This window comes from Ctenopharyngodon idella, chromosome 19, assembly GCF_019924925.1.
Source record: "Ctenopharyngodon idella isolate HZGC_01 chromosome 19, HZGC01, whole genome shotgun sequence".
Classification (NCBI taxonomy): Eukaryota; Metazoa; Chordata; class Actinopteri; order Cypriniformes; family Xenocyprididae; genus Ctenopharyngodon; species Ctenopharyngodon idella.
In genome coordinates, this window is record NC_067238.1 from 20867159 (window position 1) to 21155516 (window position 288358).

A 288358-nucleotide genomic window follows, 5' to 3' on the forward strand; every position below is an offset into this window, starting at 1 on the left:
TCAGAGGCTGCTTTTACATTCATATTGGAGGATTTCGTAAAGCCTTGGTTATCTGGAACTGAGACCCACAATGACATCTTCACTGTGGCAAGCAAAGGGTTTCATATCCCACTGAGCAGGGATAAAGACCATGGAAGAAGTTCTGCAGCTGAATTTTTAAATTATGAAGGTGATGATAGCAGGCCTAAAGCAGAAAGCAGCTGAATCCCATTATTGACAGAATTTCAGACAGTGTTAAGGGAGTCATCCCCAGTCTGGCTTTTTGTCTTTGTGGCCTCTGGTTTGTAGACACTGCAGTATGGTGACCGCTATAACTTAAGGCCAGACCATTAAAACCAAGTAACTGAAAATGTCAGCCAAGTAGGCTGACTTGCAGAGCTAACTGAAATCATAGCGGTGGTCTACAAGTATGAACTATGAATCCATGAAAAATGTTCTCACCTCATCATGCAAATGAGGCAGATGAGTGAGGACTTTTCCATGAGAGAGTCACTGCACTTCTATGTGTAATGGAAGCTGGCAATGCTCACTTTATGTCCTCATATAATGAGGAAAACAGGTATGTTTGTAATGGTGACACTTGATAGAGTTCATCATTCCACAACTTTATCTAACATAGACATTTCGCTTTGTGATGTGTGCATCAAGCAGAGATCTTTGATCTGCCTCAATGCATTGTCCAAGTATAGTGCAAGTCCTCTGATCTCTATATACGGTGTATATTTATTAGATCAGTGTGCAAGTCCCACAAACTTTGTGCATGTAATGTATTTGGAAACCATCAACTGTTGTATAAGTAGCTAAAGGTTTGCAAAAAAGTCCTTGATTTTGCCCTCACAGTCAGACCAAAAGAATGAACCCATTTTCTGCCATGTCTTCTATTCTGGCTAAACCGTATTATTTGACCAAGGAATCAAACTGAGTTGCTTAACTGGCTCCTTTGCCAGCATAACACTGACCATAGCTTTGTCAGCAGGTAAAATTACATCCTCCCTGATTGCGTGTGGCTTGGTAGCTTTTGCTGTTATAGCCTTTACTTTCTCTGAGGCTGTCACTGTTTTACTATTTTGCCCTCCAATCACATATACAATTATTATACAGTTCTCCTTCAGCTCATTGTTTGAGTTTTACATGTTGCTACATTGTGCCACATGTTACACAGAGAAACTTTATGTTTGCTCTCAAGATTTTTGCATTTACTCAAGAAAGATATACATTTCAGTAGTTCATTTCCCTGTAATTAATAAAGACATGAACTGTAAAGGCCCAGGTATACTTGATTTTGGTTTTCCATATCAGTTGAGCATGCAAACCTTTCAAAGTATACTCTGTTGACCGTGAATGCAGCTGGACCTTTGTTTTTAAGTGCTCCGATCACTTGGACAAGCACTGTTGACAGAAATTATGTCATGCCAGAGCGGAACGCGGACGAGAAGTATAATTTCGACTTTAGTGTGCTTTGTGATTAAGTCATATATAAGTTCCCTTTGTCTATATTGTCTATATTAAGATTTACCTATAGTATGCCCTGTAAATAGATTAATTGAACATATTTAGGTAAAACCTGACATGAATTGCGGTAGATTTAGTGGTTAGAAGATCAATGTTACTTGTGCAGAACATAGATTTCTAGTGGATAATTTTTGACATCAGCTAACAGTTGCATGATGTCTGCCGATATTCAGCAACTCTTCGGGGCTGATAAAATGATGATAAAATAGTAGTCAGACCTCCTCCCTGATAAGGAAGAGGTATCTTACTTGCCTTCTGGTATTTTCACTAATAGAAAAGATTTGTGGGTCGTTGAGGTCATGTACAGCAAAATGGAGCTGATTCTCTGAATCACTATCAGTTGGTTGATACTTTTTAGAAATGGAGCCTAGCAATTGGTGACCGTGTCCTTAACAAATTTCATATTCAATGGTAGTTTTGTTTCACAGAAATGTAAGCTTATTTCACTTGAATTAGCTTTGTGCATGTTCTTTTTCCAAATTAGGTTTGACCAAGGTTATTTGTCACATGATCCTGTAGTTAATTCATATCATATTAAGTGAAAGTTCTGTCTACACGGCCACAATTCATTAGTTTTCTTTTCAACATAAATCAATTTCTATCATGATTTCCTGAAGCTAAATGACAAGAAATTCTGACAAGAAAATCTCAAATTGATCAAACAAATTGCAATTGATCTTTTCATTCCAGGAACAATTTGATATAATCAAGGTACTCTTTACAAGAAAATGCATAAAATTATTGATAAAAACCCATAAAGGTTTGTGCTACAGACATGGATAATACTTCAAATTATGTGGCTTATTAAGAAGAGTTTCTAAGCAATTGGACCCCTCAGAGTTATAAAAAGGGGGTCATGGTTGAAGCTTTGACATATGTTTCTGATACAGCTGAAACTTATAATAAACTTAGAATAAAATTATCAACAACAAAAAAAAGGGGAGGGGGGAGCATATTATATTTTATATAATATATATATAAAATATTAATTTGACATTTTATTACCTCAAGATGACTCAAAACCTGCTTGAGTGGTCTGTTGTTGTCTTGTAATAACAGACCTCAGATGGCATGATTGAAGAATCATAATTGTGTATTGCAGGGAGCCATGTGAAAATATAAATTAATGATGCATGGTTCTGCACTAAGCAAGTTTCTGAAAGGACTACCAGAGCCAGGTAAGCATACAGCAGACGATGAATCTACTTCAAACGTCACGACTACTAAAACAGCGCGTTTACAGCAGATGTGAGCGGCGCGACGCAATGCAAGTGAATAGAACCCATTATAATCAGTGATGCTGTCACACTGGATGCAGCACGATGCGACACAACAAATTTCTGAGAGTAAACTGATGTCCCATTCTATTTCTGACATACTCCAAGAACACGTGCTACTTCCGACGCAAAGAACAAATTGATTTGCACATTGTTCGCTTTGTCGCGTCCAGTTTAGACAGCCTCAAGACAAAACAATATGACAAGGCATATCTCACCTTCGGATTCACCAGTACAACAGTGGGTAATGAAGAGAGGCCAAGTGTGTTGCGTGCCTCAAAATATTAGCTTCTGACAATATGAAGCCGAACAAGTCAAGACACCACTTAGAGATTTTACATCACAAACACAAAAAAAGCCAGACGAAGTTGAGAAGTTGTAGTACTGTATTAATTACAATGTTTTAAATGCATCCTATTGGATTTTGCAAACAAGGTCATGTCTGAGAGTGTGGGTGCATGTAGGTGGGGGGCTTGAAAATATTTTCCTCTACAAAAAGGGGCCGGCAGAAAAAGTTTGGGAGCCACTGTCTTAGTGGAATTTCGCTGACAAAAAAAGGCCCATGTGTAGTGCTGCACAATGCACCGCTCACACAGAATTCAAACCAAGCAGCATTCTGTTGGTCAACATGGTGTCACAGGCTCACTAGGCTCTCCAATCACTACCACTCAATCCCCAGAGTACTAATTACTGACACCTGTCACACGTCAGCTCACCTCATTAACCACCACATACCGTACCTTTGATACTCACCTGAACCTCGGTTCCTGTGATATTTCCCAAGCGAACTTCCTAGTGTTACTTACCTGTGTTTCCTCCTCGTCTCTCTTCTGTAAATAAGACATCGGCTGAGGTGTGTGCTACTCTGGACCTCTCTCCACCGTCTCCATCTCACCCATCCTGTGACAACCTGTAATCATCCTTTGCCATCTTTTCACAAACAGTCAACACTGCTACTCACATATAAACATTGATCAGCGAACATTACAGAAGCTCAATCGAACCTGAACTACACACGAGAACAAACCTTTTACGGAGTCAACGGCTCAAACGTCCTGCGTAACTAATGAGTTTCATTTTTGCTCATTCTCATTCTCTTGTGTTACGCAGCACGTTTGAGCTTGCGGAAGAGGTTTGTTCTTGCACGTAGTTCAGGTTCGGTTGAGCTTCTGTAATGTTCGCTGATTAATGTTTATATGTGAGTAAAAGCCTAAATTAAATCTGTTCATCATAAAAAGCGATCGAGTCTCTTCAGAACATTTGGACTAAACCACTCAATTCATATGGATTAGTTTTCCAATCTCTTTATGAGTTTTTTGAAGCGTCAAATTTCAATTGTGTAGGCTGTCTATGGAAAGACAGAGAGTTTTCAGATTTCATCAAAAAGATCTTCATTTGCTTTTCGAAGATGAACAAAAGACTTAGGGGTTTGGAACAACATGAGGGTGAGTAATTAATGACAGAATTTTCATTTTTGGGTGAACTAACCATTTAAAAATATGCAGCATTTTTGCCTTTACATGAAATTCCTGATCTTACAGATTCCTACTGAAATGCGATAATAAATGTGACCTCGCTTTTAGACTTACACTGAAGGAGGGATCTGAGTCATATAGATAACAGAATATCATAGAGATTTGGGGGTGGGCCACCCTAGCAACTGCATAGCAACGCCCTGGCAACCACTCACAATACATTAGCATTGTGTCAGCAATACGCATGCGCCTTCAGAAAATGTAATAATAATCAATTTTTTGTGGTAGAAGTTGTTTTTATTATTATTACACAGTTAGAGGTTATCTACAAATCTGATCACTTCTGGTTTGTTACAAGGCAACTGGCTGATAATGGTTGCCATGGGAAACTTGAGTATGAGTAGGACTTGTGCTGTTAGAGAGGCCACAGGTTATTTTTGTGTATGCGTACTGTGATTCACACTATACCAAAAGCTGCTGACATCTCTTCCCAAAGTACACTTGCACCACGTCTTCCTAATGATCTCCTACCAAAGCGGCTAAATAACGATGTGTGAACGTGACCATTAGCCCACCAAATACCAAATCTGTAGTGTAAAACAGCCAGAGTATCAGAGAGGATATTATTCCACAGAAAAATCATTGTATTATTTCAATAAAAGGAGCCTAGTAAAGGTGCTTTGAAGGGAAACAAGAGCAAGAAAGAGCGTTAGGAAGAGGGAGAGGGAGTCGAGAGTTTCCTCCCACGTACACATACAGGAAGTCACTGCTGAGCAGATGCAAAGCGTCATTAGTGGAGCTGACTTATATGTACTGAGGTAATGCATCAGACCACTTTTTGAGCGAGACAGAGATGAGATACAAACGCAATGTTTACACAGCTATTAAGATCAAGACACTTCACACACTCTCACACAAAGGCAAGGTCCTCCTTGTTCATTTCCGTACCATGATTCCGGACCTCTTTGCGCCGCATCGTGAGGTTTAGAGGGCAGTGACCAAAGACCACAAAAAAGGATGAGAGATCACTTCAAACATCAAACATCCTGGAAACACAGAGGGAGGAAGCAGTTTCATTAGGCCATGGAAGAATTCAGACCAAAACAAAACAAGCAAGAAGAGTTTGTGCGTATTTTTGCGCGCACAGGAATGTGTGTAGGCTGTTCCGTTTCTACCATATAGTGATTACGTACATCATTGGTAAAGCTTACTTGTTTGTGTTTGTGCGCAAGAACTTTGAATGTGGAGGATTTATTGGAGGTTGAACTCCTCTAAGTTTGAGTGAGTAATACGGAAGAACGTAGGAGAGAGGGAGGAGAAGGAAGAGATGAGAGGAGGTTACCCGTAATAACAACCCAGGAGATGCTAAAAAGAGAGAGGCTATGTTCTAAATGGCTTACTGCTACTGCACAGTATATACTGCATACTTCCTACTATTTTTAAATGTAGTGTGTGAAAGTTAATGCATTATGCGTAAACATTTTTAAAAAAATTCTATCCTTTTGGGGAAAATCACTGTTTTGAAAGCAAAACCGGTCACCTTCGTGATTTGTAGATTGATCTGTCTGTCTATCCATCTAACTGGATTAAATATTTTGAATGGTTCCTTGCCACTGTCGCCTTCTGGCTTGCTTAGTTGGGGACACCTACAACAATATTCAACAATATTATATAGATGAATATATAGAGCGGTGCAGGTATGACGTCACGTTGTAGGCCAGTCGGCAGTTAGCATCACACTGGTTCCCTGGACAAAAACCCAATAGGATTTTTCCATAGGCTTTTGGATTATCACAAAAAACAAGTTCTGTGATCAACAAAAGTTTATGATATTTACACATTTTGTCCATCACGATTATTTTCACAGATGAACACAACTTTTATGAATTTTGAAGCCTAAATGCAGTTGCCAGAAGTAAAAAGCTACAGGTAGGCTATAAACGAACCACACCACGGTCCCACGACTTCAACATCACCATCACTAAGCTTCCGACAACTCTTTCAATTTTTTTAATCTAAAATCATTTTCCCAGAACGTTTGAGTTAGAATAGTTTATAAGAGCACAATTATAAGCATAACGAGGCTGTACAAGCAGACTGAGTTTACCTGTTCAGCATGATAACGTTTAATGTCTGCGACTGACTCTGCAGTCCCATTTAGCCACTTGTTAGTAACCTCCTTTTTCAAGACATGTAACAGCTTTAAAAAATCACGAGTGGGGTAATACTGTTGTATTTTGTCGTAGAATAATACGTGAAAGTGTCTTGAGCTTGTGTTCACCACAGACCTAATTTCAGCCATTTAACCAAATCCCATTTGAGTAGAGTGTCAACCAAGCTCTGGAGCTAGAATCAGGGAGGCTCCTGTGGAGCCTGCAACGTGAGTTTAATCTGTGTACTGTGGGGAGTACAGACAACTGCAACCAGTTGTTGAGGAGGCCTCTATATAGGGCCTACTACTCCAGAATATCATGGGCATGAGCTTGGGGCTAATGCTTGAGCTCTAAGGGAGCATACTCAACACTGTCCTGAATAGGAGGGAGTACTTCATCATAGGTGTTGAACTCAAGGGGCGCAGAGCTCCAGGAGCGAAGCACTCTTAGAGGACCCTGAACTATATCAGTTTGACCCAGGACAAAGCTAAAGGGTGGAGGCCTGAACAAATAATGGCTCTCGCTCTAAGACAGGTTGCTGTCTGAGCTAAGCTCTGGAGGAGTGGAGGCCTCAACGGGATGAAGTTCCACCGAAGAGGCCTATGACACTCAAGCCCACAATTTGGTGGATACAATCAAGGAGCTTTCACAGGACAGCCTGCTCTAAAAGGCCACAAGCTAGATAATTACTAACCAAAACTCTGGAGAACGGAGGCTCCAGTATAGTGCTTTTCAGTCTCTAAATGAGAGGAAGCCTAACAATGCTCATTCATGACCTTCCTGGAGCTCAGAGCGGAGATTTCAGCCTAAAAACTCTCTAAGCAAGAGGAGGTTGACTCACTCACTACAGGGGAACTGTCCACCTGGAGCTCTGTGAAGCTGTGGCTTCAGAATAATGACTCTCTAAATGAGAGGAAGCCCACACACTCACCACAGGGTGATTGTCAGGGTGGCCTTACGATAGGCCAAAACTTAGGACATCATCTACCTAGAGCTCAATGGAGCGATGGCTTCGACGGACATTTGGAATATCAAATATCTAGAGCTCAGACGAGCGGCGGCCTTGGTTTTAAAACGACTCTCCAAATGAGAGGTGATCAAAACAGGTGATCTTCGGTCGACTTTTTTTTTTTTTCAACCGCGAGATAGTTCACAAACATCTCAAGAGCTGAGAAGGGTTATGGCCAAAAAGAAACTGTTCGTGTTTCCAATCTTACACGAACGGTCTCTACACTAACACGCTCTCATGACAGCTGAAGGCTGCGTGAAGCGTGCTCCACAACACCCAACAACTCATCATACGCGGGGCAGAGTGGCTGCGAGGGCTCAGATGTCTTGCCTTCTTCGCCCTCAACAGCCATCTCTTGCAGTGCCAGCAGAGCACTGTCTGCTGATCCTGAGGATGCAAGAGACAACGCATCCTCACTCAGCAAAAACACTCTCATCAGCCGCTAAAGCATGCAAAAGATTAACGTGGCCCTATGATTTCAGTCTCTTCTCCACCCCTTATAAACTTCCTGGTTGCACTAGTATGACGTCATAGGCTGTCGCCGGCCAATAGGATTGCCGTGATTTTACAGTTGCTTCAGATACTTCACACGGAGGCGTTCCCCAAAGTGTCTCAGGATGCAGTGCGAGTTCCCTTTCGAAAGGGAACTCCTTGTGTGAGTGCTTTGCAGGTCAGTAAAATCAGAATATTTGTTATAATAAAAATATTAGTTATGTAATTTTATGATAAATATTATTATTTGATGTTATACATGTCAGTATGTGATTCACTTGACCCCCCCCCCCAAATAGTATTGTCATAGTTGTAATTACATCATTACATATTTAATTAAAGACCTGTATTTGTTTAGCTTTTTCTTTTTATCAATTTTATTATAATATTAATGATCATAAAATTGTATAAAAATTAGCTTATTCTTTCACCAGAAATCCTCAATTACATTAACTTTTCATCTTTTTTGAATACATTTAAATATATTGCAAAATGTTTTGACTCTTTGTGGTCTAATCAAATAATGAGTCAAGAAAGACATTAAATTTGTTGCTGATGTAACTTCCGTTCCTTCGTCACGAGAGACCAGATTGAGCGCATTGCATTGTGGGATACTGTATTCTGCACAGTGTGCTCTGATGTAATCTGGACACTTTGATAAGAGTAGTAAGTCCAGATATTTCATGCATAAGGAAAATTATTGCACACAGTATAACTACTATATACAACAGAAGAGTAACTAGTAAGAGTAACATTTTAGTATGCTGTATTCAGCATTGTCAGAGAGAGTGACAGAGTGAGTAAGAATGCAACATATCCTGTTTTGGAAACCGTAGCCACTGGTGTGTGTGTGTGGTTGACCGGATGAGGTCAAAGGTGCAAGGAGGGTTCAGATAAGCAGCATGGGCAATTAGGGAATGAATGGAAGGGCAGTTGGTCAGCTGTGTCACAAGGACGTTGGCAGAAGTTTGAAAGTAACACATTTGGAGGCGGGTAAAGAGAAAGTGGAACAGTTTATCAGCCCCCCTACGCTTCTTATTTACGACCAACCATAACCGGGAGGTGCTGGCCTGGCGCGCAGCATGTCTTTCCCGGCGCACTCTGCGTACGGGAAGCCAGCAGCCGAGGTCCTCCCTGTGCTTTATTGATTTGGAAGTTGTTTGTCAGGGTGAGTGCTGCTGAGGACGGCGCAAGATGAGACGCTCCCGCAGAAGGCCAAACAGAGAACAGAACAGAGCGGAGGAGAGGGCGGAGCAAAAGCCAATAAAATTGTAATGGACTGCACAAAAATAGAATGTTTTAATTGGGAGGAAGTGGGCGAAAGAAGTGGAACAATGAGGAGGAAGAAAGGCATGTGATTAAAATGCCGGAGGTCGAGATGGACTCCACCCCACCTCACCTCACACCAAACACTCACACAGTGGCAGGGACAACACAGCAAGTCCTGCCTTCTCATCTCTCCTGCGAGCTGTTTTTCCTGTGTATTCCCATGTAAAAGGTCAGGTCATTGTTGTACAATGATAAAGTGGATGTTCATCCTGTGTGGGGCACAGTGATCTTGTAGCTACAACAAACGTGTCAAGCGGCAATGTAATGCCTAAACAAATGATTAATTCACATTTGCTGAGCCACAAATGTCCTCAATCAATATTCATAAAAAAAAACAAAAACAAGGCTGTAACCATATTAATAGTGAAAGGAATTACCAAATGTAAATATGCAAATATTTAAAAAATAAATATAAATTAATTTAAAAAATAATAATACATTATGAACATTCTATATCTGTCTATCTATCTATCTATCTAACATAGGCTCTCATGACAGAATAGGGTAATAATGCCACATGGCTGTGCAACAGTGCTGTAAACATTCTTTCTACATCTCTCTCTCTCTCTCTCTCTCTCTCTCTCTCTCTCTCTCTTTCTCCTCCTCCTCCTCCTCTCTCGCCTGCAATTTCGACTGGCACACTGTGTCATTCCCTCTCTCAGTTCTCTCCTCCTCCCACCTTGAGCTTCACATCGCATTGACTGACCCAACACTCACTGGATGAGGATGTGGGAGAATAGCCTTCAAATACAGAGTGTACCTCACAGTAAACCTGCACCTTTCGTTTTATTTTATTAAATCTTTATCACGACGATTCGCGTTTTATGGATGCATGCAGATGTGAACGCGCTGTTTACTTTGACTTCACTTTTTGTTGTGACATCGCGCGCATACTGAATCAAATCCTAACCCGCTGAGATTTGCCAGTCTTCTCCAGTCGGGAAAACATCAAGGAGAAGTGGACACGTTGAATAATTTTTAACTACAGAAGCATCAATACTCATTAACAAAGTTTCCAAGAAATTCACAGACGCACCGAGAAAGATTTCCTCTTTGCGAATCCTGTTTCCTCAGCGCATTCAGAGAAAGAGGGGGGATCGAAAAATCATGGTGGTTTCTATGGAGAGGGTCAAGAGACCAAAGTTTTACTCCTGTAAGTTGGGTGAGTCGGTTTGAGCTGTAATAATCGACGCGTTTTCTCCGAGGGAACAGGAGTTTAGCCACTGCATTCACGAGACACGGATTTTTACTGTTTGAAATAACGACAAGGCTTACAGAGGGATCATGACTCCAAATGAGGACCTGATCTGTGGTAATATACTATTTTAATCAATTGTACTATTTTTTATGTTCAGTGGTGTTTTGTTTAAAAGTGTTCTAAAAAATATTAGGTTGAAGGCTTGAAGCGAGGACGCGCTGTTGCGTCCCGTCGACTGCGCTGGTAAATTGGTCTGTGTACACTTGCGTTACGTTTTATAAGTTCAACGCATCGAGGTTTTTTTTTCCAACTTTGCTTTTTTAAGGCGTGTAAAGTGAAACGTATCTTAACTTTGTAAGAACGCGCCTCCGGACCCCATGGTTCATTTTCATTCGGTTGCGCTCCGTCGTTGAACACCAAAACGCGTCATGTGCGAATGTTTTTGAGAACGGCCCCGTGAAATAATGAGTATTTAAACTATTACATAGCGTAGTCTTCTCAATTATGAAGCATGTATTTAAATAATACATTTAATTAATGGTACATTCTTAAAAATAAAGATTCCAAAATAAAGATTTTTTTCTTTGCAGCAATGCAACCATTTTGGGTCCCCCAAAGAACCTTTTAGTGAACATTTTCTTAGTGTAAAGAATTTTTTACCTTTTGAACCTTTTGTCCAATGAAACAATTCCATGGATATTTAAGGTTCTTCATGGACTTGTATATGCCATTAAAGAACCATTATTTTTTTATAGTGAATATCACATTCTGCTGATTATTGAAGTAGACATTTTTAGTAGTATACAATTTCTTTTCTCATTTTATTTCTATGTACAAGTAACTTGTGAATGACGGACATTCTCAGTTCTGCAGAAAGTGCATCTCAAGTGTGTCTCTGTCTTGCTGTTTTCAGAGTCTTAGTCCTTCCTATTCATTTTGAGAATGAAAGCGTTCCGGATGGGGCCGCTGAGGCTAACTCTCCTAGTTCTTCTGAGTGGTGTGTCATTTGGAGTGGTTGAACTGGAGCCCCTCCCTCAAAACCAGCCTCAGTCTCTCAGTTCCCATCCATCTCAACAGAACATCACCCTGGCAGTCATCCTGCCTCTACACAACACAGAGTACCCCTGGGCATGGTCCCGGGTGGGCCCTGCCTTATTTTGGGCCCTGGACAAGGTGAATTCTGACCCTAACCTACTGCCAGGCTACCATCTACAATTGGTCTTCAATAGCAGCGAAAACAAAGAAGGAGTGTGTTCGGATTCAGTGGCTCCTCTTGTGGCCGTGGACCTGAAGTTCTCATATAACCCTTGGGCTTTCATCGGGCCGGGCTGTGACTATTCGTCCTCACCCGTGGCCCGCTTCACCACGCATTGGGAGGTTCCGATGATCACGGGTGGGGCAAGGGCACTGGGTTTTAATTTGTACTCGTCTATCACCAACATCGGCCCTACCCACAAGAAGCTGGGTGAGTTTGTGCTCAGGATGCACCAGCATTTTGGCTGGCACAAACACGCCATGCTCATGTTTAGCGATAATAAGAAGGATGACCGGCCGTGCTACTTTGCCGTGGAGGGGCCGTACACACAGATGCGCGAGGACAACATCACAGCAGATGACATGGTGTTTAATGAAGATGATGAACCCGTCCGTTATGAAGAGCTTCTCCGGGACATCAGCCATAAAGCTCGAGGTAAGTGTGACACAAGGTGAAGTGGGATGTCAAGTAGGAATGGTAGGCTAATGTTAAATTGGCGCATTCGCATTTGTCAAAAGAAAAAGCTCTTGCTCAAATGATCTGAATGTCATTGGTTTGAGAAAGCTCAGCACATTTTTTTCAGCTTGTACATCATTTATTGTAGCAGCTACATTCGCACAGCAGCGTAATACAGTTGTCAGTCCCATTTGAAGTACTAAATACTCTTGTGAAAAAGAAAAGTGCTCACTTGTATTGAATGTGCACTTGTAGTGTACTTCAAATCTTAAAAGTTTGTACTAATAATATAATATTAAAGTAAGTTTTAGTTCAGTTCACCCTTAAGTATGATCTTTAAAGTATATTATTTTCTTAATAAGTACTCTTTTTAAAAGTATGCTAAAGTGTGCTTTTTTAACAAGGGTATGGTTGTGTTCATAATCAGTTTAATTATGAAAGAGGCTGTGTAATCGAACTCACAATTCGAAATATACAAGTCAACTAGTTTTGAGCACAAGTGAAGCTGATATGTGCTGTACTATGAATGGAACTGCAGCGTCACTTCCTTGCATTCAGTACGTAAGTGTACATATTTTATTCTGTCTATCATTAATGTTATTAACCTCTCTCAGGTTATGAAAAATATTGTGTGGTTGAGGAGTTTGAAAAGGGTTGGAATCAACATTTTGAAATGCAGAACAATTTAGAATAAGAATAAAATCCATGAGACACAATTCAATTTTGATATTTACTATATTGTCTTTCTTTGTCTGTGGTTGCATCCATTATTCATGAATTGGAGAAGAGTATTGACTTAGGTTGCCTGACGTTATTTGATCTATTTTTGTCACCCTTTAAATGCACCGGACAATTTGAGAGTCACACCTTATTTAAAAACTGAATATGGTTGTCAATTCTGAACATTAGCTACGTTTACGTGCAACCAAATAATCCATTAGTAATCAGACTTGCGGCTCAATTGGACTGAAATTCTGAAAAGTCTATATGTAAACGCCTCAATCAATCTTGGGTACGTATCCTGTTCAACGACTACTTAAAGTGATAGTTCACCCAAAAAGTAAAACTGTGTCATCATTTACACACCCTTATGTTGTTCCAAACCTGTATGAGTTTCTTTCTTCTGTTGAACACAAAAGAAGATATTTTGAAGAATGTTGGTAACCAGACAGTTGATGATAGCCATTGACTTTCATAGATTTTTTTTTCTACTATGGAAGTCAATGCTACCGTCATCTGTCTGGTTACCAGCATTCTTCAAAATATCTTCTTTTTAGTTTAACAGAAGAAAGAATAGGGCTGGGTATTGACACGACTTTCACGATTCGATTCGATTTCTATTCACATGCTTTCGATTCGATTAGTATTTCGATTCGATTTGATATCGATTATTTTGGATGTAGTATATCAGTTACAGTACATGGCAAATTTTCTAGAGGAAAAAAAATTCTCAATGCTGTAAACTACACATGGGAGTCAGTTGGTGCTACTTTACTATAATAATGAAGGTTAAAATTAACTTATTTATATACAAACACTTAAATTACACTCAATTATGTTTTTTTTATAATAAATAAAGTTTAGAATTACATAATCATATTTCTACTCCAATTCGTTTTTTGTTGTTGTTTGTTTGTTTGTTTTGTTTTTTTAATTTAAATCATGGCTGTCATAACTGATTTATTCAAACGTGCATTAAATATTAAAGAACATTATAATGAATATGTAACGGTGCATAGCTATATTTATCAGAATGCTGCTTTCTAGAGTTCACTTTTCTAGCTGACTAATGAGTTTATGGTCACTAAATATGTTTTTCTGAGATAAATGTGACGTTACGTGACATTGTTTACAAGCTGTTTTATTGACGTCTTTCCGAGGTTGAAACACTGATTGAGCTATTACACGAGACATGATACGGATTTTGGTAAGTTGTACTGTATATTTTAACATACCTTCAGATGTTTAGTCATGTTTATTTTGCGCTGTAACTGGTAATAAAGCGGAGGAGAGGATGTTCACATGCGCTCTGCTGCCGCTTCTCTTTAACTAAAGCGATCTGTCACGCCACATTAAACAGCACCAAAACGGTATTTATTTTTTGAATCTCATAATAAGATGGACGTCATTTAAAATCTGAGACTTTGCTTCATATCAAAAGTAACAAAGCACAAAGATTATTGTGATTTATTGGATGGGAGGCGCGCTACATGTTCTGTTCATTCATCAACTGAAAACAGACTAGACTAATTAATTCTTAAGATTTAAGAATCGATATCGGTTCGTAAAAATGAGAATCGATTAAAATCATAAAATTGTTTACCCAGCCCTAAGAAAGAAACTCATATGTTTATGTACGTCCAGTGGTGTAAAGTATTTGAGTAAATGTAATTAGTTACTTAAAGGATTAGTTTACTTTGAAATGAAAATTAGCCCAAGCTTTACTCACCCTCAAGCAGGTTAGGATAGGTGTATATGACTTTCTTCTTTCTGATGAACATAATCGCAGAAATATTAATAAATATCCTGACACATCCAAGCTTTATAATGGCAGTGATAGGGATCAATGAGTATGAGCTGAAGAAAGTGCATCCATCCTCATCCATCCATCATAAATATGTGCTCCACACGGCTCCGGGGGTTTAATAAAGGCCTTCTGAAGCGAAGCGATGCATTTGTGTAAAAAAAAACAAAAAAACATATTTAACAAGTTATAAAGTAAAATACAGTAGGAGTATCTACCTTCCGCATGAGCCGCCTTCCGTATTCAACGTACGCAAAAAAAAAAAAGTGTAAAACTCTTGCAGTTCACAAAGCTTACACTACGTCCTACACCTTCACTATTCAACTTACAGAAAAAGTGTAACTGACGTGACGCCAGTTTACACTTTCTTCATAACTTCAGTACGGAAGGTGTCTGGCGGAAGCTGCATATTTTACTTCATAACTTGTTTAAACATGGATTGTTTTTACACAAACGCATCGCTTCGCTTCAGAAGGCCTTTATTAAACCCATTTTCATGGCACCTAACTTTTTCTGCCGCAGTTTGCTTCTGCTATAAGGAAGTGATATTGCTATCTAAGGGCATTGAAGGTACTATATCTTGTGCGTTTTACATTAACCCAAACTTGTCAAAAGAGGCTACTTTACGGGAATGTGAGTGCATTAGCAGGTAGTTGCTGAATCGCAGGTGTTTGATTTAGGAGATCAGGAGGTCATGACTGCTGCCGGTGATGAGGCTGAAACCAGCACATTCGGTGCAAGTAGACTTGGAGTATTTAAATTTACTCAACATTATTTTATTTATCCACTATATTGACATGACCTTGTTGAAGGATATTGGTTTATGGCTTTTTTGTGCACTTGAGCTTAACTGAGACTTGAGAGTTTGTAGACGTTTAAGAGGCTGTTGTGTCGACCTTGATTTAATGCAATATTGAGGTGAGTTTTATTTTGGTTTTAGAAAATAAACATGTGACAAATCAACTCTCTTTGAGGACTAGTGCATCTTTGAGCCTACATTTAGTATGAGTAAAATACTTAAGTATTGTTAAAATCAGATACTCTAAGACTTTTACTCGAGTCGTGTTGGAATTGGTGACTTGTTTTTACTCAAGTATGGTTTTCAGGTACTCTTTACACCTCTGTGTATGTCTTGAGTGTTACAAACTGCTCAGTGGAGGAGACTGAATATTTACAAAATATTTGCTAAAAAGCTCTCCTGACATATATGTCAGCTTTATTTTTAGATATGTCATCCAGGCAAAAATGACAGTTATACTCAGAGTGGCTCAGGTGATATTATCGCAGTGACTGACGCAGTGCGGATGCGCTGAAGTTTTGTTCAGAATGCATGTAATGTATGTAAATGAATATGTGAATCAGGGTTCATATATAAACTGAACTTTCGATTGGAAATTGGATTGGATTCATTGGCTTGACGAAAATGAGTGCATGTAAACATACCTGACTGAACGAAAGCAGCCAACGTGTTTATCTGCTAATAAAACTATGTCAACTTCTATATTTTCGTAGAGTTGCGTGCCCTCAAAATATATTTAAATAAATAAATAGATAAATAATTAATTTTAAATCACAAACTAAAAAAATTAAATGCATTGATTGGATATTTCACATGCTGAATATGACAAATTACAATTACAAAAGTACACACTCCTGTAACAATGTTCTAAGATAAAAAAAGAAGAACAACATTAAATTTGACTGCTAATGCAAATATTGACAGAAATGTGACTGACAGGTTTATAACTAGATCCTATAGACTTTTATTAAGTGCAGATTTATTACTCAAGTCTGTCTCGCGAGCTGACACAGGTGAGCAAAAACAGGAAGCAGAAGCCCCCTGAGCTCATCTGTGCCTGAGGCCAAGAAATGAGTTCACTGAAGCACAGCTCTGGAAACAATTAACTCAGAAGAGATGCAAGAGCACTCTACCTTGTCCCCGTGCCCCTGGAGGGTTTGACAAATACAACTGAACATTTCATAAAAGTTTGTACAGGTAATAAATCCTGGGAATATGAAAATTGGAGAGAGACACAAATGGAGGGAAAGAGATATATCGAAATTATGAGAAGGGAAAGAGTACAAACGGAATAATTTTGAGAAAATTGCTGCCTCGCTGTTGGCTCCACGCACCAGGTGAAAGAGACACAAGAGTCAAGGTCGCCTCCTCTTCAGGGACAGAATGAAAAGAACTGACAGACAGGTGGAGATAGAGGTACAATGTTAAAGAGCTAAGAGAATAGATACGTGCTTCTCTTCTCTCTGTTTGTCCCCCTCACACTTATTCTGCCGTTTTAGGTAGTGATGGGGGGGAATTGATTCACTGATGCATTGCGATTATGTCTCAAATGATTCTGTATTGAACCACAAGAAATTGTTTATTTATTGTTAATAAATATTTTTAAAAAGCACAAAACATTGCGGATAAGTTAACACTCAAAGACGACATGTACGATGAATCTGTAGCATCTGTTGCACATATGTATTTATATCATGCAAAAGGTGCATTTACATAGCACAAACAAAAATACACTTGAGATAAGTGTCACAGCCAAGGACAAAAAGGCTGAATGGAGATGCATTTCACAACATCTTAAAGAAATCCACCAGCCAGAGTTGTTTGTCATGAACTCTATATTTAAAGGAAATAGGTATTTTCAAAGCAATCACAGGTGAAACTAAATGGAAGCCTATTTCTGCCATGGAATAAAAAGGTAATTGCGACTTTATATCTCACAATTATATCTTTATTTCTTGCAATTCCAAGCATATAAATCTATAACATTCTCAATTCAGATTTTTTTCCTTGCGGCTGTGAGTTTGTCGCAATTCCAACTTTTTTTCTCTGAATTGTTATAGTTTGTATCTCGCAATTTCAACTTTTTTTTCTCTGAATTGGGAGTTTGAATCTCGCAGTTTCAACTTCTTTCTCTGAATTATGAGTTTATAACACAATTCCGATCGTGCAGTGTGACTTTCAGTGTTGAGGGTAATGCATTACAAGTAACCTGAGTTACGTAATCAGATTACTTTTATCAAGTAACTAGTAAAGTAACGCATTACTTTTAAATTTACAACAAAATATCTGAGTTACTTTTTCAAATAAGTAACGCAAATTACTTGATTTCTCATTTATTGACTAACATCTCTCCAGTCCCCATGTTGAGAGAAATAAACATTACGGTTATTGTAGTTCTAGACTAAATGTGAGCAGGCATTTACTCATCTTACTTGCACAAAAACAGATTCAGTATTCACCAAGAGGAATAAAAACAGTGAAATTTAAACTCAGAATATTAAAATCTGGATTAATTAAATGTTAAATTACACAAATATGCTTTATGTATTTATCTTACTTCATTAGCCAATGTCTTTGCTGCTAACCTTCGATGATCTAGTTCAAACGTAATAATAAGCAAAAATGACTTTAGATTAACATTACATTTGTGTTCCCTTTTTTTTTTTTTTTTGAAGTAAAAGTGTTGAACTTTCTTGTCCTGCGTCATATTCTTCTGCGATCCAGAATGGCAGCATAGCTGAAAGGTTTGTTTGAGCTGCGCCCTCTACTGTACAGGCATGAATTTGCATTTCCTTCAGCCTGAGGCTTATTCATTTCAAGTTTGGTGTGAAAGGGCTTTTACATTTGCCAAAAATAGAACTTTTGTTCTTGTTGTTATTAAAAAAAAGCCCAGTCCAGGTGAGAAAAAGTAATGCAAAAGTAATAACTCATTACTTTTCATAAAAAGCAACTAAATAACGCAATTAGTTACTTTTTTTTATGGAGTAACGCAATATTGTAATGCATTACTTTTAAAAATAACTTTCCCCAACACTGTTGACTTTATATAACTGTAAGAATCTCCCCATCCTGACATTATTTCTCAGAATTGGGAGATGTAACGTCGCATTGCGAAACTCGAAAGTTTATGACACGTTCTAAAGTTGATCAGCCACAGAAAACAAGATGGCTACTATTTTTAATGTACTATGATTTGGGATGCAATAATTCTGATTCTGTGCATACTATTTGGGATGGATAGTATGTAAATTTGGATGCGATCAAAGTCCCTAGATGTGTGTGTCGTTACTCCAGACAGCATGTCTTGCCCCGAGTGCCAGTAGATGCAACGAATGCCTTTCCTATCTTGCAGCATGTACCCGAGAAATAACTGCAGCACGTCTGAATATTGACTACGTATCTGTGTGAGTAATTGCTGTCTCTCTAGAGTGATAGCAGAGCAGGAAAAGACGTGTGAGTGCGAACGGTCTTTAGCTGGGGCGCTCTGTGCTCAGACAGGGTCTAAATCTTCAGCTGCTGTTGCCTGAGTGTGGGCGATTAAATGGGTTCAGACATTGAAGGAGACGCTTGTTAGATGTCGACCAGAACATGGGATCCTTTTAATAAGGAATCGGTGTTCCTTGATCTCAGAGTCACAAACACAAATGCATGTAAACATGCATTCAGACACAATCACACACACATGCCTCCGACTTGCCTCACATTTTCTGCATTCAACCAGAGAGTTATAAGAAAACGATGTATTGTTCATCTGTTGTATATAGTAACTTGAAATTAATAGCATATCTCATGATAACAGGTTTTTTTTTTTTTAAATAGAGAAAATACTGCACATAAAACCTAACATATGAAATCTTAAATGTAAATCTGTCTAAATTATCTTTGGCTGTTGGACGAAAGTCCTAATAACATTATATTTGTAGTAATGGTGATGAATGGGGACATGCAGTATAATATGAAATTAAATACTAAATGAATTTAATTTGTATATAAATGAATATTTTATTTTAAAATTATGTTTGCATTACACTTTAAACTATAAAATCTATCAATTAATTTGACTAAGTTTGAAGACTATTAACTTTGAACGTAACTCATACAATTACAGATGTTAGCACAATGAGCATATATTGTTAAAAATGTGCTAAATAATGGTTCAGCAAAGATCGACAATCAGTTTCCTGTATAAATAAGGGAAAACAGCCCATTCGTATTTCCACATGAACAAAATCCCTTGTGACTTTTGTTCTTCTTGGCTGTGGTTTATCATTTTATTTTGGCCTGTATGACTCCTGTTACTTTTATTGACCTTGTCACCCTGCCATTTCTCTTTGTGAGCATGCATCAATCAATTTGCAGACTTAGCTGGCACGGGGGGCATGGGTACATTTTGAGAAGGATACTTGCATCTTTGCCCTGGTCATGAAGTCATGCTGTGTGCTCTTTCTTTCTGTCTGTGTGTGTGTGCATATATATACTATGCACACCCGTGTATTTACATATAATAAAAGTACAGTTGTTCATATGAGTTCACGATGCATTAACTAATGTTAACGATTACAACTTTTGAATTTAACAATGTATTAGTAAAAGGTGAAACAAACATGAACTAAGATGAATAAATGCTGTAGAATTGTTGTTCTTAGTTAACCAATGAAACCTAACTGAAAAATGTTACTGAATATATTGTAAAATATTCAAAATATCACCCAACCCTAGTTTCTCAGCATGCATTATGCCATGCATTACAACACCTGATATGCATACCAATGTCACAGCACAATTTTCATGACATTAGAGTGAATTTTTCACAGGGATGAAGCCCTGTTGTATTTCACAATTGTCTTTTTGCCGCTTTCTGAGGTCTACACGGAGTAATATGTTATGAGTATAGGGGTTTGGAGGTTTGGACCGGTCCTGGCGGTTTCTCAGAGCCAGCAGCGCTGTTAAGCCTCATTGTGAACGTCAGTGCTCTGGCTGAAAAGTAGGCGTAGAGCTAATTCAAACAGCATGGTTTTGTCCAAGAGCTGGATTACATCCTGAATTTGTGCCTTTCGTGTCAGTGTTTACCCCCAGAGCGCTGTTTACTAAATCAAAGCTGCGATTTGTGCAAAAAAAGGGAGAATGAAAAAGAGAAATATACCAGTATAAAGTATCCTGAGGGAAGTTGTGGTCTTATCACCTATAATGGTGGAAATAGATCAATTCCGTCAGTGTAATTATGAACTAATGCTGGTGGCAAATGTATTTTTTCTCACATTGTCACACATCTTGGTATCGGGAGCGTGAAATAAATGCTTATTCCCACATGGCAACATGGCTGGTTTAGTGAAAAAAAGAAGGTGAACTGTTGATGAATTGAGATGTAAGTAGTTGCTAAAGTGCGCAAAGTGGTTGTTAGTGTATTGCTAAGTGATTGCTAGGAATTTGCGAGCGGTTGCTAGGTGGTTTCTTACTGGCCCAAGTCATGAGAACCATTATTATTGGTATCTTATAATAATAATAATTATTATTATTTTTATTTATTAATTTCTTAGAATATTTGTAGTTAATAGTATTATAACTAAAACTATAATAATGCTGTTATTATTATTATTATTTAATAGCACCATTCATACATAAAATGCACCTCAAAGTGCTGTACAGGTATGGTTAAATAAAAATAAATATATATATATATTTCAGTTCAATTCACATTTATTTGTATAGTGCTTTTCACAATAAATATCATTTCAAAGCAGCTTTACAGAAAATGGAATCTACATTACAATTTAGTAACGTATTTCAGAAATGTACATATACAAGTCACGCAGTTAGCTAACAATGTACTAAGTTTTGACAGAAACAATGAGTTTATTGAAGTAATTATTACATTTTGTGAACCTAATGATTACAATATGTAGAAAATTTAGCATTGGTGCATGTTGATTCAGAGTTTGCGTCATCAGTCCTTGCAGGAGTTGGAGTCATCTCTTCACAGGTTTTGTGGCATCTGAAGTAAGAGGCTAGATCTGAATAAATAAATAACATACTAAAACAAATAAAAACAATAATAAGCAAAAAAAAAAAAAAAAGCAAAATTTTGTTTGAGTTGTATTCTTAGTTGGTTTTGCACTGTTTCCCGTTCTGTTTCTTGTGTTCGCATTTGTTGCTATGGTTGTTCATTGTTTAAGTTGCCACACTTGATTCTTGTTTCCTCCCTTTGAATTTCCTTTGTATATATAGCCCTGTGTTTGTAGTGCCCTTTGTCCGATCTCGTCCGTGTTTAGTGGTTGTTCTGTTTGCCGTGTTTTTTGTATTTTGAGATTCTGAGAAATTTAAGTTTGTTTTCATTAAAAATCTACTGCTTGCTATTAGATCCAGCCTATTTCATTTGTGCTGCAACCCATTATGTGACAGAAGATTGGACCAAAGATTAACAGAAAACAGGCTCAATATATACTAACACAAACCAATGAGCGAAACGAGAAACAGGTGCAATGCATTAATCAAAAAATGAATAATCATGGAAAGAAATATTAACACCGGAAACAGAACACAAAACAATGCAAAACCAACCAAGAATACAACTCAAACAAAACTCAAGCTTAGACCAAACGTGACATTATTATTATTATTATTATTTTTATTAATATTAATATAATATTATTAATAAAAAATAAAGATTTTGCTAAGGTTGTTATCATTTCCTACAATAATTAGTTTTTATTACTATTATTAATATTATATAGCACATTTCATACAAAAAAATGCAGCTTAACGTGCTTCATAGGTAAGAATATAAAAACATTTCAGACTGTAAATACATAAATAACACACTAAAATAGATTAAAAAAACAATAAGCAAAAAAAAAATCTAAAAATGTAAAATTAAAAAAGTAACTAGAAATAGTGAGCTTTACTAGTAAAAGCAGAAGTGATGTTTCCTTTGTCTGTAGTTTAGTGCACGTCTGTGTCTGGAGTTTCTATTTAGGAATTACCTCAGAGATGGGCTGCGCTCCACATGGCACTTCAGCTGGACTAACACATTCACAATCTCTTTGGCCGCCATGATTGAACACCACTGAACAGGAACCAGGTTGTTTCCATAGCGACAGAGAGCATCTGTCCAAATGCACAAAGACAAGTGGGCGTGACGAGACCTGTCACCTGTCGACTGAATCGTATGTTTTCGTTTAACATAGAACAGAGCTGTCGGAAAAAGGAGCACATAGACCAGACGCCCACACGCGGACCAAACTAACGTAACCACAGATAGGTACCACCCATCCAGTCACAACTGAAATACTTTTACATGCCTCAATGCCCACACATAAAAACACACATTCTTCAATATCACGGTGATAACAAAACAGCTGCAGCGTTATATCAGCACCTAATAAAGCCATTGTTGTGTTTATCACTGAGATATTGTGAATAAAACGCTAGGGTTTTTCCGAAGAGCAGTGTTGGGTAAGTTACTTCAAAAAAGTAATTAATTACTAATTACTAATTACATCATCAATGTTGTATTTAAAATACTTTTCTAATTACTCTGTCTGAAAAGTAATTTAATTACTCAATAAGTAATTCAACTCATTACTAATTCTTAAAATCATATAAACCTTGACTGGATAGACATAAGAAAGGAAACTCTTTTAATAATTTAAATATGAGTCAAACATGGAATAGTTTAACGTTTTATAGCTTTTTAAAACATTTTAGCTTTATTAAAACATATACTATAATACTTAAATTTTTTAGTAACAAATAGGAATGTCACGATACCAAAAATCTAGTATTCGGTACCGATACCACTAAAAGTGCACAATACTCGACACCAAAGTCGATACCACGGTAAAAAATATTTAAAGATACAAAAAAAAAACATGCTATATATTTTTCAGGTAGCCTAGTCTAATAGTATAAGTAAAAATACCACAGAAATTGAATAATCAAATATAAAATAACTCTGCATAGTCATAACTGTATAAATTAAATATAGATTAATCCTTATTAAAGCTTTTCTTTTGTTGTTTGATTATCATTTATAATACAGACAGCCAATAGTAGACAGTAGCATGTTTTAAAGGCTGCTGTACTAAGACCTAATGGACAGAGACAATATGCTGTTACACATGCTGTTCACATTCACATAACCACATAATTTCTCAAAATTTCTCATAATTTCACATAATTCACATAATTTTTGACATAACTGTGGGTGTATTTGAACGTTTATGTGTAATAAACTGTGAAAATTTGACACTCACGAGAGGCGGCTATGTGTGTGCGCTTTGGTTGAGAGCGCACTGACTGAAGACCGTCTATGAGAGAGCGCGTGAGTAGTTTTTTTCTCCCTTGGATATAGCTTACATTTTACAGTAATGTTCTTGCCTACCTGTGTCAAAAAAGTGAAGTAATTGGATTATTTCCATTCTGCAAAACAGCCACTCGCTTCTGCCGACATCTTCAGACAGCGACTACGCAGCCAACTGGTGCAAAGTTGCAAACTCACGCGCAACTGCACTACAGCTAACGATTTTAAAGAGGCAGCGTTAACTTTTACCTTAGACGACAAATTTAGATTTTAAATTCAATATTGATTTATACAGAACTGTTGAACTAATTTACGGTATGTAACACAAGTACATTATATGAAACTGTAATTAAATTACCTAAAAATGAACAGTAATCCCTTATTTCACTTAGTAACACGTTACACCCAACACTGCCGAAGAGTCATGCCAAACTGCAGTTTCTAGGTGTTGTATTTAGGGGCCGTTTACACGACACCGTTTTCAACCAAAAACTGAATTTTTTTATGTGATTTGGTCATTCGTTTTGGGGGTCTGAAAATGCAAACTGGTTTCAAAGTGCATATTTTTGGAAACGATACCATTATTGTCTGTGTAAACTACAAAAACGTGAATTCATGAAAACCGTTATGTCATGCGCATGCATATTACGTGTTCAGTGTATAGTCGTGTTGTTTTTCTTTTCAAAGTGACATCGCCAACTACTGTCCTGGAAGCATATTACAGCATTTTTAATAATTTTCGCAGATCCGTCTGAACAGAGATTGTTTTGACAATGTTGTCGCCTGTATGCGAAAAACGCAAAGGAAAACCTTTATCTGTTTTTAGTACATTGTTGTCCTGTAATCGTACCCTTAATGTGACGCTGAGCTGCCGTAACTCTTGTTTCCAACGTAAGGAAAAAAACAGCCAGACCAAACCAGCTGCAGCATGATAAGTGTGAACTGACATTTCCAGATCTCAGCCACTGGACTGTAATTCATAAAGAAAGTTTGGCTGTCATTGGGGCCTGTGCCAGCTGGAACGCTGAGCTCTTGTCAGTCATTTAGGCACAGCTGCTAATGATGGGTTAGGTTGGTTGGTGACATTCAGCAGGATGATCCAAGCATCACACGTCAAGGTGTAGATGCTGTTCTTCAGACACATGGTCTTGCGTCACATGCTGCTCCTGTGTCTGATAATACAAGTCTTGTATAGATTAAAGGGAGCTGTCATCATCTGCTCAGCCTACCGTTGCTCAAAACATTTTTTGTCTTTTTAAGAAAAAGTAAACACAATATCCAGTCTGCTTTTTTTCTATACAATGAATATGAATGGTGACCGCAGCTTTAAATCCTTTAAACATTATTCATTGAAACTCTTGCCTTTGGGCCTAGCTCTTCATTTTGTTTCATGCATCTGCATATTGCACCTTGGCACATTTGCAATACACAAAAGAACCAGTAGTGTTTGTGTGCAGTTTTTTTTTTAGGTGTATGGAAATGCTTTCAGGAAAACTATGCCAAGGTTTCTTTTTGAGCTTCTGTTTTAAGAGGAAGCATGGTATTCAGTAATCTGGATGTACCGTATATCTGCGTTGACCACTGAATAACTGGCTGAGTTTCACCACTGCAAACTCATGCTTCCAATGCAAAGTTTAGACACACCAAAGACCTTTTGATCTAAAGGCTACTAGGTATCTCACTTGGTACAGCATTGCACTTGGGTCTTGAGTCCTGTGAAACATGATAAAAGAGCTCAAAGCCTCATAAAAGGAAGCTGCAGTGGCATGGTTGCTTCAGTAAATGCGTTTTTATTTGGCGTTTGCTTTTATCATTATCGGTTAGTTTTAGTGTAGTTGATACATTGTTTTCAAATTCGATACAGCATTAATGTTTTAGCGCCACTCACCAGACATTTCATTTCTGAACTGCCGCGATACATACAGCAACCATCGTAATAAAATGTTCATACACTTTTAGTGCCACTCACTGTACATTTCACTTTGAAAGTGTCGAGAAATGTGCAAGAAGCAACGTAACATCATTTTGCCAAAGTGTCACCACTGGCACGCTGTTCCAGTGATCCCAGATTGAAAATTTCAATTCTCAATACTTTTAGCTTTTATTTACCTGGTTGGAAAAACAAATATATATTAAAAATGAAAAGAGTTCATTATTAATGTTAATCATAAATATAAGTAAAAATAAATATCAAAACATTAACATTTGGCCTATTAGTCTGTATTTACACTCCAACATTTAATGTATAGATTTTTGATTATTACAGTCATCGCAGTTTCGGATTCAACCTTTAAATATGGCTGTCACTCCCAAAACTTTGCAGTTTGTACTTAGCAGCATGAAGAATAAAACTTGAAATTGAAATTGTGAATCAGTTATATGCCTATTAAAAAAAACAAACAAAGAGCCTTCCCTTTATAATAATTGAAGCTGATCACTTCACAGTTCAGCGTAAACTCAGTGTCATCTGCACTTGCGCAAAAACTCCCAATATAATCAATGAAGCTGTCTACACTGCACAATGCGCAATCTCTTTTTTTTACATTGTATTTACACTGTTGGTTATTACTATTACAAAGGAATTTACAAGCATGCAGAACTCAATGGGCTTGAGCTAAATAAATCTCAAGCATTTTGAGCTGTATTGAGTGAATTCTGAGTAACTTTAACACCTCTGATTGGCCATTGCATTCATGCGCTCAACAGAAATTCCCTAACGCTTCAAAAAGAGATTGTAAATAGAAATCTTTGATGCTTTTCATAGAGCACGCAGGGGTGCTTGAAAGCAGATGTCTATCAGTGGATACTACTAAATAGACTCAGTGCTACTGGTATACTGCAGAAAGACTGGTATTGTTACATATGTAAAATTTAAGTATCAACTTGGTACTGAAGTACAGGTACTTTTAACAGCACTATTAAAGAATGAGTAGGTCTGTCCAAGCAAACATTTAGCCTATAATCTTTGTCATTCATGAAGTCTGATAAGGATGTTCTTGACTCAAGTTTGGGGAGTAATCAGGCAAAGCCTGCAGTTTCCATCATTTCCCATAAAAGAGGCCATCTGTTGCCTCCATGGACTCAGAAAGAGCTAATGGTAATTGTGCCCAGTTGTTGAGGCAAGTGCAGTTTGTCACCCTGTTTCACCAGACAGGTTTGTAAACACAAGGTGACTGGCACATAAAAGCAGCCATTGGCATTTCCGTTCTATGCCAAAACCCCCAAAACCCATGGGAGGCTCACAGAAAGTAGAGGTGCCTGCTGTGCAAACAGACATTCTAGAGTTCCAGTCAGATCTGATTGGAGGTGTAATTCATCAGAGCGACTCGCCCCTCATGCCACCTGATCTCAGCCCTGGGTCAATGGCAAATTGCCTATTGCATGTCTGGAATGTTCTGATTACCGAAAAGCTTCTGTAACAACAGATTTTCTTCATTATAAATGCCATTATAATCAGGGCTCGATTTGAGGGGGATGTGGGGGGATGGCGTCCCCCTTGTTGAAAAAAATGACAAAAAGCATCCCCTCTGTAAAGCCACCATCCCCTCTTACCATCCCCTTTAGATTAACAGTGTTATGTTTTATGTAGAACTTATAATGTAAACAAAATGTTAAAATTCTCTGTATGATAATTAACAAGCTATAAATAACAGCGATTGAACAGTCAGTACAGTGATTTGGAGCACCAAAGTCACGTGATTTCAGCAGTTTGGCAGTTTGACACGCAATCCGAATCACTGATTCAAAACAAAAGATTCGAAGCAGTGTCACTAGATATTGTTGAAAAGTCGTTATTTTGGTTTTTTTTGGTGCACAAAAAGTATTCTCGTCACTTTATAATGTTAAGGTAGAACCACCGTACTCACATGAACTGAATATTTCTTTGGTACCTTTCTGGGCACTGAAAATACGGATAAATATTGAATATCGGCCAATACTGATAAACATACAAAATCTCTAATCCAAGAACTAATGTATTACCAATATAGCATCCCTTAGGAAGTTTTTAAAAAAAATTTAGACTACAGCTAAAATTATGATAACATTTTCTGTGAGAGCATGTCTTTTAGCATGGCATCTTTTTTGGAAAGTTTGAATTGAAATCCATTTATGTTCATTGAAATCTGTTATGAATTTGAGATAGGTTTCCCTTTTGCAAAAGATTGTTACAAGGCCATACTTATGATGTATGTAGCATGGGAGTCAAACATTGCTCAGCCGCCCACCTAGCAGGTTTAATTAACTCAAAGTTTCTGTTTTCCTTGAAAGCTTGAGGCTTTTCTTGTAAATGTCTTTGTGGATCATTAATTCTGACGGTCAGATACTGGACAGCTATTCATCACAGGGTGCAATGAGTGACATTCCCAAGGCATTAGAGCATCAACCACCGTGGAAAAGCGAGACAGCAGAGGACAAAGGCAGAATGAATATGCTCTCTTACAGTAACACTGACACTCTTCAGCTACACTCTCACATTCATAACAGCCGGTTAAATATATCTCCTACATGCCTGGGCACGCTTGTCTCAAAGCATTCTCTTTAATCAGGATCTGTGACAGGACTTTATTAAGAATATGAAAATTGACATCTCAGCTGGTGAGGGATGAGAAGCATCAGTTTGGGCCAAGTTTGCATTTTTATTTACTTTGAATTATGGTGGGTAAGGCATTAATATGCAAAATTAGCATTTTGGCATTAAGACTAAAGGAGACCTGTAATGCCCCTTTTACTAGATGTAATATAAGTCTTTGGTGTCCCCAGAATGTGTCTGTGAAGTTTCAGCTCAAAATACACCACAGATCATTTATTATAGTTTGTCAAATTTGCCCCTATTTGGGTGTGAGCAAAAACACGCCATCTTTAAATGCAAATAAGCTGCTGCTCTTGGCCCCTTTCCAAAAGAGGGCGGAGCTTTAACAGCTTGTACTGCGGTTGCTCAACAACAACAAAGCTGGAGAATCTCACGCAGCCAAAATGACGATTGTCAGTAACGGTGTTCAGCCTTACATTGTTCAAACTGGAGTCGGACACTGATGGAGAGACTCAAGAAGAAGTTACAACTTTTAGAATGCATCTGGACGTTTCTGAATGGTTAGTGGATAAATTTATGTAGTTGCTGTGGAGTTGATTTAACTCATCGACTAGCATGTGCCGTCTTGTTAATCTTTTGTGCAAATCCAGTGTTGAATTGACCCTCGTTTGTGAAGCAGTCTGGCGTAAAATGACGGCATGGCAACAACACTCTACTACAACAACTCTTCCTCTTCTCTAAAGCAGCACAACATGGCCTCACCCCCTTTGTTGCATGTTCTCGGGGGCAGGGTTTATGTAAATTTTAGGGTTAGTGATGTCATAACCCGGGAAGAAGCTTGTTGTAGTCCCTACCAGCCGTTTGTTGTAGTCCTTAAAAAGTGAAAAAAAAAAATCTGCCTTTGCATTGAATTGAGCGTCGTAACTTGCAGATGTTGTTTATGCTCTAACAGCAACATTACACACTAACTAAAGTTAAAAAAGTGAAATCATAATCAGCCACCCCTTTAAGACTGAATGACTTGCTCCAACAAAAATACTGTGTAACAGAGCATAAAAAATTCACCCAAAAATTAAAATGTAGTCATTATTTACTCACCTCAGTGTTTTTCTAAAGCCATGTGACATTATTTCTTTTTCTAAACACAAAAGGTGAATGTTAAAAAAATGTCCTGTTTGCATTTGTTCCTATAATGGAAATGAATGGTGACCACCTTCAAGCTTTAAAAAAAGATGCAAAAGTATCATAATGCAATGTTATCATGCAACTGATACGACTTTCTGAATTCATATGATAGGGTTTGGTGGAAAACAAACTGAAATGTTATTTATTGCATGTATTATTGCATGTATGTAAGTCACCATGAAATCAAAATTGATAATTCTTATTTTTGATGGAATATTGCAGTATTTATTATACATGATTTATCTGTTCACATCATTAGTTTTTTTTTTTTTTAAATCATGTTCCCTTGTAATAACTCAAAATAACTTCCCCTCCCACTTGCAACAACATCTCTTCTCTGATGATGTGTTTACTGGCACAAAGGGAGGACAACCTGTTACTCACATGAGATCACAATAGCAAACCAAAATGATCCAATCAATTCTTGATGGAAAAAATCAAGTCCCATCTTATATTTTATCTTGAATATACATTAAAATAGGGAAGAAAAGACTATTGCAGCTTCTGTTTCATGCCGTTTTTAAAATATTGTGACGTTAGCTTGGCAACATGCTAACAGAAAACTGTGCAGTTCATGAAATATTTTTATTTTATTTTATTTTTATTTATTTATATATTTTTGGGCTACCAATGAAGTGATCAGTCAAAGTCTACTATGACCATTAAGATGATGACTTAGAAGGCAGATGCTTATGTAGGCAGTAGACAGCATGGCAGCTCATTGAGTACTGGCTCATTGAGTGTTATTTTATGTAATTGAGATAATATTGTAGGTTCTTTTTATATACATATATATATATATATATATATATATATATATACTATTTTTTTATTTTCATATTTTTCATTTTAATTTTAGTAAATATTTCAGTCATTTTTGGCAAAGCATGTGTATTTTCTCATGGGTGGGTAGTGTTGGTACATTGGAGCACAGACTGGCAAAGCCCATCTACAATAAGGAGCTATCAAAAACGACCCTGACAATACTCCCCCAAACATTAATCTGTCAACACTGACTTATATAAATACAATATTTGGTTAGCAGAGTTGGCATATAAAGGCTTGTTTATGGCCTGGGAACATAATTATTGTGGGGGAGGACAGTGCTTTATGTAAAAATATTGTATTTGGTATTTATATCTTTGTCTTTGAGTTTTTTGTTCTTGGTTAGGTTTTTTGATGCAAGATCTCACAGGGGCCATATACTGTACATGGCAGGTCTGTTTAATTTACAGACCTTGATTCAATTGTTTTACCTTTGGCTGGTAATTTAAGGTCTACTCAGTCTGATTTTATCTGACTACAGGAGAATAAATATGCAAAAAAAGTGACTCAATTTGACAAGAAAGCAGCGACAGCGTGAAATGAAAAAAAAAAAAGAAGAAGAAACGTGGAACAAAACAGTAAGAGGTAATTTTTTTGTCAGTCACGTCGTAAACTATTCCCAGCCCTGTCTTCTTGCATTAAATATGACTAAGAAGGAAAAACAGAACTAAATCAAATAGTTCCCAGCAGATATGGGAGGTCTGCTGTGCCAACATCATTTAAGGGTACAAAGAGATCGTATTAGATCATTTTATAAAATAAAAAAAAAAGAGTTTACATGATTGCCAGCACTGGCTAAACTGTCAAATGCTTTTTGTCACAATAGCGTACTACCATATGTATTTCTGCAGTATGTATACTACTGTACAGTTGTTTGGGGTCAGTAAGATTTTTTTAAATGTTTGTAATGTTTCTTATGCTCACCAAGGCAGCATTTATTTTAGCAAAAATACAGTAAAATCAGTATTATGTGAAATATTATTATAATTTAACAACTGTTTTCTATTTGAATATATTTTAAAATGTAATTTATTCCTGTTATGGCAAATTTTTTCACGTGCCATTACTCTGCCAAAATCCAACATAAACCAGCATAGAATAGAAAGTTCAAAAGAACAGAATTTGATCAATTTAAGGCATCCTTGCTTAATAAAAGTATTAAAGTGCCCCTATTATGCTATTTTAAAGATTCCTAATTTTGTTTTGGAGGTCTCCTACAATAGGTTTACATGCATCCAAGGTCAAAATACAATTTAATTTTCTCATAATATACATTGCAGCATCACTTCTTTTCTAAAACAGCTCAATCAAGGATCCTGTCTCTCTAAACGCCTCCTTTCTGGGAACATACTCTGCTCTGATTGGTCAGATGGCCCATTCTGTTGTGATTGGTCAAATGAGCAATATCACATATAGCTGCGATATAGCTGTATATCAGCACGGCTGTGATTCGGCCGTAGTATACATACTAGTATACATAGTATACGCTATGTTTTCATATAAATCGCATATCTGAGGTCTAAACAACTATATTCTCGCCTAAAAAACTCTTAAAACAACATTCCGTTACAAAATAACAGTAGTATCTATAAAAATATGGTGGGTTTGCTTGTCCGTCATGACACTCACTGTGAGAATGCTGACAGCGGAGTGATTCAAAAGGTGAAACGGTTACCGTGCGATACTGGAGGAATATCGCATGGCTGGAAAGACCTCTTAGCCAATCAAATTCAAGAACCAGAAGGAACTGTTGTATAAACAGCTATATTACACACTTCATGAAAGATAATATCCAAAAAAGCATAATAGGGGCAATTTATTTTCCCAAACTTTAAATGGTAATGTATGCATAGAATACCTAGAAGACTCTTATACAGAACACTAAATACTGTATCCCACAATACAACATGTAACAAATAAACCATAAGTATTATCAACCACGATTTTTAGCTCTTTCTTAACTCATTGGATTAAAAAGTGATGATAATGTAGTATGTGTCTTTTTGAAACATTTATCATTAGGTAATGAAAACTGTTCCACTGCTTTTTGTTTAGAAAATACAGTGTAGAGTGCTGTAGGCAATGATCTGTTTCAATTTCAATACTGATTGAGCCTGAGTCAACAATTAAACTGGATTTTCACCAGGACATCACCATTAGGGAAATTAAATCAGAATAGCTTCCAGCCCTGAATGCATCTGACTGGGCTTTGATTCTGATTGCCTGTTGATTAGTAGAATGAGGTGTGGAGATTTCTCTTAATTTGTCACCCAGTGATTATGATCAATGATCACAGGATGACACAACGTGTTAAAGACTGAATATATTATTTACCACTATCAAGCCAAATGCCCTGAAAATCCACACGAAAAATGTCTCTGTTCCAAACCCTAGTATGATGTCTTGTCTACTGCTGGATACAGTACATAAACAGCTGCAAAGGAGTCGGACTGTCGGACTAAGGTGTATGATAGTATCATGGTATCACTGTAAAACAAGATAAGTTCAGAATACTCGATTTTTGTAGACACCGATTACCTCAAAACATTTAAGTAAAGCAACTCAATTTTTTCAAGTAAACAATAATTATAAATAATAATTAAGTGAAACTGAAAAGCTTAAATTTGTTTTTATTTAATGTTTAAGTGCACTGTACTCAAAACTATTGTTTACCATACATGTTTCTCATTTTTTAATTATTTTGATGCAGTGGTTGATAAGTTCAGAATACTCAAAACATTTAAGTAAACAACTCAAAGATTATTTTAGTAGAACTTAAATTTATTTTGTACTACACAAACTCATTAATTACGATTTAACTGAAATATTGAATAAACTAACCTAATCTTTATGGTTAAGTGTTAGTTAGCCACAGCACACTAGCATGCGCTAATGTAACCATCAAAGAGACTATCATACGGAGCCCCGTACATGACATGCAAGAAAAGAAATTAAATCGTGCGCACAATTCACTAATTCGTTCTCTTGATTTACTAAATCGTGCGCACGACTTACTACTTCGTTCCCTCGATTTACTAAATCGTGCGCACAACTTACTAATTCGTTCCCTCGATTTACTAAATCGTGCACACGATTTACTATTTCGTTCCCTCGATTTATAAATCATGCACATCATTTATAAATCGAGGGAACGAAATAGTAAATCGTGTGCACATTTTAGTAAATCAAGGGAACGAATTAGTAAGTTGTGCGCACAATTTAGCCTACTTTTTTTTTTCTGCATGTCATGTCTGGGGCTCCGTACTATCACTATTTGCTTGAACTGTTAATCAACATGCAGTATATATAGCCTTGAAGTTTCGCAGCCCATTCTCGACCTAACCACAGGCATTACTCTTCACCACGATGGTAACCAAATCTTCAACATCACAGAAACACCATTAAATACCAAAATAACAGAACATTAAACAATAACACATCTTCCCCTATATTAATCTTGTGCAAAAACACAAAATAACACTCAATTTCAACATTTATTCACCTTACACAGTGTGACACAAAGCATGCTGGGACTTTGAAATCTGATGCAACTCAAGTTTAATGTTGAATAGATTTTTCAAGCAATGACGTGACATGGATGACGTCACTTTATGTCGCTCAGTAAACTTAAAAATAATAATTTAAGTATAAGGGTTTACTCAAAAATGTTGAGCTATACAAAAATAAAACTAAACTCCTTGTTCAAAAAATGCAATTGTTTTAAGTTGCATTAATGATTTAACAGACTTTAATTGCAGTGTACTCAATCTTTATAAGTTAGTTGCACTGAACAGTGTAGATGTATTAAATAAATGCTATAAAGTATCCAGTATGATTAATTAAATGTGTTTTTATGTCTGAAAAACTGCCCACAATTTGTGCTCAGTGTGATGCAAGTAGGTAGGTTAATATTTTAATTCATTGCTCTCCATGAAAAATAGCCTGATAAATCACTCTACTACATGTTTTGCAACTAAACAGACATGAAAAATTAATGTAGTGACCAAGTCATGTCGTTAGAAAGAAACAAGTCTGTTCACTATAAAAGAAAAGAAAAAAAGGAAGGTAAAAGTAAAGAAAGAAAGGTAAAAGAAAAGGTGAAGTGAATGTAGGAGCTATGTAGGGGCACAATGCATAACTGAATTCTTTTCTAAGAGATGAGTGTATTAAACCTTGGAAAAGAGCTACTGTTTCCGAGAATTAGAATGAAATGGCCACTGTTCATCATCAACTCAACCTAGCTCATAGATTGCTACAAAAGAGTCCACACTTCAACTATACTCACAGTGCATAAGTGGAGCTATAGAGCTCTTGTGTATGTTCTTCTGTTTTATTCTTCCTTCAATTCCATTTGCGTGGAGAACACCTGACTGTTATTGGGCTAGTTATAGAGGATAATGACTTATGGGTGCTTCCCAGTGAATCATAAATGAAGAGCTGTGTGTGGTCCTGTTTGCTAATCTTTTCATCCGAAATAACGAGCCCTCACATCTGTCACTGTTACTTAAGCCCCACCTGCTGTGAATCCATCACTGCAGCGCTGGTGCTGCACACCTGAGAGACACAAGTGCATTCTGTTATTGTTGTGGTATGTGATTAGGTTTTATGACATCTTTGAGTTTGGACATAAATCATTCTGGTTCACTCGAGTTATTTTCCAAGCGGCCATAGCAACAGATATGGCACTTTATCTTCTGTCACCAGGAGTTCCTCCATGATCAATTATTTATGAAATTGCTGCACAATAACAGAGGCTTTCAAAGGCTTCAACAGGTGATAGAAAGTCACAATGAAAGCAGGAGAGAGAAAGAGACGTTTACTATCTCTGCAGTATATAGTATGTATACTGTGCTGATTATGTATTACATTTGCCAAAAAGTGTTGTATATACTGTAATGAAGTATACTGCATGGAATACACATCCCACAGTGCAATGCAGTCAACTTCTTTTTCCAAATTCAAGTATTTTTCACTCTTTATTTGGTCAAACTGCCAAAAGTTAAAATATTTTTACATAAAATTGAAACATTTCTCATGGATCTGTCTATCTATCTGGATTGATTGATTGATTGATTGATTGATTGTCTACAGTAGACTGACTGACTGACTGACTGATTGATTGATTGATTGATTGATTGATTGACTGATTGATTGATTGATTGATTGATTGATTGATTGATCGATTGATCGATTGATCGATCGATTGATTGTCTACAGTAGATAGATAGAAAGACACAAGATGCACATTTTCCAGTGCAGTAATATTCCATTCGGAACATGTCAGTCTTTGTCTCACATATCAGGGTTTTTCTTTTTTTTTAAAGGTACTGTTGTAATTAACACCTCACCTCACTTCCTCATTAAGCCCACCAGGAATGAGTCTGTGGGTAATTGCTGTGGCGATCTGACCCCTCTTTGGCATTTAGGAGTGTGAAGAACATAACTCCCAGTCCCCCTTGCTTCATATGCCTGATGTATGCTGCACTTCATCAGCAGAGACAGACTCAAATGTTACCTGCCATCCCGTACCTCTTGCACTGCAGTCTACACCTTAAAATATTCTGTGAAAAGGTGAATAAAAGCAGTTAAAATTCAGTGTTAACTTCGATGTTAAAATACTTTCTCATGTCTCAAAATAAGACGCAGAGACAACTGTATGGCTTTTTGGAACTCTCAAAGCACTTCTTTGTCTGAGAATCCCGAACAAAACTGGTTCAATTAATGGTGTGAGTTTGGGGTGGGACTGTCTGTTTGGGTGGCCAATAGTAGATGGGGGGGGTGTGTGGGTAAACAATCCTCTCATGTACTTACAGAGACTCTTTAAAATGCAACTGCAGATTATTAACTTAAAAAAAAAAAAAAAAAAAAAATCAAACCTTGATGCATTAAACCTTGGAACATGTAGTTCTTGGTAAAATTATTGTGACAGATGTTCATTGCACAACATGATTTACCCTAGAACATGTTCTTGAATCAACATCTTTTGTCGGTCCTGAAACTATTTTCATACATTCATAGTCATAACCTTATCGCTGAAGCAGAGGGAAATGATAGGCTGATATGAATGTTCTTAAATCCCCCAAGCTTAATGCAGCCAGCAAATCCTCCTGGGAAGCTCCTACTTAGCAGTTGAGAAGTTGTCATTTTGAAGTGATGTAGTGATTTTGTTTGAGGAAAAAAAAATGTGTTGGGCAATTTCAACAAAGAACAAGCTTTTTTAGTGCTTGTGCAACATAATGACGAGCAAATTTGTAAATCCAGAAATTCATGAAAATGTATTTTTAAAATGTTACTTGTTACAAAAAATGACACTCCCAACCACGCATAAATGATGCATACATGATACGTAAGTTATGTGTTTTGTGTCCTTTTAAGGCCGGAACACACCAAGCCGACGGTCGGCCGTCGGGCAGTTTTTGTTCGTCGGCCGACTACGTTTTCTCAGTGTGTTCCGCACCGTCGGCTGAAGTTGGTCCTCGTCGGCTTTTTTTCGGCCGATTTGAAATGTTGAATCAGCGTCGGAGCTCGTCGGTCCGTCGGGCCATCTGATCATTCTGACTGGCCGTTCAGCTACTGCCACCTGCTGGTACAGAAATGCATTTTATCTTGCGCAGGCGCAGAATGACGTGCTACTTGGCCGTCGGGTGTCAAGCGTCGGTTTGGTGTGTCAGGGCAACTTTGGACACAGACACTGCCGACGTTAGCCATCCCCGCAGTCTGCTTTCGTCGCCACTAGTTCATCGGCGTCGGCTTGGTGTGTTCTGGCCTTTAGGCAAACCGATGACACTGCATCTTGATACTTGATACTGCGTCTTGATAGTTAATAAACTATTTACCATAGTAATATATAATAACAAAATTAATTAGTGATCATTTAGTTAAATGTGAAAATAAATTTCATTGATATATAAAAATGATTGAAAACATTATTATTATTATTATTATTATTATTATTATAGATTACTAATATTCTGAGCACCAGTAGCATTTGTCTGCAAGTTTAACACTTAATAATTAAATAATTTTTGTAAGACATAACATGGCCAATTATTCTTTTTGCATTTATGCAATATAGTGGAGCCAAACGTAATACATGCACCATTTTTACGCATGATTGGAATTAATCAACATACACGTTTAATCAATTCTTAACCTACAACTGAGGTTTATAAAGTGTTTGTGAATCTTGAGGGGACTTTTTGGAAAGTTCCACTTTATGTGTACATTTCTCTGAATTTACTCCTGAATTTACTGTATTGAATCATTGTCATGCAGCCATTGCATAAATTTATCCTGAAAACTTTGTTTGTTCTTCATCAACAAAATTCATACAACCTCAATTATACATTCAGCATTCTTAAAACTAACTAATAATCAATTACCTTCTGCAGTGATTCAACGTGCCCTTAACAAGTGAGTTTCAGCTCGTCAGCTGTTCGTAACCTCAACCTTAATTGCAAATTAAAATGTCAGACTTTCGGGTGCTTTTGCATTTGCAGTACAAACCAAAGCTCATTTGCCACACAAGCACATTCCATTCTAGTAATAATCGAAACTGAATTCTCATTAAGTCTGAACTTTTTTTTTTCCTCCACGAGATAACTGAGTTTTTCTATCTTGTGTTTGCAGTGGTTTATGTCTGCTGCAAGTGGGAGACATTTCGCAAGCTGATGGTGGAGTTCTGGAGGCGGGGTTTTCCTCAGGAGGAGTACACCTTCTTCTTCATCGATCTGTTTGGACGCAGTCTGCAGAGCCAGCCTGCTAAACCATGGGCACATGGGGATGCTGATGACAATGCAGCAAAGGAGGCATTTAAAGTGAGTTTGATGTAAATGTGCTGATGTAAATAGTAATAATACTCATACAGAGCCTTAAAGGTCCACTGAAGTGCCTTGAAATGCACAGCGTTATTCAATGTGTTGACGTTATTTCCACTGAAACAGGAAGACAGGGTGGGACATATCGAGAAGCTCCTCCCATTTTTAAAAATAGCCAATAGTGTTTTGTTTATGTCACAGCTCATCGAGAGCCATTGAGCTCGACAAAGCCGTATTTGATAGCTTATGACAGCCACATATAATAGATCTAATAGATTCCCCTTTTAGATTTAATATGAAACTGTTGCTAAAGCAAAACATGCTGAGAATGTCTAGTTTGAAAAGTGTTTGATTTATGTTGTGATGTTATCTCTTCTACTCGTCAGTTCAGTTTCTAATGACACATCTGTCTAACCGTTTCTCCTCCTAATATCCCCCATATCGCTTTAAAATACAGCATTCTGTGTAGAATTCAAATGGGTTTGATATGCTTTGTGGTCTGCGCTGACTTGCGCATATGATCCACTCTGTGCTATCATGTCTCTGGACCGGAGCAGACTATGCGCGCTACGGTGGTTCGCGTGACACTAACGTGAAACCAGACTGCATTCGCCCCAACAGAAAGCATATTTACACTGTCTGAATCATTCCCTATCCCCTATATACTGCATTATGTGCCATTCAATATGTAAAACTGTGAATGTGATTTATGGTGTAGGGGGCGGGACCCTTCCAGTTCTAGAGAGCATTTGATTGGACAGAAAATCTGATGAGAAGCTGAAGTGCAGGGTCATGTCTTCAAAATCGTTGATTCATATTGGCGGAAATGAGAGACTATAAGTTTTGAATGCTTATATCATCTAAATCTGAATTTAGTAATTAACGATTTTAATGATTAATTGATGATCGATTCATTGTCGATAATACATTTAATCGATAAAACTTATCGATCGTCGATTAAGCAGGTTCATGTTGCTCAAACACGAAACACGTAAAGCAGACACGAGGGAAAATGAAGCATGCGTGCCGGAGTTATGTTTGAGACCATTTTACAGCTAGAGTTACACCTTCATCATGACTATAAGTTTGCGTGTGCATTCGCAGCCTTTTGTTTTATACAAATGTAAGTTGTAATATTGTGTTTATTTTGTGTAGTCCTATCTATATCTGGTTTATCTCATATAGGATGCATTTGTTTAAGAATTAACGCTGTAGTAAAGCGTGCCGGTGATCATCTTCAGCTTCAGCACTTTAAGCTCAAACAGCAATGCACAAATAATAATGACTATGATTGGGACTGACATATTGCATAACATTATAAAGAGAACAATATTGTAATAAAACATTGTGAATTATTTGGGTTTAGTTGCCGTTTATTTGTTTCATCGTGTTGCTCCAGGAAGAGCGTGTCCACAATGACTCACACATTCTGAATAGGACGTAACTTAGTTCAAGTTCACTTGTACATTCGCGTGCAGATATAATTTGTAATACAGTATTATGTTTATTTTGTATATATCTGATTAATCTCATATAGGATGCATTTCTTTGAGTTAAATAACATGCTAGTAAAAGTGCTCCAGTTTACCGGTGTTCATTCAGCGCTTCAGCGCGCACAGCTCAAACAGCAATGCACGACTAATAATAACTATGACTGGGACTGTCATATTACTTAACATTAATGAGAACACTATTTTAATAAATCGTTGTGAATTTATTGGGTTTTGTTGCCGTTTTCAGCGCATTGTTCCAGGAAGAGCGCGTCCACAATAGGAGTACACGTTCTGACAAGCACGCATCTGAGGCGGTGTTGGTGACACGTCGTATTAGTCGTTATATTTGATTATTAAATAAGTAATTTAATAAATGATCAATCACATCAACTCATTTTACAATCCTACTAGCCCTTTATTTAGATTAAAACACTTCTCATTCATTTGGTGAGGAACATGGTGTTTTGAGCAGCATTTGCACACCCTGTCATGCTGTTGACTATTTGCCACTGCAGTAGACGCTGATTGTAGTATTAAGGCTAACAATTAATCTATTAATTGATCGTTAATTTAAACGACGATCAATCATGGGAATTTGTGTAAATTGACATAGTGGGGACTTTAAGGGCCCAGAGAGAGGGGCCCGGAAAAATGTCAGATGTGGCCCCATTACAAATAAAAAATATAATATTTTTTTATATTATATTGTATTTTATTTTCTATTATTATTTTTTTAAGATATGTATATGTACATACATTTTCATCTAATTGAAAAATTAGATACACACACACACATACATACATACATACATATATATATATAAATTATAATTTTATTTAGTTACATTTTCAGTATAGCATGACACAGGAAATGTCAAACCATGAACTTGCGATACTCTCCACAGATTTCAAAAGGGAAATGCATAGGCATATTCACTGTGAACCCATATTTGTGCAGGTCTTTGTTGATGTGTGATTAGCAGCCAGCTGCAGCTGTGTTTCCTCTATTCAGATAGGATCAGACAGAAAGACATAGGAATGTGCTGCGTTTGGCTCAAAGTCGTAGAGAAATATGACTGGATATTTGAAATATGCGGAAATATGACAGCTCTGGAGGTGCTAGTGAAGGCTGTCGCATGGCTTCATGTCTTCTTGTGGCTCACTGCCAACCGTCACCCCCTACTGTGCCTGAAAATGAACTTTCTAAATGTTTATTTAGCCTGAAACGAGACCGTGTCGCATATTTTTCTGAATATTTTTTTAACATATTTTTGGAGCAGTCTGAGTTAATGTCACTGATGGGATCTGGTGGAAATGTGTGCATGGTTCTATAAAAAGCTCATTTTAAAATGCAGAGATGATTACATAAAATCTGATATTTATGAAAATGAAGGTTTTCATAAATATAGGATCTCACAGCTCTTCACTTGATTTAGAGCCAATTTAGTTAGTTTCAGGAATGCACATATAAATAATTTTTGATTTTCAACTTGCTTATCCTGAATCACTTTATAAGTGTCAGTGAAAGTATATGAAATGCAACCAAACTAAAGAGTTTCATCTGGTGGGCGATAATATGTGAGAAAAATCCTGAAAAATTGATCTGCTCCAAAACTGGCTTTAAACTGAATCGAAATGTGTTGTGTTTGACAGAACTCAATGTTTTGTTTTGTTTTTGTTTTTATTCACTCTAAGGAACTGCATTATAATGAGTTCTCACATAGACTCTATTTACATTCGCTGGCATTAACTAACAGCTGTGGTGAGCTGACATTTACTTATCCGCAGACAGGAATCATTCCATTAGGCTCATGATACAGCTAACAGTTGGTACGAAAATGATTTCATCAACTGTTAATATCAGAGGTGACTGTCCTGTTTGGACATTTATGTAATAAAAGTTAAATACTGCAGTGCAAAGAAAAACATGCTCATCAAGCAGTTGGTCAAAGCTATGACAAAGTGTTAAAGCTTAATTTGTCATTTCTACAGACCGACACTATAGTCTGTTGAGACTCACACTAACTTTAAAGTCACAATGAAATCAAATGTGAAAATTCTTATTTTTTATGGAATATTGCAGTTTATTATAAATTATTTTTCCTTTATCTTATTTGAGAAGCCATTTCACTTGGATATACAACGCAATGCAGAAGAAAATATGGTCGCAACTTCCATTTCATGCTGACTTTAATGAACAACAAACTAGACCATCTAAACTAGTGTTTGCAACCCTCTATGTCTTATATACCCCCACAGCTTCATTAATAAGTCTTAAAGGGGTCATAACATGAGCAATTTGCCTTGATCTTTTGACATATAAAAGGTCTTTGTACCATTAAAACATCCTGCAAGTTTTATAGCTTAAAACGTCCTCCTCATTATAAACAAAGCATTTATGGTTGCTCCAAAAACGGCTCGTTTGGATATTGTGCGATCTGTGAAGTCACATTGGCAAATATGTTTGCATATCACTGCCTCCAGAAGAAGACATCGACAAATAGTTTTACATCATCGCACCATAGCCCCCGCCCACTGGCATTCAGTCACTTAAAGGCAGACACTTGCCTACACCCTATGCGAGTGTAGCGTCAAAAGCAAATAGAACCCATTATAATCACTGACGCGGTTTACCCTGGGTACAGTATACAGATGTGCGTTTTAGTGTCTGACATGCTGCACGTACTTGAGTCTGTCGACAAGAGGAAAAATGGTAGAGTAAATGAAAGCATATTAATGCGTTAAAGGGATAGTTCACCCAAAAAATTATCCTATGATTTACTCACCCTCAAGCCATCCTAGGTTCAAATAACTAGCTTCCAGCGGACGACCGTACACATACTGTGCACGTTGGGCAGAAGAGCAACCTCTGACCCCACGCAATGACGCAATGACGAACGTGGAGGTGCAGAGGAGACAGCAAAACAAAACACCGGTCATGAATTAGAAGTCTAAAATGAGAAATTTTAGAGAGAAATGTCGGAGGATTTTGATATAAGAGAAGAGGAGCTTGAGTTTGTTGCACAGCTCTATTTGTTTGAACCGTGAGAGGCGTCTAAGCTTACAATACTCCTACATCCTGCGTCATACATTGCGTCACCGGTTTGCGCATTCTGCATACGGTCGTCCACCAGAAGCTTGTTATTTTACTTTTTTTTTCATCAGCGAAAATAAAGTTTTAAATAAGGATATTTGTTTTACCCAAATGCATCGATTCACTTCAGAAGGCCTTTATTAACCCTCTGGAGTCGTATGGATTAATTTTTTTTATAGATGGATGCATTTAGGTCTTCAAAGTTTGACCAACCATTCACAACCATTATAACCTTGGAGGACTAAGGATATTTTTAAATATATCTCCGATTGTGTTCGTCTGAAAGAAGATAGTCATATACACCTAGGATGGCTTGAAGGTGAGTAAATCATGGGATAATTTTCATTTTTGGGTGAACTATCCCTTTAAATAACAGCTCATTTGCTCACGTTTACCAATGTTCTTCAAAACATAATTGTTTGTGTTGCACTGAAGTAAGAAAGTCATAAAGGTTTGGAACAACAATGATGCAGGAATTGTAATTTTGGGTGGAAATTTTAATATAATGATTTCCGAGATATTTCTTTATCATCACTTTCTGACATTGGGGCTCCATCATACTCGAAAATGCATGGATCATCACCAAATTGCTCCTGGATCATTGGGAGAAGTTGCTCTTGCTGGATGTTTTGGTACCATTCTTTATTCCTGGCAGTGTTTTTGGACAGAATTGTGAGATAGCCCACTCCCTTGGATGAAAAGCAACCCCACACATGGATGGTCTCAGCATGCTTCGTTGTTGGCATGACAAAGGACTCATGGTAGCATTCACCTTTTCTTCTCTGGACAATTGATTTTCCAGATGTCCCAAACAGTCGGAAGAGGGCTTCATCAGCGAAAATAACTTTGCACCAGTCTTCTGCTGTCCAATCCTTGCTACTTCAGTACTTGCTGCTGAATTTCAGTCTGTCCTTGATGTTTTTCTTGGAGAGAAGTGGCTTCTTTGCTTTCCTTCTTGACACCAGGTCGTTGTCCAAAAGTCTTGGTCACACTGTGTGTGCAGATGCACTCACACCCACCTGCTGCCAGTACTGAGCAAGCTCTGCACTGGTGGTGACACGATTCCATAGCTGACACCTCAGGAGGCGACGGTCCTGGTGCTTGCTGGACACTCTTGGATGTCCTGAAGCCTTCTTCACTGCAGTTGAACCTCTCTCTTTGAAGTTCTTGATGATCCGGTAAATGGTTCTTTCAGGTACAATATTCTTTGCAGCAATTCCCTTGCATGTGGGGCCATTTTGATGCAAAGCGATCTTTATTTGGAGGTAACCATTGCTAACACAAGAACACAATGATTGGAAGCACTTCTTCTCTCTTTTTGTAACAATCAGTCTGCTCTAATCCAATCAAAATTATAGAGTGGTGTTAACTGACTAGTATTAGTTCACACTTTCCCATGTGCTGATGATATAATTAGTAAAATGATGGACAAAAAATGTGAAATTTGGGTTTTTGTGATATAACTATTATACCTTGTAGATATTATGAGTGTTTTCCATGTCTCTATAATATTCTACTCCCAAGAGATATTAACATACCTCTCCACAAATGATTTAACATATCGTTTATGTGCGTTACATGGTGAAGCACAAATTACATGCCAAAGATTAAGACTTGTGTTTGTTCAAATCCAAAAACCATTAATAATGAGCAATAGGAAGCGCCACTAATAAGCCAGGAATTTCTTTTAAAGCTTTTAAAGTGACATGACTGTAATGTTTTCTAGTGTTGATTTGTATGTCTGTTTTGTCCTTCTGTGCTATTGAAAAGCCAGTAGAAAAGCCAGTCTTTCAGACGCATTCTGTTATCATCAACTTCAGTTCCTATTATCCCTGTCCACTTCACATATATCATAATCTGTTATACACAAAATCTGAGAATCCTTAGAAGACAGACACAAAGTGAAATGTTGGGGTGGCTTTTTCTGAGTTTGAAGATTTGAGAATGCATCTATCTCAATTTTTAGACAATAGCCTTTTCACTCTGATTGTCATAATTTGGCAGTTTGTGGCACAGATGCAAAAGAAAATTGTTTTTGTGATTCATTTTGGCACAACACAGTTTGGAATTATTCTGAAAATGGACATCAACAAAGCACATAAAAACATTTTCTCAGAGGAGGAGGTGACCATGAGAGAGCAAAAACAAAACACTACAGGCTTTGTGGAGGGAGCTGTTGTTCATTTGCAGCACATTTTACAAATAGACTTCCAAACAGGCCAAAAGATAAAGCACTATTCAGGATAAATGAATTTTATATACATTACTATAACACTTTTAAATAATTGAATATTCATTAGTGGAGTTTGCTGTCCATTTTGTTGTCCTCTACCCTGTACAGACAGAATTGGATTTGTTATGACCAGCTGGTCTCAGAAGTCTCAAAGTTAACGAAGACCAGCTTTTTTCAATTCTTTTTTGATTCATATAGAGACACTGAAACACATAAATCCACTCACACATATCAATAAAGTCTAAGAAAATGAAGAGGTACTCTAGTCGCTATCATGGTGGTTATCTTTAAGCATATAAAGCCTACAGTATCATATTTGATATGCAAATCTGATATTTACACGATCGAAACACATATGCAAGCTTTTTTCAGTTTTTAAAAAAAATATTTTGTCTAAGGTTCAAAGGTTCTATTAAAAAAAGATATTTATGTCTATTATTTTATGCTTTACAGGGCTAAACAACACAAAAGAACAGAAAATGATATAAATAAAATCAATTAGGACTTTGTAAACTCCACTGATTCATGTGGCTGTCCTTGAGTTGATTTGTTGATTGGATTAGTTGGAAAAAGATCCAAATGTTCTGTTTGGCTATGACTCATATGTGTGTATCCTAACTAGTGTGTGTGTGTGTGTGAGTGAGCACACTAGTGTATCTTTAAACAGCTTAAAATTTGTCTTTGTGTTGAATACCCACAGAGCGTGAAGATCCTGACCTACAGAGAGCCTCAGAACCCCGAGTACAAAGACTTTGTTTCCAGACTAAAGACAGATGCCATGGACATGTTTAACTTCAGCGTAGAAGATTCTCTGGTAAGAGTTTTCAATGGCAACTGGTACTTTTCAAGAGTAATGAAGCACAGATCATGCAACCAAGTCAGTGTACCGATCTATATTTTTATGCTGTGTCCACCATTCTGTAGCTAAAAGCTTCTTCTCAAACTACTGCTAAACAGTGTTATTTATGAACAAAAAGAATTGTTTAAAATATTTTAAATTTTAATAGGCAAAATAAATGGGTACCCTTGTGAAAAACAAATACACTTTTAAACAGAGACTTTTAGAAAGAAACATACTCATAAAAAGAGTACTTATTACAAAAATAATTTACTTTAAAATTAATAGGCTTAAGTGTAAACTTAATGTTATATTTTTGGAAAAAAAATTATATTAAATGAAATTAACTTTAGAATGTTTTTGACCTACTTGGGTAGGACTTAAGTACATCTTTTTATTGTAATTTCATATTTCTATTTTCTTTATTAAAATCAAGTACTATATCTATGCTTTATTATGTTAGTCAATACTTCTTTTAAGCACAACAAAATTATTAAAACATAATGATTTATAACATACTTTAAAGTTATAAAAACAGTATTATAAAGAGGTAATTGCACTTTCATGAAAGTGTACTCTCTTTAAGTACATTGGTGACCTTTATTATTAATATTGTATTATCTGCAAGTACAGCTGTCAGAAAGGTGTAAAGGCAGAAATAAATGTGTTAGGATAGATTTCAAATAACTGTGTTTGTATATTAATGCTGAGCACTTTGCGTTCAACATGCATTTGCATTTTAAATGCTGGCAGTTAATAAACATCTGACTGAATATTAGTATATGGATATCTGCTATATGCATGAATACATATATCACAACATGCTCATGTTACAAGCAAATATTATCATTATTGTGATTAACATTTTGAGTTAATCAAAGCTTAATCAAAACTCAAAATTGTTATATAGAGAAAAGTAAAAGAAATTTTTCTTTTTAGAAGGGGTATATCTTAAGTATTCGGCCCACTCATATTGGTTGTAAGCAAAAGCATTTAAGAAACCAGATAACCAGATAAATGCAGTAAAGTCTTGTATTGATTGTAAACAGATTTTTTGGGAATCGGCCCTTGAGAACAAGCCACTGGAATGCCATTTTTGTTCTGAAATTCATTCCTGATGAGTTTTTGAAACCACATGGTTCCCATGTTAAAGGAATGTAAATCTATTACACACATAAGACCCCAGTGACTTTGAAGCTTATACAAGAATGAGAACGGTTTCTCCAAGATGTAGTACATTGTCACCTTAATGGATTACAGCTGCACACTAACTCTCAATTCACCTTTGGGATGTTTCTCATGAAGAATGACCCCAAGGTTTAGACAATAAGAATGAATTGCATTTTTTACTTGCATACATTTTTCAAGTTGTTTTAGCATCCAATTCACTAAAGTAATTATGTAAATCAGATAAACGCTCAGACTTACAAAATTAGTGTTGATGGTAATTTGCACAGGGCAGTTCCTCAACATTCAAGCCAGTTTTGAGTGCTAGGTTTGTGAATGATGCAGCAAACTACCACAATACAATACCAGGATTTTACAGAAGCACTCTATCACTGCAATCTAGACACCAGATTTTTTTCTGTAAATGACAAAAGTAGTGAGCGTGGTAGCATGCATCAGCATGTGTGCGATTCACCAGTCCAAACTTAATGAGAATGACTGGAAAAAGCTTTGATGTGAAGTGGCAGTAGTTACTGAACACACTTTATACATCCAGGCCAATAGGTGTCAGTATAGAGTCCAAAACCACTGGTACTATTGGAATGAATGAGAGGTGGTTAAATGTAAGCAAAAACTAAAAATCTGGGCTGGGTCTCCTGATAATTTTGTCTCTTAGTGCTTTACGAAGACTCTAAAGGTATACCTTAACTAAAGGTATACCTTTTCTAGGTGTGTTCCCTGAACTATACTTTTGGAGGTATACCTTCTTACGTGTGATGTTACCAGGTGCTGTCCATGGCAGTGGTGCTGAATTGGTTGATATCGATGGCTCAAGAATCAATTATTCACTCAATGCAGGGACTGCTTCACTGCGTTATGTGAGAAAGCGGTGTTCTTTATAAAAGAAGCACTTTTAGAAAATAGTTGAAATTGCATTTATCAGGACTCATGGGAACTTATAAAAAAAATCTTGCAAACTAAATTCAACACTGGATATTTTATATAAATGATTGCACGAACCCGCAACCTCATACCCAAACGTATCATGCCTCAACCCGCTACGCTAACTGGCAGTATGCCTTCACTGGCCTTTGAAAGGGTCATTTATATTGTCATAATATATTTGCCATAGTGTCTTCATTTACTCCACAACCAGGGTTGATTGCCCAGCAGGAGCACCACATTATTGGTGTAAATCACTAATTTCTGTTATTGGATGACCTACTCAACAAAAGCGCAACACGTGAAACATATAATCAACAGCTACTATGGCGGAGAAAAAAGACAGAAAGAGGAGAACCTCCAGCAGCTGAATTTCGGGGCTGAGGGGGTAGCTCCGTCAAGTTTGTCTCGACAAAGTCGGACCAACAAAATCTAAAAACTGCTGAATTTGCTGCCATGGTAGACAATTTTTTTTAGAATTGGAGCTTCTGACATGGAAGCCAGGGAACTAAAGTTTTCACGGATGAAATAGTGCACATACACTAAATAGCTCAGCGGACGGTGCTGTCTTTGATTTAGCACAATTATTCGCTGTATCGCTGCCATAGTTTGACCAAAATCCCCACCACAATATTTCCTAAAACTTTACTGCCTAATGGTTTGCCAGCTGATGTACCTTTGGATAATATAATTAAAAAGGTAACAATCTAAATGGCTGTTGCAACCCTTATAAGTCCATATTGTCAAGTCAAGTCAAATTTATTTGTATAGCGCTTTTCACAATACACATTCACTGCGTCTGAAATCCATTACTTCCCTACTATATAGTATGTGCAAAACAGTATGTCTGAATACATAGTATTCGAAAAACAGTAGGCGAAATGTCTCCGGATGACCTACTTCTGGCAAAATTCTGAATTGCACATTTGATGGACACTTTACTATCTCATGAAGCCACGGCAGAGGATTTATGAATGGAGGTGAATCAACGTAACTGACGCTGGTAGGTCACATGATAATGACAACATGGCGGATGTAGTACATCCGATTACATTCATACTACACATTCATACACTATATAAAACATACTTTTTTTAACGGTCACGAAGCAAGTTCAAATTCAAATGTAGTACCTACTCAGTATGTGATTATGCACCGGGAGTTTCAAAGCTGCTTTAAAGAAAATCATGATGTTAATGTTTATAGTATCTTAATATATTCTTTCCTTATAGTCGCATTTAGCAGATTAGACCTGGGCGATAATATTGTTTACATTTTACAACATTACAAGCAATAAAACAATTGACATTTGCTATATAGTATATATCGCTGTATGAGAGTGTACTGTATGTATGCAGATAAAGCTGGACATACTTATATATCCAGCTTTATATAAAGAGCTGGGCAATAATATAGTTACATTTTGTGAAGAAATAAAAAATTGCATATATTGCAAATGCCTAATATGGACAGATGGCAATGTGGGAATAAAGGGTTATTTGTTGACATCTGGTTTTGCATGCTAATGTTACACAACAGTGTAATGAATTTGCCGCCCTTTTGTGTTTTAGTTTGTAGCAAAATATACTCTAACAGAACATCTTATACATCTAACCATAACACAAGCCTCATTGGAAGAGAGATTTCCAGGGGTTTGGGGGTAGAAAGGAAATTGGCCCCCCGAAATAGACTGAGATGGTTGTTCTTAGTCAGAGACGATTGAAGTTGTCGTGTCTGCTTGTTTGTGCTCTGACATTAAATGTCACCCAGTACTCACCAAGAAAAAACGCAGATGCATGTGTGCGGGATGAGTAACCTTTCACTGACAGTGGGGAAGTGTGGTAATTACCCTTAGCTGCAGGTCTCCTTGTGTGAGTCTGTCACCACAGAGGAGTCTGTTAGCTCGAGATCAGCTCAGGGCTATTAAAGATGTGTGCCCTGCCTGAGCCTCCTGCCCACCCGTCCTCTGAAGCTCAACTACAAGCTTTTGAGTGTTTTATACAACACACCTACTAATGACCTTCTAGAGGAATGGACAATGATTTGATCTTCACAGTTTAAGCTTTGGTAATAATGGTCTAAATAGTGATTTTCTGCTTTCCTTGAACTCTTCGAAATAAGGGTTCTTGAAAGGTTCTTTTTAGCACCTTAGATTTGAAAAATGACTATTTTCTTTTAGGTGTTTAGGGCTCGTATATGTTATAGTTAAAGTTATAGTTTCTTATATAGTTCTTTGGAGATTTAAAACTTATGCGGCTTCCTACCATCTAACAAAAAGTTTAGCAGAAAGACCACACAGTTGTTTTCCAGACCAGTGAAGTGAAGATATTATCTGTATATGTATATGAATCTGCTGTAGTGACAAAGTTATTTATGGATATTGTTTTTTATTACTGTTCTGCTGAAATTATTATTGTTTACTTGTGTTATATATATAAGTTTCACCTGTATAGCCTGATACTTTTTAGGAAATAATAGCTAGAATACATTACACTACTGAACAGATTTTAAAACATTAGGCATCATACACTTGCCTACTTTGTAAATGGTTACAGAAAAACTAGGCATCATATAATACCACACAATACTAGATTCCTAACACAGCAACTAAGTTAAATTAGGGCATTTAAGTAGCTTTTATAAACGTGTCTTAGAAAAAACATGCATCTTGAGACAAAACAAAGGCAGTGACATATTTTAAGATATATCAGTGCAAGTTGCTTTCAGTTAAAACAGCTCAAACATGCATTTTAGTCTTGGACTAGGCTTAAGTCTTGTCTGTGAAACCGGGGTACAGTGTCACAGCGTGGTTGCAAATAAAGATTAGTAAAGATCTTAATGCAGCAGTTTTACGTTTATTTTACAAAGAACTCAGGAACTAGGAAACAAGAACAGAACAACCAAATATAACGTGATGAGAACGGACAATGGACAGAACAAAACACAGGGCTTAAAGGGATAGTTCACCCCAAAAATGAAAATTCTGTCATCATTTACTCCCCCTCAAACAAACCTGTATAAATTTCTTTGTTCTGCTGTACACAAAGAAAGATATTTGGAAGAATGTTTGTAACAAAGCAGATCTCGCCCACCATTGACTGCCATAGTTTTTTTTTTTTTTTTTTTTTTTTTTTTTTTTTCCTACAATGGTAGTCAATAGTGGGCGAAATCTGCTTGGTTACAAACATTCTTCCGAATATCTTTCTTTGTGTACAGCAGAACAAATTTATACAGGTTTGTTTGAGGGGGAGTAAATGATGACTGAATTTTCCTTTTTGGGTGAACTATCCCTTTAAATACTGAGAACCAATTAATGAAATGAATCACAGGTGCAAACACTAATCAAACAATGAGTAACCAGAAGCCGGAACAACGAACAAAGGAAACAGATCAAAACCAACTCACGGTAAAACACAAACAGATAAAACAAGACATAACCCTGACACACAGAAACACATGCCTCGTTTTTAGGAGACGCATGACGTGTTCTAAAAAAATCGGCTCAAAATATCAATGTTTAATATCCTCAGACTGGATAAAATCCAGCCCAGGCTCATTAGAAAAACGTACCTGTGTCAACATTTTTGCAAAACGCAAAATACGTTGCGTCGTGCATGTTTCACGACAGTTTCAAAGTGAAATGTCCAGTGAGTGGCGCTAAAAGTGTGTTTAGTTTTTTTTGGAACAGATGAACGTGAATGTGGCAATGTTTTATTACGTTGGAGTTTGTACGCAGTTCTGAATTAAAAGTGGTGCTAAAAGCTTAATGTTCCATCTCGTTTAATAACGTACACCTACACTAAACCCTAAACCTACCTGATAGTGTTAACAAAAGCAAATGTGACATAAAAACGTAACCATGGCATTTCAGCTTGTTTTTGAACTTGTCTTTGAGCTCTTTTACCATGACTCATCTTTCACGGGATTTGTACCCGAGCTCTTCACTTCACCAGTACAATTCTGTACCAGCTGAGCTACCGAGCAAGCTTGTTACATAAGTAAAACTGAACACCTGGAGCTGGGTAAGTGATGCAAACTCCAAAATATATTTGTTTACAAATCATGCACTATGGTAAAAAGTGTTTTGAGGTCATAACATTAATTGTGCAAAGAGCCGCGTGAAAACAAGTCTTTATTAATCCATAATATGCCCCTGTAATCATAATTGTGTGTGAAAACAATTAAAAGTGCTTGCTGTTTTACTGCCTCTAGTGTTCATTTCTGTTAGAAACTGCAGTGATATGTATGTATTGGTACATATTTTGCATTTTGCAAACATACATTAAATACAATTAAACATACATACAATGTAAAAACTTTTATGTACATAATAAGTACATTGTATCAAATTATTAATTTAAATGTTTGTACATAGTAGTTAAGGACACCTAATATAAAGTAAGGATTCATTTCTTGTTTGTAATTTCACCACTGTAACACCATAAAATATGACTGAAGTCAGAACCAACGCTGCTCTTCCTCGAATGGGCCGAAATTGTTTTATAGCCTGTGAATACTTACCTGGCTTGACTGCATAATATTCTGGATTTTACCTGTGATTTTTAGCAGAAGTTTTGTCCGTGCTCATCCATTTAATCCTGTTTTCTTGAATAAACTCCTGCAACTGGAATCTTCACCCTCTCATCTCCGAGTATCCATTACAATATGTGTAATTTTCTCTTTTTTCTTTTTCTTTTCTTTTTTTTTTTTTTTTTTTTTACATTTTATGTCTAAAGGACTAAAAAGCCATTTTAAAGCAGTCCTAAAGAGAAGATCCCCAGACTGCTACAATTAGTATGCCTCCTCTATTTTAAAATCCTCGAGCCGCCACTGCTGCCTGTGTATGTACAAAAGCATAGCCAAGACTTAACAAAAAGCCTGGAAAGTGTTGCAGCTCTTGTTTTCATAGATAACTATTTGATGAGATATGCTATATGCTCTGTGCACAGTCAAATTATTTTCTTAAGTCTAATAAGGTGTCTGCAACTCTTCTTGCTGTTGTGTCGTCTGTTGTTCTAGTCTGTTAGCCTGATGCCTCCATTCATTTCCCCAGGGCAGTGAGCTCATTTGGAAGGTTCCCTCTGCCCGCAGCTCACATGTCTGTCTCTCCAATTAGTTGTTCCTTTCACTGCCTCCATATTATTATAGCCAAACACATTCTCTCTCTCTTACTTTTTGTCTCTCTCATTCTGTCTGTCCTTGTACTTCAATTGGTGAACTATCTAGTTTTTTCCTCATGTTTCGCTCCCCATTTCTTCTTTAATCCAAAGCATTGTTGAACCATCTCTAATTGGATGGCCCATTTTACTGTGTGATGTGTGTGACTGCATAGAAAAAAACGTGAATGGAAATAGGTGTGGCTGAAGCTCAAAGCTGGTTCCTTTTTTAGGGGATTTAATCTACAATGAGGGCTCCCATGTAGAAACTTCTAATGGTGGGAACAAAGAAAGCAGACATTCATCATAGGTGACAGAAACTGTTAAAGGGTTAGTTCACCCAAAAATGAAAATTTTGTCATTAATTACTCACCCTCATGTCGTTCCACACCCGTAAGACCTTCGTTCATCTTCGGAACACAAATTAAGATATTTTTCATAAAATCCGATGGCTCAGTGAGGCCTGCATTGCCAGCAAGACAATTATCGCTTTCAATGTCCAGAAAGCTACTAAAGATGTATTTAAAACAGTTCATGCGACTACAGTGGTTCAACCTTAATATTATGAAGCAATGAGTATACTTTTTGTGCACCAAAAAACAAAATAACGACTTAGTGATGGGCGAGTTCAAAACACTGCTTCATGAAGTTTCGAAGTTTTACGAATCTTTTGTTTCGAATCAGTGGTTTGGAGCGTGAAAGTCAAATGATTTCAGATTTCTACTGCCCAGATCTCAGGTCTGAGATGTGGAAGAACATTTTCTGTCTATTATAATACCGTTTAAGTGGCATGTTGGGGGGGATTTTGATAATAAAACTGTAGGGGATATCATAATACTCCTTTTACATGAAAAAAGACAACAAGTTTCAAGAATAAATTGTATCATTACGAGATTAAAATGCGCCAAAAGACCAAGAATTTCTTTGTTGGTAAAACCCATTCTGAAGTAATTTCTGAATTTTTAAACTGTATTATTGTAACATTACAACATTGTTCTCATAACATCTTTTAACTTTTACAACTTTATTCTCAAATTCTTCTCGTTTTTTTTTTTTTTCTTTTACATTTTAACATGCTACTTGGACATGCTGCTGATAATTAGTCTAAAATAAAAGGTTAAATCTCTCTCACACACAAAAATCTGGCCTATACATATATATATATATGTGTGTGTGTGTGTGTGTGTGTGTGTGTGTGTGTGTGTGTATACATTATGTTTTGTAGGCTATTTTTTGAACCATTAACTTTTTTGGCATTGTGACATTTTTTTAATGACAAAATCATTTTCATGATCATAATTGTATGAAATTGTATTAATTCATCCTTTTCATTAAAATAAGCGTAATTTCACGCAAATGCATGAAATAAACAATGTATAAATACTTGATTAAAAAAAAAAAAAAACACATTTATGAAAATAACTTTTTTTCCACATTACGGTAATGAAAATTTGAGGATAAATGAGCTTACTTCTCAAAAATGTCAATGCAAAATATCTTAATGGGCCTAAAACCAATCTTCATTTTATTTAAGCAATTTTTTCCTTTTGATTTCTTGAAGAAAAATATAAAATTGTCTGGTTTCATGAGATTCACCTAAAAGCTCAGCTTTATACAAGCAGGATACATTTCAGTCATGGAATACCAAGCCTCAAATATTTTAAATCAGTCTCTACCCAAATGTTTTGTCCAAAAAAAAAAAAAAAAAAAAGGTTTTTCAAGAGCATCTCTCCGTTCACTTTACCGTACATTTATACATATGTTGGCTGTTCTGACAACATAAGCATTGTCAGAAAACGAGGCTTCGTTACGTCATAAGTGTTTCGAAATTTCACTAGTTCGCATGACTTTGGCAGTTTGATTCACGCTCCGAACCACTGATTCAAAGCAAATGCAGGCCTCACTGAGCCATCGGATTTTATGAAAAATATCTTAATTTGTGTTCCGAAGATGAACGAAGGTCTTACGGGTTTGGAACGACATGAGAGTGAGTACTTAATGACAGAATTTTCATTTTTGGGTGAACTAACCCTTTAACTGGGAATTACAAATGATAAATTGTGTCATTAGTAGTTCTTGTTATGGCTATTACTATTCCTCATATATTTTTCAGATCTCCTATCCTTAAGTATTCTGCTTTTCAAATCATTTAGACTGATTTTTGCATGTTAGTAAAACAGAAAAAAAAACATAGTCACATAAGCCATATGGAGACCAGAATATAAAAAATAACACCCAGGCAACCACCCAGAACACCCTAGAAACTGTGTAGCAAGACCTAGGCAACCACACAGAACACCCTGACAATTACATAGCATCACCTAGGTAATCATCCTGAACACCCTAGCAACTATATAGAAACACATAGGCAACCACCCAGAATACCCTAGCAACACCCAAGCAACCACTCAGAACACACTAACAAATGCATAGCAACATCCAGGCAACCAACAAGAAAACTTTAGCAACTAGCACCACTACAGAAAATGTAAAAATGTCATTTTATGATCATGTCAACCTGTGCATCTTTGTTATTCACAGATTAGCATTTTGATTTGTTTTTCTGTTAGTGTTGCAGTTTTATCTGGATTTTCTTTTTTTGTGGCTCACAATCTTTTAGCTCATTTAAATATGCTGTATATTGCTCTCTCTCTCTTTTTGTATCTATCACAGTCTGAATCTGTAATTGCTTTCAATCCTTTATTTTGACTCCACTATGTTTTTTCTCAGTATCTCTCAACCTGTTGATTTTTGGTTATGGATCACATTTTTTTTTTTTTTTTCATCTAGTCCTCCCCCATCTCCCACGCTCTCAGTCCATTCAACCTTTTACCCAGAATTTGCATTTCATTGCACTGTTCCCTTTCTCTTAGGACACTAACAATCTCCTTTCCTCCTTCCGTAATCTCCCGATCCGCTATCACCCACAGATGTTCTGTATTGATGAGTCCATGGTCCGTCTATAGTTGCTATGACAACCACACTTTTGTACATCTCTCTGCCTCTTTTCGCTTTTTGGAACATTTCCCCCTCCATTTCATTATGGTATGGCAGAGCTCAAGAGTTTGCCTGCAACCATCTGGCTCTGCGCCACTGACTTTTACCTGGTTCTCTCTTAATTGCTGACAGTCATATTAGTAAGGTTAGTTATTTAACTTTGACTAGATTTATAAGTAAAACTGATCTCAGTTCAGCTGGAATTCTCTCCACTTCCACTTCAAACAATACATAACGTTTGTTGGTAATGGCATTTGGGTGGATGAATGGTTTGCAAAGTGGACAGATGGCTTATGTTTGGCAGAAAATGCATCTCTCCCTTGCCTAAATTTAGCCAGTTAGTTATTTATGATCGGTTTTTAAGATTCCCTGGATATTTAAATTATCACAGAGGAAAATTATATTGCTCAATGGTAGCCCAGGAGACTCAATGGAATTCACACTGAAGCTTCAAGTATCAACTTTGTTTCAAATATTTCTCTTAAAATTTCATAGGTGAAATAAAAATAGACACAAATTTGTTGACATACAGTAAGTTCGGTCTTGGAAGATGTTTTTGAGGAATATTCAAATAGAAGTCATATATTGGTAACTGTGGAGAGAGCGCGCAGGAAGACGATTAAACTGACTTTTAATAAACACAAAGGGGAAACAAAGCACTACACATTATAACACAATGTTAACACTAGACAAGGAATTGGTAAAAACCAAGGGCTTAAATGCACAAGGGAAACTAATCAACAGAACAGGAAACAAGTGTGAACTAACTAGAAGCTTAACTAGTGGAATGAAAATGAGAACAAAGGAAACAGGAACTAGAACTAAACCAAATCAAAACACAATGAAACCAACATACAGTACATGTGACAAATATTAATAAGTACTATGATTGCAAATAATAAAAAAACTCTGCTGTTTGGATCTATTTTCAACCTCTCAAGAAGACATGAGAATACTTGAGTAAAAGGAGAAGCAGGAGGGAAAGTCTCAAATTGCTTTCCATTTATTCTCATTGCCGATTGTGGGACTCATATGTAATTGCCATAATGTATCTGCTGTCCCATGTGTCACTGCGCCACATGGGCAAATAGTTCAGATTGTAGCAGGCAGTTATTGTATCAAGATTCTTATTCAAACAAATACTAAATGCATAAATGTAAATACAGTGGTGACAAATGGCAGAGCAAACCTACAGTTTGAATAATCACATGTCAGTGTGAGCTTTCTGAACAGTCTCTCATGCACGTTCACATACCAACATTACAGCAGCTGATATATGTACATGTTTACCCAGTGAAATCCACGTCCCCAAAGACTTCTGGGAAATGGCAGTACTAAAACCATTCAATTCTCTCACAAGATTCTCACACATGTGGGGTGGTTGTAATCATGACTGAATGTTATGTAGGGGTAATAAAGCATACCATTGTGTAATTTAGTGTCCTTGGTTGTGTCACTCTCGGGTCTGTGTGTGTTTGTGTTCTCAGAGTTATTGGAATTTGGTAGTGCACATGTTGATGAAATGGAAGAGAGGTTGGACTCTCAGGGACACAGGGTTTAAAGTCTTGTATAGTATACCAATACTAAAAAAAACAACAAAAAAAAACATTTCAGCTGTACCAAAATGTGGTACAAAAATTATAACCTAACCCTTGCTTACTGACCGTAAAAAGTTAGTCCGACATTTTATTCAACGCATTAAAATTCATCACGTCTGTTTCACACTGCCTATTTTAGCACCGTTTGTTAATTTAAATGTACATATTAACAGGTTACAGCCTTCACAAGGCAAGCATGAGCCATGCACTGCTACATACAGATGTTCTGGAGACACTCTGAATTTACCAGAAAACATGCTGAAAGTACACTATTTATACATTTGCAATATATAAATTTATGAAGTAACAAATTTATGGAAAGAACTACTCACCTATTGTGGCAAAAAGACATATTTTAGGCTTCATGCAAGCTAAGCACAGTGACAAGCACAAAAAACATCTTTTTGGTCTTACTGAATTCATTTTATATTCATTCTAAAGCATTTTATATTCTGCACTTTGGGGCATGGGTTCCAATCTGTGTAATAATTCATTGTCATTTAGATGTAAATGTGGTGCTCGTAAATGTCACAGTTCTTTTAGTTTGGACTTTTTCCCTGCCTCTCAATCAGCTCCCTGCCTTCCTAGGTCATGAATCAGTATATGATGTAAATGAATGTGGCCGATTCCCTGATCAATGCCCTGGCTACTGAACTTGGGAACTCATTGAGACACACGCTTTGTGTCTCACCACCTCCTGCCTGAGTTAGTCGTTTGTTGTCTTGGTTACTCATTATGTTCAGCTGTGCACTCATTATCACATGTACTTAAGTTCAGTTCTGTTTGTGTTTCATTGTTCGGTCTCATCTATGTTACATGTGGTGTACCAGTTCCTGCTTTCTTTGTTGGGAATCCTGTGAATTATCTAGTAAAGAGTCTATTTAAACTTAATTCGTCTCAGTCGTGTTATCTACACTGCCTGTTCTGTGACAGAAGACCGAAACAAAAGAAAGTGATTATACAGCGGCGAATTATTGTTTTGTTTCGTATTGTTTTTTTATTTATTTTTTTCATCAACATGGATTTCCCGTAGTCTGTTTGCTTTGCCGTGAGCAGAAAGTTCCCTCGAGCAACATGTTCCTGGATCTAGTACCTCAGGCCACTTTCCCGTACAACTGCCTTGCAACTTCGCTGCATACGTGGAGTGGGTGCTGGTGTCCTGTGGATCCGATTTCACTGTAGGTTACATCACCAGCCCCATTCCCAACCCAGTGCCCAGCCAGAATCCCATGGATGGTAGATGAGACAGCATGAACCCCCCGCACATGGAGAGAATGACTCAGCCGCAATGTTGGAGCCCCCGCTAGGAGGAGCGATCGAGCTTGACATCACACCGGAGCCTGAGCGGAACACATCTGAAGAGGGATGCGAGCTGGCTGTCCCATCCTGTGCCGAGGGAGTATGTGTGGAAGTCAAAGGTTTGGTTAGGAGCCCTGCCGACCCACCCGTCACTGTGAGTTTGTGGACTATAATTTAGATTTAACCCTTCATCTGCCTGATTGTTCTATATTGGACTCACTGGTCCCACACAGCCTCCCTCTCCCACCTCCTCTTCTAAATGTTCTTGCCAGCTCGTCGTCTCAGCCTTCTTCTCAGACCTCAGCCACACCTACTGCCCTGCCTGAGTTGTCTCCCACCAGTCCCGCTGTGCCTCCGTTGCCTCCTCTCAGTGATGTGGTTACATCGCGGGCCTACTGTGAGCCACCTCCCCCAGGGGATGGGGATCCCGTGGCTCTGCCTCCAGCTTCTGATCCTGTCGTTCTACCTCGACCCGTCACCCTGACTCCTCCACCTGCGGTCCTCCCTCCTTTGATGTCTGCAGTGATCACTGTGTGTTCAGTCTCGCTGAGCTCCCTCGGACCGTTGACTTCACCCGAGTCGGACATCGCATTACCTTCGCCATGGACCTGCGGGCCATCAAATGCTCTTCGGTCCTCCATCCCTACAGCTCCAGCTAGTTCCACCCTCCCTCAGGCTCCACCTCTGCCCTCAGTTGCTCCAGCTTCACCTCAGCCCTCCAGATCACTGCATCCATCTCGAGGGGTCGTCGCTGTGGCACCGTTGCGGCCATCTGGGTCTTCTGCATCACTCCTCTCCATCAGCCCTCCACCTGTGCCGTGGACTCCACCTCCTTCATCTCCGTCGCCCTTGCTCATCCCCAAGGGCGCGCTGAAGCCTTCACCACCATGGCTTCTCCCTCCAGCGCCACCGCTGTGGTCTAACGTCCTGGCTGTGGCCTGGGTTATGATCTGGCTCCTCCCTGGCTCCAACCACCATCATCACCACCATGGATTCTTCAGTTCCACCTCTTCCCGGTCAGCCGTCCACCTCCAGAGCCACCTCCTGTATCTTCTGCCCCTTTTGCCATCTCCTCATCCTCCGGCACGAGGACACGCCTTCCAGGAGGGGGCATTCTGTCACGGTTCTGTTAGTTTGGTTACTTTTTGTGTCTCACCACCTCCTGCCTGAGTTAGTCGTTTGTTGTCTTGGTTACTCATTATGTTCAGCTGTGCACTCATTATCTCCCTCATTATCACATGTACTTAAGTTCAGTTCTGTTTGTGTTTCATTGTTCGGTCTTGTCTATGTTACATGTGGTGTACCAGTTCCTGCCTTCTTCATTGTATCCTGTGAATTATCTAGTAAAGCTTAACCTGGCAAAGACTGAGCTTCTTGTCTTCCCTGCCAATCCGACTCTACAGCACGATTTCAACATCCAGTTAGGTACATCATCGATTACATCGATAATCTCGTAGTAATCTTTGATGACTGACTAACCTTCAAAGACCACATTGCAAAGACAGCTCGGTCATGCAGGTTGCACTACACAACATGAGGAAAATCAGGCCTTTTCTAACAGAGCATGCAACACAACTTCTCGTCCAGGCCCTGGTCATGTCTAGGCTTGATTACTGCAATGCTCTTCTGGCTGGACTGCCATCATGCGCAATCAAACCCCTACAAATGATTCAGAACGCTGCAGCACGTCTTGTCTTTAACGAGCCCAAAAGGGCCCATGTCTCACCTCTCTTCATCTCTCTCTGCACTGGCTACCACTTGCTGCTTGCATCAAGTACAAGGCATTGACGCTTGCTTACAGATCTACCACAGGCTCAGCACCCTCCTACTGTACTTCCACTCACTCTTATGAGTCTACATCCCTACCAGAAGCCTGCGATCACTAAATGAGCGAAGGCTCGTGGTATCATCACAGAGAGGCACAAAATCACTCTCCAGAGCATTTTCATTCACTGTTCTTTGCTGGTAGAATGATCTCCCCGCCTTCATCCAGAATGCAGAATCCCTGGCAATATTCAAAAAACAGCTGAAAACTCGTCTTTTTTATGAGCACTTAACTTCATGTAAAAAAAAAACTGCTTTCACTTCCTTTATTCCCTCCCTATTCTAGCTTATGCTACTCTAAGCAATGTCTGAAACTTGTTTTGTGAGCACTTCTTGTGTCTGTTGCCTCTTCACAATGACTCGCTTGTTGTATTCCTCACTTGTAAGTCACTTTGGATAAAAGCGTCTGCAAAATGAATAAATGTAAATGTAAAATGTAAAGAGTCTGTTTAAACTTAATTCGTCTTCATTGTGTTATATACACCGCCTGTTCTGTGACAGTAAATACATAACAAGTTTGAAATAATTCTCACTGAATAACTCCTTATTGCCATTTTATAATTTATTTCCTTTATCAAAAAAATTCTGAACAGATTGTATTTCAATATATTAAAAAGAGCACAGGAGAAATGTGTGATATTAACAGTGAAGCAGAATAACTGGAGAATGAAGGAAAGTATTAGGATTGCTGCCATTTTCTTCAGTCTCATGTGGGTCATCGAATTACAATTTTGCAATGATGATTTTTGAAGTTTTCTTCAAAAATATTATTAGTATGGTATCTAGAGAGCTGGTAATCTAATAACAGTAATCAAATTTAAACCCCAGTTATTTAGAGTTTTAATGCTAGTATGTAATTTGTGCTAGTATGTAATTTGTACACTTCCTTTCTTCCAGATGAATCTGATTTCGGGATCATTTCATGATGGAGTCATGCTGTATTCTCATGCCCTAAACGAGACTCTGGATCAGTCAGGTGTGAGGCCCCCAGGGGACGTGGTCAATAAGAAGATGTGGAATCGCACATACCATGGTCAGTTCTGCTCAAATTTACCTATAGTATCACATAGACAGATTTTTGGCTAAACGACAAAAGGGTCTGGTCTACACTGCATTTTATTCTGAACTGGAAGAGACCATTTGACCAATACTGTATGTAAAGTGACCCACCACTTTTTCACTTTCGTTCACACTTTCAAACATCCTCATTTCATGGGATGATTATTTCATCCTCAAAAATGTGGTCATTTTATCAACCCAGTACTTCATAAATGTCAACCAACAGATTAGACCTTGCCACATTCAGTATTGTCTAGTTCTGTGAGCAGTATGAATCAGATGGTCAGTGAAAGAACTGTGGGCGTGATGTCTAGAGCTGAGACTTGAAGTCACCTAGACAGCTTGTCAACACACACTCACTCCTTTTAAACACAATTTTCTTTCATTTCAAAGCTGTGATTAGTAATATTACAGCTTGTGTGTATCATTCTGCTGTTAGACTGCAGGTGTAACAGCCCATGATTCACAGCACAAACTGCTGAATGGAAACGTCATTACTCATGTTTCAACAAGGCACTCTGCAGAATAGATCAGCACATGTAGCTGAGCATGTTGCGTTTGGACATTTGGTTTGAATTCTATTCAGCTGACCTGCTCAAACTTGTAGACCAGTAAGATCACATTAAATGTTTTAATATTGATTGAATAAACCTTCTAAAATGTTTTGTTTTTTTTCCTGGTGCTTGCCATTGAGTCAATACTCAGTGCAGTCACTTTGATCAACGTGGAGATTATTAACACCTCAGATTGAGTCGCGTGGAGATGTTCTGCTCCTGCAGGTGTCTTTATCTGTAGATCGCAGGTGTCTCATTCTCTCCAGAGCTGCAGCTCCAAAATGAGATTTCTTGGCAAGAGTGAGTTTGTTTAAAAAAAGCAAACAAGACTCTAATGGGGAAAAAAGAAATACCTATCATTTTCACCAACTAACAGCTGTGTCTTTTACCGTCTTCCCTCTCTTTCTTACTTCTGTCTGCATGTGCTCATTAATAAGATGTGTTTAGTTTGCTCTGCAGCTTGTATTCAATATCCCCTCAAGGGTCTATCCAGCACCAGTCTAAGTACAGCACACAGTTCTAATTGGCAATCCTACCCATCTTTACAACAAGGTCCAACACCCACAATCAAGTCACACTCCAATCACAGAGCCGTATGTCTCAATGATGAAGGAAGGCATTTAGAAAGGGAAATAGGCTTTAGAGGTAAACTGTGGCTCAGTTTAGACCCTCATATTTGGTATTGTGAGTTTTTTGGGTTTATCTTATATAACTTGTTAAATTGCACAACATGTTGTTTTGCATGTGCTTGATAACAGGATACATAACAAATCGATCCTGAGCCCACACATATACAAGAACTGCTGTGCGTAATGATCATGTTTGTCTCTGGATGTGTTTATTTGACATATGCTTGTTGAAATAGAATTGAAAAATGAAAATATTAAAACAGATGAAAGAAAGGGGAAAAATTAACTTGGGTTCTTAAACTCAATTGTCCACACCAATGTCCGGCAAAGTTCAGATCTAACTCTTGGCAAACACATCTGAATATGGTCAAATCAAAGTCATCAATATCACTAGAAAATTACAGGCAGGTGTGTTGGATTACTCTGCAGGACAGCGACCCTCCAGGACTTGAATAGCCTTGGTATAAACAAACAGACAAACAAAAGAAAGGAAGAGCTAATGAATAAACAAACAAAAGAAAGATTAAACAAACAAGTTCTTGAGGTATATAAAACTTGTATTTAAAGGGGACCTATTAAGCAAAATTCACTTTTACATGGTGTTTGAACACTGATGTGTGTCAATAGTATGTGTAAACAACCAGCCTATAATGGTAATAATCCACCCACTCCTTTTTTATAAACCCCATAAATAAGAAGCAGTGTCTGAAAATATGCTGTTGACTGGTGACGATCTGCCCTATTAGCATAGATCCCATCCTGCCCTAAGTGAGCTGCACAGTCCGCCATGTTTATATCCTCGCCAAAGCACCTATTGATATAATATCTGCGCCACATAAACATTACAGATATTCTGTTTTTGGATGTACCAATAATCATAAGATTGTCCATAGACTCCCGGCATCTGAGCCACTGAGGACACAGTGGATGAATTTCATTTATGAAGGAAATGTGCTGAAGAAATTAGGTAAAGTCTTATATGTTTGTGCAGATTTCTTTACACCGGACTGCTTTGCTAGATTTGCACATAAGTTGATTCTGAAAGATGGGTCGATAGCAACAATCTTACGGCAGTTCCCACATGAGCACCTGTGCAACAATTTATAGATAATCATGACTGAACATGCTAATCAATAAGCTGAATAAAGTCAACTCCACAACAACTACATAAATTCGTCAACTAACCATTCAGAAATATTCTGTTGCAAAGATGTAACTTCTTCCTGAGTCTCTACATCTGTGTCTGACTCTGGTTCAAAAGTATAAGGCTGAAAACCGCTTTCTGACATTTTGGCTGCGTGAGATTCTCCAGTTTTGTTGTTGCCTGAGTATCCGAAGAAGGAGCTGTAAAGGCTACACTCTTTTTGAAAGGGGGCCGGGAGCAGCAGTTCATTTGCATTTAAAGGTACACACACGAAAACGGCATGTTTCACACCCAAATAGGGTCAAATTGGGCATGCTATAATAAATGATCTGTGGGGTATTTGAGATGAAAATTCACAGAAACATTCTGGGGATACCAGAGACTTATATTACATCTTGTAAAAAGGGGCATAATAGGTCCCCTTTAAAAACACTTACAAATACATTCATTAATAATCTAAACACTTGAGAAGGCAAAAATTTTTTGACTATCCATGTTTAGTGTTTACCCAGTGTCTTGGCTACAGCATTCACATTATTGAAGCTGCCCCTGCCAGTTTACTTTCACTGTGATGACGTGTTGTAGTGAAAGATTCAGCCATCCTTTACTCTACCACAACTTAAATACATAAAAATAATAAAAAATAAAAAAAAAAATATATATATATATATTTTTTTTTTTTAAATAAGTTGTTGTAACATAATGAAATTGTCTTAATAACTTTGGAAATTGGGCAGTGGATTTCTAGTTCCCAGCATGCTTTGCATTGAACTGGATAAGGAGAATAAATGTTGAAATTAAGTGTTATTTTATTTGTTTTTGTTTTGTTTTTTTAGTGAAGGCAAAGACCTGTTAGTGTTTAATGCTGTTATGTTTGACATATAAAAGAGTTTCTGTAATGTTGAAGTTTTGTGGTTAACATTCTGCTAAAGAGTAGACGACATGAAGGTAAAAACTACATTGATACTTTAAGCAATGACTGTGCTATTGCCAATGACAAGTAATATCTTACTTGTTTTATTAAATATACATGCTAAATAAGTTACATTAAGCATGTCCTATGATAGCTGTGGGTTTTGACTGAAACAGATAATATTAAATGGTTCCAGGGCTTCAACTCAAGTAGTTGGAGTGACTTAATTTTTTTGAGTAATCAACTTAAATATTTGTGTCTATGTATCAAATTATTAAGTTCCTCTGATGCATATTCATTATGTTATTTTTGACACATCTATTCCCGTACAACATTAACTTAACTGTTCATTAACTTTACATGCTAGTGCACAAGCAAACCAAAGAAAAAACTAACATAAAAATATTGGAAAGAACAAACAAATGAAAGAAAAATAAAAACTAGTGCACAAGCAAACCAACGAAAGAACAAATGTATAAACAAATATAAGAAACAACAAACAAATGAAAAGAAAATAACAACTAGTGCACAATCAAACAAAAGAAAGAACGAACATATAAACAAATAATAAAAAAGCAAACATGAAGGGAAAGTAGTGCACAAGCAAACAGAAGAACAAATGTATAAAGAAATATTAGAAAGAACAAAATAATGCACAAATAAACAAAAGAAAAAACAAAAAGAGAGAAATAGAATCAACTAAAACAAAAGAAAGAACTGACAAAACAAACAAAAGAAATAACTGAAAAGGTGGAGTAAAAAAATGAACAAAAGATATTTGTATTGAAGTAAAATGCTGTACTTTGTATCAGTGATAAGCTATACCACATGGTGAATCTTATTCTTGTGTTTCTTTTTTCCATTAAGACAGCCATTCTTAATTAATCTTTAGTCTTTATTAATCAAAATGACTTATAGTCCTTGCAGGAGAATGAATCTGTGGACGTAATGACTATACCCACTCTCACAATGAAACACAGTGAAATGAAACACAATGAAACACTCCTCTGCTGTCATGAGAAAACAAAAGCATTATTGCATATTCAGTCACTGATATGCGATTGAGAGAAATCCAGAAGTTCATAGCAGAATAACCTTATACCTCTTGCTTTAATTCAGAATCCTATTTAAATTGTTTGTGACTGGATGATCCTCTCAGTGCTGTTTGTTTGGACTCAATATGTCCCCAATTTAAACGCAAATGCCACCAAGCTCCTCAAATTGCCTGTTCTTCCTGTTCCCCTGTTCCAACACTCCTCACGCCTTTCACCTTTCTGCTCCATCTCTTTCTCCACCCTTCCATTTATCCTCCTGAAATACCCATTATCTTCTCTCTCTCTGTCTCTCTTCCCCTCTGATGACCCACTATGCATAAATCCAATCTCACGATATTTACCACAGACAAATTTAATCACCCAGGCCTTTCTCCCTACTACATATCAATTCATGGAGCAGACCACACCAACACCCAAAACATCAATAACTCCTTCAGGGCACAGGTAAACACAAAATGATCATGCTATCTCTCTCTTTGTTGCTTGTATTTAATGTTGGAACTCTTGAGAGAACTTTGTGACACTTTGTGGATGTGAAAATTAAATTTGTAGATCAATTTTTTTTACTCAAGGCCAGTAAGATATCAAGCAGAACTTCCTATAGCAACCCATTACACCCGAACATCCTTCGGAAAATGTACTGTAAAAATGTAGCCTACTTCATAAAGTAGTTACAGGGGACATTTTATCCACAATATTCTAAAAAAGAATCACTTACAGCACCTTTAATTATCATCAAAGTTTAATAAGTATGAAGTATCACCCACAGGCGAACACTGTAATTTGTACAAGCATTAATGAAAAGGGCATCAGAGAATGTCAGAGACAAGTTTGCAGCAACAGCATTTTGCTTCATATGTACGATTGAGTCCATAAAATGTGAAACACTTGCCATAAAGACAAAGAGTTTACATAATGTATTTTCTAGGACTGTCAAAGTTCACTTTTTACCTTAAAAGATATATATATTATTTTATATATCCTTTGTCTTATTTTATTATATTCTTTTATGCTGTTTTTAAAGAAATCATGAGAATAATTTCAAATATCTTATACTATTGACAGCCATAATATTTAATGGGTTGTCCTTCCTTGCAATGCAGATTAATTTGAAATGGATTTAACTGAAACGTTTTTGCTTTAAAGTGTCATGAAAGTCTATATTAAATCTGTTCATCAAGTGATCAAGTCTCTTCACAAGACGATGGATTAAAGCACTTGATCCATATAGATTAATTTTACTGTAACAAGTATAGTGAGTTTTGGTTTCATTTTCACTATGTTCTGTTCGTGTTTAAGGAACAATAAGGGAACATTGAACCTTGAAACTCCCCTGTTTTAGCACTGGTCACTCACACGTCGTTCTGATTTTTTTTTAAATACGCGTGCTCCAGTCCGGATATGAACTATGATCCGTGTTGCGAGTGTTGTTAAACTCATCGCTGCGTTCCATGCAGAAACCGCTTGCATGCACGCTCCATGTGTTATGTATTAAATATTGTTACAGTCATATTTTCAACGTGTTGGTAGTCAAACTCCAGCTCTGACCACATCATGGCGAAAATGCAAATAACACTACTACTTGTGCTACTGTACTGATACACTTACGACACGTGTCCGATCGCAAAGCAGAACAGGCAGAGGTGAATGAACAGTGCTGAAACGATCTTTTGTGACATTTGAATTCTCCACTGTAACGCGATCTCATGCATAATACAGCACAGTGATTGGATTAAAAGAGTTTATTCAGAAACTGATGATGTAGACACCTACTCACCAGCCATGGAGGCCAATCATCACTCCAAATTAACGCATATACCTCATTTTTTGTGATGTTGTTTCAACTTTGCTTTTTAAACCGGAAGAATGGAATACCTAAAAAAGAAAAAAATAACCACTATTCCCTAAATACCACAGCACACCTTGAGGGGTCTAGTGGAGTCCATGCCTCGACAGGACTGTTTTGGCAGCAAATGTGGGACCAACACAATATTAGGAATGTGGTCATAATGTTATGCCTTATCAGTGTATTTTCAAGGTAATATTTTAATAATTTGCTTTGGTTTTAGTACAGTGGCAAAATTTTTTATTTCAGGAACATGTCTTAGCTTAATATTTTTCACACACATAATAGCCTAAATGGGACTTTATGTATGAAAATGTATAATTGCCTTAATATCTTAGGAAGGGGGTCCATTGAGACCATCATTATATGTGGACATCCTTGGCATCAAACAAATTGAAAACCCCTGCAATCATGATTAAGCATGATTAAACATTCCAATCAATTGATAGCACTTAGTCCATTTGTATCTACTAAAGAATCTTATGAGAAAAATTTGACACAAAGCTGTTATGAATGCATGCACAAGTACTTTTTTTATTTTCATCACCCACTCACTCTCATCTAATCCATGCTATATATCCTCTTATCTGCAATTCCTTGTTTCTGTCCTTCATCATGTGAGGCATATTAATGCAGATGTGTGTGGGCAGAGCAGGGTCTCTGTCCATAAAAACCAACAAGGTCATCTGTTTTTTGGGGTTTTTTTTTTTTTTGTCCTGTAACATCTGCGTCTTCCTCTCAGAGGTTGTCATCTGCAGACCCATCTCCTCTACCCAGCCTGCCCTGCTATTGTCTGTTTTTCTTTCCCTCTCCATTTCCTCCCCCTCTTGTTCACGCTTTCCTCTCATACTGCTTTCTTTGACCTTTGTGCCTGTTCTTCCTCTTTCACAGACCTGTCAACCTCTTCTGCCACTTTTATGTTCTCACTCCATGTTCCATAATTTTATCCTGTGTCCTTCTGTCATGGGCGTGCTGCGTTCAGTCCCCTGCATTTTTCTCCAGCTTTCATCATTTGGTTCCAGACATTTCATCCACATGGGTGTCTCACGCTCTCAGCGTATCCCTTCATTCTCTTTTTGGTCTCCACACAACATCAGTTTTGTGCTACACATGACTGCCTGCCTGGCAGAAATCTTTGAGTTTAGGATCTATGGTCTGGCATGGACTCTAAATTGAGATACTTACATTTGTGAATTTGGGAGACACTTTTATCCATTTCCACACTGAAAGCAAAAAATTTGCAGTCCTGAAAGCCCTTAAAGTGTTTTTTTGTTTTGTTTTGTTTTGTTTTGTTTTTTTGGTCAAAATTCACCCCAAATGACAAAAAATGCTGAACCAGTAAATGTAAACATTTTTTTTTAAAAAAACTCATTCTCATTTCCTCATGTTCAAACCAGGTACATTCATGATACACTTTTATTTTTTTGAACCTACAGTATTGTAATGCTTTACCCAGATATCAGAAGTTTAATCCATGGAAAGAAAGTCAGAAAGTCTGTATTCCACACGTTTAATGGCAGGTACACAGGCAATGCACTTCTCTCATATGTGAGAGAGTAGCTCATTTTTGAGCATTACAATTAAAAGAAAGAACATATTTATAATAAACCAATAGAGCAGACTTATCGACCGCTTTTCTAAGCACACAGTCACACAGACTCTATGTCATTGCCAAGCAGAACATAATATAAGTTAAATATTTAGTCTCTTTAAGGCACCCTGCATACTAATGCGATGTAAGTAATTACATACATTGTTTTGGCCATTACACTATGCAAAGCCTAAATAGTTTGTGTACTTTTTTCTCCTCTGTCTTCAGTTTGAGGTCTCTTATGCAATGCTGCATTTATGATTTAAAATGAGATTTCACTATGCAGCTCAATGCCACATTTTTTTTTTTTTTTTTGTTAAATTCATCCCAAAACAATCTGCTTAAAAATCATGTTTTGTTTTGTTCTTAAACAATAGCTCTAAAAACCTCATTAACGTTTCCGTACACTTTTCTTTTTTGTACCTGTGCTAATCCAAGATAGTTTGTGTTCAGTTTTTTTCTCCTCCTCTTTCTTCATGGTGTCGAGTGCTTTGTACACTACTGGGTTTTTTTTTTTTTTTTTAATGTTTTTAAAAGTATTCTCTTATATTCACCAAGGCTGCATTTATATGATCACAACTACAGTAAAAACAGTAATATTGTAATATTGTTATCAGGGCTTGACATTAACACCCGCCAACCCGCCAAATGTGGGTAGATTTCAGCTGTGGCGGGTAAAACAGCCACTCCCACTAGCCACTTTGGCGGGTTGAATATGATTTCAGACTACAGCCTAATCAAAGGTAGCCAAGCTCATCATATAATAAAATTACAAAGTGTCACAATTCTTTATCAATTAACTTGCTGTTAGTGAAGGCGGGATAGGCGGAATCGTGCTGAATGACACACAACAGAAGCGCTCTCTCACGTGCGCACTCTCTTTTGCGCACGATCAGTTCTCCTTGCGCCTGAATAGTCAAATGCACGCACACACAGATGTCAAAATGTCCATCGTGTGGAGTATCTCGCGTGAATACAGTCGGTTATGGCTTAAGTGGACATAAACAGGTGGGTAAAAACTGAATATGTGTCAGTATATTATGTCCATGCATTCAGCAGCCCAATTAAATACCGGTCTGTCATTAATGTTATTCAAACAACAAAAGATGTTAAATGTATACATGTTAAATAAACTTATGTATTTGAAAAAAATATATTATTTAAATTTAGTATTTGTAATTTGTTTCTTTGTTCTTTTTATATAGCCTAACAAAAATAACTTATAAAATTTCTCATATTATGCTTATATTGCCCACCCCTTGCCCACCTGTACACACCAGCTGATTTACAATGTAGTCTTGATTTGGGTGGTCAATCTGCATTTGAAAGTTTGAAAGGGTTTTAAATCTTGTAAATCAAGTAAAATGACTCAAAATCAAGTAATTTAAGCATGCCAAAGTCAACTTTAATCATATAAAATGTAATTTCTCAACAGCAAAATTGTGGCCAGTGAAAATGCTGAGTGGCTAGTAACTTTGGAAAACCACTAGCCACAGTGGCTGGTGAGCAAAAAAGTTAATGTCAAGCCCTGATTGTAATATTATTTTTATTCAATTAAAATATGTGTATGTGTATGTAAAAGTAGAGGGTCTTGTGCTTATGGTAAATGTTGAGCTTATGATTTTTTTAGGGCTTTAGGGCTCCTTTAGGGTTTTTCACACTGCGCTTAACCCCAGGTTATCGTCGTTCTAAACAAAGCTTTTAATCCCTGGTAAAGGAACAGTTCACACTTGTAATTTAGAAGTGGGGTTAGCACCATTTTTATCTGGGGTTATGAAATCCGGCTCCGGAGCAGGGTTAGCACCGCTTTTGCAGTGTTAACCCCGCACTGCGGTGTCAAACTTGTATAGTGTGAAATGATGCGGTGTTAGAATTTTACAGCCAGACGCTTAGCAACAGACAACCAATCGCATACTCATATTTGCCTGCTTTGGACAGTCACTGCGCATTGTATATAAACAGTAAATTCAACTTGAAAAATGTCAAATACTGTCAGGAAACGTGACAATTTGAGTGAAGAAGAAACCATTTTATTCTTACCTTTATAGTCCGAAATGTCCATTCGATATAAACTTGATAGTACAGTCGGCAATACGAGGATGCGCAATGCTAGAGCTGTGTAAACAGGTTGCGTGCTGTGTTTATCTATTCAATGACACTGACACCCGCAAATATGCAAATAAGAATGTTAACCCAGGGTTTAGGATGGTACAATGTGAAACGTCACCTTATGAATACCCAGGATTAATTGTTAACCCCAGGTAAATTATGAGCAGTGTGAAACGTGAAGCAAGATAACCCAGGATTCCATTTACCCAGGGTTGACTATTTCAAGTGTGAAAAGTGTGATGTATATTTCTCATTTATTAAGTGTTGTTTACATTAAAATTTAATGTATATTGTAATGTAATGTAATGTAAATTTATATTTAGAAAACTCATATTTGACTTTAAGGGGATGGTGTGGTTGGTTGGCTGGAAATCTATAGGCTGTTGGTTCAAACCCCAGGAGGGGTTACACATTAGTGAGACACTTAACCCCAGGTGGCTCCAGGAGATGTAGTAAAAATATACTGTTGCTTAGATAAGACAGCATAACATTAATTAATCTGTCTTCTGTCGATGTTTAACCCACAAGAACACCCAGTTCGATGCCCTGTGTTTAATGTCAGCGGCATTTTGATTTCCTTCTTATTTTACACTATAGTTAATAGGCAGCAGTGCAGAGCATTTAATAAATGCATCAGTGCACACAGCACACTTATCTAATAGTGGCTTTAATGGCTGTGCGGCCGAGTTCCCATAGGGAGGAATGATAACACTGACACGGCATTCAGTTCCATTACTTTAAGTGCTTTCCACCACACTCTTTCACTGTCCCTGTGACCCTTGCATTATTACCCAAGAGATCCAGGTCATAAATCCGCTGTGCTACTTATGACCTGAGCTCAGGTCAGAGGGCACGAGGTCACTGATGAGATTCTTTTGAGGATCTGCGGCTCTCAGATCTGCATTCGTATCCATGCAAGAAGACGTGGACTAAATTCTCTCAAAGCAGCGATGGAGGGGTACACTCCAGCAGAGAGAGGCTGATAGATGATGTAATTGAGATTCAACAGGAAACACAGAACAGAGGGAAAGCTGAGATGCTCTACAGATGACATGTTAGAGTGCATTTTATGGTCCTTTGCAAGTATTAAAGGACCCCTTAAATGCCTTCCAAGTGTTTGTAATTGATTTTTTTTTTTAAGATCTTCTTAAGAAAAGGTTAAGATGTTCAATAATAACCAATCCTTTTTCCCTTTTTTTTTTTTTTTTTTTTCATTTTTTAGCAATGATTTATTTGTTGTACAGGACTAAAAGAATGTTTCAAATGCTACAGCCTATATAAGCAGCTGCTCTGATAATATATAGTATATACTTATGAAATAGAAGTAAAAGTATATTAAGATGTAAATTATAGCCAGTATTTCTCTCGTCCACCATCTTGATTCCTCTTAGCTCAGGGTCCATGGGTAATACACATTACACTATAGTACACTATTGTTCAAAAAGGGTCAGTATGTTTTTTTGTTTGTTTGTTTGTTTGTTTTTTTGTGGAAATGAATTAATATTTTTATTCAGCAAGGATACATTAAATTGACATTGACAGTAAAGACATGTATAATGTTACAAAAGATTTCTATTTCAAATAAATGCTGTTCTTTTGAACTTTACATTCATCAAATAATCCTAAAACAATTGTTTTCAACATTGATAATAATAATAAATGTTTCTTGAACAGCAAGAATCAGCGTATTAGAATGATTTCTGAAGGATCATGTGACATTGAAGACTGGAGTAATGGCTGCTGAAAATTTAGATTTTAAATGGTAGTGTATTTTTTTTTTGTAAATTATTTATAAATTGTGATTAATTAAATAATAATATATGATATATGATTAAAATATATATGATAATATTTTAATAATTTGCAGTGACTTTTGGTGTATTCATTTTATTAAATCCAAAAGCAGTTTTATAACAGCACAATATGTATATACCTTTGTATTTTAGGAAAGGGGTCCCTCATAATCAAAACGATACTGAAAATCCATGTCTTACAAGACAATATAATGTTGCTACCTACCAACAGCCCTGGCATCGGGAGAACACCTATGATGACTTGAAATGTTGTCAAGGGAGGCAGATTGGTAGTTTTGAAGCAGAGCTTTAGTGTCATGTGTAAACTAATTTAACAGTCATACTCTTGAAAATAGCTCGCTTGGATAAGTTGATGGTGTGCTAATCAAGACATAATTGCAATGAGTCATAAAAGTTGGTTGATACGCATGCTCGCTCAAGCATAACCACCGCAATGTGGTAATGTGATCTATATATTGAGGAGACTCTGATCCAGCATGTGCTTGTGTTTAGCTTCACAACAGCTTCAGATTGAAATATTTATGTATGGGCATCTCTGTTTTACCCAGTGCACAATTCTCTAACATACCAAACTTTTGTCTCTTTATTTTGTAAAGATTTTTCTTTTTATTGGAGGAGGGGAATTGTTTTTCATTATTGTAATGAGGTTTGCCCTTAATTGGACTGAAGAGGTGTCTGAACATAAGCACATAATTTCTAGTTTGTAATGTACTGGTTAAAGTTATAGTCATTGGTTGACATTGGCAGCAATGAAAGTTGGAAGTTTCAAGTTTCAAAGAAATAAATACAAAGTTCTGTCATGAAACTCTAGATGACAGGCTGATAGCAATCTGCTAGCAATCACATTGTTCTCTACAGGGCTCAGCAGATTGGTTCCTGTTGCATAAGCAGCCAATGAGCTTGCTGCTCAACTTTCAAATACTTGGTCAGTATTTGCTGTAGCAGTTTGCAGTGCGCTTTCAGAATTCCTCTGAAATTCAACATCTAAAATAAGTGACCATTCTTTTACTCGATATCACTGTACATTATTGCATGGTCTGCTATTTAATTGTTAAATGAGTAACCATACACAAGTTTTTAAAACCATGTATCATATTTAGCAGTCTTGCAATTGATGCAGGAGTGAATTACTAAGCATATAATCAGCAGCAATTACGTTATAGTGTTTATACAGCAGAAGCAACAAGGATTGTTGATGTGAGGATACAGCGACTAAGCATTGCAGATATGAGAGCACGTTAAAGTGAAATAGGCATACACGCATTCATACACAATCACCGTATTTTGCTGTGAAACCTCCAACGATGCCTTCATTTTTTTTTCCAAGGGCAATGTTTTTATTAGCTATGCTGAGTGCGTGCTGGCTGATTTTAGCTGGTTTCTGCTGGGTTTTTTTTCTTATTTCTATCAGCCTGCAACATGATATCTATTTGTTAACGACACAGTGCGTGTTTCTAATTAGGTAAACTTGACCAAATTGGCTCAGGCACACATAGCTAGGTTATTTAAACCTAAGGGTTGGCACCCAGGTACACATTGCTAAGCCACTAGTTAAATAAATCTAGATTCCGCTAGTTCAGATACACATTTTAAATTAAGCCACTAGATTTAAGCTACACACAGCAATAGTTCACTTAAGCTATGCGGCCCAAAAAAAAAAAAAAAAACTTTCGTAGTTTAGTGGCACGCATGCACTGGTATATAGGCACATATGTAGCTAGATAGAATATACAGTTTGCACAGTATAAAAATCATTATGTCTATGGAAAGTCCTCATGAGGAAAACAGCGTATAAATCATACAATGTTATGTTTTTTGAAAATGTAAAAATGCAGACCGTTTTCTGTGATGGGTAGGTTTAGGGTTAGGAGATTTATACAGTTTGTACAGTATAAAGGGTTAACCCAACCCTAACCCAACCTGTCTATGGAAAGTCCCCATAAAACATGGAAACACAACATGTGTGTGTGCGTGTGTAATTCGTACATTGTTTTTGAAGAGTGAATCCTCTATGTTTTGCACAGGAAACCACAGTGCAGCTAATCTCCCACAGTTTCCCACAGCGCTCTATATAGTTCATGTGGAAGCAAGCTTTTTCCTTTATGAGTCCGAGGACATAAATATGTCCACTTTGCATCGTAATATCTCCTATTCTCAGCATCCCTTTGGAGTGACTTCTCAGTTTTCCTTTCCTGCATCATGGGTTTACTGAAGTCAAAGAGATCATCTTCCCAGTGGCTCAATCCCTGTATCCCTACTCCCTGGCCTCTCTCAGATTTCTTCATAAATTAGCGCCATTTGGTGTGCATGTTGAAACCCACATCCCTCCTTCTCACCCCCCTCAGAGTCCATGAGGACATCCTTTAACCATGCGGTTACACCATCTGCAACAGACTGTCTATTGACATCTTCTTTCTCTCCGGGGTTCAACTTCCCAATCACATGTTCCTTGTCTCACCCGGTCTCCCCTACGTAACATCCTACCTCATTCAAGAGAGGCAATTTGATCAGGGGATGAACCTGTCAATCACTCTCCTCATGTCTCCATGGCGATTACATTAGCCACCACATGCAGCTGATGCTGATGCGATGTCACTTCCCCAGATGGACCCTTGCTTCCCATGAGCAAGGATTTTTCACACAGGAACAGGCCCTTCTAATACTGTAGGGCCAGCTGTACTTTTCCACTGACTATTTCTTTTTGTGTGCATGTATCCATTTATGAATATAAAGTATAAAGAGTATAAAAAATAAAAATTATCCATATAGCTAGTTAGGCTTAGAGAAATTGATTTAAAAAATATGTAGGTATTTTTAATCATTTTGTTTTGTTTTTTATTGAATTGTATTTATGATATGATTTTTTTCCACTTATAATGTTTGTCATTTTTTGTGTACTTTAATTTTCATGCCCATTTCCCAACCCATTCACACTTACAGCAACTTTATTGATAAAGTTACAATAGTGCATAATGCATCATATTATAAGCAATTAGCAATGCATTAACATTAACATTAATAGTTCCTGTTAATACATTAAAGGCACAATATATAAGATTTTTGGAGTATCCAAAAACCACTAGAACAATGTTAATTATTTTGTTGACTTGTGTACTTGTGTTTCCAAGAATGTTTAAATCCAGAGAAATAAGCAATTTTAACCAGGACACGGACCGCATTCGCGAGTAATATGTTTTACCATGCTTAATATCGATCAAGCTTACTGCAGTGTGCAACAAGTGTCTCATAGCAGCTGCCGAGTGAATGCACAGAGTAGCATTATAACAACTTTCAACACACAAATGTATCAATTATGATAAAACAGCACTGCTTACCCCACATACGCATGACCAGAAGAAGTGGAAGCAGTAGTCTGGGGCATAATAAAAGTTCCTCTGCTCTCGAACCGTGTGTCGCGCTTGCGCTTGTCTCTCATTAGCAATCGCTCCAGCAGCCTCGTTCCACTCCAACAGCTTTCAGCCACAGCCTGCTTCATACTACAGTAGTGTTAATAAATCTTTAATACATTAGCTCATCCATGAATATTCTTGAATAGTCTTGTCGGAATCTTTTCCAACAGCTGTAGACATGATGACAACTCCCATGATTCCACAATATATATATATATATATATATATATATATATATATATATACTGTAAATATCTTCTTCAGATGTGAAATGGGTTACAGCACTGTGTTTCACTTTACTCACAAGCTATGGGTTTTCTGTCGGGTCCAGTGTACTTTGCACTGCCAGGAACAGCACAAAGTTTCCCATATTTTATTCTAATCATTAGTTCCTCTGGTTTTTTAGAATAATAGTACCTGTCCTACTTTGATCACATCACTGTGACTGAATAGATGTCATCTGTATGTAAATGTGGGTGGTTATGAAAAGTCTGAATGAGCCATATTTGCCATTTATTTACAAAAAAAAAAAAATGCTCTTTTTGGACTGGGGAGAACGTTTTAAGTTCTGTATAATCTCAAAAAAATCTAGGGATTGATGATTACTCAATATATGACCCATGCATCTAGATATCTAAATATGGCATGCGTTTTAGATTTTTGAAAATGTGAACTAAAAATAAATGAAATATGTTAATGTATATGCTAATACCATCGTCAGTTTATCCCAATAGATCTATTTCTATCAAACCATGGGCTTTTATTATGTAATATTATGTTGATGCACTGTACCAGCTGTCCATCCTCACCAACATGCTTTCATTCTCCTCCTTGTATTAACTTCTTGTTTGGTTTTGCTCCAGGTTGCGATCAAGTCTCCAGCTAATCATCTGCATTCAGCAGTAAATACAGCCCATTCAGTGGTTATGCTATCCTTATCGACCTGAGCAGACCTGCCTTGAGCACCTCTGGGCCACTCAAAAGACCCATTCTGCTGTCAGACAGCTTAAAAAGGAAATCTATTCCCCTCTAAAAAGACAAGAGAGAGACAGGCTGGGGAACACAAAGCAGAGCCCTCAAAACCCCCTATTTCTTTACTCATTTGATCAATGATATCCTTTTACTTCAGTTCAACGACTGTTCAGTGTAAAAAAAAAAAAAAAAAAAAAAAAAAACCATTCAGTGCAAAACTGCATCTTTGCAGCAAATCATCTTTAGATCGTTTTATGAATTATTATGGGGATTATTATATTGATAAAAATAAAAGAGAGAAACTAAATTATGAATTTATACTATTACACATGTAGTTTAGTCATTTGAGTGAATCTCACAAAAAATACTGATTTTTGGGTGATCTGAACATGTTTTTCTGAATTTCAGTTAAAATGCCTTTGCTTTTCATCTTTTAATCATTTGACTCATAAGCTTGGCAAATGTTTTCCAATCACAATAAGTACAGGATAATATAAACGTGATATTGGCTTACTGTGACAAGTATCTCACAAATAACCTTTCATGCAGTCAGACCTTTCTCAAAAGCATCGTTGATAACAGTTACACATGAAAAGGGCACCATTTTTATCTATAATTTAATCTGAGTAGCAGAAGCCACTAACATCAGAGCCACTCTCTATAAAAACAACTATATTTCACTCCAGCAAGGAACGTTATTGACAGTTTGTTCGCAAGCCGGCAAATGCTATTGACAGTGTGAAGAGCTGTCGTGCTGTGAAGTTCTTATAACGTGCAATCAAACCCACTTGATATTGACTGAGGACTCAAAATCAGTTGCTCTTCAACAAACCAAAGGCTTAATTCTTACTGTCTGCTCATTCTTACGGTCACTCTGCCAACCGCCAACCATCAAATCTGACCTTGTTTTGAGGTCTTGCTTTGTATTGGATACCTGTTAAAGTGCCAATATTCTAATAAGTTGCTTTGGTTACAAAGTAAGAAACATAAATGGAATGTAACTTTCTCTCCAGCTTGAAATTGATCCATCTGTAAAGACCTTTTCATTGCCTGCCAGTTTGCTAAACTTGGGGCTCTATGAAGTTTTATGAATTCAATTGATTAGACATCCTTTTTGATTATTTTAATTTACTTAACCCAAAAAAAAAAAATAGGAATTCAGAAAAAATTAAAATGGAAAACACAGAATTTGGGGAAAAATAAACTGGAATTTGGGGGAAGATAAGGGTCTACATGGAGCAAAGCATCAAGTGTCCCTGCATTGCTTGCAGGTCAAGTGTTGCTATATGCTAAAGTTTAAACAATTTCAACCTTGTCCCAATTGGGAGCACAGCCTATTATTACTGGACATGTATTAAGTAATGATTGTAACCTTCATGAAGAGGTCAAAGCGATACATCACTTTTGTTTAGAGGTGCTTTTCACATCATGTGGATTATGTGAACGGGACTAATGGGACATATTTTGGTCCGGGTGGAAAGAATATAGATTTAGAAGTCCTCATGCTTTTTATGTGAGATGAGAAGACCCCACTTGGTCCATTCCCACACCCAAGCAAACCATCTGAATGTTCTATAAGCCTCTTCCCATGATTCAACAGTTGTCCGCAATCCCTCTGGTGTGTCCTCTTATAGTAGGATTTTCATGCACATTTGCACCACATGGTCCCACATGTTCAAACTCATGCGAATGTGCTGTGTGCTTTTGATTACCAAGGGAACGTATTAAAAACATTTCGTAAAAGGAAACACTTGTAGTTGTAAATGGTTTGCAGCATGGATATAGAAAAAGATTTACAGTCATGCTCTTTATGAGTATCTTACATGAGATAAAGCTTAAAATGTGTATTGTCCCTTAAAGGGTTAGTTCACCCAAAAATGAAAATTATGTCATTTATTACTCACCCTCATGTCGTTCCACACCTGTAAGACCTTCGTTCATCTTCGGAACACAAATTAAGATATTTTTGATGAAATCCGATGGCTCAGTGTGGCCTCTATTGAGAGCAAAGCCATTCAAACTCTCAAGGTCCATAAAGGTACTAAAAACATATTTGAAACAGTTTATGTGAGTTCAGTGGTTCTACTGATAAAATACTTTTTTTGCCCCCAAAAAAACAAAATAACGACTTTTCAACAATATCTATATGGGCCGATTTCAAAACACTGCATCATGAAGATTCTGAGCTTTATGAATCTTTTGTTTCGAATCAGTGATTCGGATCTCCTATCAAACGGCTAAACTGCTGAAATCACGTGACTTTGGCGCTCCGATTCACTGATTCGATTCGTACAGCTCTGAAGCAGTGTTTTGAAATCGGCCCATATAGATATTGTTGAAAAGTCTTTATTTTGTTTTTTGGTGCACAAAATGTATTCTTGCCGCTTTATAATATTAAGGTAGAACCACTGTAGTCACATGAACTGTTCCAAATATGTTTTTAGTACTTTTATGGACCTTGAGAGTTTGAATGGCTTTGCTCTCAATAGAGGCCTCACTGAGCCATCAGATTTCATCAACAATACCTAAATTTGTGTTCCGAAGATGAACGAAGGTCTTACGGCTGTAGAACGACATGAGGGTGAGTAATAAATTACATTATTTTCATTTTTGGGTGAACTAACCCTTTAAATGCCAAAAATGGTCTTTTATTAGGGAAGTCATAAACAACTTGAGCAAGAATGGGAAGAGAACCGTAAAATTAAAATTTATTTACATTAACATTCATTCATTTAGCATATACTTTTTTTCTTAAAGTAAGCTCCTTATTTTTTAGGAACAACAAAACCTGCATGTTATTTCTTTCTGGCTTCACTGCTGTTATTTGTATATATACCAAGCTAGTTAGAGCTGAAATTACAGGAAGAAAGCCATTCCGATCACGGCAGCGCTGCTTTTTTCTGCTGCCACTTTGCACAAGAGCGAGGCTGTCAAACTAACCCTAGCATCGTCTAATTGCATAGATATTTATATTACATAGAACTTCATAAAAAATGTTTTCCTCTGAGATCAGTCTGACTAAAAGGGCTGTTTCAAAGAGTACACGCTGTGGCAGGCTCCAGTAACCACTTTTCTAATTCATTCAATTTGACGCTGCAAAAACAGGTACACTCCGGCTCAGATATTGAGGAGGGAGGGAACTATGTCCTCGATAGGAGAGACAAACACCCCTGAGCATGCACACATGCACGTAACCTCACTTAACACACATACACGCATACACACACACACACTATATTGGCGCCCTATTAGTGTGGCTCAAATGGAAACAGTGTGTTGCCGTGCCAGCGATGAAACTCTATGCTGCTGACTGAACCTGGCTCTCCACTGGGACCATGGGAGCCCAAATCACAAATTACTGCTGAAAGAGATGTGGATTCACAACATCTATTTTCTCTAGAGTCTCTCCAGACACAACACTGTCTTTAAGTCTCTTTATTCAGCATTGATTTCTTATCATGCTCTTGCCCAATTCAGTCTTTACTGAGTCGCATCATTATTATTTCCCAAGTCATTAGCACGTCCTGCTTATTTCTATTGCAGTATGTCTCCGTCTTGCTTCCCATGGTGAGCACCATTGATCAGTATCAACAAGCCAAGGCAGTAAAAGTCATTCTCCGCTGACACTGAATGCAATATTCACCGGACACATGACACACATTTAAACTTCATGGGTTAAAACAGTCTGCAGCTTGACAAAATACATGTAGTCATTATGCATTCAAACCCTTTTACACCATTTTGACAAGAAAATTAGAAGGTCTACTAGGGGAAATCCACATGGAGTAAAGGACTTCAGGAATAGAAACTCTCTAAAGACTCTTATAACTAGAATCAGACTGTTGTGAATCAGCCAAGTTCCACCACAAATTCAGTTATTTTTAACAGGCCTCCATAGTTATTTATGCAATAGTTCATCCAAAAATTAAATGAAACATTTTGTCATTGTTTACTTATGGTCATGTTGTTCCTAAAAGGCTGTTATTTCCCCCCCCCATTTTTTAAATAGTGTTCTTTTTTCCTAATCAACTTTAGTGCTTATGGTTTAGGGTTGGCATCAATAACATCAAATGCCATTCTCTAGAGTTCTAGAGTGTCTCGTAACTTTAAAAAAATGCATTCATCCATCATTAATGTAATCCATACTGCTCAAGGGGGTTAATAAAAGCCTTCTGAAGGGAAGTGATGGGTTTTTGTAAGAAAAATATCCATATTTAAAACTTAAGTAACTATAATAACTAGCTTCCGACAGACGGCTGTTTCCATCGATTTGAGAGTAACCTCTGACCCATCACAAACCGTAATGACGAACGCAGAAGCGCAGATGATAGAGCAGAAAAAATCACCAGTCACGAATTAGAAGTCTAAAATGATAATTTTTAAAGAGAAATGTCGGAGGATTTCGATATAAGAGAAGAGGAGCTTGAGTTTGTAGCACAGTCCTATTTGTTTGAATCGAGAGAGGTGTCTAAGCTTACGATACTCCATACATGGCGTCAGGGGGTTACTCATTTGGCAAGTCAGCTTGCGCAGGATCCATACGGTCTTCTGCCGGAAGCTAGTTATTTGAATTTATAAAGTTTTAAATATGGATATTTTTCTTACAAAAACACATCGCTTCGCTTCTAAAGACCTGTATTAACCCCCTGGAGCCATATGGATTATTTTTATGGTTGATTAGATTTTTGGGCTTCAAAATGTGCCTAACCCTTTAAGTATATTCTTTAAAGTATATTATGTGCGTAATAAGTCCTCTTTTAAAATGCCCCTATTATGGCATTTGAAAGGTTCCTATTTTTGTTTTTGGAGTCCCCAACAACAGGTTTACAATCATGCGTGGTCAAAAAACACTTTGTCTTATAATATATGCATTTATTTTTACCTTATTTGCTCAACGACTCCCAAACGATTCGCTCAACAATTCATTTTTCCAAACCCCTCGTTTGCATGACGCTAATCTGCAGTCATTGGTCAGATGGTGCTGCTGGTTAACATGGACTACAGTATACAGTGCTTGCATCACTTACATTATATTATAATAATGATGGTACTCTGCTCTGTTCTAAAAATAAGTTGTTTTGTGTTTATGTTAGCGAACCTAGCCCACAGCTCGGTGGTAAACACATAAACAGTCATGGTATATGCGTTAGCCCAACGCAGAAACGTATTGATAAAGCACTGCAGTTGTACACCAACGTATTGCTCTATTCTTTATCATAACTCCAAGTAATAACAATGACAAACATTTGACACATTTTTAGACAATTGTAAGCGAACACATATTGCTGTTAGCTGGTTAGCCGGAGACCTACAAGCTGAGCAGAGCGTACACAACTAAATACGTATTGTGCATGCTACGGAGAACATAACAGCAACAATTATTAATCATACTTACAGGTTGTAATTCGGAGGAGGAAGAAGTTGGCACAGCATAAGGTTCGGGCTATACTGCTGTGGGATCATTGTAAAGATGAACTTTAACCACTGATTCTTCACTTATTGGCTGTGTTTGAGGGGTTTCCTCACAGTTTTCCCTGGTGTCTGCACGTGCAATAAGTAGGCGGGCAATATGCTAATGTTTAGTTTTGATGTCACAACAAAACGGCTTGGGATTCGTTTTACAAACGACTCGTTTAATTGACTCAGAGTCGACTCTTATTTTTAAGAGACAATAATTTTATATACGGTGCACTTTCAGATTTAAAACTTTGCAGGATGTTTTCATTCACTTAGAGCTGTGTTACACACTACATGAAAGGTAATTTTCAAAAATCCATAATAGGGGCATTTTAAAAAAAGAATGCTAAATTTTACTTCTTTTTCAGTTGTACTTCCTCTCAGTGGCCAGTTTATTTCACAAACACACAAAACATGTCACCCAAAAAGACCTCTAGATCTGAAGTTAAAAGGTGTCATTTTCTGTTAAGAAAGCTATCTAATGCTCTGAAACAGATAGACTGTTTAAAAAAAAACTGTTTAAATATGTATAATAAGTCAAGAAAACCCAGCCATGGCTTGTTAAATCACAGCTTATGTCTTCATCTTATGAATGTCTCTGCATGGGTTAGCAGAACTCAGGTGTGCTAGGCACAGTGCCAGGCATCAGAAAAGCACGGTCAGGTTTGTTGCCATTAATGCTGAGTGCCGGGAAAGAGTCACATTGCTGGCAAGAAGCGTAGTGTGCTTGCTCAGTGCTTACTGCATCAATGATGGGAAAATCTACTGGATAAATGAGGTGTGATTATCTTTTAGCCTCCTTCCCCTGTGTGGTTCAGCCATGGATTTTTTTTTTTTCCCTACAGGTGCTGTGCATCTGTTACTGGCGGCCTTAGCCTTATGTTCATCCATCAATGATATTTAAACTGCTACATGATAAATGATTAATGATGTGCCAGTGCAAATTAGACCAAACGCTGAATACAACCCTTGTTTAGTTGTATTGAATGTACACTTAAAAGTAAAAAAAAAAAAAAAATGATACTTTGCAGATAATATAATATTAAGTAAATAAAAAGCCACTTAAGTGTACTTTAAAGAGAGTACACGTTCATGATATTTTAGTACACTTTTAAAAAGTGCACTGTAATAATGTCAGTTCTACTTTAAAGTACATTTTAACACATTTAGCATATTGTAAACATCTGATTTATTTATTTTCTCATCTTCAAAGGGGTTACTGGACTCGTTCAGCTAGATGAGAATGGCGATCGGGAGATTGACTTTGCTCTATGGGACATGGCCGACACGAATACAGGAGTTTATCAGGTACAGAGGCCTTCATCTGATCACATACACCTTTTCACATTTAAAATACATTACTGGCTAAACCCACCTCACCGCCGCTGAAATGATTGCTGTATGTCCTAGATTGTGTCCGTGTATAATGGCAGTCAGAAGCAGATGATTCCAGAGCCAGGGATGAAGGTGCACTGGCTGAAGGGAAGTCCGCCTCCAGATATCCCTCTGTGTGGCTTCAAAAATGACAACCCTGCCTGCCTGGCAAGTAAGTGCAGCTCCATATAACTCATGCAATAATAGATCTGTATGAAAAAACACCAGACTCCACTAATCTCAGCCAAAATCGTGTTCCAAAATCTATCTTAAATTAGATGCAATATTTCATGTGCTTGCATTTATATGTAGCCATGCAATAAGCAAGATGAGGTACAGTCAGCCATTTCTTATAGTTTCTTTTTTTTTTTTTTTTTTTTAACCCTGTTAGGGTATATTTTGTGGCAATGACTGGCTGAATGTATGCATGAATATATTATATATATATATATATATATATATACATACAGGAATATATACATTACATACATGTATACATTTGCATACATTATATATAGAAGTGTAAAGTGTTGCCAAGTAATGTTTCTCATTATAATTCATTGTAATATTTTAAAGTAGAATCTGTGCAGTCGGTTTTGAAATAAAGACCAGAACATGAACGCAAAAACTTTTAAGTGGGATGAAACACTGGGAGTTAATGATTAACTTGAAAATTAAATCAAGGAATGTTTCATATTGTTTTAATGCTGCTCTTTAATCTTTCTTAATTAAATTTAGGTTAATAACATATCCAAAAAAAAAAACCACGGCAGTTGATCATTATTGTGAGAGCTTCATTTGCTGTAACTCTGTGGTCTCATTAACTTTTAAAATGAAAATGCTTGTGTTTGCGGGTGTATTTCTGTGAAAGGTTACACCAGACTTACTGTAATATGCTCGCTCTGGTAAAGATCAGGCACGTCAACCATACCAATTTCTGTAATTTTATGGGATAAGATGGAAACCAACTAATAGCACAAAACATCACAGAATTCATCAAATCCATCTAATACTTACTAATGATTGTGCTGTTGTTTTTCAACCAAAATTGTCACTTCCTGGAGAATGATGTCATTAAGGACCCAGACCAAAAAGGCTCATATCAAAATAGTGGAATTATTTACACTACCATTCAAAAGTTTGGGATCGGTAGGATTTTTTTAATGCTTATGCTCACCAGGTCTGCATTTATTTAATCAAAAATACAGTAAAACTGTCACAATCACACCTTTTTGGTCTTTGTTTTCAGTTTGCACCATCTCCCTTAATTTGTTGTCATAGTTATTAATTGATTAGTCATTTGGTTCAGCTGTGTTCACTCGTTATCTCTAGTATTTAAGTTCTCTCTGTTTTTTTTTTCTTCAGTTTGTCTTGCCTCTTTTAACGAGTGTTATTAAAGTAATTCTGATCCTTCATCTTCTTTGTGTTCCTTCCTGCTACACACCGTGACAGAAGGCAAGACCTAGAAAAGATTTGTGGCGTTTTTTTTTAAACCCTTATTTTGTTCGTTGAACATTGTATTTGTTTTTCTTTTTTACAACCTGCCCACCCTCCTGCCACTGAGAGTGAGTTTTTCACAAGCACATGGGAGAACTGTTTTGATTTTGGAGAGGTTAACTTTCTGCCTGTTTTACAACCATCTAAATCTGTCTGTTACATATATAGTTCTCTGGTCCCACCAAACCTCCCTCTTCCACCACCTCTCCAGAATGTCTTAGAGACTTCTTTATTTTTTCTGGGATTTTGTATCGCTCTCCAAGCCCCTCTCCAGTCCCCAGCCACGCCTGCCTCCCTTAGCCCTTCAGTTTCTCCTCAGCCTCCTCTCAGTGGCGTGGATTCACCTCGGGACTGCTGGGAGCCATCTCCTCCTGGGCATGAGGAGCCCGTGGCTCTGCCTCCGGCCTCAGAGCGCTCCACTCCCCCTCAACCCATCGCCCTGGCTCCTACGCCTACACTCCTTCCACCCTTGACGTCAGCAGTGACCATCAGGCATTCGGCCTCGCTGGCCTCCCCCGGGACATCGGCTCCGCCTCCTGCGGCTAGCTCTGCCCTCCCTCAGGCTCCACCTCCGCCTTCGGTCACTTCAGCTCCACCTCCACCCTCCGGATCCCTGCTTCCACCTCGGGGGTTTGTTGCTGTGGCTCCATCGCGGTCGCCCAGGCCATCGGTGTCCTTCACGTCATCGGCTCTCTGGCTGCGTGGTGGGCTCTTCCCTCTACGTTATCGTCGCCTCCAGTTGTCCCCATGGTGGCATCTGTTACAACGTCTCCATGGCTCCTCCCTCCTGCTACGCTGCCGTGGGGCGCAGTCTCAGTTGTGGCCTGGACCAGTCACCATCCTCCTCTGTTCAAGGCCATCCCCTGGATCACTCCTCCACCTACTTCACCCTGGACTATTCTGTTGAGCCCTCTCCCGGGTCCCCGTATTCCGCCTAAGCCTCCTCCATCCATCTCCTGGCACAGGGTCGCGCCTTCCTGGGAGGGGGCGTATTGTCACAATCACACCTTTTGGACTTTGTTTTCAGTTTGCACCATCTCCCTTAATTTGTTGTCATAGTTATTAATTGATTAGTCATTTAGTTCAGCCAAATACAATCTGATTTATATTAAATAATATTGACTCTTCCCAGCTTTGTAATGACATTGAATAGTGCCCAAGTTTTTGAAGCTCCAAAAATCTCATCCATCCATCATAATGAATGTCTACGTCCTACATCATTCGTCGGGTCGGAGGTCACCATTCCACCGGAACTCAACTCTCTTGTGATTGCGCGTACGGCCATTGCCGAAAGCCAGTGATTATAGTTTAAAGTTTTAAATATTGATATTTTTCTTACAAAAACCTAATGCTTCTCTTCAGTAGGCATTTATTAACCCACAAGAGTCGTATGGATTACTCTTAAGATTTATGGATGCACTTTTTTGGAGCTTCGAAAACTCGGGCACAATTCAATGCCATTACAAAGCTTAGAAGAGCCAGGATATTATTTAATATAACTCGGACTGTGTTCAGCTGAAAGAAGAAAGTCATATTATGGCTTAAGAGTGAGTAAACTATTGGATAATTTTCATTTTGAGGTGAACTATTTCTTTAAGAGATGAAAAGATGAAATGTACTGCATAGTGGGAATGACCCATCTGATTTAGAATTAGTCCTTTGTCAAGAAAAATTGGCCTACTTATCAACAGCCCTCATTGCACATTTGGATTTTTGTCAATTTCATGAAGTTTCCTCTCATTGAAACGAATTTCAAAAACTGAGGAGGACAGAAAATATAATATGTATGAAATTATGCCAACAGGTCAGATTACTTTACTGCTGTCTCTGTGAAGTATAATGAAATTCAGATGTGTTGAGATTATGTTCTTGGTTTTGTTCCTCAGAGACGGTCACCATGCACCAGATGATCTCCATAGTGGTGTGCTTCATTTTTATCATCATCGTAACGGTCACAGTCTTCATATACAGGTCAGTTGAAACCCGTGCAGATAAACACAGTGTCTATACTGAGAGCGAGCGACATGACAAATTTAGAGCGTTTTTATAACAAGAGCGTTCTTGTTTTATCATGTCATTGGCCTGCAGTGCAGACATGGTGTAACACTACATGTCAGGTGTGCAAATACTGATCTTTGGGCGATCTGGGTCTGATATTATATCTCTCTGTCTGTCTTTCTTTCTGTCTTTCTCCTCCTCTATCTGTTCCTGATGTTTAATTAGGGAACTTACTGCCAGACCACGACAGAGACAGATATAGCAACTCAGTCTACGTCACCATGACTTCATCACTTTATTCAATATGTGACCATGTATCCAATGACAATGAAATGCAAATGATTTCTGTTAAATTCATGCTGAGGATTGCAGCCAATGATGGTTGTGCTTTATTGAAAAGTCAAAGTTTAAGCTGTTGTCCAAATATGCTGTAGATCAGTGATGCACATTTTATTACCTTAATTTTATTTTTATTTGATTGCAATTATTTTTATATAATACTTGCATGGAAAATATAAAAAAGAGATCTTTGAACATTCAATTCAAAAAACATTAAATAAATGTTACACATAGTATTACACATATTTCTATTTACAGTTGGGGTAGGGTCAGAGTTTTCTGTCAAACTTGTTTATTTCAGTTCTTGCATATGGAATAAGAAGGTTCTGTGTGTGTAAGACAGAAAGAGAGAGTTGATGACTGGCATATGCCCCAGTCATATACATTCATAGAAATTATTACTTACAAATTTAGGATGTATTATGACAGATGGACATCCAGCTTTCACCCAGCTGCTGAAACAGCTGTGCTTTCCATAGATTTTAAAAGTATTTTTGTTTGTCAATTTTTACCCAATTTTGTCCATTTTGTCTGATGGGTTAACAGAAAAAGTATTAAGAATTCAGCAGTGCCAATCAACAATATTCATTAAGTCAGGATATCAAGAGATTTCATTATAATTAATAGAATATTTGATTAGAGCTGTAACTAATGATTATTTTGAAGATCGATTAATCTATTGATTATTTTTGTAACTTCTGCCATTAATCTTTCGACGTTTTATTCAAACATTTTCTCATAAAATACAAATTAAAAAAAATAATAAAAATACCATCATAAAAAATTAATAAAGTGCCAAGAATTAAAAGGCATCTATCAGTAATACAAATGTCCATGATGGCTGCATTCATAGTCACTGTTTGGGATTTACAGCAAGGTGTGAATCTTGAAATGTTTAGTTCATTCAGCATATTTAAGTATCTGCTTGAATACATATCTGTATGAACGAACAGCTGAAGTCACAACCACATTCAGTGACAGTATCAAAAATGGTGATGTCTATAACATTGAGATGTTTTATTACAATTGACAGCATGTTATTAAACAAACGAGTCCAATCGAGGTATGAGTTCATCTATCAGGTATTTTTTAACAATTAACCAACTAGGATTTTAAACAACCATCAAATGCAGAGAGTATGTTTGAGCTGCACGCCTCACAGCTCGCACTTACTGCAGCTCCGGTGGATCTGCGGATAAATGTGAATCATTTCTCCGTCTCCATGAGTAAAATAAACCAGTCGTGATTATACAGTTCACTGTGGCTCTCACATTATATGACGTGGCAGACAGCTAGTTGTTCAGTGCGGGTTTGTCGAGAATGCGGTTGTGAGTCGGTTATAGAATGGGGTTGTCATGCTCTTAAAAAAAAAAACAAAATGCTGTATGAACACAATCATATTAAGCAGCACTGCCATACTAGCCATTAGCATCCGCTCTAGAGTTTTGTTTTGTGTGAAACATGACAGAGGATTAGGGATGAACAGTGTGACGCATTCCAAGCAAATCATCGTATTTTACGTATGATACATATGACAGGCTGCATATGATAGTAACCTATATATGAGTAACTAACAGTGAAAATAACAACAGTGTGTTATTGTCATTATGAAGACGCAGAGAGTTTATTCTTCAGGTATATCAATTAGGCTCAAGCTGATTATTTTATCCCTTTAAATAGCTCTCACTCACATTAAAGGGTTAGTTCACCCAGAAATGAAAATAATGACATTTATTACTCACCCTCATGCCGTTCCACACCCGTAAGTCCTTCATCAGTCTTCGGAACACAAATTAAGATATTTTTGTTGAAATCCGATGGCTCAGTGAGGCCTCCATAGCCAGCAATGACATTTCCTCTCCCAAGATCCATTAATGTACTAAAAACATATTAAAATCAGTTCATGTGAGTACAGTGGTTCAATATTAATATTATAAAGCGACGAGAATATTTTTGGTGCGCCAAAAATGATGGCTGATTTCAAAACACTGCTTCAGGAAGCTTCGGAGCAATCATTAATGGATCTTGAGAGAGGAAATGTCATTGCTGGCTATGGAGGCCTCACTGAGCCATCGGATTTCAACAAAAATAACTTAATTTGTGTTCCGAAGATGAACGAAGGTCTTACGGGTGTGGAATGGCATGAGGGTGAGTAATAAATGACATTATTTTCATTTTTGGGTGAACTAACCCTTTAAGATTGGAGACCCCTGCTTTTAAGCTGTCAGTTATCTGTGCATTTATGATCTTTTGTTTCTGTAATTTTATCTACCTCTTTTTACAGCCACGTTCTGTGAATATTAAATTCTCCAATGGGTCTCTCTACAATTGCTCTGGCAGATGTTGTTGCTCACTTTCAAATGATAAAACGTCCAACTGCAGTGTACACTTTTCCTTTATAGAAAATAATATATGTTTTAATAAATTATCTCCATTTTGACAAGTACAGTTTTCTTTCCTGTGTTGATGTAGGTCCTATTAAAACAGGGAGATTACATTTAAAAAAAAAAAATTGTTTATGCCACAAAATTCCTATTGTAAAATGTCTTTGACATAAATTGAAATGGTACAAAACCATTTTCAAAAACACAAATTCTATTAATCCATGAAAAATTATTTTTTATAAGTGGTCAACATGTAACACCACTAACAAATGTGACAGTCTGTCAATGGAAAATGAAATTCATTCTTTATATCCTCTAGTTAATTAGTGTGACCTTGTGTAAGATAAGAATGAAAATTATTGTATTAGACAAGGTAAGTTTAACATGTCCATTAATGAATTTATTTTTTAGAAAACAACGCAGCAATTGTAGAATAACCCAACTATATATACAGACAATAAGACTGTGTTTGTTATGCTCTGTATTAATTCTATAAATGTCTGCATGCTTCAGTCATTATATGATAATATTCCTGCAAATGCTGATAATGCTAATAATAAAACTTCGAAGTTCTTTGCCTCTCAAGGATTTTTTTAATCTATTATTACATGTACCATTTCAATATTCCAGTGCTGACAGTGACAGTTATTTAACATTTATGACACACTATCTTTTAATTTGGGTCTGTTATCCTCCTTTGTTTTTTTTATCTGTTTCCCCCATTGCATCCCATCTCTCATTGTCCCTCTCCTCTGCTTATTTATACTCTTCTTTCTTTCTCTCTCTGTCTCTTTCTCTGTCTGTCACTCTGCGGGCATCAGGAAGCTGAAGCTAGAGAATGAATTGACCGCTCAACTGTGGCGTGTGCACTGGGAAGACATCCAGATGAGTAACATGGATAAGGTGCTGCGCAGAACCTGCAGCAAACTCACCATGTCATTGGTGAGTGGAAACATACTGTCATTTCCAATAGTTTCAAATAGTTTGAGTAAACATACTAATGTCCTACTCCTCTTTTCCACACACAGAGAGGCTCTAACTATGGCTCACTGCTGACAATGGATGGAAACTTCCAGATCTATGCCAAGACTGGCTACTACAAGGTATTCAATTTTTGGTGGTGAAAGGTGGATGTGCCACATGGGCCCATTAGGTTGCATTCGAATCTCATGATGTTTTTGTCTTTTATTGTAAACATTTTTAAATAAAATGTGTAGTTGTTTCAAATGATTCATTTTAAGGATTTATATCTGATTTGCAAATGGAAATGCTCCCCAACAATCTCTAAATATGATTGAAAATATGATAGTAAGCACTGGAAATTTAACAGTGCTATTAAAAATTAGCTTTAAGTTAGTATTATATTGTAACTGTATAACCAATATACCATATAACATTGCATACCTGCGTATAAACCTACACTGAGTATCTTTCAAAGATTTTATGCCACTAACCTGATAAACCTGGTAAACCCAGCAATTAGTTCTTTCTCAATAGCTCTCATAGTAGCAACCTGAGACACGTTAAACATGATTTTATTTCCCAATAGACTGATTAAATCTGTGCACCTTGACTCACAGAAATTATATAGAAGTGAAACGATCTGATTGGATGATTTTCAAAATCATGATACTGTGAAATTTTAATATCCTTTGTCTTGTGAATAAGAAGTGTGCTTAATTGTTTTGAATATGCACATGTACTTCAAATCTTAAAAGCATATTTTTTAAAAACTGTACTTGCGTACAATAAAATATTGATGAAAAAGGCCACTTTTGGTTTAGACATGCATCTTCTCATGCTACTTGGACACGTCTTCAAATTTCACTTTAAATACTTCAAATAAAGTATACTGTTTCTGTAAAAAGCACTATTTTTAAGTATGCTGAAGTGTACCTCTTTTTCACAAGGGTTAAACTAAAACAAAAGACAGTCCTGCACACTATCAATGCTTACAAAAGTATCAATTTCTTTATTTTCCGCAACATTTCGGTACCATGACATTCATCAGGCATATCCAGACAATTTTTTTTTTCCCCGAAGTGGCTTATTTGTTTGGTGATGAGGAGGATGTAAGGATGTAATGAAGTCACTGATTTTGATTGATAATTGATGGTTCTTTACAGTGATTGGCCATGAGTTGATTTTATATATGTTTGTGCTTTGAATAGTTTGTCTGGATATGCCTGATGAAGGTCATGGGACCGAAACGTTGCGGAAAATAAAGAAATTTTGATACTTTTGTAAGCATTGATAATGTGTGGGACTGTCTTTTGTTTTTGATTTTTGACTTTTCTCCTTTTTTCGGTCCTTTCTCCTACACACCTATCCATTACCTGCAGGTGTGCAAGGGTAATTGCTAATTACAAGGGTTAAACTAAAAATACACAATGAAGAGTCAAAATAGGAGGTTTATTATTTAGACCCATTCATTCTGACCAATTAGAGAGGACACTGGTCTGCTCCGACCCGTCCACTTCCATCTCTTCCTGTTTTACTAATTACCATTCTACCTGTGTGCTATTTTTTACACTTAAAAATAACATATCCTGCCTAGCAACAGAAGTGTCAAATAATGGAAGGGTTCGGCTTTAGTTCCTCCATAATACCATCGGCTGGCCCGGGCTAATGGCCAGTTCTTCATCTGTTGAGCTAGATCCTCTCCAATTAAGCAGAACCCCTGAGGATGAGCGCTATTCATGTCCACATGTCATCATTTTCTCCATTAATTAGGATGGTGCTTAATTAACGCATTATGTTGCTCTTTTTTTCTCTTAAATGATGAGGCATTTTTTATCCGTCTCCAAAGCCCTCAGACTCTTTGCTAAGCCCACGACAACAATCAGGGTGAAACTAATGTGTGTTGATGCCTCTTTTCCAGGGAAACATAACAGCCATTAAGTATGTCAACAAGAAACGCATTGAGCTCACCAGGAAAGTGCTGTTTGAACTCAAACATGTAAGTGTGCGTCCATGCCGTTTTGTGCTTTTTGCCAGGTGCCTTCATCATAATTAAGTTTATATGATGTTCTGGGAGATATTAATAGCTGGGGACTGATGGAAAAGAGGGACTAAACAGCTCTCTCTCTCTCTCTCTCTCTCTCTCTCTCTCTCTCTCTCTCTGTCTCTCTCTCTCTTTGTCCACTACTCCTCATGTCATCCTCCCTTCTCTTTTCCCTTCTGCTCTTTTCTCCTCCTATTATAGATGCGAGATGTTCAGAATGAGCACCTGACGCGCTTTATCGGCGCTTGTATCGACACACCCAACATCTGCATCCTTACTGAGTACTGCCCTCGAGGCAGCTTACAGGTGATCACTCACACACATGACTGCTCTATATGCCATAGATGTATTAATAGACAGCTCATATTTATGCCACACTTTTTTTTTTTTTTTTACAACAACCAGGGCTTACTTTGCCAACATTTTCACTGCATGCATTAATAAATAAACAAATTTTAAGAGTCAGAAAAATTTTTCAAAAACACATAAATGCTCACAAACACAAAAATAATCATCACCACTTGCTTATTCTACCATCACTCTGTAAGCTCTTTCCCAAACTTAAAGGCACAATATGTAAGAGTAAAATATCCAAAAACCACTTGGCTAGTGTTATATATTTTGTTCAGTTGAGTACTTACAATATCCCAAATGTTTCGAACTATTTGTAAATCGTGAGAAAATAACGATTTTTAACCAAGGATCTGGGACGTGTCCGAGAGTCGCCTGTCAGTGGCGTCATATCCGCGTTACCCTCGGTTTCCGGTTTTATTTTGTAGAAACCATGGAAACACCAAAGACGCTTTAATATATTACATGTTTTATTAGACAAGGGAACAACTGTTTGGTTACATTTATAGACAGAAAATGAATTATTGTTATATAGCTCAACACGTTTAGCCTTATTGTTTAAATCTAGTTTTCTTGATTTTCTGAGAGTACCATGCTTTTACCATGCCTCAGAGTAACTGTAGTACTTCAACTTATTTATCTCAGTGATTTGCCATAGCAACATTTTTTTATTTATTTATTTTTTTTACATGTATTTTACAATTATAATGTAATTTTTTCATTTACATTTATCATGTCAGAAACATCGTATTTACGCACATGAACATCTCAACAAAGTTGAAATTATGAGTGGGAAACTTTTAAACTTTTTTGAGTTGTCAGTGAGAAAATGCAATAGACGCAACTGTATTAATGGTAATTTGTTAAAATGAATGTTTTTGTTTGTTTGTTTTTTTATTTACAATGAAACTAAGTTGCATGAAAAAAGTACCATAGAATTGTACAATTACGATAGAATATATAACAATTCAATTTACAGCACCTTCATAAATTGTATAAAAACATAAATCAAGAACGCACCCAATGCACATTCTTTATTCATCGTTTTGTAAGAGTAAAGTTTAAAAAAAAATCTTGTTGCATTATATGTAGAAAGAGCACATTGCCATCTTTGCTGCCGACTTTTTGAATGCAGAGAGATTTGAATGCACCTGACGTCAAAATTATGACTTCTTAAAAATATGAACTTCACAGGAGGACTTGAAAGCACCATTAAAAGACACTGCAAAATTGATTTAAAAAAAAACTGGTAGTCCCGCCCCCAAACTCATGCCAATGTTGCTTTGTCAGACAACTCCAGCAAACAGAGCACTGTTTTGAAAGCACCACAGTAGCTATGTTCCATCACCCTGTTTTCATGCGCATTTTGAAGTATCACATCAGAAACGAGTGATGGAAACGGCAAATTTCTGGAAAAAAAAAAATCCCTTAAATCGCAAAAAAGTTTTTATGCTCGCTTGAGGTGGTTTTTGACTTGTGCGAAAAAGTGTTAATGCAAATAATGGGAGATGGAAATCACATTTGCGAATAAATTCTGACGTAGCGAACCTTAAACCCATGTGACTAATCAGCTATTTCCACTGATGGTGTTTTATTTACTGTTGGTTACTAGGTTACCAATACCACCATCATCCACTCAAACAACATGATGGAAACGCACCTAATTCACATTTGTTTGTTTTTTTTGTTTTGTTTGTTTGTTTGTTTTGCGAACTTTGAAAAGATTCGCTTCACGTTTGGATGGAAACCCAGCTAGTGTTTACACTCTTCAAAAGTCAGTCTACAAATGGCTTACTTACTTACCCATGAGCCACATGATGTAATGGTGTGTGTGTTTGTGACCTGTAGGACCTCATGGAGAGTGAAGGAATCACTCTGGACTGGATGTTCCGCTATTCTCTGATCAATGACATCGTTAAGGTGAGCGTCTCACCGTCATCCCGCTTAATCTCAGTGGGAGAAAGAAAGGGAAAAATGTCATGCTATTTTAATGTTTCTGGCAAAAGAACACTAGAATGTAACTGTTTGAATCTACAGCGAACTGCTTTACATTTTTTAAAATACTGTTCTCAGTGTGACATTATGTTGGGATGAGACATAATTTGAAAGGGTTTATGAGGATGTCAATTTTTTGACGGGCAAATTATTACTCCGGAAAGCATATTGCAGTTGCAAGAGGGTCTGTAATTAATATTTTCGTGGTTCTGTGTTGGTAAATACGATGGATGCTGTCAGATGTCATTGTAAGAGTGTCATCTTTTCACCACTCAGGGAATGGCGTTCATTCACAACAGCGTCATAGTCTCCCACGGCAACCTGAAGTCTTCCAACTGCGTGGTGGACAGCCGCTTCGTGCTGAAGATCACAGATTATGGTCTGGAAACTTTCCGCAAGGAGAACAGTTTGGAGGATCTGCACGCTTTCTATGCACGTTAGTACCGTGGCAACATGTACGTAGATGCAGAGTGTGTGCATGTATAAAAGCAAGTAACATCAATGTTTGCGATTGTAGGCAAGCTGTGGACGGCCCCCGAGCTTCTGCGTGCCGACAACCCACCTGCATGTGGAACACAAAAGGGTGACGTCTACAGCTTTGGCATCATCCTCCAGGAACTCGCCCTGCTGAAGGGCGTCTTCTACCTGGAAGGCCCCTGTCTCAGCCCTAAAGGTCAGAGCTCACACACAATACTGTGAAGCTATAATCAGTATGTTATTTGTGTGTGTGTGTGTCAGAAATATCAGGGCGATACATCTGTACTGATACCATATTATAGATATGTCATGTGCTGGGACTCCCCAAATCAATGATATTTAATGATTTTAAAGGGGTCCTTGATTATGATTTCACTTTTTTAACTTTAGTTAGCGTTTAATGTTGCTGTTTGAGCATAAATAACATCTGCAAAGTTATGCCGCTCAAAGTTCAATTCAAAGGAAGATATTTTCTTATACAGAAATCGCTTTTTAAGGACTACAACAAATAGCTGGTAGGCACTTGACTTGACATTTGATTTCAACAGTGCTTTGATCTGCCCGCATTGACACTATTCTTTAAGAGCTGCTGTGCAGCCAAACAATGTACCAGTTATCAATGTAAAGCTGCTTTGACACAATCTACATTGTAAAAAGCGCTATATAAATAAAGGTGACTTGACTTGACTTGACTACAACGAAATTTACATCAAAATTTCACATAAGTCCTGCCCCCAGGAACATGCTACAAAGGGGTTGAGGCCATGTTGGGCTGCTTTAGAGAAGAGGAAGAGTTGTTGTAGAGTGTTGTTGTCATGCCGTCATTTTACGCCAAACTGCTTCACAAACGAGGGTCAATTCAATGCTGGATTTGCACAAAAGATTAACATGACGGCACATGCTACTACATAGCAACTACATACGTCCAGATGCATTCTAAAAGTTGTAACTTCTTCCTGAGTCTCTCCATCAGTGTCCGACTCCGGTTTGAACAATGTAAAGCCCGGAACACACCAAGCCAACGGTCAGCCGTCGGGCAGTTTTTGTGCGTCAGCCGACTAAGTTTTCTCAGTGCGTTCCACATCGTTGGCTGAAGTTGGTCCTCGTCGTCTTTTTTCGGCCGATTTAACATGTTGAATAGGCGTTGGGCCATCAGAGAGAGAGAGAACTCTGATTGGCTGTTCAGTATAGCAAACGAGTCAGTTCACGAGAATATAAGCAAAAGTTATGAAAGCAAGCAAATAAGTCATGACGGCACAGACAGAAGGTTGTTCTAATTTACGTCATCTTACCTGAGCACTCGAATGCACAAATATTTTCATAATAACATGAGAGGAGTGGAATAAAGAATGTGATCAGCATGATTGATATTCAAAACGGTAAGCAAGCGCTGCTTTGCTTATGGTTTGTATACATGCAGTCTTAGTTTCGCTTTCCCTTTTTGAATGACGAATATAGAGAAATATATCTGCTTAAATAGACAGTTATCTCCTTTATACGCAGACGCAGAGTACGCGTGCTAGTTGACAGTCAGCTGAAGTTCTTTCGGTGTGTTCAAGTACATATTTTTTCCCCGACGCTGCCGACGTGAGGCGACAACACAGTCGGCTTTCGTTGCTGCTAGTTCTTTGACGTCGAGTTGGTGTGTCCCGGGCTTAAGGCTGAACACCGTTACTGACAATCGTCATTTTGGCTGCGTGAGATTGTCCAGCTTTGTTGTTGTTGTTGTTAAGCAACCAAATCGCGAGCTGTAAAAGCTGGGGGCAGCAGCTCATTTGTATTTAAAGGGACATACACAAAAATGGCGTGTTTTTGCTCACACCCAAATAGGGGCAAATTTGACAAGCCAAAATAAATGATCTGTGGGGTATTTTGAGCTGAAACTTCACAGACACATTCTGGAGACACCAGAGACTTATATTACATCTTGTGAAAAGGGGCATAATAGGTGTCCTTAATATCCAGCACTAGCATGCGTGTTAAATTATTGACATTTATTATATCTGCATATGTTGGTTCTGTTCTGTTTACCCTAAGAGGGGTTATTGCTGCTCTCCCTGCTCTTATCCATGCTAGGCTGCATGGATGCACAGGGAGTTCTTGCCCAGAACAGAACCATACCGCCAATACAAAATCTATGCTATTATCAATCATATATCAATCATGACGATAGTTTTCCTGACAGAAATATATATACTGTATATTTTTAAAGATTTTTTCCTTTTCTTTATCACAGACACTCTTATTTATGCACCCAATGCCAAATGCCAAAGTTTGCTGTGACTGATGTCATTGGTGCTTGTGTATTTCGTAGAAAATTAATTCATATAATATAAAATAATTCATGACAGAATTTTCATATTTGGGTGAATTTTCCCTTTTAGCTACAGACTCTAAAAAGCGTCGCTTTCTGCTTAACCCCTAGAGAACCATAAAAGAGACATGCATCTTATTTCATGTTTCAAGAGACGTTTTTATTTGCGATTATGAAAATTGCAGCATTACACTCACGAGAATGGTTAGTCATTATGCAGATGAGAGTGCTTTCTCATTTAGCGCTTTGATGTGAATCAAAACAGCATTAAATAAAATGTGTTAAGACAGATTACGTAGCTAATTAAACTGATAACATGGGTCACTTTTCCATGTAATTTTTCCATTCCATGCCATCTGTGTGTCTACATTGACCTCACCTCTCTCTCTCTCTCTCTCTCTCGCTCACTCACTTTGTGAGCAAGATGAAAATAGCTTTCCAAAAGCCAAAATCCAATTTGCCAAAGCATTAATAACAGAGGCCTAAAAAGTCTTTGCACACTTAAAATGTCATTGCAGTAGATATCTAAATATCAAATCAAGTGGCATTTATTTTAAAATAAGGTAACACCAGCACACTTGGGTTTTAAATAAAACACCAGTTGATTAAGTGAAGTTATTAAACGTAATTTCGGGAGGAGTACGCCCATCTAATCTTCCAATTAATATCAAGGTATAAAAACCAGCATCTTACCTCTTCCTGTTGTTAGTTCTTTTGGCATCCCTCCTCCTCCCCTTTTCCTCCTTTTTGTACAATTTTGCCTGTTATGGGGGGCCAATCGGAGCTCAAATAGAATATCCTCTCCGAGCCCCTCTATAGCAGACAGCAAGCCAAATCTGTTTACCACTTACACTAAGATTATATGGGCACACAAACTCGTGAAAAGTCATTGTAAAAATGGCTCAGAAAAGTGAAGTTGGTTCTGAGAAAAGTATTTACAAAATAGCACTTTTTTTTTTTTTTTTTTTTACTACAGTGACATTCAGACATTATTTAAGTGTTCAGTATGCCAATATATATATATACACACACTCACATAAATACATACAATAGAGATATCGTTTATAAGTTATGCTGCATTTAAAGGTTTAGAAGTATCCTAGTTACTTTCAGCTGTGACAGTGACTGTCTCTGTTGCTTTCTTTATTTTGCGTGTTTTGGGATGGGAAGCCTATGTTCTATGTCTTATTTACATTCTATCAGTGTCAGTATTACTTATGCACAGAGACATGGACACAAACACACATTCACATAAACTCAGCGATGTCACCTGTACTCATAAACAGATCACCACACACATACCAGTGGCTGCATTAAAGAGAGACAACAAAACATGAGCGGCATATCTGGAGCACTGCCAGCTCACCATGAGAACAAAGGGAGTCAAAGACAGCAATGACAGAATGACAGAGAAACTGGCATTAACAGTTTGCACAGTAAGAGTGATAGATAGATAGATAGATAGATAGATAGATAGATAGATAGATAGATAGATAGATAGATAGATAATAGAGTTTAAAATAATAGTGTGAGGAAAAAAAAAGTGTGAAATGAATGTAATTTTTTCGGACACTTAATTTCAGGTCAGTTGCAATTAAGTTAAAACGTTTTATAGTTTAAATTTATATTAAATGCAGTTAGTTAAACTTTTAGAGTGCTTTCGACCCCCTTAAGTAGGACTTAAGTTAATTTTTATATGTAATTTTATTACTTCTGTTGTCTTTGAAATGTGATTAAAGTATACTGCCGAATATACTAACAAGCATTTATAGTAAACTAAAATATACTTTAATGTGATTTCTATTGAAAATTGTAAGTCATGTATGTATTTAAATATAATTGTAATTACACATTTGTAATAATGAAGTTGCAATTTAGTATGTTTAAAATATATTAACTAATTATTAAATATATTAACTGTATTATATGTATATAATACAGAATAACACAATACAGTTAAAATTATAATCAAGTGCTTTAGTATGTTAGTCAACACATCAAAATAGCTGTACTTCTTTAAAGCACAACAAAAGATTAATAACACATAATGACCTTTTAATTTGAAATTTTAATTTTAAAAGTGTTCTTAAGTGTGTTGAAAAACATAGTCATGAAAGTGTACTAAGTAATAAGGCCTTGTAGTTAATTAATATTATATTATTTGCAGGTACAGTTTTTCAAAAATATACTTTGAAGTTTTGAAGTACACTACATGTGCACATTCAGTAGAATTAAGCGCACTTCTTTTTCACAAGGGAACATTGGCAATAGTTATACAATTTAAGACAACAATAAATAATTAAATGTATTAAAGTCACAATGTTTAAATTTCTGTACTACTATCTGTTTGTTTGAATGGCAATATTGGCTCAAGTTTAAAACGGGACTATATACTTCATAAACAATGGCAAACAGGGTGATGGAAACTTGCTTAGTGCCACTAGTAGCCACACTTGTGTATGTATAAACCACAGCTGCTTTGAATGCGATTCATTCAGTCATATTTTAGAGCCAGCTATCCACTTAAAGGTTCAATGATGAAGATAAAGGAGCTTTTATTTGACGTATTCCCAAGTGTAGTGAGATGTGGAGTGGGACAGGAAGGTCGTGACGTGTCATCATCACTCGCGTTGATTGCTGTGAAGACATTTGTTAAGTCCAAGGTCTTCTCAAAACCTGTGAATGACACTTTCATCTCTTTTACTTTTTCTTTTTCTCACATATTTGCTCTCTGTCTGTCTCTGTCTCTTTTTTTTTTCTCACACCAGCAGGGAGTCTGATCACTCTCACTGTTTTCTGTGAAATTTGATATGCTAAATCTATATTTTAATCTGTGCATGTTATTTCCTGTGTGGTAGAGTGTTGTGTAACTCATTTTCCAGAGAATGTTTATTTACATGCTCTCCTGTGCTGTCTGTAATTTGTGGTTTAGAGATCATAGAGCGTGTGGTGGAGGGCCGGTGGCCGTACCTGCGTCCGCTGCTGTGTCCTCAGAGCCACAGCGATGAGATGGGACAGCTGATGCAGCGCTGCTGGTCAGAAGATGTCAACGAGAGGCCAGACTTCAACCAGATTAAAGTACTGCTCCGCAAGAATAACCGGTACCTGAAACACAAATCATCTTATAAACAAGTGACTTGACAAATTGACAAATAACAGATTTTTTTTCAACATTAAAAATTTTAGTTGAAATTTATATGCATAATGTACTGTGTTTATTCTTACATAATGTAACTGGTAACTGTTTATTTTACACTTTTTATCATTTTAAGTCACCCTGTATCTGTAGTGCTGTTTATCTAAATAAAAATTTGAAAAATATAATAAAAAATTAATATAATTAAAAATTAGTTTTTTAAAAGCACTCTTATATAATTAATAGTCTCTTATTAAAATTCTGTCATCATTTACTCACCCTCAAGTTGTTTCAAATCTGTATGAGCTTCTTTCTTCTGTTGAACACAAAAGAAGATATTTTGAAGAATGTTGGTAACCACATAGTATAGAAAACCATGGAAGTCAATGGCTACCGTCAACTGTCTGGTTACCAACATTCTTCAAAGTATCTTCTTTTGTGTTCAACAGTAGAAACTCATACAGATTTGAGTACAGACTTTTAAGGGAAGTCCATTTATAATGTTAGTCAGACACACATTCACATCTCTTGTCTCTGCCTCACCACCTCTGTTTTGGCCTCAGTGGATATGGTTCCAACATCCTGGATAACCTCCTGTCCCGTATGGAGCAGTATGCCAATAACCTGGAGGAGTTGGTGGAGGAGAGGACGCAGGCATACCATGAGGAGAAACGTAAAGCTGAAGCTCTGCTCTATCAGATCCTCCCACAGTGAGTCCCACACATATCTTTCATATTTATAAATGATTTTTTATTCCTGTTTATTTCTGCTTTCAGTTTTGGAAGCGCTACCAATACCTGATGTGATTCTTTCATTTGAACTGATTCTTTATAATGATTTGTTCAAACTGATTTGCAAAGCATTTGTAAATCACACAACTAAAAGTTTAAAATCAGTATGATTTTTTAGGGTAATTTATGCTTTTATGCATCAAGGATTGATGCATAAAAACATTGATAATATTAAGAAATGTTTCTTGAGCAGCAAATCAGTATATTAGAATGATTTCTGAAGGATCATGTGACACACAAGGAGTAATGATGCTGAAAATTCACATCACAGGAATAAAATACATTTTAAAATACATTAAAATAGAAAACAGTTATAATAAATTGTAATCATATTTCACAATATTACTGTTTTTACTGTATTTTTGATCATATAAATTCAGCCTCGGTGAGCATAAGAAACTTACCGATCCAATACTTTTGAACAGTGGTGTTCGTAAAAACTAAAATGTGAGATGTGTCAGTCAAATGCAACATTTATTCACAAAAAACTGTCTAAAAGACACTTAGACAATCTGTCTAAAAGTCTGAATCCACAAGGCATCTTTTGGCCTTTTTTTTTTGTCAGTTGAATTCATTTTATCACTGGCATGAGGCTGTGTCTCATTGTGTGTGTTTTTTGTTTCAGCTCAGTGGCTGAGCAGCTGAAGCGAGGAGAGATGGTGCAGGCAGAAGCCTTTGACTCAGTCACCATCTACTTCAGTGACATTGTGGGCTTCACCGCATTATCAGCTGAGAGCACACCAATGCAGGTCAGAAAACCCTCAGCAGCGGGTATAATTCAGTAAACACTCCTGAAGGAGATGCACGGAAATAATTATAGGCTAATTTTGTAGTTTACTGCGACAATCATGAGTGCAGTATTGAGATAAATAGATTATCTATTTGTCGATTTGTACATGCCACAGGTGGTGACGCTGCTGAATGATCTCTACACTTGCTTTGATGCAATCATCGACAATTTTGATGTGTACAAGGTAATTACAGACAGTCATTACATTCAACGTTTGTTCAACGACATGAGCGCTCGGGTTAGTTTAAGTGGCTGAGATGCATCTCACAATCAGTGAGCCGACTCTTGTGAAAAAGTAGTATACTTTTAAAAAGAGTACTTATTACAGAAATAACATACTTTAAATTAATATACTTAAAGTCAGCGTAATTTAAAGTTGCGACCGTCTTTACATTAGTATTGTAATGTATTTTCTGAGTGAAAATATAGGGCGTGGCTTGTTTTTTGTCCACTGGGAATTGATTGGATATAGAAAAGTAGGCGTTCCATTCACCTTGATGTCAAAGCTCGCAGCAGACTGACATTTTAAGGGGATGTTCTACCCATACATTTTCAGATATTGATTAAAGGTTACAAAGATTTTTTTGTGAATGAACTTGCACAGACTACAAGACTAGTAATTTGCACCAACAAAGTAAATAGGGTCAATTTTGATTTCATGCCGACTTAAAGTCCAGTCTGAATATGTTTTCAGGCACTTTAATGCATGTTAGTTGCAATTAAGTGAAAATGTTTTTTGACCCACTTAAGTAGGACTTAAGTACATCTTTATATGCAATTTCATAATTGCTTATATTAATTATATTAAAATATGGTTAAGGTTTACAGTTGAATGTACTGACAAATGATAAATATACTTTAAACATACTTCAATGTCATTTCTATTGAAACTTTTGTCATGTATTTAAATAAATTAGTAATTACACAGTAATTACATATATTTATAAAGATGAAGTTGCAATTTAATGCATTTAAAATATATTACCTTTAAATGTAACATTGAATTACACACTCGAACACATCAAAATAAGTGTATGTCTTTAAAGGGTTAACTAACCCTAAACTAAACCCTAATTATATAGTACATGTTATAAGTACATAAGTACATACTTATTAACATTTCTCAGTTATTATTTGCATAATTACAGTGTAACAAGGGAACCTTAAAATAAAGTGTAACCAAATGTAAAATCTGGTAACACTTTTTTATAGTGTCCTTGTTACACATGTGTAGTTACTATAGTAATTACTACAAATTGTGCATAATTACATGCAACTAACCCTAAACCAAACCCTAATGCTAACCCTAATGCCGGTAACACTTTATTTTAGTGTCATTGTTACAAATGTAGTTACTATAGTAATAGCTATAAATAATGCATAATTACATACAACTAACCCTAAACCAAACCAAACTCTAATCCTAACCCTATAGTAAGTACTTGTAGTTACTTAATATTACTCCGTACTTAAAGGTATAATTACAGCGTAACAAAGACACCTTAAAATAAAGCGTAACTGCTAATCCTAACCCTATAGTAAGTACATATCGTTAATTACTGTTATGCAGTACTTAAATGCATAATTATACTGTAACATAGACACCTTATAATAAAGCGTAACCAAAAATCCTAATTAAGTGTGTTAAAAAAGTACTCTTTTTAAGAACACTTAAATGGCCTTTAATTTCATTAATATTATAATACCTGCTAGTACAGATTAATTTTAATATACTTTTAAAATTTTAAATACACTACAAGTGCACATTCAGTAGAATTAAGTGTGCTTCCTATTCACAAGGGTAATGATGTGTTTTTGTGTGGCGCCCCCAGGTGGAGACCATTGGCGATGCGTACATGGTGGTGTCAGGACTTCCCGTGAGGAACGGGAAACTGCATGCACGAGAGATTGCCCGCATGTCTCTGGCTCTACTGGAGGCTGTTCACTCCTTTAGAATCCGCCACCGACCCAGCCAGCAGCTCCGCCTACGCATCGGCATCCACAGCGGTGAGGATCATGGGTCATGAAAGTGTTTAATAGAGTACAAGTAGAGCACAGAGCAGTCTGCCCTCTCTAAGGACGTATCTGTTTGTTCATGACTGACTGTAATGGGGAGGTTTGACTGACGGTTATGTGTGTGTGGGTGTGTGTTTTCATGTGTCCAGGCCCCGTGTGTGCAGGAGTGGTTGGTTTGAAGATGCCTCGGTATTGTTTGTTTGGCGATACAGTCAACACAGCTTCACGCATGGAATCCAATGGAGAAGGTGAGGTGCCTCCAGACTTTTAAAGGGGTTGTATTCTACATTTTTTGTTGCATTTGTTTTTCCCTGAAGTCCATTTATAATGTTAGTCAAGGTTTCTTTCACCGCAGTAGTTGTAATTTGCACTACTGTTCAAAAGTTGGGGGTCGCTAAGTTTTTAAAAATTTATTTGAAAGAAGTTTCTTATTCTCACCAAGGCTGCATTTATTTGTACAGTAAAAACAGTAATATTTTTACAAATATTATTACAATTTAAAATAACTCTTTTCTATTTGAATCTATTTTAAAATGTAATTTATGTGATGTACAAATGTAGATGTAGTAATTATTGACAGAATTTTTATTTTTGGGTGATTTTTTTTTTTTTTTTTAGGAAATTAATACTTTATTCAACAAGGATCATTAAATTGATCAAAAATTGACAGTAAAAACATTTTAATTGTATGGTAATGTACTAATAGTTCTGATGTCAGTTTCTGAGTGACTCATTTTCTCGTTTTTGCAGTTTAATTTACATAAATTAGAATTTATTATAATAAATTGTTGTATTTCGTATGCTAGCAACAAAACAATAAAAATTATATATTGTGTGAATTATTTTTTTAAATATATATATATATATATATAATCTACTGTGTACCGATACCTCTTCCATCAGCCCTGAAGATCCATGTGTCAGAAGCCACACGGGCCGTACTGGAGGAATTCAACTGCTTCCAGCTGGAGCTCAGGGGGGATGTTGAGATGAAGGGAAAGGGACGTATGAGGACGTACTGGCTGCTAGGAGAGGTCAACTCCAACAATGCCTAAAAACTGACTGACAGAGAGAAAGAGCTACAAAACAAACACATCTAAACAAATACTGGGGCAGTGTGGGACAAGGCAGCCCTTCACTGGGACGAAAGGATGAAAGACTAAACTCGGAGAGTAATGTTTCAAAACTGGGTCTTATTCATCTTTCATCTCCCAAAGTTTCATGTTATTGCTTCATGGGAATGTCGCTATGACAGGTTTTTGCCAAGTAAATTCAAAAAGAAAAAACAATACTTGAGCAGAATCATTTAGACAAAAGGACAATAACATAACACACCATCAGATCGGTGACTGTTAAGCTGAATGTTTAAGCGCAGGACCTTCTGCTGGTGTGATATCATACCCGTCCGGGTCTTGTAGAAGTTTTGAATTTTGTTTTGTCATGATAGGTCTTTGTCCAGTTAAAAGCAGTCATCAGGAGTCGTTTGGGTCTGTTTGTTGTCATTCTTGTTTTTGGTCATACAGAGACACAGAGCTGTAGTCCCTTTTTTTTTTTTTTTTTAGCCATTTGAAATGTTCTCGATTCCTCCTCTGGGATGCAGGTCAGTTCAAAATTCTTCCATCAGCCAAAACTGATTCAGAGGGTTTTGAAGCACAGATGAAAGTTACGCACATAAGAGAAATAATAATAAATGTCAAGTATGATTAAGAAAGCATAGAAATGTGCAATGATTGATTGTTCTCAGAGCTCAAGACCATTTCCCTGCAGAATTCCACAAGTATTGGGTTACGTTTACATGACAACAATGTTCTAAAAAACGGAAAAGATTTTCTTTTGCGTTTTTCGCATGCAGATGACAACTTTGTCAAAACTAACCACATTCATATGGTATTAACATACGGTATTAACACTGTATTTCCTGCCAGGCCAGTAGGTGGCAATGTCACTTTGTAAAGAAACACTACACGCCTATAGACTGAACACATAATACACATGTGCATGACATCAACGTTTTCACAAATTCGTGTTTTTGTAGTTTACACAGAGACACCATGAAACCCGTTTTTAAAAGTTTGTATTTTCAGGCCCCCAAAACGCTGTTGTCGTGTAAATGAACGACCAAACGCATAAAAAGTTATAAAAAACGGTGTTGTGTAAACGGCCCCTTGATGTTGCAATAGTGTTTCAGCTAAAACTAGCCCAGAGATGTTCTTGTGTTCATTTAATAGCAGGATTTACTTTCCCCTCAAAGTCAAGAAATGACAACATTTAACTTCCGTAAAGTGACATTTCCAAATGGATCTTGATTTTATCCATAAAGATTGAATTTATTCATTCCTGGTTTACTTTGATGTTATTGATTAATATTTTTGCTGCATTTATGAAATCTGAGATCCCACTCTGAATCATTCACGGGCTTGGACTCAAACAATTTTGGGGTCAGTAAGATTTTTTTTAAAGAAATTGATACTTTTATTCAACAAGGATGCATTAAAATGATCAAAAGTGACAGTAAAGATATTTTAATATTTTATTTCAAATTGTAATAATATTTCACAATATTACTGTTTTTACTGTAATTTTGATCAAATAAATGCAGCCTTGGTGAGCATAAGAGACTTCTTTTAAAAACCTTTTAAAAAAAATCTTACCAGCCCCAAACTTTTGAACCGTAGTATTATGGCAAAACATGTAACTACATCACCTCTATATTCTCTTGCAAAATATTGAAGAACAAAGAAAGTGTGTGATACACAGCTATAATAAAATAACACCAGTAATGATGTAAACAGCTGAATGTGTAGACATTTAAAATGTGTACTTCCTTTAAGTCGAAGCTGCTGCCATTTTAATTGTTTTTCCTAAAATTCCATGTTTCTAACTTGCAATTATGCGAACAACAAATATGTGAACAGTTTTCAGTAGCTGGATAATAATTCAATGATAATTCAACTACATTCTGTTACATTTTAATGAAGGATTATGAAAACATTTCTTCAGAATGTGATGAATGTGGACAAGAGCAGGAGGAGTTATACAGTAAATGAGTACATTTTGACTTCAATAAGCATAATATCTTTGTTAGGGAAAGTTGAATCACATGTACACATCATACACCTTTTAATATTTATCAGCTCACAATGTTTTGAAGATCATCTTCATTAAAATGCACTCAGTATTTTCTGATAACGTATGAAACTTTCCGACCAACAACTTCCTGCTGTGCACGACAAAATATCAGCTATGCCAAATTCCATCCTGTATGAAGCAAATGTAAGATCAAGTTGAATCACACATTTCTTCTCCATTCTGAAAGCTTTCACAGATTCTGGTGTTTTATAAGGTTTTAACTGCTCACCTCCCTGTGTCTAAGCTGAGATAATGAGGATTTGGACAGAAACATTTCCTGTTGCGATGACACTGCTGAGCCATCAAATCTCACTGGGGTCAGAGTCATCTGGGTTGGCTGTTACATTTCAGTACAATCCGAAATCTTTGATCCATTTCCTGTGCCGAAGACTGCATACAGTACATCCTGAGAGGAAACAGTCCAACGATTCTCTGATAGCATTAAAAGCTTAGGTAATCATGCTGCTCTATTTTTGAAATAAACATGAATGTCTGGGCCAGATGTAAATAAATGCTGTGTTTTTCCCACATCACTTATCTTCTGCTGTGACAGCTGTCAGTCAAACTGTAGCAATGCACCACGTGGACATGATGGCGGACGTCCTGTGTCATGAGATCCTGAGTGATAATGTCAGATGTACAGTCTTTAAGATGCAGCTCCTCTTGCTTTCCTGTTCGGAGGGCGTGAATAATGATTGTAATGTTTTATCTGTCTTCTATGTGTGATTTGGATAGCTGGGTCTGTGGGTGATATTGCTATATATTACTACAAAGTCTTCAAGTGAAGTTCAAATTGATTATTGTGTTTTTTAGTTATGTTCGGGGGAGGTGGATTGTGTAAAATAAACACATTAAAAACACTGAGCCATCTTTACAAATTCTTGTGCTTTTAATGGTATTCAGTAATGTGGTATTTGTCACACAAAGTCAGCCTTTTGAAAAATAATAAGGTAAGTACTGCTATATTAGCACTATAAGTTGTACATAAAGACCATTTATACTGGGGAAAATTGCCACATTTATTATTTTCTGTTAGCAAAAATCTTTACCTTTTCTATTTTTGCAGCATTACATGCATCTTAGTTGTTTTACTGTTTAAATATTTCTGAAAAGCCATTAAATGTCAATATTCAATATAGCCATTAATAATATTTTTTAAAGCTAGATATGTTATTTAAGATTTGTCAATAGACAGACTGATAGATAGATAGATAGATAGATAGATAGATAGATAGATAGATTGATTGATTGATTGATTGATTGATTGATTGATTGATTGATTATAAGCTACATTTAACAGGCAATTTAGTGGCTGAAAAGCAGTGACATGGCATTGGTTGTATTTTAATATAATCATAATTGACAATTACAATAATATTAATAATACTCAATTATAATTGTGGCGGTCAAAAATGACAATTTTTTTATGTTTTATTTCAATTAAATTAATGTACTATATTTTATTTTGATGTTTTTTATTTGATATTTTGTATTTTAGGGGATTTTATGGTACTAAATTATATTTATCGAATAGTTATGATCTATTTATTACCTGTTTTTGAGTATAGACCTGAAAATGAAATTTCCAACTTTAAACTGTCATAAATCATGAATGCTTTGGAGCACAGACTTAAGTTTATTCTCTTTTTAAAGAAGACACTTGGCAAAAAAGTGTAAAAAATGAAACAAAAAAAAGTTATAGAAGGTTAAGTTTATTATTATGAAAAATGCATTAAAAAATATGTTTTAATTTTTATATGAAATATGTATTTTCCAAAACATGATTTACTCTAAAACAAGTTGTGTTCCAAATTCGAAGCTGATATCTCAAAAAATTAGTTTTCAGTAAGATTTTGTTTGGGCGCAGTACTAAACGCTTCCACTAGCAACTAAATTCGCTTCCCATTCTTTTCCAATGCGGTCATTTTTGACCGCGAACAGTAGCCTACAGTGTGACTTTTTTTTTTTTTTTTTTCCTTCAGGACCATTTAACCGTTTCGAATCATGTCCAAAAAATAAAAAATAAAAATTTCCCGATAATTATAATATCAATATATTTAAAAAAAAAAAAAAAAAAAATACAATTAATGCCTGCTGTTAACCCATTTAAAAGTCAGTACGTATTTATCCAGGTGTCATTTGCTATTTTGTTATTTGCATTCCATCTTTATTGTTTGTTATTTGCTATTTTGTTATTTGCAACCCATCCGTATGGTTTACTGTCTGTCTGAGTTTGTACCCACATGTTTACAGAGAAGCAGCGTTCATGTCAAGTTGCACGGGCTTCTTTTTGTCCAACGGGTGTCGTTGGCAGTGTCATCACCGTGATTGGTCAACTGCCACGTCAATAAAAATGCCCTGCACGCGATTGGCATAAATGAGCCTCTTCGCTCCGCCTTCACTCGGCGTTCGGAACACTTCCGCTAGGCCACCATGCCCTGCGGAAGTTGAATTGTTACAGTCGGACACTGTGGAAACACTGGAGTGGTCGCGCGAAGGTGGCGAATTAAGAGTCGTAAACACACTGTAGGCACCTAGGACTGGGCGGAGAGGGGGTTAACTAGTTCATAAGCCCCACAGTCCCACGTAAACAGTGAAAGAAGGGTTTTAAACAGCGCCCTAAACCCCCGTCAGGTCCCGTGTGTGTGGGTGCAGCGAGGCGGGAGGAGATGGAGCCCTCGCCGGCTAAGGGTAAAGCACAGGGTCGCCTTCTGGTGTCCACCAGCCTGGACGCTAAAGATGAGCTGGAGGAGGTAGGGATCGACTCATTCCCTTTGGCCGTCAACTTCATCCTTCACAACACACATTTGTGAAGAAAAACATGGTGAAAACTAAGTACAATAACAAAAGGACAAGCAGAACTGAGAAGTTGACACTATCAGACTTATAGGATCACTCAGAACAGGGTTGATAGTTGCAGGGGTGGCTTTTGTAGTCTTTTATCATCTTATTTGATTATTGAAATGTAAAGGAAGGAGTTGCGGCAGCAGTATAATCATGATGTGTGTTGAACACAATGATGTTACTATGACATATGTGTACTAAATGACAGTTGATGGTGACAGTGACTCCGTCTGCTGGGAAAGGTATTAAACAGTGATGCAGTCATGTCCTTCAATTGAGATTTGACTGTTTATTTATGAGCTTTTGGGAGATAGATAATCTGTCTATCTATCAGTCTGTCTGTCTATCTATCTATCTATCCATCTAGTAGCTTTTCAGCAATGTTTAATGGTAAAATAATTATGAAACAAATGTATATAATAACAGCAATACACATATTTATAAAAAATATAAGTGTTAGAAATTAGCTTTTTTTTTAGTAAGCAGTGATATATGGAATTGGTTGTATTTTAATATAATCATAACTGTCAATTACAAAAATATAAATGTAAAACAGTACTCAATTATAATTAATTATATGCATTATCATAAAGTCTATTAATGTAGTTATAAAATGACATTTATTGTTAATTTTGTTATTATTACAATAATTATAATATTAATATATTTTAAAAATATATTCAAATAATATTTCTTGTTCCCCCATATGAGTAAATGTCTGCTGTATTAACTACAATATTCTTTTGTTTTTGATGTTTTTGGCATGACGTTCATGCATGCATCCATATTCCTCTGTAATGTGCTTACCAGTTGTTTGTGTGTGTGTGTGTGTGTGTGTGTGTGTGTGTGTGTGTGTGTGTGTTCCAGCGCCTGGAGAGGTGTGTGAGCATCACCACGTCTATAACCAATGGGCTGTCAGAGCGGGAAGCCAATGATGCCCTCACTGCTCATGTGAGTGTTTATTAGTCACACCCACCTAAAATAACACCCATCAGGATTCCTACATCATAAAAACCTGAACATATAATGGATTTTTAAAGTTGTAATTTTTCAGGCCTGGACAAGTAATAGAAATTTGTACAATACAAAAATGAAATTTCTGTAGAATTTAAATGTATTTTCGAGCACAGCAAAATGTTGTTCTTTTTGAATGCTTATGTTGAGAAAAAAACTATAATATCTGAAGACATTTGTATACTTAGGGGCCATTCACAGTTCACACAGAATGCATTTTTCCATTCCACTGTGCTACTTTTCCATTATTTTTCAATGAAAACATGCTAGACGGACATCTTTAACCGCTGCGCTCGCTTCTCGTGTCTTTTGCAGTGTCTCGTGCATGACACAGCATTCTAAAAATGCATCGCTCGTGTTAAAAGAAGTTCAACTTTTAAAAAACAAGTCTTTAGACCTTGCGCTTTTTGCGTTCTACTGACCTACACCTCATGTTTTTAACAGCAAAAACACATTGTGTGTGAACCCCAAGTATGGTAATTTAAATATATCAGGTGACAAAGAAATAGACATCTGATCTAAATAGACTTGTGATTTTTAATTGCTTATCCCCCAATTATTTAAAACTGTAATTGAATGAAAATTCTTTGGTCCAAAAGTGTGTCTGAAAGTGCATATTTTCTGATTAGAAACTACATTTGAATATACATCGCGTTCGTGACCGTTTAGAAAATATGTTTTATATAGTATGAATTTAGGTAGTATGAATGAAATTTAGACATACTACGTCTCATATGGTCATGTGACCTATCAGCGTCAGTTGTGTCACTTCACACCCATTTATAAATCTTCTTTCGTGGCCTCACAGGATAGTAAAGTGTCCATCGAATGCGCAATTTATTTAAGCAATCAGGTACTGTATACTATATTTGGAATATAGTTGTGGCGGAAGAGTTTCGTTTCGGCACGTTCAGTGAAGACCCTGCAACCACTTCAGCAATGGCTATATTCACAATACAACATTCGTGTCTTATTGATTTTATAAAACAGTTACTACAAAAAATATATAAAGGACACAAATCTTCATTAAAACATATTACCATTAAAGCAAATTTAAACATTTGAATATTTAATTACTAATTTTAAAATGTTAGTAAGCTAATTGTAAAATGTAACTTATTTCTGTGATGGTAAAGTTGAGTTTTACTTCAATTTTCATGGTCACATGATGAGAAATAATTCTAATATGCTGATTTGGTTTTCAAGAAGCCTTTTTTATTATTATCAAGGTTGAATGTAGTTAATATAATATTTTGTGTAAACTGTGATGCATTTAATTTTCAGATTCTTTGATGAATAGAAAATTCAAAAGAACAGCATTTATTTGAAATAGAAACCTTTTGTAACATTATAAATACCTTTACTGTCACTTTCGAAAAATAATGAATGCATCATTGCTGAATAAAAGTGTTAATTTCTTTCAAAACACAATCTGCCGCAGTAGTGTATGTCATAGTTGTTGCTATGAATACTGCGTGTGGAATGGAATACTTGGATAACTTGCTATACTATACACTGAATACTGCATACAGTTGTTTAAAAATAGTAATCTAAACCGTCAGCATTATGTAATCATACATGTTTCCAACAGTGGTATGCATTAGATTTACCCACAGGCTTATAAGAGAGAAGAATAGCATGAGGTTTAGCCCACTGGTTTGTGCATGTTAACATGGCGCTCGTGAAGTACATGAGTTTGAATCTGTTGTCTTCTCTTCAACATTTCTTTTCATTTTGTGACTGACTTGAGATCTGAGATCAATAAAAGTATCTTAAAGTAATAAAAAACAAGTTGAGAATACTTAAAAGAAATTGGCTGTATTTAGAACCATTGTTGTTGATGTGTTCATGAAAGCATTTGATGGGGATGGTGGGTGTGTGTGTGTGTGTGTGTGTGTTCAGGTGTGTAAGGGTCCACAGCAGCATGAGGAGGTGTGTCTGGGTCTCTTCACGCTCCTGCTCACAGAGACCCCACAAGCACAGAGGGTATGCTGATGCTTCACACATGAAATCTAATTCACATACATACCGCAGAATGCTCTTCTACTCTAACTGTTCTCCCAGAATCCCACCATTAACGTAGCATTGTGTCCTGCAGTGCTACAGGGACCTGACATTAGTGAATCGGGACGGCATGAATGTGGTGCTCATAAAAATCAACCAGATCCTCATGGAGAAGTTCCTTAAGCTGCAGGACGTGTGCCGCACGCAGGTGGGCTGTTGTGTTTGTGCTGTCGATGAGTGTTATTTTAGTATTATTTATATACTATTAGTATTTAGTAGTATTTAGAATTAAATTTTATTTTAGATTTTTAGTTTTAATTTTTAGTAATTTTGTTATGTGCTGTCATTTTTATTATTTTTTTTTATATATTGCTATTTGGCTTTATTTTTTTATTTTAGTTTTAATAATTTCAGTACTTAAACGTTTAAGTTTTTTTAAATATTTTTATTTTAAGTTTTTTAATGTACTTTTTTCAATTCATTTAAAAAAATATTTAATAGTTTTCGTGTTCGTTAGCAGCACTGTTGACATCTCTTCTTTTTGTGTGGGCAGCTGGTGTGGTTGGTCAGAGAGCTGGTGAAGAGCGGAGTCATTGGAGCAGATGGTGTTCTCATGACGCTCATGAAACAGATCGCTGGTGTGTTCACACAGAGATGCAAGTCATGCTACATATTTACTATGTACCTCTATAGTACTGTATGTGTAACCTACGTCAATCTGCAGGGGGAGACATCTCCAACAAAAACCTGTGGTTGGCAGAGAATGTGTTGGAGATCTTAGTGGACCAGAGGTGAGAGGTTCTGAGTCAAACAGCATGTGATGTGACTGTTGCACTGTGGGCGGTAACTACGTCCATGCAAATAGACCAGCATGAGTTTATTGTCAGTTTCATGAATGTGTTTGTGTGGTGTACAGAGAGTGGGTGCTGAAGAGTGGGATGTTAGTGGCCATGTCTGTGTACACATACCTGAGGCTCATAGTGGACCATGGGACGCCAAACCTGCTGTCCCTCAGACAGAGAGAGGTGGACTTCTGCATCGGACTGCTCCGAGAGAGGGTGAGTACAGGAAAGGCTTCAAATCTGGACATAATGCTTATTTTTTTGTTTATTTGTTTTTTTTATATATATATATATATATATATATATATATATATATATATATAGTTACACTACTGGTCAGAAGTTTGGAATAAATATGTTTTTTTAAACATTTTTTGAAAGTAGTTTCTTATGCTCACCAAGGCACCATATCAAAAATACAGGAATACCTTGGTATATATAGATAGAAATGGCTCATTCTAAGGTAATATAAACATAACGGTTCATTATGGTCTTTATATACACCGAAAACATAGTTATGTATATTATATTGCATTTCTGTCAATAGATCCTCCTAAATGGTACACACTGCACCTATAATGAGTTAGTGAAGAAAAACCAGCCAATATTTATTTTCTAGGATGCACCTCATGAAGTTGATTTTTGAGCCAACGATCTCTGACACTTTGAGCAATGACACAAAACTTTGAATCTGGATTACAACATTTTTTTATTGCATTTTCTGTATAAAAAAGCCAGAAATAAACTGAAAGGTAAATAGTTTTTATTCAGTGCGACTTGCTGTAGACTAATTTCAAGGACACTCCCCCTGAAGCCGGCTAAGGTGAAGTGGCTCGTTCAAGGGCACTAAAGCAGGATTGTGATGTCTGTATCTGGGTCAGCGGTTCTCAAGAGAACACTTGGGATTTAACTTGTGACTTGGGCCTGAACCAGCTGTGATTAAATTAGGCTGCCAGCAATTATTCAACAGATTTAAAAACAGCATGAAATCAAAATTGATGGTATGTACCTTATGTAAATGTTCCTGGTCTTACTGTCCACTGGGGCTTCAACTAATAGTTATTTTGATAATCAAATAATAAGCAATATAAAAGACATTTAATGTTCTGTACTTTATTGGGGAAAAAATGTTGTTCCCCACCCTGCCTAATGTTCTAACTCAAATAGAGTTTCTGTAACGTAGGCTATGCTATGCATTAGGATTTTTTGTGTGTGTGTCAGCCAAACCCCTTTGACTCAAAATATTTACTTAAAAAAACTCCCTGAGATTGTTAATATTTCAATAATTTAACAATACACTTGCATGTTTACTATTCTCTGTCTGTTAATGGTCATATGACACGTAAACAAATGAAATATTTATGTCTATAATATACACTACCATTGTGGTTCATAAGATTTTTTTTTTTTTTTTTTTTTTTTATGCGTTTAAAAGAAGTTTCTTATTCTCAACCAGGCTTGATTTATTTGATCAAAAATAGGTAAATCTCACAATATTACTGTTTGTTTTTTAATTTTTTTTTTTTTTTTTTTTTTTTTGGTAAACTAACCCTTTAATATTAACCAGTATTATCACAGGCTTCCCTGTTTCCATCCACTCAAATCCTGATGTAAAAAATCTGCCCTTAATGTTTAAATGTTTTTGTTGCTGCTTCATGTTGTGCTGCCATTCGATGGTGATTCATGTGTTTAATTGCTGTGTGATTGTGTTTTGACAGTTCATGGAGTGTTTTATCATCGGGAGGGATCTGGTCAGACTCTTACAGAATGTGGCTCGTATTCCTGAGATGGAGTTGCTGTGGCGAGACCTGCTGCACAATCCTCAGACCCTTAGCCCACAGTTTACAGGTGTGTGTGTGAGGGAATTTCTACAGTAATACTTCAGTTGTTGACAGAAGTAGTATGCACAGTAAATATTGTGTATGTGTTACTGAAGTACTCTTTCTTGTTGCCCCATCCTACTGCAGGTATATTGCAGCTCCTCACCTCTAGAACCTCACGAAAGTTTCTGGCCTGCCGACTCACCCCTGACATGGAGACTAAGCTGCTGTTCATGACTTCAAGGGTAAACACACAAACACTGATACCTGACACGCAAACCACAGTTCCTTTATGACTTGAAAGTCAAACGCACTTGCTCTCCCTGGCTGCAGGTTCGGTTTGGGCAGCAGAAGCGCTATCAAGACTGGTTTCAGCGGCAGTATCTGTCCACAGCTGAGAGCCAATCACTGCGCTGTGACCTTATTCGTTATATATGTGGTGTGGTTCATCCATCCAATGAAGTGCTGAGCTCTGACATTTTGCCACGCTGGGCGATTATTGGCTGGCTTCTGACTACCTGCACGGTAAGCAAATACTAAAACATTTTCTAAAATTTGACTTCTAATCTAAGCAGGGTCCCCGCAGGTCCTTAAAGTTTGATCAAATTTAAGGTCAAAAATAGTCTTATATTTTAAAAGTATAAGACAAGTCTTAATTATCATTTCAAGAGGTCTTATATTTGGAGATGAGAACCAATAATTGTGAAGTGGCATAATGTGATGTTTAAACTTCAAAAGGTGATGATTTAATTAAATAAATGTGAGTGTTGCATTGTTTCAAAGTAAAAACACAGCACTGTTGCACGTTTAACAGACTTGTGCTTTCAAAGCAGATCGCAGTCAATGAATAGCCCATGTTTATGCCAAGTGATTACTTTGATCTACTGTTGATGAATTATGACAATAATGTTTACCTTATGGTGTTTATATCATACCTGCAAATTCGTCGCCTTTCGGCGTGGAGAGTTTTGATGGCATTCTCTTTTCATGACACCTCCGTTTAATGCCTAATAAAGTAGTTTTTATAAGCACAGCACTGCTTTTTTTTTTTTTTTTTTTTTTTTTTAAATAGAGGTAACCAGGGTAACTACTATATTTCTGCTGTACCAAAAAAGCTATCTACTGTCAGAGAGCGAAAAGTGCATTTTCATTCAGTGCATCCTCCCTTTTTGATCAATGAAAATATCATCTCATATTTTTATGCAGCTTACATGAAAATAAATTTAATCACTTATACTTTTAACTCTTCCCTTTTCTTAAAAAAATGGCTGAAATGTGAGGTTTGCAATTTTATAAAACTTTTGTCAAAACCTGTATTATTTAAACTGTATAATTTTTTTTTACAGTCACTTTACAGTTTAATGTTTTCATAGACATTCCCCTACCCCGCCCATATGGTATTAATTTTATTTGTGCAGTTCTTAAAAAAAGGTCTTAAAAAGCCTTAGATTTGATTTTTAAAAATCTTTCAGATACCCTGTCTAAGATTTTTTCTTAGACCGTGTGTCCACCAAAGCATTTTTTCCCCAAGGCTAGCGTATTTTTCCAGTTGTTTTCAAAGAGAGTGCCACGTTAACAAGGCGCTCACAGAGCTCAGCGTTTTTTACCGGTTTGCGAGAGTTGAAGAGTGTTCAACTTTGAGTAAAACGCAGCGTTCATCACTGTCACTTTTTACCCAGCCATCCACTCACTGTGTAGGAGGGGCGGAACATATACCACACCGTCAAGCTGCCACATCCTGCTTGTACAACGGCAACAGACAACAACAAGCATAACAACAGAACAATAATTTAAAACAAGAGCCAGAGCAAATACTTTACATTGTATCGACATTTTATATAGAAACAATACAGAAACAAACTATCTGTGAAATGAGATACTAGTAACATTTCCGCAGATATTCCATGTCGTAGCAAGCAAAGCATCTCAACTAAAAAAACGCTGCAGAGCGCCAAAACACTTTGTTGGACAAGGCCATTTTAATGCTGAAGTTTTAACTCTCTCTCCCTGCAGTCTAATGTTGCTGCATCCAATGCCAAACTGGCCTTGTTCTACGACTGGCTCTTCTTCAACCCAGAGAAAGACAGCATCATGAACATCGGTACGAGAGGCAGGATGCCACTGCCATTATGTTAGCTTTAAATTCATAAAAAGACATGTATGAACCACATGCTTTGCCTTAACCCAGTCACTGATGCTTTGTTTTTTCCCCTTTGATCTCTCTCTCCCTCTCTCTCTCTGACTCTTGTTTTGTTTTCAGAGCCAGCCATTTTGGTGATGCATCACTCCATGAAGCCACATCCTGCTATTACAGCCACACTACTGGACTTCATGTGTCGGGTGAGAAACTCTTTCTCACTTCTTACTGTATCTAAGAGCTTGTTAATTTCCTGCACATTAAGTGTAAGTAATGGCTATAAAAATAGAATCACCAGAATTTAGAAGTGTCTTTAAAATACACAATTAAAAACATCAAATCAAAACGGACCAAATTATTTTTCAATAAGTTAACTAATGTTAACAAATGAGACTTTATTGAAAAGTATTACCAAAATAACTTTTTTTCTGATGTAACCAAAATCATATGTGTGGGGAAAACCAATAATATCAAAGGAATTGTGTCGCAGTCCAGTCAAAAAAAAGTCCTGCCCTGCATTATTTTCCAGTGAATATTCTGTTTGGCTCAGAAATAAATAACAAAATACAAGTTAAGTGTTTTGTGAATGCTAGTTATTATTGTGTTTTAATTCTTGGGTTTACCCACTGTCTTATTCCACTTCAGATCATCCCAAACTTTTTTCCTCCTCTTGAGGGTCAAGTGCGGCAGGGCGTCTTCAACTCTCTCAACTTCATCATGGAAAAGAGAGTTCTGGCGTTAGTTTATCACACACACACAATCATTACCATGTGCTCATACAGGCACTTTCGTCAAAAATTCCACCCATGTGACCCTGCTGGTTTTAAGATGCTTTGTTATAGTATAATGATCCTGACTCTCTCTCTCGCTTTCGCAGTCACCTTGCACCTCTGTTTGACAACCCTAAACTGGACCGTGAGCTGCGGTCTATGCTGAGAGAACGCTTCCCAGAGTTCTGCAGTTCCCCGTCACCGCCCACAGAAGGTCAGAGCTGCACACCACCTTTTCATTGCCAGTCATGTTAATAAACAAAAGCTAAAACCCAATTCAATCCACCAGAAATGTTATACAAAAAGGCATTTTTAGTTGATCATTTTTTTTTTATCTGTTATGTAGTTAAAATGGAAGAATCTGTTCCCTTGGAGATGGACAATCATGTGCTTGATAAGGAGGATGGTTGCTATGACAACACAGATGCTACCTTCAGTGATGATGAGGAAGAGTTGAACAACAAGGGTAAGATGCTTGTAGTAGCGGCAGATACACTTTAGCTCAGGCCTTTAAATCAACCAATTAAGAATAAGAGGCTCTGCTTCACAACGTTGTTTTAGTTGGAGTGGAGCTCATGTGCTTTGCTCCATTATTCAATCATGACAGAATCTAGATCAGTGGCTCTGGCTCAAAATGATGCCCATGACCCACTTTTGTATTTTCAGTTCATATCAGTGGCATCATGATATGCACTTTTTTTTTTATCCTAAGGTAAAAAACGAGAGTTCAAGTTCCAACAGCTCAAGGAAACCTACATTGACGAACCTGCTGACATCACACCTTTCGTGGACCAATTGGACGAGGCACTTAAAGAAAGGGTTCTGCAGCTGCAGAAAGGGAGGTGAGACACATGATTAATAACCTGTATTATGGATATATTAAGATCTCAATTGCGTAAGTCTCATTTATGCGGTTCTTTCTCTCTCAGTGACACAGAAACACACTGTGAGGTCATGCAGGAAATTGTGGATCTTATTTTAGAGGTGAGCTTTGCTCAGGGTGAATATTTCGAGCTGAGCTTCAAACACAGCTGACTTTTTACATTTTTTTTTTTTCCTTTTCCCATTTGTCCTCTTCCAGGAGGATTTTGATTCAGAGCAGATGTCCACTCTAGCTTCCTGTCTGGCTGAACTGTTTAAGAGTCACTTTAGAGGAGATGTGTTGCCTGAGGAGATCACAGAAGAGTACGTTTCTCTTACTTTTTCCTCTGACTTCCTGCCAGATCGATTAGCACACTATCTAGTGGTTAACACGTTGAGCCGTGATGCTCATCTGGAACGTGTCTTCCAGCCTGCGTTGTATCCTGATCCCGTTCCACCTGTTTTCTTCCCATATTGTCATGTTACTTTTGTTCATTTTTCTTAATGAAGAGGCTAATAGATTGCTGTGTTTGTGCTAATAGGTCGCTGGAGGAGTCCGTGTGTAAGCCGGTGTGCCTGATCTTCAGGAACTTGTGTCAGATGCAGGAAGACAACAGTGGTTTCTCTGTTCTGCTGGACCTGCTCGCCGAGCTCTACCAGAAACAGCCGAAAATCGGTTATCATCTGCTCTACTACCTCAAAGCCAGGTAGAGTCAAATGTTCTTTAGTCCAAAAAATATCAAAAGCAAGCAAATGACGAAGTCATGATGGTGGTTTGCTGTGCTTGTTTGTAGGGCTGCATAATTTGGCCAAATATGGCCATAAAAAAATAATTAATAATAATAATAATAATCACAAAAATAATAATAATAGATGTTGTTATTATTATTATTATTATTATTATTAAATAAAATATTAAACTAAGAAGTAATATTATATTTCACTGTAAAATAAAAAAAGCTCTTTAAGAAAAATAATATAATATAATAATAATAATATAAAATTGTTTTATTTTACAACTGTAAAAGTACAATAGTAATATTTATAAATAAATTATTTATTTATAGTTTTAGTTTCTTTATTTTCAAAAGTTAAACTGCCAAATTTTCATATTGACTGAAAATCCATATCATGATTTCGGTTTTATTTTGATTTTACTCGTGAATCCCTACTTTTGAAAACATAGTGTTTTTATAGTAGACTGTCATTTGTTGTACATTTTTGCAGCAAAGCAGCAGCGGGGAAGATGAGTCTGTACGAATCATTTGCTCAGGCCACGGCTCTGGGTGACCTGCACACCTGCTTGATGATGGACATGAAGGCCTGTCAGGAGGATGATGTGAGGCTACTGTGCTATCTAACCCCCTCCATCTATTCAGAGGTAATGCACGTGCATGAATAGATGTTATACTCCAACACCATGTGCCTGCAACTGAGGGTTTCACACCCTTTTCTTACTTTTTCTGTGTTGTACAGTTCCCAGATGAAACCCTGCGTAGTGGAGAGCTCCTCAACATGATCGTAGCTGTCATTGATTCAGCACAGGTTTCAAATATACACCTTTTTAAAGGGATAGTTCACCCAACAATGAAAATTATATTGTCATTTGCTCACCCTCAAGTCCTTCCAAACTCAGAAGACCTACGTTCATATGAAACACAAATAAAGAAATAATTTTAATGAAACCTGAGAGATTTATGTCCCTCCATTAAAAGTCCATTACACGAAAATTTAGATGCTTCAAGAAGACAGAGATCATAAAAGTAAGCCATGTGAATAGAGCGATATAATCCAAGTCTTCTGATGAGACACTATCACTTTACATGATAAACTAATTTAATTTAGGCTTTTATTCACGTATGAACAATGATAAACACACATGCATAGAGCACATCAAATATGGTGAACTGAAGCTCAGCTGCACTTGCTTGATGCATGAGAACCGATAAGGTTTATATGGTGTGACACGAGGGTGATTTAAATGATGACAAAATTTCCATTTTTTTTTTTTGGGTGAACTATCCCTCTGATACTGATTATATTCAGATTAATTTGTTGTTCAAATCTCTATTAACCTCTTCTTGTTTTCACAGCTTCAGGAGCTGATGTGTCATGTGATGATGGGTAATCTGGTCATGTTCCGTAAAGACTCAGTCCTCAACATCCTTAGTAAGTTTAAGGCAGTTTTCAAGTTTTTCTCCATCTGACCCCACTAGTTTCTTTTCAAATTGTATTAATACACTAAACAAACCACTAAAACACCAGGGTTGGAAATGGATGTGGGCTTGGGGCAAGAATGCCACCAAAATGAAAAAAATTCCCCCCAAAAAGTGAAAGTGAAATGTGAAAATGAATGAAGAAGTGTGTCAATTGTGGCTTTACATTTAGATCTGCTCGTGATGAATCAGATTTCCTTTACATGTTATTTGCAGTGTTGAGCATCTTAACTAATAACATGTTTCTGTTGACCTTATGAATGGCCTAGGAAAATTTACATCTTCAACCTTTAAATATTATTAAACATTTTGTTAAAGATTTTATAAATATATTGCGTAGTTGTACTTGGAGTCAATTGTTTTATTTGTGATAATGCAGTGAAACATGACAAATTGTGCGGAACATATTTTTTGGCCAGGCTGTCATACAAAGAAATCATGAACAGATGCAAAAACAAGAGAGAACCAATAAAATATTAATAACGGATGTTGTATTCAGTGCATGCTTTTTCCTGTGAGATTTTTGTTTTTCTATGCATTTATTTATTTTTTTGCATAGTAAAATAAAACCTGTAGCTGTAGTTTGCCCTTTTTTTTGACAAATAATTTTACCTTAACCAAGTTCAGTGTTTTGTTTTTCCTTTTATATTTAAAAATAGAAAATATTTTCCTCATATTTTGATTCTTTAATCAAACTTGTAGGGTCATAAAAACAAATATCCCCTCCGGACATCATTTTTGGCCACTACTGTATTCTTAGCTTGTTTTGTCTGTGTAGTCAGAACGTGGACGTCAAACTGACTCTGCTAAAAGCTTTAGTGTGAAGTTTATGTTTATCTGTGTGAATGTGCCAGACATTCTTTAATGGCTTTGTAATTTTCATTTTCCTCTGTGCATCTGTGTGTTACAGTTCAGTCTCTGGACTGGGAGACATTTGAGCAATACAGCACATGGCAGCTTTTCCTTGCTCATAGTATCCCTCTGGAGACCATCATCCCAATTTTACAGCACCTCAAATACAAGGGTAAGCATCACTCTACATAGGCAGCATTTACACTGCAAGTCTTAATGCACAGATCCAATCTTTTGACCATATCCAATTTTTTGGACAACGTGCTTACATTTCTTTTAAAAGTGACCTGTATCCAATGTCTCCTTTTTACACTGAATGTTCCGTTTGGTATAGGTATGTCTGTACCGTGAAATGTTAGAAAAAACCTCACTTTTCAGTGACGCAGGATTCACATTTACAGGGGAATATCTGATCTGTCTGCTTACACGGCAGGCGCAAACGCACGTATCTGATTCATATCTGATTTATTTCCACATATGAATGAGGCCTGAAACCGATCTCTGAAAATCGGAATCCATGCACTTTTTTCCTGCTTACACGGTCGTGGCTCATATCCGATCTGTGTCACATGGGAGGAAAAAATCGGAATTGGGTCACTTGAACGATGCAGTGTAAATGGGCCCTTAGAGACACACTTTCACTTTACACATAGCCCACCAACATTTCCCATAATTCTCTCTCTACTTGCAGAGCATCCTGAGGCTCTATCCTGCCTGCTGCTGCAGTTACGCAGAGAAAAGTAAGTCTTTTCACACAAGTGGTTACTTATCTTGTCTGCTGTTGGACACAGTTATTTTTTCTTTATTTTTTTTTTCTTTGTTGTGCTGAAGGCCGAGTGAGGAGATGGTGAAGATGGTGCTGAGCCGACCCTATCACCAAGAGGATCAGTTCACCACCAGCATCCTGCGGCACTGGGCGGCTAAACACGACGACCTGCTGGGAGAACACATCAAAGCCCTGCTCATCAAGAACAACAACATGCCCCGTAAACGACAGAGGTAATGACATATTTTTTGGTTAGTTTGAAGCCCTCCTGTGACCTTGAACCAAAAGGTCGGTACTGTGTTTAAAGCCCTGGGCTGAGGACACAAAGGTTACCGGTTCAAGCTCAAGTGGATTGACCACGTGGTCAGTATCACTGAAGAAACATGAAGTACATTGAATAATTACAGAATAAAATTAACCAGTATTGTCTAAATCACAAAGATCTTGCCAGTGGGCCAGTTTTCCACCCACTCATTGTGTCATGACTTGCAAGTATAATGGCATATTTTAATAGCATAAAATATTTTAATAGCATCTCTGATTTAAAACTCAGTAGCAAAAAATGCAAATATTGCTGAAGTTTGATTTATTTCACTAATTTATGAAATATCTTTTAAATAAATTTTTAAATGTTTACATGTGTTTATCCAAGGAATGGTTGTGTGAAAAACTCTATTTTAAGTAAACCTTCTTCTACAAATTTTAAATCATCTTAACTGTTTGGGTTGAAATTATGGTTCTCTAATTGTGAATTAAATTAAATTATATAATTTATAGTTTATATATACACAACTGTTCTAAAATTTAAGGTCAGTAATATATATATATATATATATATATATGAGACTGTTATTCAGCAAGGATGCATTAATTGATCAAAAGTGACAGTAAAGACATTTATAATGTTACAAAAGATTTCAAATAATGCTGTTCTTTTAAACTTTCTATTCATCAAAAAATCCTGGAAAAAAAATGTTTCCCCAAAATTATTAAGCAGCACAACTGTTTTCAACATTGATAATAATAAGAATTTGGAAAATTCCGCTTTGCCGTCACAGGAATAAATTACATTTTAAAATATATTCAAATAGAAAGTAGTGATTTTAAATTGTAATAATGTTTCACATTATTACTGTTTTTACTGTTTTTGACCAAATAAATGCAGCTCTGGTGAGCATAAAGAGAATCGTTCAAATGCATTAAAAAATCTTACCAACCCCAAACTTTTGAAAGGTAGTGTAATTTTTCAAGATACACATATTTGAGTTGTGCTGTGTTTTTGTGTAGTTTGAGGAGTTCCAGCAGTAAACTGGCTCAGCTGACCCTGGAACAGATGCTGGAACATTTGGACAGTTTGAGACTCAACCTCAGCAACACCAAGAACAACTGTGAGTTCCCCCCACAGCCAATACTCTTAACTGAACTTGAAACGCCACTAAATACTTAGAAGCCTGGTTGTTTTACTGTTCATATTGATTTAAACATTGATCTCTGAATTCTTCTTGTTGGTGTATCAGTTTTTTCCCAGACACCCATATTACAGGCCCTGCAGCATGTTCAGGCCAGCTGCGATGAAGCCCACAAAATGAGGTGTGTTTTTGCTTGAGAAGGCAAAATTATCACATGTATTGTATTTTCCAGTTCTTTTTTGACTAAATGTCCATCGCTTCTTTCTTCTGCCAGGTTCAGTGATCTTTTCTCATTGGCTGAGGAATATGAGGATTCCTCCAAACAGCATAAATCCCGACGCAAAGCCCCGGCGACCTCACCACGGTCCCGCAAGGGTGCGGCTCCTCAACCCTCCAATGAAGAGGAGAGCGGATCCAGCAGCGCTTCGGTAAATCTACACTCACAACTTGACATCATCACGAAGGCCTTCAGACCAGCACCCATATTTATTAATATTATCATGTTCTACTCGTCAACTGTTTTCAATGACCTTTGTTGACTCCCCTCCAGGAGGAAGAGGACTCCAAACCCAAAGCTCCCAAGAGGAAACGGAAAGGCTCATCTGCAGTAGGTTCTGACAGCGACTGAGGACAAATCCTCACGCCAGCCACACCCAGCATAACCACGCCCCCTCTGTGATCGTGACGTCACTGGAGACTACCTGTCAATCATCGACTCCAGCCACTCAGGGGCAGCCTGCCCAAACACTCTCCTACTGTAGAGGCAGAACTCTTTCTCTGGACTCAAATGCAGAGGAGCCTGGGAGACAAGCCTCTACTATCTCTAACCACTGCACTGCTCGGCTATTTTAAGCCTGAGAGTTTGGTTAAGTGCAAGGATGGGCGCAGTGGGGGCGGCTAAGCCTGGAAAATCTAAATCCAGACTGGCATAGACTGACAGATGTACAAACAAGACAGACTGCCTTAACGAAGAGGGTAATTAAATGTTCCTCAATGGCCCATCCATAAAAATTCATGGTAATGTACTTCAAAGAACGATTACCCACTAACGGTAGTGAACCCAGACTGTAACATGAAGTACAGGGATCTTAAACTGATTAAAGATTTTACTGCATTTGGAGGTTCGTTTTGGAATAGTGGAAAGCAGATAGGGGTCTTCAGGTTCAAGCCTTTTATCTTTTCATATTGAACAGACCTTTCCCATGCCCATCATTAATAAAGATTGACACTGTCCTGTGTGGACGCTGTGGCTCTTCAGAGTGGAGCTTGAGACTTTACAGAGGTTCTGCGAGGTTTTTATGTCATGTTTGAAATGCACAGAGTTGCAGAAAGCAGGACCGTACAAATGGAGGACTTGACTTGATGGACTTTTTAAAGAATTCTTTCTACTGACTTATTTTCATAAAAACAGATTGTAACTATGTTAAAGGACTATGATATTAATAAAAAAGGGCGGAAAAAGTTTGGTTTTCTTACCAGAATGTCACGTTTGAAGTCTTGTATTCTTGTTGGGATGAAAACAAATGTATTTGCTGTCTTCAATAACATACTACTGTTATCTACTTTTTTTTTTTAGTTTGTACTCTGGATTTACATTATGCACATTTTCAGTATACATACAATGCCTGGATAATCTGATTTTTCAAAGTGTATGATATACATCAGGGCATGCACTACACTAGATACTCTAATGCAGTGTGCAGCTGATTAGGCCTTCCATTTCCAATGTAAAGTGTGAACCAGAAGTGGTATTAACCAATATTTTAAAGGGTTACTTGACCCAAAAATGAAAATTCTGTCATTAATAATTATTCATGTCGTTCCAAACCCGTAATCTTCAGAACCCAAATGAAGATCTTTTTGTCTCTCCATAGACAGCCTACACAATTTCAACTTTGACCCTTCAAAAAGTCAGTAAAAAGATTATAAAATTTATCCATATCAATTGAGTGGTTTAGTCCAAATTTTCTGAAGAGACTCAATTGCTTTTTATGATGAACATTTAATTTAGGCTTTTATTCACGTATAAACATAGCTCAGTGAACATAAACAGAAGTGCAACCAAACCTGAATGACACTTGAGAACAAACCTCTTGCTGAAGCTCAAATGTGCTACGTAACCAATGAGGTTAATTCTTGTGTGTTACGCAGCACGTTTGAGCTTCTATCTTCATGTGTTCTGAAGATGAACAAAAGTCTTACAGGTTTGGAATGACTTAAAGATGAGTAATTAATAACAATTTTAATTTTTGGGTGAACCTTTAACATATCTTACTTTGCTCAATATTTCATCAATTGACCAAGAGTTAAATCATCTTTTCACAAGGTTAGATTAAAAATTCAAAATACTTTTTAATTCTGAGAAAATGTCTGTAACCTGAAGAATTCAATGCGAGATATCAAACTGTTGTGGACAGCTGCCATGATGGAAAGTATCAACACGTGACATATTTTAGCCTCCCTTTTTCACAGAACACAGTGCAACTCCACAAAACCAGCTCTGAAAACCTCTGCTTTTAATAATGTTTCTGTCACTCACAATGTTTTTTTTCCTTTTTTTTGTCTTTCATGCTTTATTGTACAGGACAGTAGAGACTGACAGGAAAGTGTGGGGTGGAAAAGGACCAGCAAAGGACCTTGGGATTTGAACTTGGGTTGCCAGAGGTGCAGTTGCTCTATGCTTTAATGCGCTAATCACTAGGCCATCAGCACCGACTGTCACTCACATTCTACATTTTAAAAAAAAAAAAAAAAAAAAAAACCACACCACTACAAAGTGACTAAAACTTGCACAGATTGGAATTAAATGACTTTTATTTGACATTTAAAAATGAGTTTTGTTTGAAATTTAAAATGAGTTTAGGTGACCTTATAGCTGAAGTTTTTGGTTAGGGTTCTTCCTTTTTGGAGTAAGACTCCTCAAGACAGTCAATGGTTTGTTCAGAAGCAGCTCCAGGCCTTCTCTCTTGGATCTCCGAGGGGAAGAGCAGTCATTTGGGCCATCTTTCAGCTTTCTAGCTGACCCATTTCTCTTGTTTGTAGAACTGAACATTGAATTTGAAGATGTGGGTGAAGCAAAAGAATCCACCGGCCCTCTCCTTTCTGCACATAGTCCCTCCTTATGGAATAAAGACTCCCTCCGGCTGACGCTGGGACTGGCAGCCAAGGTCCGAAAGCCATAAGGTGTGGTGACCTTTCCAACATGTTCCAGAGACATGGCTGCACACGTCGAAGGGTCTGAGAGATCCTCTGTGGCAGATTTCTGCAGACGTTTCAGCTTCATCTTGGGGGTAAAACGAAGTTTGGCAGAAATGTATGGTGAACCAGTGGAAGGCTGATGTCTAGGAGACTCTTCTTCTGGGCTTTCTGGAGATAACAGCTTTTGTGTGTCCTCATCTTTTGACTTCTGAAGACACAGTCGAGGAGACAGCGAAAACTTTGGAGGAATAATAAACGTTGGGATTCTTCCAGGGGTTAGTGGTAGATTTTGCCTAGAGAATCCTTTGGGTGTCATGATGTTCTCTAGACTGGCTGCATCTGCTCCACAAGCAAACATTTCACAAACTTTATCTTCTATCTTCTCAGATACTGAGGGTTTACTTCACTTGTAAGAGGCCTTGTTTAAAAGTTCTGATGAGTAGCAGGTGAACAGTATCACATTTGATTGGTTGACAGCTGAAATTCCTCTCAAGTGCTTTTTTTTCTGTTAAAATACTTTCCCCTATACCAGGGGTGTCCAATCCTGTTCCTGGAGGGCCACTGTCCTGCAGAGTTTAGCTCCAGTCCCAATTAACACACCTGAACCAGCTAATCAAGGTCTTACTAGGCATCCTAGAAACTTTCAGGCAGTTGTGTTGAGGCAAGTTGGAGCTAAACTCTGCAGGACAGTGGCCCTCCAAGAATGAGTTTGGACACCCCTGCCTTATATCTACACTCTTAAAAATAACATTTAAAATGGGGTTTTAGCAGCAATGCCATAAAAGAACCATTTTGGGTTCCCCATTTAAAGTACTTTTCAGTGAATAGTTCTTAAAAGATTCATTGTTTTCTTAGTGTAAAGAAAAATGTAATAATCTGAAGAACCTTTAGTGCAATGGAAAGGTCCATGAATGTTAAAGGTTCTTAATGTAACCATCAATGGCAATAAATATCCTTTATTTTAAATAGTGTATACTGTCTCCTATATCTGATAATAAAGAGAGGCATCTATAAGAATCATTTCCCCCCAAAACGCTGTGGCACTTTCAAAAAACTGCACTGTTTGAGCATCCACCTTCAAATATCAGGGCACACACTACACTAGATACTCTATCCCACAATGCAATGTGCAGCTGATTCCATTTCCAATGTAAAGGGTGGACTCAACGTGTGCCATTATTATTTTTGAAAACGTATTATTTTCATTTCGTTGAAACTAGTGTTACACACTTTCCCCCGGTTTCACAGACAAGGCTTAAGCTAGTCCTACACTAAAATGCATGTTTGAGCTGTTTTAACTGAAAGTAACTTACACTAACATATCTTAAAATATGTCAGTGCTATTGTTTTGTCTCAAGATGGACACCAGTAATGTTTTTTCTAGTGAACATTTATAAAAGCTACTTAAATATCCTAAATGAACTAAGGCCTAATCCTGGCTTAGGCTACTCCGCTAGAAATTCTACGTTCCCAGAACATTCTCAGAACGTCCCCACTGGCGTTAAGGATGTTGTCTAGTAACGTTCCCAGTACGTTCAGAGACGGTCACGATGTGGAGTTCTTTTAAGGGTTGGAGGACGTTATTTGGTGGACCTTCAGGGAACATTCAGGACGTTCTGGGAATGTTTAGGGGACTATTACTATTACTATTTTAGGGGACTATTACTATTACTATAGGACGTTCTGTTAACTTCCCAAATATCCTCTTTGTAATGTTCTCGCGTGACCGTAAAAAAAACAAAATTGAACGTCCCCCTAAACTCATATCGGGAATGTCATTAAATGACCAACAGAGGACCATGTAGGAACGTTCAGTTAATGTTCCAAATATCCTCTTTGTAACGTTCTTATGTGACCATAAAATTGACCAAATTGGAATGTCCCCCTATATAATGAACCTTGAACTGCAGCACTTTCACTACCAAAAGAGGACATTTTAGGAAAGTCCCTAATATTATGTAAAGGTTCAGAATTTTTGTCACCTTTAGAGAACTTTTAGGGAACGTTGCGCAAGGTGACGAGAACGTCGCCTTCTACGTGGGTAAGCCCTGTCTGTGAAACCAGGCCTTTATGTCTCAGGCAGGCCTGGCTCCAGTTTTGAGATGTAGGGTGGGCCAATTGAAATTCCTGGTGGGCCCAGAGTTTTAACATTATTTTACTTTTTCCCCGTAAAAAAATGTTATTTTATAACAAAAGAGGCAGGTCTTGAAAGGGACACTATATTTACAGGTCTCAACGCTAAGGAGCTTTTACTAGTAGTAGCCTACATTCTGGTTCAGATTTTTACTTAAGTGATTTAATTACTTTAATTTTCACTGGTCCCACCATAAAAAAATAAACTATTATTAGTATTGTAATAAATATACAGTATAGTAAGCAAACAGTCAGTAATAAAATAAGAACAAATGAACAAATTACAAGCTATAGCACAAATAAATACAATCAGGGCAAGACTGAGAGGGTGGGAGCCCCTGGGCTTGAGTTTGGACCATACCTACGCTACAAATGTCTCGAACTAGAACATCATTAAACCGGGCTCAAATGCTGTACTCGAGGGGACTTTTATTTTCACATTCAATATTTCCGTTCCGTAAACCGGAAGTGACGCGCTTTTGTTGTGTATCTCGTCATTGCGTCGCTGGTGTATCGTATGTTGGCGGGTGTGTATAAAGTATTGGAAATGTTTATCATGTTTCGATAGAAACCTTGCAGCAAGATTAAATATGACATGCGGAATGTTCTGCTGATATGACCGTTATAATGGAGGTAACGTTCCTGTTCCAGACAACACTACTGCTGTAGCTTGTAGTGTAGAAAGCTGCTGTCGCTTAAACTTAGGAATTAGATAACAAAACAAATATTTATAGTATAAAACGCATGAAAAATAAATATATGTTTCTCTCGGACAATGGGCGTTATCATAATAATCAGAATTAAGACTTAAGTGTTATTAAGAAGCGAGTGTACACATATTTATTCTGTATCCTTATTTGACATTTTGTCCCTGCAGGTGTGAATATGGCATTGTAAGATGGATCAAACCCGAAAACGGAGATTAAATAACAGGAAAAATGGGCTTTCTCAGTGTAAAGTGGCGAGAGTTGAAGAGCCGGGGGAAGTTCCTGGGAGCAGAGATGACACTACAGGATCATACAGACACTTCAATACCATCAGAGCCTCCAGCCCACAATATGACAGTGCAAGTAAGACATGTCCAAAACCTAGTGAGCTTACCTACCTGGACAGCAGTTTTGTCTATTATATGTGCTCCTATATTGCCCAAATGCTGACTAGGATATCAGATACAGCCTAGATGTGCATTTCAGTGATGGTGAAAAGAATTAATATCTAAAAAATAAATATAAATACAATAAAAATAAATAAATAAACTAATACCAAATACACAGTATATTTCTTTCTTGCACATTCTTATGTTTTCATATTCATATTTGAATGTACTACCACTAACTGAGAAGTACTACGGACAGTGGCAGTTCTACTATGGTAATACTGTGCTATTCCAGTACCTTGACCAAATACCATGCTGTTAATGATTTATAGTAATATCAGAAAGTGTGCCTGTGAAGTCAGTGTCTGGATAATCTGAAACATTTGTGTGAATGCTGTCAGGTCAAGAACAACATGCTGCATGTACCCAGAAGCCTGAAGATGATGCTGTGAAGACCTTGAGCATGACGTTTGGTGAGTTCACAAAGGATTGTCCTCATTAGTGGTGTATTCATTGATAAATTGACCAGGGGTGCATTTCCCAAAAGGATTGAGCCTAATTTGATCGTAGAGAGTAGGGATGGGCGATATATCAGTAGACATAATGAAACAGATAGAGAAACTAATTATAAAACATTTGTGTAAATTACACTTGTACTGTAAAAAAAAAAAAAAAGGATATTTAATGATAATTATAATAATTATTTTATTTTATATACAAGTTAAAATAATATTTGTTTTAAATTCGTCACTTTCAAATGTTCTAACCCTTTTAATATTCCAAAGCCTCAAGCTTTTATTTTTTTTCAGAATATTGGTGAAATGCTGTAAACTTCTGTCCACAAAAATGGAAATTATGCGTATGTGAAAATAAATAATGGATAACTGGCACACGTTGTGTTCCTTAAAGCGTGTTAAACTTGCAGTGCATGCAAAAATGGAGTTCGATAATCACACTGAGCTGTTTCAGGATTTTTAGTTCATTTCGTTTAATTGTGCAGCCCCATTTTTTTTTATTTTAATTTTACATTTGATTTAATTATTAGCCTTTCATCAACTCATGAACCCGCAGGGATTTGCTGATCACTATTTAGGAAACCCTGCTATATATAAAACAATATCAGATGACCACACAAAACAGTCTGAAATGTGTTTAAAAATAAACCGCGTTGCTCTTTTTCAGATAAGGAACAGTGTGGAACCCGTGCACTGGGCCGAAGGAAAGGTTTGAGAAGAAAAAGAGACACAGCCGGTGAAGTAGAAACTCAGCAGATGGAAGTTGAGGATGAAATCCAGCCGGAGGTCGAGATTGACCAAGAGCTGGACAGAGAACTGGAAAGTAAATCTCGACAACATAACTTGACCTCTGCGAATGTTCGTAGCATCATTCATGTGAGTGTGGAGTGTTTATTCAAGACACTAGTTAGCGAAATTTGCTCAGGCATGTGAAGCCTTTCATAATCATCTCTTTGACTTTGTATTCAGCATGTAGCTCAACATCTTTACTGTCCATTTGCAGGAAGTGATTACCAATGAGCATGTTGTGGCCATGATGAAAGCAGCTATCAGTGAAACTGAACCCATTCCTGTGTTTGTGAGTATAAATGTTTTGTAATCAACTGCTCTGCTAAAAAGTGATTGGCAGTTTTTAAAGGGGTTATAAGATTCTATTTTATAAGTTAATTATTTTGATTATTGGGTGTAGTAGAATTTAAAAAAAAAATTTAAAAGGTTAACATGCTTTAATGTTCAAAAAACACATTATTTTTCACACACTGTACATTATTGTAGCTCCAGCAGAACTTCAGCAGAAAGTTTCACAGTGGTAAATAGTCTTTGTATATAGCTGGCGTCGTACTATCCCAGGTTAAGGAAGCTGACATCTGTAAAATGCGCTGTGCACAATCAAACCTTTGGTCTGTACTGCTCAGGAAGAGCTTTATAAATAAATCTTAACCTTTAAAAGCAAAAACGGTTTTGCTTTCGCATCCAAACTCACAGTGTCTCTGCGACATGATGACAATACTTCAGTTCACTGAAACCTTGCCTTCTTTCTTTGCTTGTGCTAACATTTCACATTGTGACGTGGCCATTTGAGGAAGTAATATCTGGACTTCGATCAAACTGTTTTAGGCAGGTCTGGATCTGTGTTCTCTGTTAGATAGAATAAATTGCTTTGTGGGAGACTATGAGCTTTGTTATTTTTCAGATTGTATACATGCACAAATGGATACATTACACACTAAAGGAAAAGAAAAACATTAAAAAGCATCATATGTCCGCCTTAAGCTCACACATTTCTCTCTGTCTCTCAGGAACCCAAGATGACTCGTTCTAAACTGAAGGAGGTTGTGGAGAAAGGAGTTGTAAGTTGCTTCGATTGTATAGGAGCTGTATTTACAGTAATCTATTTTAATTTTGCAGTATTTATTTTACAGTTACATATTTCAATAGCTACCTAACATTTCAGCTTGTTAGCATGAAATGTCCTCCATGAAAAATGAGACCTGAGACATAAAACATTAATAAATGCAATGAGGTGGGTTTGATGTTTTATAGGTCATTCCTGCTTGGAACATTTCGCCAATTAAGAAGCCATCGGAGGTGAAGGTAACCAGCAATAAATCATGTACAAGAACAGGATGATGCCGTTGTATGCAAAATATACCATTAAATGGGGTTTACGTTTACAGAAGGGACCCCAGTTTGTGGATATTCCTTTAGAAGAGGAAGACTCCTCTGATGAAGAGTATCGGCCCGATGAAGAGGAGGAGGATGAGACTGCTGAGGAGGTTGGAGAGAAAGATTTTTGTGTCATTTGATACTTCTTTGTCGCAATGGATTTGTAGAGACTGTGTTTGTGTGTGTGTGTATGGTAGACTCTTCTGGAAAGTGACTTCGAGAATTCATCTTCTCCACGGGGCAGTCGAGTGAACCTTCACAGATCACACTCTGAACATGAGGAGGACACAGCCAGCAGCTCCAGACTGGTAAGACTCTGCAGATGAACATTCTATAGCTAAAAAGTAATATAATATGTATTTTTCAACATTTTGTTGTTGAAATTAAAGAATTAAAGAAGCCATCATTTCATCCAAAAGAAGATTAAAAATGTTTAATGCAAGAAGCAGAATACAACATATGTAAAAGCTGAATTTAACATAGTTTAGATTACTATACACAAAAATATATTTTTTTACAATTTCTACAGAACCTTCGCAGATCCAGGCACCTGACAGTAGCTGTCACCCCAATGGGGCCTCCCCCACCACCACCGGCCCCCTCCAGGGCCCCACCAGAGTGCAGCTTCTTAGAGAAACTCCATGCGGTAGATGAGGAGCTGGCCTTCGGCCCTGACTGCATGGAGTCATATCAGGTGCATCTCACTTCACTCCTGCCATTTGTTCATTGGGTTGATGGTCAAACAAAAATAAAAATGAAATAAGTTGTTATTATATTAGCTGTGTCGCATTTCTATTTACAGTAGAACCAAGAAGTATCATCGTGCATACTGTCCCTCAAGGAAAACAATTTTTACTGAGAAATTTTGTTTTAGTTTGAGTTTATAAAACAAAAGATATACACTACCATTCAGAATTTTAGGGTTGGTAAGATTTTTAAATGTGTCTGAAAGGAGTCTCTTATGCTCACCAAGGCTGCATTTATTTGATCAAAAATTCAGTAAAAACAGTAATATTGTAAAACATTATTACAATTTAAAGGGGTTATGACATTAGAAATCAAATTTGCCTTGATCTTTAAACATATAAGATGTCTTTGTACCATTAAAACATCCTTCAAGTTTCATAGCTTAAAATGTCCTCCTCATTATAAACAAAGCATTTATTTAATCAAGCTCCAAAAACGGCTTGTTTTGAAATTGTAGGATCTGTGACATCACACAGGCAAATGAGTATAGTTTTACATCATCGCACCATAGGCCGTGGCCACTGGCATTCAGTCACTTAACTGTTGACATTTGCCTACACTGGATGTCAGCGTTGCGTCAAAAGAAAACAGAACCCACTATAATCACTGGATACAGTATACAGATGTGTGTTCAGTTTCTGGCATACTCCACACACTTGAGTCTGTCGACAACAGGACGTGAAAGAGCGTTTGCTTTGACGCGTCCAGTTTTTTTTTTTTTTTGCGACTCTCACAGCATCAAAAACTAGTCAGCATTTTAATGCCGTCCTGGATTGCGTCTAAGGATTATATATTTGTTTGGAGTATTTTGTTTTGTAATGGAGAGTTCACAAATAAACTTTTGTTGAAAGATTAAGCAGCCAACTGTATTGAACTGACAAGCCTTAAAGGAGCTGCCCCTTAAAAACAGATCATTTCAGACAGAGGGTCAGAATGAAGGTTAAAAATAATATTTTTTCTGCATATATATTTGTTTTTTTTTGTTTGTTTTTTTGTGCAAAAATGTTATTAATATTATAAGCGAACCTCAAGGAACATATTAAAATAATAAAAAATACATTTTATGACCTCTTTAAAATAGCTGTTTTCTATTTTTAATATTTCTTAAAAAGTAATTTATTCCTGTGATGGCAAAGCTGAATTTTCAGCAGCCATTTCTACAGTCTTTAGTGTCACATGACCCTTCAGAAATCATTCTAATATGCTGATTTGCTGCTCAAACACAAAACATTTCTTATTATTATCAATGCTGCTTAATATTTCTGTGGAAACCGTGATAGATATTTTTTTCATGAATCTTTGATAAATAGAAAGTTCAAAAGAAAAACTTTTATTTTAAATATTATTTTTAATATTTCTTAAAATTGAATCTCTATTTGGCATTAGAGTCTCAGTGGCGCTAATGGAGAGGAGAACCTGATTTCATTTCGAACGCGATCCAAACGACCACTGAGAGACGTCCCTCTGGGTCGACTGGAGGCGGAGCTACGTGCTCCTGACATCACTCCAGACATGTATGAGTTTGGCTCCGCCCCTGAGGACAGAGAATGGACGCAGTGGCTGCAGGGACTCATGAGTTCAGATATGGAAAATGAAGGTACGTACAGGCTGGAATAGTAAATATGCATGTGCTTCCTTAGATGTGTTTCTCAAAAATGCTTTTATTCTCTTGCCAGAGGAGGGTGATGATGAAGATGACCCCGAGTACAATTTTCTGGCTGAAATTGATGAACCTGATGTGGAGGACTATAGGAATGACAAGGCAGTGCGCATCACCAGTAAGTTCATTTAAGAGAAATGGTTGGTAGATCAATTGTGCTAGTTTGATATTAATAACCTTCTTTCCTTTGTTACTCAGAAAAGGAAGTAAATGACTTGATGGAGGAACTATTTGATGCAGTAAGGATTTTAATTCATATCTTATAATCTTATAACTAAGGATGTGCAGGAAAATTATTTTCAAAATTGACTAGATTTTGAAGAACACTACCAAACGATCAACTACAAAAGTAGTTAAAAAACCTCAATAATCAGTTAGGTAGTTGTGGAACTGTCAAGACCCATCCCTACTTATAACATGCATCTGTTTTTCTCTGTACTGAACTCTTTCTCCATTAACTGTAGTTTCAGGATGACTTGGGGGGTCAAGAAGAAGAAGGACATGAGGAAGAAGAGGAAAAAGAGGAAGAGGACAGTCCCCTGCAGGAGCCACCTGGCATTCTGGAAAATATTCAGTATGTCCATCCTCAGTTTCACAACCACCACATCATATACTTAGATGACACAACTGATAATACAGTTGCACTTTGAGGTGAAATGTTTGCTGTGTGTAGGTATGAGGACCCGTTAGCAGATGTCTTGAAGCAGCGGTATCGCACAGTACGGGAGCAGCTGGCAGCTGTGAGGAAACGGAAGGCTCTGTTGAAGAGTAAAGGAGTGTCTATACCTCCAGCCTGCCCTCAACGCCCCTCCAGCCCCATAACGTCCATGACCCTGAATGCAGCTCAGAAACTACAGCTACAGCAGCAGATCCAGCAGGTCTAGAAAGATTGATGCTTTCATTTGGTCAATGTAAAGAAGTGCAACTAACAAACTATTCTTCTTTGACTTTTAATAATTAGATTATTTATGTCTTTAAGAAGAAGTTTAGCAGTTTTTATTCATGGGCTTTTCACTGGCTTTTTTGTTTGTCCTGCAGCATGTGCAGCTCCTCACGCAGGTGAACATGTTGAGCAGCTCAGTCAAAGGTCTGGAGACAGAGGCTTCAACAAGCAGACAGTTCTTGGTGAGACGTACACACATATTTAAGAAACACCCTAGAACGTACACAGATACATGTTAATGTACAGTATCTATCGTTTTCTCTTATTTCCATTGTACTCTCTCTCAGTTGGAGCTGCAGATGTTTGCCCAGCGTGGAGAGCAGGCTTGCAGTCCAGCAGAGCAAGGCTTCACCAGCATTTTCAAAGCCTGCAACCTTCAGGGTGCTATTTCTCTGTTGGAGGAACTAGATCAGTCACCCAAGGGGGACCCTACAGTCCCGAGGTCATGTTTCCCTGGTAATTTATCTAAATGTGTCTGCCTTTGTATACTCTCACATATTCAGTGTCTGAAACCCAGATAGTTTTAGTCAATGTAAGTTAAACTACAGTTAAAAAAGTCTGACTTATACTCACCATCTGATTGTAGTAGTAACTGAGAAACAATGCACACTTTTTTGCCAGTTGTAAATGGAAACTTTCTAGCGTTAATCTTTTTACTCTTCATTTGCATGTTTAATGGTGTAGGATGTCAGTTTCCTGCTTCTTTGGCCTGGTTGATGGCGACTCGACCAGTGTTTCTCTACCCGGAGCTTCTTCCTTCAATCCAGCTGCGCCCTTCTAGATTCAAAGGACAGTTTACTTCAGCAGAAGATTGGTACTACACTCACGCATCAACCTGAATCATTATACATTCTTTAAAAAGGTACTCAAACAACACTGCTTTACTGATGATCTCTCTGTCTTTAGTCTTGTTGTTCTAGGTCATAAGCACTTAATAAGTACCCTACACCCACTGCAGATGACTTGTCGCTATCTGCTTGCTGCTAGGAGCTTTGTCAGTTTGAAATCACACATTCGCGAAGCATGCCATAAGCCCTTTCCCAATGTCATCAAGGTGAGTGAATGAACAGAATATAGAAAAATGATCATGACATTGTGACATATTGAAAGTTATGATGAAGTGATCCTTATGATTTAGAGGGAAGAAATATGTAGGCTCATTTTTTTAGTACTTGAAAATATACTCTGCATGTATAAAACTTGAGAAATTTTACCTAAGTGAAAAATACACAACAGATTTGCAATATGCATATTTATTGCACAACTACATATTTCACCACAAGTTAGAATTTCACACTGATCAGATTTACTCAGATCAGACACTCATCAGATAACACACAGAAGTGTCTCCAAGCGTAAACACTTTTAACCCCTGTGTGACCCTTTGAAAAATTTCCATGGGTAAATATCTCACCCTCAATATGAATATGACAGCACTTTTAAGGCTTTTTTCCCCCCACATTTTTCAGACTTACTTTTTGGCGGGGAAATGCCCCTCCATGCCCTTAGCCTGTAAGAGAGTGAGTCCTTGTGACCAGCGCCCCCCAGTGGAGAGAGAAAAGAGCCTCATGCCTGCTTGGCTCTCGGTATAACTGCCTATACTCTTGCTCTGTTTTTGTAAATTCTTCTGTTCTTCATTTTCTGTATCTACCAAGTGGTGAAAATCAGATTTAAATGTAATCTGTAACCTTTCTCTCCTGTAGACAAACCTTAAGTGCATTTATGAGCATGTAAGAATGTTTAACCAACCATCTGGAAACTCCAAGCCTTCCGATCCGGCAGAAGAAGCCACTGAGTCTTCAGGTCCAGAACCAGACTATAGCTTCTCTCCAGGCACATGTTACCCTCCCAGCCTTCCTGAAGACCTTGCTAAGGCACTTGAACCTTCACCTCAGGGTCCTTGCAAAAAGAAAAAAAACAAGACTTCTAAATCCATCAAGCCTTTAAAACCTCCTCCATTAGCTGAGGAGCTAGAGGTGGTTCTCAACCAGTTACCAACAATTTTACCAAAAGCTGTTACAGTTTCAAGTCCGTCGCTTTCCCACCCTCCTCATGTTGCACCGGTTCTGAGATCAAAAATGAATCCATGCTTGTTTGGAAATGAAGCTATGAATGGGCATGTAGAGAGAGCGATCATACTATCTAGCATGCCAAACGTGTCTCCAGTGGGACGAAACCTAGGTGGGGCAGTTGTCACTTTACCAACTGCTCCAGTCCCACCTGAACTGAGCTCTTCAAGGGCTGTTCTTGTGAAAAATGCTGTAGAAACACCAATGGGTGTCTCTGGTTCTCCAAAGGGAGCTCAAGTTGGTGCAACCCAAGGGGGCGTAATCATCACTTTACCTGCTGCTATGACACCAGAGCTGAATTCTTGTTCTTCAGGGCATATAACTGTGAACCAAACTGTGCAAATTGTCACCTCTAATGTTGAACCAGCCTCTCCAAGAGGGTCAAACCTCATCATTACTCTTCAACCGCCTCCAGTTCCCAACACCTTAATATATCCCACCCCCATCATAAAGACGAAAGCCTCATTGGCTAAAGATCCTTTTAGTCAGCGCTGTGGCACACTGCTTAAACTTATACCGAGGGACTCTGGTGGTCTAGCTCAAGTAGGTCAAAAACCTCTTAATCGGTTTCTTCTCCTCCCTCCAGGCTATGAGTTTGCAAGCAGTAGCTTTGGCCATCAAACCTTAAAACACTCATCAGCTCAGAATAGCACAGAGGTGAAACACAGTAAGCAACAGAGAACACCAGACAATTTCCACAGCACTGATGGGCCACAAGGAGGACCACCACAGATGTCCTCCATTCAAGATACTCTTACTGAGTGCTTACAAGAAACTGCATCAGCAGAAGAAGAGCTGAATAATGATGATGGAGTTGAGAATGAGGTGGACTCCAGAGAGCTGTTTCTCACACTTTCTGAATCCTCTGGGAGCCCGACGCCCAGCATCAACGGGGAAGATGCTGACATGGAGATGGTTTTGGGCAGGAGAGAGAAACTAGAGGAGCAGAAAGCAAAAGAAAGACAAGGTAGCAGTAGGCAGACTGGGGAGAAGGAAACGGGTGGAGCTAACGATGTTTCGTCTGTGCCAGAACTTCAGGTCAGATCATTTTAACGTTTGTCATGATATTATTGAACTGAATACTAATACTGAATACACATTTTTTAAACCTCACAAAGCCTTGTCTCTCTGTTAAAGGGTTAGTTCACTCCAACATGAAAATTCTGCCATTAATTACTCACCCTCATGTCGTTCCAAACCAATAAGACTTTCATTCATCTTCCAAACACAAATCTTTTTGATGAAATCTGAGATATTTTGACTGCCTTTGCAACTTGATCTTTGACGCCTCAAAAAGTTCATAAAAAGGTCGTAATACTAATCCATATGAATCAAGCGGTTTAGTCCAAATTTTCTGAAGAGACACTTTATATGATGAACCGATTTAATTAAGGCTTTTACTCACATATAAACTTGCTCAAACGTGCTGTTTAACCAATGAGGTTCATTCTCGTGTGTTACACAACGCGTTTGAGCTTTCGGAAGACGTTTTTTCTAATGCGTCATTCCAGTTAGGTTGTGCTGATCAAGGTTATGTTCACTGATCAAGATTTATATGTGAGTAAAATCCTAAATGAAATCTGTTCATCATAAAAAGCGAATGAGTCTCTTCGAAAAATATGGACTAAACTGCTCAATTCATATGAATTAGTTTTACAGTGTCTTTGTGAACTTTTTGAAGTGTCAAAGATCAAGTTGCAAAGGCAGTCAATGAAGGAACAGATATCGCTCAGATTTAATCAAAAAGATCTTCATTTGTGTTCTGAAGATGAACGAAAGTCTTACGGGTTAGGAACGACATGAGGGTGAGTAATTAATGACATAATTTTCATTTTTGGGTGAACTAACCCTTCAAGAACCTGTCAAGAATGTGTCCTGTCATATTTCACTCCAAAATCAAAAACCTAAAAATTTTATTTTTCTATTTTCTGTCTTTTTTTTTTTTTTTTTTTTACTATTTACTGAAAAGCTGAAGTTCATGTATTTTGTATTAATGAGATGTTTTCATTTAATCAATTAACCTTATCATTGTAAACACCAGGAAACCATGGAGAAATTCTCACATCTGGCCACAAAGACAAAATCTGAAAAAGAAGGAATACTAGATGATGTTAAATCAAACCATCAACCTTCAGGTCAGTGCAGTCATTATATAGGAGTACACCAAAAACAAGATTCTGTAGCTGAAAAAAATAGCTGTAATAGCAGGCAGGCATATTTACAGGAATGCTTATTAATGTTAATCTAAACTGAATAAATGTGGCACTCTCAGGTGCCCATCGTACCCGCACTGAGGAGATGGCTGCGGAGACCCCTTTTGTCCTTCACAATGATGCACCTGATGACGATCCCTACAGAGATGCTAAAGATGTTGCCTTTGCCCAAGCTTACTTGGAGAAGGCAAGAAATATTTAGATGTGCACATATAATATTTATATTAATTGCATAGTATTTCTGCCTGTCAGATTTTTTACAGGTCCATATTCAGTCTGACATGTCCCAGAACTGTCTGTCTGTCTCCAGGTATATGAGGTGCTGCAGATGGTGCCAGGAAAGGTGGACGAGTTCCTGTGTGTTCTGTCCGAGTTTGAGAAAGATCCAGAAAGTCGCACGTCACTAGAGCTGCTGACGAGACTCAAGCCTGTGCTAAACGACTGGCCTGAACTGCTTCAAGATTTTGCTGCTTTCCTGCATCCAGATCAAGCCAGAGAGTGTGGCCTGGTAGAGGAGAATTAGCAATACTTTCATATGCATGGCTAAATATAGCACACGATCATAAAGTTTCATGGTACAAATGTGATGCTTTTCCTAATGTGTTGCTTTAGCTGGCAGAACAGCAGGCGTTTGAGCGCAGCAGACGGTTTCTACGCCAACTAGAGTGTACTTTTGGAGAGCAATCGGCACTTTACAGGAAGGTGGTGCATATTTTACAAAGTGGTCCATCACAGGATCTTGCTGACTTCAAAGAGGTACTAAAAAGTGCAGACAAACAGTCCTACCTTCTTATTGTGACATTTTAGCATGTCATCTCTTTCTTTTTATTTTCAGATGAAAGCTCAAATAACATTGCTGTTCCGTGATCACACTGACTTACTGGAGGAATTCTGGGAATTTTTTAAGCAGCTATACCCCCAAGTGCAAGATGAAGATCATGCAGACAATGTGGAAACGAATCAGGGCTTGGAAGAAAGCCAGCCAATCAGAATTGTCATACCAGATAAAAAAGTGGAGCCAGTCAAAACAGCCATTAAACATAGAAGAAAAAGAGACAAACATGCTAAGGTATCACACGAGGAGACCTTCTCCTCTTATAGTTCACATTTCTTATATATTCAATGTCTATATTGAATTGTGTTCTCTGATTTTTCCCTGTTTTATCTGGCTTTAATCTAACACAGTATATAATCATAATCTCTCAGATGGCAGAAAGGAAAAACAACAAAGCCAAGAAAAAGAGTGCAGAGTTGGAAAAGGAGGCAGCTGAAGCTTCTTCAGTGGACAGTCAACAGTCTTTATCTAATACCACAGGAAGCTCAGTCTGTGCCAAAAATATCTCCCGCACACCAAATGGGAAAAAAGTTGTTCTCTGGACAAGGTTAGAATGGTTGTGCAACATTCATGTCTGACATAATACATCCCTTTTTTTTTGACTGTAGATCATTTAATTTCAGAAATATTTTTGTTGTTATCAGGGTTCTGTGCCATTCAGAACTGAATTGAAGGGCCCTTCAAGTCCTTAATTTAAATAAAGGTAGCAAACAGGATGTAGAATTAAAAAGTTACATTTGAGATCAAGAATATAGATAAATTGATGTGCTGTTAGTTCACATATGGTCTTACTTCTGGATCCATTAGATTATTTTAAAGATGTGTTGCTACTAAAAGATATTGAATCATGTGACACTGATGACTGGAGTCATGGCTTCTGCAAATTCATCTATGCAATCACAGGAATAAATAACATTTTAAAATGTATTTACATATAAAACAGTTTTTAATCGTCATAATATTTCACAATATTGCTGTATTTTACTGTATTTTTAATCAAATAAATGCAGCCTTGTTGAGCATAAGAGACTTCTTTCAAAAACATTGAAAAAATCTTATTGACGCCAAACTTTGAACAGTAGTGTGTCATGGAGTAAATTGTCAAATTATTATCTTTTGTCACTTGTGGTGGACAATCAAAATTTGTGTAACTGTTTTTTTTAATTACAGATCAGTAATTCTTTTAAATTCAACTTCTATTCAAATTCTCAATAATTAACTGAATGAAAGCTTAATTTCTGATTCTTGCGCAACCCTGGTTATTTATTTATATGGGTAGCTGACTTAGCTTTGTACCTCTACAAAAGTAAATTTTTAGCACACGTTTAGATGTATATTCATGTTATAAAATTAATGTATCTGTGTTTTGTTTTTGTGATGATAAGGGAGGCTGACCGTGTGATACTGACCACCTGTCAGCGGAGAGGAGCTAAGTCGGCCACGTTTCATGCCATTGCAGCCCAGCTTGGCAATAAAACAGCCAGTGAGGTTTGAGCTCTTTCTTTCACTTTCAGAGGCTTTTTCTCACAAAGATCATGGCTGAGTCACATTTCATTTAATCCATCTAATCCAGTGTATACTGCAGTCAGCTCAACCATTATAAGTCACATCTTACGAAAACAACCCATTTTTCCCTTTTCTCCTTAGGTTTTTGAGCGCTTTCAAGACCTCATTAAGTTGTTCCGCAAATCCAGCAAGTTACGTCACGCAAGCCATTCGGACACGGAGCTCCAGTGCAGTACAATAGAAGATGAACCAGACTGAGATTAAAATTGTGCTGAACAATAAGACTTGAACAATGACTGCAGGCTGGACCTGCTGCCTGAATTGATTCAGAAACAACACTTTTTTCCTGATGAACTTGAACAAAAGAAACACCATATTATATTAAAAGGATAGTTCACCCAAAAATGAAAATTTTGTCATCATTTGCTCACTCTTAAATAGTCCAAACCGGCATGAGCTTCTTTGTTTTGCTGAACACAAAAGAAGATATTTGGAAGAATGTCAGTAACCAAACAGATCGCACCCCTCATTGACTACCATAGTATTTATTTTTCCTACTATGGGGGCGAGATCTGTTTGATTACTGACAGTCTTCCAAATATCTTCCTTTGTGTTCAGCAGAACAAAGAAATTCATACAGGTTTGGAACTACTTGAGGGTGAGTAAATGATGACAGAATTTTCATTTTTGGGTAAACTGTCCCTTTAAGAAATGTGTGATCCCTGGGTCAAGATAAATTTATGGTTCTTTTTTTCTAAAGGCAGAATTGTGGAATTATTGTTCATTTTTTGTATAGGATGCGATTTTAAAAAATGCCAGGCAGTGAATTGTCTTTATTATTTATATGGTTTCCTGTTTTTATTATTATTATTACAATTATATGAAGTGTTCGCATATCATTTTATTTGAAGGAATATCACAAAATAAATTATTTAATTGTTTATTATCGTGAATAAGTCGAATATTCGTTTTTTTGTTCTGACTGTAATAGTACAAAGCAATAAACGAGTCTCCCAGGAGGAGCTTTGATTGACAGAGAAATCCACCAATGACCGTTTTACATCTCACCAGCTGGAGAATTACTAGCCAATCATCGCCTACGTCAGTGACACATTGTGTTTTCATCCCGCCCCTCACACGGGCACACGCATATCGGTGAAAGCCGCCTGGGCAGGAGCGTTTTTTTTAGTTCAGTTTTGGTTTCTGAATTTGGAAAATTATTCTGTATTCCTGCCTTGATGGATAATTTTCTGTTGCGCGGGGTTTTATGTATGATAGTTGTTTGTATGTTGAGCTTGTCAGCGCGTGGACGCAGTGATGTGCTCGAGCTCAGAGACGCAGACTTCGATTACCTCGCGCCCGAGCACGAGACCCTGCTGGTGAAGTTTTATGCACCATGGTGAGATAATGATGATTTATTTACACATACAAATATGCAATTAAGAACATTTTGTTGTAAAATTATAATAAGGAGAGTGCACGCTTACATTTGCAACTCGCAGTACAGTACTGTATGTGATGGCGTGAGCTGTCCATGGTACCTACATACACCTGACAGTTGCGATGCAATCTCGGTTCTTATAAGAACATTTGTTCATTTCCACAAAGCATTTTCAGGTTTTAGGAAAACCCTGTGTCCTGGGATAAGTAACACCATTAGTTTATCCATTGTTCTATTACAAGTTAATTATTCAACAACATTGTTGTCATTTATTCCAAACATTCCAGCAGTTTTCTATTGTTTTGCTGCTCTGTTTTCTGTTGTTTTTAGGTGTGGTCATTGTAAGAAACTCGCCCCAGAGTTTGAAAGTGCAGCTACTCGACTGAAGGGAACAGTAACTTTAGCCAAGGTGAATACAGTAGGAGACGGAAATGACAATTTCTTGATCTCTTGGCTTGGATCACATTACAGGAATGTTCTGAGTTCAATACAAATTAGACTTTATTTACAGTGTCTGTGACATGCTGCCAATTAACACAGACAGAAATTTCAAATTTGTTAAAACAAAAATTGTTTACAGTAATGCTCTTACAGTGGAAGTCAAGAGGCAAGACATTGCACTGGGATAAATGGTAAAATACACACAGTTTTGAAACTGTGAAACACTTTCAACATCTGTCATGACTCGTGACCGTGTAAAGTGCTAAATTTCACACAATATGTGCAAGGATTCCAGAAAGAGCTAAATCCAGCCATACATACCCGGTTTAAACAGCCACTCAATTAACACCTTTAGTGTTGAAGAATAAATAGAAGTACTTTAAACAAAAATACAAGCTTCACATTTATGGTTTTAAAACCGCTGTAATATTTTCCCCATCCACTTCCATAGTTAGTGCTTTACTGTAAATGGAAACTGATCTTATATGGGTCAATATTAAGGAGCCTCATATGATAAAGTAATGTTTATAGGGTCATAGGTAGAGATTGAATTTTCTTCAGATGGTTTAAGGATGTGTGCCATTCTTTGTTCAGGTGGACTGTACTTCTAATACAAAAACCTGTAAGCACTATGGGGTCACTGGATACCCAACACTCAAAATATTTCGTAACGGACAGGAATCATCATCGTATGATGGGCCACGCTCAGCTGGTATTTATTTTAAGCGTTCCTTTATCATTTCAACTTATGTGTGCCATAAATGCAAATGCAACTTGGCTGGGGATGTCATAGTGGATGTATAATTTCCAAATTTCCAAACAGATGGAATCGTGAACTTTATGAAGAATCAGGCTGGGCCTGATTCTGTGCTTCTGCAAAGTGAGCATGATCTGGAGAACTTTATAAACAACTTTGATGCCAGTGTTGTTGGCAAGTACATTTTATTGGCTTTATTTTTATTTATAGATAGATAGATTTTATTAATGTCTTGTATCATTCTTCCATTTATTTTCTGTCCATCTCTCAGGGTTCTTCTCAGGGACTGACAGCTCTCAACTCGCAGAGTTTCTTAAAGGAGCCAGTTTAATGAGGCAGAGTTTCCGCTTTGCCCACACCACAGACCTCCAGCTTGGAAACAAACATGGCGTCACATACGAGTAAGCAAGGGGAGGAACTTCAACGGGTGGGTCATGTTGCAAAAACTGAGTCAAAGGTCTGTTCTGATAGGGAGAAACAGCAGAGGGAAAACAATGAAAAATGCAAATAACGAATTGCAACTGACAATATAATTGTGAATAATAGCAAAATAAATAGGCTTATCCATGTTTAAAAGGAAGGAGACTTTTTCTGTTGATGTACAGATAAGTAATTTGGGAAAAACTCTCTAAATTAAACAGATGGCAAAAAAACATTGAACAAAACTAAACAATACAACCTACAGGACATTAGGTTTGTTTGCATTAAAGGGTTAGTTCATCCAAAAATGTTCTGTCATTTATTACTCACCCTCATGTCATTCCAAACCTGTAAAACCTTCATTCATCTTCGGAACACAAATTAATATATTTTTTGATGAAATCTGGTAGCTTTCTGAACTCCGATAGATTGCAATGTTATTTTCGCTTTCAAGGCTCAGAAAGGTAGTAGACATTGTTAAAATAGTCCACGTGACTACATTCAACCTTAATGTTAGGAAGCGACGAGAATACTTTTTGTGCGCAAAAACAAAACAAAAATAATGACTTTATTCAAAAATTTCTTCTTTTCTGTGTCATTCTCTTACACTGTTTATGTTCAGCTGTTCCAGGTTCTACGTCAGAACGCCAGTTCAGTGTTGGCCGATGCTGTTCACGTGAGCAGCACGATTTATGCCTGTGATGTTGACGCAGGAGCCGGCCAATAATGAGCCGTCGTTCTGATGTAGAACCTGGAAGTGCTGCACTGTATGTACGACGTAAACAGCTTAGGAGACTGACATTGAAGAGACGAATTTGTTGAATAAAGTAATTCTTTTTGTTTTGTTTTTGTGCACAAAAAGTATTCTCGTCACTTCATAAAATTAAGATTGCACCACTGTAGTCACTTGGACTATTATAACAGTAGGTGCATTTACATGGAGCATTGTAATCGGTTTAAAAGTCCAATCCGAATGAAAATGCTCCATATAAACACTCCAATCGGAATAAAAATGCCCAAACCAAATGAAATTGTAATCGGTTTGAGAGGGGTTTGGTAAACCTTTCTATAAACCGAACAAAATAAAAATTCTGCCATGTAAACGAGTTAAACCGATTACTTTGCATCTACATCATCACGTCAAGAGGCCAGGGGTTGTCAGAATGCACAATTGCAGCAGAAAAATTAAACGAGTAAAACTAAAGCAAAACATTTATTAAATACACTGAAGGAACTCAGTGTATCATTCCTACGGACCTTCATCCATACGCTTCTGCTTTTCGGAGGAAGGAGGGGTAGTATTATGATGCTCCGAGATGCACAGTCACCAAAAAGGTCAGCTTTATGCACCCGTCTTTTCCTCATACCTTTCTGCAGTAATAGGCTATGCTACAAATTCATGCTGTTGCTTGATTGAGAGCAACACTTTACATGAAAATAGCACGCATAAGAAACAATTGAACTCCATGTTGACAGGCGGCAAACAGGACAAAAGCTAATGTGTGCATGTCATAAAGTCATTCCGATTGAAAGCACCGGCACATGTAAACACCATATCGGATAAGATAACGTCTCATTTAAACAGTCCACTGAATCTTTTAATCGGAATGACAAAAAAAAAGTGTACATGTAAACGTGGCTAATGTCTTTAGTACCTTTCTGGGCCTTGAAAGTGGTAATTAAATTGCTGTCTATGGAAGAGTCATCAACAATATCTTAATTTGTTTTCCGAAGATGAACAAAGGTCTTACGGGTTTGGAACGACATGAGGGTGAGTAATTAATGACAGAATTTTAATTTTTGGGAACTAACCCTTTAATATTTGATCTTAAAGACATTTTTGTTCACTTTGTTTCACTTTGTTCACTCATACTTACTTGTCCAATGTAAAATCTGGATCCTGAAGCAAAACCATTGATATGGACTGTTAGGCTGTGTGTCCACCAAAGCGTTTTTTCCAGCGGCTAGCATACTTTTCCAATTGTTTTCAATGGAAGCGCCGCGTTTTTTAAATGCCAGGAGCGTAACGAGGCGCTGAGCGTCTTTTTCACGCTCAAGCGCTGAGAGCTCTGCGTTTCTTACCGGTCGCCTCGAGTTGAAGAATGTTCAACTTTGAGTAAAACACTGCGCTCATCACTGTCACTTTTTATTCAGCCATCCAATCAGAGTGGAGGAGGGGCGGGACCAATACAACACTGACCAACTGTCACTACATTCTTGCTGTACAACAACATCAACAAACAGAGAACGAAACAAAATGGATGAGAAATTAATATTGCTGGTCTCCGAACATACATAGCAAGTACTCTACATTGCGTCAACATTTTAAGTCTGAAACAAATTACCTGCAAAATCAGTTGCAGTGCCACGGATATTCCGTATCATAGCAACAAAGCGTCTCAACTGAAAAAAACGTTGCGCTGCTGAAGCGCTCTCAAGCAGAGCGTCTAGCGTTTTCAGCTGGCTAAAAATGCTTTGTGGACACATGGCCTTAAGCTTGTTGTTTGTGCACTATTAAAAATCTGTAAACTCTCTGCCTGCAGGTCCGTGCTTCTGTTCCGACCCCCTCGACTGAGCAGTAAGTTTGAGGAGAGTGTGGTGCACCACAGAGGACCAATGTCCATCACAGGCCTGCGGCGCTTCATCAGAGACAACATGTGAGCAGACACTGATACGCCACACACTGTCACATAACAAACACACAGAGAGCAGGTGCTGAGATGACGATTGCTTTTGCTCTGTAGTTTTGGACTTTGTCCTCACCTGACCAAAGAGAATAAGGATTCATTGAAAAAGAGGGATTTATTGACTGCCTACTATGACTTGGATTATCTTCACAATCCCAAAGGCTCCAACTATTGGAGAAACAGGTAGGTCATCCAGAATCAGTGAGTGAATATGTTTATTACAAAGTCATAAAGTACTTATCTGTACTTCTCTGTCCGAACTGCATTTAGAGTGCTGAAGGTGGCGTCTAAGTTTAGTTCTCAGGGCCTGTTGTTTTCTGTGGCGAACCGTAATGACTTTGTGGAGGAGCTTGAAGATGAGTTCGGTCTGGGTGCGTCAGATGGAACTGAGCTGCCGTTTGTCACCATCAGGACACGGACAGGAAACAAATACACCATGCGGGAGGAGTTTACGTAAGTACAAACACTTCATTATGATCCTGTTTTAGAAGAAATTATGCATGATTTATTCTTCAAATGAAATTGTATTAGTTAAGTAATTAAGGCATGCAACTACAAGCCATCAACACCCAAAACACCATATTTCATTTTTAACCGAGAAACCGAAGCATGGTGTAATCTGATCACTCCGATGTGTGTTATTTTCTGAAAACTTTTTTTAAAGAATATTACATTATATTTCTTGATATTATTATAACTGTTATTGAAAAATGCAGTGCATTAATTTTTTTAACTCTTTCCCCACCAGCGCTTTTTTAAAGAGTTGCCAGCCAGCACCAGCATTTTTTATCATTTTCACAAAACTTTTATGGCCCCCTGAATATTTTGTTGTATGAATATCTGAACATGCAATATATCAGAAGAAAGAACAGAGCCTCTGCTTTTAAATTTTATTCTATTTTTAAGCTGAGAAAATCATGTTTTTGTCAAAGACTACAACATGTGCATAAGCAATGCTTCTATTGGTTGTTTCTGCTTTTTCTTCACCTGTGTTTTGATCCAGAGATTCTTTCAGAAGATGCGTAAAAGTCCCCGCTACTGTATAACAGTGAAAACATGGACTGACGGAAAATTCTGTCAATGGCAGGGAAGCGTTGTGTTATAAATGACGGAAAATTCCATCAATGGTGGAGAAAGAGTTCATGTGTTCACATAAGTTAAACAAATTAAACATTTAATCTCAAAGGTTATTACACTATCCTTCAAAAATTGGGATCAATACATTTTTTTTTTAAATAAATTAATACTTTCATTGAGCAAGGATGCATTAAATTGATTAAAAGTGGCAGTAAATAATAATTGTTAAAAAATCCTATTTCAAATACATGGTGTTCTTTTGAACTTTGTATTCATCAAATAATCCTGATGGTTTCCCCAAAAATATTAAATGTTTTCTGCATTGATAATAATCAGAAATGTTTCTTGAGCAGCAAATCAGCATATTAGAATGATTTCTGAAGGATCATGTGACACTGAAGACTGGAGTAATGATGCTGAAAAATCAGCTTTGCCATTACAGGAATAAATTTTAGAATATATTCAAATAGAAAACTTAAACTGTAATATTTCACAATATTACTGTTTTTACTGTATCTTTGATGAAATAAATGCAGCCTTGGTGACTCTTTCCCCGACAGCGTTTTTTTTTTTTTTTTTTTTTTAATAAATAAAGGTTGCCAGGTACCGCCAGGCTAGCGTTTTTGATAATTTTCACAAAAATCTCATGGCCCCCAGAATAATTGATTGTATGGATATCTGAACATGCAGTATATCAAAAGAAAGAACAGAGCCTCTTCTGTGGGTGTTTCATAAAAAAAGCAGCATTTTGAACAAAAACTACAACATGTATAAGCAATGTTATTATTGCTTGTTTCTGCTCCTTTTTGGCCTGTTTTTATCCGGAGATTCTCTACTCTTTCAGAAGACGCAAAATATCACCACATAACAGTGAAAACACGGAAAGCCGAAAAATTCTGTCAATGGTGGGGAAAGAGTTCATATATATTAACATATTAATAAGACTGTTATCATAATATTGTTTAAATATAATATTCTTCGTTCATCTATACCACAGCTAACATCGTGCAAAAACACTTCTACAGCATTTTGGTTTGTTATTCTCAGTCAGTGTGATTTTTAATTGTCTGGTTTAAATATGGACTCTCCTCAGACGAGATGGCAAGTCTTTAGAGAGTTTTCTGGAAGACTATTTTGCTGGGCGACTAAAGCGCTATGTCAAATCAGAGCCTGTGCCTGCCAAAAACAACGGACCGGTCAAGGTTAGTGAGATGTGTGTGTTTAAATGCACTTTTCACTTAGTCTTCATTTACAGTATCACTTCAGGCCATTAACTCAAGTTGATGTTTGTGGGAAGGTGGTTGTGGCAGATACGTTTCAACAGATTGTGAACGACCCAGAGAAAGACGTGCTTATTGAGTTTTATGCACCATGGTGTGGCCATTGTAAAAAACTGGAGCCCAAATATACAGAGCTTGGAGAACAGGTGAGCTTTACATGACATCAGTATGGCTTCTATCTCTTTCTGAATTCTTCTGATCCTGTTTTCTATGGTCTTGTATGACTCAGCTATACAGTGATCCCAATATAGTAATCGCCAAGATGGATGCAACTGCCAACGATGTCCCTCAGGGCTATGACGTACAAGGGCATGTATTCACATCTTATCATCACTCACCATCAAATCTTTTATATTCATTTTAGTTTCCATTGTTAATGTTTTGTTATTCTTTCACAGATTTCCTACAATATATTTTGCCGCTGCTGGACGGAAGGATGAGCCAAAAAGATATGAGGTAGTGTTTATTTCAACCATGACCATGTTTCTTATGGTGTACTATGGCTATCATGTTCATATATTTGTCATTATGAACATGAGATTCTTTGTATTTTGATTGTCACCTGAAAGAATGTATTTTGTTTCAGGGAGCCCGTGAAGTGAAGGATTTCATCAGCTTCCTGAAGCGTGAGGCGTCCAAACCTCTTGTCCTAAACGGAGTCAAGGAAGAGCTGTAAACATTAAAGGGAAACTGCTGTTCATGAAGAGTGGAGAATTCTGTAGAATTCTGCTGCTGTTCAGCCATACATATCAAATCAAATTAATTAGCAGCAATCAATTAAATAAAACCAATTGTATATTATACAAAGTTCTAATTTATATTGTCCATATGTGATAGAAAATAGAGCCGACTGCTCATTACACTATAGAGTGTTTTTGTTGTTACGGTCTTTGTTGCATGAGCTTCAATGCTCTGTTCTTTATTGTTTTGATACTCATTTCCATCTGTACATCTACTGGTCCGTCCACATTAAATATTGCTGTTCTTTAACATACATTTACAAAGACCAATATTCATGCTTTGTGTGAATGGTAAAACTCAGATTTCATACAGCAGATGGAATGGTAATTGGTTTAAACTTCAGTTTGTGGTGTATCAGCATATAGAGCTATTATCAATGTTTGGAGTTTCAATTTCTTGGCCCCGATTTCCTACTGAGCTGATCATGTGGTCATCTTTTAACCCATGTAGGGTTTTTTAGTTTAGGACCAAAGTCCCTTAAGGTTTTTGCTAGGACTTGGTCTTGTTTTGTTCAAATTACAAATTGCTATTCTAAATTCTGTTATGACATGGGTTGAAGAATTGGTTATTTAATGATTATTTGTTGACTTTATGTAGAGTTTGTGTAGTTACAAGTGAATGTTGTCCAGTCACTTTAGTATTTTTTTTTTTTCTACTATATGTATGCCTTATGGTTAGTATGTTTGACATCTAAATGAAGTTTTCTGTGCTGCAAGTTTGGTACTCCTTGATGAACAGGAAATGCTTAACAAGTATTGTTTATTAAAAGGAAATTGACTTTGGTCAGCTGTTTCTTTCAAGTTTAAATGTTGTTTAAAACCAAAATGTGTTATCCTGAGGCTTGTTGCATGAAACCGGTTTCAGTTGCTACCCAGGTAAGTCTGAGCAAACCCTTGTTCTTTTTTTTCCTTTTCAGGTTCAAGAAAATGGATTAGGTTTTTGCAGCGTTCATGGTAACTTAGGCAACACGGTTAACCTGCTCTGGAGCAGGTTTTATTTTGGGTTAGAGATCAGCTGCGAGTAAAGTGGAATATATCTGATGCAATAAAGCTAACAGGCCTCTGGACACCATTGTCAATATAATGAAAGTAAATAAACAATGAAGCTATCAAGTTCCAAAATGAACCACAAAAGTGGTCCATATGATTTGGGAATATGTACCACAGGTCAGGATATCATATGGAAAAGAACCAGGATCCAGGATACCTTTTTGCACTTCATGAAAGCCATACAATTTTGGAAACGTATGAGGGTAAATGACATATGTAGGACTCTCACACAGCTTATAGGAAAAGACATTTATTGTGAATTCTGAACCCTGGTTCCTCAACAGCTGTAAAGAAACAAAACATTCAACAGGATCCAAAAAAAAAAAACAAATACATCCAATGCATTCAAAACTGATTTATATATTCTACTCTTACACCTTTCTACCAGAAGAAATACTTTAAACAAGAGAAGAAAAACCTGGGCCCATACCAAATAAAAAACATCCTAATTGTGGTTCTGTGGTCAATCTAGTAAAATCTCTCTGAAGTCATCTTGACACTGGCGGAACTTAACAGGTTGGCGTCGTTCTGAAGAGAAGCGCAGGACTGATTATTAAAAAAAAAAAAAAAAAAAACAACAACACTTGTCTAATTAAGACAGAGACAGTTTCCTGTTTGCATTTGTGTCTTCCCATTTCTGGTCTTTTCTAATACATGCACTGAAAGCTTGCAGTCTGTCAACAAAGAACAGTCAATCCCAGCAATATTACTCAGAGCTTAAACCAAATCCAAAATAAACTGCCTTTTTCATGCAACAGCCGTTTTAAAGTAAGCCAAATATCTGGTCGAATGGAGGAGGGGATTGAATGATGACTTAACTGGTTTTGATGATCAATCAACCCTACTTTTATATTCAAAGTCTAACATACATTACACTATGAACTGATGAGATATCAATTCATGACGGTCTTGTATGTAAACGTTACTTAACTTTAGTGAACTAAAACAAACAGGACCAGAGAGTGAGCAGAGCCATCCTACAGGTATCTATCTTTAATTATAACTTTATTTTCTATGTGGAAGTTAAGAACTGAAATTGTTTTTACAAGGAAACCCCATTTTCTGTACAGTGTTTCAGAGGTAAGGTTTTTGTCTCTCCCCAGAGTGTTTTTATAGTCTCACTCTCTCCATATTTGAATGTTAGTCTTGGTCGAATCTAAAATTATAGGAGAAGAGTGAAGCCATGTTGACGGACACACAACACACCCAATCCCACCCCATCCCGCCCTGCTCAGGTTCTTAGCGGATCGCTTTGACGGGACTCTTGAAGCTGGAGGCTGCCTGCAGCTGTAGCTGGTAAGCCATTGGGTGAATCTTGAAACCATAGAGCCTGCAAGAGGGGAATGACAACGTACTGAGAAACGATACTGAACCATTTTAGAGATATCAGATAATCAATTTAAACAAAGCGGCAAGTGACTGCCATATAAAGGAAGGACAAACCTGGGCACAAACTGGTTGGCAGGCCTCTTTGGCCGGTACTCGGGATGCACCATAAAGAGCATGTGGGGGAAGCCAGTGCCAAAATAGGCTCCATCGGTGTGATGGTGCCTGGACGACTTTGGTGTGTACACATCCATACACTTAGGGCAGTAGAGCTTCACCATGGCCTCGCCAGGTATGTCAGAGAGCCCTAAAGACAAGAGAGAGACAGACAGACGCTAGACTAACTCATTGTGAGATCATATGATGGCTGGGGTGCACACAGACCTGCTCTAACACAACCATTTGGAGTCATTTATTGAATAAAAAAAAAAAAAAAAAAAAAGTCAAGATGAAATGGAATCAGGAAACAGGATATTCAATAAGAAAAAAAAAGGGCAAAGACAGATTTTGTCCATAAGGAATTGATCAGATTGAGAGTAGCAGATGGTCATTGGGAGAAATTGAGGCAAAAAAAAGGAGGATTCAGAGGCAAAGACATTCATTACTTTTTGATAGGGAAGCACCAATAAAGATTTACCAGATTTGTAGATTTTTGTTCAAAATTCTTTGAAATAACACGCACAATAAGCCCAAGTAAATCAGGTCAGACACCCACCAATAGGCAGCATTGGCTGATTCTCACAGTAAACACGAGGACAATAGCCAAAGTCTCCCTGCTGATACTTCTCCAGCTGCAAGAGAAAACAAGCACAACATCGTATGTATTAAGCCAAAAAAAATGATGTCTTTCTTTAATGAAATTATAACACGCAATAACTATATGACCCAGGGAAAACGTACCATCTGGGCAATGCCACGGTTAGTGAGGATATAGCGCGCATGGATCAAACCATAGAGCATCTCAGCAGCCTGCTCGATCAGGTCACTCTGGTTGGGGTTATCCTCCAGCTCCTCATCTGACAAACACACAATAACACCTCCATAATACAGCTAGAAAATCACAATGTTTAAAGCTGGTATGAAACAAAAATTGTGATCATCTTTTCTTCCCTATTGTGATGTATTTCCAAGTGGGGAGAAAAAAAAAAAAAAAAAAAAACTACAGGTAGGGCAGGACCTGATTTTGTCCATCACGAATTGAGTGGATTGTTGTTTGCTAACTGCTGCAATGGTTTCATGTGAGTGACAGATTGCTGGAGGAAATATTGTCATTAATGTGTTTGATTAAAGATTACAAGAGCACAATATTAATAAAGTAATGATAACACAGAAAAATCATCTATAATACTGCAACGTACCATAAAAAAAAAAAAAAAAAAAAAAAAAAAGCGATTTCAAATAGATTTTAAAATAGATGGAGAAATACAGGTCATCTCTATTATGTTTTACAGATGCAGCACTTTAAAACAAATGCATTTCAAATGATTGTCTGGATCATATTAAAATCAAGCAAAACAAATTAAGTTACAAAATGCATCTTTTTGGAAACATTTTGCTTTAGGTAGACAATTATGACTATTAATGTGTGTGTGTGTGTGTGTGTGTGTGTGTGTCTGTCTGTGTAAAATAATTGTCCAAGATTCATGGATCAAAGCGATTAATGGATTTGGAATAAAAGATCTTGTCTAAAACTACATTTTGATGTGCCTGGTTGGTTGTATGTGTAGCCTGAAGTACAGCAGATGGTTGCACAAAAACCCTCAAGTTAATGTTGCACTGTAAAAGAAGCAGCGTCAGACCTTTTCTGCCGTACTGTGACAATTATAGAAAAATTACAGAAATGGTAATTACAGAAAAAAGTAATACAGTAATAAACCCACTTCTAGGTGAAGTGGGTTTGTCTCAAAAACTAAATCACTGACCAGGTTCCAGATCCAGGATCATGTCAAGGGCTTGTCTGTAATGGGGAACTTGCTCATTGAGTCCCGTAAGATTAAACTTGTCCTGAATGTAGTCCTCATCTACCTGTATGAAGTGAAGAGAGATATACATTATATCAACAACAAAGCAGGTTCATCTACTGTTCTCTAAAATACCAGACTACAACAACACAGGTTGATTGACTTCTACCTTGATTTTAGCAAAACAACATGTTTCTAAGTGATTCAGAGACAGTTAAAGAGGGTTTTATTTGTAAGAGTTTTAGGGCCTCCAGGGGTCCACAAGGGAGTAGGGGCTTTCACACCAGGTAGTTATAAGAACTAGCCACCAGACTGATCCCTAAATTTTCCCCTAGGGCCATTTTCCTGGTTGCATTCGCACCGCCAGTAGGAACTCTGAAGTGACGTAAGCCTTCACTTTATTTGATCTGTTTAACAGTCCTATCTAATACTTTATTAGATATAACTGTTAAAGAAAATAAAAGTATTATAGCGTTTGCCATGTGGTTGATGCCCAATGTCGCTACCTGAGCAGAAATGCACAATTATGTTTAGCTTGGTCCTTTCAAAGTCGCATTGGATTTCCTCCTTAGCGTAAAGGTTGAGAAGTGCCTGGACTTCAGTGTTGGTCCATCTATCGCCGTTTTCCCTGTTAATGAATCGTGGAGTAAGTTTGTGGAGTATGTAAACTGTGTGTTTACATGGCTTTGTAAAAACGGTGGGTGCCGGTGTTTCGTATGACATGCGTTCAGCCAATCAACATACACTTACGTCATTGTGCTGGGTTAGACCCTACTCCGAAGTAGGAGCCAATTTATTCCCCCCAAAAGGCATTCCTACAGCTAAAATTGTTCCCAGCTCCTGCGGTGCGAACACGCCAAAAAGCGGGTACTTCCGCCAATAGTTATAGGAATTATGAAAACATTCCTCCAGTATGAAAACCCCTAGTGACAGGGGGTCTGTGGAAAAGTCTAGAGAAAAACTGTAAAAATAAATAAATAAAAACATTAAAAGAAGAAAATAAATCAATTAAAATAAATGAAAAAATTATAATAAAATAAAAAAGGTAATTTATCTTAGATTAAATAAATAAAAATAGATTCATATAAATAAGATTAAAATTAAACAATTAAATACATTCAACAGTACATTACTATATTGAGTAGGAATAAAAAATAATAATGAAAGCTAATAGAAACTAATTTTAATTTTTCATAATTAATATTATTAATATAATATTTTATTCTAATATTTTTTCAGTGTATAATTTGGCTATTTATAAAGAAGCCTTTTAAATTTGAGGTTGGGGTCCCTCATACAAGGATGATTATATTTTGGGACATCTTTTAAAAAAAAAACAAAACAAAAAAAAAAAACAACAACTCTTTATCTGTGTAACAACTATATAGAGATCACAGCCTATATCACTGTCCGTAACACTCTGAGCCTCAAACATTGATATTTCCTTTTAAAAAATTAATGTGGTAGTAGTGAACTTGTAGATGAAAAAAGCTTGTACTTTGTCCTGTAAATTCTTTATATTTCTACACACATTCCTTCAACTTCTATTGTCATCTCAAGAGGGTGGTGCTCGTGTCTGATAGAGATTTCAACCCTGTAGCTAATTTTTAATCAATTTTAAAGCTCCCTGGTCTGCTATATATGAACTATATACAAAATATGAGACCAGAAACAAATACAAACCTCACAGAAGAACTCGTTTCCCCGTAGACCACAAAACCAAGAAATCCACGACACTTCCTCTGAGCTACTCATGTTGGGAAACTGTAGAGATGAGAGCAAAATTAAGCGAATAATAAACCAGATACAAAGACTATTGCTTTTCCAGCCTAAAAAAAGTCTCTTTTTACTGATAATATACAATAATAATAAGAGCCACAATGCTGCGTTAATATGTTTTAGGTAAGTACATGTTTATAACAAATTGCATCGCGTCTGACTGTTTTCACGTAAACAATTGACTGGACTGGACTGGCCTGACGCACGCTAACATAAGCCTAATGGTTAGTTTTTTTTAGTGTTACCACCGAGTCAATGAAATCCATATGGACAACTGTTTTTTTTTTTTTTTAACCGTAGTGGGAAAAAAACATTGACGCGTTTGAAAGACGCGTTTCTATCTTGACAAATGTCCATTTTGTAGTTTGTATACTCAGCTAACGCAAGATGAGTTTAGCATGCCGCTGCTAGCTAACACAAAAAACTAGGCCGCAGCAAATTTACCGATTGCCCCTAAAAAATTGTCGATCGGGGAGTGTCCTAATACGTAAAATTATCAACGAATTCACAGAAATAACAGAAAAATATACAAATATCGAAACTACTACATATTCCTATCTATTAAAGCGATTAAAGCGCTTATTCGTGTTACCTCAAGGATCTCCCGGGGTCGATGTTAGCCGCAGCGATACAACTGTACGCTGATTGGAGGCTTCTGCTCTACACCACGTGATCATAAGGCGGGTCACTTCCGTTCTTACAAATCTTATCTTGTAGGAATTGTAGTCTTTATAATCTGAGTTTTTTTCCCCATTCATAGTGCTTTTGCCATTATCTGGATTAGAATAAACCAAATATTCATGTTATATATCACCATAATCAAATATTAAAGTCATCGAATAATATTGCAAAACTGATATTTAAGATTTATGTTAAGATATGCAAAAATATTTTAAATTTACAATGCATGGCTATCTTTCCCCTCCTGGAATGCATTAAAATAACAAAATGTATTTCAATGTATTTATTTTATAGTAATAGTTCTCAATAAAAAATTGTTTTAATTTAGGTGTAACATACATTATTTATATATATATATATATATATATATATACACACACACACATATACATATATATATATATATATATATATAAAGAGTAAATCGATGAAATTACAAAGGAAATGGTAAGCAAAAAGAAATTACTTAAATTCCCTTTTAGAAAACTCTTAGGCCCGGTTTCACAGACAGGGCTTAGCCTAAACCAGGATTAGGCCTTAGTTCAATTAGTATATTTAAGTAGCTTTTATAAACGTACACTAGAAAAAAAAAAAACAAAGAAAAAAAAAAAAAAAAAAAAACACATTATTGGTGTGTATCTTAAGACAAAACAATGGCAGTAACATATGGCACTGCAAGTTGCTTTCAGTTAAAACAGCTCAAACATGCTTTTTAGTCTAGGACTAGCTTAAGCCTAGTCTGTGAAACCAGGAGTAAATGACACTGTGTTGGTGAAATGAAGTCAAACCACAGATCTTCCATTAAAACAAAAGATTTTTATTTAACGTTTTCTCTGTATATTTTTTATTATAATAAGACACTTCTCTGCTTGTACATTGCTCCCTTGAACTTAAAAATGGCAACAACTGTGTGTGGGAATGTAAGTTGGGGCAGACAAACTCAGATGCATACCAATATACATACATGTGTGTATATCAAGGTTCCAATAATAAGCCATAGATGCTAGGACAGCAGTAACAACTTCAGGTACCTTGGTATAGTTAGAAGTATAATACAATCTCTGAGTATTTCAAGGAATACACATTTCTATTCATTTTTATTCAAATATTGGTACATATAATGTGACCACATCAACGGATTAAGTTTAAGAGGGATGATAAACAGCACTGAAAGCCTATGAGAGAATGGCTTCCAACGAATAGACTGACCAAGCTGCATCTGAGGACGAAACCATGCTTGGTAAAATGTCTGCAAGAAAAGTAAAATAAACCCATTTTAGTTCTTTTCCTTAGTAGATAGGAAAAATATATATATATTGATCTAACTTTTTTTCCACTGCACTTCATTTGGATTAACATATACACACACTTGAATGTATATAATGAAAATATCCTAGATAAAATAAACATCCTAATAGTGTCAGAAAAAGTGGGCAATTGGGACTCGTTCGCCTTCCACAAAGTGTTCTAGCCTCAAAAAAGCACATTACACGTAGAGATCAGATATAAATTCACACATACTTTTTAAATGCCCTACTCACACATACATTTCATTCAAAAGCCCTACATATTATTTCAAAGCTATTCATTAGACCAAGGCATTCCCAGAAAACAAACAAACCCCAACTTACACCATTAGGATACAGATGCTGGTCAAAACGAGGAGGGAACAATGCTTTGATCCGTTTCTATTTAGACGACAAGCATTTGTGGTTTCTTGTTAACCTGGGCTCAGGCTCCCTGGATGGGCAGGTTTTGTTTGACGTCAGGCATATTGCACATTGAACCAATGTCTTTTTCTTTTTCGTAACACTACTCAAAAAAAGGGCCACAGACTCCTTGGCATTGACTTGTGTCTCAATGAGATGACTGGTAAATTGAAGATCAGTCTGAGGATGCGAGCAAGACATTTGCTCATGTTCTGATACATGTTTTGGGGGACTTTGGGAATACACACGAGGAAGAGCTTGTGTATGTTTCTTTTCTTTTTTTAAAAAAAAAGAGGGCATTTACAATGCAGAGGGTGGTCAAAGTGTGACCTCTACACTGGTAAGTGAATATAACAATAGCACAATACTTTTCATGTTCAATAACCTGGAACTGCAGTATGACACCTAGTCAAATAAGATGCCCAATATACAGCTAATAATTTGGAGAAAGAAAGACAAAAACAATAAACAATCTTTAATCTAAAGGAGAGTTTTGGAGTTTACTGGCTTAATATAAGTGCAAGACAAAAGAAAATCTGTAACGTATGTTCTCAACAAAAAATTTCTAAATTAATGAGGATCTGACACTAAGGCTAAGAGTCATTTGATTTGCTCACAACAGAAACGGCCTTAAAACAATGTGATCTATGAAGAGGAACTTTTGAAGAACCTTCATTTAAGATCACTGTCCAACAATATAAACATGTATAATGTGCACTAATAGACTACAATTCCATGCCGAGGCCAAAACCGCTAAAGAAACTAATTGAAAACCCAAAGCAATGAGCAGAGAAGACTTATGACTTTAACAAAGAAAAGTACACCATGTAGTTCTGAAAAAAGTGGGCATGTCAGTGATATTCTTATTAAAAAAAAAAAAAAAAAAAAAAGTGAGCTGTGGTGTAATACTTAGTGGGGCAAGCATAGTAGTATGCAAGATTGAACCAAAAATGAAGGGGGTTCTATTTAAAAATACATTTTAATGACCTGCTTTGCAGAAGAAAAAAAGATATATCCTCACCTTTAAAGAGAGGTTGAAATGGAAAATTAACAGGAGAGAAATTCAAAACACAAAAAGGGGGAAAGAAATCTATGATACATTTGTTCTCATTAAAAGAGCAACTTCCAAAATCCAACATGTGATGTGAATACACAAGTACATAATATCAACCTCAGCCTTTCATATATACTTCAAGCCACAGTTCTTACATAAATATATGAAACGTGCCCAGCATACATAAACTAAGCACATGTTTGTCAGGTTGATGTAATATTGTGCTTGTATATGCAAACATAAATGGGTCATGTGGTTGAATGCATTTTCAGTCAGGAAATACTTAAAATGGGGTGTAGTATGTAAAATCTCGAGAGTAGTTTAGGATCTGTGGGAGTGTGAAAGGACAGAGTGTGAATTTCCAATTAAGGGACAAAAAGCTACAAACCAAAAAGATCTAGAATGTGTACATGGTCTTGGTAACTAATCTTTTACAATAATAAACTGTTAACATGTTAAGGGGGAAGAGGTTTTACATAAAAGAGTGGCCAAAGATAGAGGGATGTATTTGAACCCCCCCCCCCCCAAAAAAGAAAAAGCATCACTTCCTGTTCTTAGGAGAGGGCCAGTTGCCACGCCTCTCACCACGATTGCCCCCGCCAGCACCAGCTCCACCCACTGCCCCGCCAGCACCGGGCGGACCCCTGGGGCCTCTTCCTCCACCACCACCACCGGCATTCACCCTTCTGTTTTGCCTCTCCATTCCAGGGCGCTGACTGGAGAAGCTTCTCTTGCTGGTGGCCAATTCTTTAGCCGTCATCTCTCTCTCACCACCACCGCCGCCGCCGCCGCCGCCGCCTCCACCTCCACCACCTCTTCCTGATGGATGGTGATGGTGGTGATGATGATGATGCGAAGAATAGGATTTACCTCCTCCTCCACCCTCTCTTTCTCGAAACTCTGTGAAATCACTGCTTTCTGAGGCAGTTTCCCATTCCTCATTGGCCTGGTCAGAGTTCTGGTTAGAGACATCAGGAGATTTGGCACCCCCAGCTGGGTTATGGTTGTGATGGTGCTGAGGGTGCGACTGGGAGTTGCCCTGGTAGTGATGGTGGTGGTGACTATTGAAATTTTGGTTTCCACCCCCAAGGTTGCTGCTATTATTATTATTGTTAGAAGTTGCAGATACACTGTGGTTTGCATTTGCAACAGCTGGGGCCGAGGCATTGGGAGTGCTGTTGGTTTCTTGCAGGGAATTCTGCAATGGTGAAGCAGTGTGTTGCTGTTGTCCAGCTACGACTTCAATTCCACTGCTTCCATTTATACGGGCTGCATTTTCTCGCTCTTGCTTAAGTCTGCGGAATCTGGGAGGCTTGTCCTGCTGATGCTGGGATCGTCCATGGCGCCTACGACGAGGAGGTCGCTCAAATCCCCTGTTAGGGAAACTTCGTCCATCGGGGGTAGACAGAGGAAGAGTCTGGGTAGGAGCGCCAGTGGAATTTAAAGGAACATTACTTGAGGGCAGAGGGGCTCCAACACTTCCATTCTCAGTGGACCCCTGTTGGATAGCTGTGGGCACAGAGGGATTAGGTGTGGAGGGATTTGTACTTTGACTCTGAGACTGATTCAGTTCTGCAGCTTTCTTCTTGTCACCATTCATACCACGGCCTGAATCTTTAGGAGGGGATGGCTGTGAGGATGTCTGTTGCTTTCGCACAGTTGCAGATTTTACAGACCAGCCATGAGAAGCAGAGCCAGGTCCAGATCTATGTCCACCAGACACTCCAGCAGTGCCTCCACTTCTATGGAGACCCCCTCCAGCACCACCTCCACCCCTGCCACGCCTTGATGGCACTCCCCTTGGAGTGAACACTCTTGTCTGGGAGTTTCTGATTGGAGCTGAAGATGATGAAGGGCCTGTTGTAGGGTTCTCTCCTACGGTGCCAGTCTTGGTGTTCAGCTTGCGGTCTTCCTTGTCAGAGTGAGCAAGGTCACTACCAGCACTCTCACTGCCTGTTTCAGATCCCCGTTGTCTCCTCCTCTTTGGCACCTCTTCATATTCAGATCCTTCACTTCGAGTCTCACTCCGATTCCTAGCACGTCCCGGATTTGGCTGAGAGCCCCCATGTCCATGCTTACCACTGCCAGATGATGCCTCCCGCTTGTAGTCTTGATTAGAAGGTGCATGGTGGTAGCCACTGTTGGCAGCTGACCTATAGTCCTTGCTGCTCCTGCCACCTGCTTTCCCACGGCTACCACCACCTGCACTGCCAGTGTAAGTGCCTCTGTAGCCTCGGCCTCGGCCGAAGAATTCTCCTCGGCCACGGTTGGACCGGCTACCTCTGGATGAGGATGCATGGTAAGTTGTGCTTCCTCTTTCAGAAGAAAGCTCTCTTTCCCTCCTGGACTGAGGAGCTGAATAGCCAGAATTCTGAATGGAGCTTTCTCCGTTTTTGGATCCTTTACCTGTACCCCCAGTGTTTCCTCGCTCCTTTCCACCAGTTCTGGGTTTATTTGATGAGACTGCATCATCTTTCCCACTGGGTGCTGAGGAGGCTTGAGCCCCAGAGGCTGGTTCTTGTTTGGTTGTGGTCTGGCTAGCATCTTGTTCTTTATCTTTACCAGAGCCTCCAGTGGTCTTTTCTCCTCCTCCTTCACCACCCTCTCTTTTCATCTCTTTAAGCACTGGTCTCTTAATAGGACCTGCCCGCTTGACAGTGATGCCATCTGATTGAGTAAAGCATTTGTTCTCAGACCCCTGATTAGCAGGTTCTTCAGTATTTCCACTCATTCCAGAGCCTGCCTTTCTGTTATGGGTTGAGCCCCCACTCACGCTACTGCTACCAGGCCTCGGACCCCAGTGCGTCTCAGTTTTGTGCTCCCGACTGCGAGGGTTGGCTTTAGGGTGATGCTGCTGCACAGAATGCTGTGGGGGCTGATTATGCACATTTCCCATCTTCTCTTGTTTCCTTCCTGAAGCATGAGTGGATCCAGTATCATGCTCATGCTGTGGTGTGACTTGATTATGTAGAGACTGTTTTCCACTGCCATCTTCTCTAGCTGAGGAAGATGATGACGACGATGAACAGGAAGAGGAGAGGGACGGCTGATGGAGAGGAGGTGAAGGGTCACTCTTTTTTGGCTCCCCCCCTTTTTCTCGCTCCCTGCCATTCTCTTGCTTATGAGGATGAAGAGTGAAATGAGGAGGGTGAGTGGGAGGACCATGGTGTTGGAGATGCGAATTGGCCTCCAAGACAGAGTGATCAGAACGACCATTACGGTCATAATGGGGATGAGGAGTCCCCCAGATTTGGCTCTGTTGACTACTCTCCTGATGGCCAAAACCATGCAGTGTCCCTCCACTGCTGGCCCTTTGCTGCAGGTGGGGGCCCATTCTGGATCCATTGTCAGGGTAGCTACTGTAACCTCCTCGCCCACCCATAAAGGGCTGATGATGGGCATGGTGGCTAGCACCCTGGCCCCCAACTTGAATCCCCAGAGGTGGTGGGGTTTGGTTGGATGAGCCAGATGGAGAGCTGGGAGCCACACCAGGTGGCTGAATGGGAGCCGTACCTCCTTCTCGCATACGCACTGGAGGAGTGTCACTTCTAGAAACATTTAGAAAAGAAAAAGATGTCATGCTTATAAAAAAAGTCTTACAATATACTATAAAGGAACAGTTTACAAACATATTCAACATTAAAATTAATTAATAAAGAATTAAAATCAAAATGGTTAGTTTAATTCAATTACTTAGTATTTTTTAATATAAAAATGTCTGAAATAGCTTTTTGTTACCTTTGACCTTTGCCAGCCTCCTCTTCCTCGACAGTTTTCTGCCGTAAGGGGGAGGTTAGACCTCGACCCTCAGTACCCCCTGGAAAAACATCTGGTCCCCAAGCCAGTTTGGGATCCATGGGAGGTGTGCCACGATGAGGATGAGGGGGTCCACCATGCTGCTGTCTATCAAACGGATCTGACCCAGAGCCACCTGAATCAGAACGTTCTCGACTTATCAACCCTGAAACACAAAAGCCCTTATCATCTCTGGACAACAAGACATCTGTCTAATATTCAGTTTATCTGGGTTTTTTACTAACCAGAAGGATGCATGCTGGGAGGGTAGTAGTCCATGGGTGGGGGACGTCCCTGCATTATTCGGGGGTCCATGTAGGGCATTATCATCCAGCGGGGATCAAAGTTCATAGGCAGAGGTGGAGGGCGTCCCATTGAGCCAGAGGGGTAAAGGGTTGGCTGTTTAGGCCCAGACTGTGGTGTGGTACCAGGAGAGGGGCCCTGCTGATTCTGAGGCTGGGATTGGAGCTGATTTTGGGCAACCTGGTTATGTTGCTGTTGCTGCTGCTGCTGCCACTGCTGCTGCTGTTTAAGAAGTTGCTCCTGCCCACAAACAATACAAGCCACGTTTTTTACTAAACGTTTTTTTTATTTTTGTCAAACTTTAATCTCAGTCCATAAAGAAACTCAGAGTTTAGTGTGTTAAAGTTATTTTATCTTTAATACACTAAAAGCTGAGCTTTTTTATACTCAGGTATGATGAACTATGAAAACAGGGAATCTAATGAGAATTAAAATAGGTCATACTGTTTCTGGTACATGTTTATAATACATCAACTGAAACACAAACTGTGAGAGTGATTTCCAAACATTGTATATAATGGATAGGACTTTTTCCATACTTGGAGACAAAATATACAGGACAAAACAAACCTGCTGTTGCCTCTGAAAACGAGGAGGAAGCGATTTTTGATACTTGGAAAACCCCTGCCCAGGTGGACCACTTCCCTGCCGTCCTGTTCCACCAACACTTTCAACCAACTTCACAGAGTCATCTCCACCTCTAGTGCCGCGGATGTGTGGCCCGCCCACCACAGGTTCCTCCTTGGCATCTCCAGGCACTGGGACATCCAGGGATTGTGGATGCTGGGTAGCTTGAGGCTGCAGAGCCTGCTGGGACTCTGAATAAAAAAAGGAAATCATAAACACATACTAAAATGGTTTGCTCATCTTCTACTACAAACATTCATCAAGAAAAGACCACCACATGTCAGAAAGATGAGGAAATGTACTATTCATAGAAAACTAACCAGTGTTGGAGTCATGGCTGCTGTTGCTGCCAGCCCTCTGTCTGTTATTAATATTCAACCCTAATGTTGCACCGCTTCCCTGAGCGGATGATAGAGGAGGTTCTTCAATGTCCACACAGGGTGACGGTGGCTGACTGATATTAGGAGACGAGGCAGAAGCAGATAAGGAAGGACTAGGGCTGTTGGCTGGAGCATCACTGGGGCTGCTGGGTTTCATAGTCTGTTGCTGCTGTTGTTTTTCATCAAGTCTTTTGAGCTTCTCTGCACAGGCAGCACGGCGCTCCTCCTGCATCCTCCGCTCCTCCTCTTCACGTCGACGACGAGCACGCTCTACTGCAGCAGAGATCTCTGTTGACGACTGCTTCCTTCGTTGCCGCCATGTCTCATCCTCATCCTCACCCTGTTGCTGGGGGTGCAGGGTGCCAGAGGGAGGAGGGGTCGGCCCACCAGGCATCGCCCCCGCCTGCTGCTGTGCCTGGGCACCACTGGGCTTCTGGGGGGCCAGGATGGGGCCGGAGATTGGCGACTGGTTCGATGGCCGGTCCTGTTGACAGAAGGCGGGTTAGTAATTAAAGTTCACCAATGTAACCACCATCGTCATTAACACCAACATGCTTTTGTTAGTGCTTGATGTCGCTTCCATCCTATTTCTTGGACTCTTTCCCCATGTACCTGGCGGTAGTAGGAGTTGGGCCCTTGTCCAAGAAGTGGACCTGGTGGGGGGGAGGGCTGCTCCCTTGGGCCACCTAGTCCAGGCCTACGCCCCTGCATAGGGGTACATGTATCAATCAGCGAGTCATCCAGGAAACACCACAAGCATGTTCCTGTCCTCACAGTGACTGCACATTATTTGGCAAAGGCCAGTGGTACCACTGAAGGCTTGCACCTGGATGGGGAGATGGGTTTTATACCTGATAAGGTCCTGCATTTGCTTGGCTGCTCCAGCTGCTTCCACTCTCCTCGGCCCAGCCTGGCTTGCTGGAGGGGGATGCGGAGCCATCTTCAGCACTGGAAGGAGGGGTGCGGCGCGAATCCCCTCCACTGTCGGATGCCCGTGAACGTGAAACAGGTGCAGGTCCATCTTGGGATCTCTGCTGCTCCCTTGACTCTCTGTTACAGCAGAATATAAAATATTCAAAAATGACTTCAGTGAAAAAAGATCGGTTAAACTAATCAACCGATAAGAAAACATTTCGGAAATGTTTACCGGGTTCCATTTTTGTTTTCAGTCCGTTCTTCTTCCCCATCATCCTCTCCTTCATCATCGCTGAACTTCAACTTTGCGGAGTAGTCAATTTCCTCCTGTGCTCCTGAGAACAAAGAAAATGATCAAGAAAAGGTTAATACAGCGTAGTTATATGTTGTACCTCTTAATCAATACTGAAAAAAAAATATATATATTACTTTTTGTTCCAAAATATTCTGCAACTGTCATTTATTAAACAATAATAAAAAAATTAAAAAAACACTGTCTCCTTGTATGCAAAGTTACCAGTTTCATAAAGTTACCCAATTATGCAGTATTACATAACATTACATAACATTAAATCAAAAGAATTTTCTTTATAACATTCAATCGCATACAGTGTTAGCTGTTATGGCCTACTACACTCTAATGTCTCAGATGAACTGAAAGCTTTCCTCTTACCAGCCCAGCCCTCATCTCCATCATGGTCCAGCTCATCCAGCTCCTTCAGGTCATCCTGTTTGAGGATGGATGGGCGTTTTACCACTTCACCCCGGGGGCCTCCAGGTGGCCGCCCATCTGGCCCTACTCCACCCTGGGAACGAGAAAACCTGGCAAGAAGTCAGAAGAAGGTTAAGGAAGTCAACTAGATGACTCTGAAAGTGAGTATTAGTAGTATTTCTACTCAGTTGAGCGCAAATGGTCTTACCTAGGGGCCTCATTTGGGGGTGGGTACCTGTAAGGTCCCTGTGGACCATAGGGGGGTGGAAAGGGCAGGTATGGTGGATACATCTAGAGATAAAGATGCAGCCAGAACAGAAAGGCTATGAATGCATTGAACAAATCAATCAATCAATTAAAAATTTAGACACTTTGACATTCTCTAAAGAGATGAGTCAAGATGAAAATGTTCAAACTCACGAAGGGAGGCATGATCCCTCTGTAAGCCTGGAACTGCGGGCCAATAGGTGGCTGGGGGAGGGGAAGTGCGGGGTTGCTGGTTGAGGGAGCTCTAGGCGGCCCATGAGAGGATGCATTCTGCTGTGGGATGGGAGGGGCCCCAGCAGCACCCTCCATCACCATGTTTCCCCCAGCACCGCCCTCCGCAACTGCCTCCCCAGCCAGGGTGGGTGCCAATGCCCGGCCCCCACCATCCCGCCAACTCGTAACGTCTAGAACAGAAAGCATTGTTTATTGAAAGTCCGCTGAATGTGTGAACAAACACGAATCAGAAGCATCAGAAGATAACAGACGTTATATGAATACCACATGCTCCAAGACACAAATCACCAAAACAGTTACTGAAAGGAGAACGGGGCACTTATGCTTACTCTGGGGGCGGAGGCTTGGTCCTGGCCCATACCACTGATCTGCAGTGGCCTGTTCTTTGCCAGCTCTGTCCTGGTCTCCAGCCGCCTGCAGGGTGGGAAATTCCTCGCGAGAGAATGGCGACGGTTGGTTTGATCCCTTTCCACCTGTGAAGAGAGCAAAGGGAATTGAATATCCTTGATGTACGAAGAATGTCTTTCATTACAAACAACACTTCTAATGTTTCAAATATAACAAAGTTTAAGAGCAAATTTTACAGCAAGGGTCCACTGACATTTTGGACTTGACCAATTATAACTTTACATTTCTTAATATTCCTTCATTCATTTTATATAAATCATTTTCTTTACAGAAATGCTTCATCCAATAAGTAAATCCTGCAGTCATTTACATACTATATTTTTAAATCTGTTCCACACACAAACTATGAATACAGCTTCAAAAAGGATGCAAAAGAGTCAAAGTATTGTAAAAGTAGTACATACGACTTGTACATGTTATACTTTTATATTAATTCTGCATCCCTTTGAGACTTGAAGACGTTAGTCCCCATTTTTTAACTGCAGGGAGAAAATAAATTACAACATTTTTAAAAAATGTATTTTTTCTGTTCCAAAGATGAAGGGATGTCATATGGGTGAGTAAAAAAGTAAGGGTGAGTAAATTAGTGGTTGACTGATTTTATTTATTTATTTTTTGATAGCTGATGCCGATATCTTAGAGAGCATGGTGGCCGATGGCCGATATAAAGCCGATTATATATATATATATATATATATATATATATATATATATATATATATATATATATATATATATATATATATATATATATATATATATATTATATATATATATACTATATTAATTCAAATAATTATATTTTTAAAAAATTATAAATAAATAATTTGAAAATTAATTAAAAAATAAATCTTTAAATAAAATTAAACAGGCTTTCTTTAGATGGCAACTTCTTGATTCTGTAATCATATTACAGTATTTTTCACAAATAAAGAATTTGTTTGAAAAAATATGAATAAAAAGAAAGTAAACACTGTAACCAAGAGGGCACTCAGTTATTGTTTGTAAAAATATCATTCCCAGTGTGCACAAATAAAGACAAGGTAAAACTAATTTTAAAACTACAATTGTAAAACTAATCACAGTAAAAATGGCATGAATATGACGAAGTGGGCGCATATAGCGCAGCATAGTTTGAAATCAAGGGTTTAAAGTTTGTCAATTGTGCGTCTCCAGCGTCTCCAGTGAAGAACTCTGCTGTCCGCATTCAATTCAATTGGCTTAAAATGCGCACTTCAGAATATCTGACAGGTGGACTCGACTAAGTCTTCAAGGTTTGTGAAATTAAATATTTATTAGATATTCAAAGATTTGTTTAAATTATATAAATGTGTATTCGCTGAATGCTAACGGTAAATGGGAAAGTATTATAGTGTTTGCCTTTCTGTTACTAAAAATATAAAAGCAAACGCTATAATACTTTTTCCTATACAATTTACTTTCTTTGTTTAACAGTTCTATCTAGCAACGTATTAGACAAAACTGTTAAACAGAGACTATAACTAATGAAGACGGAGAACGTGAGTGCTGTGTGTTCAGGAGCTGCCATTCTCAGCACCATCAAAATAAAAGTCCCGCCGATATTTAAAAAATGCCAAACATCACAACTACAGTAAAAGACAGAAGTCAAAATCATGTTTTTAGTTATTAGTTGTAATTAGTGTAATTCAACCAATGTTCGATTTCAATTTTGGCATCATCCTAATTTAAATTTCCTCATTGTTAACCTCATAACTCATATACTGCTGATTTAAAAAAAAAAAAAAAATTTCAAACAAGATAAAGTAATACTTTAGTTCAATATAGGTAACCGTTAAGCTCATAATTTTTAGTAGAGTTTCAAACACTGTACTCTGTGTGCTCCATGTTATCAACATGCATGTTCCTGGCACTGTATCTTACCATCTCCTTGTACTCCAAGTGTAACACTGGCCGGTGCCCAGGACCTTGGTCCTACGGCTAGAGCTTGAGTCGGGGCCTAAGAGACATTCAAAAAAGTGTCAAGTACCAAACAATGTCCCAGAATAACACAAAAAAAAAAGTGCCAAAAAGTGTATTGATTTAAAGATGTGGTATGTCTTGTCATACAACAACTGAAGATCGGTTTACAAAAACCGATAAACGCCACTTTAAAAAAAAAAACAACAAAAAAAATTAACTAACTGCTGTGCGTTATTCTCCACATATAACATGTTCTGAACCATAAATCCGTTTTGTCAGAAAAGCCAGTATTGTCCACCGTCAAGGCATCACGAGTTCACGTTTTACAGCAGAAGCTGACAAGCGCCCTTGTTGTTTGTATACAGAAACCGATAAGTCCGTTTTAGCGAATCAGCGCGCAGTATTCAGGTCAGGTGACAAGGCTTCTAGTCACTTCAAAAAGACGCACTTACTGTGGGAAGTTTCGTCAAAGTGGACTAAAAGTGATCGAGGATTTATAATTTCGACTCCTGCAAGCCCTTGTACAACATACACGTCTAACATGCTGAACCCTTGTTTGTCCTTTTGCGTTTGTGTGCACACGTGTGTTTGAGTGTGTTTTAAATGCAAATACAAAGAAATTACTTGGTTTTGTTTAACTGAAATGTGAAGTTATCTGCTTTTGCCAAAAACGACTGTTGGAGTTATCTGCTTTTGCTAAGAAACAAACTTATATATATATATATAAAAAAAACATACTTTCAATGAACTTTAATTTTGTAAGTTACCTGTATTTTTTGGAGTTATTATTACTTAATCAAAACAAGCCAACTGCAGTTTGATTGATATTACTTGGAATGCACAATAAAAAAAATTGTTTTATTAATTCTCACAAATAGAGTTATCTGTTTTTGCAAATGGACTCTTCAACTACAGCTGTAAGGTACAGACATGATTAACTCAGACTTTAGATGTTGAATAGCATTCATAATATTTAAGATTATTCATGTTTGTGTGAAGGCACCTCTTGAGCTGGAGGTGTTCTCGGCACGCTCGGCACAGACGTCTGTGAGGCCACAGGCTGCTGCGACTCCGGCTGCGCTGCTGACAATACATCGGTACTACAGGAAAGATTAGAACCAAAACAACAAGCGTTAGTTGGCAAGCATGGGCATGTACCCAATCAGACTGTATTTACAGACAGCAGAGGGTGGAAGGTTTCTGAAGATAATTATGTTTTTAAACAGTCCAATCAAAACCAGACGTTATTTGATTTATCTCAACAAAAAACTGATTTAACAATCTGGGTGGTCCATAGTAAAAAAAAAAAAAAAAAAAAAAAAAAAGTACCATATGAGCACACTGTCAGTAAATTGTAGCATTGTTGGGCACTTTTTCAAAGTGCAGACTGTTATATTGATGACAATGGTGTTGGTAGGGGTTTTAATGTTATTTTGAAATCACACAAACAATATCATGAGGCAATGTAGCTCCTTCAGAAAGGTGAACATCCCTCACCTCTTTGGGTCTGCTTGTTCCTGCTTGCTTGCCCATCCTGTGCCGTCTTTGGGAACGAGCGAGACGTTGGGGTCGTTACCTTTGTTCTCCGCCTTCAAACTAGGCAAGTTGGCAGGGGGGGGCATGCGCCGTGCAGAGGCAACTTTACCAAGAGACTGTAAGCCATGACGAGGGGCAACTGAAAGTAAAAGTGGAACGGGAAAAGGTAAATAAACAAGTGCAGAAACCCATCACCATCTTGAGGGACATAGCCTGACTGAGCGGGAGAGACTGCTGCATGTGCGAGAACAAACTCCTTCATCCATTATGGCTTAGCAATGCTTGGCTGGCCAGTGAAAGGAGCAAAACTATCTTATAAGGATTTGTTTCAAGTGGTTGACTCAAAATTGACTTGAGGTAAAAAAAAAAAAATAATCCAACTTTAACACTCTCATGACAGACTTGGCCCATGCAAAATAGGTTGAACAATGCACAGAGCAGTCGTTGGTGGTTTCAGACTATGAAAAACAATCCCCTATTTGTTTCCTGGAGCAAAGCAGCCTGAACCGCTGGGAGAACTTTATTTGTGAAAACAGGGACAGCTGCTTAGAGTTGGTAGTTCAGCTACTGAATAAAACATAAGCAGGGAACACAACTGGAAACTGTTTAAATAATGCTAGGGCCATCCAGAGTGTGATTTAATAAACCTAGAAATCAATGAACATGAGGCTGCTTTGTTTCAGAAAGGCCAGGCAGATTATGTTCTTAGATTGCACACTGTAAATGACTGTATTGTCTTAATAAGCAACAGCTGTATTGCACTGTTGAGGCAAAAACAGATGAGCTCCATCAGTCTTATCAGCACAGCAGCAGCCACCTCTTGCTTAGACGTGAATTGTCCAACAGTGGAAACTTATGATGCAGACAACGTGGACAGAATTGCATAATCCAGTTATAAAAATGGCATTTACAGTATAACACGGAATGTATGGAATTTGGCAAAATTTGGATGAACAAGTCAAAAGAAGATATGAAGGCTTCATGTCCTGCATGTCTCTGTGTGAAGAAGCGACAAAGTTTCATCTACCAGACATATACTCAAACAAGTGTTTTCAGAATATGAGGACACTCCACATGAACTTCATTTCCACAGCCATTTCATTTGATAAAAAAATAATAATAATAATCGTCCTATCATATATACACACAGAAACGTCTGTGTGGGTCCTTTTTTTTTTTTTATAATGTTGACCTCAGTTAAACCCCAGATCCTCCATATACAAACAGATAGAGATGAATTAGTTTAAACAACAAAATGTTTGTGACAACAAATCCTAAAAGCTTTTACTCAATGCAAACTCACCAACTGGCTTCTGTGCTTCAAGGCTCTTTCCTTTGTAGGTATCAAACAGGTTGAGAGACGCATACTTGGTTTTGCCATCCTTCCCCTTTGCCGTTTGCCCAGAGCGCTCTGACATTGCGCTGTACGCTCATTGAGTATGGTGAGTCCTGAGACTGAAAGAGAAAGAGCGAAAGAGAGAGTGAAAAGGGAGAACATAATGCTGAGGCGAAGGGTGTTCCCTTTCAAGCGTTACTGTGTTTTCAGGATCAAAATGAATGCTGAACTGAACAGCCAAGTGTAGGCATGACAGACATCACTGTAATGGGCTAGTATTAGAACCCCTTTAGACAAGGCTTTCTTAACTCTGGCCCTCAAGTTCCACTTTCCTGCAGAGTTTAGCACCAAACTTAATCGAACAACTGATATTGCATTATATCTAAAAAACATTTATTAATTTATATTCTCGACATTTCAATGCATTTCACCCCCTCTTGTAATATGGCATTGTGGGCCAAATGAAAGCCAACTCTGGCCTGCGAGCTGTGTTGAAAAACGACTAATGTAATTTCTATGGGTGGATTTCTCTATGTAGCTTAGTCCTTTTCTTGTATCCTTCCACATACCATACAAAAGTTTCCAGATTTATCAGATTTACATGGGTATATGGATATTCTGAAGCCAAGAATCAATGTTTTAATTTTTCACATGAATATTTATGAGAATAAAAGGAGATTGAACACGAAGAACAAATGCCATTCACACAAAGAATGATAACTTTAAAAGATAACTATATAAGCATCACACCAGCAGCTTATAATGTTCTAGGCCTATTTATTATAAATGTATTCTGCAGTTTTGTCATCTGCCACTTTAAATGCTCTTAAAGTTGAAGTTATGTAAATATGTTAGCCTTACTGTTATTTATAAGCTAGTGTGCTCCAAAACAATGACAAAATTCACATTTAGAAGATATAAGCGTTTAGAATTTACAGTCTCTCACTTCCACCAATATGGATCAATGATTTTGATGACACCACGCTGCACTTCAGCTTCTCATCAGATTTTCTGTCCAATCAAATGCTCTCTAGAATCTAAAGCATCCCACCCCCTACACTATAAATAGACGCTGAAGCTGTGGCTGAAAGTCACTTGTTCGCACATTTATTATTTTCTACATGGTGAATGGCACATAGTGGACTATATAGGGGACAGGGAACGATTAAGACTTGTAAATATCCAGTGGGGTAAATGAAGTCTGGTTTCACGTTAGTGTCACGTGAACCGCCACAATGCGCACAGTCTGCTCCGGTCCCACATATCTGCGAGTCGGAACAGACCACAAAACGATTCGGACCCATTTGAATTCTGCACAGAATGCTATATTTTAAAGCGATATGGAGGAGATTAGGAGGAGAGATGGTTAGAGATTAGGAGAAAACTGCGATTTTACCGAGCTTAACGGCTCTGGTCTAGCTGTTATAAACTTAACGCTATTTTAAAAAAAAAAGGGGAGGAGCTGTTTGATATGTCCTGCCCTGTCTTCCTGTTTCAGTGGAAATTACGTCAACACACTGAATAATGCTGAGTGTTTCAAGACACTTCAGTGGGCCTTTAAAAGTCGAGTGGATTCTGATTGGATGTCAATGTTTTTATCATTCATCAGTTGGAAAAAAAATCATTCTGAAAATGATTCATCACTATCGTTCAGTATTGTTGTGGTGTGACTTTTCCTATTCTCATAGAATTAGAACAATTATTAAAACTTTATGGTTATAGTTATCGCCCTTGGAGTGAACAGGCCTTAAAGGAACACTCCACTTTTTTTGAAAATAGGTTCATTTTCCAACTCCCCTAGAGTTAAACAGTTGAGTTTTACCGTTTTCGAATCCATTCAGCCGATCTCCGGGTCTGGCGGTACCACTTTTAGCATAGCTTAGCATAGTTCATTGAATCTGATTAGACCGCTAGCATCTCGCTCAAATGACTAAAGAGTTGATATTTTTCCTATTTAAAACTTGATTCTTCTATAGTTACATCGTGTACTAAGACCGACGGAAAATGAGAAGTTGCGATTTTCTAGGCCGATATGGCTAGGAACTATACTCTCATTCTTGCGTAATAATCAAGGAACTTTGCTGCCGTACCATGGGTGCAGCAGGTGCAATGATATTACGCAGCGCCTGTGACCCCCTGCTTGCATAGGGAGCGTGGCTTGCAACCATGGAGACATTTGTGAGAGACACTGCGTAATATCATCGCGCCTGCTGCACCCATGGTACGGCAGCAAAGTTCCTTGATTATTACGCAAGAATGAGAGTATAGTTCCTATCCATATCGGCCTAGAAAAATCACAACTTTTCATTTTCCTTCGGTCTTAGTACACGATGTAACTACAGAAGAGTCACGTTTTAAATAGGAAAAATATCACAACTCTTTGGTCATTTTTGAGCGAGATGCTAACGGTCTAATCAGATTCAATGAACTATGCTAAGCTATGCTAAAAGTGGTACCGCCAGACCCGGAGATCGGCTAAATGGATTCGAAAACGGTAAAACTCAACTGTTTAACTCTAGGGGAGTTGGAAAATGAGCCTTTTTTCAAAAAAAGTGGAGTGTTCCTTTAAGTCTGAAATTTTGTTAAATAACTACAATTTTTCTGTTCAACCAAATTCACACTCAGAACGAAATAAACAACTGCACTGAGCAACTAAATTCAATGCAGATGAAAGAGAAACAAGTAAATAAGGAATGCAATATGATCAGTTTTAAATATCACAAGGTCTCTGCTGATTCCCACTACTAAATGTAACATTTTACTGCATTGCCCTGTAAACACAAATTTTGAGGGAAAATCTTGGGAGGGATTCAAAGTTATTCAGTAATCATTAGCTTAACTCATACTGAATGCAGAATATACTTTCAATAAGCCTTTATTTGGCTATGATCTGTTTTGTGACAGATGGGTTTAGCTAAACTGTACACAAACTGAGTTAAAATCTAATAATGAATCAATGAATAACTTTGAAGCCATGACATTTACTGTTAATTTGCTGCATTTTGTAGATCACAATACAGCACACGAGACAAGCCTACAGTTTTTTTTACACAAGTCCCTTGTGTAAAAAAGGTATCATTCTTAACTACTTCAAATCAACCAAGATATTGGAGTATCCCATATTATCAAATATCAACAAAACAGATCTTACAGCATATGACCCATGTTTACGCTAGACACGATGGACATTCGCACAAGTTAATCAGACAAGCAACATGTAGACATTATAACAGTATTCAATTCTAACCGTAAACAAAACTAACTTTCTCATCCAAACTATGTTTCTTTCTCTACAGAAAGACTTTCACTACACTCGACTTAAGACAACTGCTTACCAAGTCTGATTTATCAATAAAAGCCATTAATGACTTTAGCACATATTCAAAATGCTTGGAAAAGGCAGTTGTGACTGGTTACCATGGTGATGCATTATAAATGTTGTTCCTCCGTTTCTGTCTTGCTAGAGGTTTCATCCATAGCAACACCATGACTGTCTTACTGCTAGCCAGTAACATCCACTCAACTACTCTCTTAAAATGAGAATCTAAAATGATTTTAAAATCATTAACTGCAGCTAAAACTAAAATCTAAATCTAAATCAAGATGTTTTTCCTCCCTATGTTATAATATTAATAATAATAAGAGTCTTGTGTCAAACACTGAACAATTTTTGTTTGTCAAAACCACATAAATGAACATGATATAAACTGAAATTGCCTACAGTACCAGTCAAAAATTTGGAAACATTAAAAAAAATAAAAAAAAATAATGTTTTTTAAAAGAAGTCTTATGTTCACCACGGTGGCATTTATTTAATCAAAAATACAGTAAAAACAGTAATATTGTTAAATATTATTACCATTTAAAATAATTGTTTCCTACTTTAATACATTTAAAAATGTAATTTATTCCTGTGGTGGCAAAGCTGTATTTTCAGCATCATCACTCCAGTCTTCAGTGTCACATGATCCTTCAGAAACCATCCTAATATGATTTGCTGATCAAGAAACATTTATTATTATCAATGTTGAAAACAGTTTTTGCTGCTTACCATTTTTGTGAAAAAAGTGATGCCACTCAAACGTTTGTGGTAAGATTTTTTTTTAAAAAAAAAAAGAGATCAATGATGCATTAAATTGATCAAAAGTGACAGAACACATTTATAATGTTACAAAACACACTATTTAATAAATACTTTAAATCAATTTAATAAAATGTAATAAATGCAAATAAATGCTGTTCATAGAATGAATTGTTGTTCATTCTATTCAAAGAATCCTGAAAAAGTATCACGATTTCCACAAAAAATGTTAGGCAGCACAACTGTCTTCAAAAATAATAAAAAGAAATTTACCTGAAGTTACCTGAGCACCATATCAGTGTTTCAGAATGATTTCTGAAGGATTATGTGACACTGAAGACTAGAGTAATGACTGCTGATAATTCAGTTTTGCCATCACAGGAATATATTACATTTTAAAATATATTCAATTAGAAAACAGCAATTCCGGCAGACGACCGTACACATATAGCGCAAGTCGACTTGTACCACAAGAGTAACCCCCGACGTGATGTATGATGTAGGATGTAAGAGTATCATAAGCTTAGACGCCTCTCGCGGTTTAAACAAATAGGGTTGTGCAACAAACTCAAGCTCTTCTTCTCTTATACTGAAATCCTAAACTTCTAATTTGTGACCGGTGTTTTGTTTTGCTCTATCCTCTGCACTTCCGGGTTCATTCCTGCGTCATGCGTTGGGTCAGGGGTTACTCTTCCGCCACAAATCGATGAGAATGGTCGTCTGCCGGAAGCTAGTTATTTAAGTTTATAAAGTTTTAAATATGGATATTTTTCCTCACAAAAATCCATCGTTTTAATTCAGAAGGCCTTTATTAACTCCCTGGAGCTTGTCTGGGACAAATGGATTTTTTAAAGGGGCAAGTGAAAGAGAATTGAATGACCGGCACGCATAGCTCCTAGTGCATTACTGTATATCTACTCAGAAGTGTATTCATCTTAGGCTATTTCTTCACAGTTATAAATTCTTATCATTGTGCACGTGATGCCAATTCATGGTCCTCTCCACTCCAGTGTTGTGATCTAACAGACACCTGGATAGAGAATATCACATAATTCGGAAACAGCAATAATCTCCGGCAAGATAAAGTCTTTTTATGCAAATCCTCAGACCTTTGTCTACAGGTCAAGTATAATAATGAGAACACTGAATCATCTTGGAGAGGGTTTTACAGTGCTGACTGCCGTAACAGAATATGACGTGCTGTATGAATGCTGAACGGAGAATGACTGACTGCCACAGCAGAGCAAGAGTTTCCATAAACTTTTAATGTAGCGATGTAAATATTCATCCGTCCCTCGCATCAAACTATCGAATGGCTTCGAAAGACAAGGAATATAGAACACAAAAACTTCTTAATGGTGCTTTATAATGTGTTTTTTGCCTTCTGTGGAGCTCAAAGCTACAATATGTAAATTTTTCACCGCTAAAGGTCGCCTATTCAAAACAAAGACGTAGCTTGATGACGCAGAGTTTGAGCGCAGAATCTTGGGAAATGTGGTCTTCACCTCACAGCCAGTGGAAAAGAACCGGGACGGAACTCGAGCAGAAATCATATTCATGGATGAGATTATTAACATTACTGTAGTATGAAGCAGCGCAGGGCCGAGTGATGTTGGAGCTGAACGAGGCCGCTGAAGCAATTGCTAATGAGAGACGAATGCGACGCCTCGCGAGCAGAGGAACTTTTATTATGCTGCATTTATTATGAAACATTTGGGATATTGTAAGTACTCAACTGAACAAAATATATAACACTGGCCTAGTGGTTTTTGGATATTTTACTGCAAAAATCTCACATATTGTAGCTTTAACAGTAACAACTGTCAGTATGCACATTATTAGATTTGGATCGGGTCCTGTCTGCCCGATAGAAAAAAAAGAAGAAGAAGAAAAAAAAAAAAAACGCAGTATCAAAGCCAAAACCAATACTAAACATCGGATCGGTGCATCCCTAATTTTTTTTTTTTTTTTTTTTTTTTTTTTACAATTTCTTTATTTGTGGAAAATACTGTAATAGAATTACAGAATCAAGAAGTTGCCATCTAAAGTATATAAAGTATAATTTTAAAATTATTTCTAATTTAGTAAATATTAAGTAAAATTAAATATACATTTAATTACAGCAATTGTTATGCATGTGTTTTTACCATCTTTAAATTTGTTATATATATATATATATATATATATATATTTTTATATTATACACACACACACACACACACACACACACACGTGTCATCACCCACCCTGCTCTCTAAGATATGGGCTTCGGCCATCAAAAATTCAATATCGGTCGACCGCTGGTTTAAACTAGAGTGGGCTCCGGGTATCTCTAAACCACCTCATACAAGCACTTGTTAACACAGGTGTCTTGTGGTCCCTGATGTTTTGCCATTGTTCCGTCTCTTCCATTTCTTTTTTGATTGTAAAACAGTAGGTCCACCTTGTAGAAAAACCAATTAGTGAAAAAATAAAAGCAATAAGTACACACAGTTGGAAAAATCAGACTGTGTGGGTACAGTACGTGCATACTATACTAATGATGAAATTTATGTTCACATACCCTAGTACAGAGATTTTCAAACTGGAGACAGAGGACCCCGGGGGCCCGTGGAAAAGTTTAGAGAAAAGCAAAATATAAAAATAGTTTAAATAAATTCATTTTAAATAAAATTAAGCTAATTAAATAAACAAATAAATTTGATTAAAATAAATAATTTTTAAATTTAATTAAAATAAAAAATATATTTTGATTTAAATAATACAACAGTACAGTACTAGAAAGAATAGAAAAACGCAATGTAACATTAACTGAGACATTTATAATATTTTTTCCACAGTATAAATTGGGCCTTTATAAATATATAGCCACCTTTTAAAATTTTAGGATGAGGTTCCTCGCATGAGGATGAATATATTTGGGGGGTCCGTAAAATTTGGAAGATTGAAAACCCCTTCTCTAAGGTATGCACATGTAAAACCGAATTATACTTTGGACTTAAAGTTCTGGCCCATTTACAGGGTTTCTTCTACAGTGTGACATTCAACATTATATATAATGATTACAAGCCAACACACAATTCAATCATACAACGTACATTAACATCCCTTACAAAAAAATACCATAACCACAGGTTTCGCCAAAATAAGTTATTTGGCATTAGCCACCACTCTCGATATCATCGTCATAAATTATTCTTATAACGTTTGCGTTAGCCCATATGTGATTTGTATGATTTTACAATAGTAACAACATGCCTAGTAATATGGTGGTAATTTTTGCAAAGGACAACTAAAACAGCATCTTAAAGGATGTCCAAAAACAATCCTCACCAACATGAATTTAAAGAGCACAATCCATTAGTAAAAAGCACAGTCCTGCTTCTCTGTTTAACACAACAACACCAGCGCAGTGTACTTCACATCAGATGCAGATTAGGAATAGCAGCGATGGCCATTTGGCAAAGCCTGTAAAATAATCTCTACGCAACATGAAGCAACGCTGGCGAACAGGAGCTGCGTAGATTATTTTACAGGCTTTGCCAACCGGTCGTAAGGGCACAGAATAGCTTTCCACAAAAACACTTCGGTTGTTCATCTAACTATACTAAAAGTCCGGTATCTGATATAAAAAGCGGTGTCCGGTGTATTATAAACCCGGTGAATTGTCTGTTTTGACTGGTTAACTAGCTGCTTGTAACCGCGGCCTCCATGTTTCGTGTTGGAAGGAGGGAGCAGACCTATATATTTCACAATATACAAAACTTCATGATTACATATCACTCCAAACATGTGCATTAATCTAGGCATGGATTAGATAAGTAGGAAAAAGCGATAAATGCAAAACAGGGAAATAAATTATTCGTATTATTGATGCTGCGGGTTTGACTAAAGGATTTGATGGCGAGAACAAAACAAAATGGCGGCGGTAAAGTGAGGCCAGAGCTACAAGCACATTAGCATCGGGATTTGTGACGATTTAACAACAGAGGCTTCGTCTAGAAGCCGAGTTCTGGGATATTAAAGTGCGATTTAATATATGTTTGACCAAACAAGTTAACTGTATCCTTGTTTCTAAACCAAAACAATGCACTTGTCAGACATGCAGTCTCAGTCGATGCAAGTCTTATATATTTTCTTCAACCAATGCGTACTACTACAACTCAACGTGAAAATAAAACTTACTAAATCGGTCTCAATGAAAACCTCGCAGGCACATTATTTAAAAAAAACGATATATATGGTACAGCTTCACCAGGATGTGTGACACACAAGCTATGCTGATAGCATGCTAACGTTGCTAACCGACCGATGAAAAGCAGGACAGCTGGACCACAACACTACGATCACAAACACCTCTAAAATAAGACCTACTTTATGCACTCTATTGGTCATTAGACACAGCTACTAACCTGGTCTTGTCCCGACTTGTCTCGAGGTTGTATCGTGGAGTTATTAGCAATAATCGTGCACTAGCTACCGTTAGCACAACCTCTTACAAAAGCACAAAACAGGATTATGAGTTGAAGAGATCTGAGAGGGATTGCTGAGGACGGATGTGTGCAGTGAGGCTTACTTGTACTCCTTTTTCTTTTTTCCACAAAACAAATGAAAAAGGAAAAATAAAATAATATTGCGGGGGGTCGATCCGTCACTATTAGAGCCGTCAACGGCTTCTGAGGATGGTAGCGCAGAGAGGGGCGGATGCGCGTATAGTGGGCGGGGTTAAATTAACATAATACATTCCGAACATGCCTCTTGGCCAATCAGATCAAATAGGTTTAACTACAATTTACATTTATGCAAGGCCCGCCTCTCTCTCAGTGATAGAAGTCCGCTATGAATGACCCGTGAGGACAGCGCTTGCACGAACAGGTGTAACTTGATATCTTCTTCTATATCATTGATATTAGAAGGTAATAGAATGGTACTCTGATGTACCCAAAACCTATGTAGACATCTGAGATGCACTTAAAAATGTATGAATTTCATTGCAGTAGATCAGCGGTTTCCAATGTGGGGTACGGGGACCCCAAGGAGGCAGCAAGGGCTTGCTGGGGAGATCCGTGGAAAAGTCTAAAGAAAAACAGTTTACAAATAAAAAATAAGACTAAACTAAATAAATACTGAATAAAATACTCACACTTTATTAAAATAAACTTTAATTGATTTAAAATAAATAAATAATTCATACATCTACAGTACAGCAGAGTAATATAGCGAGTAGAAAAATGTAATAATGTAACAAAATAGAAACAAAATATTTTCCAAATACTATTTTATGCATATTTTTTATATTAATTTTCACAGTATAAATTTGGTCTTTATACATGAAAATATATAACTGCCTTTTAAATTTTAGGATGGGGGCTCTCGCACCAGGATGATCATATTTGGGGCTCCATGGCATCTAAAAGATTGAAAACCTCTGCATTAGATAACAAAACCTAAAGCCATTTATAAGCCAGTTATAAGTTAAACAATAGGAACCAGATATATTAATTTTAACCAGATAAAGGCTACTACCAAAATATTTATTGTACAAATGCCACTTGGATTGATATTTTGTATTAATACAACAACATTCAATTGTTGTTGCTTTAAAAAAAAAAAAAAAAAAAAAGCTGCCAAAATGAGCAACGCATCTGTTACGATTACCACCTGGAGTGCACTTGATAGCCACCAGAGGGCACTCTATCCCAGACTATTGCCACTCTATCGTGGACTTCATTCCCCATAATCCATTGCCCGGACTCATCAGCACTCACTGCTTTCAGCTGCATCTCATTTATCTTGTTAGTTCACCAAGTATAAACCTGGTCAATTCTGTTATTCATGGCTAAGTCTTGTATGCGGTTGTACTGCATTTCTGCATGTTAATGTAGAAATATATTATATAAATAATTTTATTATTATTACAAATTTAATTACTTAAACAGAAACACTGTTGTGCATGTAGCACTGTGGAACATGCATGTCATGTATTTAACATTGATTGAATGGATAAATATTTTGCAGCCCATACGAGCCGCAGCTGCATTGAACATTAACATTACATTGTAACATTGTACATTACATTAACATTGTTTGTTTACAGTATGTGTTGCATGAGTATGGCTTAGAGTTTCTTACATGAAAGGAAATGCTTCTGTGCCTCCACTGTGCGATTGTGCTGAGTAACGTAATTTTTTTTTTCCCACCATGTCCGATATTAAAATCAGTGTGACAAACTTTGTAAAAGACGTGGGCATTGTCGATATGGTTTCGAGATATGAAATTAAATTCTTCCAGCTGTTGTTAAATTTACATGTATATTTTGTTTGTTTTTTTTCACCGGAGCACCACCTGAGTCTCCTCCTCCCATTTCTACCAGCTAGTGATGCTTGATTCAACTTCCCACGTCTACTACCTGCGCAGATATCAAAAGCGCAACTTGGTTGTAGGATGCCAGGTTGAAGTCACAAATGGGTTGAAATTTGTATGATGCGATTGTGCGAGTACAATGCGTTTTATACAAAATCTGGCAACTGGACAGTCTTGAAATAATATATTGTTGTGATTATTCATAACAAGGTTTGGGCCATACAAATTATGGGAGTTTCCCTGGAGAAATAACAAAACGGGAGGGGGTGGGAGATGGGTGTGAAATACGGGAGAATCCCGGGAAAAACGGGACTGTTGACAGGTATACCCTGTTTGTCTGAGATTCCTGCCTGGTGTTTGTTTTGGACTGCTTGCCTGTGTCATGACTTTTTTGCCTGTTTTGGATTACATCTGTGGATTACCCCAATAAACTGCATTTGGATCCTAAACCTTCACGTCTCCGAGCAGTTACGTTTGGACTGGATCCAGCAGTTAGGCTGGCCACACACTTGAAGATTTTAAGGCCAATTTTGAGCCCAATTTGCACCCCCAATGATCTGGGGGGTGTGGCCCGATTTGAGGCTTGTCGCAACCAACTTTTTGTCCAAAAAATCCTCAATTGTGTTGTGTCATTATGATTATTTTACTGCTCCCAATCGTGTCAGAGTCTCCACGATCCCAAATCGGGCTCTTGATGTGATCTGACATGAGCCTCTGACGTGATATCCACGATAGCCAATGAGAGCGAGCAAGTGTCACCTACCGGAAACTTCTATAACTTACTTGGCAGCCACAAACAAGCTCCGATGGCCAAGGAACTTGGTCCACCACGGTCTCCAACATGTCCAGTTATAAAGGTCGCTAGTCCTTTGCTTTCAGTACCTTCCCGTCCTGTGGTTCCCATGTTAGAGCCTCTTCACAATATGGCTGCCGCACCAGAGCCTGTTCACAAACATGGATTCCACATCAGAGTCTCCAGCCATCATGGATGCCAAGCCAGAGTCTCCAACCATCATGTACACCATGCTAGAGTCTTCAACCGTCACGGACACCACGTCAGTGTTTCCGATCGTCATGAACGTAGCATCTGAAGCTATCAAGGTGATTCCTAGGCGTTTGAGACTGGCTTCCAGTTTGGAGAACACTCTGCTTATGTCAGTGCGAGCAGCTGAAATCTCTGCTGTGGTACCAAGTCTGGGGGTCTCAGAGGTGGCCCCACTGTCGATTGCACTCCCTGTTACGGCGTTGGCCATTTTGTGTGTTTGGGCCACACTGCTCTCCAGCCCATGAGTCTTCTCCAGAGCCCTCTCCAGCCCATGAGTCTGCTTCAGAGCCCAGAGCCCAGTCCTGCCCAAGAGCCAAGTCCTGTGACCCGTGAACTTCCTGTCTTTCCTGGCACAACCACGGAGGTCGTCCCTGAGTTTTCTAGCTGCCCTGATGCGACCACAGAGGTCATTCCTGAACTCCTGTCTGCTTCAACACAACCACGGAGGTCGTTCCTGAACTGCCTGTCTGCCTCGACACGACCACAGAGGTTGCTCAAGAACTTCCTGTCTGCCCTAAAATGACCACAGAGGCCAACCTGGAGGACACTCTTGAGCTCTCTACTGTTCTGACATGGCTCTTGGGGCCAGTCCTAACCACTGCTGTGGTGGTCTTCTGCTCAGCCTTCACCACCCTGGCCACCTGTTCAGCCTGCTCTGCTTTCGTCTCCAGTTCTTCCACTCCATGGACATGCCCCAATAAACTGCATTTGGATCCTCAACCTTCACGTCTCTGAGCAGTTACGTAACAGCATCTTACCTTGGGGCTGCAGTTGAAATAATGCATTTTTTTTTGCCTCTGTCCTTCTGGGTGGTATAAAGTTGAATACATACAGAGTGGAAAGTGGTTTAGACTTTGCTTCGGATAAAATGTCCATTACAACAGTTGCACTTTTATCACTGAAGAGCTGAGTTAAAATTTCTACAGTGCTAGGAAACTTCAGGTGTTTATACCCTGTTTATACCCTGGAAGAGATAAATAAATGATGCTTAAACAACAAAGCAGTTGACAAATGGACAAGGAAATGGAACAGGCAATTTTTTTTAACATTTTAAAATGCGCATCTAACTTTTAATAATTTATTATTTTTTTTATTTAACAATATTTTAATTCATGAGTTAACTGTTTTTAAATGTCAATTTATTTTTCAGTTTAATGTGATTTTTTTTATTTTTTTTTATTTTGATAATTATGGTTGAAAATTAGTTATTATTGCTTTTTTTATTTTTAAAGGGATAGTTCACCCAAAAATTAAAATTCTGTCACCATGAAGTTGTTCCAAGCTTGTATGGATTTCTTTCTTCTGCTGAACACAAAATAAGATAATCTGAAGAAAATAGGTAACCAAACAGCTGATGGACTCCATTGACTTCCATAGTATGAAAAAAAAAAAAAAAAAAAAAACTATGGAAGTCAGTGGTGCCCATCAACTGTTTGGTTACCGACATTCTTCAAAATATAATCTTTTGTATTCAGCAAAAGAGATGAATAATTTAAGTGTCCCTTCCAACTTCACATCTCATCTGAATTCTGAGTTTCCAATTTGTAAATACAACTTCTCTGTTAAGATATTGTTGTCTTAAAGATCCTTAAAGATGTCATATAGCCTATTATTGCAACAAAGATGTCATCCAGTTATATTTATAGGTGTGTTTGTACTTTGTAGGCAAACATGCACAGCATGTACAAATTTGTGGCGTGCATCTACCAGGAGGGGGCGGTGGAGGAACACATTTTATTAAACTAGAGAAAGACAAAGGAGAAAATGAAAAAATGGACAGAGCCAAATGTTAAAATCTCTGCACTTTCCAAACACTATAAAAACATCTGAGAAGTATTTCATACACAAAATATTTAACTCCCTAAAACCCTAAATAAAGATATTTTATTCCCCACTTTGGATGTACAGTGCTTAACTAATCTATAGTATATAATAAAATTTGTAGATGTTAAGCAATTATATTTTATACATACATACATACATAGTATAGGATTTAAATTAATTTTCCACTTGACCAGAGATGTCACCAAATGACATCTTAACACATTTTAAGGGAAAACAACACAATAGAAAAAACATTGCACCACAATGTATATACACACACACACACACACACACACATATATATATATATATATATATATATATATGAACTGTTTCATATGGAGTTTCAAACACTGTCATTTTACAAAATGTTTTGTGATGCTTCAGGCCGAAGAGAGACCTACGGTTGTCTGCAGACTCTGGAGGTTTGGTTTAAAAAATGGTATAGAATGGAGCACATGCGCAGAGTTGTAATAGAGTAATAGAAAGACAATGACAGAATTTAGTTCAGAGTTAGATAAAATGCTGTTACAGAAAGGGAAGTTCAAAGTCCTGATTGCTTAGTGTAATGCATTATGTTTAATGAAGTCAGTGTATTATACCTGCTTGCCTGTGTATTTCATATACAACTTGTATTCATTGTTCCTTACGCATGTGACTTGTGACTTAATGTTCTCTTCTCTTCCATTCTGTTTAATGATAATAAAAAATGTTATATGAGCATCCAACTAAAACATTGTAAAAACATAAACATAAACAAAACATAACTTGGAACGAACGTTAACGTTACAGGAAGAAAGTTTGTTCATAACTTTGAGACAACCTTTTTAGAACGTTAGCCAAAGTTCTAAGAACGTTAAATGCGACTATAAAGCATAAAGATATTAAGATATTATAACATAATGATTTTCTGTAAAGCTGCTTTGAAACAATGTGTATTGTGAAAAGCACTATACAAAAAAAATTGACTTTGTGTCACAGGTGTGTGCAGGAATGCAGTTCCAAAACACAAAGCTTAATAATAAATCCACAAGGCACACGAACAGGCAGGAACAAACATACTTAACATAATGTTGACCTGACAAATACTAAGTGAACAGCAGGAACTTAAATACACACTGATGATGAGCTAAATGACAAACAGCTGTGATGATAGTGTCCATGGTAACAGATTAGTGGCAGGAAAATCAAACAAAGCAACACAGGAACTGAAGAATTACAAACTAAAAGTATGTGAACAAAACTAAACTGAACATAATTGTGACACTTTGACAAATAACACAGTAAGGATGTTTCATCACAACTGTTCTCACGTTTTATGCAAACATTCTGAAAAACAAATATTAATAACATCAAAAAGACTTTCCAAGAATGCTAGGAACATGATGTATATAATGTTATAAGAATATTCCAAAAATGTTATAAAGAGCATTTTGTTCCTGCATTTACATAACCTTTAAAAAACGTTAGTGAAAGTTATGGGTACTTTCCCTGTTAGCTGGGAGTGAGGTTAAATGTCATTATGGACTGTATCATTTCCTCAAAAGTTGGTATGTAGTTGTGATTGCTTTTTTTGGTGCAGTTAGAGACTGGACCTAACTGCAAAAAAACAACAACAACAACAACAACAACAAAAAAACATTATATCTGTCTCATTTCGAATGCTGCACCCACAGAAGGTCACAGGCCTACGCTATTGAGTCTCTCATTTAAAAAAAGCAACCACATTCAATTCCATATTAAATAAAATACATCTCTGTGTCTTCCTTCACTTTATGTTTTTTCATCACAACAACATAATAGGCACAAAAGAGATAATCCAACAATGTCATCAATCAGCAAAAGCAAAAATCAGGTTTTACAACCTTAGAAAAGCTTTGTGTATGGCTCTGCATACAGTCAAGCTATAAGAGAGATAAAAGACAGTCGGGATTAGACGGGTGAGGTGAGCTAAGGAAGACAAATAACAGTGATTTCAATTTTATTAAAACATATCATTTAAAATGAATTAATTTAAAACATATTATTTAAAAAATAGAGACAAATCACACTTGTTTTTTAAACAACACCTTTTTGATAAGCCCATCAATGCCTTTCTTCATTGGTCACTGTACAAGTCAATTTTCACAAAGGAGATGGACTCAAAATAGTCTTTCTGGCCTTTCTCAAAGATGACATAGATGTATTTATGATCCTCAGTTTCATTGCCTTTAAGTGATGTCATGCAAGAGTATCCACTTGGCCCCGCCCAGATCTTGAGAGTATCTGTCACCCATGATTTACCGTGATTCAGAGACCAGCGAAGGGTGAGGTTGACTCCTAAAGAAAACAACAATCACAGTTGCTTATAGCCATATTTACAAGCATGAATATAATATTATTCATGCTGCTCTCTTATGGCACACACAAAACCACAGAGTCAGAAGGCAAAACAATAGATAAGAAATGAAATATTATAGAATTAAGGTAGGTGTAAATACGTAGTGATATATTATTATTATTTTATTGAGCCAATAGAAGTCTTTTAAACAATCCCAGGTGTAAATGTATTGTATTGAATTAATTATTAAGACTATATAAACTGAACATCTAGTGTGGCAGTAGAGGTGAAGTGAATTGATGAAGGATAAGAAATGATCAGGGCTGTGATCAAATTCACACGTACTTAAAGAACGCCCTTTATTGGTGATGAGAAGTCTGTACAAAGACCCCCTTGTAGCATTTTGTTTGCGTTTGCAAAATTCAGCTTTGACATCACAGTAATAAATGAAAATATATTAAAAAAATAGAAAACAGCTATTTTAAATTGTAATAATATTTCACAATATTACTGTATTTTTGATCAAATAAATACAGCCTTGGTGAGCATAAGAAATTCAAAAACATTTAAAAAATCTCACTGACCCCAAACTTTTTAACTGTGGTGTATATAGAATTGTGTTTTAGGTCATTTGAAAATCACGCAACTCAGTATCAGAGAAAAACTTCAACGAAGAGTTTACAGAAAAACTGAAAAAGAATAATTATTCTAAAAGGAGTTAGTTAATACAGTTTTTCTGAATCTTTCTCTTTCAATACTGCAGCACAACACATTTTGGATGTCTCCCTCATCTGAAGCATGATATTAATAAGGTGTGTTAAAAGGGAGAGCTCCATAATGTGCAGTACTGTGGTACTCCAGGACCAGTACTGAGAACCACAAAATGAAAATTTCCCGATTATTTACGCACCCCAAGACCATCCAAGATGCATATGAATTTCTTTCCTTGGCCGAAGAAAAATTAAGGTTTTGGAGAAAAACATTCCAGGATTTTTCTCCATCTAATGCAAGTGAATGGTGCTCAATGTAGACCATTTTTGATGCTCCAAAATCCATATTTAAGCAGCTTCAAAGGCTCCACACAACCCCAGCCGATGAATAAGAGTCTTCTCTAGCGAAACGATCAGTCATTTACAGAAAAAAATTATTTTAACACTTTTTAACTACAAATGCTCGCCTTGGTCCAGCTCTGTAAAGCTCGTTCTTGTTGTGACATACAAATGTTTGTAAGGTCCAAACTGTATCAGGAGCTGCTGATACACTTCAAAAATGATTTACGTTGAGCACCATTCACTTGCATTCATGAGTTCACACTTACAAATAATCAGATAGTAAATAGTATGCGTAATAGTATGCGTATTTGGCGTGCTGTCCAAGGAGAGGGCTCTGAGCTCGGTATTTGGCCCGAACCCAAAATACTCCCCCTGTATTCTGGTTAGGAAAGTAACCAGGCAAGTGTGAGGATGGAGAGCATGCTGATTGGGTAGATATGTTGAATACTGATTGCTAACAGCTGGCTGAAATGACGCAATGATTAGTCAGATTATTTGAACGTTGCTCCTCACGAATTTTGTTAATAAAATATCATTTAGATGGAGAAAAATCCTGGAATGTTTTCCTCCAAAACCTTAGTTTCTCTTCAGCTGAGGAGAGAAAGTCATATACACCATGGATGGTTTTGGAGTAAAAAATCAGTAAATTTTCATTTTTTTGTGTGAACTATTTCTTTAATTTCTTATATCATCATGCTCACTGCTTTTAGAGTTGGCTGGGTTGGTGAAGTAGAGCACTCCTTCCTTCTCTAACGCTCCAGCTGCAACAGCAGGATCTTCCAGTGTGTGATCAAACACCAGCTCCTCCACCGGCAGAGACTCCCCTCCATCCAGACTGCGTGCAACCATACGACAACGGCAGTGATAGTTCTTATTGTTACGCACATTGATCACGATGCTGCCGTCATCCAGCTCCACTGGCTTTGATAAAACACAAGACAGAAGTTTGAAGATTTTCTAAATTCGTCTGATTTACAGTAGTTCTTCATACCTGACACTCATCTGGCTCAAAGTCAAGGTTGTTTTTGGGCTGGTTGTATGGAATACTCTTCAGTTCAGCTCCGTATCTCCATGTGTTTCCATGATCATCACTCAGAATACAAAACACTCCGTCTCCAGCGATGCTGCCATGGCCACACACCACCAGACGCCCAGTAGCAGGTGGATGATGTTTCTGTTAGAACCATTAACAAAACATGGTAAGAGATTTTGAATAATCATTTAATGAATCTCTATGACTGGAAGAAAAGTCAACCTCAGATTTGAATTAGTATTTTTAATGGTCTATTCATGTGGTATCAGTTATTTTTAATAACCGACTCTTAAGCAGCAAGAAAAAAAATTATATCACGATGCTTTTTATGTCACATAGACTAGGTGTGGTTCAATATCTTGGTATTTATGCTAAATCGAAAGTTGATACAAACCACTGAATTTGCATGATAGATCTGCATAACATGTAATGGAGACAGATAATACTACTAATAACTGATATTTTTAGGCAGATAAGGTTCAGCTTTAATAAAGCAGAGATTAACAACAAACTAACAACACACTATGAATTATCATACTTTCAAACCAAGCAGTTTTCTATTGGTCAGCATGGTGAATTGGAATGACCATCTTGGACCTGATGCAAAATCTGTGAGGGGAAATTTTTTGCACTCACAAGAAATTCCAAAGCATGAAAATTCTTATTGAAATGACTGTATTTCATCCACGAAATTTGTCCGAACAATGATAAATGTGACCACATCTTAAAAGGCCAGCATTTAGCCAAAATATGATGTCGGAAAGTATGTATCAAAAGTATCCATGGCTAAAATATGAGTCTATGGGAGGTGTAAGTAGATGGAAATGAGGAACTCAGAGATGAAAGTGCATCTAAGTGGAACACCTGTATACCGAAGCCAGGTCCAGGAGCAAAACTCTTGATCCCCAGTTGAGGGTTGAGGTTTCGTGGGGCGCTCCAGGTGAATCCATCATCCAGGCTCTCCACCATCATGGTGCTGGAGGGTTTGCAATGGTGGCGGTGGAAGCACAACGAGTAGATGAGTATCACGGCACCAGTTTCCTCATCCACAACTACCGAACCTAGGTTCAGCCCATCTGCTAGAGAACCATCGTCCACTATAAATGAGGTGGGAGACCAGGTGGCACCTGAGAACGTGTCAGTAGAAAGTGATAGTTGGAGAAAGAAAGGGGAATGAAAAACAGAATTTTTAAGTTCAGAACATCAAGTGAGCTACTAAATTGGATAACTCAATCTACCACACCTCTGTCTGTGGAGCGTCTTAAAGCTATGAACTTGGCTCCGATATCTTTGGAGGACATCTTCCGGGCCTCTGCAAAAGCCAGCAGACTCCCCTGAGAAGTGAAAGTGAGCAGGGGAATCCTGTAGGTGTGAACTTCCCCAGTTTGACCACCTACCCAGAGCAGCTGCTCATCAACGACAGCAGGACTGATCTGTATATGTGAAAAGATAAAAAAACACAAAAGGAAAAAGGCGAGATGAGGCTATTTGTGACGCTTTTTGCTCCAGTGAACATTTCTCAGTTTAGCTTTACTGTTGAAAGACAGGTTTTGTGTAGGCACATACCAATGATTCTTGACTATAATAAACATTTCAAACATTTCCTCAGGAAAATATTCAGATCACATCAGAATTCACAAACATTTTCCTCATTAAGTGGCCTACACAATACAATACACAAAACCATTGTTAGAGAAAACACAGTCTATTTATGTTTCCACCACGGAAAAAATTAAATACAAATAAATCACAAAGTAACTGCGACTTTTTATCTCACAAGTCTAACATTTTTTTCTAGCAATCCTGAGTTTATAAATCGCAATTTCGCAACTCTGACTACGTGGACTTTTGACACAAAGATTTAGTTATTGATAGCCAATACCATAGATAGCACATAAATACTGTCACCTTGCCAAATTACATATGTTGTATTCCGGTTTAATTATTAAAATATTTGTTCGCTAATAACAAAGATAGCACATAAATACTGTCACCTTGCCAAATTACGTGTTGTACTCTGGTTTAATTATCAAAATACTTGCTACACGTAACGTTTTGTCATTTATAGGCTAATCGTCATAGCTATGATAAACAAAATCGCAGGCATTACCTTTTCATTTCGCGCAAATGAACACAGCACAGTCAGAAGCAAAATCCACAAAAGAGTCCGATACATGACGGCAACTTTTGTCAAGTCATGTGCACTATTGTAACTACTGTAATTTTACCTTAAGCCTATTTATAAAACACAAGTGCGCGTGCGAAATCAGTCAGCCCGACGAATTAAAAGACATGAGAACTGGTTTAACAGACCGGTTCACTTTACTGAGATAACATAGGCTACTTAGTACTCAGATAGGCGCAAAAGACATTTTTAGTCATTTGACATGACTTGTAAAATCATTGACAGATGCACCTTTAGTCCTTATTTGAGTAACTTAACTTGGACACCATCAGACACTAAAATCATGTCAAATATGGAAATATTGGCAAATGTAGGCTAACATTCACTTACATGCAATTAATGAATAAATTGAGACTCCAGGATGATTTCAGACTGATTTTTAGCTTCATCCTTTAAACTGACAACTTTTGACAAAATAACCTTCTAGGACCCGCTTAAAATGAGGGAAATTATATATATATATATATATATATATATATATAAATAACACACTTAGACTGCTATTTGAGTGACATTTGACATGACAGTGACAGAAAATATGAATACAATTATGAAACAAACAATTGATCTTAGGTTAGCCTACTCTTTTTTTTTTTTTCTTTTTTTTGATGTTTTCATAGGTATCTGACAGTGTTGACAAACGGGACAATTTTTTTTATTTTTTTTAAAATAACCTCTTCCTTCTGTCTGGATAGCAGAGCAGTAAAGGTACATTTTAAAAGGCTGAGTAATGGCTGCTGAAAATTCAGCTTTGTCATCACAGGAATAAATTACATTATTAAATATAGGCTAGTCAAATATAGCACAGCTAATTTAAATTGTAACAATATTTCACAATATTACTGTTTTTACTGTATTTTAAGTCAATGCAATTTCACTGCAGTTTTTAATAAATGCAGCTTTGGTGAGGATAAGAGATTAAAACTTTTGAATGGAAGTTGTACCTGTGTATTTTTCTGTTTTTCTTATATATTAATCTCTAGGAGTTGAGTTATGGTCTGAGTACAGGTGGAGGCAGAGAGGTACTATCTAATTAAATGGTACATTTGTGTTAAGAACATTCTAGCGATCATCTGATTAATTTCAAGGTGAAAATGTTGCTATCTCAAAACAAAATGGCAGTCAAAGCTGTATTCTTATGTATTTTATATGAAGAGAACTAAATGAGAACAATGAGTTGCTGTATCAAAATAGAAAAATTTATTGAACAATGAAAGATGTCCCTGTGTAATCCAGCAAATCAAGAGAAATGTCAAATGTGTTAGTATCAAATGTAAAAGAGTGAAAGCCTTTCGGCTGACTTCCAACATTAATCGCTCACAGTAGGATGTTTCTATCTGTCATTGTCATTGTCACAGTCATTCTAGGCTGTCATTTAAAAATACAACATCTCTGGCCACAAAAGTGCCAGACTGGGTAAACAAAACCATATAACCTGAAGAACATCAATAACATAGTTGGATATAAAATGGGTTTTCTGACTTCACAGTTGTATAATGTGGAGAAAACACTGCTTGCCTAGAGTGTCTATGTGTCTCAAACCCTTGTGTCTTCCAATTTATGTCAGTAACATTAGATGCCTTCATCAATTTAAACAAAACCAGGGACTGGAGAAACTCTTTGATTAAAATCAAATCACATTTCTTTATTTAAAGGTACTCTATGTAACTTTTGGCACTCTAGTGGTTAATAAACAAAACTGCAACTTCTCTCTGATTATGTATATGATGGGTCACGCAGGTACTGGGCTACTCCGCAGAGGTTGTCGTCCCACTCGGTCTAAAATAGTCCGAATGTAAACCCTTATTGTAGGCAGTGATTCAGGATAAGACAAAAACACAGTGTGAAAGATGGATTCACAATGTACTCACACATTATATAAATTTTTAACTAAAAAAAAGTTACATAGTGTACCTTTAAAACAATTTTTAAAGACTTGCAAATCAATCACTGTTATAGTTAAAAAAAAAATAAAAATAAGATTGTTGTAGCTTCATGAAGATTAACTTCAGTTACATTATTGCAAACCACATTTAAAAAAAAAAAACTTAAAGAAAAAATAAAAGGGTTGCTAAGACAAACATAACCTGAGCGGTTTAAAAACCATCAAACAGTCTCAAACATGTGCAAACCGTGTGCAGTTCACCAACTGCACAAAGAAATGTAGAACACTTTCATCAAGATGCTTATATTCTAGAAAGATTTGTAAAATTGGAGTGAGAAGGGTAAAATTACCAGTAGTTGTAGTTCATTACTGCATTTATCAATCTTACAATGAAGCAGGATGTCTTGATTCTTTCTAAAATTCATATCAAAGCAGTGCATAGTACAGATGGCGAAATCCCAAATGTGATGTAGAGAAATGTAAAAATTATTTTGCATCTGGCTGATATCTTGATTTTCTCAAAAAAGTCAATTTTAAAAGTCCTAAATATCCCTTTTCTTGGCTTCTCCACCTGTATGCTATTTCCCTCCATATAGATGGATTTTGGCAAAAGAGATGGTCTCACAGTAATCTTTATGGCCCTTTTCATAAATGATGAAGATGTATTTGTTGTCCTCTGGAGAATCCCCCTTGAATGACGTCATAGTCGAATAACCGCTTGGCCCCGCCCAGATCTGGACTGCCTCCTTTTCCCATGACTTCCCATCAGTGAAAGACCAGCGAAGAGTTAGATTGACCCCTGTGCAAGAAAACAGAAATTAATGTTCCATGAAGATTTAACTTTAATATTCCTAAGTAAGACTTTGTGAACTGCTTTTCCTCACTGTGCTGACTGTTGGACGGGTTGGTGAAGTACATCACTCCTTGTTTCTGCAGGGCACCGGCTGCAACGGCAGGGTCAATCAATGTTTTGTCAAATACCAGCTCCTCCACAGGCAGAGACTCGCCTCCGTCCAAACTCCGCACTATTATTCGACAGCGGCAGTGGTAGTTGTTCTGGTTGCGTACATTGATGACTATGCTTCCATCCTCTAGTTCCACTGGCTGTTAAGGCAGATGTAAGGGAGAGAATGTGTCAAGTCAAACAGGAAGTCAAGTAGAGCAGCTGTTCAAGCCTACACTGTAAAAAAAAAAGAATACAGTACAGTAAAACACTTGTTTATTGGTTAATTGTAAGCTAACTTACCAAATACAGTGAAAAACTGTAAATTGTTTAACATTGCATTATATCGTTGCTGTCATGTGGAAACCGTGTATGTCCAAATCCACTACTTTTCAGGAAAAGAAAAATGTTTTTTTTTTATATTGATATTTGTCAATATCAAATAAGTTAATATTGTGGCTTTATAGTCAGACATTTGCATGTGTCATTACATTATTATATAATCATTATCATTATATTAACATTTTACCAAAATCAAACTCAAGTGGAGTGGAGTTTTTTTGTTTTTTTTTTGACCAGCAAATGTCGGACATATGTGTTCTGTCCATCATTATAATGGTTGCATCTAAAACAGTAAGTACATCACATTAAGTTTTCATCTACTTACAGGTTATAAAGTTTACTGTAGCTATGTGGGCAGCTCAGTTTTTTTTTCTGTCATTTGGCAAATATCTCATGTTATAAAAGATGAAGTGCTACACACAGGCTATTTAACACAGTATTGGCTATGACTGGATGAGAAATGCTAGACCAAGACACTCTTTTCCGCTACTCAAATACATAAAACATTAGCCTTAAAATATATTTATATATATATATATATATATATATATTATATTATATTATAATATATTTGTTTAAATATATATTATAAAAAATATACATAATATAAAAATATATTTAAAAAAATATGTTCCTTGAGTAAAGTAAATGCTGTACATATTCAAACAACCAGTTCGTTATTTACCCTTACATTGCAAATAAGCAGAGACTGACCAAAATGTGGCACTTGGCGATGAAATGAATGACCATATAATTTATGGTGACAAACAGTAAAATGATATTCCCAGAAGTTCCTGCTTTACACTTCACATATAATAGCATTTTATTAAAATTGTTTTTTATTTTTGTTATCAGTAATATACATTAGGGTGTATTTTCTGTTTTTTAGTGAATGTTTATTGCATTATTTTAGAGTCATGTGTTTTACCCTGATGGTGTTTTGTCTTTGTGTGTATGACACTGTACACCACCTATATATGAATATTGGCCATGTTTTATGGTCAGGCCACGTATTATGAGTTCTGTATTATTATGGTACTTTGTTTGAAATATTCACAGTGAAAGACCGTGAATTCCGGCAGTGTAGATGCTGCTAAGTGTATTACTGCCCTCCACAGGTCAAAGTTTGAGCTTGCATGTGTCATTATATTATATGGTTTTTTTTTGACCAGCAAATGTCGGACATATGTGTTCTGGCAGTGTAGATGCTGCTAAGTGTATTACTGCCCTCCACAGGTCAAAGCTTGAGCTAAATTCTCATAAACAATATGCTAGTGCAAGTATAGTCTCGCGTAGCCAGACCTTCAGACTGACAGCAGAAGGTCTGGACTCTGGAGCTTTTATTGGCCAAGGACCGCCCAAGGAGACATTTGACTGACATGTAACGCAACCAATCACATTTTGTTCCGTGTCAGGTTTAGGGGCGTGAAAAGGAAAGTTGATGTACCAACAATAACAGACCGGCGTGCTAATAAATTATTCATTCTAGAACATTGTGTAAGTTTACTGCAACAATGGAGCCGCGAACTTCACATACTTTTGAAAATCCAGCGTTTATTTGATCCTGATAAGCGCTCGTTGTCACAGTTGTAAACATGATGGCTTTCTTCTTGCACGAGGGGCTTTGGCATCACGGCATTTGTTTCCAGGCGGACTGTTAAAGAACGCAATACACACCTCTCCCAGACATCCTGTAGAATTCAACCAATCAGATGACCACTTCAATACTCCTGAAGTGTTTCCGGATAAGTGTGCCATATGCATCAGACTGAGACTAGTGCAAGTATATAAGAATTAGTTCAAACTTTGACCTGTACAGGGCAGTAATACATTTAGCAGCGTCTACACTGCCGGAATTCTACAAGAAGAAGAAGGGAGCTAGTGCAAGATGAGCATTTGTGGTTAAAAAGTATATCATTTGAAATGACAGATTGTTTTGCTAGATAAGACCCTTATTCCTCATATGGGATTGTGTAGAGCCCTTTGAAGCTGTACTGAAACTGCAATTTGGACCATCAACCCACTGGTAACTGTTGAAGTCCACTTTATGGAGAATAATCCTGGAATGTTTTCCTCAAAAACCTTAATTTCTTTTGACTGAAGAAAGAAAGACAAACATCTTGGATGACATGGGGGTGAGCAAATTATCAGGAAATTTTAATTTGAAAGTGAACTAATCCTTTAAGAACCACTCTCAAAAAAATTCATTTAGAAGCAGAAAGTCTGACATACTGCATTTCTTAACATGCTAGCAAAAAAATAATAAATTACAAAAATTCCAATGTCCAGATTCAATTAAGTATTCTAATTACCATATAGTAACACTTCAGTCATACATTCACACAGTGTATTGAGATAAGTTGTGTAATATTACCTGACACTCATCTGGGTTGAAGTCCAGGTCTTGTTTAGGCTGGTTGTAAGGGATGCTCTTCAGAGCAGCTCCATATCTCCAGGATTTACCATGATCATCACTCAGGATACAGAAGACCCCATCACCAGCAATAGATCCATGGCCACACACCACCAAACGGCCCACACTGGGAGGATAACGTTTCTGTGAGCACAGGCATATTGATGAACTAAAAGCATATAAAATGCTCCTGAGCAGAAAAAACTGAAAAAGGGCCATGTCAGCTTACTTGTTCTCCTTTAAAAACTAATGCTTAACCACATACACAATAAAATGTAGTTTTATATAACCCCAGTAGTCACAAAAGCACCATAAACAATGGGAAGTCGCAAAATCACGTTTTCGTTTGAAGGAGGAACAGAAAGCAGATGGCGCTAACCACACCTGTATTCCAAAGCCAGGCCCCGGAGCAAAGCTCTTCACCCCCAGCTCAATGGACAGGTTTTGTGGGGCGCTCCAGGTGAACCCGTCATCCAGGCTCTGCACCATCATGGTGCTGGAGGGGTTGCAGTGGTAACGGTGAAAACACAGAGAGTAGATGAGTATCACAGCACCAGTCTCCTCATCCACAACCACAGAACCAAGATTCAGCCCATCTGCTAGAGAACCATCGTCCACTATGAATGAGGTGGGAGACCAGGTGGCACCTTAGAAATACAAGAAAGAGATTGGAATTCAATTTCATCTAAAGCAATAGTCATTTATGACTCAATTTATGAGGCATGTTAGGAGTGAGCCGGTGAAAGCAGATGATCCACCTCTGTCTGTGGAGCGTCTCAGTGCAATGAACTTCGCCCCAACATCAGCGGAGGACATTTTCCTGGCCTCAGAGAACGCCAGCAGACTACCACGTACTGTGAAGGTTAGCAGAGGGATCCTGTAAGTGTTGACCTGACCGGCTCCACCGCCGACCCATAGCAACTGCTCCTCATATATCAGTGGGTCAATCTGTGGGAAGCATGGAGAATTACAAAAATAAAACAAAGGAATGAAGAAATCCTTTATAAGTGACCTTTAAACTTTTTCACATGACAAAACAATAAGTTTAAAGCCCCTAAAAATGCACCACCAATTTTCTAGCTCGTTCACAGTACCTCTGTAAAGATGTGTATGCAAAAAATAAACTTGGTTAATTTGGTAAAGTGGGTTAATGTATATTTGACTGACTGTTTTGGGATGTAAAAAAGAATTTTTACATAGATTTTGACTGAGATTTAGATACAAAAAGGAAGGAAATATTTACTAGATCTGTATGAAAAATGTAAATATAATTACGTTTCATGAGTTCTCTTAACTAGCACAACAGGACAGTGCAAAATTGAAAACACGAATTTTCTCTTGGTGAAAACCACAATGCTTTAAATCATGCACCACTGTCTGCAACATAAATCTTTAGTCAAATTACTCTTCAGTCTGCATATACATGTTATAGTCGAACAAAGGAACAGCATGTATTTAAGATCCCTGCTAATATAAAATTACAGTTTTAGGACAGAACAGGACAACATCATCATGTGACAGACAGTCATGTACTGTATTTACCTGAGACTTGTCCGCACGCGCACAGGAAAGCACTGCAATCCCAAGTAAAATCCCAAACTGTCGAATAAAATCCATTGAAACGATAAAGCCTGCGACAAAACTGCAGATACCACGTGACGAGAAGCGAGAATTTCTTGATTAAGGTATTTATTTATTCTAATAACGCTTGTGAATCCTGAAGTATCGACACATGACAACAACAGACGACTGACGACTCACATCCTTATCCATACAATCATATGACTGCCACTCAGGGTTGCCAGGTCTGCATAACAAAACCAGCCCAATTGCTAATCAAAATCGCTTCAACCCTCGGACTAAAAAAACTCCCCGCGGCAACTGTGTAAAAACCGCGGACTTGGCAACTCGTGCCACTGCGAGACGTCAGAGTCACATGCCAGACCAATTTACATAAGGAAAAATAGGGCGGAAGTAGTCAACTTTAATACGATGAATTTTGGTTACATTTTATTTACTATAAATTACAAATGTTTTAATTATAGTATATTTATTATAGCCTACATATTTATAATGTATTATACATTATATACATAATAATATTTCATTATGTAAAACGCTTACATAAATTGATATTTCCTAACAGAATAGATGTTAAAACGAGTTAAATTGTTGGATTCAGTTAATTGTAGGCTGCCTATATGCCAAGCGTTCTTGTGTACTCAAGGACACTTTTATTCCAGCAGGTGGAGTCAGAGAGTAGTGGATGACCGGCCAAGTGCCAAGACTTGTCTATATTAGCATCCATGAGCATATTTTACTAGATTAAATTTGATCAGTCAGTGCTATGCACGTGTTCATATGGAACTGAAAACCTATGATTTATTTGTAGCATACTTATCAGCAGAGCAGCAGCAGCAGAGAGATCGTTTCTGTTGACCATTACAGGATGAAACTTGGGGAAAGATGTTGATTAGCTATCTGTATTATGATTTGTGTTATAGAATAAAAGGGCATAAAATGTTGAATATAAAAGTAGCCTACATCTTGACATGTATTATACTAAACAGCATGATAAAAACAGATGATATTCTACTAATATATGTGTAAGACATCAGGTTTTTACACAACATGGGGTAAGTTGTCACAGAAGTCTAGAATATGAACAATAGTGTTCACTTACCCAACAGTTATTACAAAAAATATGATGATATTGACATTTTAGTTAGTTTTCAAATAAATAATAATAATAATAATAAATAAATCTTAATTTAGCACAGTTCTCAACCAGGTGTATGAAACCAACATATAAAACCACGGCTAGAGAACAGTGCCAATGGACTTTTGACTCAAAACCTGTTTTGTTTGTTTTCTACAAACTCAATGACCAGCACCAGTTTTAGCTACAGTAAATACATGTAAAAACCACAACATCATTATGTCAAGTGTCTTTCTCTTTGCTGAGCTCACACTTATTCAAACACAAGTGCACACATTTCACCACTGGTCTGTGAAATTGTCTGTACATTCCTGCAGTCATGTGTTCAGACTGAGCTGAGTCACAAGCTGAGAGAAAAAGAAAAGAAAGACAGAAAGTAAAAAGACAGAGGAAGAGCACAAGGGGGAGGGCTTAAAATCAGTTTTGCATTCACATAAAGAGGAAGAAACATTCACAGAGAGTGAAAGAGAAAGAGAGTGGCTACGAGACTACAAGAGAAGCCTGACTGAAAAATTAGGAAAAAGAACAAATTGATATAAAGAGCTAAATAAATGAGAGTTAAAACAGTGGGAGGAGCCTAACAAGAAAAAAAAAAGAACGAAGGTTGTGGCAACAGCAGGCATGACTGAGAAGAAACAGAGGCAGACACAATGAAGAGATGGACTTACTGTTACATGCACACTCTGTTCTTCATCAGTAAAACGTGTCAAACGAGCAAGGGTGAGTGAGAATGAGATGGAGGGCTAATTTTAATCTACTTACACACATGCTGTATGATATCTAAGTGTCTTTCCATTTTCTTCAGCTTGTAGGCTGCAGTGGAGTCAGCTGTGAATGCTATTGTGTGTTTACAGGTTTGTTGAAATGTCTGTAAAACCATCTTGATTTGTGTTCCCTGGGTCACAATGGTAAAACATTAACAGCTCTCTGAAGCAATATCTCTATAATGTATGCAAAGGTTAATGCACACTGATACATATTGTGTACATACATAAAAACACTTCTTGCAATCACTTACAGTAACTTAAGAGAACATGCAGAATTTTGTGAAACTGGTTAAGAAATGTTGTCCGTTTTCTTTAACATTGAGAAATGCTAACTTCTTCCCTACTTTCTTGTATACGAAACTCTAAAAAGAGAAGCTCATGGCAAGATTGGTGTTTCCTGTTCTTAAACAGGCAGTGCGCTGTGCTGAAAACATCGACTGAATCAAGCTGCCCTGACTAAAGGTTTGTCATCATGCGCTTTGTTTGGCTTCTTTGAAGTTTGAACACTCCTTCTGAGTCTCCTTTCTGGGTGCAAGATCTTATTTGAATGACATAGCTATAAATGCATTTATATAACAGTAAACATAAATACAAAGTTCTGTCACAAAACTCTAGATGGCACAGGCTAATTAACACAACCTGATCGTAATCACATCATTATCTATAGACCTTATGCGCCGCCATCTTTATAATATTGTCTTTGAACTTCCATTTTTGCGGTAGCTCTGTATATTTCTATGGCATTGTTTTCAAAGAATAATTAGCTGGCGAAGTGGATTTACTTGTTGTAGAGTTAATGAAAGTTATCATGAGCATTGTAATGTTTAAAGCAGATGTCTTAACAAATGTCAGTAGATTTTAAAACAAGCAGTTTATTCATAAATATGTAAGATCGCTATGGAAATACAAACCGGAAGACAAAAGACAATGAGCGCAGCTCTGAAAAGGGGCGGGGCTACATAAGGTCTATAGGGCACAGCTGATTGGTTCCTGCTGTATCAGTAGCCAATGAGCTTGCTTGCTTAACCTTCAAAATACTTGGGTAGCATTTGCCTTAGCAGTGCAGTGCGCTTTCAGAAACCCTCCACCTTCCCCAGCTCCACCTGTATAAATCTGCTATGGGTAATTCATGTACGCTATATTGTACAGCAGCAGCATGCCTTACTTGCTCACAGCAGCGTGTTGTGTATGTACTGGCAGTAGCAAGTCCTGAACTTTCTCTGCAGCAGCAGCAGCATAGCAGATCTATTCCGCCAAGACCAAACATATCAACAATGTCATACCCATTACCATGCTTCTCTGAGAGTTTTCATGACAGAAATGTAGCTTTTCTTATGTTACATTACACGTTACATTATACTCTATATTGCCAAAAGTTTTGGGATGACATCCCATTCTTAATCCGTAGGGTTTAATATGGAGTTGGCCCACCCTTTGCAGCTATAACAGCCTCAACTCTTCTGGGAAGGCTTTCCACAAGGTTTAGGGGTGTGTTTATGGGAATTTTTGACCATTCTTCTAGAAGCGCATTTGTGAGGTCAGCCAGTGATGTTTTGTGAGAAGGCCTGGCTCACAGTCTCCGGTCTAATTCATCCCAAAGGTGTTCTATCGGGTTGCGGTCAGGACTCTGTGCAGGCCAGTCAAGTTCCTCCACACCAAACTCGCTCATCCATGTCTTTATGGACCTTGCTTTGTGCACTGGTGCGCAGTCATGTTGGAACAGGAAGGGGCCATCCCCAAACTGCTCCCACAAAGTTGGGAGCATGAAATTGTCCAAAATGTCTTGGTATGCTTACCATTTGGAGGGCTGTCCCAATACTTTTGGCAATATAGTGTATCTTGACCTTCCTAGACATCATTTTGTGGTGCCTGTTGAGGCAAACATCACTATTATTACTGCTCATACTAAGAGTTACTTACTTAATAATATAAATATGGTAAAAATATGGTATAGTGGCCATGAAATAAAGTCGACATGACATAAAAATTCACCTTATCTATTTTCTACAAATACAGGTTAAAGATCTTATTGTGAACAATTCATCCATGCACAAGTTTCTTTTTTTTCTCAATTTGACTTTTCATCAAAATGTCGTAGCTGGACCTTCCGGTGAAAATGACAGACTTCTCTCAGGTGACATATTCAGGTCTTCTCCAATCATTTAGTTCACATAAATCCCGCCCACTCACATTCATCTGCCTGTGCAACAGATTTTTCCTTAAGTGATTCCTTTTAAATAGTTGGTCATATTTTTCTTTCACTCTTAAACATGAAGGTTCTTTATTGACATTGATGGTTCCATGAAGAACCTTTAACATCCATGAAACCTTTCCAGTTCTTTATAGTGGAAAAAAATTCTTCATATTAAAATGTTGTTCACACTAATTTCTTTTAAGAACTGTTCACATCTCTGTGTGAACACCCCCTTTTAGAACCTTTATTTTGCAACTTGCAGTGAGAAAGTGTTAATATTTTGGTGCATGTGTTTTCCAGCAGGTTCTGACAGTGGCCGTCACCATGGAGGAGAGGGAGCGGCAGTGTAATGGAGAGGAAAGAAGTGATGTTGAATCCCCCACAGGACAGTCAGCCATGGCAGGAGAACAAAGCAGAGCATCCACATGGAGGAATGGTATACATATTGCGGTTTCTCTCTTTGCCTGTCCTCTTTCAGTATTAATAACAAAACAGCTAACTGAAATCAAAACATTAGTGTGACTGCAGTGTGATTTTTACCGCCTGGTTTATTGCCCTGAAGGACACAATGGTACTGAAATGCTTGTAATCATAACATGTCATACTGTAGATTCTTCTGTAAAACCACAGGAATTAGAAATATGTTTCCATCCTTTAAATACATTACTTCTTCATTACTTAATAGGCCATTTAAATCCAGTGCAAATTCTCCCTGACAATAAGAGACACTGTAGTATTAAAGACTGGATTTTAGATTTAAACTGTTTAATTGACCTCACTGCATGCCTTTCTGTCAGGTCAGTGTGTGGCATCTGTGCCCACTTCCTCTTGGTTTACTCCCACGTTTGACTTTTCACACTGCAGGAATCTTTTGGAAACCAATGGCTTTCAGGCTAGTAAATTTCCAGCATGCTAAACAAACATTTATACGCATTTCTAAATGAATCAGCTAATTTCCATGTTGTATCTTGATGTTGAATCTATTCCAGTTTCCAGCAGATGATTTTGAGGGTCCACTGCATTTAGCGCTGGACCATCCGTCCGTCAAAAGATACCTACTTTTCAACTCAAATGTTTTTAATTTCATCCTGGCACCCGTAAGAAACCACTTTCAATCTCTGTAGTTCACACACATTCCAACACTGAGCAAAAGCAAACTTTGGATGAAACTCACAGAACCTGTTAAGTACAGGCCTGGTTCATATTTTACTCCAAAATCAAAAGAAAAAAAGTGTTTTTAGAACTTTCTATAAGATTTTAATTACTTTATTGTAAAAGATCTAACATTTACTGCTTAAAACAAAGATATATTAAATAAACTACATTTAGTAGAGTAATTAAAGTAAAGTAATTGTAAAGCCTTATCATTGTAGTATTTTTTGATGTGCCTTTAATTAAAGCTGATTTAAATAAATAATATTTTAGGCCCACTTACACCAAGAACAATAACTATAAAGATAACTATAATGATAACTATATTAGCATCCACACCAACACATCTTACTGTTCGTGCTGCATTTTTGTCATCTATCACTTTAAATACTTGAGCACTTTTAAGTCGTTTGGATTCTGATTGGCTATCAATGATATATCATTCATCAGCCAAAAAAAAGAAAAAGAAAATGAGATTAAATAACTAGGCAGGAATTTGGAGGATCAGGTGACTTAAAGGATATACAGGACTGTTTTTCTTGTTATGTGTCTGTTGCAGTTTTTGTATCTGGTGCTGTGGTGCGCTGTGTACTCGACCATTCACATGTACCTTGAAAACAGCACAGCGGAATTCTGGGTACTCTGTCTGTGTGTCAGTCTGGTGTCCATAATCCTCACTGCCACCATCATCCTCATCTTCCACTACAGCAACAAAGAGGTGGGCTGTCACATGACATCAGGGGTCATCAGGGTCTAATTCAGTCTTTTTAAAAAATACACCTGTATTCTCTTTTAATGCAGATTAACATGTCTTTGTGTGTCTGTTTCAGATCAACATGAACACAGATGTGCGGTTGGTGGGGGTTAATGAGCACATGGTCGGGCATGGGCTGCTGTTGGGAGTGGCCAACTGGGTGCATAAATGCAGAGGAAAACTGCAAGTAATTGCTCCTATTCTTAGTATAATGAGTGGTTACCTTATACTGTATCTAAGCTCATGCTGTCTGCAAGTCTTGTCAGAATTGTCTTTAAGCTTTGACTTTTCAAGTTGGGTGACATTTCAATTGAAGTTTTATGGTTTTAGTTAACAGGAATTGATCATCGGTGTTGATTGTGCAGTGTACTTTGTACACATGTTGTGAGATAAAGCATACTAGAAAATATTACTAATTAACCCTATGTTGTGTCTTGCTCACAAAACTACATTTCCCATCATCCTCTGTGGCACCATAAGAAATTTAAAGTCGGCATTAAATGGAAGTTGCGATTTCTTCTTGCCTTTTGTGACATACTGTATAGTATATCCTTGTGAAACGGCTTCTCGAAAAAAGATAATAATAATGATTAATGATGTGCATGACTAGAATTTATTAATAAATATTGTAATATTCCATAAAAAAATAAGAACTGTCAGTTTTGATTTCGTGGTGACTTTAAAGGGTAAGTTCAACCAAAAAAATTCTGTCATCATCACAACCTCATGTTGTTCCAAACCTGTATGTCTTTCTTTCTTTTGCGGAATGTCTTATTATTGCTTTTGTTGTTTTTATTTTTGTTTTGTTTTTTGTCCATACAATGAAAGTCAATGGTGACCAAAACACTTCTGGTTACCAGCTTCTAAATACCTTCTTTTGTGCTCCACAGAAGAAGGAAAGTCATACAGGTTTGGAACGACATAAGGGTGTGTAAATGATGACAACGTTTTCATTTTTGGGTGAACTAATCCTTTAAAGGGGTGGTTGATTATGATTTCACTTTTTTAACTTAAGTTAGTGTGTAAAGTTGCTGTTTGAGCATAAACAACATCTGCAAAGTTATGACGCTCAAAGTTCAATGCAAAGGGAGATATTTTCCTTTACAGAAATCGCTTTTTAAGGACTACAACAAACGAGCTTCTTCCTGGGTTGGTGACATCACTAACCCTAAAATTTACATAAACCCTGCCCCCGAGAACATGCAACAAAGGAGCTGAGGCCATGTTGGGCTGCTTTAGAGAAGAGGAAGAGTTGTTGTAGTAGAGTGTTGTTACCATGCCGTCTTTTTATGCCAGACTGCTTCACAAACGAGGGTCAGTTCAACAATGAATTTGCACAAAAGATTAACATGACGGCACATGCTAGTCGATGAGTTAAATCAACTCCACAGCAACTACATAAATTTATCCACTAACCATTCAGAAACGTCCAGTTTCATTCTAAAAGTTGTAACTTCTTCTTGAGTCTCTCCATCAGTGTCAGACTCCGGTTTGAACAATGTAAGGCTGAACAATCGTCATTTTGGCTGTGTGAGATTCTCCAGCTTTGTTGCTGTTGAGCAACCAAAGCATGAGCTGTTAAAGCTCCAACCTCTTCTGGAAAGGGGGCCGGGAGCAGCAGCTCATTTGCATTTAAAGGGACACACAAAAATGGCGTGTTTTTGCTCACACCCAAATAGGGGCAAATTTGACAAGCTATAATAAATGATCTGTGGGGTATTTTGAGCTGACACATTCAGGAGACACCAGAGACTTATATTACATCTTGTGGGGCATTATAGGTCCCCTTTAAAGTCACCACGAAATCAAAACTGACCATTCTTATTTTTTTATGGAATATTGCAATATTAAAATACAATATTAAGCATCAACTCTACAACTACCAGCATCCTTTGCTCTTGATTTTCTTGCACTAATTTTTGTTTGAAAGTGAAAAAGAAAGAAAAATGAATTTGACTTCAAATGAACACTTCCATTATGTTTTGACCAAAATTGCACGAATGCATATTACATTGTTATTACAATTTTTAAATTTGTAAGCAAGATTTTCTCTGGCAGAAACTGGTGAAAGTGGAGATTAACGGTTAACTGTTTATTAGTATGAGAGTAAAAGAGACTGCAAGCTGTACTGTTTAATCAGATAACTGAATAACTTCCTGGGCTGCATCCTTATCTTGTTTATTTTTTTGTGATGGAACTGATAATGTTTAAAGTCAAGAACAAACTTGTTTAACAGCTGTTTTGCTTGATCTTTCTTTCTGTCTCCAGCTCTTCTGTGTATACTGGGACATGACCCCGTGTCTGAATTGTCTGGTGGAAACGCTGGACGACATGAGTTTTGTCAGGGATCAAGTACAGGTTGGCTTGCTTTTGTTCATTGATTTGTTCTTATGTAGATGCTTGGCTCTACAGAAAGTAATCAATAAATGATTTGTACTCCAAATATAATGGTACATCAAACAATTGTGGAGTGAAGATAAATTCAAATGCTGCAGGATAAATATTCACAAACACTGTCATACTACAACAGTTTATGGTTATTTAGTCTAACTCTAATAGAAACAAGGGAGTTATGAGAAAACAGGGTTATTACATTTTTTGTTACTTGAAACAAAATAAATGTAGCTAATCAACATAAAATATAAAAATTGTTAACTTATTTTATTTCAGTTAGTTGTCAGTTCTCCTTTTCATTTAGTTTAACTTATACTGTACTAAAATAATTAAAACTGACATTTTTTAAAATATACATCTAATAAATATATATCTAATAAAAATTAAACAAACACAGAACCAAATTAATAAAACTTTAAAACTAATTCAAAATATTAATTAAAACTATAATGGTATTGAAATACTGTCACAAAGTTCCCGTTTTACCCTGCAGAGCAAACTCAAGAAAAGAATGTCCCACCTAGTTCTAGTGACCCAGGTCATGACCCTGGATCCAGAGGGTGGATTACCGGACGAAGAGGTTCCAGAAGAAGAGCGCCCCCTGCTGGTGGAGGGACGAGAGAGAAGTTCATCAAGCAGTCAACGGGAAGACTCTAAACTCACAAAAAACTTCAGCTTGATGCCTGACGCCACTCTCTCAAATCAGGTGAAAATAAGTATAATTAATATTAATATAATGTATGAATCAGTCAATGTCACTATATTCTTATCAGTGGCAGTTTGAGAGGGAATTTGGCAGAAAATGCAAATTGATCAAACCTGCCCAACTCACATTTTTACAATAGAAGATTATAGTGTGTTTATCATTTTTTAATACAGAGAATCATAGATATAGATATAAATAAGGACACACAATAATCTTTCTAATCACCAACCCAGCATTTGTCAGTATAGGAAAATTAATGGTAAAAATCACACAGGTGGGTTGAGAGACTCCCTCTTATAATGTATTTGATTATTATTGGTTATTTATAAGGAAATATTTCATCATTTGCATAACCATTTTGGTCAATTTATGCATCATCGGATAAATATAAGACTCCTCTCTCATTCCTGCAGTGATTCAAACTCACAGGATATGATGAAAAAAATACATCCTGATTCATTCTATGCAACTTTATTATTCTCATAAGTAAAAGTGTGGTTAAGTTGCCTTAGTATTAATGAGAATAGTGTTAAATTTAGAATAAGCTTCGCTTGCCTCCTCTGATGGATCACCATTGAGTATTACGTTGAATCTACAACAATTAAAGTAAAAAAAAAATGTGTAACTGTTTTTTTTTTTCTTCAGGCTATTGCTCACCAGCTCCTGATGACCTACAGTGCACTTTATGTCAGACTGCTAGTATCAAACAAGCTTCCTGCTCCTTCCCAGCGACCTTCAGGCGCAGGGAAAAATCACTCCACTTCATCTCTGTGTCTGTGTGAGTATGTGGAGTTAAAGGTCCTGCAGTAGATGGAACAAGACAATCAAATCTCACATTAAAAAGTATTAGTCATCCATTTCTGTGGGATGATTATTTTGCTGTCAATTATGATATAGTCACAGACTGTTCTTGCTGCTCTTGAAACTGTTATGATCTGATCTGTGAATTGAAATATATATATTTTTGATTCCTGACTTATTGTGGTTCTCTATGTGATTCTGATTCACACCATATGCTCACCAGGTGTGAAAGGATGAAGTGACAATTTATCCTCTTCCATGTTAAGTTTTTGTATTAACCAGCCAAACTGATAAGACATCAGCCACACTGTTACAAAATCTTGTACCATATATGTGTATTTTATGTTAATTTTTTATTACTGACTTGTGGTTCTTTATGAGATTCTGATTAATACAGTCACAACCAGATGCAAAGGAACAAGAGATAAAACAGGGGTGCACATAACTTTTTTGGTCACTTTACATGGCACACTTATCCTAAAATCTGTCCTCATCACTTTCCTCCTGACTGCTCTCCTCACTATCTTCTATTCTCTCGAACGTGGTAGATGATGATAATTATTATTTTTTTTAATTTATTTTACTAACATTAATGACAGACAACAGCAAAGGCTGCTGTCACTTTAAGAAGGAAAGCACGAACCGAATAACTGACACACATCCGGTTTCTTTCTCAACTATTCACTTATGACATAACCGAAAGAATACTTGCCAAGACAGGTATTTTGACATAATTTTGTGTGTATGTGTCCGTTTAAGCGCAAGTAAACGCGAAAGAGGAATTAATTCTTTGTTCGAGCGCTGTCTGACTGTCTCTCTCTGCGTGCGCGCGAGTTTCGGGGGCGTGAGGCTGTGCTCTCAGAGATAACAGCTCGCGAGTCCCGATTTTCGCCTCTTCTTCCGCTTTTAAAATCGTTTGAATGTGTTAATTGGTTAGACAGAACACGTCTGAATGATAAACTTTTCTTCTATGATGATTAAATTTAGCAGTTAATCCGCGAATCACATGCATGCCGAACCGTTGGACCTTATCCGTACGGAACACGGATTAACTAAGATCCCTTTCACACCAAATAATTAAAGAACACACTTATCATCATGATTGCTATCTTACCAGAGATGGAGAAAAATCCTACTCCAGTAAGTAAACGTATCCCTGCGAACCGGTCCTCAAAAATGTTGGTACTCAAAAGCGCTTCCCTCCATGTTTTCTGGTGCGCATCGTTTATTTTTACCGCGCATGCGCACCTGCGTACCACTTATGTGCACCCCCTGAGATAAACGCTTTCTCCTCCACGTTCATCAACATGGATTTTTTTCAAACTTCCAAATGATACAGGATATTCAACCAGGAACAATTTAGGCCGGTCAAGGGACTTGACAACTTTACAATAAGGTCTCATTTGTAGTTAAAGAATTAGTTTACTTTAAAATGAAAATTACCCCAAGCTTTACTCACCCTCAACCCATCCTAAACCCATCCTTTAAAGTGAACTAATCCTTTAACTACATTAGTTAACATGAACTTACAATGAAAAATACTTCTAAAGCATTTATTTATCTCATCATCTCATTATTCATTAATGTTAATTTCAACATTCACTAATGCAATATTAAAATCAAACATTTAATGGACCTGAGGTAACATGAATGAACAGTTGTAATGTTAAAAAAGAGTAAAAAATAATGTAACAAATGTATTGCTTGTTGTTAACGCACTAATGTTAACTAATGGAAACTTATTATAAAGTGTTACTATTGTATCAAAAGATTGGTAAAAAGTGTCTCTATAAGTATTTGGAGGGGCAGGGCTAGAAATAAGAGGAACTGACGATGTCAGTCACACAGGAAAGTTATTATATTTTGATGAAAAATTACAAAGACAATTCTGTCATGACACTTAGCATGCATTTTGGATTGGCGGTATGGTTCTGTTCTGGGCAAGAACTCCCTGACCATCCATGCAGCCTAGCATAGATAAGAGCAGGGAGAGCAGCGATAACACCCCCTAGGGTAAACAGAACAGAACCAACATAAATGTATTGCAGATATAATGTTCAATAACTGAATGTACAACATAATTTGAGAAAAAAAGAGTCTGATTCAAAGAGGAATATCAGAAGGCCAAGTCCTGACTGGATTAGAGGAGGAGCTGGGGATGGAGGAGGGAAATTAGCTCCTATAGTTGCTGATAATAGATAATACTGATAATTAAATAATTAAAGCTGCTGATAATACTGAATGGGCCTATATACAGTGATGCTGGATCAGCTGATGCAAGCTTGACTGATGTGACCTGCCAGAACTAATGCTTCGCTTGATAATTCGTTTTCTTTGAAATAATGTGCACTGATTAACATGTATTAAAATAAAATAGTTAGTTTTGATTTCATGTTTATTTTTATATGAGATTTGCCGTAATCTGTTTTATTTTAATATGTTCAACATGAAATATGGCTGTGATTTTGCAGCTATTTTTTTCTTTCAGTGTGGACAGAGAAATGACTTGTCACTGGAAACTTGTCGTGCCTAGTTAGGGCACTGAGTAAAGGGTCTTACATAAGTCTCTGGTGAGGGGAGGACAGTGCAGTTAGAGCAGACAGGACAGCCACTGTGGAAGAGATAGGAAATGACAGTAATGGTGTCAACATGAATCAACCAGCGAGTCAGTGAATCTACTGCGCCGCTCAAAGCTTGGCACAAGTAGTACACGGGTATGCGATCCTAACCAACAGAGCACAGAGCAGCTCATAACAGCACTGCACCGTGAGGGACGTGTACATCAGATGTAGTTGGCCAACAGAGGTTGTTAATCAGCCTTGATGGAGCTGTGGAGGTGATTTGTGGGTGAGTACACGGACGCAGTATGGGTGACACAAACACACGCCGTGAGGGTCAGAGCAGAAGAGGCAAAACTGTGTGGTGGAAGACGGCAGGCCTACAGTGTTAAATGATTACTGAAACGATGGGTCTCTTTGGGAGGCTAAACGACCATCTGTGATCCTACCGACACAGTCTGGCCTGCTTCCTTCTTCTAACTTGATTCATCTCTCTTCTCTCCCACCTCTTTCCATTTTGGATGAATCTCACGAAACCTGTCAAGAATGAATCCAGGTCATATTTCACCCCAAAATCAAAAGAAATTACATAAAAATGAAGATGCTTATTTTAGGCAGTGTTATTTAGTGTTATTTATATGCTATTTATATTATACTAACGCTTTTCTATTTAGGTTTAATGCATTTTTTATTTCTGTTTTAGTTATAGTCATTTTGGCACTTCAACTCAACTTATTTATTTCAGTTAGTTGCCAATGTAACATTTCTAATTGTCGTTTAAGTTTTAATATTTAATATCTAATTGTTGTTTCAAAATCTAATATTTTATATTATTTCAGCTTTAAGTTAACAAAAATGATTTTTAACTTTTTAAGTTAACAATAACAACATTGAACCATTAATAATAATAAAAATATTTTTTGGACAAATGAATTAGTGTCTGTATCCATTTGAATATCTAATGAGAATCACCTTTGAGAATAATGGTAAAAACTCAAAATTAAAATTTAATTTTAATTTTCAAAAGAAAAACATAATTTTGGTCATAATACACACACACACACAACATAACACACACACACACACAGAAAAACTCTAAAAGATGAACTTAGTAATTATTTCCTCAACAAAAATGTTTTTCCCTCTTAAAGATTAATAGTTATTTTAAAAAATATTGTTAAAAACATATCAGTAGCCTAATAAAAGCTATTTTTTTTTGTTTTGATTTTACTTGGAGTGGGTCACCTTATGGTGGCCGCCATTTTGAGATCACATGACCAACTGAATACTACTCCCTTTTTGCTATTGGACACTTTCACTAATGGAATAAATGAATCCTGAATAAATAAATCATGGCTGACTGCAAAAAGTACATTTGGCATTGAAACATTTGATTTTACATTATTCATCCACACCACCAGGTGTCAGTATAAGACGAGGACGACTGCCATATTGGGCAGTGCTGCATACAAATACTGAATGAGGTGAAATATGAGTTGGATATGTTTTCATTTAGCACTTTGATCTGATCCCTCTCTTGCCCTTTAATTTCTATTATATTATTCTATTATATTTTCTATCCTGTGCAGCCAGGCACAGTCATGCTGATGCTTTCTGATAGCAATCTTCACTCCCTCACTGTAATGGCCGAGCATCATATTGAATTTGATCCACAGAATGACAGATGCCCCCACAGATTGAGAAGAGCTGCAGCCCCTGGGCCATTATTGTACACCACATAATGGATACAATATGTAAATGAGAGGATTTTATGAGGCACTGGCACCCTCCTATCAGTTTAACAGTTATTTGATGTGGAGTTATACTGCAGCTCCAGTGACACAAGGGAAAAAGATTCAGAGATAGAGAGGAAAAACAGGGCAACTATAAATAGCACCTCTGAGACAAAGAGAAAGGCCAAACATGAGAGAGAGAGGGAGAGAAAACGCTACACAATCGATTCTTGCACAACCAGGTATTCCTCTTTAATTCAAATCACTGGATTCATACACTGCAAATCAATGATTGGACTCATTAAAGGGCAAATCTCACAAAAAAATAAATAAAAATAAAATAAAAACATGTCTGGGTCACAATTCACACCCATAATCAAAGAAGAAGAAAAAGAAATGTTTTTTTTTGCATAAAGAAAATGAAGCATGTTTTAAAGAATATTTTTTGCAACATTATTTTCAATGACAATAAAGCAAATTTTTGGCCAAAATTCTGAGTAATTCCCATTATTTTCATTAGATTTGCATCTCGGTGATGGGGGAAATGTTTAATTGGCGTCAAAGTAATGCAAAAAATTATAACAAGCTTCATTTTATTTATGAAAATTATAATTTCATATTTTATTCTATTGATTTGAGGAGAAATATGACCAGGACATGTTTTTAACAGGTTTCATGAGATTCACAGAAGAATAAACCTCTAGAAGCACACAAATACAAGGGAGCTTGCGGCTATTTTGAATAAACTGTCTGCCACATTTACAAGCTTAGAGAAACCGTGTGCAGTAACTATAGGCAGTCAGATTTCGGTGGCCATGTTTATAACAATAAAGCATTAGCTTTACATCACAACTGTGTGAAAAAGCATATTGCTGGTCTAATTATAAACAGGAGCTAGTTTCACATCAACTGTACAGTGTTTGCACAACTTTAAAACACCAAAATAAAATGTATCGGACAAGCTTGTCTTATTAACAGAGAGGATTTCTATTGAAACTATGCTCTCTTAGATAGAAAATGAGGGCCATATTCTTAGACATAGCCCATATAAACATGACCATGTGCAATCACACCTCTAACAGGTATAAACGATACATCAGAAGTCATTCAACAAACAGTTCAGCAAAACACTTGCAATGTGCTGCAAGGCATTTGTTCAAAAATAGATCAGAAAGATATTAGAAATCGATTAAAGAGAGCAGGAAAAGAACGATATGACGCAGTTCAAATTACACAAGCCAAAAAAAAAAAAAAAAAAAAAAAGAAATACTTTGAGTGGTAGAAGAGGACAGAAAGTGCTTAAATGGATGCAAAAGATGATTTTCTCCCGTCTTGCCTAATTTATCATGGGACACATTCATTTATCAAAATTGGCTGTTCTCTTTCTTGTATTTCACTGATACAATAAGCATATATCTCGCCAAGACTGTCAAGCCTGCAAATGTAGAAATCGTAAAGCTTTATACACAAATTAAAAGATCATCCACTGAATCAACCCAAAAAAATGAAAATTCTGTCAAGATTTTTGCTTTCATGCTGTTAAAAACTTTTATAATACAATAGGAGAAATTTAGCAGATCCAGGCTGCAGTTTTCCACACAGTTACAGTAAATGGGGGCTGCGCTTTTCCATACCATAGAGTGATGCAGAGATGACGTATTTTTGTAGACCACCAACCCGGACGTTAGCATCATCCTGGTTCCCTCAACAAAAACCCTATAGGATTTTTCCATTGGCTTTTGGAATATTGCAGGAAGTAAGGTCTGTGACTAACAAAAACTTGAGATTCTTACACATTTTGTTCATCAGGATGATCTTCACAAATTAACACAACTTTTATGAATTTTGAAGCGTAAATACAATCTGCAGAAGTCAAAAGCCAAACGTAGGCTATAAACTAACTACACCACGGTCGCATGACTTCAACGTCACCGTCGCCAAGCTTCCAACAACTCTTTCAGTCTTTGTTTAAAAATATTTACCCTTAAAGTTCAAGTTCTAATAGTTTTCAAGAGCGAGAATATGAACACAACGAGGCTATGAAAGTGGACTAGTGAGTAGATGAGTTTACCTGTTCGGCTGATGAAGTTTAATGTCCCCGACAACCTCTGTAGTTCCAATTAAGCCACTTTTTGGCAACCACCTTTTACAAGACAAGTAAAAGCTTTAAAAAAAATCACAAGAGGGTAATACTGATGTATTTTATATCGTCGAATAAAACGTGAAAATATCTTGAGCTTGTGTTTACCACAGACCTTATTTCAAGCATTTAACCAAAACCCTATTCAAAAACCCATTGACTTTAGGATGATGGAACCAGAAGTGCTAAAAACCATCTCCGGGTTTTGGACTATCGTCCTTGCACCACTCTATTACAGCAAATGGTGACTGGGGCTATCAAGCTCCAAAAAATAAATAAAAATAAAAAATAAATAAAATAAAATAATAAAATCCATTATTCCCAAATTTTAGTATATGGGTTATTTGAGTTATTTCTCAGTTCTGGAGCTCGATAGCCCCATTCGCTTTCATTATGGAAAGAGAAGAATCAACATTTAGCTAGATTTTCCTTTTATCCTCCATGGAAGAAAGTCATACAGGTTTTTGGAGCAACATGAGAGTTGTTGCTGTAAATGATGATGGGATTTTCATTTTTGAGTTTTTTCTTGTTTGAAAATAAAGAGTTTGACAGATCATACAGTCAGTGAATGGCATGAATGGATGCATTTTGAAAGCAGTAAGAGATAAATTCACATATTAGAGTCTTACAAATCTAAAACATTGCATCCATGTTTCAGTATAATATATGTAGGAACACTCTAGGATTGTTTGATACTTTTTGTTCAACCAAACCATTGTGCTAAATGTGTTTATCTAACAAACTACAGCTAACTGACAGCAGCATGTGAGGAGTTTCAATGAGGTCAGAATTGAAGCAAGTTACACTTTCATCTACATAGAAGTGAGACAAACTAGCTACTTGCTTACTGAGCATAAAAGTGCATATTACCACATGCTTCATCAAAATATGCCAGCTGAGCAATCATCTGTGATGACTGACTGTTATCTAGGAAAGATAACTAAATATTTCAGCACAACAGTTAGACCTATGATTACATATTTCAATAAATACATAATTATCAGTTTAATACACAAATTAATAATTTAGTGTTTAAACAATAAATAATACACTAGATCACAACACAAAAATGTCATGTCATCCCTTAATGAAGCGCCAATTTACAAAAGTCAGTAATGAAGCAATAATTTCACCCTATAATACATTCTTTCAACATCTCTGAACTGGATCTATTTGAGACCGGTTTGCAACAAGACACTTGGGAACACTTGGGCCCGAGACGTACTCTACGCAAGTACATGAACGCAAATGCTTTTAGCTATTTTCACAGAATTTGTCAGCCATTCAAAATGATACATATTGCACACAAGGAGTTATACATTAGCATAAATTCTTATTCTGGGGTCTGAAGAAAATCCTGCTGAGCCAATTTATTAAAGTCAGTTAAACTGTTATTTTTATAGCTGGCTTCCACAATAATACCACATACAGTTTAATAGCATGACTATTCAAGGGTAAAAAAATATTGTCAAAGTTTCAGTATGTCAATTCTGTGCCACTAGCTGCAATAAAAACCTCAAACCATTGGTTAAGCCAATGTTACTATTTAAGGCTTCTTAAATGAACAGATTGCATTTCCATTTTGTGCCACAAGTAGTGCAAAAATGTAACATTGCAGCTTTAAATAGCGATGCAAATTTCAACAACCCAAAAAATTTGGCCTAAACAGCAATAAACATAATTTTTGGTTACGGCCAAAATAGTTTTGGAGGGCTGAAATCATTGACTGAAACACTGAAAGCTTTTCAGATTACAAGTTTTGACTGTGTAAGAGTCTATTGCGTGCACACGATGTTGAAATTCTAGTGTGGACACACTTCACCATGACCAAAAATGATGCTAAGAGTAGCAAAATGTAAAAATGAGTAGCAATTGCTCAAACTTTATTTGCAGTTTCTTTTTCAGCTAAATGAAAACTTTAATTTCAGTTTTGGTGTTTCAGTGCATCACAAGCTTTAAATATGTACAAGAGAACTGCATGCTGCCATGTGTTAGCCAAGCATTAGCATCTGTGTTTGTGTACAGCGTAGAGTATATTTCTGGCCTTTGGTTTAAGAAAAGAAACCACTGAGTGAACAATACTGATATACACTCTTCTGAACTACACCATAGAAGTTCCTTTGGGTAAATGATGAAATCTGAAATTCCAGTTCTATTATATTGGAGCTTATTTCCAATAATCAATTAGTCTTTTTGAATTTCAATACTTAGTGTATAGAAAACACAATTTATCCACATTTTCAGTGACTAAATTTGTCAATTCAGCCTACAAAGTAATATATTATTTTCCTTTTTAAACAGATAAATGGCACAAAATAATAGACGGAATGTTTGTGAATGTCAATAAACACAATTAATAATACCAAAATTATGTTCCTGTAATACTTGTGTGTTTCTTTTAAAAAGTAATATTTTTGGCAAATTTTCGGAGCAAACAATAACACATCTGACCTGACTCAAGTCTTTAGTACACTATATATTAAAACTACTGATCTAACACAGGCTTTTGTTCAGTAGAAGCAAGAATTGTTCAGGTAGGTTAATGTGAGTGTGAGCACACTTACAACATGGTAGACGTTTGTGTTCCCCATAGTTCCCGCTGTTCTATCTTGTAACTAATACAAGGGCAAATGGCTGTAATATCGTATTTTTGACTGCAGATTAGGATGAGGTGGCTTGAGAAGTCAGAACTGTGCTGTGTGAAAGAAAAAGCAGAATACCGACTGGAATGGTGGCCAGGGGTCTGTAGGGCAGGTTGAGGAGGTTCGTCCCTGAGCTGTGGTCTCTAGGGCTCCCAGTCGTCATCATGGTGCTGAGAGGCGATGATGACCACAACGGTAAGTATGGTGCACAACACGATGGAGGCGATTCCCACTGCCAGACTGATGAAGGAGAAGTTACGTGCCTCGCGTGAAGCAATCTCTGCTGTAACCATGTCGCCCCGAGCAACAGCAGTACGCACCTAAACAAATATGGGAAAAAAAATCAAATTGAGTAGATATCTACATAAAATAGATACAAGAGAACTGTTCATACCAAGTCTGAAATTAATTTAAATAGTTTGATGCAAAAAAAAAACATATTGAATGAAATTCTGTGTAAATTGTTTGTAAACATAGATAATAATAAAATGTCATATTGGAATGCAACCATTAACCTTATGCTTTCATGAACATCTGGGGTGCGTTTTACCCAAAAGCATTGTTAACCAAGCTCAACGATTTGGTGTTTTCCGAAACCAGAGTTCAATGTACAAGGGGAACCCGCAATGAATCAAACATCAGATAAAGCAAAATGTTGGGGATCAAAAATAGTGAAGTAGTCCTCAGATGCCATGTTTGTTACAGCAGCATTTTGGAAAAAATTATGTTGAGAAAAAGGCTGCTAACTGAGTGAACCGCATATATACAAGAGTAAAGTGTACGTCAATTACATACTACATGTTAACGAGATTTTAAACAATGAACGGCTTCCTGTTATTCGTGTAAATGAACTATAATAATTTTGACATTAATTGCAATCTTGAATAGATTAATTATCAGAAGTTATTACTCCACTACCTGCATGTGAGTTAATTAAAGTTGCCATGAAATCAAAATTGAAGTTTTTTGGCTTTTAGTATGAATATGTTAGCCTTACTCTTATCTATAAGCTAGATAAGCTCCAAAACAATGACAAAATTCATATTTAGAAGATATAAGCGTTCAAAACTTACAGTCTCTCACTTCCGCCAATATGGATAAATGATTTTGATGACATCACGCTACACTTTAGCTTCTCATCAGATTTTTTGTCCAATCAAATGCTCTCCAGAATCTAAAGCGTCCCGCCCCCTACATTATAAACAGACGCTGAAGCTGCGGCTAAAATCGGTCACTTGTTCACACATCGGCTATTTTCTACATGGTGAATGGCACATAGTGTGTATATAGGGGATAGGGAACGATTCAGAAAGTGTAAATATGCTTTCCATTGAGGCGAATGAAGTCTGGTTTCAAATTAGTGTCACGCGAACCACCGCAGCGCACACACAGTCTGCTCCGGTCCAGAGACACGATAGCACAGTGTGGATGATATACGCGAGTCAGCGCAGACCACAAAACGTATCAGACCCATTTGAATTCTGCACAGAATGCTATATTTTAAAGCAATATGGAGGAGATTAGGAGGAGAAACGGTTAGAGATTAGAAAGAAACTGAGGCTTTACCGAGCTCAATGGCTGTGATATAAACAAAACTCTATTGGCTATTTTAAAAAAGGATAGGAGCTGTTCGATATGTCCCACCCTGTCTTCCTGTTTCAGTGGAAATTACGTCAAAACATTGAATAATGCTGTGCGTTCCAAGGCACTTCAGTGGGCCTTAAACGACAGCCCTGTCTTATTGGATGGTTACACTTCATTTTGATAGTCCACATTAGACATTTTACCAACTATAAGTAACTTTGCAACTACATGTCAACTAACTCTCAATAATACGCAACTTCATGTCAACTAACATTGTGTCTACACCAGGCACGACAGTTGTCACGTTGCACCGCAACAGCTTCAGGATGTCTACACTGGACGCAAAACAATGTGACTGTTGCAAATCCATTTGTTCTTTGTGTCAGATGTAGCAGGAGCGATTGAAGTAAGTCAGAAATAGAACGGGGCATCAGTTTACTGTCGGGAATGTGTTGTGTTGCATCTCGCTGCATTCAGTGTAGACAGCATCACTAATTATAATGTGTTCTATTGTCTTTTGTCGTGTCATGTCATGTCGCTCGAGTGTAGACACAGTGTATTTCTCATTAGAGTATTAGTATTAGAGTATTAGTAGACTGGTTTTGGGTTTAGGGTTTGGGTTAGTAGCATAAGTTGACATGTACTTGCAAAGTTACTTATAGTCGAATGTCTGTTGGGGGACCATCAAAATAAAGTGTTAGCAGATATTAAGCAGACAGTCTATTAATACTATAATGACCAGTAGTTGACATGTAGTAGCAAAGTTACTTATAGTTAATAGAATGTCTAACTAAGGTGTAATAAAGTGTTACCTATTGGACCAGCACGGTTCAAATGAAGGTGTTGAAACAGTTGTGACTAGCTAGTTAATTTCTCCAACAATGCATCTTATTATGGTAGTTAAGCAGTGAGTTACGCCATTGTATGGGAAACACACCCCTGTTAGTTGTATCGCACTTGTGTGAACAGCCAACGCTTCAAAACTGAAATGATATCCTGATTCATATCTCATGATAGATTCATCATATCTCAGCCGTACTGTCATCAGAGCTCTGTCTGGGCTCATTTACCTGCACAGCTTTGATGATGGCAATTATTCCTGTGGGCCAGAAACAGCAGACAGTGGTGAGGACAGCGATGGGCAGGTAGTCGTGAGGAGGACGACGAGACTCCATCAGAGCGATGCCATTTGGCATATGCATGGCCATCTGGCCGGGAGCAACACCTGGATGAGGTGCACCATTAGGCATGTAAGGCTGTGCCTGAGTAAAGGAAACAGACAGGAAAGGTCAATTCAGCTTACAGAAACTGGTGCGTAATCGAGGTGCATAATTTCTATATTTTCTGATTCATAAAAAGATCTGATCTCACAGACAGTTTGTAGGTCATGCAGGGTTTAAATTTAACCAGCCACTGCAACTTTACTATTGTAGTTATGACAGTTTTATTAAACATTATGATTATGATGTCAAAAATCTTAAAAAAAAAAGAAAAAAAAAAAAAAAAAGTAATATTGCATCAATGAATCAATTACAATGCATGCATTTAGATTACAATTTTCATTTCATGCCGACTCTAAATACATAATAAGATGAATCCTCACTCACCCCTGTGCCTATGGGATAGACGGGCACGTAGGCCGTGCAGGGCTGCAGTTGTAGGGGGTATCCTGGATGTATATAGCCCACTGGAGGATGAGGGACGGTGCCTACTGGTCCGTGTGTCTGCACCGGGTATCCGTTTGGAGCTCCCTGGGGCCCGAGGGTGCCACAGTGGAACTGGGTTTCCTGCATGTACCCCTCTGATCCAGGAGGAGGAGGGGGAGGGGGGTAGTTCGGCTGTTGGCCACAGCCAGGTGGAGGGGGATGTGGGGGCATGTTGGGGTCCTGGTTGGGGAGGTAGGGAGGTGGAGCCATCTGCATCATCGGCTGAGACATGGCCTGCCTCCCCGCTGCCTCCTCCAATCCTGAGCCACAACAGATTGACAGTCATACAACACGAATATAGACTGTCAGACAATTATTTATAAGAGTAAGATTGCATTCTACATGTGAAAAGGTACAAGACTGCACTTAAAGGCTTTAATGAGGGAAAAAACTACAATCCCATGAAGCCTTGCGAATTACATATTCAAATTAAAACTGATGAAATAGAAAATTACTAATTTAAAGTTGTTGATTATATCTATAGAAACAATATATTTAAGTTTATTGCAAAATATACATATAAATACAAATATTTAAGTATTTTTTAGAGCATAGCGAGCATGTTTGGTGCGATTTGTTCACCGGGACTCTGACTGGTGAACGTTCTTATGCAGAATCATGGTTAATGTAGTTTTTCACCAGGAATTCCGCTGTTTATCATGATTTTTTTTTAAAAAATATGTTGAATTAATGCAAACTGATTAGTTAAAAAAAAAAAAAGCATATACCATCGATTAACAACCTCTGAGCTCACAGTAAGTCTATCTGGTTTATACATTATCACTGAAAATCAATTTCTCATAGAGAAAATGAATAAGATTTTTACTTTCTGCTGTCAACTGATGCATGCTATTATTATTTATATTTAGAAATTCCAATAAACTATTCCTTAACTCAGATTCAACCTGGAACAGTAAAGATTTAATGAGATTTACGCCAGCTTGTGTCACCCAAAAGAGTTTAGCTCAGTGTGTGTGTTTATATGTGTAAGCGACTAAATCATTATGTAATCCCTCACAATGTCAGCAGCATATATAGTTCAATATGGTATAAGGGGATTTAAGGCACTGCAATTCATATTTAATTAGTTGGAAGAGGAAAAAAAAATGCACAAGGATACATATTTAATGCATCATTTTCTGAGCATATTTAAATAACATTGTCTGTGTCCTCCTTACTGTCCAACATCCTGCATATTAAGCATAGACTATAAAATAATTAATATGTATCGTGATACATTCATTCTTTGTCTAAATGGGCTGCCAAAGAGGTGAGAGGGATGTGCAGCTTTTCTCAGACAAGACATTGATTCAAATCCCTGAAATAAGATTTTTTTAGCGTAAGAAAGATTATTGATAATCCAAAAGGCTTTTATATCTAAACAATATCTGCGTAATTTTACAAAATCACGTTACAGTTTCAAGTGAATTTATTATAAGGGCCCTCCATCGCACAGCGCGGTGAATCACAGACCCAAGGGACCTGCTGACTGAAATAGGGCCCTACAGCCTCATACAACACCCTTCAAAGCACACTTACAGCTATGTGCCTATATTCTCTCATTTGATTAAACTCCACACAGCCTATATGTTCAACACGGCATTATACAGCAACGAATAGGGGACATAACGGCTGTGTTTCAAATATCGAGCTGCCTATACACAGACAGGAGGATCATCCATTAGTTTTAAGTCTGGATTGATTCGACATTTGATGCTCAAAAACGCTAAGCACATTATTATAATGGACAAAACTGCAGCACGCGACAACAGACATTACGCGCTTTTGACGCCTATGTAGGCAGCTCATTGGGATTTGACACACAGTCTGAATATACGACTACATATATGAAATAGGGATGAACAATGAAAAAGAAAAATTATTAACAACATAATATTCATGAATGGCCGTCTCGCACTCATTTTATATTAAATACCTTTGATTTAAATCAGTCGTCCAGCTGCATGAATTTATTTAATTAGCCTAGCTGCGATGTGACCAAATACAAATAGACAGTTTACCGTGTTTTTCCGACGACATTGTGTTTACTTTTCCGTTTCGACGATGTTCAGTGTGTCCCTCCAGTAATTAAAACCCAAATCCAACCAGTACGTCTGTCTTTGTCAGATCACAACAGACGATGCTGATGATTTCTCTCCAGGCTAATTATAACGCATCTTCAGATGGCAAAACTGATGTATGCTGATGTAGGCTGGTTATCTGGGTGTAAAAGCTTCTGAATGTCTGTTGCTGTTTTTTCTCCACGGTCACACTGCAACATCCAGAGCAGCATCAGCAGCAGCAGAAAAACAGGTTTCAACTAACGCATCTAGTTACACCGAATTAACCAGAGCGTCTTAAAGAGACAGCAGCAGAACCACAATACAGCATACTACCGCTCACATCACATGTAAATATAATTAATTTCAAGAATACTAAAACTAATAGTGTATTTACAAAAAGATGTACAAATAAATAAATAAATAAAAAAGAACAATATTGTTACCATGGTAACAGTTTCCGCCAAACTACGATAATACTAATTTTATACAATAAATCTGTGGTAACTTGGCATTAGCTATCATTGACATTAAAATAATACAATGGCACATTGTTTGAAGGAGATCCCATATTAATTTATAATGGTTTTACTGTAGTAACTATAGTAAAGCGTTTTTGGATGGTCAAAAACGCTAGAAATCAAACCTTTTACATTTTCTGAAATTTAGCCCTGGACTAACAAAAAACTTTTATTGGTATGAAAAGTGGGCTATATTGATCGACACAGTCACAATGGAGATTTATTTGTGGAATATTCATAATGACTCTATCATAAACAGTTAATTTATTGAAAGCAGAAGCTGATGTAAAATTCTTGAGATACTTTGAAATTCAAAAAGTAAGCAAATATTGAGGATTATGAGGACCAAATGTAAAAGTTGTGTAAAAATACATTGATTATTCACTTATCTGAATATTGTTTTTTTTTTAATTATTAATCTTAAATGTCTATGGTGGTTACATCCCTGATTCATCTGAAGGATCATCATGATTTTTAACAATATTCAATGATAAAAGGGTTAAGAGGGAGCAAAATGCAAAATGTAGTGCATCGACACTGTGTATATCAACATTGTGTAACGACACAAGCATAAAAGAAAACAGAGCAGTCCTCTTTAAAATGATCACAAAGCAAAAGCACTACATAATTTCTATTTTTCTGACAATATGAATGAAACCAGTGTTCCAGATACAGCTCATTTTATTGCTGTATAATTAATTACAGTTCATAACTGGCGTCAACCTCCATTTCATATTGAGATCACAACTTTGGTCAGGTGTGAGGAGTGTACAACTCCTTCACTCATACATGCATACTCAACTCAAATGTAAACATGCACTCATTCAAGTACAGTTTCTTAGGTCCATATTCTGTACATTCTATTTTATATCCCACTCCACACTCATCAACACATTAACACATTCTGCCTCGTCCTGTCTCTCAGTGTGTGTAGAGCGAAGCGGTGAACACAATGTCTCTGCGTATGGCCAGTGAGGCTCTTTCCATCTTGCTGCCCAGGACGGAGTCGCCTACAATGCGAGCAGCTTGTCTCACTTCTTTCAGGACCTCGTCCAGCCTCTGGATACAGCGCACGATTGTCCCCTCCTGCACATCTGTCAGCTCTGCAATCTCAGCAAACGGCTGCCAAACATAAAAACACACCATCATCAATAAGAGGTATTGAGAAAAATACATATTTCTACAAATTGTTATTATTAGATAGATTAAGCTACATTAACTATATATATATATTGAAATTTATTGATTTGTTTTAAGGTCAGGGCTCACCATGCCTCTTGCCCAGCAATACACAACCTCAGTCAGGCCAAACTTGAACTGGGCCACAAAGTCTTCAGCAGTTTGAGCTATCCCACAATCCCTCTGCAGCTCACCAATACGCTGTGCTACACAGAGTACTTGATTGATGCCCTAGGAAAGCAAGAGGATGAGAAAAAAAATTATATACATTATATTAAATATTATATAATTTATATTACATATACTACCATTCAAAAGTTTGGGGTCAGTACAATTTTTTTTTTTTTTTAATTTATTTATTTTTACAGAAATTAACACTTTCATTCCACAAGGATGCATTAACTTGATCAAAAGTGATGGTAAAGACATTTATAATAAAGATTTCTATTTCAAATAAATGCTGTTCTTTTGAACTTTCCATTCATCAAAGAATCCTGAATTTTTTTTATCACCATTTCCATAAAAATATTAAGAAGCTCAACTGTTTTCAACATTGATAATAATAATAAGAAATGTTTACTGAGCAGCAAATCAGCATATTAGAATGATTTCTGTAGGATCATGTGACACTGAAGACAGGAATAATGATGCTGAAAATTCAGCTTTGCCATCACAGGATTAACTTACTTTTTAAAATATATTCAAATAGAAAACAGTTCTTTTAAATTGTAATAATATTTCTCAATATTACTGTTCTTACAGTATTTTTGACCAAATAAATGCAGCTTTGGTGATCATAAAGTCTTCTTATGTATAATACAATATAATAATGATTTACTCATCATATAATGTCTTAATGTTTTATTTTCAATTAGAGAATTTTCTCTGCAAATATTTTTATATGTGATAAATTGTCATTAATTCAATGGTAACACTTTACAATAAGGTTCATTAGTTAACATTAGTTAACTACATTAGTTAACAATTAACAACTGTATTTTCATTAACCAACGTTAACGAAGATTAGTAAATACAGTAACAAATGTATTGCTCTTGGTCAGTTCGTTTTAGTTAATACATTAACTAATGTTTAACTAATGAACCTTATTGTAAAGTGTTACCAATTTGATTAATTAACTGGTATTTTAGGCAATTAGTTCAAAAACATGTACAGTTTTGTGTATTTGTCATAGTGAGATCTCCTAGTATAGCACTGCGTCAGTCTGTCTTGTCCTGTGCTCCACTCTCATCTCCATCTGCTGTCTAAGTGCTTACACAACTACAGCAAGGCAGGCAATGTAGTCATGCAGTCAAACTGCAGCTACATTACCTGTACGCCCATAACCTCGCAGTGTTTGACCAGCAAGAGCATTTTCGCATTGGTTTACAAGCCACTGTGTGCTTTAAAACTCTTGTGTGCTTCTCAGTCTAGTGTCATGACTTATTCACTGTCCCTTTAAAGCAATTCCATGTTTCTGGGCCGTTCGACAACACACACCGACATGTTCATCTGCGACTGCATCCTTTGCTAAAGGCATAAAGCAAAGCGGCCAGGCCACATCCACTACATTCTTATGCACATCTCTTGGGTGTTGAGCTTAGAGAGCCACACAAATTTAAAATCCATCCATAAACATGACGAATGATGCTTTATATTCTGTTGGGTCAAATTAAATGCTTGATACTTTTCATAATGTATTAGGCTACTTGTGTAATTCATAAAATTTCCTCATCTTTTAATCTGTGGCTTGAACAAAAATTTAATTTTTCATTGGCTTTAAAGTGCCCCTATTATGCTTTTTCAGATATTAACTTTCATGTAGTCTGTTATATAGCTGTTTGTGAATGTAAAAAGTCTGCAAAGTTTCAAAGATCAAAGTGCACAATAAATAAAGTTATTCGCATAATGCCAGCCTTATGGTCTTCACTGGCTGCCCACAAACAACGCCTACTTTGATCCACCCCCAAACATTGTAGTTGTTGCTGGGTTTGTCGAGAAGATGCTGTTTTCTGCACTCCGAACGCAACTCCACTTTGCATGCACTTCCAAATGATGAGGCTCGAATCGATACTGTAAAACTGACGCCATTATTACTGTTCATATCAATGTGTATACAAGTGCTGAGGAAGCCTCTGGAGCTGAAATTCAAATATGGTAATGGGCGTTTCATTTCCAACATGTGCTGTAAGTGGTAGACCAATCACAAAACACTGGGCCATCAGACCAATCAGAGCAAAGTAGGCTCTCGGAAAGGAGGGGTTTAGAGAGACTGAATAAGAAAATTAATGTGTTTTTTGACTTTGGATGCATGTAATCCTGTTGTAGGAAACATCCAAAACAAACTTAAGAGCCTTTAAAAAAATAGCATAATAGGGGCACTTTAATATTTTTGAATAGTTTAATGCTGTATTACAAAGATATTTTTTATTTTAATTTAGTACATTTATTTTCCATTTCTGGGATAAAAAATTTAACTATTTCTAATTTGGTTGTGAGTAGAGAACTGCATTACCTCCTGTAGCGTGTTGGTGATGTGCGGGTCTATCTGGGTATTTTGTGTGAAGACGAGGCAGGACAGCAGGGCGGCGCTCTCCTCAGGGGCGAGAGGACTCAGAGTGTTCTCAAACAGAAGTTCAGTCAGTAACAGCTCATGACTGCTGATTTGACACGCCACACGTCCCTTCAGCTGAACCGCCCCAGTGCTGTCTACATACTGCAGAGCTTCCAACACCTGGGAATATGGTAATATACTGTTACCACTGACTGTTTCAAATATTTGTGGCATTCGCAAACATTTAATGGTGATATTTAACACGATAAACCAAGTGAACACAGAATAGCACAAAATATCAGTGATCAGTATTGTGGGCCACAAAGTTTTAAATGATCAATTCTGGTCTGATTAAGAATACGGGATGCAAATAATATTAGATCTTCTTTTTCCATAATTAAAACAGTTTATACTTTCTGTACCAGGTTTTGAAAGCAATATGCTGTTATTTATTTATTGTACATATAACACAGGTTTAATGACAGATTTTACTTGAAATTTAAAGGAATAGTTCACCCAAAAATTCTGTCATTTACTTAATCATTCTCTTGTCGTTCTAAACCTGTAAGACTTTCATTCATCTTCGAAGATATTTTTAATGAAACCTGAGAGATTTCTGTCTCTCCATTGAAAGTATATTGCATCAAAACTTTGGCGCTTCAAAAAACGTAAAAATTAATTCATATGATTCACTACTAGCTAAACTACTAAACTACTAGCCTAACTAATAAATTTCAAACATTATTAAAGACAAGTAAACAGTCAGTAATAAAATTACAAGTAAACAAATTACAAGCAACAGCACAAAATTTCAAGAGCAAGAAAATGTGAAAGAACTCAATTCAGTATTCGCACGCTGTCTGAGAGGAGTTAAAATCGCTTGAATATTTTAATTGGCGTAACATAAAAATTGTCATTTTTGTACAGTACTTTTAAGCTTTAGTCTACAATAAATGCTATAAAAAAGGTTATTGGCAGGCCCATATATAATTTTTACATACTAATTAATAGACTTTTCATAGATTTTTATTAGTGAAATGTTTCTATGTTTATATACACAACTCTTGTTAATAATAATTTCATAACTGCATGTCAAAGAACATATTAATGCACTATTGAAATATATTCATCTATACGTGGACATGCAGTAGAATGACGAGATGGACTGTAGGTGAACTGACCTTGATTCTCTGATGGTACTCAGGCAGCAGTGTCAGTGACTGATCAGACACCAGGAACAGAAGCTTATCAAGCTCTTCCTGTACACTCATCCTCTCCTGTACACGTGCAAACTGAGCAAGATATTCAGAGAGAGAGAATATGAAAATGACAGTAAGGGAGAGTGAGTTTATCACTCTACTCCATCAGCACACTGCAGAAGGTGAAGGCTGGAAGTGATTACTGAGAGCTAATGAGACACATCCTTATTCCACACTACCACTGTCACACTCGATAAATGAGAGTCTGTGCACTTGGGAGAGTTACTGTGCAAAATAACTAAATATGGATGAGAAAATACAGGACACATTTGGATTAGAAATTACATTTTTTCCCTGTGTCTGCACAGTGGATTTGTGCATGACCTAAAACAGCATGAAAAACACTACCAAATGAAAGTTTGGGGTCAGTAAGATTTTTAATGGTTTTGAAAGAAGTCTCTTCTGCTTACCAAGGCTACATTTATTTGATTGTAAATAGTAAAAACAGTAATATTGTGAAACATTATTACAATTTAAAATAACTGTTTTCCATTTGAAAAATATATTTAAAAATGTAATTTATGCCTGTGATGGCAAAGCTGATTTCAGCATCATTACTCCAATCTTCAGTGTCACATGATCCTTTAGAAACTATTCCAATATGCTGATTTGCTGCTCAAGAAATTTTCTTATTATTATCAATGTTGAAATCAGTTGTGCCACTTAATATTTTCTGGAAACCCTGATACATTTTTACAGAATTTTTGATGAACAGAAAGTTCAAAATAACTCTTTTGTAACATTATAAATGTCTTTAATGTAATTTTTGATCAATGTAATGTGTCCTTGCAGAATAAAATTATTAATTTTTTTCAAAAGAAGAAAACATTTTTACCGACCCCAAACTTTTGAACAATAGTGTATGAATGTGACACATGAGTATGATAAACAGACAGACCTGTTCAGTGAAGGTGGGCGAGTGGATACAGTGGAAGTCTTTTAGACAGTCCTGTAACACTCTTTGCCTCATCACTCCCTCCACCACATCCACACCCTTCAGGTGCAGGTCATTCACAGGGTCAAGAGTCGTAATGCCCGTCGGATTGGCCTCAGCCAATCGCAAGAGCTCCTGAGTTGCTGTAGAAATAGCCTGACCTGGTGGATCAAGTCTAGCAAGGGAATTTTCATTTATTCATTACCACAGTTAAACAAATGCAAATTCGCTCACAAATATCATACGACCAGATACACACCTGAAGCGTGGCTGCTGTCTTTTATTGTAGTTGTCGATGATTCTCTCTGGAATGACCTTGAGAGTTTTGGTTGTGAGGGCAGAGATGTCCTGCAACTTCAGTTTCTGCACTGTATGACTGCAGGGTCCTACATACAGTTAGTTACACTGTAAATCAAACTTTTACAACAAAAGATGTTGAAAAAGTAGGTGTGATGTTCATGACGACACTCTCCAACTTAACCGGTGGTGATTTACTGTGTATGTATGTGTCTGCTTACCCTCTGGAATAAACAGTGCAGTGTTGTAGATGTGAAGTGAGACTTTATTAGACTGATTATCACCCGCCGCCTCTTCATTACCCTTCTCACAGATAATGAGAGCGGTGAATGTACGATTTACTGCATCGTTGGATACCTGTGGGAGGAGATGGGAGGAAAGTGGAGAGGAGAGAGAGAGAGAGAGAGAGAGAGAGAGAGAGAGAGAGAGAGAGAGAGAGAGAGAGAAACAAATAGGGGAGAGTGGGGTGAGATGTGTGGGGTGAGATGCATTAAATTGATCAAGTGATAGTAGAGACATTTGCAATGCTACAAAAGATTTCCATTTTAAGTAAATGTTGCTCTTTTGAACTACTATTCCATCAAAAAATCCTGAAAAAAAAAGTATCACAATTTCCACATAACTTTTAAGCAGCAGAACTGTTTTCAACATTGATAATAATAAGAAATGTTTCTTAAAGGATTAGTTCACTTCAAAATAAAAATTTCCTGATAATTTACTCAGACCCATGTCATCCAAGATGTTTATGTCTTGAAGGGTTGAAGGTCCAAATTGCAGTTTCAATGCAGCTTCAAAGGGCTCTACACGATCTCAGCTGAGGAAAAAGGGTGTTATCTAGCGAAACAATCTGTCATTTAAAAAAAAAAAAAAATCTCATCTTCCTCATCTTGCACTAGCTCTGTGATGCGCCACACATTACAAAATCGCGTTGGAAAGGTCACGCGTGACGTAGGCGGAAGTACCGAGCAAGTGTTTACCAAGCAATCGTGCAAAGACCAAGTCAAACAGCCTTTACAAAAAAAGGTAAAACAATGATGTCAGACGATTTTGAAGTTGGAGGAGAAAATGATATGGAGTTTTTCGCCCTACCGCGGTACTTCTGCCTACGTCACTCATCTTACCCCACTCTCCCCTACTGAATACGTGAAAGTGTCATTGGTCATTGCTGCAAATCTGTGTTTATGGTGTTTATGACACTGAGTAAAATGTGTTCATTATGCAATCACACACCTGTAGAATGACTCCCAGGGCGTTGTGGTGCTGGCTGTTGTTCACTATCACCACCCTCCCCACAGACAGAGCTTTGAGTCCATTTACTGAATCCAGCACAGCTCGCTGCCACACACACACATACAGAGTGACATGAGTTTGCTGTCAGTAATGTGTATGTTACAAACAGAAACATTATTTACAAGAAACAGTGAAAACTAAAATTATTTCCAAACAGTGATGTAGAATTTTTGACTAGTTCTGCTGAGAATTGGTAATGGACAAATAATAATATTTGCCATAAAAAAAAAAAAAATTGATAATTCAATAAATGAATAAAATAATTGTTATAAATTTGACAAAATAATAAAACTAAAAGTTAATTAAATTAATATACTACTTGAATAATAAAAATATAATAATTATTTTAAACATAAAATAACAGTATGAATACATTTTAAATAGTGTATAGAAATAATTTGTCAACATTAAAAACAAATGTACATAATGTGTGTAAATATTTCTTGATTGAAGTGGTCTGGTGGTCCTAAAAGCACTTGATGGCTCTGACTGCTTTTAATTTTTTATAATAATAAAAATAAAAAATAAAATAATACACATAAAAAGATACAATTTTTTAAATTCTATAATTGTAATACATCACATTTTTATGTTGGCTAGTGTTGTTAATTTTTTATCTAAATATTACCATAATGGCTGTGTCTTTTTATTTTATTTATTTTTTTGACGTTTTTGTAATTTGTCATTTAACAATTAAAATCAGATTTAATTCAAGAGAATTTGTAAAAATTCGAATTCAATTCTGTCATTTAATTTAAAACATCATATAAATCACGAAATGCTGTGAATCTAGTATTTGAGTGTGTGCAACTCTGTGGTAGTGTGGTATACAAGTACACTGTGTTCATATAAGTGTGTGTGTGTGTGTGCACCTGCAGGGTCTCTGTGGTGATGCACAGCTCTGTGATAGTGTGGTATACAAGTGTTCACATAAGTATGTATGTGTGTGTACCTGCAGGGTCTCTGTGGTGATGCGCAGCTCTGTGATGGTATGGTAATATGACAGTAAATCAGATAACTGCCCCTCTGTGTCCAGCGGAGGGAGAGAGGAGAGCATGTTTTTCAGCTCAGTTATTCTCTTCTCATGAGTCTGAGAAACACAAAGACAGAAATGGCTTGGTTAACCCGAAAGAATTTCAAAACATTTCATCACATACTTCATATTTCAGCCTTTTTTGTAAGATTGAATTACTGGGGCATGCAAACCCCACAGACATTTCATCGTCACCCAGGGGCTGGTGGAAAATGAGGCCGTTTACCTGCGTATCCCTGTGGTTCTCAGAAAAGCTCCTCCTCATCATGTCGGTAACCCTAAGGGCCTCCACACGCAGCAGATTTAGGATCATCGTGTAGGTCAGTCTGAACTGAGATTGCAGCACTGTCGGTTTCCCCTGAGACAGAGGAAAATATCACACATTAATGCCATCTCTCTGTGCTCTTGAACATTTAACTCCATTTCATTTAAATCATCCATTAGCATTGATTAAATCATTGATTGCCAATAGATGAGCTATTTTTAAGGGTATGCCATACATACAAACAAATAAAATAAGAACTGGCTTCAAAATGTGACAAATAATAGGAGACAATGTAAGGACGTGTACACATCGTGGCTCTTTATGCTCATCCAGTGTAACTAGAGTGGGGAAATGGAGTTGACATACAGCGAGGTCCAATCACGAGCGGCCCTTGACAACACACTGTGTGTTATTACAGCATCAGCTGCTGTTGCCATGATGCCCATGATATGGAGCTGATCAGCACATAGATTACTGGCCCATATGAGAGAAACTGCACTGATTCCAAATTTTTTTTCTCAAAAAATTACTAAAACTAAAACTGAAACATTAATTAAAGCTAAAAACTGAGATGACAGAAGCACATAAAAGTACTAAAACAAAATAAAATTTAAATGAAAACTGATAAAATAAAATAAAAGTGAATTCAAAATAATAATAAATACTATAATAGTATATCCTTAGATTATACAATAATATTATACAATTATACTTATACTATAGTATTATACTAAAATAACACTGTTTCCTAACTTTGAGTATAAAACAACAAATCAGCTTTGAAGACTGTGGGTGCCATGCGGAGAGCAAAATGACAACAGTACTAGTGAATCCTGGTGAGTTTTGTGCTGGAATGACAGTGTATGGAGTCAATAAATAAGGGACAGGGGTTAATTGACTGAACAGCTGTGATTTGAAACACAGAGAGGTTAAAACAGCTCCAGCAGGCTGGACACTCTAATGAAGAGGAGCCCATTTCACCCACACTCAATCCACAAGAGCATGACAGAAGTGCACTCACAGGCTGCAGGACTCTAAAAAAAGACCAAAGACTGGCTCCAGAGTGAACAATCAGACTGTGATTTACAAAAAGGAGCTGGGAAATCTCATCAGATCATAGTAAAACCTAGTGGAATTCAGGGAGTTTAATTTTTCTTTTTTTTAAAAAAACAATGGGGGAATTTACCAACTATGGCCAAAATAACATGCAACACTTTTTCAGACAAATGTAAAAATCTAATCATGTCCAAATGTAGGCATAAATTATTATATATGACTTGTATATCATTATTTGTGATAAAAAAAAATTACAGTACTGACCAGCATCATGGCATGGAGGTCTCCCATATCATGAACTCCAGCCTTACAGAGAATGATAACGGTTCCTGTAGCATCCAAACCTCTTCTGCCAGCACGGCCCGCCATCTGAATGTACTCACCTACTCACACACACACACACACACACACACACACACACACACACACACACACACACACACACACACACACACACAGTTTAGTACTGTGACACTCTGCTGTCATTGTAAGCATCACACATTGGTGTAATCTTTTAAACCAAACCAAATTATACATTTATATAGATCAAATATTTAGAAATGTCCTGAGTCATGTTCACACTGAATTCAAAAGAAAGAAAAATAGTTTTTTAGCATTGTGACATTATTGCCATTGCAATTAGGCAACAATTAAAATAATCATAAATTTAGTACAACAATTACTACTATGGCGTACACAATTAATACACTATCGTTCAAATGTTGGGGTCAGTAAGATTTTTTTGAAAGAAATTTATACCATTGTTTACCAAGGGTGCATTATATTGATCAAAAGTGACAGTAAATTTTTTTTTTTTTTTTTTTTTTAAATAAATGCTGTTCATTTGAACTTTCTATTCATCAGAGAATCCTGGAAGAAAATGTATCAGTTTCCACAAAAATATTAAGCCACACAACTGTTTTCGAAATTGATAATAATAAGAAATGTTAATATATATTAGAATGAAAATTAATTGTGTTTAACTGTCATGAATATAACATTACAATGCAAAAAATCTTAATATTCCTAACATAAGCTTCATCTTCTCTCATAAAAAATATTTTTAATTTTTTTTTTTTTGATTTTGTGGTGAAACATGACCCAGACATGTTCTTGATATGTTTTGTAACATTTTCCCAAATATTTCATGTGTCTTCGATGCAAACAGGGCAATCTACTCTCAAATGTGTGCTATGACTTTAAAAGAAGCCAGCTATACTATTTCTCTTCCCTTTTTTATACCCACTATTATTAGCATAAATTATTAGAAGAGATTTGAACAAACTCAAGCATCTCTCACACACACATCAAAGGCCTCCTGCTGTCTTTCCCTAGTCTCACTGCAGTCCAGTGCACAAACATCTGCACTACCCCAGCATAATTAATCTGCTCATTCATTAGAGACGGCTAATTCATCAAACACCTGGTCATCGGCAACGTCTGTCTGCCTGTAGCGTCTCTGCCAACAAGTACCTGACAGCTTTTTATGTCTATTGTTATGATAATACAAAATAATTATAATTTTAAATTAGAATAACTGCAACAGGCATGCCAAGGTGATGCAAGTGAGGGTATATTTAGACATTAACGTCATCTAAAGACAGGCACATCATTGTTTGTAATATAAGGCAGTAAAGGAGATGTGTTTTTACCTGGCAGCAGGTTTCTGAAACCTGTGCCGTCATGTTTGCGGATGCTGTCGAACACAACGGTTCTGGCGGGCATGTTCACACCCATGGCAAACGTCTCTGTAGCAAACAGCACCTAAAGAGAGAAAAACTGTAAGTCACCAACTCCCTCCTTAATCAAGATTTCTTCAATCAAATAAAGCTTGAATAAAACAAGTCCATAAGACAAACCTTTACTAAACCTTTGGAAAATAGCATCTCAATAACCTCCTTCAGGATTGGCAGGATGCCGCTGTGGTGAACACCAATCCCTCTCTTCAGCAAATCACGCATCAACAGGATCTGTGACGACAAAATTACACTGATAAACACCATAACTGAATTAAAACTTTGAAGGTTTCATTATACACTTAAGTCCATATGAGTATTATGGTGAATGTCAACAAGGCCAATTTTTTTTATTTAGTTATTATTAATAACTTCACCACAAAAAAAAAATGTTAGGTACAATGTTCTTCATGTTGTGTTTATGTTGTAATGTAAAACACTTTAGCTATTGAGGTTGGATATGGGTAAGTCTAGGGACAGGTTTTGTGGTATGATTAGGTTCAAGGGTCGATTAAGGTGTAAGGGAAGGGTACAGCTGTAATTACATTAAGGTATTTTTTAAATATAAGTACAATGTGAAACGTATGTATCAAATGATTAATTTAAATGTTATTACATAGTAGTTAAAGACACTTAATATAAAGTGGGTCCAAACATTCAAATAGAAAACAACTGTAATAATTTCACAATATTGCTGTTTTTACTTGATTTTTGATCAAACAAATGCAGTCTTTGTGAACACAAGAGACTTCTTTCAAAAGACATTAAGAAATTTACCAACATAGGCATTTTTTCTTAAAGTAAAATATATTTTTTCATGATGTTGGGGTAAAACATGACCCATGAATTTTTTAATAACGTTTAAATGATTTTTGTGTAAAATAAGTGTTGATTCAATTTCAGCATTTCTGTTTGTTATCATTAAATTGTGTTATATGTAATTTATCAAGATTATATCGGCCATTAGCCACCTTGTTTTCCAGATATCTGCATTGAAAGGGGTTGATTCTGGAATCCACTGCCGCTTCAATGTATATCTTTTGAGTGATTTGTAATCAAGTTATTAATCAATTTTTATCCTTCTAAATATTAAAAAGATTTGAATGACTTCTTCAGCATATGTTAAAGCATTTATTTTACTTTCAATCTTCAATTACTAGAGGATAATGATGAATATTGTATGAACCTTTCACTGAGAGAAAAGTACAACTTATCTGTATGTTTTGGGGAGGTATCCTGTTTAGAGCAAGAGCCCGGCCAACTTCAACCTTGAAGAAGCTATGTATCTGTGTATGTGTGATAATATTTTTGTTACAGATCCTGTATTGGAAAGGTGGACAAACTGGCGCCCAGAAACGCATATCTGTTATCTAGGTCACTTCGTGCCTAAAACCAGGGTCCTGGTGTCAGCCGTATAATAGATTGAGTGACTTGTTTTCCCCGACAAAGACCATATGTGGAAATTTTCGAAGTTTATCAATTTCTTAACCAATCAGAATTCATTCAAGCTGAAGTAATGATGTAGCTTAGTGACCTGTGTAAAGTATAATTACTGTGGTTTTGTGAATGTATGGCAGGGCAGCCTATGAACTCCTTGTGAGTGCTGAAGCTGACTTCTGCTGATGAAACTGCAAACTATCCTTCAGTAAAATTGTCTTCAATTATTTTTTTAACTCTGACTCCAGGTCTTCATTCATCATATCTGGTCATTGTGTCTTTAACTGTAAATTCCCCTACAGCATTGTCAAGTGGAAAACTCTTGGTGGACCGGTACTCTGGATCCAAATCTACCTGCGGTAACTGCCGATCGGCTCCTCTCAGCCTGGTCAGGCTCTTCTGGAGGAACGAGTGTATCTCGCTCTTCTCTATAGAGCTGGTGAGATCCAGAGAGGTCAAAGAGCGGGCGTTTTCATCACAGCGTGTCCGAGAGAATGTAAACGCCACCACTGGAGTCTGCTGCCTCTGAGACAGATAGTTCAGCAGCGTCTGCCACACTGATCGATCCTAACAGAGCAATGGGAGGATGCAGATAATATAATAAAAACACGGTTGTTTTTGGAAATCGAGACCTATTATGTTCGATAACTGATTTAAAAGGAAATTACGAGAGGTACAGACGCTGACCTGACTGGCTGTTGTGTTGTGCTGTGATACATTCTTTGCGCCAAAAGATTGTGCATGTTTACTTGTGCGTTCCTTCTTGGCTTCCACTGCGGCGTAGTAGCTGAAAAACAAAACATTGGTTTCAACTTAAATGAATTCACAGGAGCACTTTGCTATAATTTTGTAACACTTTCTTCAAAAGTCCATCTACTACAATGATAGCCTAAAAATGTTAATCTAGGTTTCTTGAAGTAAAAACAATCATCATTTAGTATTATACACCATTTTCAAAACTCTTTCTGACTATTTTTGTTTACTAAATAAATACATTTAAGTTGAAATTTTATCTTAATTACAGATGAGCTAAAAATAGTCCATTACAATGTAGAAAACAATCAAACAACTATATGAACATTGCAAACACATTACAATATTAATTGATTTATTATTATTATTATTATTTTGAAATCCAAGTTTACTGTCTCTTTCTATTTTAAGTTATCTATAATTTATTTATTTATTTATTTATTTATTCATAATAGGTAATAGCTATTCTAAATTGAATTTGTGACCTCTACATATGAGCACAGTTTATTGTCCGTCATCAGAGCAGGCCAAGTTACTGAATAACTGAATATTGATATTTTTGAATGACCCATTTTTGCAGCAAGTTGCAAAAATGACCTGGGTAGACTGGGAAAGAACATTGTGTAGTGTATGTTTGAATTTAAAACGCACACTACCATTCAAATGTTCGGCGTCAGTAAGATTGTTTTTAAAGAAATTTTCATTCTTCATTCTTTCATTCATTCCTTTCATTCAGCAAGAATGCATTAAATTGATCAAAAGTGACATTTATAATGTTATAAAAGATTCCTATTTCCAAAAAATTATGTTCTTTCTAAAGAAACCTGGAAAAAGTGTATAATGGTTTCCACAAAAATATTCAGCAGCACAACTGTTTTTAACATTTGTAAAAATAAGAAATGTTTCCTGAGCAGCAAATCAGCATATTAGAATGATTTCTGAAGGATCATGTGACACTGAAGACTGGAGTAATGATGCTGAAAATTCAGCTTTGCCATCACAGGAATAAACCCTATTAAAATGTACCCTTTAGTGAGGAAGTTTCCAGTGGAGTCCAGCAACAGGAAAAGCTCCTTCTGAGTCTTGGTGCTGTTGCCGGTGTAGAGATGGTGCTCTAGAGGAACAGGCCTCTTAACTGTGCTTATCACATAGATGTGCCGCTTCTTGATACGCCTGAAGACAGAGAAAGCACAGTAAAACTGTATGATCTACACAATCTTAAAGCAGGATAAAATTCAGTTTCATGGCTTTGATAATACACACACACCCAATCCATTCACTGAACTCCACTGCGTTAGGCACCGTGGCACTCAGCAGGATGATGCTAACATGCTCTGGCAACATGATGAGCACTTCCTCCCACACCACTCCCCTCTGAGAAACAACAACAGCATATGAAATCTGAATGCAGCAAAGAAAAAAGCATAACTGAAATAGATTTTTTTTTAGTGGATTCATCACCTCTGCATCATTGATATAGTGAACCTCATCAAAAATGACCCATTCCAAATCTCGAATGACCTCGGACCCATTATAAAGCATAGATCTGTTAGGAGGAAAACATACTGATTAACAAAGATTGTCAAAAAATTCATACACATGACAAACTATGAATTATAAGTAACTGACATGGCTTTCTACTGTATAATCACCTCAAAATCTCAGTGGTCATGATAAGACAAGAGGCTTCAGGATTCAGCTGGACATCTCCAGTCAAAAGTCCCACGTCACCAAACGTGTTCTTGAAGTCCCGGAACTTCTGATTGGACAAGGCCTTAATGGGGGATGTGTAAATGGTCCTGTCAGGAGGAACAGTCATATTAGTGTGGGCCATAAATCTAATGTCACAGTAAGGAAAGCAAGTAAGGAATCAAAGAATCTTAAACAAAGTATCACTGTTCTCACAAAAATATTAAAGCAGCAGTTTTCAAAATTGATGATGATAAGAAATGATCAGCATATTAGAATGATTTCTGATGGATCATGTGACACTGAAGACTGGAGTAATGATGCTGAAAATTCAGCTTTAACATCACAGGAATAAATTACATTTTAAAATATATTTAAATAAAAAAAAAAGTTCTTTTAAAAATTGTAATAATATTTCACAATATTACTGTTTTTTTACTGTATTTTTAATCGAACAAATGCAGCCTTGGTAAGAATAAGTCTTCTTTTAAAAACATAAAAAGGAAAGAATAGAGAAATAAAATGATGCAATCAGTAGACATTGGGTCTCACATACACACCTGGTCATGTGTTTCTGGGAAAGTGCAATTGCGTATTCAGCCACCACGGTCTTGCCCGCTGAGGTGTGGGCCGCAACAAAGACAGAGTCATGAGCTTCGAGTCGGAGAATAGCCTGCTTCTGAAACACGTCCAGCTCAAAGGGATACTGAGACAGGGCAGGAATTGAGAAAAACAACCCAAATAAACAAACCGTTATTTTAGTGAACTCTTAAAAATCATGTGAATATACTGAGTTCTGACCTTGAAGGCAGGATCAGGGATACGTTTGTAGAAGTCCTCACAGGGTGAGGTGATGTCCACAGGAATGGCCCACTTCTTATTGTCTCCCTTGTCTTCATCCTTCGGTTTCTTCTTTTGTTCAGTCAGACTTACAGTGTTCGCTGGAGGCTGAGAAGGAGAGTTGCCCGAATCCTGAGGAGTACATGTGTTTAAGAAGAACATATCTTGAAAATGACAAAACAAACACGAAAATGTTGGGCTTTCAAATAACTAAGTATTCTTTCTCAAAGTTATACACACTTTAATTCCGAGGTCCTCTAAGCTGTTAGTTCTGGGAAGTTTAACAGTCTCCTCTTTTTGTGACACTCCCTCTTTCTCCTCTGGCAAAGCGTCAAGGACATCATCAAAAGTTGACAGGAGTGACAGCAGGTTCACCTCACTCTTCATGGTTCTGGCTTCTAAAGACATTAAAAGAGCACAGTTTTAGATAGTAATGCACAACTTAAAGTGGGATGATGACATGGTCCAAATGCAGAGAACAATATAGAACCAAACCTTTGTCACTGAAGTCCATACCAGCCTTCAGCCCTGGGGGAACCGTCAACAAATCTAAGACAAGGAAAAAAAAAAAAAAAAACTGTCAGTTTTTTTTCCCCTCTCACACACTTACAAATGATTGTGTACTAACAAAACAAAACTGATCATCAACCTTTCTCAAAGTCAATGTCTTCTTCCAGCTCTGACTTTTTCTTAATCTGCTCTAACGTCAGTTCTTCCATTCCAGCTGTACAAAGGACAGAAGAGTTTAAAAACTGGATAATATTTAAACAGAATTATGAGACATTTATCTAAATATGAACCACCGCACCTGGCAGAAAAGGATAGTTTGTGTTACTCCCTCTCAGGCTCTCTGACAGAGGTCCAGGCTGTCTTTGTAATGAAAGGGAATTTTTTGCAGACAACGCTGTGTCCTCTAATAACACCTGACATAATGAAAAAAAGAAAACAACAAGAACAATTATATACATTATGAATGATTGCATTATATTATAAAGAACATTTACTGTGATGTCCAGCAAACAGCAAAAACAACGATTGCTTTACATTGACAGCTTTTCATTGGCTGGGCAAACAAATAGTCCTGCCTTAAACTGACACCACTGGTTGAGTGAGATGGCGGCATGTTGAGACATTCAAATAAACAAAGCAATATTTTTATGAAATAAGAGTTTCTTTGCAAAATCAACCTAGTGTTATTTTAGTATTATTTATATACAATTATTCTATTTATTAATATTTTGAACACATTTTTTTAATATATAAATTTTTTTTTTTTTTTTTTTTAAGTTTAATTTTTTGTAATTTGGTTATGTGTTTTTGTGCTTTTTAATAGTTTTTGTATTAAAATATTTTTATTTAGCTTTAATTTATTGATAACACTTTACAATAAGTTTCCATTTGTTAACATTAATTAACCACATTAATGAACATGAAATAACAAATACATTTATTAATCTTAGTTAATTTTCATTTCAATATTTTCTAATACATTATTCAAATCAAAAATTCTATTGGTTCATATTATTTATTGGACCTGAGCTAATAGTTGTTTATTTTAAAGCATTAACTAACATTAAGTAATGAGACTTTATTGTAAAGTATTAACATTTTATATATATTTTAGTAATTTTAGTACTTCCACTTAAACTTATTTAAATTAGTTGCCTTTTTCTTATTTTTCTAGTTTTTCTTATTTTATTACAGCTTTATTTCAGTTAACCAAAACTTTTTTTTTTTTAGTTACCAATAACCTCTCTCTGAATATTAAGCTGGGATAGGAAAATAAACATAATGTAGTAAATGTTTGCCAGTGTTACCTCAGTGAAATCCAGCAGCATGCCGGTGGTGGGATCTCTGACCACGGAGAGACCAGAGTGCAGTGGAGACAGGGAGCAGTGCAGGAGAGAGTCCACCTCTTTTTCCCTTTTACTTATTCTAAAGGACAAATTTGTAATAGACAAAACTGATTAAAGATATGAAATATATGTTGCAAAGACAAGCGCTATCTTCTGAATATGTCTCATTTCATACTTAAGGAACTTGTGGAAGGCATCATCTACATCATGTACTGGGAGCCAAGCAGGATCTCGCAGAAAGCGCTTTTCTACCTCTGTTTTTAAGTCCAGACATGTAGGAGGAAGCCCATGAGGGAGCTGAAAAAGAGAAAGATTACAGAATGTAATACAGAATGAATACAAAATCTGTTAAATATAAATATATTAGCTCACGCACATGAATACTGTTATTATTTTAGTATTAATAAATGACTAACTGTGCTGTGTGGTGGCAGGGGTTTATTTTTTGGCAGTGGGTGTGTGATGAGCTCAAATCTCCCAGAGCAGCCCATCTCCAGCAGAGACAGGGGCAAATCATCAGGACCAACTGGGGGCAAATCTACAGACAGAAGAGAACGGCAATTCATCAGTACAACTGCAACTAGATGCAAATGCAAAGAATACAATCTAGCGTGACACCAAAAAGCTCATAAAACCCATTGGACCATTACTGTCAGATGTAGTTTACAATGCAGTTGCTGAGTTGGCTGTCATATGAGCGACTTATGACGCAAAACAGCTAAATGCTGAGCTAGCTGCTGGTGATATTATTATACTACGACAGAAAAACACGCAGAAATACTAATAAAAACAGTACTAATATATATTTCATACCTATTTTGTCCATGATGTTACTCTGCAGTTCTTCAGTACCAATAAAGTTTCAGTCCTGCAGGAAGCTGCGCAGAACTAAAGCGACGGATATTATTATGTTTATTTAGTATTTTACAACATAATGGTCTATGTGCGTGATCTAAAATAAATTTAAGTTTTTAATGTACTTGTTAAAAGAAAAGTGTAAAATAAAAATAATAATGGACAAATTACTTATTTTGAGCTGGTTCCTCGGAAGACAACAGATGACGTCACATTTGCGCGCCGAGTGAGGAGCATTGCAGACGTTCATTCTTATAAATTCATCCTTTGAATTCAGGGTAATTAAATATAAAGTAGAGTATTTTATGCAGTTTGCATATTGTTTTTAATGAAAACTGTTAAAAGCTTCTTGTAACGGACACATCGATAACATGTTAACGTGATGCATTGACTGGAAAAGACATCTGCTGTAACATATTGCTGTTGTTTTTCTCTTTTGAGATCCATCGAAATGGCAATATTTCCCAGCTCACTGACAGAAGAAGAGGAAGCATTGCAGAAGAAATATGCCAAATTAAAGAAAAAGGTAAAAAAAAACTATACTTACGGTTCTTAATATATAAGTCACATGTATTTATTTATCGCTTTATACAATTCAAACTGTTTCAAAGCAGCCTCACAGTAAAAAAAACAACAACAGAAAGACAGTGTTGTATTTATGTTTCAAAATTCATCAGTCATAAATGAATTTCAGCTGTAAAGCAGCTCTTCAGAAGTCAATAGTGTCATTTTTCATCTCAAGTCTGTTGATTCAATGTTGATTCAACAAAATACTATGCATATATGTAATATATAAACTATCCATTTGACATGTTGTATTGTCTATGTTCACTTATGTAGAAAAAGGCCTTAATGGCTCTGAAGAAACAGAGCTCCACCAATCAGACAAGTCAGACAGGACTAAAGCGCAGTAAGTCAATCAGTGGATCTCTGAAATTTCTAGATGTTCCTGAAAGAAGTTTGCATGAAATCGGTGCTCTATGAATGATCTCTCTATCACTGTCTCTGTTAAGCTTTGTCAGATCAGCCGGTGGTGGACACAGCGACAGCAACAGAGCAAGCGAAAATGCTGATCAAGTCCGGAGCGATCAGCGCCATCAAATCAGAGAACAAGAACTCGGGCTTCAAGCGCTCTAGAACACTTGAGGGTAAACTGAAAGTAAGAGACATTTTTCACCTCATTAATGTCAAGTCAACATAAATTTTATTTTTCATACATAGCTAATTATGGAGTTTCTTTGTTTTCCAGGATCCCGAGAAAGGTCCTGCCCCAGCATTCCTGCCATTTCAAAGGAGCGTCTCTACAGATGAGGAACCTCCTGATGTAATGTTGTTTTACACTGTAGAAATGATCCACTCACGGCTGTAAATTTCAGTGATTTATTAGCCACAGCATCAAGCAGAACCCCCTTAACCGTGGTAAAATGACCACAACACACGTCCTTATGTGGCTTACAGATTTAATATAGTGGTGGCAACAGCAATATGTGTATGTTTGTGTCTGTATATAAACATAAATACACATATGTATTTTTTTAACTGACTGATTTAACAGCATGAGTAGCCTGTTATATATATATATATATATATATATATATATATAATAGGCTACTCAATTAGCCTATTAAATTTGTTATATTTGTCAACAAGTCTGTAGAGTATAACAAATGGATGTGTCAGTAGACTTGACTTTACATGTTGTTTCTTCTTGCTCTAGTCTGCTAAACGAGCCCACAGGAAATCCCTATATGAGAGGTGAGACTGTCAGACTCAGTGTAAAGAATAATACTAATAACCTAAAACCTTGATAGAAAAACAGTATTGCAGTCAAATTTAAGGCTGTTTTTTTCTGTCCCACAGTTTTGTTCCTGGAGATCGATCTCGTGATGAAGAGGGAGGAGTGAGTCGAGATCCTGAGAGGGAACGGGAAAGAGAGATGGATTGGGAGAGAGATCGAGATAGAGACCGGGACAGAGAGAGGGAGCGTGAAAGAGGCCGGGAGAGAGAACGGGATCGTGAACGTGAACGAGACAGGAGCCGGGATGGAGAAAGGGAGAGAGATAGGGACAGAGATCGGGACAGAGATCGAGAAAGAGAACGAGACAGAGAGCGGGACGGACCCTACAGACGTAAGTGAATCTGTGCAACAGTAAGTTGATTTAAAATAATTCACTTCCATTCAGGGTTTTTACATTGTGTCATTGCAATGTTTGTTATGAAATGAGAATATTGGTAACACTTTAGTATTTGGGAACAATTCTCACTTTCAAGTAGTTGCTTATTAGCTTGCATATTTGCTGTTTATTAGTACTTATAAAGCACATATTAATGCCTTTTTCTGCATGACCATATTCTACATCCCTTAATCTTACCTCATACATAAACTTAAACGCTACAACAATTACCTTATTATTAATTAGCAGTAAATTAAGAGTTTGAGGCAAAGTCGTAGTTAATATTGAATGTGTTCCCCATACCAAAGTGTTACCAGAATATTTCATAGATGTGTGTTCTCTAATAGTTAATAATAATAAGCTTTGTTCTGTTGAAAATCTGGAAGTCTAATAATTATATTCTGTAATGTTATTCAGGGTCAGACTCGTATCCTGAGCGCAGAGGGGTACGCAAAGGAAACACGGTGTATGTATATGGCACAGGTTTAGTGGAAGACAGTTTGCGCTCGGTGTTTGCTCAGCATGGCAACATCATTGACCTTTCAATGGACTCACCACGCAAGTATGATAATTTTCTGATCCTTTTGGACATTTAAGGGAGGAACTATTGACTTGATTGTCTATAGAAAAGCTTATAGGATTGATTGGGTTGAAACAGAAATAAATTCAGCCGGGATCTGGTATATTTTGTAATATCAGACATATCACTAGGAAAGTTTTTATTATAAGTCTTTCTTCTGTAATGGTAGATTTCCAGGGGTATACAAGTACACTACCATTCAAAAGTTTGGGATGAGGTTTTTTTTTTTTTTTTTGAAAAAAAAAAAAAAGTCTCTTATGCTCACTATAAGGCAACATTTAAAAATACAATAAGAACAGTAATATTGTAAAATATTATTACAATTTAAAAGAACTGTTCTCTATTTGAATAAATATATTAAAATGTAATTTATTTCTGTAATGGCAAAGCAGAATTTTCAGAATCATTATTCCAGTCTTCAGTGTCACATGATCCTTCAGAAATCATTCTAATATGCTGAATTGATGCTTAAGAAACATTTCCTATTATTATCAATAATTTTTGTGAAAACCGACACAATTTTTTTTTTACATTTTTAAATGAATAGAAAGTTCAAAAGAACAGCATTTATTTGAAATAGGAATCTTTTGTTACATCATAAATGTCTTTACTGTCACTTTTTATCAATTTAATACATCTTTGCCAAATAAAAAAAAAAAATATATATATATATATATATATATATATATATCTTACTAGCCCCAAACTTTTGAACAGTAATGTCTAAAAAAATGTCTGGGAAAACTTAACTTAAAATATTTAACAATTTTTGCCCTATGTCTCTTACCAGTTGTGCTTTTGTGACCTTTGAGAAGATGGAATCAGCAGACCAGGCTGTGGCAGAGGTCAGCAGTCCATTTTCTTTATGGGGCCACTTTCTGCACTTTTGTAGCATCGTGTTTATATATTTACAATGCATCTTCTCTGACCCTCAGTTCAACATGTTTTTGCCGCTGTTGTTTTTAAGACTTCCATATATAAATAACCTCAGTTATGACAGGCTAATCACTTCACATGTAGTCATTCACTTCGCATGTGTTCAATAGGACTAGTCGTGATCCATGCTTGTCTTGGTAATCCATACTTGATTCTATATATTGTCGCATACAAGGCCATAGCAGAAGAATACTGTGTCTATGCAAATTGCGTCTTTTATGTTTTAGTAATTTTTTATGTGCTTTTGTCATTTTATTTTTTTATATTTCTATTAAGCTTTAATTTGTTTTTATTTTAATTGTAATAATTTTCGTACATCAAGCTTTACATTAGAAGCCAACCGCACAAGTGATCTGAGCACTCACCAACTACTTTTCTGGACAGTCATGCAAGCTCTAATGGTCATGTGTTAATGAGCTCATGGTTGGAACATCAATATCATGATGATTTCTGATGTTTTGCAGCTTAGCATCCATAAGTAGTCTGGTGTGTGGACTGGAGTTTTGTATTGTGTATATTCGAGCATGTCAACAGTCCTGTATTAAAAAAGCACAAGGAAAATCCTGTTTTCTGTGATATGACCCCTTTAAAGGCATTAGGATTTATTACAAATTTATTTATTTATTTACTGAAAGAAAACCTTCTGTTTTTCCATTCTTTCTGCCTCTCAGCTGAATGGCACTACTGTGGGTGACGTCAACATCAAAGTCAGCATTGCCAGGAAGCAGCCCATGCTTGATGCCGCCACAGGGAAATCTGTCTGGGCTTCTCTTGGTAAATAAGGACATTTCACAGGAAAAAACTGTCAAGGAGACTGAGTGTTGCACACTTGACTAACCCATTTCTATTTCTGTCTCCTCCTTTTTTCCATCCTTCACAGCTGTGCAGAACAGTGCCAAGGGCTCCTACAGAGACAAACGGAGCCAGGTCGTTTACAGCGAAGATTTCCTTTAAAAACAGTTATTTAGCACATGCTAAACTTATAAAGAGGTCCAGCATCAGATTGTCTACTTACGGCAGACATTTTGTTTTTCGCAGAAGTGATAAAGTAAATCTTACTTTTCTGTCATTTTCTTAAGTAATTATCGTGCTGTTTGAGCTTGTTTACTGCTCAGTGTCTCTGGACATTTAGCTCAGTTATGGTTTATGTCGTTGTGTTCAATAAATCAATCAAACTTTTGCGTCAACATGTGGGGCGACACTTTATAATCATTACCTCAGTGAAACAGCTATACAGTGCATCTAAAGGCAGAAACAATATGCTGCTTTTCAGTTTTTACAGGTGATCTAATCATTGTATGGGGATAGTTGTGTGTATGAATAATCAGTCCTCTGATGTGTGGAACAAGCTCCTCCCCGCAACAATCCACAACATTAGATGCTATTGATTAAATGAGCTCTGGTTTTGCCTAAAGGGAAACAGAATACAAATACAGAAGCATGCCCTATTATATAAACCCTATATAGAATTGCACAACTAGTTGGCAGGAACTGGAAAAATGGAATAGAAATGGGTTGTTTAATCTCTCCCATCCTGTTTAGGGCAGTGTTTGAGATTATCTAAATTGCGGCAAGACAGATAGCCAGAGGAATCACAGTGTACACAGTAAAGGGTGAGATTGCCAGTCTTATGCAGCAACATGGATTATGTTACAAGTATCTTCTAAACAGCTGCATGTACAAACTGTGGAGGGGGACACTATCCCAGCACTGGTAGAGAAGCATATTTGAAATTTAGAGAGAGACTACACAGTAGATTATTTGGATAAACACATGGCGGGGTTGGTGTTGAAGCGGAAGAGATTGACAACCAGGCGGTTTCAAGGTTGAAGTATCAAGATGTGTTGGATGAACCTAGGTAGGAAGAGCAGGTCGTGAACTTGATATAGCCATCAAATGTTGGTCAGCAGCCACTAGGAAGCAGAGGAAACCAATGGTGTGGACTGGATAAACTAAATACAACATGCAGTGTTTCTGTGACTGTCAAAGTATGTGAATAGGAGGCATGCAGTGTTCCATTTCTGATTATGTGTCTGTTGCTAACCGTCTAGCTGTAATATTCTAACATTAACACTGTACATGTTTGGCACCACAATGCAGGGTTTAGGGTAATATTGAGAAAATGGTGCTAACTCTGCTTTGGAGCGGGGTTTCATAACACCTCTTCTAATTGACCTGGGTTTAAAAGCGAGGTTAAGCGCAGTGTGAAAAGCCTTACTGTGACTTTGTCATGCTTTTAAAGTACAGTTCATGAAAAATTTATATTCTGTCATCATGTACTCACCCTCATGTCATTAAGGGCACCGGCAATGTAATATTAATTCACAGCAAGAAAATTACAGTTTGAACAAAGCTTTTTAATAAGGCTTTCATGGATTTGGTGACATATAGACACTAAAATTACACTACAGCAAAAATGACAAACACGTTTTCTTACTTTCCTTATCACGCCACAGTACTAATTTATGAACATTTTGTTTGTATTAACATGTTTATCACTCTTACAAGCCAAAGATATGCTAGACCTTCCCTTGTTGTCCATTATTGTCAGCTCACTTGTAGTAAAGTGAAACAGAACTGTAGTATTTGTGCTCTTATGTAGTATAAACAGGTAGTTCACCCAGAAATGGAAATTCTGTCATTTTTACAAAAGAAATTTTTAAGAATGTTAAGGTTCAAAAAATGTTGGACCTCACTGATTTTAAATGTTTGGACAAATAATTTTTTTAAAAAAGCACAAAGGACACTTTTCAAAATATCTTCTATGTTCCACAGAAAGAAAAAAAAAAGTCATACAGGTTTGGAACAACATAAGGCAGGGGTCTCTAACACCACTTGAAAGCTACCAGTAGCTCGTGGGCTGATTTAAAGAGATAGTTCACCAAAAAAATGAAAAGCATTTACTCACACCTCAAGTTATTTCAAACCTGTATGAATTTCTTTCTTCTGCTGAACACAAAAGAAGATATTTAAAAAAATGTGTAACCAAACAGTTGATGGGCCCCACTGACTTCCATAGTATGGAAAAAAAAATACTATGGAAGTCACTGGGGCCCATCATCAGTTTGGTTACAACTTGGTGATGAGTAAATGATGACATAATTTTCATGTTTGGGTGAACTATCCCTTTAAGGTAGCTCGCCAAGACATAGTACTTTTCATCCAATCAGAGTGAGCTAATATAGACAGGTGTCCCACCCCCTCCAATGCATATTAAGTATTTATTTGACATATTGGCCATGAGGTTATTTATTTCTGAACATGCAGATGTAATTACAATATAAGGATAACAACCAACAATAGAAAAAAAACCTTGAGACGTTTGAGAGTTATGATACATTATTTAAGAAATTTTAAGTATTGTATAACATGAGTAGCTCTCAGCCACTTTCATTTTTAAAAAGTAGTTCTCAAATGAAATAAGGTTGGAGACGCCTGACATAAGGGAATTATAGAAAATTACAGAATTTTCTTTTTTGGGTAAACTCCCTATAAGTGAATATAAAAGCCAATTCACACTGACCAACAAGGGCATTCCTAAGATGACAGCACGTCACTTCTCAGACATTCTACTACCCAACAAACGGCAACTGAACATGCGAAAACAAGTGCCGAACAGTGCCAACACAAAAACACTGGTCGCCACTTGTGTGCAAAAACAAAACAAAAATAACAACTTAATTCAACAATTTTGTAGAACCCGGAAGCGCTGCACTGTCTATACAATGTAAACAGCATAGGAGAATGACAGGGTAGAGAAGAAATTGTTGAATAAAGTCATTATTTTTGTTTCATTTTTGCACACAAAAACTATTCTTGTCGCTTCATAACATTAAGATTGAACCACTGTAGTCAAGTTGACTATCTTAATGATGTCTTTACTACTTTTTTGGACCTTGATTGTGGTAAATACGTTGTCTTCTTTGGGGGATAAAACAAACCTCTTGGATTTCATCAAAAATATCTTAATTTGTGTTCCGAAGATGAACGAAGGTCTTACGGGTGTGGAATGACATGAGGGGTACTTAATGACAGAAATTTCATTTTTGGGTGAACTAACCCTTTAAAGGCATTATCATTCAGTTTCTCCAGGCTAAAGAGCAAATGCTTTGGCAGTGATTGGCCTGCACAATGACAATTTGGAATAATTCTGAAGCAACCATGAAGTTATTATATATTGATTACGAAGACAAACATTTTTTTTCTAATATGCACTGATAAATTGTGCACAATAAGCCTACAAACAAGTATTAAGAAAGTAAATAAGGTTAATTTTGATTTCATTTTAACAACCCACACTATTGATGTAAATGTGATCTAAACTCCTCCCCCAACACCGCCCTCATTGTTTCGCTGCATCTCCAGGTAGTTTTGGGCTGTGGTCCTTCCGTGTTGCTCCTTCAGGTGGCGGCGTAGAGCAGGCTTGTGGGCAAAGCTGACGTGGCAGTATGCGCACACATGCGGGCGCTCCCCGCTGTGCAGGTTCATGTGGTCGCACAGTGTTGACTTCTGAGTGAAGGTCTTGTGGCACAGGGGGCAGCAGTGGAGCTTTGAAACGCCGCGATGGACGATCATGTGGCGGTTGAGGTTACTGGAGTGGCTGAAGTTCTTCCCGCAGCATGGACACACATATAGCCGGTGTGTCGACAGGGAATGCATGGCTAAATCCTGTGTTGAGGAAAATGCTAGTCCACAATGCTCACAGACTACCGGTCCTGTTACGCAAGACGTGGATCCCACCACTGCCACGGACTCATCAGCAGCTCCACGCTCATTTGAAGGCGCCCCGACTCCCATTCCTTCTTCCCCGCTGGAAGCTTCCACACTGAAGTGTGCAGGAGCTCCATCAGAGCCGATCTCTTCTCCTTGTCCCTCTCCGGCCCTGTAGTCAATGCGGACGGTACCGTCGGAAAGATGCTGATTGGACAAGTAACTGGCCCCAAAGTCTGCTCCAAAACTACCCATAATCTCATCTGGGGTTGGAAAGCGCCAAGCCTCCTGATAGTTACCCAAGAGCTTGCGGTCCTTGAAGGTGTACCGCTTCCTGTGTTTAAAGCCTCTTCCTCTGCCTCCCCTGTGCTCTCCGTGCCGTCGTCTCCACATGCGGCCTGGCCCTCGGAGACTGTTACCTTTGGCTCGCCCCTCCATATTGGGATCCTCCATGCCTGTGTCCAGCTGACAGTGGTCATCTAATACAACAACAGCTTCTCTGTCTTCCTCCCCAGCACCAGGGGACTTCTCTGGGTCTTGATGTTCATCATTGATGTGGACCTGAAAGACGTCACTTTCATGCCCGTCCTCTCCCTCGAAGTGGCCAGATGCATCTGATCCTCTAACCTGTCATGGTGAGAACATAAATGAGTTAAACTTGTTAGACGCAAATGAGCAAACTGCCAAAATAAAAGCTGGTTTGACACTCTTTGATTAGGAGCGTTCAAACTGACAGCAATATGCAGTAATGTAGCAACAAAAAGTAATTAATATTAGCAACTTGATGCGACATAACTGTTGGCGATGAGTCTTTATGCAAATATATGCAACTGAGCAGTAATGTGTCAACTACCAAATAGGGCTGAGCTTTATTGTCAGTTTGTCATGATTTTACTAACGATGTAAAATTAAAGGGATAGTTCACCCAAAAATGAAAATTATCCCATGATTTACTCACCCTCAAGCTATCCTAGGTGTATATGACTATCTTATTCAGAGGAACACAATCGGAGATATATTTAAAAATATCCTTACTCTCCACCAATTTATAATGGTAGTGAAGGGGGGGCCTGTTTTGAAGCCAAAAATAAATCAATAAATCATAAATATAATCCATACGGCTTCAGGGGGTTAATAAAGGCCTTCTGAAGCAAAGTGATGTGTTTTTATAAGAAAAATATCCATATTTAAAACTTTATAATCTAAAATGAGTAACCCTTCACACGATGTATGACGCAGGATTTAAGCTTAGACGCCTCTCGCGACTTAAACAAATAAGGCTGTGCAACAAACTGAAGCTCCTCTTCTCTTATATCGAAATCCTCTGACATTTCTGTTCAAAATTTTTCATTTTAGACTTCTAATTCATGACCGGTGTTTTGTTTTGCTCTATCCTCTGCGTTTTCGCGTTCATCATTGCGTCAGGTCAGAGTTCACTCTTCTGCTGCAAATCGATGTGTACGGCCGTCTGCCGGAAGCTAGTTATTTTACTTTATAAAGTTTTAAATATGGATATTTTTCTTACAAAACCTATTGTTTTGTTTCAGAAGCCCTTTATTAACCCCATGGAGCAGTATGGATTATTTTTAAATATATCTCTGATTGTGTTCATCTGAAAAAAAGATTTTCAATTTTGGGTAAACATATACACCTAGGATAGCTTGAGGGTGAGTAAATCATGGGATAACTTTGGACAAATAAAGTTTTTATAAAGAAGGCCATTATAAAAATTTCCAGATCCTTCCTTGTCTCAAAACTCTAGAGATATGTGGTTTTAATAGTGTCGCTATTTAAAAGGGACCTATTATGCACTTTTTAAAAGTCCTAATGCTCAAAAAAATGTTCAAAATTTTACGTTACTGCAGCACCTCTCTACAAGTCTATCAGTAATGCTCTGTTTAGTTCCAGTCTCTATGAAGCCCCACCTTCCGAAAAGCACAATGTGCTCTGATTGGTCGGCTGGATTAGTGTATTTAGTGTGATTAGTCAACCACTTCAAGCATGTTTCGGAAATGTCACGCCCCTTACCATAACCACAAGTTTCAACATACTACTAACGCAACTCAAAAAGGCCTTGCTTCTTTTTTGCTATCAATTCAAAACTCTGAAGAATTCAAAAATTCTCAAAAATGGTCACAGAAATCACTGAATGGCATTTTTCAGGGTCAAAATCATGAAAACATGTTTCATATTTGACTATCCATCAGCAGGGACGACTACTACAACCACTAATAACAACACTTGACAAATTCTAGTGATAGGGCTGTCAGTGTGAACGGTCCTTCTGTATTTTGCTTTGAGATTTTAAGATGTAGATTTGATGTGGTTTGTCTTAATCTCAAAGGAAAATATCTCAAAGGAAAATACATAGACAACCCACATCAAATCTACATCTTAAAATCCTAAAACTCAAACACATTTGATCTCATCTATTAGCATCTGAAGCAAATCCAACAGATATTTACATGGTGCATGGTCAAATCACTGTCATCTTTGAGAGGGATGTTGGAGAGTTCAGCATCAGCAGCCTGGAGCTCCTTTCCTGAACTGTGAGGATGCAGCGATGCAGTATCAGAAGGAGATGAAATAGATCCCAGTGAATGGGTACTTCCACTGACAATCACTGGCATAGACTGAGGGTCTTCTGATTTCACAGTCTGAATATATTGTGAGAGGAACAGACAATGAATGAACAAGAACAAAGTGGAAATGGAGGGAGTGATTGAGAAGAATGGCAATGTTGCACTATATTTTTGCATCATGATCATTTTTTATAAGAATAGTTCAGCCAAAAAAAAAAATTCTGCCATCATTTTCTCTCATGTCGACCCTCTTGTCATTCCAAACTTACTTCTGTTGAACACAAAAGTATATCTTTAGCAGTTGCTTTTTTTTATTGAATCAAACAGTCACCATGGGCTGTAAAGCTCCAAACAAGAACAAAAAGTACCATAAAAGTGGTACTTTCAGCTCTATTGTTTGTTGTATTTATTCAGTTGTATGGTTTCAGTTTTCTGCAGAGGAGAGTTGAGGACAATATGAGGGGCTTTCCCACCAGATGAACGTTTTCATAGTTCCTACTGGTGGAAGCACCGGCTTTTTGCCGTGTTCGTACCGCAGGAACTGGGAGCGATTGGGAAGCTCCAACTTTAGAGTAGGGTCTACCCAGTGATGTAAGTGTACGTTGATTGGTCGCACACATGTCATACGAAACACCGGCACCCGCCATTTTTAAAAAGCTGTGTAAACACACAGTTTACTATACATATGCTAACTCCACGAACTAACTCCATGAACATAGAAAACAGCGATAGATAGCAATTACCTGTCGCCTTTGCAGTGTTGTGTACTTTTCTCGATGAATTGTAGTACTTCAAGTTGTCAAAGGAGATTTTGTCTCTTAGCCCTCCTTTTTGCTCTTTCAATCGCATAACGTCTACATTCCAGCTCTGATATCACAAAACCCACAACAAAAATACAGCTCCGATCTCGGGGCGTCCTCCATTCTCCAGTTGTTGGCGTTGTTGATTGCTACATCACTGTCGGCCGACTTACAGCACTTTAGAGTTCCTACTGCTGGCCTCAGCAGATGATCCAGAACATAGCATTATGTCTGGTCTTCAATCAGCCAAAGAGGATCCATCTCACTCCACTGGCTCTCAGGCCTAGTCCACATGTACACGGGTATTTTTATAAACTGAGTTTTTCCTGAGTTTTTCCACATGAAAACGCAAAAACACGCTATGAAGCGCTGTCAAGAGCACGCCAAACCAACAGGTGGTGATATAACCCTAACCATAAAGCCATGTTGGCCAATCAGAAGCCTGGAAAAAAGATTATTACCGGTTCCAGCTCCGAAGTCACAAGCCAAAATCTCTGGTTTCACTGTCTACACAACAACACTATAACCGGAGTTATAATGAGTTAAATGGTTTGGTGCTGGCTTTCAGGACTGCCACTGTAACAACACCTTCCTACCTTAATTCACTCGTACAAGTGTGTGCTCCCATCCACCAGCTACGGTCACTGAATGAGCAGCGCCTTCTTGTTCCATCACAACAAGGCACAAATTCACTCTCCAAAACCTTCACCCTCTCTGTTCCTCTCTGGTGGAATGAGCTGCCAACCTCCACCCGATCCACTGAGAACATCACAACTTTCAAGAAGCAGGTGAAGACACCACTTCTGAAAGCATTTAACCACTCCACAACCTTTAACCAATGCACTTAGGCCCTGTTTACACCTGGTATTAAGATGTGTTTTGGTCGACTGGATCACAAGTAGAAGGAGACAAGTATCTGTTTACACTTGGTGTTTTCATCCATCTATTTTGTCCACTTTTGACCAATTCTGTCCTGATTTGTTTGAGGGGAGAGGTCTACATGTGGGTAAATGTATGTGCTTTTTTTTTTTTTTTAGATCTTTCGATTTAATGGATGAAATAAAAACATACGAAAGCAGCAGCTTCCGTTTCTGCTCTGACAGCCACAAAACCATGACGAACTCGGTGAGTGTGTGTTAGAAATCAGGAATGGTGAGAGAACATTGTGCTTGGCACGTTTTTCATCTTCAAACCAAACTTAGGTCTTCAGCTGACAGAGATTAAATCCCGTCTGTTTAGCGCGCTTACCATAATGTTTATGCATTAGGTCAATAGGTGGAGAGAAGGCTGTCTTTTGTGGCAATTCAAATGCATTCGACCACATGAACGTCTACACCATGAAAGCAATCCAGTCGAAAGTGTTTTCGACTACCTCTGGAAGTGGACAAAAGCAGATAAGCTCAAAACATTTTAGATCCCGTTTACACCTGTATTTAGGGTCATCCACTTCAGATCAGCTTCTTAATACCAGGTGTAAACAGGGCCTAATGCACACACACACACACACACACACACACACACACACACAAATTCTCTTCTTTTTTCTGCTCTGCATTTCTCCCCTGCTCTAGCTTGTTTTCTATTCTAGCTTTCTAATAAACCTGCCATTGTATACTTTGAATATTGTTGGCTCTTTGACTAATTACTTATGTTCCTCTATTGTAAGTCAATTTGGATAAAAGCGTCTTCTATGTAAATGTACAGAGTAGATCATCTCCTCCGAGACAGGATTTTTATTTCTGGATGAACTATTTCATTAAGAAGAAACAAGGTTTGTAATAGTGACCAGTGTTTAAGGTTGGAATACTCACAATTGGGCTGCGACTCCGAGGCTGCATGTACTGGCTCAGGGCTCCTCTGCATTTCTCCACCACATGCTCCATCTGCAGGTAGCTGGCTGCAGTCAGGTAGTTCACAATCTCTTTGGCACTGAACTGCAGCATCCCTGTGTAACAGGACTGGAGGAGTTCACATACCACCGTTGAGCTATGCAACATTGAAACCTGCTGAACAGACAGAGCATTTGTTAACAGAATTAAAACAATGAATGATTTTCAAAATTAAAGTCGCAAAGAAATAGTAGAAGCGACGGATCTTTTCTTCCATATAGTGACATAAATCAACTATTCTGAATGGAATAGAAAAAAACGTAAGGCAGGAACCTGGTTCTATTTATCAGTTGTTGCTTGGATGGAGGCAGATCTAAATGTGAGCTTGCAGTCGATTGTAAGAAAGAGGCGGAGTTTAATTGGACTAAATGCTTGAAAAAGAATTGCCATACATCACCAGAGAGAAGTCTGTTGTTTCATTGGAAGATCGAGTGCATTTAAAAAATAGACAGGGTGAATTTTCATTTCATGTCAACAGTCTATCAGTTCTGTCTATCAATGCAGCAGCTATTACACCTAAATCAAAATGAAAAGGTATTGAAAGAGGTCTAATGAGCAAAAGACATTTTATACTCAGAAATGAGGAGTGTCCTTGAATGGGTGGATGAAAAGAATAGCATTCCAGACTTGCCTGGAATGCACAACTACACTGTACAGATAGGCTGATCTCACTTTCTCCATTTCTGTATAAAGTCTCTGCATAAACTACAGATCTACTAACTACAGTTTATTATTTTTTACATGGTTATGAGAAGTGAATTAATCTAAAATCCCTGGCACAGATAATGTACACTAATTTGTCGACACTCACCTGTAGCTCTGATGAGGGGTTCAGGAGAAACTGGTCCCTAAGAAATGCAGAGCAAGCAGCCAGCACGACCTTATGACCCCTGAACATGCGCCTGCCTCCCGCCACAATGGTGACATCACAGAAGTGCTGCTGTGTCCGCAGGGAGTTCATGTTACTCAAGGTGTTGTCTCCATGCCCGGGCAAACGGAAACTCACCACATCCACATTCATGTTTTACCTACAAGAAGCTAAAATAAAAAAAAAACACATTTATTTGATATGCAGTATTATATATGATTACAAACAAAACAATTATCCACATTTACAAATAAATTATCATGGTATCCTGTCACTGTCAGTAAATTAATTAAGGGATTTCCAGCAAACAGTAAAAAGCTTTCTGAATAACTCTTAATTTTTTATTTATTTGTGGCACTTAAGTTACTATATACGTAAATAATATTTAATTTAAGATTAAAAAAATACCTAACAGAAACAATATGACCATGAACATTGTCATGTCATACATTTATATTTAGAAAAAAGCAGCAGCACAATTGATCATTGTTATTGCATATGTATAACAGTGTTGTAAAGTAGAATCTTTTGTTCAGACTGTCTAACACAGACTGTCTTCACTACACTACAAACTAATCTGATAAACAATATGAACTTACTTGAGAGTGATTTAGTGAGAAGAAATCAATAATCATACAGAACACAAACACATTTATGATGTCTGGAGATCAATCCAGCTTCACCCACATCAGTGGAATAGCGAAAACATCAAACTGAACTCGTTTACAGAAGTCTGTTTTGTTTATGTGTCTGAGTTCGGTCATACCTAATGTATATTTTCTATTTTGCTCCGTGTGTTTTAAGCACAGCTACAGTTTTAACAGCTAAAATTAGCGGACTGAAATGAAGTCAGAAAACTTAACAGGAAATTTTGAACCCGAAAGACGATTTTCAAAATAAAAGACCATGTAGAAAACAGAAGAGGTCTTGGCGACGTAACGCTTAATATGGCGGCTGTGTTCAAGAGCCAACAGCCTCATATCTACAACGCGCATGCGCATGAGCTTGACCAGCTCTTTGTTGTTTGTATTTTAGGCATATGTAATTGCTTTGACCACTTGTATCTTTTGTATTTAAATAAAATTTTAGCAAGCATTTTGTCCTGTCTGTGAGTTTAAATGTCTTTAGAGTGTGAAACGCATTAACGTGGTGATTATTTGCATACAATAGGTAACCACATGGGGGCGCTATGAAATCAGGATGGATCTTGAAGGGGAATAAAAGTATTATTTTATTATGAGAATAAAAAGTTAAGTCATTTTGCAAACAGACAGAGTGGAAATGATTAAAGTGAATATAACTGGAATCGCACGTTAATATCATAGTTCATATCAATGATTAATTTAATCCCAGGTGAAAAAATACTATAGTAATTTATAGTAAATACTAGTGTTTTTGACCCGTACTAGTACTTGAATTAATTTGCTGTGGTAATATAACAATAGTAATATAAACAAATTACGTTAACCAATACTGTACTGTTTTCTTTAATCTATAGGGTATACTATACTACAATACACCAGTTTACTGTAGTAAAAACTATAGTATACTACAGTATTTATTACAGTTGATCAGTTCACTTGAATTAATATTACAGTATGCTGTAGCATTCATTAACAAAGTGTTGTAAATACTATAATATATACAGTATACTACAATTTACTATAGTATGGTTCAAAAACACTACAGTATTTACTATAAATTACTATAGTATTTTTTCACCTGGGATGTTATTTACATGGATGGCAGAACACTGCTGATTGAAGAACAGACATATATAAACCACAGACTTCTCATAAACTCAGCCCTGTTAATAGTATTTGCATTAATAAGAAGCAGAACAAGCATTTTAGTGGTAGAATTTATTAAACATGTTTTCATTATGAATCCATCAGTTACAGTGGTAATCAAACAACACCTCAATGACTCAAAACCAAACAAATACCAAGATTATGAGCAATAGCCTTAAGCAGTGTATTTTTTTCATCAGAACTGTAGATGTTAGAGACTGATAGACTATTAAAAACAACTGATGAAATGTCTCACAAACTATTCCCTTGAAATCATAGGTAAGAATACTTCTGACTGACCACAGTAATCATAAATCCCACCGTAATGTTGAGGCATAATCAAACAAGACGAGAGAGAAGATTAAACAGTATTTAACACACTGTCAGGAACAAGACCAAAACACAATTAATATTGATAATATGTCATTTAACACACTTCAAACCATCGCACCACGGAAATACAATGATGCGGTTCATAATCTAGGGTAATGAAAGCCATATTCATCCAACCCCGCGATGGAAGAATGTGGTAAGTAACATCACTTCGATTGATCAATAACTCAACCAGAAAGTGCTAAAGCTATGATGTTGTAAACTACACTGTACAGTACATTATTACATTGACACACTCATATTTATATATATATGTATATATATGTGTATATATTCTTAATTTCTTCCCAATGTACAGTTTACACATCAGATTTACACAGGTAAACATCAAACGTACAGGACTTAATTATTAGTGTTGTGTTTCCATCCAGACATTTTAATTCCAAGTTGCACTGCACATTGCAGCTTGCATTATCATTTGCAGATGATTACAAAACACAGATATAAAGGCATCAAAGTCTACATTCTTTGTCTACATTAAACCAAACTGACAACCATCCAGTTCTAAAGGTAGTAATGAGTTTAAAAGGAAGACCTTAAAGTAATTAATTTGCCAAAAACAACTTGCTAAATGTGCCCAAGTTTGTCAAAATGAAAGGAAATTGGTGGGTTAAAGGTATGATACTATGAAATGCAAGTGAACATGAAGAAAACGGAAATTTTATTCTCATATATGACGTTCATGAAGTCACCTGTCTATTTAATTGAATCAAAAGCGAATACCTTCTCCATTGTCAGTACAGTTTAAGTGAATTAAATTAAAAGTGTGAGCCCATTTGACAGGTAATGTGATAGAGGTCTACTTCCGTCTAATGAACTGCCACTGAACTGGTAACGTTGAAGGAGTGCAATCAAAGAGCCATTAAAGAGTGTGTTATATCTGTTAGTCTTCATTGGTCCACGAAGAGACATAAAGAAGTCACACAGGAAAGTGCTGTTCATTTTCTGTAAACTCGTAAAGAAACAGTGCTCAATACCTCTCTCTCTCTCTCCCTTGTGCGGCCCACAGCTGTCTAATTTCATCATTTATGAGAGATACAAAACCATAAACATGCTGGCAGAACAAAAGGAAACCACATTAAACCCCAAACTGCCACTGCAAAGAACAACTTAAAATATAACCAAGGCATAAGGCTGATTTTAGGATAGATTTTAAAGGACAGAAATGGTAATAACCAAGGGCTGAGCCACTGATGCATTATGTAACATTCCCTTGCATAGCAATCTAATTAGAATAGACCTTCATGGATCTGTCAACCCATAGACTGGGCCAACGAGCACATGTCTGGTGTCCAGTATCATAAAGCAGAAACTCTAGAGCCAAAACAATATCTCTAATTTCACAACGGGTCAATTTAGATCGATTTCCAAACAGTAACAACACAGCAGCCTTTGAAATAAGATACAATGTCCACAATGCACTTACATGCTGGAGATCTTGTGCAACCCATGTGTAATTCTGAACTGATGCAACTAAACAAGTATGGAAGTTTGGACACCGTGTCCCATAATTTAAAAGGAAACTTGTAGAGCAGACAGTGACTGATGTGTAATTATAAAGGTAATACAGGCTGGTAATAAAGTTTTAAAGGCTCCATCTATAGGAGCAGGAAACAGGGATACTTGCTGAAGAAGTTTAAGGACAGTGTGGAGAGGTCAATAAAAACTTTTGGAGGAAAATGAAGAGGAAACAGAGAGCAGAAGGAAGGACGTCTGTATATTCAATCCATCTTCTCTTTTTGGACCAGTTTCGGTGCGTCAACAAACTCTCGTCCATTGACCACGATGACAGCAGCCGTAAGAGCACTGGCCATTCCCCAGAATAACACGTAAGCCAGGGTCTCCGTCCAAGTGTCACCTGATAGAGAGTACCAGATCCATTATTATTCACAAACTACATATGTACATTTTCCAAAGAAGCAATAGCAATGGAGCCTTATAATTAGTAAAAGTATACATATAAGGGTGTCCACAAAATGTAAAACATGTGCCAAGGTTCTTAAAAATGTTATTTTTTTATTTATGTTGGTTCGATGTAATTTTAATGTAATGCATTAAATGTCATGTGCTGTAAAATTATTAATATTATCAAGTAATTATATATAAAAAAAATAAAAAAAATAGTAAAACATATTTTCCTTAAACCTTGAATATGTAAGTGTGTGTGTGTTTATCCTAATGATCATTTAAAAAAAATTTTTATAAATATATTTTCATGGGAAAAAAACAGTACATTTAGTCAAACAAATCTCATGAATAATAAATTCATAAACAGTTTTTCGGGGAGTCACACCACATTTTACAGCCTAAGCTAACCTTGCCTTAAATAAAAAATATGTCATTATCTAATATTTTAAGAGACTTATTGACCTTGACACACAGTCAAGAGAATGTGCAGGGGTCCTCTCAGTGATATAATTATCATTTACATTTTTAATTTAATTAAATTTTTTTTTTAATGTCTCTACATGTTGATTGCACCACCTGGCTATCTGGCTTTATTAGTTGTATCACATGACTTTGATTATCTTTCTTTTTTTTTTTGAAGCACCTCTCTTCCCAGTCTGTCTGTAATACTCTGGGGTGCATTTCCCGAAAGCATTGTTAATCAAATATGGTCGCAATTTCCGTCATTACAAACATAGTTCAATGATTTGTCATTTCCTAAAACCATAGTTCCAACAAACATTCATAATAGAATTGCAAACATATGTGGTTGGAACTACAGCTTTCAGCTTCTTGTAAAATGACGTGGACTTAAAAATCTTGGGCACAATAAGCAAGCTAACATTCAGTACATTCTATATCTTTCATTCTATTTAAATATATACATTTGAATCTATATATTTTAGCGTGTCAGCAATAAACACCGTTTTTGAAGAGTGCACGTGTGTAAAATGTGCAAGGGAACTCCAGAGCATGACTTATGCGGGAACCCGCGATGAATCAAACATCAAATAAAGCAAAATGACATGGAACAAAAAACAGTTAAGTAGTCATTAGGTACCATGTTCATTATAGGAGCATCTCGGAGATCTCGAATAGATTAATTAGCAGAAGTTATTACTTTTCCACCTGCGCATGTCGTCATTAACAACAGTCCTATATTGCTGAACCAATGTGGTTCAAATGCCAGAGGTGCGACCATGTTACTACGGTTTTGGGAAACAGTCATGACTAGTTGGTTAGTTTTTCCAACTATAGTATTAATCAGTGAGTTACAATGCTGCATTGGAAATGCACTCCTGTTTAGTCCCTCTCTCAATTGAGCACCTCATTCCGAAAAGCACAATGTGCTCTTATTGGTCGGCTGGATCAATGTTTTGTGATTGATCATCCGTTTCAAGCACGTTTCGGAAATGTCACGCCCTTTACCATAACCACGAGTTTCAACACACTACTAATGCACCTCAACCAGGCCTCATCCCTTTTTTTGCATATGCCTTGGGTGGGAATTATTTAAATAAGGAATATTGTACATTCCTGAAAGAAAACTCAAGACTACAATCGAGACGTTTCAGGGAGTTCAGAAACAGTGCTTACTGACATAGAGACTAACTCCCTTCAGAGTGACTTTGTAACTTTGCAGACCTTTTTCATGCTCAAACAACAAGTTGAAAATGTAAAAAAATCATAATAGGACCCCTTTAAAGAGGATTTTTTTTTATTATTTCTGATATCAGAAATATTTTTTATTATTTCTGATATCAGCATGGTTAAAATGAATTTTAATTGAGAAATTAAATGCATCACTGAAGAAGTCGGCATGTATAAATTGCGTCTTAAATGGATTTTTGAAAACATTTATGTATCTGGACATAAAAATGAGTGTCATGTTGACCCTATTGCTTTATTTCACACTGCATTATAATGCCAGACCTTACCAGCCAATAGGAGACAGATGATGCACATGGAGAAAGCCACTACCATAATAACAGGAAGCTGCAAAAGAAATTACAGAGACATAGGAATATAAAACATGCAGGAAATGACCAGCACCTGGTGGTGTTGAATTATAAATGTTAGGACTGCCTGAAGCAGCTTGGACTAATTTTTCTCTTTTTTACTCATCATAGTAATGACCTCTTTTAATTCAAATTCTCTAGCAAGCAGTATGGGCAAAACACTGACCAAAAGGAATTTCCAGTCCTTCTGCACATGCAGAGGCATCAGGCCATCAGTTTCATCCACCGTATAGTTTCCAAGGAAGAGATCGATGGAGTCCTGTGGGCAAAGTCAACTACTTAAAATTCACCACAGCAAACTGCATCTAATTGAAAGACATAAAGACAAAGATGTCATACGCACTTGTCTGAACCCGTCTGAAAAATTGTTCTTGTAGTAACGGATCATTGAGTTCCAGCCGTCCATTACCAAGCCCCAGTGAGTCCTCTTCCCGGTTCTGAGGTCAAAGGTGAAGGTTACAATGGTAGTTGCACAACTATAGATATTCTGAAAGGAGTCTGGGATGAGTACCTGGTGAAGTCAGTTTTCAGGGCTCCTGTTCCTGCGTACTGTTTAGCACAGGCATTGGCATTGTCTGCCCATGCTGAGAGATTAAATGAAAAAAAATGTGGTTTCTTTCTTTATTTACTGTCGATAACAGGAGAATTGTGTGTACTGAAGTAATTTATAGAAATATAAACGCACCGTTCTTATAAATCTTCTCAAAATCAGCCTGTTCCTCAATCTTCTGGCCTACATGGAGGACACCCATCCTCTGAAATACATGCATCTCAAGATGAGGAGGTACACATAATGACAAATCAATTGTCAAACACATTATGGATCCAAATCACTAATTTCTAAATGTTTGCAAGCAATCATTACTGCACAAGAGAGCTTTTACACTTCCTAAATAGACATGACATGTCAAGTTTCTAGTAAGTGGCTTTCACAGAAAAATCCTGCACAAAGCCACAAAAAAAAAAAAATAAATAAAATAAAAATCACAGCCAATCAGCTTTCTCTAGTGCGCAAGTGTCCTCAATTGCGTCACACCTAGTTAGGATGACGCTATTTGTGATGCGGTCTCACCTGTAGCTGGCTCTGAAGGGAACGTCTGGCCAGCAGGCTCTGAATGACGTTAGTGCGGTCCAGGCAGTCCATACAGTTACTGCGGAAGGTTCCAGACTGCTCGGACGACACCTTCCCATCTGAGCTCACCATAAAGTACCTGCAGAATCAGCATTCAAGAACCAGATCAAAGTGAGCCAGTGACAACATTAGAGACCACAGTCCTGCTTAAATGACTTGCATATTTGCACATCAGACTTTCCATCCTCTCTTCACAGACATTTCGTTTTTGTGTCATCTCCAAAGGCTTCTTATGAAATATTTCCTAAGAAAATGCATAGAAATGACAGTACAGAAATAAATACAAACCCAAACTCATCTTGCATGTCAGAAACTGCATCAACGAGAATCTGGAGGCGATGCCATCTCATCTTACTGCACTCTTTGTGAAAGTCAAAGGCTATGTACCTCAAATGAAACACAAGCATCACTACACAGTGAAATACAAGTAGCAAATACAAAGATCTGATATTATCATAAGATATACGCGTTTACGTAAAGCTTAGAGAAGCTATTAAATGTAACAAAAAAAAAGAGAAATATTCTAAAGAAATGTGAGTCAAGTTTTGTGGGCGATGGCTAGGTTGTTGCCACTTTGTTGCCGAGTGGTTGCTAAAGTGTGTTTTTGTCACTACTGGCCCAACTCAACAACTCAAAAGAGTCTCTAAATACACTTCCGTTCAAATGTTTGGGGTCGGTAAGATTTTTTTAAGGAACTTGATACTTTTATTCAGCAAGGTTGATAAAAAATTACAGTAAAACATTTATAATGTATAATAAAAGATTTCTATTTCAAATAAATGCTGTTCTTTTAAACTGTCTTCAACATTGATAATAACAAGAAATGTTTCTTGAGTAGTAAATCAGCATATTAGAATGATTTCTGAAGGACCATGTGATACTAAAGACTGTAGTAATGATGCTGAAAATTCAGTTTTGCATCACAGGAATAAATTACATTATAAAGTATATTAAAATTATTATTAGTAATAATATTATTACAGTAATATTATAGTAATATATTTTTTAATTGTAATAATATTTCACACTACTACCATTTTTACTGTGTCAAAGAGCACACTTCTCCTCAACAAGATGAATGATTTGAGTCATGTGATTTGAGTTATGTGAAACTGTAATACTTAGTTTTAAGGGTTTGTTAAAAAACCTAGTAGGCATTAAAAACTGTTTAAGTACTTGATGAGTCCGTTTTCCATGCCGTTGACCATTTTGGCGAAGGCCTGTTCAAGGGGCAACTCAGATCCTTTCTGATTCACCTACAGAGAAAGCAGTTACTTAAACTTTGTGACCAATGTATACAATTTCCTGAAATATTCTACCACAAGAAAAATAAAAGAGTTTATTTACCAAATTTAGAATCACTTGTTTGCCATAAATGAGAACCTGTGACTCAAAATGCCTCTTGAATCCATCCATCTGCAAACAGAGATAGATAGATAGATAGATAGATAGATAGATAGATAGATAGATAGATAAAAGCAACACTTTTGTTTTTGTCCCCATTTTTCATGAGCTGAACTCAAAGATCTAAGACTTTTTTCTATGTACACAAAAGGCCTATTTCTCTCAAATATTGTTCACAAATCTGTCTAAATCTGTGTTAGTGTGCACTTCCTCTTTTGGCGAGATAATCCATCCATCTCACAAGTGTGGCATATCGAGATGCTGATTAGACATGATTATTGCACAGGTGTGCCTTATGCTGGCCACAATAAAAGGCCACTCCAAAATATGCAGTTTTACTGTACTGGGGGGGTCCGGGGGGGAAACCAGTCAGTATCTGCCTCACGCAGTGCAACACATCTCCTTCGCATAGAGTTGATCAGGTTGTTGATTGTGGCCTGTGGAATGTTGGTCCACTCCTCTTCAATGGTTGTGCGAAGTTGCTGGATATTGGCAGGAACTGGAACACGCTGTCATATACGCCGATCCAGAGCATCCCAAACATGCTCAATGGGTGACATGTCCGGTGAGTATGCTGGCCATGCAAGAACTGGGATGCTTTCAGCTTCCAGGAATTGTATACAGATCCTTGCAACATGGGGCCGCGCATTATCATGCTGCAGCATGAGGTGATGGTCGTGGATGAATGGCACAACAATGGGCCTCAGGATCTCGTCACGGTATCTCTGTGCGTTCAAAATGCCATCAATAAATTGCACCAGTGTTCGTTGTCCATAACATATGCCTGCCCATACCATAACCCCACCGCCACCATGGGCCACTCAATCCACAACATTGACATCAGCGAAACGCTCACCAACACGACGCCATACACGCTGTCTGCCATTTGCCCTGTACAGTGAAAACCGGGATTCATCTGTGAAGAGAACACCTCTCCAAAGTGCCAGATGCCATCGAATATGAGCATTTGCCCACTCAAGTCGGTTACGATGACGAACTGCAGTCAGGTTGAGACCCCGATGAGGACGATGAGCATGCAGATAAGCTTCCCTGAGAGGGTTTCTGACAGTTTGTGCCGGAAATTCTTTGGTTATGCAAATCGATTGTTTCAGCAGCTATCTGGGTGACTGGTCTCAGACGATCTTGGAAGTGAATATGCTGGATGTGGAGGTCCTGGGCTGGTGTGGTTACACGTGGTCTGTGTAATGCCTTTGGAGACGGCTTATGGTAGAGAAATGAACATTCAATTCATGGGCAACAGCTCTGGTCGACATTCCTGCAGTCAGCATGCCAACTGCACGCTCCCTCAAAACTTGCGACATCTGTGGCATTGTGCTGTGTGATAAAACTGCACATTTTAGAGTGGCCTTTTATTGTGGCCAGCCTAAGGCACACCTGTGCAATAATCATGCTGTCTAATCAGCATCTTGATATGCCACGCCTGTGAGGTGGATGGATTATCTCGGCAAAGGAGAAGTGCTCACTAACACAGATTTAGATAGATTTGTGAACAATATTTGAGAGAAATAGGCCTTTTGTGTACATAGAAAAAGGCTTAGATCTTTGAGTTCAGCTCATGAAAAATGGGGGCAAAAACAAAAGTGTTGCGTTTATAATTTTGTTAAGTGTAAATAGATAGATAGATAGATAGATAGATAGATAGAAGAAGTGGTCTTACATGATTGGTTTCAGTGCTTATCTGTGGCTTGGGCTTGTACCTCAGGTTGGGTCTTTGAGACCAGAAAAAGGGCATGGAGCCTCGAGTCTGTGTAAGAGGAGAGCGAAAGAGCACAAATTAAGTCTCTGAGGTGAATTTTGGGAGGTCAACAACAAATATCCTTGCAATAAAGGGCAACAGTAGTTTCAACCAACCTGCACAAAGGACGCCCTGGCATTATTGTACTGGACTATCTGTTCTGTCTCAACGAAGTTAGCAGCATGTCCTTCAGAGTCAATGCCTGGGGTGCATGGGAAAATTATAATATCTGCAGCAATGACAACTGTGTGCATATGTATAAATGCTTGAATATATCTGACCTCTGACATAATATCGGACCCCCGCTCTAAAACAGCTCCGTCTAGAGATGATGATCCACTCAAACACCTTCCCATTGATGCAGCATGGCTTCATCACAATAACTGAAGCAGTGGGTTAAGCCTCAATATCACATGGTCACAAATTTGTCATTTAGTTGACAGTTTTATCCAAAGCAACTTACAGTAAAAATGACAGGGGCAATCCCCTTTGTAAATAAAATGTATTTTTAGATGATGGATTATCACCTAACCATGTCCAGTTACAAAATCTTTAGCAGAAACATCTCACAGTTCATATTATTCTTTATGCAGACAGTCAAGGCAAAATAAAAAAGAGCACCTTAACCATGAACAACGTTGTTAAAATGCACCTCAAAGGATACATCCATGGATGACAGGAAATGCAAATTTATGGAGCTGAAAAGGGGAACCGGTGAATAAATATGTATGATTTTCTCATATGTTTAATGTTTTATGAATTAGGTATATTTTTATACCTCAGGCTGTGAGATGATTTCTCTTAAAAGGTTTCCATTCCACATGAACCTCTGGTCTGCCTGTGTGGAGAGACAAGAGAGAAGACCAAACTAAACAACTCCAGAGATCATCTGAGAAGTCATTGTCATTTTGCAGGATTTAATACATGATGAACAATGCAACCAAATATGCTCAGGAAGTTTGAACGCACTAAACTTGAGCTTTATCAAAACGGATACAGTGGGCGTTTATCTGAGAGAGAAAAAATCTAGTTATTTTGTGTGTAAGACAACTGTCATAAGCCAGACACAAAAGCAAAAACTGGCTTTGAAAACATGAAAACAAAATGTGAGGGAAAACGCAGCGTGTGCCCGCATGTCAGCAAGTGTGCTTGTAAAACAAGAGCTTTGCAAATCTAGCTTACAAAGAGACAGCACATCTCCTGTGACGGCCCTTTATTGTAAATGAGGGATGCTGTTTGAGACAATGAGCTGACCAGCCTTCTGTATGTGATGACTGATGAAAACCTGCACCCTGCTGTGTTCCATTTCTCTCTCTGCCACTGAAACTTCAAACAGCTCAATCTCTCTTCTGCCATAATCACTCGCACTCATCTGCAATCGTTCCTCTGCTCACCCTCTCCAGCAGGCTCATCTCCTGAAAGTCCGAGCTGGTGTTGGACAGGCGCTGTTGGGTGTGGGTCAGGTCATAGTCCGTGCAGAAGTAGAACCCGTCTGTGTTGAGTACATTGCTAATCATAGTCAGAAACGTCTTGTTGTCTTGCATCTGTAAGAAGGAAATTGAATAAGATTATCGGCAATATATGATTCAAACAGAAATGAGACTATAGTTCTTTTTTTTTTTTTTTTTTAATTAATTAATTGGGGCAGTTTGACAATTTTATTAATGGAAAAAGTAAAGAAATGACAGGACATAATGGGGAGAAGATGGGGAAATGTGATTGGGGTGAGCAATATTAATTTGACAATAAAACCTGGCAATATAACCAAAAGTGAACCTTACAATTAAGGTCAATAATGAAACAATATATAGATTTTTTATGAAAATGTGTTTAAAATGAAAATGAATAAATGTTTATTTAATTTTTTATTAATATATTATGTAATAATAATAATAATAATAGATTAAATAATTTGATAATAAACTAATTCTATCTGTATGTATTATGATTTTATTATTGTTAAATTATAAATTAAAAATTAATTATTAATGATAGAACTATTATTAATATACTTTAATAATGATACTATTTTGTCTGTTTCTCTTTTTTTAGTTAACCAAAAAACCCTCACACATCTGTTTTAGCCCAATTTCATGAAAAAATTATACTTGCTAAATTTATAATAGACAATTGGAAAATTTGTATCACAATATAATGTGTGCCAAACTTGCATCTCTCTCATGAACACTTAATAGGGCTTTTCACACTTGAAATAGTTAACCCTGGGTCATTCTAAACTCCTGGTAAACGAAATCCTGGGTTTTCTTTATTCACGTTTCACACTGCGCATACTAGACCCAGGGTTAACAGTTAATCCTGAGTATTCATAAGCTACCGTTTCACACTGCACATTCCTAAACCCCGGGATAAAGTCCTTACCTGCATATCTGAGGTGTCAGTGTCACTGACTGCCAAACGCAGCACATGACTTGTTTGCATAAAGGCTCGCTTTGCGCGTCCTCATATTACACATTGCTGACTGTAATATCTAGTTTTTTTCTGCGTGAACTTTTCGAAACATAAAGGTATGAATGACGTCTTTTCTTCACTCCAATTGTCGCGTTTTCCATCGCCGTTTGACATTTTTCCTATCATACGCAAAAACAACTGTTTATACATCACGCGGTGTTTCCGTGACTACCCAAAGCATGTGAATATATAACGCACGAGATTGTTACACCTAGATGCTTAGCAACCGACAACCATTCTAAAACTAGATCGTTTCACACCGTACAAGTTTTGCACTGCAAAGCAGAGTTAACACCGCAAAAGCATAACCCCGGGTAAAAAGTGGTGCTAACCCCGCATCTAAATTACAAGTGTGAAACACTCATTTACCCAGGGTTAAAAGCGGTGATTAGAACAATGATAACCCGAGGTTAAGCACAGTGTGAAAAGCCCTAATGTGTCTGGAGCAGAGCTATATATCTTGTGACGTGATGTGAAGGCCAAGTATGGTAACCCATACTCGGAATTTGTCCTTTGCATTTAACCCATCCAAGTTAGTGCACACACATTAGGAGTAGTGAGTAGTGAACACACACACACACACACTGCAAACTGTAGACATACACACATGAAGCACTGGGCAACCATTTTCTGTGGTGCCTGGGGAGCGATTGTGGATTAGGTGCCGTGGGTATCACCCACCTACATTTTCCTGTCGGTATTGAGGATCGAACCCACAAACTTCAGATTACAACTCTCTAACCATTAGGTCACGACTGCCCCAAAAACTGCTAAGCTATGACTTTGACAAAGGGGAGGAGTTTGTCATGTTTAAAAAAGACTGGTAAAAGTTTTGTAGTTGAGGCCAATGCATATCATGTATTCAAAACATGTGTGTTTACTAGTTAGTCTGCTCCAATGCATCACACAGCACTCACGGCAATCTTACTTTGGCACAACTCATTCATTCTTACTGAAAACAAGCTTTGTTATTATGTACATGTGCCAAAACTATGCTATCAGCCAATGGCAGGCCTGTCAGTCTGCGCATATCCCTTCTGCAGTCACAGGATCACTCGCCACAAAGCTCTGACTCTGGGAATGGAGTGGAACAGGAACAACCTGAATTGATTCCTCTTCCCAGAAGAACTTGGTCAGCAGAACCTTTTGCCTTTGTACGCAAGCTTGTCTCTCTCTGCAGTTATTCCATTCTGCTCATCTCTGTGCCCGCAGAGTTAATATTTAAATGAGATTCATTATTCAATTTTCACAATATTCAACATAAATCATTACGTAGACAATTCATGCATGGAATCATCACCTGCTAAAATCAGGGTGGACAAAAGATTAGTAAATGTGTGGCACCTTCATCTCAGTGCCTTATTAGTGAGGCTAGAATCATACTTTAGACAAGTATGCAAACAATGCTGAGAATGCAAAACGTATTTGCATTTTCTTATTAATTGTGGTCTGGCACAAAACAATGCAATTAAATCATGCTAGCGTAGCTAGAAGCATTCACTGCAGACTTGAACCCTTACATTACTCTTATCAGAAGGTTCAGAGACGTTTGGAGTACTTTATTGGTCTAGTTAATCCACTTGCAGTCAAGCCTTCCAGGTACTTTTTCAACTCTAGCAGGAAACATTTCCCGTGTCCAATACTGGTCTACTCACAGGCTGTATCCAAGGCCAGCATTTCAGCCGAAGTCTTAGCCTTGCTAAATAATGCAGCAAGTATACAACACTGTAATGAGATATCACTGCGCTTTGAGCGTGGGCTCAAATAAAAAATTTACTGTATGAGTACTTTGCTTTCACAAACTGGGGGTGCATCTGCTGAGCTGTTCTCACAGCACTTCTGAGTAAACTGTAAATGGAAAAAAGGCTTAAAAAAAAAAAAAACATAGCAGGAAACCTCGGTTATGATTTAGAGACGCACTGGGCAACTCATCAAACAACAACTGACATTTAGAGCCCACTTTCTGATTAAGGTGTTACAAACATCAGCATTATACTGAAAGTTGAGGTTAGGGACTTTGATGACCTGAATATCTGTGAGGTGCAAAATGGTCTTCTTATAAGAAATCACATCAAACTCCACCGCTTTCCACACAGTGTGGCCAATCAGGTCGCCCACTTTCCTCTTCCGTGTGATGACTATGAGGTACATCCCTGAAGAAGCCAAAAAAACAAAAACCGAGCGTCATGGTACGCAAACATTTACGTGATACAATTAACATTCCGAATTCTATTTGGAACATAATGGGACCTACCAGCCACAAGGCGAATAGTTCCCATGATTCCACAAATGGGCCTGGTTACGCCTGATGGAGGGATGTCCTTAATACCTTCAAGAAGAAAAAACTTTAATGCACCATAAAAATGACATTAACCCATTTTGCAGATTGGGGAGATTTAAAGGGGTCCTATTGTGCTCTTTTACATTTTAAACTTTCTTTAGTGTGTAATGATGCTGTTTGAGCATGAATAAGGTCTGCAAAGTTACAAAGCGCAAAGTCACTCCAAAGGGAGTTATTCTCTATATCAGTAAGCACTATTTCTGAACTCCCTGAAACACCTTGAATGTAGTATTGAGTTTTTTTTCCAAGGAAAAACCCCTATTAAAAAAATTCCCACAGGCATAAACAAAAAAAGGGCGAGGCCTGGTTGAGTTACATTAGTAGTGTGTTGAAACTCGCGGTTATGGTAAGAGGCATGACATTTCTGAAGTTCGATGCAGTTGCGATTGACCAATAACAACACACTGATTCAGCCAACCAATCAGAGCACATTGCGTTTTTCGAAGGAAAAGTGCATTACCCGGTGTGCCTCACACGTCCTGAAAAGTGAAGCCAAAGCATTTTGATCGGCCCCAGGTGGCTGGATGCAGTATAGGTCATAAATCCCGCCCTCTCCATGTAAACAAATGGGATGCGAGCCAAACTTAAAAATCCAATTAGACCTCAACTAAATTTGTTCCAAAGATAGTTACTGTCATTTTAGGCAGTTTTCATCACGCTGATGTAAGTTGAAGTATTTGTTTTTTAAATAAGTTTGGTTTTAGTTAGTTATTTAATGCTATAAAACAGGGGGTGTGTCATGATTGACAGCTGTGATTGACAGCTTTTCTGAGTGTAGTAGTCACGAAGGCACCAATGGGCTTTTTTCAGGATATTACTATGTGTTTAGTAGTTGTATTTACCATATTTTAACAAGCCTTCAGTTGTATTACAATAAAAATTGGAGCAGTCAGGCTACTTAAAAAAAGGTCAGGGGCGTGTGCTTGCGATTGATTCTGCGGGAGTGTGGGCAGGACCTTAATACCGCTAATACACTTCATGCTCACTACAGTGCAGACCTGTTCTCTGAACAATGTCATTAGTGCAAGATGTCAGCTCCATCTTGAGGCATTGGCGTCTTCACTTTTCTACAATGTAAGAAAGTGAAGGTGCGTCGTCAATCTTCTTTTACAGTCTATGAGCGTTACAGACAGACTGCGAAGAGGGGGTGCTGCAACAATGTAAAATATGTGAAAAAGTGTTTTTCACATTTTTTTTTTTTTTACATTTAAACATGAAAACCTAACCTAATAGACCCCAAAAACAAAATCAAATCATTGAAAAAGGGCATAATAGGTCCCCTTTAATATACTTCTCTGCTTCAGCATAAGGAAGTCAGTGCTATTCCAAGAATACACCTTTAACACAGCAACTACCTCAAATGTAAAATGTCAGAATGACAGTGATGATAAAATGTCACTGCAAGGAGGTCAATATTAAAACAGAGAACTAAGACAAAACCCAAATAGCTGCCATAACTTCTCATTGATGCCAGTACACTTGGAAAGCCCGATTCCCTTTTAAGTTGACGCTATTCATAAATGTAAGATCACAGCAGCCCATACTATAAATCTTTCACTGTACTTTTTTTATATGGTCAAAGAAATTAGGTGCTTAACCTTCAGAAAATGCTCATCACCAACCTTAGGAAGACAAACTACATTTTATATGAGCTGTTTTATTTTCTATTCACTTAGTAACCCTGTTACTGAAGTTTGGGACATTTTGAAATATAGTTTAAACACCCTAGTTTGGTAGTTTGCCAATTTTCTAGCAATAGAAAATAATTTGGGGCTGGAATTAAAAAAGTTTCTTATGCTCAGCAAGGCTGCATTTATTTGATCAAAAATACAGTAAAAACAGTAATATTGTGAAATATTATTAAAATTTTAAATAACCTATTTCTATTTTAATATATTTTAAAATGTAATTTATTTGTGTGTTTTAGCAACCAGTACTCCAGTCTTCAGTGGCACATGATACTTCAGAAATTAATCTATAATCAATTTTTAAAGCAGGGTACATAAATTTCAGATCGTACCTGCGAGGGTCATCTCGGTGGACACCCTATCAATAACCAACACATCATTGGCTCCATCATCACAGGCCTCAATGTAGAACTTCTCAGGAGTTGCATGCCTATTAAAAGCAGAAAAGACAAGAAAAATCAGAAATCATGTTTTAATTTTTAAACCTAACTATTTCTGATTAAACTGAGAGCAGCAAGTCTATTCTGAGTGTTTTCGCATTGTGATGGTAAAACACGTTTTACCTATATAAAACAAGGGGTCAGGGTTTGGATGGTTAGCATGTGGAAGTTAGCTGCACTCTGGTTGATAATCGCATTACGATTATTGGGAATGTGCTAAACAGTACTGAGTGAAGACAAAAGACACTGAGATTTAAAAATAAATTGTATGCAATACAACAAGCTTTTTACTAGTGATAATATCAAGAAGACGAAACTGCGTCAGAAACAACATAGCTTTAAATTTAACCTCATCTCAGACCTCATCTCAGAAAAGTTTGAAATGCTTTTTACTTTTGGCTGTTCATAAGTTTAGACAAAATTATAAATGCAAGTTTCAGCAGTGTGAGGAGTTTGAGAATCTGTTTCAATAACACATCCTATGTGTGTGTCCCACTTTCATGGCTGGAGTCTTCCTTCCTTGCCAAAATGCTGAGCAAACACTTTCTGTGCAACACGTAATGTGTCTGCAATCATGGAGGCATGCTGCGCTTGCACGGTTAACCTCTGCGCCATTAACCATTACTGCATAATAGGACTTAGGAATTTGTCTCAATTTCAAAATTTACACAGTTTGATGACACATAGTAACACCACTTGGTATTTTTTATAATTCTCAGAACCAATTGATCAGGTCACGCAAGTAAAGAAAACACAGATGTTCAACTTTAGCTTGCAGGGTTTTTTTTTGCCAGAGTTGCATCAAAGTTGCATGACTTATAGAACTAGTGTCTGTATATGACAAAACACAGCCATTATGAATTATGTGCACAGTAAAGTTGGGTAAAGAGTCCAAGCAAACACAGTGCTTATGGTGCAAGTGTTAATGCCATTTTAGTTTTACAAGCTTTTCTCAGCTTTTGTACCATTGGCAATGTTCTGTTTATTATGCAAGAGGCCATTCATAAGACTCAAGGGCTTACTGTACCTCTAAACAAATTATACAATAAGAGCAAATTACACGATTAAAGCTGACGCAAAACAAAAATTTATATTTTGTTGTTTAGTAAGCATAATGGTGAACCTCAAAAAGACATGTCTGGGTCACCCTTGCAAGTAAAATAAATACATTTTATAAACAAAATTATCATTAAATCAAATAAATAACTACTACTAATAATTTTTTAACAATACATATAAAAAAAGTTGCATTGTGACATTATTATGACAATTAAAGGGTTTGTTCACCCAAAAATGAAAACTACCCCATGATTTACTCCCCCTTAAGCCATCCTAGGTGTATATGACTTTCTTCTTTCATACAAATACAATCAGAGTTATATTAAATAATCTCCTGGCTCTTCCAAGCTTTATAACGGCAGTGAATAGAGGATGAGATTTTGAAGCCCAAAAAAGTGCAACCATCCATTATAAAAGATATCCACACAGCTCTGGGGGGTTAATAAAGGCCTTCTGAAATGAAGTAATGCATTTGTGTAAGAAAAATATCCATATTTAAAACTTTATGAACTAAAATACCTATCATCCAACAGACGGCTGTACGCATCGATTTACGGTGAAAGAGTGAACTCTGATCCAACGTATGATGTTTTGACGAAAGCGGAAGCTCAGAGGATAGAGCAAAACAAAACACCGGTCACGAATTAGAAATCTAAAACGAGAATTTTTAAAGAGAAATGTCAGAGGATTTTGATATAAGAGAAGAGGAGCTTGAGTTTGTTGCCCGGTCTTATTTGTTTAAACAGCAAGAGGCGTCAAAGCTTACGCTACTGCTACATCGCGTCAGGGGTTATTCTTTTGGTGTAAGCCGACATGCATACGGCCGTCTGTCAGAAGCTATTTATTTTAGTTTCTAAAGTTTTAATTATGGATATTTTTCTTACACAAACGCATTGCTTTACTTCAGAAGGCCTTTATTAACCCCCCAAAGCCGCGTGGAGTATGTTTTATGATGGATGGTTGCGCTTTTTTGGGCTTCAAAATCTCCTCTATTCACTGTCATTATAAAGTTTGGAAGAGCCAGGACATTATTTAATATAACTCCGATTGTATTCGTCTGAAAGAAGAAAGTCATATGGCTTGAGGGTGAGTAAATCATTTTCATTTTTGGATGAACTATCCCTTTAAGCACATTTTTTTCTTTTTTCTTTTCTTTTCTTAACGCCATGCCAGCTTCTATGGCTATATTCATGGCGAGAGAGGTTTAGTTTATAAAAAAAAAAAAAAAAAACTAAATAAGATGTTTAAGATTCATTTTTTCTAAAAACCTTAAAACTAAATTTGGATTTACTTGGTTAAAAACCTCTTCAAAAGAATCAACAGAATTAAACAATTTTCTTAAAAGGGTATAAGTGTTACAGTCCAGTAAAATACGTTTAATGGACAGTGGATTCAGGCAAGATGGACACTTTGAATAATTTTCTCCTGAGAGTACAAATTTATGTGTTAGTCTTGAGTGTCCTATCTGGCATCTTGTATAAACAACTTGTTCCCAGCGATTATTAAAAGGGAATATATGTTTTGTTCCAACATCCGGATTTTTAAGCACATTTTCTCATTACTCTAATGCAAAAATAACTCATTCTAAAAGTAATTAGATACAGGTGCATCTCAATAAATTAGAATATCATGAAAAAGTTTTTTTTTTTTCTGTAACTTAATTCAAAAAGTAAAACTTAAATATATTCTAGATTTATTAGAAATAAAGTAAAATATTTCCAGACTTTTTTGTTTTCATTTTGATGATTACCGCTTGCTGCTCATCAAAAAAAAAAAAAAAATCAGTATCTCAAATTATTAGAATATTTAATTTCAAGTTCTATTAAATTACTATTCTCAGGGTATAAATACCGGGTTTAGGTCAGTAATCCCAACAGCAGTCATGGGGAGGTCTGCTGACTTGACAGTTGCCCAGAAGATGATCATCAAGACCCTCTACAATGAGGGTAAGCCACAGAGGGTAATTGCTGAAAGAGCTGGCTGTTCGCAGAGTGCTGTGCCAAAGCATATTCATGGAAAGTTGACTGGAAGGAAAAAGTGTGGTAAGAAAAGGTGTACAAGTGAAAGGAATGACCGCAGGCTTGAGAAGACTGTCAGGCAAAGCCGATTTAAGAACTTAGGAGAGCTTCAAAAGGAGTGGACTGAAGCTGGAGTCAGTGCATCAAGAGCCACCGTACACAGACGTCTTCAGGAAATGGACTACAACTGTCACATTCCACGTACCAAGCAACTTCTGAACCAAAGACGACGTCAGAAGCTTCTTACCTGGGCTAAGGAGAAAAAGAACTGGACTGTTGCTCAGTGGTCCAAAGTCCTCTTTTCAGATGAAAGTAAATTTTGCATTTCATTTGGAAATCAAGGTCCCAGAGTCTGGAGGAAGAGTGGAGAGGCACAGAAACCATGTTGCTTGAAGTCCAGTGTGAAGTTTCTACAGTCAGTGATGATTTGGGCTGCCATGTCATCTGCTGGTGTTGGTCCACTGTGTTTTCTGAAGTCCACAGTCAACGCAGCCATCTACCAGGAAATTTTAGAGTACTTCATGCTTCCTTCTGCTGACAAGCTTTATGGAGATGCTGATTTCATTTTCCAGCAGGACTTGGCACCTGCCCACACTGCCAAAGGTACCAAAAGCTGGTTCAGTGACCATGGTGTTACGGTGGCTTGACTGGCCATCAAACTCACCAGACCTGAACCCCATAGAGAATCTATTAGGTATTGTCAAGAGGAAGATGAGAGACACCAGACCCAAAAATGCAGATGAGCTGAAGGCCACTGTCAAAGAAACCTGGTCTTCCATACCACCTCAGCAGTGCCACAGACTGATCGCCTCCATGCCACGCCGAATTGAGGCAGTAATTAAAGTAAAAGGAGCCCCTACCAAGTATTGAGTACATATACAGTAAATGAACATACTTTCCAGAAGGCCAACAATTCACTAAAAATGTTTTTTTTTATTGATCTTATGAAGTATTCTAATTTTTTTAGATGAATTGGTGCGTTTTTGTTAAATGTGAGCCAAAATCATCACAATTAAAAGAACCAAAGTAATTCAGTCCGTGTGCATTGAATTTATTTAATACGTAAGTTCCACAATTTGAGTTGAATTACTGAAATAAATGAACTTTTCCACGACATTCTAATTTATTGAGATGCACCTGTATAGGCCTATTATTTAAATTGCGAAACATACAAATACACATCATGGTAGTATTTTGTTATTTTACAATTTTTAAAAAAAAGTCGTTATGAAACAGAAGTTGCGACAGTCTTTTCTTTCCTATTGTGACATGTATCCGACTGACACAGCTTCTTGAACAAGAAAAAAATATTTCGTCCGGGACTTGACTTCGCCCACAGGGAACTGGTTTGCTATTGCTGTGATCTCATGTGTGTGACAGGTTGTCCTGCCCTCGTACCAGTAAACACAGCATCAGAGAAGTCGTTGTGGAAGTGGAAAGGGAAGTTATTTTAATTAAAGATTACGAGGGCACATGAATTTTAAAAAAAGAAAACAATGATGTGCATAGATAAATCATTTATAATAAATACTGCAATACTCCCTAAAAAACAAGAATTGTCCATTTTGATTTCATGATGATTTTAAAGTGCATAGAGACTCTTATGGGCCAAATGATGCCAGTTTCTGACATACCGGTTTTATTAAAAAAAAAAAAAATACAATCTGTCCCGATATAAGATGATTTTCATTTCAATTGTCATAAAAGTATTATCCTAGTGCAAAAACATTCTGGTTCTCAGAACTCTGTACATGTTCAGATGCCAGTGGCTCAGAATACACACCACGGTAACTCATATCAGTGTTTGTTTGTCTGATAACTCAGTGTCATGTTGATGTAAGGTGTGGGCTAGTGACACTCCATTCAGATTTACCTCCCTTTCAGTGCTGCACCTGCAGTTTCACCCCTTACAAATAGCACGATTTTAACAGGATACATACCTGGACATTAAATGAATTTCAAATTATGAGATACTTATTATTGTACATCTCTTTATTATGAGTATATATCATGAGACAGAGTATATGCCATACTGTACAAAAAAGTTTTTAGCAGGACTAATGTTTAACTGAAAAGCATGAACGATTTAACAGCAGCTTTACACTAATGCCTCTACCAAACTGCAGCCCTGAAACAGCTCACTGTGCTTCAGTGCATTTTAATGCATAGTTAAAATGAGCAACTTAGTCTACGTCTAACTTACACTCACTAATGTATGAGAACAGGTGATGTCCAGACTGTCTCATAACCCAGTCAGCTGCCTAGTAGACAGCATATGGCGCATCACAGGTGCGTTGTATTGCCTAAATGCAGTGAAAAGATTCGGTTCGAGCGTCCTGTCTAGACAGGTAGCTCACTGGGTTTTGATACACAGCCAATATGAGCAGTCTCTGAACGGCTTAAGCCTGTGCAGCTTCCACCACAACATAAAACTGGCCTGTACAGACAACCACACTCCCTGACAGCGCCCACAGACGCTGCCATTAAACAAGCTGACATTCATTAAAGTGAAACTGAGCGCTGTATGGGTTTATATCTGTCGCTGCGCTCGAATAAAAGTTTCAACTTACAGGTTGAACCTCTCGTAGGCGGTCGCCATCTTCACTTCCGGGTTTGGACAATCCGTCGTGACGTATATGTGGGAGTGGCGAAAGGAAGGTGCAGCTTTCCGGTTGAGACGTCACGGTGCAGGTTACCTCAATTGCACCTAAAGATCCTAAAGAGTTCTTATTTGTCTCATTTTATATACTATTAGGTCGGTCATTGAAAGATATTTATTTATTATTTATTTACTTCTCAAACAATAACAATGCTATTGAGTTTGTTGTTAAGCTTTTTATTTTGCAATGAATTTTTCATTCTCAAGACTCAAAATAGTATTTAATACTAGTATCTCAAATAGGCTAAGTATTTTTAGTTGAAATGTCTCAAACATATAGAAGCCCATTTCAGCCACATAAGAAAAAAATTTGGTCAATCATACATGAGATAATCATAACTATGACATAAAAAGTTGACAGTCTGAGAGATACCATACTAAGTCATAATTATTAAATAAATAGTCAAAATTATGACATACTAAGTCAAAATTTACATAAATCAAAATTATTAAATAAACAGTCAATTATGTCATAATTTCGACTTAGTATGTCATAATTTTATTTCATAATTCTGACTTTTTTTTATTATAAAAGATATACCAAAACACAATATTTTTTTAGCCTATGTGGAAGAAATGGGCTTCCATACATATAATCTCAATAAGAACAACACATTTCTAAGGCATTATTATCTTATTTTACAGTTTAAATATATATATATATATATATATATATATATATATATATATATATATATATTAAACAAATAAAAACAAGTAAATATACACATTAACGCACATAGTATTGTGCAATACTGTATATGAAAAGGCGAGTCTAAGTTGACTGTAGTCTAAGGCACTTTGAAAGATCAGAGCTATAGGAAACTGTGGTCTGCACAGGATTACGATATTAGTGGTAGCACATTACTGTTTAGCAGAAATTAAGCTGGTGCGTGTGTGTTGGGGGGTTGTTGGAAGGTCACCTTTGTGTGTTGCGTCTATGTTTTCCACAGCTATTCAAAATTAACAAGCATTAAAAAAATTCCCAGACTTTGAAGTATTTAGGGAGTGTGATAATGTATGTCATAGTCCCCCACCCACAACTCCCAAAGATGAGTCAAGGGTAAGGGTAACCCCCAACTTAGAAAGGTGTGTAAAAAATGTAGAAAGAGGAAACCTAGTTTCACCTGCAATGAAACCCACAACAGGACGTTTCCTCTCAATTGCATGCACAACTGTGAACAACATTGCAGTAGCACTTGTATACGTGATGTCTTGAGCACATGATAGAAAGTTATGTAACATTTGAAAGTTTGGAGTCAGTAAGATGTTTTTCTTTTTTGTTTTTTTGTTTTAAAGAAATGCTTTTATTCAGCAAGGCTGCATTAAATTAATCAAAAGTGACAATAAAGACATTTATGCTGTTCTTTTGAACTTTCTATTCAAGAATCTGGAAAATGTATCACAGAAAATACTATCAAAAATACTATAAAATATAAACTGTTTTCAACATTGATAATAATAATAAGAAATGTTTCTTGAGCAGCAAATCAGCATATTAAAATGATTTCTGAAGGGTCATGTGACACTGAAGACTGGAAAATTCAGCTTTGACATGGCATGAATAAATTATTTTAAAATATATTCAAATAGAAATCAGTTGTTTTAGATTGTAACAATATTTCACAAAATTTGTTTTTACTGCATTTCTAATCAAATAAATGCAGCCTTGGTCAGCATAAGAGATTTGTTCAAAAACATTAAAAACATTTTTTGAAGAGTACATAAGCAATAATAAGCATCATGACACTTGCAAATGTTTGAATGTCATAGATAATAAAATATGAGACCCATATAACTTGATTATGAACAATATTTTAATCTTTATTATGAACGGTATATCTATAAGTATAGTGTACTAGTGCAAAGTTTCTTTACAATAAATGGCACTTGGTTTAATATTTTGTTTGATGCAATGACAAGATCAATGACGAAATGATTTTTTCCACAAATACCTGTCAGATTAGCATGCAATCTGCTAGAATAAAGAGGAAGTTTTGTTATTGTACAAGATTATGAGATCAGGCAGATGAGTGTTAAATTAGTCATGAATTCCCCTCATCTTTCACCCACTGTCCCACTGATCCTGCCGACGAATATGTGGGAGTTACATGAAGAGTTTATCCCATGATGTTGGGTGATGCCTCCCATATGTAGGAGGAAGCTCGGTGTCACATGTTGTCACACCAAACATGGCTTATTTCATGAAAGCTGCCGTAATGTCATTACTCCCGGGATGAGCACGCTTGTTGCGCACCGCTGGAAACGACATCCTATGACCAAACTTTTTAAGCTGTATTTTTATTTCCCAGTTTCACTTCCTTTAGGGAGGTTAATAATATTTTTTTAATGTCATAAGTGAGTAGGAGGAACAGATTAATAAACAGATTAATTTCAGAGTAATTTCAGGGGAATCTTTTAATATGTACAGTGACTGAATCACAAGTATCATGTTTATTGTAAATATACTGTTTAAAAGTGCCTGAGATGAAAACATGAAAATCAACAGAGAGATTAAATTAAAAGATTACACCTATCTATATTTCTATAAAGTCATAAATCAAATTAAGAGTTATGTGACCCAGGCTGAAAGATCAACTGTTTTCAGTTCAGTAGTACTTACACTGAAACGTGACCACAGAGATTCAGTACACTATTTTTAAATGTCCTACTTTTATGTTCTCCAAATTGAGTAGAAGCCTACGTATCTTTCACATCTCTACACCTCTCATGCGTTATGCTGAAAACTTGCATCATTTGGCCCACCTCAGAGTCAATACACTGGAAACTAAATAAAAATTTTTTCTTGACACGAAGCTGTTGGTATAGTGGGATACCACAGTTTCCCCATGTAATTAAACCCACGCATACCTGCAATGTCTGAGTAAAGATGAGAAGGACCAAAACTTGTTTTAGCGCCCTAAAATTCAAAATAGTGGTAGAGGAATTTAAACATTTGGTTTCTTTATCATTCCCATGTACATATATGTCTACAAGCTCAGACAGTATACTATTGGCAGGCGTTCAACTGCAATAGTACACTCAAAGATGATGTAATCTCACTGTTTTTTTCCTTACACAGTAATGAAATTTTAGTAAAAACAATTTGTGATGGTGTGAATCATTTATTAGAAAGTCCAACATGATATAAAATTTCAACTTTCATCACAGTCAGAAATTACAGGCCTAGTAGGTACTACATTTGAATTTATATAGTATGAATACAGGCAGTATGAATAAAATTCAGACTTATTACATCCACCCTGTTGTTACTGTCACATGACATACCAGCGTCAGTTGCGTCTCACTGCCATTCATAAATCCCCTCCTGTGGCCTCATGGGATAGTAAGAGATGGTA

At 37.3% G+C, this 288358-nt stretch overlaps 14 protein-coding genes across 38 annotated transcripts; 6 read left to right on the forward strand and 8 right to left on the reverse strand.

The window, feature by feature from the left end:
* Positions 1–9887: 9887 nt before the first annotated feature.
* Positions 9888–109789, forward strand: npr1a (natriuretic peptide receptor 1a). The gene is made up of 22 exons (XM_051873129.1): positions 9888–10559; positions 11359–12135; positions 37949–38136; positions 45657–45770; positions 61675–61810; positions 84544–84638; positions 84741–84876; positions 88088–88172; positions 91744–91864; positions 91951–92025; positions 93804–93881; positions 94128–94232; positions 96126–96197; positions 96549–96708; positions 96790–96945; positions 101996–102164; positions 102763–102909; positions 103616–103739; positions 103896–103964; positions 105613–105787; positions 105946–106044; positions 106700–109789. The coding sequence occupies exons 2-22, from the start codon at positions 11388–11390 to the stop codon at positions 106849–106851; spliced, it is 3204 nt and encodes a 1067-aa protein (XP_051729089.1). The 5' UTR covers positions 9888–10559; positions 11359–11387; the 3' UTR covers positions 106852–109789.
* A 1561-nt stretch (positions 109790–111350) lies between these two features.
* On the forward strand, positions 111351–127946 carry ints3 (integrator complex subunit 3). Of its 2 annotated transcripts, none has more exons than XM_051873147.1 (29): positions 111351–111678; positions 112637–112720; positions 114686–114769; positions 114882–114995; positions 115341–115425; positions 115512–115578; positions 115704–115845; positions 117348–117477; positions 117597–117694; positions 117783–117974; positions 119463–119550; positions 119710–119789; positions 120232–120323; positions 120464–120570; positions 120703–120822; positions 121069–121198; positions 121286–121340; positions 121438–121541; positions 121760–121924; positions 122445–122598; positions 122694–122762; positions 123311–123386; positions 124344–124457; positions 124977–125025; positions 125114–125284; positions 126339–126439; positions 126569–126641; positions 126735–126888; positions 127011–127946. In XM_051873147.1, the coding sequence occupies exons 1-29, from the start codon at positions 111595–111597 to the stop codon at positions 127086–127088; spliced, it is 3060 nt and encodes a 1019-aa protein (XP_051729107.1). In that variant the 5' UTR covers positions 111351–111594; the 3' UTR covers positions 127089–127946. The 2 variants fall into 2 exon arrangements, with proteins under 2 accessions (XP_051729107.1, XP_051729108.1); XM_051873148.1 differs by having other exon boundaries at positions 125117–125284.
* Positions 127947–132203: 4257 nt separating this feature from the next.
* gon4la (gon-4 like a) lies at positions 132204–145952 on the forward strand. Of its 3 annotated transcripts, none has more exons than XM_051873359.1 (29): positions 132204–132318; positions 132669–132861; positions 133289–133360; positions 134070–134278; positions 134406–134480; positions 135202–135252; positions 135446–135496; positions 135580–135678; positions 135766–135876; positions 136098–136262; positions 137702–137912; positions 137992–138093; positions 138174–138214; positions 138440–138549; positions 138649–138853; positions 139014–139100; positions 139206–139374; positions 139603–139732; positions 139825–139972; positions 140388–140504; positions 140622–142025; positions 143029–143122; positions 143260–143387; positions 143511–143708; positions 143813–143956; positions 144036–144269; positions 144386–144582; positions 145421–145523; positions 145683–145952. In XM_051873359.1, the coding sequence occupies exons 2-29, from the start codon at positions 132690–132692 to the stop codon at positions 145797–145799; spliced, it is 4944 nt and encodes a 1647-aa protein (XP_051729319.1). In that variant the 5' UTR covers positions 132204–132318; positions 132669–132689; the 3' UTR covers positions 145800–145952. The 3 variants fall into 3 exon arrangements, with proteins under 3 accessions (XP_051729319.1, XP_051729318.1, XP_051729320.1); XM_051873358.1 differs by having other exon boundaries at positions 132254–132424; XM_051873360.1 differs by having other exon boundaries at positions 132254–132424; positions 144407–144582.
* An 82-nt stretch (positions 145953–146034) lies between these two features.
* On the forward strand, positions 146035–156015 carry pdia8 (protein disulfide isomerase family A, member 8). Its single transcript, XM_051872915.1, has 13 exons — positions 146035–146940; positions 147313–147391; positions 148018–148135; positions 148247–148354; positions 148452–148581; positions 151144–151257; positions 151345–151470; positions 151558–151740; positions 153458–153566; positions 153662–153790; positions 153874–153953; positions 154043–154100; positions 154231–156015. Exons 1-13 carry the CDS (start codon positions 146780–146782, stop codon positions 154318–154320), a joined length of 1485 nt encoding a protein of 494 aa, XP_051728875.1. The 5' UTR covers positions 146035–146779; the 3' UTR covers positions 154321–156015.
* On the reverse strand, positions 155669–161179 carry csnk2b (casein kinase 2, beta polypeptide). Of its 2 annotated transcripts, none has more exons than XM_051872916.1 (7): positions 161093–161179; positions 160405–160485; positions 158683–158785; positions 157661–157776; positions 157476–157551; positions 156878–157067; positions 155669–156764 (listed from the first exon to the last, which is right to left on the reverse strand). In XM_051872916.1, exons 2-7 carry the CDS (start codon positions 160474–160476, stop codon positions 156674–156676), a joined length of 648 nt encoding a protein of 215 aa, XP_051728876.1. In that variant the 5' UTR covers positions 160477–160485; positions 161093–161179; the 3' UTR covers positions 155669–156673. The 2 variants fall into 2 exon arrangements, with proteins under 2 accessions (XP_051728876.1, XP_051728877.1); XM_051872917.1 differs by lacking the exon at positions 161093–161179 and adding an exon at positions 160945–161028.
* Positions 161180–161977: 798 nt separating this feature from the next.
* prrc2a (proline-rich coiled-coil 2A) lies at positions 161978–185213 on the reverse strand. Of its 4 annotated transcripts, XR_007926365.1 has the most exons (18): positions 184892–185170; positions 176366–176517; positions 175024–175201; positions 174530–174626; positions 173488–173563; positions 171507–171650; positions 171097–171347; positions 170885–170967; positions 170638–170786; positions 170197–170299; positions 169901–170099; positions 169662–169754; positions 168990–169533; positions 168613–168860; positions 167985–168282; positions 167683–167905; positions 162813–167492; positions 161978–162430 (listed from the first exon to the last, which is right to left on the reverse strand). XR_007926365.1 is itself a non-coding variant. In XM_051871894.1 (17 exons), exons 2-17 carry the CDS (start codon positions 176478–176480, stop codon positions 164486–164488), a joined length of 5808 nt encoding a protein of 1935 aa, XP_051727854.1. In that variant the 5' UTR covers positions 176481–176517; positions 185056–185213; the 3' UTR covers positions 161978–164485. The 4 variants fall into 4 exon arrangements, 3 of the variants coding, with proteins under 3 accessions (XP_051727854.1, XP_051727853.1, XP_051727855.1); XM_051871894.1 differs by having other exon boundaries at positions 161978–167492; positions 185056–185213; XM_051871893.1 differs by having other exon boundaries at positions 161978–167492.
* Positions 185214–190267: 5054 nt separating this feature from the next.
* On the reverse strand, positions 190268–197347 carry LOC127500521 (sialidase-1-like). 2 transcript variants are annotated; one of them, XM_051871710.1, is made up of 6 exons: positions 196227–197347; positions 195360–195549; positions 194981–195243; positions 194075–194257; positions 193785–194004; positions 190268–192030 (listed from the first exon to the last, which is right to left on the reverse strand). In XM_051871710.1, exons 1-6 carry the CDS (start codon positions 196290–196292, stop codon positions 191810–191812), a joined length of 1143 nt encoding a protein of 380 aa, XP_051727670.1. In that variant the 5' UTR covers positions 196293–197347; the 3' UTR covers positions 190268–191809. The 2 variants fall into 2 exon arrangements, with proteins under 2 accessions (XP_051727670.1, XP_051727671.1); XM_051871711.1 differs by lacking the exons at positions 195360–195549; positions 196227–197347 and having other exon boundaries at positions 194989–195134.
* A 131-nt stretch (positions 197348–197478) lies between these two features.
* LOC127500519 (sialidase-1-like) lies at positions 197479–203730 on the reverse strand. The gene is made up of 6 exons (XM_051871709.1): positions 203427–203730; positions 202643–202832; positions 202269–202531; positions 201846–202028; positions 199071–199290; positions 197479–198985 (listed from the first exon to the last, which is right to left on the reverse strand). Exons 1-6 carry the CDS (start codon positions 203499–203501, stop codon positions 198765–198767), a joined length of 1152 nt encoding a protein of 383 aa, XP_051727669.1. The 5' UTR covers positions 203502–203730; the 3' UTR covers positions 197479–198764.
* A 1267-nt stretch (positions 203731–204997) lies between these two features.
* Positions 204998–213545, forward strand: LOC127500522 (transmembrane protein 268). Of its 13 annotated transcripts, none has more exons than XM_051871712.1 (12): positions 205022–205323; positions 205409–205457; positions 205782–205832; positions 207469–207504; positions 207865–208000; positions 208362–208456; positions 208554–208661; positions 209276–209434; positions 209547–209657; positions 211739–211828; positions 212358–212570; positions 213216–213545. In XM_051871712.1, the coding sequence occupies exons 4-12, from the start codon at positions 207487–207489 to the stop codon at positions 213378–213380; spliced, it is 1095 nt and encodes a 364-aa protein (XP_051727672.1). In that variant the 5' UTR covers positions 205022–205323; positions 205409–205457; positions 205782–205832; positions 207469–207486; the 3' UTR covers positions 213381–213545. The 13 variants fall into 13 exon arrangements, with proteins under 13 accessions (XP_051727685.1, XP_051727672.1, XP_051727673.1 ...); XM_051871713.1 differs by having other exon boundaries at positions 207868–208000; XM_051871720.1 differs by lacking the exon at positions 207469–207504 and having other exon boundaries at positions 205023–205323; positions 205741–205832; positions 207868–208000.
* A 4344-nt stretch (positions 213546–217889) lies between these two features.
* Positions 217890–228097, reverse strand: prrt1 (proline-rich transmembrane protein 1). The gene is made up of 4 exons (XM_051871729.1): positions 227756–228097; positions 225636–225994; positions 225099–225290; positions 217890–222764 (listed from the first exon to the last, which is right to left on the reverse strand). Exons 1-4 carry the CDS (start codon positions 227772–227774, stop codon positions 222588–222590), a joined length of 747 nt encoding a protein of 248 aa, XP_051727689.1. The 5' UTR covers positions 227775–228097; the 3' UTR covers positions 217890–222587.
* Positions 228098–228978: 881 nt separating this feature from the next.
* On the reverse strand, positions 228979–247442 carry skic2 (SKI2 subunit of superkiller complex). Its single transcript, XM_051871678.1, has 29 exons — positions 247305–247442; positions 246908–247029; positions 246667–246788; positions 246453–246570; positions 245444–245558; positions 245285–245359; positions 245131–245184; positions 244876–245033; positions 244597–244767; positions 244356–244501; positions 243759–243905; positions 243568–243652; positions 243374–243480; positions 243133–243279; positions 242041–242140; positions 241708–241920; positions 240040–240150; positions 239833–239944; positions 238445–238563; positions 237086–237217; positions 236779–236916; positions 235767–235871; positions 234758–234893; positions 234499–234625; positions 234204–234414; positions 233228–233338; positions 232008–232226; positions 229585–229725; positions 228979–229437 (listed from the first exon to the last, which is right to left on the reverse strand). The coding sequence occupies exons 1-29, from the start codon at positions 247315–247317 to the stop codon at positions 229237–229239; spliced, it is 3756 nt and encodes a 1251-aa protein (XP_051727638.1). The 5' UTR covers positions 247318–247442; the 3' UTR covers positions 228979–229236.
* A 95-nt stretch (positions 247443–247537) lies between these two features.
* nelfe (negative elongation factor complex member E) lies at positions 247538–252223 on the forward strand. The gene is made up of 11 exons (XM_051871726.1): positions 247538–247624; positions 247788–247872; positions 248187–248256; positions 248360–248505; positions 248596–248670; positions 249064–249101; positions 249207–249475; positions 249938–250082; positions 250891–250945; positions 251708–251810; positions 251917–252223. Exons 2-11 carry the CDS (start codon positions 247798–247800, stop codon positions 251988–251990), a joined length of 1050 nt encoding a protein of 349 aa, XP_051727686.1. The 5' UTR covers positions 247538–247624; positions 247788–247797; the 3' UTR covers positions 251991–252223.
* Positions 252224–253372: 1149 nt separating this feature from the next.
* On the reverse strand, positions 253373–262831 carry LOC127500513 (zinc finger and BTB domain-containing protein 12-like). Of its 5 annotated transcripts, none has more exons than XM_051871693.1 (5): positions 262652–262831; positions 261829–262055; positions 260940–261134; positions 258212–258403; positions 253373–256373 (listed from the first exon to the last, which is right to left on the reverse strand). In XM_051871693.1, exons 2-5 carry the CDS (start codon positions 262036–262038, stop codon positions 255354–255356), a joined length of 1617 nt encoding a protein of 538 aa, XP_051727653.1. In that variant the 5' UTR covers positions 262039–262055; positions 262652–262831; the 3' UTR covers positions 253373–255353. The 5 variants fall into 5 exon arrangements, with proteins under 5 accessions (XP_051727653.1, XP_051727654.1, XP_051727652.1 ...); XM_051871694.1 differs by having other exon boundaries at positions 260940–261131; positions 262485–262830; XM_051871692.1 differs by having other exon boundaries at positions 262485–262830.
* A 901-nt stretch (positions 262832–263732) lies between these two features.
* On the reverse strand, positions 263733–285052 carry sacm1la (SAC1 like phosphatidylinositide phosphatase a). The gene is made up of 20 exons (XM_051871689.1): positions 284911–285052; positions 279156–279253; positions 277049–277123; positions 276820–276947; positions 273720–273869; positions 273104–273163; positions 272990–273023; positions 272607–272708; positions 272442–272527; positions 272248–272334; positions 270513–270581; positions 270342–270421; positions 269454–269552; positions 269106–269244; positions 268719–268788; positions 268545–268617; positions 268377–268470; positions 268200–268292; positions 267953–268010; positions 263733–265926 (listed from the first exon to the last, which is right to left on the reverse strand). The coding sequence occupies exons 1-20, from the start codon at positions 284937–284939 to the stop codon at positions 265790–265792; spliced, it is 1761 nt and encodes a 586-aa protein (XP_051727649.1). The 5' UTR covers positions 284940–285052; the 3' UTR covers positions 263733–265789.
* Positions 285053–288358: the final 3306 nt, after the last annotated feature.

What these genes read in the sequence shown, in the direction of transcription:
- npr1a (XM_051873129.1), top strand. Translation starts at nt 11,388, where the DNA reads ATGAAAGCGTTCCGGATGGGGCCGCTGAGGCTAACTCTCCTAGTTCTT. An exon ending in GCAAACTCACCATGTCATTG is followed by an intron (nt 91,865 to 91,950) that starts GTGAGTGGAAAC and finishes TTCCACACACAG; the next exon opens with AGAGGCTCTAACTATGGCTC. An exon ending in TGCTGTTTGAACTCAAACAT is followed by an intron (nt 93,882 to 94,127) that starts GTAAGTGTGCGT and finishes CTCCTATTATAG; the next exon opens with ATGCGAGATGTTCAGAATGA.
- ints3 (XM_051873147.1), top strand. Translation starts at nt 111,595, where the DNA reads ATGGAGCCCTCGCCGGCTAAGGGTAAAGCACAGGGTCGCCTTCTGGTG. An exon ending in GGCTTCTGACTACCTGCACG is followed by an intron (nt 117,975 to 119,462) that starts GTAAGCAAATAC and finishes CTCTCCCTGCAG; the next exon opens with TCTAATGTTGCTGCATCCAA. An exon ending in GATGAAGCCCACAAAATGAG is followed by an intron (nt 126,642 to 126,734) that starts GTGTGTTTTTGC and finishes TTCTTCTGCCAG; the next exon opens with GTTCAGTGATCTTTTCTCAT.
- gon4la (XM_051873359.1), top strand. Translation starts at nt 132,690, where the DNA reads ATGGATCAAACCCGAAAACGGAGATTAAATAACAGGAAAAATGGGCTT. An exon ending in AGAAGCCATCGGAGGTGAAG is followed by an intron (nt 135,497 to 135,579) that starts GTAACCAGCAAT and finishes TTACGTTTACAG; the next exon opens with AAGGGACCCCAGTTTGTGGA. An exon ending in CAGCCAGCAGCTCCAGACTG is followed by an intron (nt 135,877 to 136,097) that starts GTAAGACTCTGC and finishes CAATTTCTACAG; the next exon opens with AACCTTCGCAGATCCAGGCA.
- pdia8 (XM_051872915.1), top strand. Translation starts at nt 146,780, where the DNA reads ATGGATAATTTTCTGTTGCGCGGGGTTTTATGTATGATAGTTGTTTGT. An exon ending in AAACATGGCGTCACATACGA is followed by an intron (nt 148,582 to 151,143) that starts GTAAGCAAGGGG and finishes CTCTGCCTGCAG; the next exon opens with GTCCGTGCTTCTGTTCCGAC. An exon ending in CGCTTCATCAGAGACAACAT is followed by an intron (nt 151,258 to 151,344) that starts GTGAGCAGACAC and finishes TTTGCTCTGTAG; the next exon opens with TTTTGGACTTTGTCCTCACC.
- csnk2b (XM_051872916.1), bottom strand. Translation starts at nt 160,476, where the DNA reads ATGAGTAGCTCAGAGGAAGTGTCGTGGATTTCTTGGTTTTGTGGTCTA. An exon ending in GATCCTGGATCTGGAACCTG is followed by an intron (nt 157,777 to 158,682) that starts GTCAGTGATTTA and finishes TGTGTTTGTCAG; the next exon opens with ATGAGGAGCTGGAGGATAAC. An exon ending in ACCGTGGCATTGCCCAGATG is followed by an intron (nt 157,552 to 157,660) that starts GTACGTTTTCCC and finishes TTTCTCTTGCAG; the next exon opens with CTGGAGAAGTATCAGCAGGG.
- prrc2a (XM_051871894.1), bottom strand. Translation starts at nt 176,480, where the DNA reads ATGTCAGAGCGCTCTGGGCAAACGGCAAAGGGGAAGGATGGCAAAACC. An exon ending in CAAATGCAGGACCTTATCAG is followed by an intron (nt 169,755 to 169,900) that starts GTATAAAACCCA and finishes ACCCCTATGCAG; the next exon opens with GGGCGTAGGCCTGGACTAGG. An exon ending in CCAACTCCTACTACCGCCAG is followed by an intron (nt 169,534 to 169,661) that starts GTACATGGGGAA and finishes TTCTGTCAACAG; the next exon opens with GACCGGCCATCGAACCAGTC.
- LOC127500521 (XM_051871710.1), bottom strand. Translation starts at nt 196,292, where the DNA reads ATGTATCGGACTCTTTTGTGGATTTTGCTTCTGACTGTGCTGTGTTCA. An exon ending in GACCTGGCTTCGGTATACAG is followed by an intron (nt 194,258 to 194,980) that starts GTGTTCCACTTA and finishes TGGTTCTAACAG; the next exon opens with AAACATCATCCACCTGCTAC. An exon ending in CCCAGCCAACTCTAAAAGCA is followed by an intron (nt 192,031 to 193,784) that starts GTGAGCATGATG and finishes TGTTTTCTTTAG; the next exon opens with GAGTCAACCTCACCCTTCGC.
- LOC127500519 (XM_051871709.1), bottom strand. Translation starts at nt 203,501, where the DNA reads ATGGATTTTATTCGACAGTTTGGGATTTTACTTGGGATTGCAGTGCTT. An exon ending in GAGACGCTCCACAGACAGAG is followed by an intron (nt 202,532 to 202,642) that starts GTGGATCATCTG and finishes TGTATTTCTAAG; the next exon opens with GTGCCACCTGGTCTCCCACC. An exon ending in CCCGTCCAACAGTCAGCACA is followed by an intron (nt 198,986 to 199,070) that starts GTGAGGAAAAGC and finishes TTTCTTGCACAG; the next exon opens with GGGTCAATCTAACTCTTCGC.
- LOC127500522 (XM_051871712.1), top strand. An exon ending in AGCATCCACATGGAGGAATG is followed by an intron (nt 208,001 to 208,361) that starts GTATACATATTG and finishes CCTTTCTGTCAG; the next exon opens with GTCAGTGTGTGGCATCTGTG. An exon ending in ACGCCACTCTCTCAAATCAG is followed by an intron (nt 212,571 to 213,215) that starts GTGAAAATAAGT and finishes TTTTTTCTTCAG; the next exon opens with GCTATTGCTCACCAGCTCCT.
- prrt1 (XM_051871729.1), bottom strand. An exon ending in TCTATCCCATAGGCACAGGG is followed by an intron (nt 225,291 to 225,635) that starts GTGAGTGAGGAT and finishes TCCTTTACTCAG; the next exon opens with GCACAGCCTTACATGCCTAA. An exon ending in CCATCATCAAAGCTGTGCAG is followed by an intron (nt 222,765 to 225,098) that starts GTAAATGAGCCC and finishes ATATTTGTTTAG; the next exon opens with GTGCGTACTGCTGTTGCTCG.
- skic2 (XM_051871678.1), bottom strand. An exon ending in TCCCTGATCCTGCCTTCAAG is followed by an intron (nt 244,502 to 244,596) that starts GTCAGAACTCAG and finishes GCCCTGTCTCAG; the next exon opens with TATCCCTTTGAGCTGGACGT. An exon ending in ACCTCCATGCCATGATGCTG is followed by an intron (nt 237,218 to 238,444) that starts GTCAGTACTGTA and finishes CCTCTGTCTCAG; the next exon opens with GGGAAACCGACAGTGCTGCA.
- nelfe (XM_051871726.1), top strand. Translation starts at nt 247,798, where the DNA reads ATGGCAATATTTCCCAGCTCACTGACAGAAGAAGAGGAAGCATTGCAG. An exon ending in CAGATGAGGAACCTCCTGAT is followed by an intron (nt 248,671 to 249,063) that starts GTAATGTTGTTT and finishes TTCTTGCTCTAG; the next exon opens with TCTGCTAAACGAGCCCACAG. An exon ending in TCAATGGACTCACCACGCAA is followed by an intron (nt 250,083 to 250,890) that starts GTATGATAATTT and finishes GTCTCTTACCAG; the next exon opens with TTGTGCTTTTGTGACCTTTG.
- LOC127500513 (XM_051871693.1), bottom strand. Translation starts at nt 262,038, where the DNA reads ATGAATGTGGATGTGGTGAGTTTCCGTTTGCCCGGGCATGGAGACAAC. An exon ending in CTCGGAGTCGCAGCCCAATT is followed by an intron (nt 258,404 to 260,939) that starts GTGAGTATTCCA and finishes CAATATATTCAG; the next exon opens with ACTGTGAAATCAGAAGACCC. An exon ending in GTGATTTGACCATGCACCAT is followed by an intron (nt 256,374 to 258,211) that starts GTAAATATCTGT and finishes TCACCATGACAG; the next exon opens with GTTAGAGGATCAGATGCATC.
- sacm1la (XM_051871689.1), bottom strand. Translation starts at nt 284,939, where the DNA reads ATGGCGACCGCCTACGAGAGGTTCAACCT. An exon ending in TGCACCTCACAGATATTCAG is followed by an intron (nt 273,870 to 276,819) that starts GTCATCAAAGTC and finishes TCCTTCTTACAG; the next exon opens with ATGCAAGACAACAAGACGTT. An exon ending in CCAGGGCGTCCTTTGTGCAG is followed by an intron (nt 272,335 to 272,441) that starts GTTGGTTGAAAC and finishes CCTCTTACACAG; the next exon opens with ACTCGAGGCTCCATGCCCTT.